We start from the raw sequence: 288,358 nt of genomic DNA on the forward strand, positions 1-288,358 counted from the left end.
GGGGCACAGAGGGGCCTTTGAACAAACAGTCCCTGTGAGCTCCAGCAGCTTACCACACCTAGCCTGATGTCTATATAGTTCTCTCTGGTGATAGCTCTACTCCTGGAGCAGGCCCTCTATCTAAATTTTTTGAGGCCATTAAGGTAAGGTCGGTGAGGGTTCTTGCTGAGTATTTTCAGTCTTCAGCTCAAAATTACCCACATGTCAAAGTAGCACATTTTGGGGAGGTTTGTTCCGGACCCGATATATATTTGTATTTGTGTGTATTTATGTGCATATCAGTCTGAACTGCAAAGTCTGCTATTTGTTCTAATCAGGGAATTACACAGTCTCAGGGACTCATCTAGGAGTCAATCAGAAAGTTCATTCTCCAAAGGGCAGTATTATAAATACTTCAATTATCTTTACCACCAAAGTTTTGCTAATTTTATATTAGGAATCAGTTTTGATTTATGATAGAAGCCTATTATCATAACAAATTTTAGAAATAGGTTATCACTGGTAAAATTATTGGTGTTTAGGGCATGTGAATTGGCCACATTTTTTTAGAGACACTTTTCACACTTGCATATAGGGAAACTAAGGGTCTGGATCCTTAGGGATGGTGCATAGGATTTACTTCAAAATGTTTTCTGTGTCCAGCTCTCGATTCATTGGATTCTGGTTGCCTCACTCTGTTAACTAAATCCTGCTTCCAAAATATTATTGTATATGACATAAGTAACCTTTTCACGAAAAGTGTGTTAGGAGAAGCTGAAACAATGTTTAGATGGAATTTCATTATTTTATTGGACAAGCGAGAGCATCCTTCTTCCTAATAAATATTTATTTAATAAATGTTCTTATATGCAGCTAAATTTAGTTGGTGATGGGATTTTGGGAAAGTGACTAACTCTCATCCAATGTTCATTTTGGCAGCCACCATTATTAAGAGCCGTCAAGACCAAATTGGCTTGGGTCAGCCTGAAACACTGAGCTTGTGTGAAAGTTCCTGAGCAAACGCTTTATGTAATATGGTGCCAGAAGACCAGAAAGGGATAAAACAGAGCTTGGAGACGAAGTGTTTGACTGCTGCTCGCTCTGTTGATGAAGACAAGTGTGCTTGCCAAGTTCTTTTACAAATGTGCTGAGGTGTTCATAGCAGACAAACAAAACTTTCAAAGCTTAGGCAAGATAGAAAATCCTTCAATATAATGAGAATGAATCCCTTCTATATGATGAAGCTCCATATCCCCTCCTCTGTCCCAACAGACCATAGAGAAAAATTGTTCAAAGAAACTTGAACATTCAGAGATTAATTATTCCTGGTTTAGATCTTTTCCATCTCTCAACTGCTCTCAGACTTAGTCATTATAGCCTGTAATAAAAAAATATATATTTATTCTAGTTGCTTATTTGATATAACTTGTCTCCAAAGAGATTGCAAACTCAAGTTCAAGGGCTGGGATATATGGAGGACTCTTGACAAGGGAGTGGAATTAGAGAATATGATAATAAACTCACCTTCTTTCTCTTAGCTGCTGTGAAGAGGGTGTCTTTTCAGAATAAAATGCAATGATCTCCCGAGGAAGCATGATCTATCCTAGGAATTCCACATTTGCAAGAGCCAGGTGCCTTGATGCAACTTAGCTTGTTTCCCGATACACTGTGACTCTTCCCTTTGCTTTAATTCACCAATCTCCAGTCACAGCTCCCTCAGCATTACACTCAGTGCGACTGGTGTTGTTTTAGGGTGCCCTAAGAATTCTTCACTTCTCTCCATTCAGGGATTCTCAGTTGTCTCCCCAAAACAAAACAAACAAACAAACAAACAAACAAACAAACAAACCCAGCTAAACATTCATTAATTACGACATAAGAAAATGACTGGTGAAATTGAACATTATAACTCTGTCACCTTAACACATTTGTTGGTGTTCTGATCTTCCACAGTGTTCCCTAAACAGATATTGATGAGTTATTACATCTGTTCATTAACATAGCACCACAGTTGGTTTTTGTCACAGTTTTGAATTCTAACACAGTATGATTAACATACAAATGCTACGAAGCATGACTAGACCATGCATAAATGAATGGTAATGCACTACGTGGAAAAATTCTTGCCCAGTCAAATGTAACCTCCATTGAGGAAGAATAATATGTCCATTGCTATAGCAAACAGAAAAATGCCTGCCCCCTCCAGATGTTCACATTCTAATCACAAGAATGTGGAAATATCTTACCTTACACTGATAAAGGAACTTTGCAGATGTGAGTAAGATTAATGGCACTGAGATGGGAGATTACCCAGGTGTGCCCATTCTAATCACATGTGTCCTTAAAAGTAGAAAACCATTTCAGGGAGCGGTCAGTAAGAGAGAGACGTGACTTCTGAAAAAAGGCCAGAAATATACGATGTTGCTGGCTTTAAAGATGGAGTAAAGGGGCCAAGATGTGAAGGTGGCTTTTAGAAGCTGAAAAAGACAAGAAAACATATTCTTCCCTAAAGCCTCCAGAAAAAAAAAAAAATAATAATAATAATTCAGGCCTGCTGACACCGTGATAGCTGGTGAGACTATCTTGGGCTCCTGACCTACAGGATGGTAAGATAATAAACTTGTGCTGTTTTACGTGACTAAGTTTATGGTAGTTTATTTGTAACACAAGTAACAGAAAGGTAAGACAATTGCTTAGCAAAAGATGGAAAATCGGTAACTGGAATGAATGAGTGAATGAAACCATCATGCAACTGTGTAGAATTCCACAGTGTTATAAAGCACAATCTAATGTCTAGTGTACTGGAACATTTTCATTGCAATTCTCTAATGAATTTTATGTAATTGTATTTAACTCATTTGTGGTAGTTATCCAACATTTTGATTATAATTTCATTTAATTAAATTTTCTCTTATATTCTTCACTCGAAAATCTGTTATATTTTGGTATTCTGGATGGATGAATGAGTATTACTCGCATCTGAGTTATGCCATCACATTTTCAAGAGATCCTATAGAGCTGAGTACTCCTATACTAATGTCTAGTAATTTATAAATATACATATATACGTATAACTACTAGAAATTAGTTTTCTAAGCACAGAACAAGTTTTGCATGAATACTTGACAAGAATATATATTCTTATGTCTCCACAAGGACATAGTACTGGATACATCAAAGGGAATCACTAAATGCTTATTGCAAAATTGATTAAAATTATATTTAAATTCCATAGTCATGCACTTCAATCTCTATGTTGTATGTGAAATCCTTGACCTCTCTCAAATTTTGTTCTATTTATATGGCCAAGCTCCAACTCTGTTTAAATCCAATTCTATACTTTAAATCCAATTCTATACTTTAAATCCAATTCTAAACTTCCTCCCACAACGAGTATCACTGTATATTCATGTTTATTTATCTCAAATAGGCTATTAACATTGCTTGGTAAGCATATCCTGTTCCTTAGTGCATTCATTCCCCCAATTTCTTAAGCATCTATCCATAATTTCTCTCCTCTCCCCAACCATTCAACATCTCATTCTTTTTCTTTACTTTCACCTGTTGACTGTACTTCCTACTTGAATGAAGAAATTAAAATAACTGGAAAAGAACATCCACCCAATTACACTTGTGTCCATATACATACAAAAATGATCTCTTTCTATGGATGAAAATCAGACAAGCCTAAACCTTCATTTTAAACTTAAAAAAATTATATATTTACTTTAGAGAGAGGGAAAGAGCACAGTTGGGGGGGGGGGGCAGTGGGAGAGGGAGAGACAGAATCTCAAGCAGACTCTGTGCCAAGCGTGGAGCTCAATGTGGGATTCAACCTCTCAACCCCAAAATCATGACCTGAGTTGCAACCAAGAGTTCGAGGCTTAACCTACTGAGCTACCCAGGCATCCCCCTCTACTTTCTAAACATTTTATTTGATTTGTCTATCAACTACACTCTCTATCCCCAATTACAGTGAAATTTCCTGGGGTGCAGGGATTTTTTTCTTTTGTTCTCTTCTGTTGACCCCTGATACTGAAAGCTTTGATTCTCAGTAAATGTTGGATGAGGGGAGCCTGGGTGGCTCAGTCAGTTAAGCATCTTACTCTTGATTTTGGCTCAGATCATGATCTGGGGCAGTGAGATTGAGCCTCATGTCAGGCTCTGAGTTCAGTGGGGAGTCTGTTTGAGATTCTCTTTCCCTCTGCCCCTCTCCCTGCTCTCTCTGTTTCTCTTTCTGTCTAAAATAAATTAAAAAAAAAAAAACACCTTGGATGACAGGATGAATAAACCATCATAAGGGAAAATGACATGCAAACTTTATTAATCACCTTCCAACATGTTGTTGACAAAAGGCACCAAAGTAAAAAATATGGTTTCAACTCTTTTATGATGTCAGAGACATAAGTGTATATAGTACTTTGAAGAGGAAATTGAACTTCTCTTAGTCTTAGTATCTTCATATTTAAAGTGGAGAAATTAACTTTCCAATATTCCCATTATTTGAATACAATACATGGGAAAATATTTTATTACCATAAACCACATAAAAATTAATCTTATTTAATCTTTTTGACAGTCCCATTACTTTGGTAGGTCAGCTATTTTAATTCGAAGCAAAAGAAATAATTCAAGACACAGAGAATAATATAACCATCACCGCATATGGAGTATTTATGGGAAAGACACTGGGAAGGGCCCTTTATACTTCACACAAGAGGTGTATACATTTCCTTCCAGTCAGGATACTTCTCTACTCAGCCTGGTCCCACCAGTGGCAGAGGGGAACGCAGAGACAAAGACGAAATACTGATTATCTGTGAAGGGTCTTCCTAGTCCCCAGTTTTCCTTGAAAAAATTATCTTCTCCATCCCATCGTTGTGCTCAGAAACAATCTAACTGCCAAATGACCAGCATCACAAAGTCACTGTGACTGTAAAACTAGACCTCCGTCCTGCTTGCTTAAGCAAAGTTGATAAAGTAAACGCAGAAGGGCCTTTCACGTGGCACTTGCCCCTTATTCCTACTCCCATCACGCCTGCTTCTATATCAATTTCCTTCGCCAGTCTGGAAGGAAACGCGCGACAGGCACTGTATCTTTCTCATTCTTGTATTTTGGTACAGGTATCCCCTGCTTTTTGGAAGTCCCGTCAGGCCACTTCGCTTTTACAAAAGGCCCACATTAGTACCTGTTTTCACCACCTGAAGGAAATGCAAAGAGGATTTTCACTTATATATATATTATATATATTATATTATATATATTATAATTTTAAAGGCAAAAAGCAAAAATAACGTTCACCGTTTTAGAGGCAGCACACACCCTGAGAGGCAGGAGTAGCGCCACCAAGCTCCTTCTCGGGGAACTACACTCAGCCTCTCCGCATCAAACCACCATAGCTTTGCACTGTGTTGGTCAGCATCTGTGCAACACTCTACTTTCAGACGGGGGGGGGGGGGGGACCTGTATTTGGAAAAGAGCCTCGAACGTAATAGGCGTTGATTCATGTTTGCTGAATGAATAAGCGTTTCCCCGTTGAGTTATGCTCATCACAATTTCAGGAGGCCAAATAGAGCTGAATATACTCTGCCCTATACTAATGTCCCATAATTTCATATAGTTTTAAAATTTCACAAGATTTACAAAGTTCCCATTTTTTCTTTCTAGAAACTACATTCACTTCTATAGTTAATGCAAAAAATCAGCACTTTTTTGTTTTAATAATGTAAACATCATAATGTTCTCTATAAATAAACTGTAATTATAACGAGTGGTGTTTAGAAAAGATATGGTGCTTTAACCAGGATATTCATTTTCCTATATAAGATGAATGTGAATTTAAACACTGTTTTTGAATATGGCTACAAATTCTGCACTTATTTGTATATCTAAATTATAAGTAGTAACATTCTAGATGCAAGATGAACAAACCCTTTTTTTTTTTTTTTTAATTTAAAGAGAAAGAAAAAGAGCTTTATTTGAGTCCAAGTTAGGACAGCTGGCTGGGATACACAATCTTCACAAAGAGGAAAGTGCTCCAGGGAAGGAACATTTGTTACATATATGTTTTTTTACATAAAGAGTTACAAATCATCACGACAAAGGACATCCTAGAAAATTACAGAATTTTCCTTATGTTTTTAGTATGCATGAGCAAGGCCACTATGACTTTAATCTTATGGAAACCAGGAAGGTTTTTTGTTTGTTTTTCTTATCTTTATGTTTGGAATGTTCCTTTTTGGTTACTTTTTTTTTTTTTTAAACAAAGCAGATATACAATGTGTGCTCAGGGTGGAAATAGAGCTCATGCTTTGAGGTTTTGCTGAGTCATTTTAACCTTGGTCAGTGTTAAAGTATAGCTTCCCTGGGACCCCAGGAACAGGGCCTACAAACATTAAATTTTGAAAATTTCCTTTATCAACACAGGGATAGAACTAAACCTTTTGATAGGATAAATGCTTAATTCCTTATGGAAGAAACTGTATTTTTGAGAAAGAATAATAATTAACCAAGAACTTAAATGTCTATAAAGCATGTTGAGAGTTTTCGTTCTGAGATACATCCAATTTGCTGAATTATACTGGTTCGTAACAACAAAACAGACTCAAGGAATTATTCTTTTCTCCCTAAGGTTTTATCCCACTCCAGTGAGATGAAGACAACATTCAGACCCCAGTCTACCAAACCCAAATCAAACTCTAAATCATCGTAACATGCTGTCTGCTTAAAACTTTAGTGAGTGCTTGTCACTGAGCAATCAATTTCGATCTGTCTCTTTGTCTCTTTCTTTAGATCTCTCTTTCTTATATGCCCAGCCCCCCTCCCCCAAACATAACACTAAACACACAATCTCATCAGGCAGATACAATTACCTATGTTGATGACGAGATTAAGGATTAACTAACCAGGTTAAGTAATAGTTCAGTACCATTTTGTTAGTCTCCTTATTTATAAGGAGGTATAATTCAAATTTGTCTTATTAATAATCCTGTGTATTTAATCACAATGTATTAAAATATCGTATAAATCACTTTCATAAAAAATTTCTGAAAAACATGCTTCTGATTACATTGCACGGCTCTGGGCCTTCTGAGATTATTGTTTGCTTTTCAATCTTGTTTTAGTTGGATGTTACATTAAAGTATCTGAATGCCGAATTCCAATTTCTTTTTTCAGGATCAGAAGATAAATTGTTACTGAAATAATGCAATTCTATCATTGTAAATTGTGGGGGTAAAATATATTTATATACATTTACCATATTTAATAATATATTTAGTATGTGTAGAAACCTTAGTTCCCATGAAAATACAAACTGTCAGATTATCATCTGGGTGCTCTGAGTGGATTAAAGGCAGTTTATAATATTGGAATATATGTTGTAAAGGTCTTAATCATTACATTTCAGAATAGGTGTTAGCAATGAATTAGTTAAGACAATTCTAAACTTGGAAGTTATGTACTCAGATTCCTGTTTCAGCTCTGTTGTTTACCAGGTCTTTGAATTTTCAGAAGATAGTTTTCTTTTTCTGGGCCTAGAGAATGTGTTTGCTTGCTTGTTTTTATTTATCTGTTTGTTTTTCATCTGTCAAAGGAGCTGTCTTGAGCCAGTGATCTAGAAGTTCTTTTTTGCTGATAGTCCCTGACATCACAATGTTGTATTGAAAACATTCTGCTAGGTCAATATTAGTAAAGCTGAATGAATATAAATGTTCTGTTCATTCTCCATGCACACTCTGGAAATCATGAGTAATGAATACTAAACTCACATTTCTTATTTATGTATTTCTTGATCTCATTTTGTGGATATTCCCTTAGCAGTAGCCTCTGGGCACATTTACAGGATTTAATAAGAAGAGAGACGATATCTGCAATCTTAATTGTATAGCAGAATGATAAACTCACAGACGGAAAGCTTGTCTTGTAAATTTAATTTCCTCTAAGCTTGTTAGGAAGACTATACCAGAGAATATAACAGCTCTCATCTCAAGTCATTGTATTACATGAACTTTTCAATCCCCATGTCAACTAGTATTAATATATTTAAAGCCATATTGCCTATTTTAGAAGAAGAGATATGATATATATTTTAGTTTGATTTAAGATACTTCTGTGTGGTTTATAATCCACCATGGACCTATTTGAGCTCTGTCCATTAAATAGTTTTTAATAAGTTGAGCTTAGATAATGTCTAATTGCCATTAGTATTTGCATTCCTGAAGCCATGATAGATAATTCAATTTTCCATTACTTAAAAGCAATTGCTTTGTCCCATAACTAGGTTTACTTCAGGTGGAGAAAAACCTTAAGCATTGTAACTGCTTCTTAATCTCAGTGTAGATAATTATATTTTCATTTTAAATGATCGTTGGTCATATATTTCATAGATTTCCATATTGCAGTCATCACTGGGCCAATGTCTGCTTACAATATAATAACTGATTAAAACAAGAACAAAAATGAAAATATTTCTATTAGTAACATCAATATTTTCTATACTCGTAGAAGTCCAGAAAAGACAAATAAAACCATTGAGGTAAGATAATGTCTGTGTAATGACAGAGTGAAGATAAAAGAAAGAAAACTCAGATGTAATAAACATTTACCATGGGAAAGGTAGTAGCCTGTTTTTATAGAAATATTTGCATTTAACTTCTGCCAACACTCAATGTGATGAGTAAATTATATAATTTTATGGTTAAGAAACTAAAATCTGGGAAATTAAGTTGTATGTTCAATGTCAAAAGCTAGTTAGCTGTTGAAAATGCCAACTGATACTCAATTGTGACACTGGTACTTCTAATATACCACACATATTTTGCTGTGTTTCCTGTTCTTTCCCATGGAATCTGGGCTCTTCGAGTTCTTGACCAGTGAATGTGATGTTCTGCCAGTTTCTGGTTCCAGGTCTCAAGAAATTGACCACTGTCACGTTCCACTCTTAGAACACTTGTTTTTGGATATCTGAGCCATCATTTAAGATTCCAGTTACGCTGCAGGTATGTGTGAATGTCTTAGAGCCTACAGAGTAGCACAGGCTTCAGCTTTGCGTGACATAGTGACTCAGTCAACGCCATCTGGACAGAAGAATCATACAGCTGAGCTCTGCCTGAATTTCTTGCTCCCCCAAATCTGAACTTAATAAGATGGTATTTTAAACCACTCAGTTTTTGATATTTCATGAAGCAGGTATTGATAAATAGAACAGACACCAGAGCCCATGTTTATTCCAAGATAAAACTCTGCTACCTGTGTAAGAAAAAAAAAATGTGATGGTATTTTTTTTTTCTGATTAAAAGGAAATTTGAAAGGAGGTATTGCCATTTATAAAATTAGAAAAACATAGGTAGAATGAATATAAATCCCACAAAATTTCAAATTATAAAATTGTGGAGAGCTATTTCATCCAAAAAAAAAAAAAAAAGAACTTTAAAAAAAAGGTATTATTAAACATATGGTGAAACAAACAAAAAAATGGGAATGCTATATATTGTGAAGCTATGGAAGTTCAAGTAGAAGATAAGTAATTTGAAAGCAACATAAAGGGAGAAGACCCTATTATCCTAAGAGATTTCAGCACAGCTTTGAGATGCACACTGCTGTCTAAATTTATCTCATGAAATGCAGTGTATCAAGTAATCATTAACTATTTATTGAGCAAAGCTTGAAATTAAGACACATAACTGACAAGCCTTGAAGATCAGTTAGCTCATAGACTACCTTCAGGCTCCTACTACTCATCTCTAGTGTGTGCCGCTTCTAAGTAAATCTTCCAAAAGGTCAATTCTGATCATGTCATAGTCCTGCTCAAAAACCTTCTATGATTCTCCTTTGGCTGTACAAGAAAAGAGAATATTTGGTTGCCCATGGATTATTTTAGATAACTTTTTCTCCTTTAACTGTTCTAAAACAAATACATCAGTACTTGACATCGAATTCTTGTGTTTTCTTGCTCCTTAAACACACACACACACACACACACACACACACACACACACACACACACACCACAGTATTAGAGAAGAGACATGATATCCACAATAACAACTTCCATTAATACCATAAAAAAGGGGAGAAATAATATAAGAAACACCCAACAGTCTATGGTCCTTAAGAATAACTGAATTTTGCCAGACAGGTATTGTGATTAACCTACATGTTAGCAATGGAAGAAATTTCTTTACTAAATCCTGGATCTGCCGAAGGGAAAGAACTAGATTTTCCACTTTTTGGCTATCGCGTATAAAACTGCTATGGCTTCGTGAACAGGGTTTGTTTTGTTTTGTTTTGTTTTTTCCTTTAAAGACTTATTTATTTGAGAGAGAGAGAGAGAGAGAAAGAGAGAGAGAAGGAGTGAGACAGGGGAGAGGCACAGGGAGAGAAAGAATCCTCAAGCAGACTCCCTGCTGAGCACCGCCCAAAACAAGACTCCATCCTAGGACCTTGAGATCATGACTTGAGATGAAATCAAAAGTTGGCTGCTTAACTGACTGAGCCACTCAGGCATGTTTTTGTGTGAACATGAAATTTAACGTATCTGTGTTAAATGGCCAAAGTTGCATTTTTGGGGTTGCGTGGTACTTACATGGTTTGTGTATATGTATGTATCATTGTTGTTTCTTGAAAAACTGCCCAAGTATTTTCCAGAATATCTATCCATTTTACATTCCACCACCAATACATTTTAAAAGTTTTTCTCACCCTTTCTAACATTTGATGTTGCCACTTTTTTTTTATTTTAGCCCTTCTAATAGATGTGAAGTAATACTCATTATAGCTTTAATTTTCATTTGTGTATTATATTCAGTGAAATGTTACTTCATGTCTTTTGTACACTTTCTAACAATATTGTTTATTTTTGGTTTTGTTGTTGAGGGTTTGTTTTTAGTTCTTTATATATTTTAGATACTTGCCTTTTGGCAGATATGTGGTTTGCAAGTATTTTCTCCCAGTATGTCACTTTTTAAACCCTTTTAATAGAGTCTTTCATAGGCAAGACCAATTTACCAATGTTTCTTTTTATGTATTGTACTTTTGGAGTCAAGTCAGTCAAAGAATTCCTTGCCTGGTTCTAGATCCCAAAGATTTTCTTCTATGGTTTTTTGTTTGTTTGTGTCTTATAGTTTTGAAAATTACATTTAAGACTGTGATTCATTTTGAGCTAAATTTCATGAGGCATGAAACTTAATTTAAGTGACTCCCCCACACCCCCTTTAATGAATGTCAAATTGCTACAGTACCATTTCTTGAAAAGTGTATTGTTCTTTCACTGGTGATGGGAATGGATGTCCAAGTCCCTACTTGATCTTGACTTACATTGGTAGGGGAAGGGAATCGAGAGGGAAGGAAAGTTTCCAGTCTTGCAAGAATGACAGTACTGGCTCCTTATTTAGTCATCCCTAACACCACTCCAGTGGAAAAATTGGTTGCTTCCTTGTAGTCTGTAAAAGTTCTTTATTTGGCCTTTGTGATTATGGGTAGAAATCAGGCCAGATATTTTTCTGAGCTATTTGGCTGTCGCAAACCAGTTATTTTATAAAACTTTTCTGACTTTCAAGGCTCCACCATTTCCTTATCCTTTGGCTAGAGTTCAGGCTGTTGGGATTTCTTTCTTGTCTGCACTGATTAATGCAGAAAAATCTAGAAAATCTAAAAATACATATAACAATCTTAGAGAAACAGACACCAATACTTCAGAGTAAATAAATTAAAGCACAGGAATTTGCACTATATAAAAATAAAAACCATTGCATGACACAATATATAAAACCAAAATCAATAAGCATAACATATAAAGGTTATCAGTTTTGCAGATTACAGACAAAGGAATACTGAAAATATGATACCAAGAGTTCTTATAAATTATTTGGAAAAAATGGTCAAATAGAAAAAATGCTCAAAAATATGAATAAATATATAGAAACTATCAAATCCAAAAGCCAAACAAACACATAGAAAGATTTTCAAGGTCCAATTATGGTAAAAATATATTATTCAAATAATCAATCATAAATAAATTTAAAAGAGATACAGCAACTATTGCTTCCCAGGATGGCAAAGTCTATTAAAGTAAAATATAAATATAAATATGTATCTCTTCAATCAGCAATCTCCCTAATGAATATGGCTCATGACATCAAGTTTTATATTATAAAAAGACAATAAACTCTATATAAATTCTATACTTATAAGTGTAACAGAGAATATATGTGTAACAGAGAATATGTGTACATGTGTGATTCATATACAGTTGATTTTCATTATTTGTGGATCCATGCACTCACTAAAATTTATTTTAACCCAAAATCAATACTCAGCTTCTGCAGTCATTTACAAACACATGCAAAGCTATGGAAAATTTGAGTTGCCCAACATACAATTTCCCTATTAGTGTCAAACAAAGTGATATTCTGCCTCCTAGTTTAGCTCAGCTTTCAGCTTTTTTCATGGTTTGTTTAGTGCCATATTTATTGCATTTTTTGTGCTTTTTTTTAAAGACTTATTTATTTATTTTGAGAGAGAGACTGTGCACATGAATTGGAGAAGGGACAGAGCGAGAGCATTTCAAGCAGATTCCCTGCTGAGCATGGGGCCCCTCACATTGCAGGCCTGATCCCAGGACCCACGAGATTATGACCTGAGCTGAAACCAAGAGTCAGATGCTTAACTGACTGAGCCACCCAGGTGTCCCTGTGCTTTTTTTTCCCCCCTTTTTTTGTGATTTCACTGTTTAAAATGGCCCCCAAGTGTAGTACCAAAAGTGTAAGATTTCCAACGTGCAGGGTGGTTGTGATGTGCCTTACAGAGTGTGTGAGGCTTTTTTCAGATACGAAGTATGGTGCTGTTGGCCATGAATCCAATGTTAATGAATTTAACAAAGTATGTTAAATAAAATGTCTTCAAACATACAAAAAACAAGGTTATATGTTGATTGATTAACAAAAACGTTGTGACCAGAGACTCCTAGGAACCTAATTCTGTGTTTCACCTAGAAGCAATGTTCATTATTCACTAACTCAAGTGATATCTCAAGGATAATAGATAAAGACCAACAGACAAAAATGAGACAAAATTAGAAGGGGTAGAAAATGGTAAATATATTGAAATGTTCTTCAAATTAAACATTCTAAAGAAAATATTTGCCATATAGATGACTATATTGAAAATTGAAATATTGAAATGTAAAGAAAACTGCCAGAGATGAAGATATGAATATGTATACATATCTGTATATATGTATATATAATTATGTTTTTGTTTGGTCTGGAAAATGTCATATAAATTAAATATAATGTACTTACATAATTATTATAATTATATGAATTATATAATAATTTTTATATATCATATTTTTCACAATACATCCCATGTTAATTTCTCTCTTATTAGCTAGCTGGATGACCAGGTTCAAACCATATCATTTCTAAGAGGCTCAGTTTCTTCAAATGCATAATAAGGGGATTTATCTAGTTAACATCACTTTTCCATGGTCCTTGAAATTATAAAATTGTATAGAATGTCTTCTAAAAGATTATTAGCTAAACCAAAAGGGCTTTTAACCATCTTTGTCATAAATTTTCCTCATTAATAAATTTTAGTCCTTATTGAATTTTTTCCCAAAACATTTTAGTTAAACTGCCTGTGAACGCTCTTACCTCCTATTTTTTTTAAGATTATTTATTTATTTATTTGACAGAGAGAGAGACAGCCAGCGAGAGAGGGAACACAAGCAGGGGGAGTGGGAGAGGAAGAAGCAGGCTCCCAGCAGAGGAGCCTGACGTGGGGCTTGAACCCAGAACGCCGGGATCACTCCCTGAGCTGAAGGCAGAGGCTTAATGACTGAGCCACCCAGGTGCCCCTTAACTCCTATTTTTGTTTCTCAAAAGAAAAACGGAACTGTTTATTATGCCCACGTAGCTCTTCAGGAAAAAGTAAATTCTAGAATGTATTTATAATCTAAATGGTAAAAGAGTATAGACATACAAAGAAAAAATGCACAAACAAAAATTTGATACACCCAGTAGAACAATCCCTTGGCTGTTTACTAAGTTACTGTTCCTTTTTCTGCCTCATACTTTCTCAGTAGATCACTTACCCAGACATGACATTCATGCAATGGCTGTAATTGAGACAGACCTAAATCCCATGTTCTTCCCATGAAAGTCCATTTTTAACTAAAAATGGCTTTGGTGGATTTTGATGACTTGCAACAAAGTGTTGTGACTAACACAATAATTAATAAACATTCTGTACTTCATTTTTACAAGTTTTATTTTTCTAGTTTCTGTGTCTGCTCTATTTATATAATATAAACTCTGGTTTAAAATCTTCTGTTTTCAAAACCAGAACGAATATGTTTTATTACTTGAAAATCTTGTTTCAGATATCTAACATGGATTTATGTCATATAAAAGTGACAATCATTCATGATAATTATTCAGCACTAGCAAAGAGAAATACATATATAATTCATATTTGTATAAAGTTATCTATAATTTATAATGCAGCATACAATCTAATGTTTAATTTATCATACAACATATATTTTTTCATAATTTATGATATAGCATATAAGGCTTGCATACAATGTTTAGTTGTTGTTCACTCAATTTTTAAAACCTCAAACTGTAATGTCTAATACACTTAGACTTGAATGAGACATTATTCAGAAACTCGCAATTAAAATAAAACTTTTGTTTTATATCATGGCTATAATGAAGAATCTAGATTTTGTATCCCTATGAGAGAGCATAACAATGGAATCTTTATGCAGACATGTGCAGTGTCTTGCTGTTTCTTTGAAGGCAAACACTGCCTTCAACTAAATAGTTAAAGTACAACTCTGTTTCGATGGCAAATGTGAGGAAAGTAAAATATTAGATTTATGATCAGTTTCTGAAAAATTGTATTTCATGTTCATATTATTTTCAAAATTTAAAAATTAATTCAATCACATCAGTAACAGATGACTTGATTTCTCAAATATATTTTTGTTGACTCTCAAATGTTTTAGGACTGATACCAATCAGACTTCAGTATCCTATTCATTATTTTACTTTCTGCCATGGGATAACATGCTTGCTTTCAATGAATCAAAACAATATTATATTATTTGGCAAGATATCAGACTTCCAATTTGGACTTATTCTTTGTGAAATTAGTTATGCTTAATAAAACATGATAGCTAAATCACTCAATGCATTAAACATTTATAATCAATATTTGGAAAAACAAAAGAAAACCCATGGATGTCAATGTGTATAAAGGACAATTAGCCTTCATTTCACCTCTAGCCATAATACTTCTATCGGCAGTTGGCTATAAAGTCCCCATCCATATATTTATTTTAAAAAAATCAGAGCAAAAAAAAAAAAAAAAATCAGAGCAGTTGTTATATGATTGCCAAGTTGCAAGGGTGTAGTAATAAGTGCAGCACAGACAAGCATGAGTAACATGTACACATGTTATCCTAAAGAATTTCAAAGAAGTTTATGGCTTACCTGAAAAGACATAGGCATGTAAATTGAAAACTTCATTAAAACTGTAATTCAGGTAGTAGCTGGGCTCCTGTGAAACTGTTGTTGTGGTTTTTTTTTTTTCCATCTCTACTTGGGAAAGTAACCCTTATTAAGTAATCTATTCTTGTTACGTTTACATGACTAGAAAATAATCTTAAAAAATCAGACCCAGAATTATAGATTCTATTGAAATGTTAAGGGATTATTTCCTTTGTATATCATGTGATTGCACAGTATTTATAATAGGTGTTTAAATAGGTACATAGACAGATAGATAAATAATTTCTGTTCTTTCACAAGTGATGGTGTCTGGCCACCAGCTACATCACTGCATTACCTTCTACCTTACCTTTCCCTGTCCACAAATAGCATCTAAAGTTGCTCTTCCTTTCTAAATAATTCAGTACTATCTTTCTGCTCACATATGCATTGGAACAAAACAAAAGTTGTATGGTTACTGGCAAAATCCTGGATTCTAGGAAAGCTTTCAATTGATTATGCATTGCGTCCTAAGTATCTCAAGGGTGATATCACCCCCAACACATTCTTTTATTATGGGGATAAGGTGGAAGAGCAGGGAAAATTTCAATGCTAACAAAAATAAGATTTTTCTCTTATGTGTACTCGGTACATCATATTTGCTGGAAAAAAAGTTTGAATTGAACACATTATAGAATTGTATATGGGGGAATATTTAGCTGCATGTAGAGCTGAGATTGTTTCCCAGCAAGGAATGTGACAATTGAATTGCGAGTCAGTCTTGACCCCTGCCACTTGACTGAAAAGTCTTTAAGGCATTATCCTTGTTTCATTCACTTATATATTATGTATTATCATAACACCTACCAAATAAAAATGGGTGTTACAACATTTGTGTCGATAAAAAAAGAGAAATAACTGTACTTTTAGGGGCCTCTTTTCAATCGTCTTGTTGGATTTGACGGTTTATTATTTAATTGAGAAAGTTACTTACTTTGACATGATGTATTTTGGGCTGTATTCAGGGAGTCCTTCAGTAAGAAGTTGGGAGAGAAGTCTTCATGGGCCTCTGGTGTTTCTCCATCTCTTCGGACAAAAACATGATACTGGTAATCTCTTGCTGTGGTAACAGCAAGATTTGCAGCTCAAAAGAAGTATATATTTATTATCACTAATTTCCTATGGGTCAGAAATCCAGACACAATTTAGCTGATCCTTCTGCTCAGGGTTTAATAAAACTGCTATCAAGGTTGGCCATGCACCTCTCTCCTGGGGGATCAGCTAGGGATAACTGCTTCCTGGCTCATTCAGGCTTAACAGATTTCATTTATCTGTAGCCATATGAATGAGGGCCCCAGCTTCTTGCTGGCTGTAGGTTGGAGGTTCTCCTCATGACATCAATAGCTACTTGCCACATGACCTTCTTCACAGGTAATCCATAACATGGCAATTTGCATCTTCAAGGCCAATAGAAAAGTTTTTCTTCTGGCACATGCTATCAAGATGGAGTCATATATATAATATGTTATGTGTCATACTGCATATAGGATGTAACATACAATATAATGTATATAATGTAATATATAATATATATTATGTAATAATATGTAATATATAATAGATATATATGAACATATTAAATATCATTTAATAAATAACATCCAATGTACAATATATAACGTATATACATTGTGTGTGTGTTGTGTATGTTGTAATCAAATCAAGGGAGTGATGTCCTATTACATTTGCCACATTATATTGGTTAGATCAAAGTCACAGACCCTGCTCAACTCAGGAGAAGAAGATTACAATCACCTTAAGGTATGTTTGTCATAGGCTATAGCAACTTTTTTCCAGACTATTCTTTGTAAAAGACATTTGAATAACAAACGGCCTTGGAAGAAGAAATAGTGTTTTCCTCAAGGACAGAGGGCAGATTTGTTCCCTGAACAAGATAATAAACACAATACATTGTTTCAGGGCAATGGTTAGACAGAATTGCTTTGGCTCTTTTAAAATATTATGGTCTCTTAAACTCAGTGTCCCTCAACTGTAACAAACTCATGGCGTGCATGGCATGACCTGGGCCACTCTGTATTGCAGGCATGGGATTTGAGGTGTGTGTCGGGATTATCGTCAGCTTTGATGATTTGCTAGGACTCACAGGACTCAGAAGTGGTTATATTCGTGGTTATAGTTTATTATAGCTAATATTATAGCTAATGGATACAGAGTAGAATCAACAAAGAGAAAAGTCCCTGGGGGCAAAATCTGGAGAGAAATAGGCCCAAACTTCTAAGCACAAGGTCTGGAGGAAACCAGGTTCTTCCCTCCTGGTGAAGTCACAGAGAACACACTAGTTCCTCCAGGAATGGTGCATGACAATACAGGAAAAGCGTTGCCAACCAGGGAGAGTCATATGAGTTTGGATGTGCAGAGTTTAAATTGAGGGTTATCATGAGGTGTATGGTACCTGGGTGACCACCCTCGGTTTCTCAAACTACAGGCCCTTCGATAAAAAGCAGATGTGCATCATAAATCACATTGCTAAGCACAAATTATCTGGACAGACGAGTACAGCATGTCCCCAGGCCTCAAGCATACAGAAATACTCATCAAACAGAACATTCCAAGAGCTCAGTTTCCAGCAGGAAACCAAGGATCTTGAAAATAGTTTTTCCTTAGGAATGCGCAGAGTTTGAACAACCCAGGCCTGCTGAGTTAATCCTCCGCCCCACAGGGGGCAAAAGGAACCAGTGCTACCATGAAGCTCACACTGTCTGTTGTACGACACCATGATTAGCAGAATCCTTTGTCTCAGAGCCAGGGTCCTCTTGTCTTTGCCAACATCCACACAGCTGCTACAGCAGAACATGTCCTCTTACAAGCAAGGAAATATCCCAGACCCTTCACAGGTCTTGTTGGACAGTCACACAATCCTGAGTGAATAGTGCATAAGGTCGACCCAGTGCTATTCATCTCATGTGTAGTCTTTTTATTTAGCCAAGTAGTTTTGCTTCATCAATTGAACCGTTATTCAAAAATTTAAGCTAACTTAAAAAGTTTTTTTCAAATAAGGTATTTAATTGAGGGATAGCTATGAAAGTAACATGTATAATTTTTTTATAATTGTAAACAAAGGTACGTTCTTGTATTTCAATATTTTATTACCAGTTATACACTATGTAAATGTTGGATTCTATTATGTAATATGTATTGCATCTAGCTATTTAGTAGAATTTTATTTAGCTTGTCATTTCATTGAACTATAAAGCAATAGATGGAAATTATACTATGTACAAGATAATATATTTGTATGTTACGTTAAGAATAACAATTATGGTGGGGCGCCCAGGTGGCTCAGTTGTTAAGCGTCTGCCTTCGACTCAAGGCATGATCCCAGGGTTCTGGGATCAAGCCCTGCCTAGGCTCCCTGTTCCTCTGGGAGCCTGCTTCTTCCTCTCCCACTCCCCCTGCTTGTGTTCCCTCTGTCGTGGGCTGTTTCTCTGTCAAATAAAAAAAAAAAAAAAAATCTCTAAAAAAAAAAAAAAGAATAGCAATTATGGAAAAAAAATAATTGCCTGTGGACATTTTGTAAATTTTGTTAGTTCCTTTTTTTTTTCCTGAAGAGTTTCCTTCTGTTCTTAAAAGATGAAACGGTATGTCATAAATGTTAAGAAATATGTATTTAACTTAATTGGGCCCTGATATCATAGGAGTTTTTTCTCTCCACTTCTCAGTAACCCTGTCAAAATGCCTAGTTCAGGAGTGGGGGTCATCTCTTATATTGACAGCATACCCTGACCCACAGATCGCCGGCATAGCTGTAAGTCTTTGGAGCATGGCTCTAACTACTCCAAAAGATGGATTATCTTTTCACAGATGTTTGTATTGCAAATAACTTTGAAAAATACAGCAATTGCCTTTAGAACAAAGGGCGGGTATGCTTACTGACCATTACAAAACATTCCAGTCCCCAAACTTAGAATTCTTCTCCTTTCACTAACCCATGGCATGTGCAAGTTTCTCCTGGCCCTCTTGTGTCGCTCTACAGAAACTGGAAATTGAAGAAGGAATGCAAAAAATAAAAATTAAAAAAAGTGCTGATATCCTCCTGGCTACTGCTTTTGCTCTCATGAATAAACTCTTCTCAGTCTCTGACTCAGAAGTTGTATATATTCCGCAACATCCTTAAAACTGTAGGCTAACTTATTAGATTGCAAGTTGGTAAAATCTTAGACACATCACAGTGTGTTAGTGGTCTTCACACTTAGTCTTATGGCAGGTCATCTTATTCAACACAAAGAGTCTCAGTGGCAATAATGGAATTTGAAGTTAACAAAGCAGAATAACCTGTTATGCCTGTAATATTGGACTTTAACCTAACTAAACATATATAGAAATGTAAGATAGAAAATGCCAACTCTAAGAGGTGGAGAAGGAGGGTTTATAAAAAATGAAGACTAGAAGAAAACCACTTTGGGATGGAAAGCAAGCTGCATCCAGAGACATACTTTTGATGAGAGAGTTTAACCCAGGCAAACAAATCAACAGATTGAATGAGCAAGAATGTCTGTCTGGAGGAGATTAGGCATAATGAGACATGTTTTTAAGGGCTACTGACTTCATGGATTGGTTGACTCAGTCTGCCCCTTGGCTGTCTATGGCCCTCGAAAATCATCTTCCCCTTACCTCCTGCTTCTAAAAGGCTGAACATCTTATAGCTGAGGGTTATCCTGTGATACAGTTAGGAACAATAAGATGCACCCTGAATTGCCTGTCAAAGGAGTCCCCTTATTATAAAAAGACGTGTCTCAGTGAAAGGTCTTTTGTTACTAATATTTCCCTGATTTTCATGTGTGGAAAAAGGAAATGAATCATAGTAGAAATATTTGAAGATAAATTTACAAATTTCAAATTAAAGAGCAGGAAAACCAAAAAGGCATTACTGTTACCATTGAGCATCTGTTCCATGAGAACACTAGATCCAAATGAAATCCTGATACACAAGAACAAATTGCATAATGGGGAGATAACCAATTTCCTCTTTTTATTTTGCCTATTAAAAGTATTAGGAGATCTACCATAGGTTGCTTTTGTATACATCCAAACCCAAGCCCACAAAAACATCCACACAAAATAAAAAGCCAAAGCAATACTAAGGTGTCATACAGTAATTCTATGTGAGTACATTTAGTAAGAAAATATGCTCTAAGATCTTTAATATTTTTATTTCTCCAGTGATTATTCTGGCTTGCATAAATTATTGGACCTGCATTTGTGAATCCCAAACTGGGCTCTCCTGGTGTGAAAATGTCAATTACTGAACTATATAAATGAGTCTGTTTTCTGCTTATTAACTTATTGGCTGTGTTAGTTTAGTTTAGTTTATTGGCTGTGTTAGTTAGTTAGTTAGTTAGTTAGTTAGTTAGTTAGTTAGAAAAATGCTGGTCAGAAGATACAGGATCTGGTCTATTTCATGTTTATATACCTCATTCTATAATAATTAATACATGCATGAATTTGCTAACATTGCCATTACAAAATACCACAGACTGTGTGGTTTAAACTACAAAAATTCATTTTCTCACAATTCTAGAGGCTAGAAGCCCAAGATCAAGATGTCAGCAGGTTTGTTTCATCTGAGGCCTCTTTTCTTGGCAAGCAGAAGACTGCCTTCTAATGGTGTCCTCACACAGACTTTTTCTGTGCACACATACCCTGAAGTCTCTTCCTCCTCCTCTTCTTCTTCTTCTTCTTCTTCTTCTTCTTCTTCTTCTTCTTCTTCTTCTTCTTCTTTTTTTTTTAGATTTATTTATTTTAGGGAGAGGGAGAGCATGTGGGGGGTAGAAGGAGAGAGAGAGTATCTCAAGCAGACTGTGCACTCAGAGCTGATCGATGCGGGGCTCCATCCCAGGACACATGAGATCATGACCTTAGCTGAAACCAAGAGTCCAGAGCTCAACCAGCTGAGCCACACAGACGCCATGAAGTACCTTCTTTTTATAAGCAAACCAGTCCAATTGGATTAGGAACCCACTCTAATGGCCTCATTCTAATTTGCTCCCCTCTTTAAAGACTTTATCTCTGAAACAGTTCTATTCTGAGGTTTGGAGATTAGGGTCCCAGCACATGAATTTTGAAGGGATGCAATTTAGGTGATATCTATAACTATCTATCTATCTATCTATCTATCTATCTATTCTTTCATTTTTCTTAGGTCTCATCAACTCTGAATAAATACAAAGATAAACAACATAGTGCCTGAAAAATTGTAGTCCAAACCATGAACTGTGATGAATTCACCAGGAAAGTATCCACACTGTGAGTCCTTGATGTTTAGTTAGCAAGCCAGAATGCCCTTAAAAGCACCCAAATCATTCTACTCCTTGTATTAAAACTCTAGTGCACAGATTTTTCAAAAAACATATAAAAGTTTCAAGCTATGGTGTGCCTTTGAGCAAGAAGTACTATTCCAATCACCCTAAATAAACAAAGCAATTAACTTTCTACAATTTTGTTTCTCCTAGTTTCAAATTAGGTTCATTTACATGTTGTGTTCCACTAATGTGCATTCATTTCAGTTCTTTGCATAGTTCAGCAGCAAAGAATAGGAGCGATAGAGTAATATTTAAATTAACTTATAAAATCATTTTTATTTTCATAAGATATCTTGTGACCACCAAATGAGTAGTTGGTAGTTAGATTTCATCAGACAATATTTATTTCTTTGGTCTGCTTGAATATGCTCTTTTTTTCTAAGATAAATAATCTATACATAAAATCCCTTGCTTTAACAATTCAATTGGCCACCTGAAGCCTGAGGAGAAAGAAAAATAAATATTCAATGAAAGTAAGCCAGTCCCAAAGGTTTATTATTATTATTATTATTTTATCTTTTAAAGATTTTATTTATTTTGAGAGAGAAAGAGAGAGCAAATTTGGGGAGGGGCAAAGGCAGGGGGAGAGAGAGAATCTCAAGCAGACTCTATGCTGAGCATACATCCTGACATGGGGCTTAATCTCGCTACCCCCAGATCATAACCTGAGCTGAAATCGAGTCTAGCACTTAACCAACTGAGCCACCCAGGCACCTCCCCAAAGGTTTTTATTTTTATTTATTTGTTTGTTTGTTTGTTTATTCATTTTTAAAGATTTTATTTATTTATTTTGGAGAGAGGGAGTGAGCAAGAGAGAGAACACAAGCAGGGGGAGTGGCAGAGACAGAGGGAGGAGCAGACTCCGCATTGAGCAGGGAGTCCAATGAGGGGCTCCATCCTAGGACCCCGGGATACTGACCTGAGCTGAAGGCAGATGCTTAACTGACTGAGCCTCCCAGGTGCCCCTCCCCAAAGGTTTTTAAATAAAAACCTGCATCTATGATAATTCTGTTTAAAATATGTTTTGGGGGTTTTTTGGGTGGCTCAGTCAGTTAAGCATCTGCCTTTGGCTCAGGTCATGATCCCGGGGTCCTGGGATGGAGTCCCACATGGGGATCCCTGCTTAGCAGAGTGTCTGCTTCTCCCTCTCCCCCTCCCCCTGCTTGTGCTCTTTCTCTCTCTCACACACACTCGCTATCTCTCAAAAAAATAAATAAAATCTTTAAAAAAATATGTTTTGTTGTAGCAGATATCATAAAAGTTTTTTTTTTTTTTCTCCTGAAGTTCTTAATACTAGGGAAAGGAATTTTAGGTGAAAAATGCAGAGGTATGGATTGAGTTTTTGAAGCAGTGTCTTTAGTGAGTCAAAATGTTAGAAATGATTTTTGAATTTATGACTTTATATGTGCTTTTAATTTTTTTTATCTCTAAGACTGAGGTATAAGTAAGCAACCATGAGACTAAGTATTAACCTATTCGCATGGAAGAACAGAATGTGTACACATACTGTGAAAGTATTAAGAGTGAATCTATTGTTTAAAAGGGCCAAAAATAAAGGGAATTAACCCTGAACAAATCTTCCTTTTTAAATTGATGTCTTGTTATGAATACTGGATTATTCTACAATTATAACTAATGTACCATATCTCTGTCCTTTAGTGAGGAAACAGAGCATCCTTAAACACAAATACACACACACACCTTTGAAGGAAGAATCAGAAAACACTAGTCACGCCCTGGTCTGTCATTTACCTAGTTTGAGAACTTTGTTAAACAAAAAAATCAACAAAAACTAAAAACTATTTGGGCTTTAATTATTTTTAAAAGAATGAAATATTAAGCTTTAATGTCAAAATTCCTTTCAAATTCAAAATCTGCTAGTGCCAAGAAGAAACTTCCAGAGCAAACAGGACATGAAAACAAATAGCTTTAACTTTGTTCCCTCCCACCCTCCACAATCTCCTACCAGAGTCTTCCATTAGTTGAAACTTGTTGGGGAGGAAAAATTTTTATATACCCTTTGAGTCTCTTTTAGCTGGACTAAGAGTTAAATGGACATGAGACAAATTAACAGGAGAAAATAAAATTTAATTATATAGGTAACTTCTTTTTCCCCCACAAAGATTCAAGAGGCTTCCCAGCAGCCAGGCAATGGAGGTTTATATGTCATTCTGAGCTAAGGAGAAGGGGGTGGGTTTCTGGGACCTTAACAGGTGGAAGACAATTCATAGGAAGATGGAAAGAACAAATGTTCAGTAAACAATTTTTTTTTTAAAGTTTGTCATGCCATACAGAGACAATAGGACGTGGAGAGGAATTTTGACCAACAGACTTTGCTAAATTCCTTCCTGTCTACCACCCCTAGTTCATATTACAATGTAGGTATCTGGGATGATAACTGTCTTCCTGGAGCAGGTCCTCCATCTAAATTCTTTTTAGACTATAATGGGAAGGTCAAAGTTCATCCTGAGTCTTTTTGTCCTTAATTATTTTCAGCTCAAAATAATCTCTATGCCAAAGTGGAACATTTTGGGGTGGCCTGCCTTTGGATCCTACAACCCCAATTTGCAGTCAGCTCCAGAGTGCCCTGGTAATGCTACCTATAGAGGTCAACCTCCCTGGATGCAAAGTAGGTGATTAAAATATAAATGATAAATCTGGAGTGGGGGAGAAAGAGGGAGCCAGATGATGAAACACTTTTATAAATGGCAAAACCACAGTCTTAATAAATCCCACTCTCTACCTATTCCTCACCTGCTTTATGCACCTTAATTCGGCTGGAGGAAAACCTTAAAAAAATCCACAACGAATAGAAGCATTTAAATTAATGAAGACTATCTTCTGTGAACCCTTATTGTGGAGGGAAATCATACTGTACTCTTTTTAATCCATCAGTTCACCTATATGCCTAAGAGTCTTTTCCAGACTTTCTCCTTTCTTTTTACATTTTCAATACCTCCTCTCCCATCTTCATTCTTATCTGATGACTTTGCTTCATACTTCCATGAAAAATTGCAGGGTTCAGAAAATAATTTCTACAGACTTCTACCACTTCATTCATCTTTCAGTATCTGCAGTCACCTACTATGCCTTTCACCTTAACCACCTTAACTTGGTGAACCATCATATTGCTATCTATAGCCAATCTTTCTGCTTTTAGATTAGATCTCATCTGATCGTATATACCTAAAACCTTTGCTCCAGAAATTCTCCCTTCTCCCTTGTACATTGTCAACATTTAGTCCCCAGTGGATCATTATTATCAGCATATAAAAATGCTACTATTATTTAATAGTTATGTGAGCTTTCAGCAGGATTTGTATAATCACTCATTCTATGTGCAGCAAAGAATTTGTCTTTGCCCAAAGAGTGGTCTGGCCTTTGTCTCTTGCCCCTGGAAGATAACCTTTAAACCCTTGGAATTTCCTGAGTGATAAGAATGTCTTTATTTTTCTTGATGGGCCTCTGGGACTACACCTGATAATTTATGCTAACAAGGTGATTAGTGGGGGGCCTGTGATATCAGCTGAATCTCCAGGGAATGGGATACTGGAGACTGAGTTCAACCATGTGGAAAAACAAACAATCAATCATTCCTACAATGATTCACCAATAAAAAGTCTCGGACACTGAAGCTTTACGAGCTTCCCTGGTTAGAAATACTCTTTGTATATTGTTACACATCAATGTCAGGAAAACAAGTTGTCCTGAGGACAATGGGAATTTCACATGTGGAAACCTCCCAGACTCTGCCCAATGCACATTTTCCCTTGACCTGTTTTAATGTATACCTTCCCTGTAATTAAGTGTGACTATATGTAATAGCTTTCAGGAGTTCTATGAAACCTTCTAGTGAATTATTGCAACTGAGGGTGGTTTGGGGATGCCCCTCTGATTTACAGTCAAGTGTTAGAAGTAATGACAGTCTTAGGGACCATTCCCTTAGATCTTGTAGTTGGGTTAATTCTGGGCACACTTCTTTGACAGTACTTCACTTTACATCCAGGACACCGGGTTTTAATGGTTTTCCTCTTATTGCATTGGTCACTCCAGTTTAATCTCCTTTTCAGTCTTTTTTTCTCCTCTCCCTTACACTCTAATATTGTAGTGCTCTCAAGGTAATTATTTTCACCCTCTCCTCCTTTTCATGTATAGTATCTCTTTCATGATGTGATCCAGTCTCAAGAGCTTAAATATCATCTATTTGCCAATCTACTAAGTATATATATCTTCAGGCTCTCCTTTCTCCTTAAATTCAGACTGGCATATGGCATGGCTTAATTAACACATCCACCTAGATATCTGACAGATTTTGAAATTTAACACATTCATATAAACATCAGATCTCTTCTTCCCTAACTATACCTCAGCCACCAGATTGCTTATTTATAATCTTCTTCAACTAAGTAGATGTTAAGCTAACATTTGAGTTACTCTAGTCAAAAATATGGAGTATGAGATTATATTGAACTCTCCTTATTCATTCATGTGAAAATTGTCAAAGAAACTTTATCCTCAAAATATATTCAGGACCTGATAGTTTTTTACTATTTTCAGTGCTACCAATTCATTATCTCTTTTCTTGGTCACTGTGAAATAGAGTACTTTTCAACTGGTACTTTCCTTGACTGTACCTAGCCTAATCTGAAGAATGGAGCCAGACTAAGTTTTTGAAAGAAGAATCAGGTTATGTCCATCCTCTGCTCAAAACCTACCAATGGCCTCCCATTTCCCTTGGAGAAAAATCAAAGTCTGTACAAAGACCAACAATCTGCTACATAATATGCCTCAATATTTGTTCTCAGATCTCATGAGTGACTAACACTTCCAGTCACACTGTCATCCTTGTTTTGATGCTCATAGAAAATTATAGGTCTATGTTCACCTTAGCTGCCTCACATTGCAGAGACACTCTTCTCCCTCATATTCAGAAGGCTAATCCCTTGTCCGCCTTACGTTTTTTTTGTCAAATTTCAACTTTTTATAACTAATCTTTTTATTCTACTTAAAAATGTACGTTTCCCACGGCTCCAACTGTGAATGTCCCTCATCATTGATTACATTTTATGCCCTCTTCTAAAGCACTTCATCTTGCAAAATATTATGAGATTTATTTATAGCTTATTGTCTGTATCTCCCATTAGAATTCCAGCTCCAGGATGTAAGGGTCCTTGTCTAGTTAGCTTTTGATAAATCCCATATAAATATAACCAAAGTCAGTGTTCTCTTGTCATTGTCACAAGCATGAAAATTCAAGTTTATTACTTACTGTCCTCTATCTTAGAATATCTGCTTCCCCCAGCTCAATGCAACTTTGAGTGTGAAGACAATGCCTCTTAACCACTCAGTTAACTGAACTCGGGTTTTTGGCTTTTTTAAATTTCCTTTTTCTTTTCCTTTCTTACTCTTTTTTTAAACAACACTGTCAAGTTCCAAATTATGGGAATAAATCTGCACTGTAAGATGCAAGAATACCTTCTTTAGAAAATCTAAATTTGTTCCATCTATTTCTGCACATGGATACATCCCAGCCTAATTTTATCTCTCTCTCTCTCTCTCTGTCTCTCTCTCAGGAATTTGCTTTTAAAAAGCAAAAAGAAAATAGCAAATTCTAACACTCTGAATTTTCCTAACTTTTGCCTCAGTGTTCTAGCTTTATTTGCGTTTGTTCTGCCCTCCTGGACTAGCAGACGTGGTAGAATTTACCAGTGTTTACCAGTATGTGTGGTTCCTTCCCCTCCAGTTTGTATTTAAAAATAGTGCATCCTACTCCCAGAAATTAAACATGATCATGTATTTTCTGCTTTTAATGTAAATTAAGTGAATTTGACTTAAATTGCCCCTATAGGTAGAAGGCTTATTGAATAATACCCATTTCCCCTTTCCTGCATGAAGATGGAATTACCCCCAAATCTGTGTGGGTGTGGAACATGGAAAACAGCTGCTTAGAACCACATATGACCACATGTGAGCTTTGCTCCAGTAATAAACACTTATTGTATTGAAGCACTGAAATTTTGGTGTTTTTGTTTTGTAGCATAACTTAGCCAATCCTTATTGAAGAAGTTGGGAACAATTTAACTAAATATTTTGCCAAGACATTAAACGTTTCTAGCTTTCCAAACTATAACCATTGTATCTTCACTGACTCCCTTCTAGAGAAAGATAGTAAAAACATTTTAGATTCTGTCTTAAGTAGCACAAACTACTTATTTACATCTATTGTTTTGGGTTAATTTTTAAAAATACCTCCTTTCACTCTCTAATATTCCAGACAGGAAAATAAATTATATGATCACTCTACCCATAATAGAAGATAAAACTCTTTTTGTCACTTTTGAATTATATCAGAAAGGAAGAAGAAAATCAGAAAAGAACATATCCTCATTCCCTTAAAAGGTATTCCCATAAGATAAACAGAAAACCTTTGATGACATCCTGTTGGCAAAATCTTAATCACATTACCCCACCATGATGCAAGATGAGCTGAGAACCACACTTTTCATTCTAACTGAACTTGTGTTTGGGTAAATTATTGTGTGTTCTATTGATAGATAAGAATAGGAGAACAGATATTGGCAGGAACATATACTTCTCAACTTCAAAAATCAATAGACCAAATTTGATGATAATTTTTTTTCTGACTTATAGGTGTATTATTTATATATGTCTCAAAGCACTGGATTACAGGTGTTGTCTTTTAGTGTAAAATTCAAAAGCTGTCTTTGATTAGACTAAATGTTCCTTGAGGTTATGGAATACATTCTTTCCTCCAGCATATTTGTATATGTCCTAGAACAAGTTCTTATAGATTTACTCATTAAAATAAAAAGTATTCATATAGTATTTTACAAGCATTATTGGGAAAATTTAAATTTAGTGCAACAATTATTTTTGAGAATCTAATAAATGTGCAAAACATCTTTATAGAAACTGTGGAAAATATAAAACAAAAAGCTTATGTCTTGTTTACTGCTTCTTATTTTTTTCTTTAAGACAAGCCTCTAAATATCTAGAAATGTAAATGTCTAGGAAAGACAAAGCTCTTTAGAGTGGGAAAATGGTGTTAGAAGAAGTTAAGATCAACGTTTTTACCCAATGTGTACATCATATTATAGGTTAGTTTTAAATTTTAATGAAAAATGCATAATAATTGCTTAGTGCTCAATAAATGTCTATGATTATTTGTATTTCTAGGATGATCTTTACTTTTGTTTAACTGAACTTCAGAAATCTATCAGCAAAAGAAGTATATTTTATTTTGTTGTAAGAGACCCCTCTAATTCAATAATCTAGATGCATTCTTTATTCGCAACTGATCCACTAAAAATACGATTTGTATAAGCAGGAGAGAATAAATTGTTAGAAATTTTTGCCTCAGATTCTGTTTTAAAAAAGCCTATTATGCACATTTTCAAATCTTTGGATTAAGGAAATAAGTACCGTAGTGTTAGAATAGGGGGCAGATATTATGATATATGAGTTGAAGTGCTCAAGGAACCAATTTTGGATTTAGATAGACTGCTTCATGTCTTTTCTAAGATCTGTCCTTTGTGACCTTGTCCACAGAGTGACTTTATTCTGTATCACCTGTATAAAACTTAGCTTTCCTTCTTGATTGAGAAAGGGTTATTGATTTACTCAATCAAAAAAGTATAAAAAGTGCGAAAGTGTATAAAAGTGTATAAAAAATCCAGCATGAACTAAGTCTCTAATAAATACTTGCTATTGTTATTATTATATCAATAACCTAGAAAAAGATCATTATAATTAATGCAAATTCTATTAGGAAACATGCATAAACTCTTGAACATTATCTGCAAACTCACTGAAATAGCTTTGTCCTACTAAGCAGACATATGAGGGCACTCACTTATGCAAGCAATGGCAATTAACCAAGCATTCCAATTCTATTATAGAGTCTTACATCCTTCATCAGAAATACTGGAGGAGGATATGCTCTCTTGATTTCTGAAAAAAAGGCATTCATCCCATGCTTACTTCAGAAGATTGATTGGGTGTGGATGCTTCATTTCCTTTAGAAGAGATCAAATTAGCAATTAACTCATTCACAGGTAGAAACAGCCTGAGCTTAGTGAAGCTTTGTAAGGTCTTACCTGGTGAAAAATTAGTAATTGCCACAATAATAGATGAGGCTAAATAAAGGAATTGCCCTAAAGCAGGAAAAACATGATTATAAATATGTACTTTTAACAAAAATTAGGGTGGCATTGTTATTGTGTATGTTTTAAAATTATGTTTGAAAGTACATTGGCTTCTAAGGTATAATTCTAACATATAATTAAACACATATAGAAAGGAAATTGTCATTTCAGCCAATTAGTGTTGAAAGAAATAGCAGCTTTTTATTGTCATGTGATAAGAAAATTGCATTGTAAGTTTCATTATTAGTCAAAACAACTCTCAAATATAAAAAAGAGAGAGAGAAAGAGAAGAAAAAAGAAGAAAATAAAAAAGGAAAGCTTCTGAAGTTGACAAGAACTAAATAGAGTGAATTGCTCTGTGATGAAAATTGAAGGCAGGTATGTATTTATAAAATGAAATAATTATTTCAATTTAAAATACTCAAGCTGTCTTTTGTGATAATTATTTTTTATTTCTTATTGGCATCCTATGTTTATTGTTCCCTGTTATGGACTGAATGTTTATATTTTTCCAAAATTCATTAAGTTGAAATCCTACCCCCAATATGATACTAGGATGTGGGGCCTTTTGGAAATAATTGGGATTAAATGAGGTCAGAAAGATGGAGCCCTCACAAATGGGATTAGTGTCCCTAATAAGAGCCACGAAAGAGTTTGCTTCCTGTCTCTGCTCTCCACCTTGGAAGGATACAAGGAGAAGCTGATCATCTGCAGCTCAGAAGAGGGGCCTTACCAGAAACCATCACGCTGGCACCCTGGTCTGAGATTCCAACCTCCAGAACCACGAGAAATAAATTTCTGTTGCCTATAAACTACCCATTCTATGGTAGCTTGTTACAGCAGCCAAACTGAATAAAACTAAGATATCTCCTTTATATGCTTAGCTTCTTTTCCTCTAATTCCCACTGAGTGAAATCAGTCCAGTCAATTAAGTTCCTAACCACATTTCTTGGCCAAGATTCCTTCATTGTCCCCTATGCCTGGCATATTTTTCTTTTTGTGTTTTAAATCCTCTGGTTTCCTTTATCTCTTCTTAGTATTTCTATTGTGGGATTAATTATGCTATTCTAATGAAGCTTTCCTAATTTTTTAAGCCTTCAAAGTCTGTTACATGATATAAAGCTGTAAAATCAAATAACTTCCTGCTGGCCTCTGCTATCCATTTCTCTGGGTTGAATAATGCTCTCAGTGGGATAAAAAGGTAAGCATTCAAGTAGGTCAGGGATTTCCTTACAAATAGCATTGCCACTCTATTGCTCCACTATAGAAAATAACAAGAGCATGTTTTTATCTGATTGTGAAGCCTTTGGCATCTTCTGTACACTTTCAAGGCTGCAGGCCACAGTGGAATAGGTTGAATTAATCTCTTTAGGTTTAAGCTTATTTATCAAAAAGGAAGAAGGCTGTATGCTAAAGTCTTAGGTCAAGCCCTCTGCTTGCACTACTTCTTCCACCTTCATACAACTGAAATGTGACTTAATAACGTCTTTACACATTGAATAATGCTTCTCAGCTGCCTTATGATGGCAAAGCACAGTAAGACATTGTGTAAATGTTGAGAGATATAATATTATTAATCCAGGTATGAATCCAAGAGCAAGAGTGTAGAAGATTTAACTGTCTTTTGGGAATTCAGTGAATAATGAAGTGTAAATTTTGTTTAGTCTTTAAAAAAATATATGCACACATATCATGCATTTATGCTCCCTATACATAAATTCAGATTTCAGGTAGAATCATAATCCAAAATTATTAGAGTAGACATGAGATACAATCTAGCCAAAATATTTCTTGAAAAAATACGAAATAATGTTAAATGATATGCTGTCTTTGAAGTCCTTGACTGAGTTCCCACCTGTTCTCCTAGGCAGTTGATTTCCTATTTTCTTTTTCTTTCTTTCTTTCTTTCTTTCTTTCTTTCTTTCTTTCTTTCTTTCTTTCTTTCTTTTTTATTTTATTTATTTGAGAGAGAGAGAGAACAGGAGCAGAAGGGAAGGGAAAGGGAGAGAGAGAAACACACTCCCCGCTGAGCAGGGAGCCTGATGTAGGGCTCCATCCCAGGACCCTGAGATCATGACCTGAGCTGAAGGCAGACACACAACCGACTGAGTCATCCAGGTGCCCAGATTTCTTATTTTCTAAGTGTAGTCAGTAGAAATGAATGGCATACTTGTCAGAGCCCTGGGTGTCAATGTTAATTAGGTGAGCGTGGCTTTAGACAAATTTACCAAGTTTGCAAGATTAATCTTCCTACAAATACTACTACCTTTTAAGACTCTCTCAGGTCAAGACATCTCTCCCATTTGTCCCTAAAGCCAGCTCCAAATCATCTATCTCCCCATTCCTATCATTTACTTCCTTCTCTTCATCTGTGTCTTTCTGCAAGCATTTACTGAAAACCCACTAGGGATAGTCTCTACACACAAAAATGATAAATATATAACTCCTGTCCCCCCAAAATAAACAAAAAACCAGCTAATAAGGTATATATTAATATGAAAGATATATATCAACATGAAAAATGTCATCAATTTTTAAGTATTAAATGCTTTTGGACAGTAGGAAAACAAATAAGGAAATTTACCAAAATGGTATGTGAGCATCAGATATTATTCATAGAAAGAAGATCAATTATAAGAATCATTTGGAAGCTTGTTAAAATGCAAATTTCTGGGCCCAACTCCAGAGATTTTTTAAAGTGTGGATAGAACTCAGTAACCTGAATGTTTAACATGTAGTAGAGATCAATAATAATGATTAACTAATAGTAATAATAATGGCTAACTCATGATTGAATGCTTATTAATAATGAATGGCATTCTGATTAATCTGTTGATCATGATCTCAGGCACTGATTTAAATTCTGTTGTATTTTTGGGGTGAGTATGTTAATTATTGTGGAAAGGAACTACCCAATAGAAACACTAGGGAAGAACATGTAGAAAAGTATTGTATCAGCAGATAGTTTTCAAAATGATATTAAGTAACCACCACCCATATTCTCACTCAACAGCAATGACTTACTCTCCTAGATCTGTATTGATCTCATCTGTCCAGGTCTGCTTTGGGTTGCAGTGACTGGAGCTCCACAGTATTTATTTTAAAAACCAGTCTTAAGAGGCAGCAGCTATGTAAGGAAAGCTCTACATTTTTATAGTAATTGTCTGAAGCTTAAGGGATAAGCACAATTACCTTTGTCAGGTGAGCCAGCATTATATTGGCCAAGACAAGTCAAACTGTGGTGGCCAATATTAGTTGGGTTCTGTATGTGTCAAGTTCAGTCAGGAGTTGGAATCCACACTAGTTATTCAGAGATAATTAAACAAAGACTTGATGAGGTATGGAGGTATTAACTAGACAACAGAAAGATTCATGCCCACACCTAAGAGAACAAAAAGAGAAGTTTCAGATAGCTGAAATCTATAAACATAGATGAGGGTCCCTGTTATGGATTAACTATGTGTACCAAAATTCAGTGGTGGAAGCCTAACAGCAATGAGACTATATTTGGGGATAGGGCCTCTAAGGAGGGAGTTAAGGTTAGATGAAATTGTAAGGGGCCCTAATTCAATATGACTGGTGTCATTATGAATAAAGGAAGAGACACCAGGGGTGTTCATGCACAGAGGAAAGGCCATGCGAGGACACAGCAAGAAGGTGGCCATATGCAAGCCAAGGAAAGAGGTCTCAGGAGAAATCTGTCCTTTCAGCACCTAGATCTTGGGTTTCTAGCTTCCAGAATTGTGAGCAAATATATATCTGTTGTTTAAGCCCTCCAGTCTATGATATTTTGTTATGGAAGCCCCAGCAGACTATCAAGGCTCTGTGGAGCTGAAATTCAGAATTCTGAGGAGGTCCTGTTCATCTAAATTCTGAGCAACAGTTCCTTGAGCACGTGATACCTTATTTCTGAGGATGGGTAAAATTTTGACATTTTGTAGTCATGTAACATCAAAATTACTCTGCAGTTTTTTTGAAGCTGTACAAGTGTTAGTTCCCTTGAATGCATGGATTTATTTGCAAATTATATTCAATAAATATTTAATTTTAGAAATAAATATTGTGGTTTAATTTTGCCCAAAGAAACTAAGTTGATTGACCTAAAAAAGTCAATAAATAAAATAGGGAAAAATAAGAATATTAGTACGATTCATTGTTTTATGTAAGAACACCTAACACTTCAAATATTATTAATTAAAACAATGATAATTGGCTATGTCTTCCTTCTTAATAAGACAGTATTATAATAAATTTGCAGAGATACAAATTAAGTGGAATGAAAATGGAATGCTAAATGTTTTTAAAATTCAGGCAAAGAATTTTACTGATGATAAAAACATTCAGCCTAATGTAATAATAGAACACAGTGGGAAAATTTGAAGGAAGCCACTAGAGGACTCACTGCTCTCTGATGGTGGAATCCTACCAATAAATTGAAAAGCTACCAAAATAACAATAGCTTACATCTGGGAAGGCTGCAAAAGAAGCCGTACAAATCGTGTCCAAATATAATGTGAACAGTTGTAAATTTTTGAACATTTGTAAAAACACGGTTTAAAAATTGTATTACTACAGAAACTTTACAATCACCATTACCTATGACACATTACAACATATGTTTAAGAGTTTCAGGAAAGCTTTATTCTATATGTTCAAGGGTACATAGCAAATGATTCCAAGAGCTGTAAATCATGAGGTTAACTGGAGTGAATTATAAAGACTTTAAATATTTTGCACAAAATCATTTACAAAAAAAAAAAGCTTAGATTAAATGTTAGACAACTTTGCTTTTGAAAGTTCTTTGCCAACCAAATATTTACTCTGGTTAATTCCTCTCTCCCACCCACTGGCACTTCACTGGTTAGTCTCCTGATTGCCTAACCCCCTTTTCTGTTACTTTCTTCTCCCCTCACTCTCCCAGCAAGAAACACAAATTTACCTGTTTTTGTCCTACAAAGTTTTTGCAAGCTCTCTGTTGTTTTCCTGCCCACATCCAAATTCCACATAAAGTAAGTTATTGCAATATATTTTAGGACAAGCCTAATTTTCTTGCTTAAAGAAATGATGGTGCCAAACAGTGGTATGCTGGAATCAGATCATACGGATTACATGGACGTCTTCCCAACTCTACAGTCAGTGATGACACTCTGGCAGCTTTAAATCAGTGCACCTGTGAGTGTGTGTGAGAGTGGGGGGGTAGGTAATGGAAATGAGAAAATTAGGGCTTTCTATTTCTTCTGGAGTGTCAGTTGTTCAATATATAACAGCATTGCATGGAGCTACTTGTTATTAAATGATATTAACGATGATGATAGAATTACTTAACATTTAAAGGTTTATTATGGAGCAAAAGTCTAAATATGTTATATGTCTTAAATCAATTAACACCCAAAATAATCATCTGGAGTATACTAGAATTATCCTTATTACAAGATGGTGATACTGAGGTGAGAGATGTTGGATCTCCTTCAAGGTAATTCTGGAGAAGCAGTTTGAAACTTTGCCTCATCCATAATCTGCATATGAAGTTAGGATATTGGAAAGGGAATGTCTGGGAGTCATAAGACCTGAGTATTTTCCTTTATTCCATCCTCGCCTTTGACCTTGGGTAGTTTGGTTTCAGTCTCGGTTTCTCCAGTTAAAACTATGGAGAAAAAAGAGGGGAGGGGGGTGGGGGAATGGGATAGACCGGTGATGGGTAGTAAGGAGGGCACGTATTGCATGGTGCACTGGGTGTTATACACAACTAATGAATCATCGAGCCTTACATCGGAAACCGGGGATGTACTGTATGGTGACTAACATAATATAATAAAAAATCATTAAAAAAAAAAAAAACTATGGATAAAAAGTCTTATCTTTTAGGATTGTTTGGAAAATAGTTTTGTAAAATTATAAAGTGCCTTCATTAATCTAAATATGTAATGTGTTTGGAAATTTTAGCAAAAATTTAAAAAAAACTAAAATTTCAATTAAAAATTTTTGCTAAAATTGGGGCACCTGGGTGGCACAGTCAGTTAAGCATCCACTCTCTGTTTTGGCTCAGGTTGTGATCTCAGGCTTGTGAGATCAAGCCACGCATTGTGTTCTGAGCTCAAGGCAGAGTCTGCTTGAGATTCTTTCCCTCTTCCCTCTCCCTCTGACCCTCACACTCATGCTTTCTCTCTTTCTCCTTCACTCTGCCCTATAACTGTGGCCCCTCACCACCATCTCGTGGCAGACAGTCTCTTCTTTGCTGTCCTGCCCTCTGTTCCCTTGCAGTGTATTCAATACATTTCTCTTTTGTTCTGCCTTGAGTGAATTCTTTCATGTCCCATACAACTAGCCCCTACCCAATCAGAACACCTCAGAAATTAGTTGGTAAGATGTTCAATAGTCCACCTCAACTGTTGGTCTGGCCTAGTTTGAGACTCAATAGATATAGTCACAGAGATGCTGAAAGGCATCTTGGTAATTGCCACAAAACTGTTATTTTCTTTTTTCTCTTCTGTTACTGAGCATGTCACTCAAACCTCAGTTTAAAATAATGATATAAATAGATTAATTGAAAGAACTATGGTAAGGAGAGGAATTCCGCAGGAAGTAAGAAGATACAATAAATTCTGTAGCTAATTAGAGGAAAGATTTCCCAAAAAAGTATATCAGAAAGATGTATAAACTAAGTTTGTTGAAACATGGCCTAAAAGAGTTTAGTTTGTTGTAACATGATCTGAAAGAGTGAAATATTTTGATCCAATGACGTAAACAAGGATTTAATGCATTTTTTTTCTTTTCTTTTTTTTTTACTGGCAATAGAGTGAAATTAAAAAATAAAAATTAGGTAAAAAGTGACATAGTGAAGAGATTCTTTTAATTATGTTTTTCAAAAACCCACAAAAAGTGACAAAAACATTGAATTATATGGACAAATTTACTTCTCGTAAAAGTCAGTATAAAACAACCCCAAGCCCCAGACTGTGAACTGTATATTGCAATATACAGGGTTCGTGTACAAGGATACTTAGATTCACACCTACTTCTTTAGATTTTACACAACACATATATCTCTGCAGAAGTTATTAACATTTCAGCCACTGAGGTAAACGAGTTTGAGAAATACCAAGAACTTGGTTGCAAATGTTTGTTTCAAGTGTATTAGACATTCAAAGGGCGCCATTGATTTTATAAAGGAATTTGCACAGTTGAAAATTCAGGAAGTATGTCAGAGTTTAAATTATACATTAAAAGTGAATTGCCTCTACTCAATCTCATGTGAAAACATGAATTTGCCCATGTAATGAAAGAAAATGAATAAAGAAGATATAGAAAACCTAGAATAGTAACTATGGAAAACTGTGAGAAAAAAACATGAAAAATACTAACAGAAAAATATTCCAAGCTTGCTGATTTTCTAGGTAAATTTTTTCAAATTTTAATAAAGAAATAAACCTGATACTATTGAAAATATTCCGGAGCACAGAAACATCAGAAAAGATTCTAATTAATTTCTGGATTCAAGCTTTTCTATAAATACCAAAATTTCTAAAAAGTAGCACAATCAAAACACAAAATCAGACACTATAGACTCAGTTTACTAATAAATACAACACAAAACCCTTACCAAACATTTGGCAATTTGAATTCAATGATTTTATGTATAAAATCCCATAATTCAAAGGTTTTAATTAGGAGTGTATGTATATAATTCAACTTAACAATAAATCAAAAAAGAAAAAAAACGAATGAACTCCATAAATGATAAAAAGTTTTCTGATGTTTAATTAGGAATCAATGCTGACTTTCATTTAATGAAACATGAACAGATGGATTCTTATTTAGTACATGGATATACATAGATATATTATATGGATATAGATATATAAATATTCAAATGTCAGCTGCATTCTAAATGGAGGATTACTAAGCTTTTTCCATCAAAGTGTAGGACAGTACAAGGATATCTATGCTGATCTTTATTATTTAAATTTTTTCTGGGTGTACTAGCCAAGACATTTTGATATGAAAAGTAAATATGATATAAATACTACACAGAAAAAAAGCAAAATTATCATGATTTTCACATAAGATTGACTATCTAAAAATTATAAAAGAATAAGTGAGGAACAGTTTAAAATAAGAAAATTCAGTATTTGAGTAAAAACATCATTGACTTCTAATAATTTTTAAAGGTGTATAAAAACTGGAAAAAGAAAATCCCAGTTTTACTAGAAAAAAATGTAAAATTCTCAGGAATAAATTTACTAAAATAAGCGTGGGGCATAAATGGAAATAAATTTGCAACTCTACTGGGTAGGAAAAAGACTTGAATTCAGAAGTCATAAAGAACAAGATTAATAAATCTGATGACATAAAATACAATCTTCATAGAAATTAGATAAGATACTGCAAAAGGTGAATTATAAACAGGTAATATACTTTCAGTTTATATGGCAAAGTGCTAATTTCACGAATACACAAAATGCTTTTAAAATTAATACGTCAACAGAAAAATAGGAAAAAATATTAGCAGACAGTTCATAGAATACACAAATAGTATGAAACAATATTTAACATTTATTACTCAAGAAAATGCAAGATAACACAACAATAAATAGCTATTTTTACTTAAATTGGTGAAGTTTGATACTACAACATTTTGGATAGATTTTGACTGCTGAAATTAAAAATCTATAGCATTTTTATAAAATATTTTGGCAACATTTATCAACATAAACATGCATAAATAAACCATCCCTTTCTACAAATGAATTTTACAGATAATCTCATATAAATTCACAAAAAAATATGCTATATAGATAAATTTCACAGAACATTATAATAGCAAAAACAACAGGAAGTAATGACTGTCTATCATAACATTGGTCAATTAAATTATGGTAGACTCATAAAATAATATAAAATGCACCCATTAAGAAGAAGGAGTTATAGCCATGAATGGTCTGAATAGTAGTCTAGTTATTAGCACTGCAAAAATGTGATTTTGTGGTTTTGTTAATATACTTGTTCAGATACGGGTTTTGTAAGATGCTATCATTGGGGAAGGTGGGTAAAGTATACCCTAAAATTCTCTGTGCCGTATTTGCAACATGTAAATTTAAATTTGTGTGCAATGAAATTTTTTAAAATCCTGATGGTCTTATATGGAAGGATGAGCAATATAATTTAAAGTATAAATATAAATGTTTTATATACTCTATATATAAATATAAAAATACATAAGTATTTTATGTATACTGTATGTGTTTGTTGGTCTGAAGCAACAGGAAATCCTCTTTGGAGGAACAATGCCATCCAGATCTCAAATTTTCCATAGACTTTCATACATGATGTGGCATCTATTAAAAATTTACTAAATATTGCAGGAAAAAATAAACCTGTGATTGGAAGTCAAAAGACAAAGCGGAACATAAAGACAAATCCACAAGTGACTAGAGATTTCATGCATATTTAATATTTACATGGAATAGAGTATAAGATAAATGAAACTATATGTAGAGAATCAAATGATCCTTATTGTAATGAAAAATACCTTAGCAGATTAAAAATTTAATAAATAGGCTTCATAGCAGTTTAGTCATAGCTAAAAAAGACGATAAGGAAACTGAATGAGAGATCAGAAAAAAATAGGATGATTGAAGCATTTGAGAAAATAATGAAAAAAAAAATCCAAAAGTTAGCATATGATACATGGCACACAGTGAAGGTATCTTACGGGAAATTTGAGAGTTATGTATCAGAAGCAAAAGGTAACAAGCGAGGGAGAGAAGGAGAGAGAGGTGGGAGCGAGAGAGAGAAAGAGAGAATTAAAAGAAATATTTTAAAAGCTAATGAACAAAAATACTAAAATTGATCACGTAGATCGAGACATAGATTTAAACAATGCTCTAAACCACAAGCATAAAAATACAAAGAAAAGTATGTCCAGGAAAATAATAGCAAAATTGCTGAAAATCAAAGACAAGAAAACTTCAAAATAAACCAGAAATCCAAGTGACCCACTATTTTCAACAAATCAGCCACAAGGCTGAGAGCTTTAATGGAAAACAGAATTAATGGAAAAGACAAAGTAACTCAACTGTTTGCAGTTCTGAGAAAATACCCATTGAATTAGAATTCTGTAGCCCTCCCAAAAAATATCCATTAAAATTGAAAACAAAATAATGATTTGTTTACACAAATGTTGAAAGAAATAATCTTTAACAAACACTTCAAATAATAAGGTGAATTTTCAAGCAGAATGGTCATAATGATCTTGGGTGAAAGTATGAAAATGTAGGAAAGAATAAAGAGCAATACAGAGTGCAAGCATATGGATAAATCTCAAAAAGTATTGGTGCAATAATAACAATAACTTACAGAGTTTAAATATATCCACAGTTTAAACACATGAGAACTCTAGTATAAAAGTGAGGAAGGGAGTAAATTGAGTTTTAATGTTCCATGTGCCTTGCTTCATCCTAGAAGTTGTAAAATAATAATTAAAAATACACTCGAATTAATCAAGAATCTTCTCAGTTTTAGAGTATCCACAGGCAGAATAACGTATTTTAAAAAGTACTTATCTAGGGGCGCCTGGGTGGCTCAGTTGGTTAAGCATCTGCCTTCGGCTCAGGTCACGATCCCAGAGTCCTGGGATGGAGCCCCATGAGGCTCTGTACTCAGCGGGAAGCCTGCTTCTCCCTCTGCCTGCCAATCTACCTGCTCGTGCTCTCTCTCTTTCTGTCAAATAAATAAATAAAATCTTTAAAAAAATAAAAATAAAAATTACATATCTAAAAAATTAGTGAAGTAAAATTAATAGAGTAGAAACTGATAGAATGGAAAAAAAAATAGAATATGAATAATTTAATCCAAAAGAATGAGAAAAACAGAGGACTTAAACAGAGTTGAAAAATTTTAGTTATATGATACAAGCGGTATAAGATTCTTCAATTGAATGATGAGATTTTCAGAATGGGAGGAAGGGGTATAATGCATTGCCAATAAGAGATACGCCTAAATTAAAAATACGGGAAAGATTAACTATAACCAATGGGAAAACTACATCATATAAACACTAATGAAAAGAACGCTGATATAGCTATGTATGTATCACAAAGTAGATTTTAAAGTCAAAACATTACCAGAAATGAAGAATGACCTTTCAGAATACTTTTTTTATAACACCAATTCATCTAGAAGATATAACATTTTGATATCTGTATGAATCTAACATCCATTCAAAATAAAAGCTCCTAGAAAACTAGAGATAACAGAGAGCTTCAATAATACAAAAAAAGAATACTTATAAAATCTACAGTAGCCATTCTACTTAATGGACCACTATTGAAAAGTTTTTCTCAGAAGTGTCCATGAATCAAGGATGTACTTTATCACACTTGTTTTCAACATTATGCCCAATGTTCTGACATGTAATAAGACAATTTTTTTTCTTATTTTCTGCTAAACATTGAAGGAAAAAATCAATTACTGGCAGTTTATAGATATAAATTTCAAAAGTAAAACAATAAATCTTCTGGAAAAGTACATTGGAGAATAATTTTATAAACTTGGGGGTAGAAAAGATTTCCTAAAGCCCATAAAGCACTAAAGATAAATTAAGAGATTGATTAGTGGTCTCCAATAGAATTAGAAAGTTGTGTTTCTCAGAAGACAAAATTAAAACAGTGTAAAGATAAACCACTGAGTAGAAGAAGATATTTGCATTAGATATAAGCAAAATAAGGACTACAATTCAATTTTTTTAGACAGCCAACTCAATAGCTATAAAAGAGACACATCATAAAAGAAAACAGTGGCCAGATTATGAAACGCCAAATATCTGAGAAAAGTAAGAGATGGTTTCCTATGTCAAAAAGGTTTCTTGAGTCAAAAATATTATTGTGCTTGACTACTTTTGTTTCTTGGTGATATTCCATATGACTACTACTTATGTCACAGATGATAGTAAAGATACTTCGCCAGGGTATGCTTAGCTTCCTTTAAGGTTGACTCGGGGATATTGACTCTCCCTTTTCTTTCTTAGCTCTAAAAACAATGCCAACAACATTTCACCCACATCTTTTGTGCTTTAGGGTGGTCTCTGATCTAAAAAGTGGTCATATAGAAAGATATACATCCTTTATTTATGAAAGTACTGCCCCAACCACCTTTCCCTGAAAATGAGAATAATTTAGATTTGCCAATGCATTTTTTCCCCTTGAAATATCTCAATATTGCCCAACTATAGTGGCAGCAAAAATGCTAGTCCTTCTGCCTGCAGTACTGTTTCTGTGTTTCTATATTTGGTTTTCTCTTGCTCAGACATTTAGCTGCACCTGTTTTATGTGTGATGAATCTGAATCCTGAGTGAGCCTTCATGGTAGCACAAGATGGTTGGGATAATTGGCAGCAGTACATTTTGTGTGGGGTTTTGTGAGGATAAATGGATGTCTATTAAAAAAATTTTCATTTTTAAAAGTTTATGTACCCCTCAGCTGGGGCTGGCTGACCTCATAGCATAATCTAATTTTATTTTAATTTTATTAACAGATGAAAATTAGTCAATTACAGAGTTTTTCATGTACTAATATTAAACTATCTTTATTAAATAAAATGATAGCAGAAATAAATGTGTCTTTTTATTTGTTTTTATGTTTTATATTTTTATTTATATAACAGACAAAGAAATAGTCAATGAGGTATGAGTAGTATCAACTGTATTAAATCCATATATACTATTTTAAATATAACTGAATTACATGCAGCTAATGCTCATAAAAGGAAAAGCAATTGGCAAATTAACTATTGTATTGCTGTTGGACCTCTCTAAGGCTAAATAATTTTTCCAGCTACACAAAGAATGTCCTTGAATTTTACAAGTCTGAATTTATTACCAGGAACTCAGTTAAACAAACACATTTTTATCTGTTGACATTTAATCAAGCCAGAAGTTTTTATTTATACAAAGCATTACATATATTTGAAATGTTTTTCTTCTCTCAAGGAAATTAACTACAGTTGTGCTTTTTAGGCATAATATAATTAGGCATACAGACATTTCAGATATGTGAAATGAAGAAGAAAGAAGAAAGAGGGGATGTGTCATAGTATTAATCAAATGTTTAATATGTGACCGTGTCTGTGTTAGGTATACATTTTTAACTCAATATTTGAAGACAAGACTTGAAACTATAAAATTCCCATAAGAAAACAAGGGGAAATTCTCTTTAGCATTAGTCCGGGCAACGATTTCTTTTAACATGACACCAAAATCACAAGCAACAAAAGCAAAAATCAACAAAATAAACTACATCAAACTAAAAAAAAAAAAAAAACAAAAAAACTCCACATAGCAAAAATTAATCAACAAAATAAGAAGTCAACTTATGAAATGGGAGAACATATTTGAAAACCATATATCTGATAAGGAGTTAATATAAAAAATCTATAAAGAATTCACACACCTCAATTAAAAAAAATCTGATTTAAAAAAAAGAGGAAGATCTGAATAGACTTTTTTTCCTCCCAAAGAAGACATACCAATGACCAACAGTATATGAAAAGATGCTCAACATCACTAATTCTCAGGGAAATGGAAATCAAAAGCACAATAAGATATCATCTCATACTTGTTAGAATGACTAGAAGACAAGAGATAACAAGCTTTAGTGAGGATGTGGAGAAAAGAAAGTGCTCGTGAACTATTAGTGGGAATATAAATTGGTTTGGCCACTATGGAAAATAGTATGGGGATCCCTCAAAAAATTAAAAATAGAACTACCACACAATCTAGCAATCCCACTTCTGAGTATATATTTGAAGAAAATGAAAACACAATATTAAAAAAAACACACACTTCACTCTCATGTTCGTTGCAATGTTATTCACAAGATCTGAATGTAGAAACAACCTAAGTTTGTCAACAGATGAATGGATAAAATCTATATCTAGCTATATTTATATAAAATGTATAGTGGAATATTATTCAGCCATGAAAAAGAAGAAAATCCTACCATTTGCAAGAACATGGATGGACCTAATGGAGAGCATTTTGCTAAGTGAGGTAAGTCAGAGAAAGACAAATAACATGTGATATCACTCATATGTAAAATGTAATAAAGCTAAACTCTTAGAAACAGGAAGTAAAATGGCAGTTACCGAGAGTGTGGGGATAGGGGGCTTGGAGACATGTTAAACAAAGGGTATATTCTTGCAACTAGAAGATGAATAAGTTATGGAGATCTAATACACAGCATTGTGATTATGGTTGACAATCCTGTATTATAAACTTCTATACCTCAGAAATACTGTGGGTTTGGTTCTAGACCACCAAAACAAACTGAACATCATAATAAAGTGAGTCAAATGAAATTTTTTTGTTTCCCACTGCATATAAAAGTCATGTTTACACTATACTGTAGTCCATGAAGTGTGTTTGAAAAAAATGCATATACCTTACAAAATACTTTAATTCTAAAAAAAAAACTAGCCATCATCTGAACTTTCAGCAAATTTTAACACTTTTGCTGGTGGAGGTTCTTGCCTCCATGTTAATAGTTTTAACTCATCAGAGTGGTGGTTGCCAAAGATTGGGGTGGCTGTGGCTCTTTCTTAAAGACAACAACAATGAAGTCTTCCACATTGATTGACTCTTCCTTTCACAAATGATTTCTCTGTAGCATGGGTTGCTGCTTAATAACATTCTACCCACAGTAGAACTTCTTCCATAATTGGAGTCAATCCTCTCAAATCCTGTTGCTGCTTTATCGGCAAAGTTTATCTAACATTCTCAATCCTTTGTTGTCATTTCAGCAATCTTCGCAACATCTTCATCAGCAATCTTCGCAACATCTTCATGTCCCTTTAAGAAACCACTTTCTTTGCTCATCCATAAGAAGCAGCATCTCATCTGTTCAAGTTTTATCATGAGATTGCAGCCATTCAGTTCCATCTTCAGGCTCCACTTCTCATTTTAGTTCTCTTGCTGTTTCCACCACATCTGCAGTCACTTCCTCCTCTGAAGCCTTGAACCCCTCAAAGTCATTTTGAGGGTTGTAGCCAACTTCTTCCAAATTCCTATTAATGTTGATAATTTGACCTCTTCTTATGAATCATGGATGTTCTTAATGGCATCTACAAGGGTGAATTATTTCCAGAAGCTTTTCAATTGAGTTTGCCCAGATCCATCAGAGGAGTCACCATCTATGGCAGCTATAGCCTTACAAAATGTATTTTTTAAATAAGACTTGAAAGTTGAAATGACTCCTTGATCCATGGGCTGCAGAATGAATGATGTGTTAGCCAGCATGGAAACAACATTAATATCATTGTACATCACCATCAGAGCTCTTGAGTGAGTGACCAGTTGCATTGCCAAGGAGCAGTAAAATTTTGAAAGCTTTCTTTTTTTTTTTTTTCTTTTTCTTTTTCTTTTGGTCTGAGTATTAGGTCTCAAAAGCGAGTTTAAATATTCAGCAAACCATGTTGTAAACAGTCGTGCTGTCATCCAGGCTTTGTTGTTCTATTTACAGAGCACAGGCAGAGTAGATTCAACACATTCTAAAGGGGCCTAGAATTTTCAGCATGGTAAATGAGCACTGACTTCAACTTAAAGTCACTAGCCACCTTAGCCTGTAACAAGACAACCAGCTTGTCTTTTGAAACTTTGAAACCCGGCATTGACTTTTCCTAGCTATGAAAGTCCTACATGGCATCTTCTTCCAATAGAAGTCTGTTTCATCTACATTGAAAATCTGCTGTTGAGTGTAACCACCTTCGTGAATGATCTTGGCTAGGTCTTCTGGATCACTTGCTGTAGCTTCTACATTGGCACTTGCTGCTTCACTTTGCCCTTTTACGTTGTAAAGACAGCTTTTTTTCCTTAAACCTCATGAACCAATCTCTGCTAGGTTGAAACTTTTCTTCTGCAGATTTCTCACCTTTCTCAGCCTTCACAGATTTGAAGGGAATTAGAACTTTGCTCTGGATTGGGCTTTGGCTGGAGGGAAGGAGGTGGCTTGTTTGATCTTCTGCCCAAACCACTCAAACTTTCTCCATATCAGCAATAAGCCTGTTTCATATTCTTATTATTCATATGTTCACTAGAATAGCAATTTTAATTTCCTTTGAGAACTTTTGTTTTGCATTCACAACTTGACTGTTTGGTACAAGAGGCCTTGCTTTCAATCTATCTCACCTTTTGCCATGACTTTCTTACTAAGCTTATCGATTATTTCTAGCTTTTGATTTAAAGAGAGAGATCTGCAACACTTCCTTTCACTTGAACACTTGGAAGCCATTGTAGGGTTATTAACTGGCCTAATTTTAATATTGTTGTGTCTCAGGGACTAGGGAGGTCTGAGGAAAGGGAGAGAGACAGATGAATGGAAGGTTGGTGGGACAGTCAGAATACACACAGTATTTATCAATTAATTAAGTTTACTCTCTTATAGGAGCATGGTTCATGGTATCCCAAAACAATTACAACAGTAACATCAAAGATCACAGATCACAAGGGCACCTGGGTGGCTCAGTCGGTTGAGTGTCTGACTCTTGACTTCAGCCCTGGTCATGATCACAGGGTTGTGGGATCAAGCCTCATGTTGGACTCCGAACTCAGGGTGGAGTCTGCTTGGGATTCTCTTCCTCCCTTTCTCACTGCCCCTCCCCCTGCTGTGCTCTCTCTCACTCTCTCTTAAAAAAAAAAAAAAAAAAAAGGATTGCAGATCACCACAACAAATAATAATAATGAAAAAGTTTGAAATATTGCTAGAATTACCAAAATGTGGCAGAGATATGAATTGAGCCAATGCTTTTAGAAAAATGGCACTGATAGACTTGCTCATGCAGTGTTACCATAAACCTTCAATTTGTAAAAAAAAAAAAAAAAAAAAAGGCAGTATCTCCAAAGCGCAATGAAGTGAAGTGCAATAAAATGAGATATGCCTGTATTTCAAAGTTACTAAGAGACTAGGGCTTAATAATCATTATATGACATGATAGAAGTGTTAGCTGAAGCCATGGTGGTATTCATATTGAAATATGTAAATGTTTGAAGTCAACATATTGTATAAGTGAAACTCCCACAATGTTATATGTCAGTTATATCTCAATAAAATATTTAAAAACTTCATGAAATATTTGTCAATTTCCTAAGTAGAAGCCAAAAAAAGTTTTTAGTAACTTGATTATATTTACAAAACTTTCATGCAGGACACATAGATTTTAGTTTCAAAGCCTATACATTTTTTCTTTATTGCATCTTCTTTTTTTTTTTAATATTTTATTTATTTATTTATTTGACAGAGAGAGGCAGCCAGCAAGAGAGGGAACACAAGCAGGGGGAGTGGGAGAGGAAGAAGCAGGCTCCCAGCAGAGGAGCCTGATGTGGGGCTCGATCCCAGAACGCCGGGATCACGCCCTGGGCTGAAGGCAAACACTTAACGACTGAGCCACCCAGGCGCCCCCTTTATTGCATCTTCTAAACTATCATTTGTTCATCTGTATATTGACAAATAAAACATGGATACCCATTACCCTAATTATGAAATATCTTGTGTAATCATTTTCATTTACAGTTATAACATTTAAATTGAAAGCTATTAATCTTTATTCGTTATTTCAAAAATATTTCTCTTTGATTAATATCTTTAGTTTCAATGAAGTCATAAAAAGTTAGGTTAAATCAGTGTCAACAAATGGAAATTGAGTTTCTTTACACATTTTTATTAGTAATTTCTAAATTAAATCCATTCATTCTCAAAAAAAGATCCAGTTTTTGTACAGTTTTCATATAAAGCGGTTGTTTTAAATATCTATTTTATAGGTCTAAGAGAACATTCCTGTTCTAAGTTCTATGTTTCTTACATAGCATGGTATATAAATGAAAAGATAAGCATTTGCACATGTTGACAACATTAATTTGACAGACAAATTGATGTACCTACTGTGTGCAGAATATTTTATAAAGTGATTTGTGTCTCGAAATACAAAACAACTTTGTCCTCAACAAAGCTTATGAGAAAAGACCTATAAACATATGCATGCTAAATGCCATAAAATGGAAATATTTGTTTGTGTCAAAAATGAGTATACAAAGCACAATGATATGTCAGGAGAGAAAAGTACAATATTATAGAAGTGTTGATGTTTAGCTGGTGCTAGCATGGGTAGAATTCATCACAAAAACTTGGAGCAAAGTGTAAGGATGAGGAAATCATATTGGTTAAAGAATAAGCATTCAGTTTCTATATAAATATTTGTAATAAATTCAACAAGGCTACACTAAAGATGAAAAGTGGAAAATAAGATGGAAAACAAAAAACCAAATCAAAGTAGACTGTTACACATAAAAATCTCTCTCAATCGTTTTAGCTGAATATAGAAGTACAATTCTCATATGATTTGGCAGAAAAATCTATTTGAATCTCTTGTTATAACTTTCTAAAATTAGTTTTTTTTTTCATTCTCTGAAGAAACGTTTATGGAAACATTTTTAACAGAGCAAGGAAATAGAATTCTTCAGTGAGATCTTTTAGAGTATTTTATAATCAACATGTAACTTATCCAATGACCTCTATAATCCATCAATTTACCTGTGGTTTATTCATATTAAAATGTGACTAGGATTCCCTGAGCTTCATTTTAACCTGAAGTGGGTAACATCCATGCTGTAGAATTTTTTAATAGAAACATTTGTAAATGAATATTATCGTACCATGTAGATGTCCAAATTTGCCAATAGCATGGTTGAAGAACTTGCTGGAAACCATAGCAAAGTGCGAAACAGGAGTTCCAGACAGCTCTGCAATGTGCTTATTCTAAGTATACACAGCCGGGTAATTTGCAGAGTATCTGTTAAAGTAACCAGTTGAAACAACGGTCTTCATTTGCATATGTTGAATAAAAGCTTCCTAAAGAAATTATTTCAAGTGTTATTATTCCCCATAATATACTTAAGAAAAAATAATCAATAAACATAAGCAATTCAGATTAATTAATCTGGGTTTTATCCAGTAACCAGAATAATATTATATTTATTTTATTCAAAGATTTATTTTATTTATTTGAGAGACAGACAGAAAGAGAGCATGAGCAGGAGGGGGAGAGGGAGAGAGTATCTTCAGCAGATTCTGTGTGGAGCAAGGAGCTGGACCTGGGGCTCAATCTCACAACCCTGAGATCAGGACCTGAGCAGAAACCAAGAGTCTGATGCTCAGCCAATGTGCCAACCATGTGCCCCTAAATTTATTCTAAAAACAAGGCAATATTTTTGGTTTTATAATGTTAATTTATTTGAAAAATGTCTGATTTAAGAACAGATGGAAGGGGATCAGTAAGTTCCCATCATTAGAACTTAATTGGCATTAAAAAGAGAGAGAGAGAGAGAAAACACTTCAAAATGTGTAAGGAAATTCATGCAGGAGGAATACTGAAACATTTTTAACAGAAGTAAAATAGTGGAATCGCTTTAGCAAACATTAGTTGAAAATTAACTGTACAGGTTAAGAAAATAATATACTAAAGACGCCACCTTTATTCTTGATAGCTACTTTTATTATTCCCCACATCATACCAGAACATAAAGGGCACTTTAGGTAAACAACAGGACCCAGAAAGCATAATTATAGAAACTAAAATGTACTTGCTTTTTCCAGTGACTTTTAGAAATGACTGAAAACTGGAAATTATTTTCTATGTAGTACAAATTAAATAAATAGCTATTCTGTCCAGCATGGATATAATTAGTCCCTTCCTCATTCCTCTTCTGGGAGGAAGTGTAAGAAGGGCATGAGGGATTTCTCAACTGTCCAGAATCATGCCAGAATATTATGATGTTTATCTATTTTCCTTGCCTGTTTCTGCTAATGAATTTTTAAAAAGATTTTATTTATATTTTGAGAGAGAGAGAGAGATAGCTAGAGAGAGCACAAGGGGGTAGGAGGGGGAGAAGCAAACTCCCTGCTGAACAGTGAGCCCCATGTGGGGCTCCATCCCAGGACCCCAAGATCATGACCTGAGCTGAAGGCAGCTGCTTAACTGACTAGGCCACCCAGGCTCCCCTCTGCTAAAGAATTTTTGTTTGTGTTGGTACTTTCACTTGTTCAATTTTTTTCCTTTTATTGTATTATATCTCATATTGCCTCTCTTTTTTTGTTTCGCCTCTTGTTCCTAGAAATCCCTCCTAACTTTCTCTGCTTGTTTCTTTTTTTTTTTTTTTTTAAGATTTTATTTATTTATTCGACAGAGATAGAGACAGCCAGCGAGAGAGGGAACACAAGCAGGGGGAGTGGGAGAGGAAGAAGCAGGCTCCCAGCAGAGGAGCCTGATGTGGGGCTTGATCCCATAACGCCGGGATCATGCCCTGAGCCGAAGGCAGACGCTTGACTGCTGTGCCACCCAGGCGCCCCAATTTCTCTGCTTGTTTCTTACTATTTATTTTTGAGGTCCCAACTCTACTCTCATATATCCTGTGATACTTTTAATATCCAGTAATGACCAACATTTTTTTAAAGACGTTTTTATTCCTTTTAACTTTTGTTACCCTTCTATTCCATGAGCCATTCATATATCTTTATTTTTTTAATGGAGGATAAACTACAAATCTTTCTTGAGTATGATGAGGTTATATCCCAGTAAAACCATTGTGAGTTAAAAATATAGTAAGTCAAAAATGCATTTAATACATCTAGACTATGTTCTGTGTGCTCAGAACACTTCCATTGGCCTACAGTTGGGCAAAATCATCTAACACAAAATCTACTTTACAATAAAATATTATTAGCTCATGTAATTTATTGAGTACTGTACTGAAAGTGAAAAATGGAATGGTTATTTATCCTGTGATCACTGACTGACTGGAAGCTATGGCTGCCACTGCCTACCAAAGGAGGGAGTATCATAGAGCATATAGCCAGCCCGGGAAAAGTTCAAAATTCAAGTTCAACGTATGGTCTCTACTGAATGTATTGCTTTCACAGCAACATAAAGTTGAAAAATAGTAAGCCAAACTGTTGTAAAGTGGAAACTATCCGTATTCTGTTTCATGATCTCTGAATAAAATTTAACAGGCAGAAGGAAAAAAAAAGTGAGTTAAAGTGTCAGCCAGTTGGGCTAAGAAAAAAAGTGCTACTCAGAGAATTACAAAAGTGATATAGAAAATTATGATAAGATGATTAAATAAGCATGTTATTTCTAGTATGAGGAAATGTTTTATGGTCTCTGAATGTAAAGTTGGTATATGTTAATTGATGGAGAGATTTGTTAGTGTGGATTTTATGATCTAAGGAAGTATTATTCCTCTAGTTATATGGCTATTTCAAAAATTCATTTTATTTACTTATATATTTATTTATGTTTTTTATTAATAGACTATTTTTTAGAGCACCTTAGGCTTACTGAACAATTGAGCAGAAAGTATAGAAAGGTCCCATATACTTCCCCTCCCCTCCCACACTCAATTTTTCCTATTAACATCTTGAATTGGTGTGATGCATTTGTTATAAATGAATAATATTGATACAGTATTATGAAATGAACTCCATAGTTTACATGAAGTTCATTTCTGACTGTGTGGTTCTATGAGTTTTGCCAAATGCATAAAGTCATGTATTCACTATTATGATATTATACAAAATAGTATTGCTGCCCTACAAATCCTCCATGCTGTACCAATTCATTCCTCTCCCCTTTCCCCTAAAACCTTGGCAAACATTAATTTTTCCCTGCCTTTATAATATTGCCTTTTCAAGAATATGATATAGTTGGGATGTGTAGCCTTTTCATACTTGCTTCTTTTACTTGATAATATGCATTAAATTGCCCTTCCTATCTTTTTTGTGGTGTGATAGCTCTTTTCTTTTTATTGCTGAATAATATTCCATATATGTGTGACCACAATTTGTTTATTCATTAAACAGCCAAAGGAAATCTTTGTCACTTCAAATTTTTGGCAATCATGATTAAAATCTACCACAAACATTCATATGCAGGGTCTCCTCCTCCTCTTCCTCTCCCTCGTCCACCTCCTTCTTCCTCCCCTCCTCCTCTTCTTTCTCCTCCTCCTCCTCCTTCTCCTTCTTCTTGCTCCTTCTCTTCCTCTTCATGGGCATTAGTTTTTAATTCATTTGTATAAATACCTAGGACTACAATTGCTGGATTATATAGTAAAACTATGTTTAGCTTTGTGAGAAACAGTGAAAGTGGCTGTACCATTTTGCATTCCCACCAAGAACAAGAACAAATAAGAGTTCCTGTTGCTCCCCATCCTTTTTGTGTCTGTTTGTTTTGGTTAGCAGGAAAACATCTTTCTAGTTTTTTACTTTTAGATTTTTTGTAAAGTTACGTATTTCTAGAAAACATTTAGATGAATCTTTTCTTTATTCTTTACACATTCTGACAATCCCTGCATTTTAACTAATTTAGTAAATTAACATTTATTTCAATTATGTGTGTACTCTAACTTACTTCTATGATCTTCCTTTGTTTTCTTTTGTATCTTCTTTTGTATCGGGTCACTATCTCCTTTTCTTTTTAACTAATTTTGAATCATTCTATTTCCATTCTGTCAGTGTAATTTACCTAGCAGTTGTAAGATTCTCTTTATTGGAAGTCTTTCTGAAAATAATCACATGGTAATGTTATAAAGCAAAAGTCCAAAATTTCTTGAAACACCTCCTCATTGAGGGTCCCAATATTTTGCCTTGAATTTGTGGGTTTATTCCTGTATGACATTAATTTGACTATAGAAGGGAGGTAAGAAAGGCCTTTATGAATAATAAGCTTTCCCAAAAGATATATTTTAAAAAGTGGTTATTCTAATTTCCACTTTTAAAATGTTATATATCTATATCCTCTATAGCAACATCTAGGAATGAAGTTATTCATTGCCATAAGCTTCATTGAATAATTATTATCATTTATTTTATTATAGTATATTAAATATTGTCAAAATAGACATGGATTTATGCATTATAAAGTAATATAGAGAAATACTGAAGAACATTGTGATATGTTGATTCTTTGCGTTATTTTCTGAGACGGTAGAATTCATACCTCTGTGTTCACAGCCAAAAGGTTGTTTTTATTGATTTAATTTTGTTCCAGTTTTCTACTGCTCAGTTACGTAGTAGACTCTAAAACAATGGGTATCATAATCTCAATCATCACAGACAAAAATTGTGTCAAGAACAATTATTTATCCTCAGAAGTCTAACCTTGCTTGTCTTATTAGGAAACCACCTGAGTGCCAATTTCCTCATCCATATGTAAAGGAAGTGTAGTAAGATTTATTAGAGTTTTTTTCTGTGTGTTTTTTTCAAGTCACTTCATTTATTTCTATAAGCTTAAATATATAATCTTCAGAACAGTTTGTTGTATTAAATATATATATATCTGTGACTTATATATATGTTATATATATATGAATATATATATGAATATATATATGAATAAGTTATATATATATGAATAAGTTACACATGTAGTAAGTCTGCAGGTGTTTTAATCATACGGTGTATACTGCAAAAATACACATATGATGAAGAGTTTTTTTTCAAGTTCTTAGACTTTTTTAAAATAAAATTAAGGTTCTTTGTTAAAATCACTATGTCCCTTAATATGAGGCCAATGCAGCTATCAATAATTATTTTATTTTGAGTTTAAATATACTTTGCAGCATTATTATCAATATTAACTGGAATATTCCTCCCACTTCACTCTGAATATGGGTCCTGCAGATTACCTCTCAGTGGTTTGTCTATGGCTTTGTAGAATATAGGTCAGTTTATTAACTAAATTCTTGTAGTGTTATAGAACTGTATTTTCAGAGATATTTTTCATAACAAAATGAGTTATCTCTTTAAAATAGAGATATCTATAAAGAGATAATGAATGTTTACCTATATACAGATATAGAGAAATTTGTACAATAATACTCGACGAGTATAGGAAAGATATCACTATAAAAATTGCCACCTATTTTGGCATCCTTACTCAAGTTACTTACCTTCCCTTGTTTTTATTTTTATGATCGCTAATAGAACAGCTCTGGTTACTATATTGAAAAAAATGTCTATACTCAGTATTCAAACTAAAAAATGGGCATGACTTAATATGTACTCTAAAATATATTATTTTTAGAGATCATACTGATATGGTAAAAAGGTTATCAAATACTATCATTTACTTAAATAGAACATTACTTTTTCTTTTAATTGTTCTGTATTTTTGAATTGTCTAATTGTATTACCACGATTATTTTGTCACTCCATTTTCTCTGCTGTTGTTAAAAAAAGAATCACAAGGCAGTCATACTAATGGATTTTATTATCTCACTGTTGTGTCACTAAGAGAGTTTTATTTTACTCATATGTTTCCATTTACTTCAAAGCCTAACCTTTATCATATTGTTTTCTTTCATATTTACAGATCGACATTTGTAAGTAAGGATGACTTTGTTTTCAGTGCATGTGAAATAAATTCTGAAGAGAATGTGATTATAAGCTCCGACTCTATACTAATGCACTTCTAAGAAGTCAAGACTTTATTAAATGTGTGACTTTAATTTGCATCCCAACAGAAATGAATTAAAGTAGTAAAAGTGTCTATTTGTTGTGAATTTATTATACATGTATTCAGGTCACAACAATCTTGATGGTGTAACTACTTAATTAACACAAAGGAAAATGTTGTGAATTTAAATATTCAAATATTTAAAGAAAAATTCTAATTGTTTAATGTCCATAAACCCTGAAAAAAGATCTGGTGTATTTATTGAGTTCACTATTTATCATAATCCTAATACTACAATAATCCTATTGGTAATATAAACCTTTTGTTTCTACTAACACAGACAAAAAAAACCCTCATTTTTAACATCAATTAAAACATCATCTATTATAATTCTAATAATGCTGAAAAAATAAATGAGGAGGAAAATACTAATATGTAATCTAAAGTGTTTATGTCTTAGGGAGTAATAAGAATCTTTTCAATCAGTGGAATATTTAAGCAACTATATGTCCATATTGCTAATCCATAGAGATTATGATAAAAAGGGAAGATTGTTGCTTCATTAAATAAACTTTTACTGAGTATTTAATATGCAAGGTACTCTTCTGGACACTGATGATTTATTAGTGAAACAAAATATGTTGTCTCTTTTTCTCTGCATTATAAAATGAGGCTCATATGAGGCATGGATATGGAAGGAGGAGTATATGAAAAGTAAGCCAACCCCGCAACAACAAAGTAGCAGTGCCTGACTTATAGGGGTAGAAGGTGGAAGAGTTAAAAGGGTGTTTTAAATTAGATATTAAAGAATTAAAATGAAAAACAATGATCATGGGAATATAGTATGCTATAAAAACAATGAAAATGAAATAATTTAAGATGTTAATAAGATTCTTCCAATGGCAATGAAAAAAATTTCACATAATTCATAACAGTAAGTTAAGGGGGGAAAATGTCATTTTTATTTGTCAGCAAGGTGATATGACTGACCAAACTGGATTCAGAAATATTGGAGTGTAGGAACGAGGATCATCATAACGTGATGAAGGTGGGTGTGAAGGCGTATAATGTGTTGAGTAAAAACAAGTAATTTTATCTGACTAAGATCCATTATGCAGGAAGTGGATGCTTGGAAAGATTTGATAAAGACAAATTATTAGAATATTCCAGAATTAACTTAAAGGAAGACACTGAAAAAAACTGGGGGGAAAAAAAGTCACAAAGCGTTCTCCACTGTGGTTTTTAGTTCAAGTTTTCACCTATTCTAGGAGATACGTCTTTGGTTTGCAACTAAAATATTGGTGAATAGAAGCAAATTTCCATATGTGAATTTAAAATCAAATCTCTCGGCATATTTTGTATCACTGACTAAGACTCCTCATTTATGTAACCTTTTTACAATAGTCAACCAATTTCTATTAGTCCTGAGATACTGACGAGAGGAGTTTTCCTAAACACCCAAAAACCTATTAATAATTGTGCAATTTTAATTCTGCAAAAAGTGTTACCACACATGTGCAGTTTTATTTTCTGCCTTTTCCATCTATTTTAACAGAAATTTGATTATTTCAATGCAGATATTTGATATTAATATGAATGAACAGATTATAAAGAATGAAAGTTTAAACTGTCGTGGTCACCCTGAAAATGATTAAAATAAAAACTATTTGATGATGACTAAAAGTGTGCTCATTTAAACATTTACTCAAAAGATCTTTTTTTGATCCCTTTTTTGTGGTTATGATTATCTTAGCTTTATGTTTAGTTTAATTTTTTGCATATGGAATGAAGGTTCCATATGCAAAGACATATAAATGAATAATAAATGCATATAAAATCATATAAATGAACAAATAGTTTGTGGTACTCACACCTATTGATTAAAGTTTATATTTGGATAAGAACTAATGTAATAGTCAATGTAGATGTATTTTTAAATAGTACATTTTAAAATAGATCAAGTATTTTTTTCTTTAACTGATCTGGTAGTTATAATAATAGCCATAATAAAGAGATCATACTTCAATATGCATGCAAAATAATAAATGAACTTTTATAAAATCAATTTTTAAATACCATTTTATTTCGAATCATAACCATTTTCAAAATTACTGAGCAGGTCATAGACATCCATCCTAAGAATATGAGACTATGTGATGGATTGGGAAAATAATGCATTACTTTTAATCCTATAAATATATCTTTCCATTCTTCCAAATGATCAATCAACAGTTGCTGATTACATCAGCTGTCCTTTATTTTGGTTGACAAATGAAGTGTTCTTTTTATTTTAAAAATCTGCCATTATTATGCATATACAGATAAAGAAAAAACTTTTAAAAGTTTTATTTTCCTGAACTATTAGTATGTGAAATATATATATACACACTTATTTTATCATTCTGACAATGTGGCAATAAGGAAGTTCTTATATCTCATTTTTTAAATAGTATTTTAATTTTCAATAAAATACCCATGAGTTAAATTAGTACTGACCACAATCATTATTCTTATTCTTATTATTTCGTTTTGGGAATGACTGAATAACTTGCCAACACACCACAAACTTTGTCAAATAAATAAATATTTTTCTTATGCACTCATTATTGAGTCATCTGCTTTTAATCTTAAACCTGAAGCTCACTTGAGCTCACTAGTAATTAATTACCAGTTGAGCACTTGCGAAGGCTAATGTCCTCCATAATTTTGGTAATATTCATTGTCCTCGCAGTGCACTGATTGTTCTGTGAACTATTATGTGTGTTGCTGTTACATCACCTCTTTATATTTTTGATTACTACACTTTTAAAAGATGCAAAATTTCCTCAAATCTTTTCTCTAGCCATTCAGTTAATGGAAGTGTCCCTGGGTAAAGTAAGAATTTTTACCAACACTTCATGTATTACCATCGTTCAAATGAAGAATTTCATTTATTTATTCATTTCTGTAATCTGCCATGCCTTCTTGTTTGTTATTTCGATGTTCCATTTCCTATCCTTTCAGTAAATAATGGTATTTTAATTATAGAACCACTTATACTTTGCAGCAATTTCTTTATTTTAAATTTGAGTGTATAAAAATGTTTGATCACTATCTTATTAATTCTGTACATTCTAAAGCTTTTTACCTATGCTAATTGATAGTGTCCTTTGAAAGCTATTACAAAAATATAGGAAGAAAATTTAATTTTTGCTTTCAATATAGGGTTGTAGAAATAAACAAAATTTACCTGAACAAAATTGGAATGACTGAACACTTTACAATTTATTATATTGGATTATTTTCCTCAATTAAGCCTCTTACTATATTTTATAACTGTATATAATACAGCAGAGGATTAATTTAGTAACTATGTTTCAGAAATCCATCATTAATCAGACATTTGGAAATACATCTTTCTATCAAAGTAGGGTTTAAAAACTCAAATTCTAGTATAGCGTTGTTTTAAAACTATATTTTCTGGTAGAAAATAAACTTGAAATTTGCACGAATATCAATATTTCATTTTTTAGGTTTCAGTATGGTTATTTTTGCATAGAACACCAGGATCAGCTACATGTTTAAATAATAGCAACTTGCCAAAGGAACTAATCATATATAACAGTGTCTCCAAGTTTTTCATTTTGTTTAATTTATTTTGTCCATAATTTATTTAGAACTTCTTATCTCTTCTTTATGGCAAACAGTGAAAAAATAACTTTGTGATTAAAAGAAAAATCACTATACAGCATATTTAGGGTAATTTAGGACAGTGTGATTAGCACATACCAGCCTTAGTAGGAAAAATACGAATCATTCTATATTTCTAGGAATATATTTCTTGACATATATGTATTTAAATCATTAGCACAAAATTGTATTGCAGTATTACACTTTATCTGTTTTGAACATCAATAGTAGTACTATAAGTATTTTCATTTTTGAGCTACTCACCAGACTTCCATGCTTTTTAGTAACTCAAGTCTGACCACTGAGCATTTAATTATTCTGGATAACATCTTTGCTTCAGGGTTAGAAATGTGATCCAACAAGAATTGGGAACATGTGGCAAGATTTTTGCTGGGATTGTTGAAATAGAGTCAGTCTTTTCCTACTGGGTATGAATATGGAGCTACCATCTGAAGCCCAAACAAAGGGCAGAAGACCTAAAAGAAAGAAATAAAATGACATTTTTTGAGATACTGAATCCAGCTATACTAGTGTAAGCCTATATATGTGAGTCAATAGATTTATTTTCATTTAATTTTTTCAGGAGACTTACGAGAAAGAGTCACTGAATTGATACTCGTGGGGCTTGCTGGCTGTCAAAAGAGAATGAGGGACCGACAGGAGAATTAATCTTTTTTATATTGTGAATTCAACATAGAAAAGTTAACTAAACAAGTTGAGAATTATCATGAATGGAGAGACAGAGTGCTAATTGTAAAAGAGTTATAATGATTCCATTAGCTCATGTGAACAACTACAAAAGGAAAAAAAATAAACATAGATATAAACTACTTTAAATATGCTGCGATACCAGTCATCTCAAAATGCTTAACGGCACAGGAATATTTCAAAAGTTATTTTTGGCAGGAAGTAGTACTAATATTTCATATTATATTAACAAATATATTTAAATGATCTATGATTAATCAGAGTCGACAAATGGTTGCTAGTTTAACCTATTTAAAGTCATCTGAGAACAAGTTTTTTCTTTAGAACTTTCCAATTTGTTTGTTTGAGTCAGTATCCCCTAAAAATTCCACCTTCAGATGCCTTGGCATTCTTTCCAATCTTAAATTCGAAGTTAAAACAGATAAACTATTATATTTATATTTTCTCATTATTTCAAGTCCTGTCACATCACTTATGGTATATTACTTAATGATAAATAGTGCCATAAATGAAATTGCATGCTATAAAATATCATAATAGAATAAATAAAACAGAGAACTCAGTGGGTTCATTTTATTTTTCTTGAACCATTAACCAAGCATTGCTATTATCTTCAGTGACAGAAAGTGGAGATGACAAAAGGCTTGCATTTTCTGCTGCTGAGCTGAAAACACAGATTAGGAAACAGGCAGAATTTTTTATAATTTTATTTTGAGGTGTATAGATATCATTCTGCTTTTTCCAGGTGTGATTAGAGCCATTTTGATATCTAGCAAGGCAAAAAATACATAATTTACTTTTCAAGGCAAAAGCTAAATGAGGCCTCAGAAAGCCATTTAATCTTGTGCTCTTTCTCTAACCAGGGGTAAACCTAAAAATAGCAAAGAGAGATGAATCAAGGTCTGAGATGAAATTCAAGTTAGTCTTTCTTCAGTAATCATTCATTCACTCATTCACTGATTTATCCACTCAACAGATATACTAATTGAATGTTTTCTAAGTGCTAGGTACCAGAGATGCAGGGTGATTATTCTGAATTCTTGCCATGGAAAAATCTGCAAGGGATGAGGAAAAGCTTTGAGATGGAAAAAAATAATAATAAACAGAGTCCTGAATGATGAGAAGTTTTTGACCAGGAGGAGAGGAGCATGAAAAATACTGCAAAACACAGAAACAGGTGTTCATAGTCCCAACAGTATTTGAGACGTCTCAGTGCCAAGTAGTGGGTGGTGAGAGAGAGTCTGAAGAGGCAGGGGAGAGGAGTGAGAAATTTATCTTGAGGCCACTGTCCAGCTTTTGAAAGGCTTTAAGCTTGGGAGCAATACATTAACATTTGTATTTTAGGAATTTTATTATAATTGCAATATGGGAAGTGCCTAGGTGAACTGAAGCAAAAAAAAAGCACTTATAACCTTCTATTGGTGGCATACCATGCCCCCGTTATGAGTTGGGGACAGTGCATGTGGAATGGAAAGGACACAGTCAATATGTTTCCAGAAAGTCCTTTATTTCAAACCACATGTCTTGCTTTCATTTCTCTTTCAGAGACTTTAACTTATGCATGTCCTATGGATGTAATATCAGGTGATAGAGAAATTAGCATTTTAGCCTTCTTAGAGTCCGTTTAATAACTGGTTATGCACAACATTTATTAAATGAACTTTCATCCTTTTTCCCTTTATATTAGAGCAGTTAATCTTTCTATGTTTTTCTACTTTCTAACAGTTTCATAAAAATCCCTTAAGCATCGGCAAAAAACATTTAGGTTAAGTCTAAAAGTTATCTTCAGTACTAAGCACAGGGCTTTGTGCCCAAAACTTTTAGTAAATATTATAAATTTAGGTACATAAGAATTATATAATGAAAGTTATAAATTGATTACAGTCACTTTCCCATCAAGAATTTGGTAATAAGAAGGGTAAGATGGGCATCTGAGGTTAAGATCAAAAACAGAAATATGCGAAATCACATTACAGGGAAAGAAAGACATCCGGGTGACTAAGACTTGATTGTATCCTGAGCAATTTCATTTATTGTTCAGCAATATTTATTTCCTAGATACTGTTCTAGGTTCAGGAAATAAAGTAGATGTGAAACTAGATTAAATAGTAGAGAGATTAGTAAATTTAATTGAGGACACTTTGGTTGCATGTGACAAAGACACAATTTAAAACAAGCTGAAGAAAGAAGAGAGAGAATGGAAGGAAGACAGGAAGGAAGGAGGAAGGAAGGAGATGATGCAATGAAATAGTTTTTATTGACTCTTGACATGGAAAAGTCCATATAATAGACTGACTGGGCCCAGTAACTCCAACAATACCTCTTTGTCTCTTTCCATTCTTTGAATGGACTTTCTCTGTATGTAGTAGTCGTAAGAGTCTCCCAATATTCACATCTCACCAGTTTATCTACCCCAGAAGGAGCACTTTCTTAGAAACCTGATAAGAGAAGTCCTGGGCAGATACTGGTTTAATCGTCTTGTTCTACATGTGTAAGTCCATCACAGTGACCAGATAGCTGTTCACTTAAAAAGGTAGGAGAACTGTGTTCATTAGATGATAGTGCGTTAGCCTCGGGGACCTGGAAATTAGAAATTCGGCAGTGTCCATTCAATCGAAAGGCTGATTGATGTCTTCCTTCTTGTAAGAATGGAGGTACCTAATTATAATCAAAGACCTATGTGCTCCTGTAATATAGCTAATGAGAGAATTCATAGATTCTTCTCTTAGAAACTTCCAAATTTGAGTCTCTTCCCCGCCACTAACTTCCACAGTGCATCTGGATACTTTACTTTTTCACTTTCTTTTCTGCATCTCTTTACTTCATATTATTTATTAGTGTATATAATATTGGCTACGGAGGAGACTGCAGAGACCATTTTAGCCCAAACAATAGTTTTTAAGGTAATGGGCTGGTGGTGGAGAAACAGAACATTGTGTCATTCGTGCAAGTATTTTTTTTTTAATAACATTTTCCTAAGCCAAATAATCCCTTTTGGTTTTTTTTCAAAAACATGGCTTACAATTTCCCAAGATTGTACCAACTTTTTTTCTCAGGAAACCTGGCAAAAGCCAGCTGGCTCCCATTGACCTTTTCCAAGCACATCAGAAATATTTTCCAGTCTCCAGGCCCTTGCACTTGCTATTTCTACTGCTAGAAATCTGTGTTCTAGATTTTTTTTTGTCTTGTTCCCTTACGTCCTTCAGATCCTGACTCAAATATCACCAGTTTAGATCTTCTCACCATTCTATCCATAATTGACCCTGTTCCCTGCCTCCATACAGAGGCTTATTATATTTAAAATAATCTGAGTTAATCATTACTTATTAACAACACTATATTAAATATTCATAATAAGAGCCCTAGAGAGATTAAACAATTCATGACACATCCACACAGATGATGAGATATAATGTTGCCATAAAAAACATGATAGATGTCTGTATATTAATATAGAAAAATTTCTAAGATATATTGCCACTTATTTTGGTATGTTCCCATTTGTGTATAGAACTATAAATTTATGTATACATATATGTATGCATTATCATTTATAAAGACATGTTATTTCTGAAAAGATATGTGATTGCTTTTGGAAAGGGAAGATTTTCATAAAGATGCCTACATTACTATTCCAATAAAAGACTAAAAAATAAATTAAAACCATTTATCCACCCGTTACAAATTATTTATTGAATATTATGTGCCGTGGACTACGAAGATTGAGCTATCAGGGTCTATAGTGTTGGTTGCAAGTTGGTGACTCTTAGATGACTCTCAGGTGGTGACTCTAGTAACATTTAGTATATATAGATTATTTAGTAACATTTAGTATATATAGATTATTTAGTAATATTTAGTATATTTAGATTATTTGGAAATATACGTTGGACTCTCCATCCTTGTCTAGGAGATATTATCTTAGAGGAGATTTAATAAGTAAGACAAATAATTGAAATATATGTCTTAGGAATTTGTGCATATAGCTAATAATCAGAAAAGTAAAAGAAGGGAAATAGGAAATTTAAAGGGGTAGGGAACAGTGGTCAATTTAAGTAGAATGGCTAGGAAAGGTGAAATTTTAATCAGGACCTGAAGAAGTGAGAGACTAAGACAAACAGCTAGGGGACAGATAGGGAGGGAACAGCAAGTACAGAGGTCTTCAGACAGGAACATACCTATGCCTTGGAGAAAGTGCAAAAGGAATAGTATCCCTGTTGATAGTTCCCCTGAGAAAAATGTTAGAATGTTCTCAGGGAATTGTACTTGGGAGAAGAGCTTGCTCTGATACTGGGCTAATTAGGCTAAGTTTAGCCAAAAGAATCTTCCACATGATCAAGTCTAATTTAATAGGATTCTATGGTGTGACCAGAGCAGTAACTTCACCTCATAATGAGAAGAGTTTGTTTTGTCTTACTCTACTGCTTCACCTCATAATGAGAAGAGTTTGTTTTGTCTTACTCTACTGTTTTGCATATAATTCCCTTGGGTGAACTCACAAGGAAAAGTTATTTATTAAGAACTATGTAGTTAGAGTTTCCAAGGTCCCTAGAATAAGTTCATCCTAATCGCAATGCTGAATTTTCCATTAGATAGTTCATAGAATGGACAACTGCAATTTTAATGTTTTTTTTTCAGTTATACAAAAACTTTCATTGAGATAATATTGATTATCTCTCTATCGGCTGAAGTGGCATTGATTATGAAATTAGTGTAGGTTACTACATTGATACTGAGTTTATATCATCTTGAAAACTTTTAGCATATTATAAAAAGAACTAAACTTGCATTTTAGACTCTAAAAGTTTCATTGTAAACTCATGAAATAAAAATAGGAATTTCTTTGTGTGTTAAATACAGTATTGAATCCATTGTTAAAATCTCTATTTCTATGTAGATATAAATGAACAGAAATATTTGGATTAAAGAGTGCACAGTGTTCTGGAGTTCTGTTTTCCAACTACTACTAACCGTGCCCTGCCAACAAAGAAAAGTTACTAGTAATCTTCAACATTTTTTAAAACCTTGGCAACTAATATAGAAACATGAAAAGATTTTTAGCTAAGATGTCTTCGTGAGAAACAATGAATTGTTGGAATTTTTAGTGCCCATAAGTGGACAAACTATAATCTTAGAAATATGCTAAAATTTTGTTGCCTCTTGAACCAAAACATTTTATTAAAGACATTCATTAAATTGGAACGCTGTTGAAAAATTTTAATAAGAATAATAAAATACACTTGATTCTGCTTTGAGCATATGCATTATTTAAAATATAATAGAAAGAGAGTATTTTAAATGTGAACTGGTCCAGAATCTCAAACTTTATCAACAAAGATGATCGATGTCCTAGGAGATCTTTTAAAAGTGTGTGGGAAGGGTCATCATGTATACTTCTATATTGGGGGCTAACATGGCTGCCTTAGGTGAGAAACATCAACCCCAGTGCGTAAAGAGAAGCTGATTGCCACAGATTCTGAAGGGACATAACAGAGATAGAGTAGCCATTCTGTGCACTGGAATAAAGACATCTCCAAGGGTTAATGTATCTAAAAACAAAAGGAAACAAAAGCCACACATAATGGACTGCCAGGCAAAATGCAATTAGATAGATGTAAGCACAGAATTAAATTATTTTTAGGTGGAAATTTGGCTGAATGTTCTCACAGTAGATATAGGTTCAAAAATTGGCACAATAGACCCTACACTTGTCAACAATATTTGATTTTTTTCCCCCTTTGGGGAGGTGAAGAAAGAGGATATCACATTATGAAGAAAAGGCTTTGGTGAAGATTTCCCAAAGAATATGGAAATGAGAAAAATGTCCTTAAAACTGACATTTTCATATCAATACATAATGAATCATAAGAGAACTATGCAAATTCATCTTGCACATATTGAATGAATTTGTTGTATCCAAGAGTGCTTCCTTAGAGGCTCTATTTCTCATTATAAATGAATCAATTTTCTTTTTAATTTTCTTCCTAGTCTGATGAATTTTATCAGCACAAGTCTACCCTTGACAAATAAACTTGTCTTGTCCTAAAATACTGATGGTCACATCCTAAACTATGGTATAATCACTCAGGCTCTGGGGATAGAAACACTTGGCCTGTCTCAAGAGATACTCGGATATTGACTTTGACCACCCAAAAGATTTTCATCAATTTGCATTTATTGCATATTTAAGACTAAATTCCCTGGTCAATCCTTTAAAAATTAATAATAAGCAAATGGTCTCTTTAAAGCATCAATTTTTTGAAGTAAAGACATGGAGGAAAAATGATCTTTTTCCTTTTTTTTACTTTTAAATCAGTGTACACTCATTCTGTTATTTGAAATAACAGGATATTTTAACCCTTTCATTTTTGTAAAATGTTGGAACTGACCAATTATATTAAGTGTACAGAGACTACTTAATTTGATGAATATTTGTATATATTTGGTGAGCTGAGTCAACTCTACTAATAATTTTACTCCTAGTTTCAAAGTTCTCCAAGTCTTTTGTGCTTGAGAAATTTTTAGACACAGAACTTTTGCATAAAAACATAATAACTAAAAAATATCATGTTGGAAGCATAAAAAATGTAAAAATTATCATTTTTATATTTAACTAAAATGGATATTTTGTAATTTAAAGAGAGATCCTAACCGTCATTTTGCTCAGGAAAAACCAAGTCACATTTAATATGAAGCAGGTAGCTTCACCAAACCAAGTAGAGTCAGTAACTAACTTACTCTCAGGTAAATTGTTGGTTGACTTAGAAATATAACTAAACATTTTTTAAGGGGTATTCCTTAGGTTGCAGATTTAAAGATGAAGCGTGATTCTTTTAGAAGAATGCATTTGATAAACTAGTAGATTTCAAAATGTATTAGACTTAAGTCCAGAACCTGCCATAGCTGTCCATATCTCTGGCATAAGTAAATTTGATTTTTTACAAAGTGATAAAATCGTATGAAATTCAGAGACTTCTTGTAGTACTGTGTTGTTGTAAGATAAAATTTCAAGAATTGACCAAATCTATGGTGTAGCCAAAATTCCTCTACAAAACATGACACATGCAGGGATATTTGAAATATTTTTCTATCATAATTTCTTTTTTCCCCTTTTTTAAAAATTTTATTATGTTATATTAGTCACCATGCAGTACCTCCTTAGTTTTTGATGTAGTGTTCCATGATTCATTGTTTGTGTATAACACCCAGTGCTCCATGCAATACGTGTCCTCCTTAATACCCATCACAGGGCTAACACATCCCCGCACCACCCTCCCCTCTGAAACCCTCAGTTTGTTTCCTGGAGTCCGTAGTCTCTCATGATTTTCCCCCTCAGATTTCCCCCCCTTCATTTTTCCCTTCCTTCTCCTAATGTCCTCCATGCTATTCCCCATATTCCACATGTAAGTGAAACCATATGATAATTATCACATTTTCTAATCTCAAATGTCCATAGAGTTTCTCAGTGCTTAATATCTTTGTTTTTGAATAGTCACAGTATCTTTTATCTTAAAAGAGTAAGCTCAACCAAGGAATAGCTTACTAATACATTTCATAATATCTTGTATTTTGGTACAAGTACAGAAAAAAGAGAAGCAAAAATTGGTGTATATATCAATATATCTAATTTAAACCAAATATCTGCTAGCATCTCTTCTAATATATTGAAAATTCCTTCTCCTAAAGTTTCACATAAAGTTGTGATGTCAACAGTTATTTCTCATGATTTTGAAATTGGGGTTATATATATATGTCTCAAGCAACTATGCTATAGGGAAAAGTTCCAAGATTTAGATTTGGAAGATAAAGATGTGAACTCTAATTCTGAACTTTATTATCTGTGGGTTGTGGTTGAAGGCTAGGTTGTTCACCTTCCTATAACACAGTTTCTATAAATTACATGATCATTTTGAAAAGAAAGTTACAAAAATAGAGGAGGAGAACACATTGTAAAATTTATATAATGATCTATAAATATTAACATCACTAGAAAAGTCCAGTCACTAAAACACCTTTCTCTGGAACCACTCAACCACCGGAAATTGTTTAATAGATTTTTCAAGAACCTGGAGAATTATAAGGAGAGTCTTAAAAATCAAGTTAGAACCAATTTAAAATCAAATGCACTGAAATTCATTAACCCCCTTTTCATAAGATTAGGCCGTAACAAGAGTTTCTATCAGTTATTTCTCTAAAAAGGTGAAGAGTGGAGTCATCCACTTCCCAGTTCAATCACTATACATTTTCTACAGTTCTTTCTCATTTTAATTTTAATTTTTTTCATCACAATAATAAATGTAATTGGTCTTACAAGTTTGGGAGGAAAAATTCGAATCTGCAAGCATAGGACTGGCTTTCCCGGGAGGAGTGGTGTGCTACAGGCTCAGGATTTACAGAGGAGTGGAGACCAGGAGTGTGAGTCAGGTAAGTGGGGGTTAGTTAATACACCTTGTCTCTCTTTCCCTATCTCTCTCCTTTTTCTTGTGCCAATTTACACCTGAGAAAGTAGAAGTGTAAATTTGACCTGATTGATTCAAATAAGTGTGATGTAGCTTTATGAGAAAAAGAAATACTTTCTGTGTAAAGACCTCATAAAGACCAAAGTTTTTCCCACTCACTGCTAGGCTTGAAGAAGTTACCACTACAGAATGTCAAATATTAAATGTGGTTGTATTGATATCTATCAACTGAGTGTACTATATTAAAATTGTTGTGGTAAGAAGAAACACTGCAATATATGTATGAAGCCAAGTCCACAGATTCAATTATTTTCATTTTTATCCTTACTTACAAACAAAGCATTAGACTTTGGAAAATAGCAATGCAAACTGAAAACTCTTCATGTTTTCTAAAGGATTGCAAAAAGATACTTGCAAATATCTTCTGTATTTGTAGTAATTCAATTATAAAAAAGTATATCTTAACATTACATAACAATTTGAGAACAAAAATGAATACATGAGAAGGAAAAGTGATTTTTATCTTATCCTTTTTTCCTAATAATAATTACTCAAAATTTTGAGGACTTTGAAACTCTAAAAATATACAATGAATTAAATGTTATTCAACCAAAAAAAAAAAAAAATGAAATCTTGCTATTTGCTAAGACACGGATGGAACTAGAGTGTATCATTTTAAGTGAGGTAAGTCAGTCAGAGAAACACAAATACACGATTTCACTCATATGTGGAATTTAAGAAATAAAACAAATGAACATGGGGAAAAAAAGAGAGGCAAACCAAGAAACAGACTCATAACTATAGAGAACAAACTGATGATAATTGGAGGAGAGGTGGGTGGGGAGATGGGTTAAAAGGTGATGGGGTTAAAGGAGGGCACTTGTTGTGATGAGCATGGCGGTGTTGTAGGTAGTGATGGATCATTAAATTCTACACTTGAAACTAAAAAAATATATATATAGTAATATGCATAAATTTATAAATATATAAATTTAATATGCATATTTATATACTTGATTTTAAGAAACACAGAGATAAAATGGCATCACATTCCATTCTAGGCACTGATTCTATAGTCGTCCTTTTATCTTTTGAGATATCAAAATTATTTGTAGATTCTGGTTATTTCTCTGCTATCACTTTCAGTTAAAATTGCCCCAATTTTTGGAACTCTTTAAAATCAGTGTCCTTAATTTATATAAAGGAGAAGAAATTATTACCAGTACCTATTTGGATTTTTCTGAGAAGAAAAAGATGAATTAAAGATGTAAAATTACATCGAAATGCTAATTTTAATATCCAAATGCAACATGTTTTTGATATAAGTACACAAATAAATTTTTCAATAGTTTAGGAATTGCATATTTCTTTCAATTATTAATATATCTCCAAGGTATAATTATCATTTCTTTTTATGAATGCCTAGCATTTTTTTTTTTTTTTTTTTGTATTTACGAAGATTTGGTGAGAGACCAAACCCTTTCCATGATTAAAGCCAAAAGTCAACATATCATTTCTCAGGTTCCCACCATTATGGGATGAGCATTCTGGGTAAGAAGTGGGATTAGCAACATCCATTGTCCAAAGGCAGGAGTGATCTTGTGTTTCTGTAGAGTTCCTGGCACGTGATTTCAGTTTCCCTCTGGTTGTTAGCCACCATGATTTCTAACCATTTTCTGAGTGTCATTCACCGGACCCACTGATCATTTTCAGAGCCATCCCTTCAAAATTCCTTTTTTTGAATTAATAATCTCTTTTTAACTAATAACCCTCCCTGATACACAAGTTGCGTTCAGTGACTTACAAGTAAGCAAATTATAAATGGCTTCATTGTACAGACAGAAAATTTTAAAAAGATTTTCGTAGGGGTTAGGAGACTTGGTGTCAATTCCAACGTATACCATTAACTTGACCCATGACCTTTTGAAGTATCCTGGACCACTATTTCTTAATATGTGATATAAAAAATTGCGTACATCACCAAAGAGTATGCTTCATAGCTAGCTTGACAATTTTTAGTTTAATCTTCAAATTTATAATTTCAATCTTAGTTTATACTGTGGAGTCTCCTGAGAAAACGGCAGGTAATTAAAAAATGAAATTTATCGTTAAGAAATAAAAGGAATACAATGTTTACTGCAGTAAGTTATTTTTTTAAAAATCTGGATTAATAAAGAAAGAGGGAGGGGCGCCTGGGTAGCGCAGTCGTTGGGCGTCTGCTTTCGGCTCAGGGTGTGATCCCGGCGTTCAGGGATCGAGTCCCACATCGGGCTCCTCCGCTGGGAGCCTGCTTCTTCCTCTCCCACTCCCCTGCTGTGTTCCCTCTCTCGCTGGCTATCTCTCTGTCACATAAATAAATACAATCTTAAAAAAATAAAAAAAGAAAGAAAGAAAGAAAGAAAGAAAGAAAGAAAGAAAGAAAGAAAGAAAGAAAGAAAGAGGGAAGGGAGGAGGGAAGGTGGGAAAGATGATAGATAGATATCATCATCATATAGCTATTTATCCTCATCTATCTGTCATCAATCTATATATACAGAGAGAAAGATTCCCTCAAATACATTAGTATGACTATCAGGACATTTAAATATCATTACTTTGCATTGCAACTCTGATGATAGAAGTTTGTCGGGAAATGTATATGGAATTAATCTCTGTCAGGAGTGCCTAGAGTCAGTCACCTGGACACCTAAATGGGTTATTTACTACCCTAACAGGATACAATCCACAATTTTGTTTTTTTGCTATTCTGATATTAGTACAAGTATAATTTTTTAAAAAAATGTTGATATCTTAGTTTTTCTATATCCACGGAGCTATGTGCATAAAATAAAAGCTGATGAGCTAAAGTTGTGGAGGAAAAATTATGCCAATTTTTGAGAAAATAAAATCGCTTCAGGAATTTCTCACCTAGTTTTGCTCAACCCGAGAGCAAAGGCACTTTATCTGAACTGAGCGCAACTTTACACTGTAATTACAGAGAGGGAGGGGAATAGGCAGCAGTTTGCCGGGGGCTGTGTACTCAGACTGACTGGGGACGGAGTGCTACATCTAAGTGAAAAATGCCCAGGACAAAATAAACCAAGTCTAGCTCCAGTTTTGCCCTACCTCTCTTCCTGACTTCGGAGAAGTCACTTCCTCCCCAAGTCTCTGCTTTTCCATTTGTAAAGTGAGAATGACAGCAATGTTTATTTCTGATGCCAGTGTTTCCTTTGAGGTTGAAACAATGTATGTGAACTCGTTTTGTAAACTCTAATGTGCTATGCAAAAAAAGATGGGATTTCAAACTTAAAAAGATGTCTCTTTGTTGTTCCTTCTCAAATGTGCCAAGACATTAACATTTAGTGGCTTTAAAAAGCATAAATAATTGATTGCCATTCTGCTTTTCAGTGAAGAGGCAATCTAGTTTGCAAAATGATTTTTTTTTCTTTCCTCTGAATACTCTCCAAGAATGCAGGACTATTCGTAGAGTATCATTATTTGGCGAGGTCGACTCCCAAACCTATAGTCTGTTTTCAGGTGGCATGGATTCTTCTGCCTCTTTGCAGGTGAGTCTCAGTGTATTCTCTAAGGAACACAATGGCAGGTATTGAATAAATATTTCAATTTATATAAAATACACTTAAAGTGCCTGGTAATACACTTTTAGGCACACTAAACGTGCTAGAAAGTCCATTATATTGTTTAAAGAGTAAAGACAACCATAACTAAAAATTTAAAATGTCGGAAATCCACTCAGCAATTATCCCCCAGAAAATTCGTGATGGACATTTTGATCCTGTGTCTAAAATCTGAGAAGCTTAGACTCAGATGGAGAAGTAAAGGAAGGCATAGAAATATGATTCTCGGGCTTTCTTTCCTCCACTGTATGCAAATCCCTTAGTGGTATATAAAGGATTTCACGGCCAAGGTTCTCCCAGGAAATAATTTACTTTCCCACCGTATTCTTTATGGGTGCTATATACACTCTTTATGAGACAGCAATAAAATTCAGTAGGTTTCTCTATTTGACCTCCTTTGTTCATTCATGAAAGCAACACATATACACTTAACTGCTTCTATTGTAATTCTCTATTTTATTACACAGCTGGAGAATGAAGTTTTCTTTTTAATCTAATTTTAGGGTTAATGAAGTTATATGTATGATAAATGAACTAGTAATATTCTAAACTTATAATAAAACAAAGTCAATGAGAAAACTATGGTGAGAGTTATTTCACTGCCATGATAACCCAGAAGACATTTTTATGGTCTCACAATATATTAGGGCCATCCTTATGTCTATCAGTTTTCATTTTACTGAAAGATGTAAAGAAACGAGCATTAATGGGGAGTTCCGGCTGAAGCACTGGCGTGTAAACCAGCCTTTTTAGAACCCGTACAATCACGGAAATACAATTTCCATTCAAACGCATTATCCCCGCTATGTCTTAAAATATGCCTCGTTTTCTTATATCCCTGCCTGTCTGTTTGCTTACTTGAGGGACCAGGAATTATGGGGCCTGAGAGAAAACACTATCAGCCAACTTCACTCTGATGAGAAAAATAATTCTTACTCAGTTAAGGTGAATTTGTATGCGTATGGCTGCCTACCCCCCCCCCCCGTTTTCTATCATGAAAGGTCTCTAAATAAACCTGTTTGTTTGTTTTTGAGTGAGTAAATTATAAAAGATGCATCACATTGCATAATAGAGCAATGAGAAAAATCCCATAATCTCCATCCTTGCCTGATAACCCACACTCCCTCTTTATCCCTTACAAAAAAGGGAACACACCGCACTCTCCAAACATGCATAGAAGAATTTTTGGAAGTAAAATCCATTGCAAAAGCACAGACTTTGGTTTTAGAAAACCTACATTCATATCTTAGTTCTTCCACTAACTCTGTGGCTTTGGGCAATTACCTAATTTTTCTGACAGTTGTAGTGGGGGTTAAATGAGGTAACGCATATAAAAACTTTCGCATAGTTTCTTTACATAAAACGTGGTAGCTATGCTCAAATGCTGTTTATAAATCTTTTGTGCTCCACATAATTCTTGGTCCACATTTTCCTCCAGGCTTTGGTAACCAGCCTCTGAGCTGTACTGTGCATAGCTTGTTTTCTCTCATGGGAATTCCTTAACTACATTGAGGTTTACACGAAGGGAAATCCATATTAATGCCAGAATGACCTGGGAGTGTGAGGGCATTATTTGCCATGGGGCAGCGTTGACCAAAACGAGTGTGACAGTTGGTGGAAAAAGCTCCCCTCTTCTTTCCCATGATTTGATACTTCAGAGACTCAGGTGCCTGTGTCCTTAGAAGGTCCTGGTTGGATCAAATCTTAGTTGTCCCAAGGAGATCAGTTAAGGAATTTGGCTTTATCTTTTTTCTTTATGTCTTCCTCACCAGTCTCTCTCCTGCTTTTTGGAGACTTTTCAAATTACTACATGTAAACCTTAGTTTCATTCTTTCTCTTGCTGGATTGGAGTGTGCTCCATACCAAGACAAAATTAACAACATTCTTAGACTGTTCCCAGAAATAATAGATTGGTATTAATAAGAATTGGAGACTTTATTGACAACAAAATTAGTAACCAATTTTCCTCATGTCTATATTCAGGTCCTTTTGCAATATGACTTTTCACGCTTTACATCAAGAGGTAGAGTCTATGAGACTTACTTTGAGGACAGACAGTAACAAATGTAACATCAGCACAGATTGGAAAAGAATCTTGAAAGAGTAAGGCTTTCTATCTCTTGTTAATCCTGGGAAAATTTTGACTATACCCATGTCAGTGAGTCTAGGCTAACTATCTGAATGGATGATGAGAGACGCCCGGCCAAGCCACCCTCGTCACCCCACATAACATTAGTCCACAAACAGACCTCTGAGTGAGGGTGTTCTATACCATCCAGGTTTGCTGAACCACCAGCTGCCCACAGAAATCAGTAAAATTGGCTCACACAAAAATCATTGTGTAGCCTCATCAGAAAGTTCTGAAAAATAACAAAGGTTGTTTCAGACACTTATTTTGCGGGTAGTTTGTTATGCAGTGAAATATCACAGGAAGGATACATATTGATTAATAATGCTTGTTTTTCATATCAAGTAAGATACTGGGTCTCAACTTATTCTTTTGAAAATGAAACTATTAGAATTTTTTAAAAATATTTATTTATTTATTTTAGACAGAGAGAGATAGAGATGGAGCTGGGGGAGGGGAAAAAGGAGAGGGAGAGAATTTCAAGCAGACCTTGGAATTTCAAGCTTGAGTTCATGACCCTGTAGTTAGGACCTGAGCTGAAATCAAGAGTCGGATGCTTAACCGACTGAGCCACCCAGGCACCCCAAGACTATTAGAATTTTATTGTACTTGACAGGCCAAGACTTATTGTTTTCTTTGTCTTTTCTTGTATTTTTTTCATTATTGTTTAGTCCTAAAATTAGAGAATAACTACAGATTTTCAGATGTCAGATTAAAAAATACATTTTTTGATCACCATAACTGGAGAGTTATACATGCCTCCTAGTACATATCCTTTTGTAGTTTCCTTCCATATCGTACCAAGGTTAGTTTAGATAACCAACAAAACTTGGCAGAAGTGACAGTATGTCAATTTTTGAAATTAGGTTACAAAAGAAAGAAGTTGTTGTCTTGAATTTACTCCTCTTATGTACATCTACATCTGTATCTACATCTGTATTTACACATCATCACTCATCACTCACTCTGGGAGAGGCTACCTAGCATTTAATGTCAACCGAGTCAGCTAATGGGATGCCCCTGTGGTGAGGAAATACAGTCTCCTGCCAATAGCCAGTGAGAAACTAAGGACCTCCACAACTATATGGAGTGAACTTGGAAGTGGATTATCCTTCAGTTGAACCTTCTGTTGACATGTCTTAACTAAAACTCATGACACACCCTGATTCACTAACCCTCAGCCAAGTTGATCCTTAATTTCTGACCCACTAAAACAATGAGACAATAATTGGCATGCTGTGTTGAACTGCTAAATTTTGAGGGTCATATTTTATAAAGCAGGAGATAAGTAATACAATGCCCAACAAAGATAGAATACACAATGCAGATCAGACACTTGTTTCACAACTTCTATGAATCCTTAATTGGTACAATCAATTTTCAGTCCTGGGCTTTTCCAGCATCTTCTCTCAATAGCAAGGGAAATCAGGCTAAAAAAATCTAATCAAATAACCAATGATCAGTGTACACACTCATCTGAATTGCAAGATAATCCTTAACATCATGATGGTGTTTTTGTAAAATTCATTTTAGGAAAATCAAGGGAGCAAAGTATTTGTTGAAGATATTAATAGAGTATTAGCTGGCAATTGGAAGGATCTGGTCATAGCCTTTTGGGACTAATGTCCGCCATCAAAATGTTTTGGTGCCAATTTTTGCTAAACACAAATGCATATATTCGTGCACACACACAGACTACATTGTAAATCCTTCAATACGTACTTGTCAAATCTAGAGACCTATTTTTTTTCATCATTTTCTGTAGACAGGTTATCTATATTTTGGCTTGCTTCCAATTTTGATGTATCCTTTGCTCCTGTTATTTCTGGAAAATTTCTCTGCTTTAGGAATTTAGCAATCTTTACAATGTAGAAATCTGGTGTATCCTGAGTCTCAATTTTCACTTACCCTAGGCTTTGCTGTCAAAAGTTGTAGCCAACTAATTTCCATCCATCCACTTATTCATGTATACATTCTTGGATTTATTCTAGTGATATATACCATGCAATTTATTAGTGAGTAAAATAGTTCTAGAAAAGTACTACTTCCTAGAATATTGAACTTTTCTTATATATTTATGTTTCAAAGATCTTCTTGCAGAGACAATAGTATAATCCAGAACAATTATTTTCTATGGAAACAAAATCAGATTTCTTTTCAAGGGAAAGTAAAGAATGTCAGGAACTATTTCACAACAGCCAGATACTTCCATCCCTGAAAGCACAAGGCCCATACCCTCTCAGAGTGAGAAGATGCACTGGACAAGTGAGACACTTTGAAGCAGGTAGCCCAGTCCCTGTAGGAGTGTGTCAACAAGCTAATCAAGCCATTATTCCAGAAATTCCACTTTGTGAAATTAAAAGAAAAAAATATCTCCTATTAATGTAAATGCCAAAGTTTAGTGACATTTTTGCAATGGCGGCACCAAATTCTGAATGATGTACAAATGCACGATCCGTGCTGAGTGCACTGCTGAGCTGTTTGAGGCATTCCACAGACAAGCAGGCTGATATATTCAGCTCACACAGAGAGAGCTCACAAAAATATCTACGACACCTTAAAATATCAAATGGAAAGCTTAAAATGTAAACTTTTGAATACTTTTCCATGTATGTCTACCTTTGCCTTGTCTTCCTCTCATCCCAAGAATGTACCCCAGGCAGATTAAATCTTGAAGATAAAGAATTCATTTCCAGAATACGTTTCCTCAGTACATTAAAAAACAGCTTTTAAAATTCTATTTTCTGGTTACATGTTATTTTTCCCTTATCATCCAACAACTGTAATATTAAGGAAATTTATTGTGTAGCCCAGGGCTTTGGGAGGATAGGACCAAAATGCTATATGACTGTAGATTTTGGGATGCTGCTTGAGGCTAACCAAATTATGTTCATTGAGGTATGGTTTACTGCTTCACCCCTGCAAAGTACAAATTAACTGGGCATGTTTGACTGAAAATAGAGCGGGAGAGCCACACCCTGAACAAGTGGAGAAATTATGTTCATGCCTACATGGTATTTTAAAGACTGTGTGCATCTCTTTTTTTGCAGCTTTTCTTCACTACTACAGGCAGAATTAGTCTCATATCTGCATTTTTATAATTCCTTACACAAAACTCTAGGAGAATACTTATTCTATAATAGTTAATATAATGGATAATTAGCTTTTTTATGGCTTCTTCCCCTAGACAGTGACATCTTGAAGGCAAAGTTAGTGTCTTTGTTTTTTCGTGCTCAAAATATATATCACTGCCCAAGAGTTTATCAGACACTCCAAAATATTTGTAAAAGGTTAACTGCTACTTAAAATGAAATATTTTTAATTTAAGACTGTAAAATAAAGTGTTTAAACATTGGATTCGTTCATGGTTGGTTAACTATTTCTGCTAATTTTTGAGTGCTGCCAGTGGTAGAATTGAAGGAAGATCAGCCAATGAGTGGATGAAATGAGAACACATGAGGAGGCTGTGTGTGTGCCAGGAGGATGCAGGGCTGGGGGTCTAGGTATAAGGCTGGAGCACAAGAGATGCTTTGTAGCAGGATGTCCAGACATATCCATAGAGCCTGGCCATTGATATACTATATGCTTGACTTTTGACAGTGGCTGTGTAAGATTCAGGATACAGGCGTGAAACATACACTATTCTCACCAAACCCCTTCCCGTTTGGTTTTTGCTCTGGCCACGTGCACTCCCTTATTTCTGCTCATGTTGTAACCTTGACTTTGCAGCATTCCCAGAGTGATGGCAGTTCCCATCTTTCCTTTTAAAAAAATGTAGTCTAAAAAAACATGTGTTTTTTGCCTAAGTCAACTACATTTGTTCAAGCTGCTTGTGGCTAAGAGTCTTACTTGGGGTAGGCATGACGACAGGTTTTTAGGCACAACCACACTGCTTCAATGACTAAACCTAAGGTTCAATGCAGACATTTTTTTAACAAGAAATAAGATATAACATGTGTTGATTCATTGTTGTTTAATATATAATACCTAGCAAAATGCATTGCAACAAACTTGTTGATAAAGAAGAATTTGTTGTATAATTAAATGTGTGAGTGAAGGAATGAATAAATCAACTGCCAGAGGGAAAAGTTGAAGAGTATTCTGTGCCATTCAGTTAACTCAAATTACAGTTAAGTCGTCCTCAAATTCTGATATAACTCCACAGAGTATATAAAGCAATGAAGAAATATTCAGGGACTTTTTAGACAGGGAAGATTTAGTTTACAAATTAACTGAATCCAGTGTACTTACATGCTCTGGGCCAACAAAAGACTGAGCACCATACTTGCCAGACTGCATGAAATGTAATTTTATTTTTTTTCAGACTGAAACTAAAGTTCAGGTCGGTGAGATATAGAAACTTATTAACATTTAGAATAAAAAGTTCTTTTATGTCAGGAATTGACCTCAATTTGTACAGAGGACTCTTTTTCTTAGCATTACTTAGGCAATCTGTACTCTTCCCCATCCGTAATGGACAAGATTGTCAGGAGCTAAGAAGGTTCTGAGATTTTATTTTGCTTCCAAGCTCGCAAGTGAGTCTGCCAGTTTCACATCCATCAAAAGCTTGATTTCAACACATCTTCTAATCTCAAATCCCCCACATCCTATTGGATATTTTCCACTTTGAGATATTTTCAGACTAGATCAAATTAAACATAATTCAAATCAGCCTGATTCTCCCAGCTGTAAAACTACTTCTTTTTCTGACTTGACTTATTTGTTTCTCCGTGTATGTCATACTTCTCATGATGATTTGGGCTCAAAATACTGGAAATGTGTTGGATATATTCCTTCGCTTTGTCCTTCTTACCTGATCAGGGGATTCTCCCCATGCCTGTGTCTCTCACCAGGATTCTTGGTAATGATCCCACTCCAGCAAGTCTATAAAATCTGCCCCAAATTTTGATTTCACCACCATTTTTCTTGTTTAACTGACTCTGTGTTCCCCAGGATAAAGTGTGATTTCTCAAATGCACTTGGCAATATCCTTATTTTACTTTCATCTTCACCAGCTCTTGTAATCTATCATAAAAAGTTTCTGCTTTATGTAACTGGACTGAAGCAGTGATCTTTTGTTTGGGTTATTTAAATACCTGCACTTCTCATTTTGTGGAAACCCATCTGAAAGACTAACCTTGTGGTCTTACGTATTTGGTGGGAAACAACTCTCCATGATGTCTCTGAACATTTTGGATCAGTTCCTGCTCTGGATGACCTTTTAATGGATGTTTGTATAGCAACTTGCCTTGCAAGAAGGAGATAGTGTTTCTCTTCAGAGCAGAGGGAAAATTTGTTTCTTAACCTGTGTAATAAACATAATGTCCCCTTTCAAGGAAAAGTTGACCTGATTTGCTAGCAGTCCCTTTTTAAAAAATCAGGGCTTGCTAAGCTCCGGGTTACTCATCGTGACACAGACCTACTGTATATACAGCATTGACCTGGACCAGTCTGCATCATCCCCATGGGACTTGGAAAGCAAGGGGAATTGATATGAAGATACATCTCATCCCGTGTGTTGTGGTCTGAACAGTAGTGTTCTTTGTCTCTGACACAGGAATATTATGTCTTCGACCAGCATCTATGAAATCACAGCAGGCTAATTTATTGATTTGCACGTAGGGTAAAACTCATTGGTTTGCAAATAGGGTAAAACACATTGGTTTGCAAATAGGGCAAAACTCCAGACCCTTTGTAATTCTTTTTAACTGAGAAAATTGAAAATATTTATTAATTCTTTTAAAATAATAATGAACCCATTATATATAAATAATACATTTCATGAAAATTAAGTATATTTCCCAATATATAAGTACTTTATTGAGAAAAGTAGCATTGTTTTACATTTTTAAAAATCTTTTTAATAATAATTTTTTATTATGCTATGTTAGTCACCATACAGTATATCCTTAGTTTTTGATGTAATATTCCATGATTCATTATTGGCGTATAACACCCAGTGCACGGTGCAATATGTGCCCTCCTTAATACCCATCACCGGCCTATCCCAATCCCCCATCCTCCTCCCCTCTGAAGCCCACAGTTTGTTTCCCAGAGTCCACAGTCGCTCATGGTTCATTCCCCCTTCTGTTTACCCCCCCCTTCATTCTTCCCTTCCTTCTCCTACTAATCTTCCTATTTCTTATGTTCCATAAATAAGTGAAACCATATGATAATTGTCTTTCTCTGCTTGACTTATTTCACTTAGCATAATGTAATTCTTGATGCTATCCACAATGAATATCACTTATGCTTCTAGTAAGAACATAGGATTATACTTGTAAGTCTATGGGTGTATTTATTTATCACATGATAAATTTTTAAAATTTACTCAAAAGTAGAAAATGTAACTTATATATCAATCATCCAGTAAATAGTACAGGAATTTATTTATTTCCCCTCACTTGAATGTAACATCTGTGAAAATAGGGACTTATTTATCTCTTCAAGCCTAGTGCTAAAAAAAGTACCTGGAAAATACTATATGGTTTAAGTATACATTATTAATGAATGGTCAGAAATTCCAAATTTCTGAACTTGTTTATAAAAGACTAACTTTTCTATATTAAGTTCAAAAAATATATGAGATCACCAGTAACAAAGATTTTGAAGGAGACTCGATTTGAGGGTTAACTTGTCTTGTATGGAATACACAATGACTTCACTTTCTGAGGATGATTGAGATCTCAGATCTGCTGTTAGTAGAAAGATACTACAGGGAGAAGAGCAACAACAGCAATAGATTTGCATAAAGTATGTCTGTGTTCGAAAGCTAGAGCTCTAAATCATGAGCACAAAATCCAACGGAATTGCATGCATCCTTATGAGAGAAACAGGCTGGTGTCCCTCAATATACACTCTTCTTTAACAGGTGAACTTCCGAGTATTTAAGTTGGTACATTGTCTCTAAAAATAAGGACTACCTTTCCCAGCATCCCTTGCGAATAGGTATTATTTGTTACTGAGTTGAGGCCAATGAGATAAAGGCCAATGAGATAAAATCGCATGCGTAAAATTCAAGAAATTTCCTGAAAATCATGACTTTCTCTGTTTCCTTCTTCCTTTTTGTTTGCTTGGATGCAGATGTGGTGGCTTTAGCCATGACAAGTGTCAGAATTGTGTGATCTTAGACAATGTATGCATTATCTCTGTGTCTCTGTTACTTCATGTATAACATTGGGATAATGTTGTGATTGTCGTGGGTATTAAATGAGATATAAGTAAAACTGTTTGCTATGTTCTTGTTGCTTAGGAAGCACTAAAAGCATATTCACTCTTACTATTACTGAAGTTATATTTTTAAGGTTGTAGAGTAAACTGTGACAGTAGCCTTAGATTTTCTTCTTCTATACTTAATTTCTACGAATGAGAGACAAAAATACTTCAATTTTTTTTAAAGTATTATGACTAGCCACTCGTAGTTTAATTTATTTTTTTCTTGGTCATTCTCAATGTAACTAAATCTTGACTGATAACCTTAACAAATCTAAACTTGAAAGAATGATCAATAAATTCCCAACAAATAAGATTGAAGAAAACAAGAACAATGATTCAGAATTTGGAACTCACTTTGTAATAATAGTTAAAAATTATTTAGCATTTTCTACATGGAGACATTATTTTAAATCACTAGAATATGCCAATCGTATAAGGTAAATCCATTTTTTTCAAGTTAGAAATGTGAAAATTGAGACTTAGAAAGGTAACATAACTAGCCCAAGGAAGCAAGTTAATCCAACCCAGGTACATCTAACACCACAGTAAGACCTTGGCTTCTCATTTCTGATAGGCAGAGTGTGATCAAAAAGTCTTCATGAATGTAGCCTTAAGGATGCATCTTGCAAACAAGACAAACATAACTGGCAATTTCTCTCTAGAGTTGATTGCCTGGAACAGCTAACAGTGCTGTTGTCTCGGCATCTTTGGCGAGGTGTACAATCACGTTGCGAGTTACTATTGTATGGGGAATCTTAACTGCTGAAGTTTCTTTGTAGGTGCTTATGCTTGTGTTCTATGGCAACACACTGGAGTAAATCTTTCCCATGGCTCCTTTCTCATTTACACAAATGACACCCAGAATTGTTTTCCTGTAGCTAGGTCACTTTAAGACATCAGGGATTGAACAGTGAGAGGATTTTGTGGCTGCGTTTTTGTATTTTTAAGATCTTTAGTTTAAAAAAATATATTTCTGTGCTGTTTTACTTGTGTTTATTTTAAAATTTTAAAAAAAGCACATGCACCAATTCCTTAAGAGCTTTGATTTACAGTATATAAGTTAAACAACTAGAAGTTAGCTCTATTCTAGTTTAATCTTAAGAGTGCAAGAGAAGTCAAAAAATGGTGAAGAACTTAGAAAAATTCTTCAAAAACCAGTCAATGAATGTAAGTAAAAAAACATGGTCTCATGCAATGAAACAAGATAACAGGAAGTGAGTAGCTTTCTTTTAGATCACTTTGCCTGCGTGCCGCTGGGAAGGACATGAAGGGTCCGTGGACACTCAGCACTGCTCTGTGGGAAGTGTTGAGAGAGTCACGCAGCCATCAACCCTTCAGATGAACATGAGAGGCAGACTCCTCTGTTCCCATGGAGAACTATTTGGAAAATAAATTATTAATCTTTGATAATTCAAGATTCCTTCTTCAGATGCCCTTTTGGAGGTGAGAGGCAGAAAAAGCTGGAACAGTATCCAATGATGTCAAAGACCTTAGAGTACAGACACTTCAGGACAAGACATGAGTCATCTCCACACCAGTGTGTGAGAGCAAAAACCAAGAAAGGATGGATCTTACTAAATCTTAAATGAAGATATTTAAATGAAACAGAACCACTCTTGCATTGCCAAGGAGAGAATACTAACATAGAGAAAAATCTCGACTTTATTTTTTCAGGGATCAAATTTCCATTTGTCTCCAATGTCTAGTGTACCTTGGGTATATGATTTATGAACTATCTGATTGTTTTTCTGAAATAGTAGATTTTAATTACCAATATGAACTTATGGGCTGTTTTACAATTGAGAGTATGTCAAAGCAGCACAGTAATTGGAATAGTTTCCACCTTCGATGCCCTCAAAATTTCACATTCTTTCCTATCAACTACTTTTGCCTTTGAGTGAGATAGAAAGAAAGAGAAGTAGTTGTAGAAAGATACATAGAAAGGCCAACATAGAATGTTTTAAATTGTGCTCCAGAATACATCTTCTGAAGTGGGAGTAGAATACTCAAATCTTTGACCCCGCCCACCCACCTTTGGAATTAAATACGAATTTAAATGTTTAAAAGAGAATAAGTATAATAAGATATGTATATTTTCACACAACCCCCTGATTTCTTCCTATATTAAAAACATTTGTCCAATAATTAGTAAGATTATATTACTGGGGCCTTTTTAAGGAAAAGAAAGAGAGATGACTTACTTTGTCTAATTTTGTTAAAACTTATGCTGTCATTGGCACTTTAGACTTTTCTGATCTCCCATTTTCTTCCCTTCCTTTCTCACTTTTTCTTATCTTTACCCTCTCTTGCTTAACTATCAACACACCAATAGTTCCAAATAAGAGAAACAATAATTTAAAGATTTATTTTCTGGTGCTGGTTGCCAGATTATCTGAAATGAAAGGAATCTGAAGGTAGGTTATTAAGTAAGAACAAGATAATGCAAGTAAATTGAAAATGAATTGGCTTTGCTGCCCACAACCTGTATGACAGTAGGGAATTTATATTTCTGAACTACAATTTTCTCATCTGTAGGATAGAGATCATAATTTCTAACTTGCTTAGCTTTTGGTAGGTTTAAGCAAGTCAACACTAACAGTGTCAAAGTTTAGCAGAGAACCCCTGGGTAGTCACCCAGGAACATGCTAAGATTCATTGAATCCTTGCTTTGTGGCAGACACTCTGCTTTGTAGTTTCTACAAATATAGATTAAATTGTTGTTCCTCACAACAATTCTAAGATATTAGAGCTAATATTATGTCCATTATTGTAGATGAAGAAACTGAAGTCTGAAGAGTTTTCATCACTTGCCCGAGGTCATTAAACATGCACAAAGTCTGATCGAAAGATCATTAGAAAAACCTATACTATACTATTCCATAAAACAATATAATAAAATTCTACTCAATCATGCTGCTTGTCATATAGTCTAAAGAGTAATTACCGATGTTAGAGTAATTTAAGCCCCATCTTTATGGAAATTTGCTATTAAAACTCCTTTACACAAACATAAAAATAAAATAAAGAAACTAATATAAAACAACACAGATTTGCATAAGCAAGGGCTACAAAGGCATATGTTCTATTCTGAGTATGGAGCAGAATGTGAAACTGTGTTGGTTTAGTCATCAACGATCCATTTTTGGCTGGATTTCTAATGCCTCGAGGGTAACAACATGGTGTTTTATAGCCATACATTATCAGTACTTGTTATGAAAAACTTGCCTGAGATTTCTGTAAACAAGTTTCTTTTAGCCCATCTTTTAAGGAATAGTAAGATTTAGCTCAGAGTACACATACACACATACATGTACACACACAGCTATTTATATTTGTTTCTTAAAAGATTTATCTTCGCCATTCACTCAATCAACAAACATTTTTAAACTTCATTTTGTGTCACTCATCGCAATAGGCAGAGAGGATAGTAGGGTGAGAGACATGGAAGACTTATGGGACTTACATCTGTGTATGGGAGACAAACAGTGCACTATTGAATAAATCAATCAATAAGATAATTAGAGATTGTGAAAACTTCGGTGAAGGAAATGAATACCCAGGTTGATGTAACTGAGAAATAGGGAAGGGATGGCTTTAGACAGAATGGTCATGAAAGATGCAACTCTTTTTGGAGAAGTTATGGAGATATCTGAAGGAGAGGGAGGAGCCAAGTAAGTGAAGAACTAGAGGTATGATAAAGCTAGAGGACATAAAGAGTGCGGAACTTCTGAGGAAGAAAAGAGATTAGTGTGTTCTAGGAATAGAGGGGGAGTTCAATGAGCCTGGACCACAGTGAGCAATTTGGAGAGCGATTGAGATGATGGAGAAATTTACAGACCCATAATCATTCAGGAATCTCAGACAATGTTATGGAAATGGTATTAAACTCGCAAAAGAAGTAGTATTCACCAAGAATTTCAATTAATTTAAGCACATAAGCCAACAGAATATATACGTAATATGCCTACAAATTTTCATTATTCCAGTTAAATCAGCAAATAAGATTTGTATTTTTTAAATTTGTGTAGCTAATCCTATCTACTGTGTTATCCCCATCTTGTTGGACAGCAATGAATTGTAGGCATATACAATTAGCTGTGGGATGTTGGAAGTTAATTTATTTCAAACTCAGTGTCTTTTTGAAAATTATCAAGTGCGGCAGATGAGCAAATTCTCTTCATGTTTTCTTTTTCCATGTAGTAGAGTTTTAGTAGGGACATGGAAGCTGAGGTTAAGATATTTCACAGCCTCCTTGCAATTTGGGTTTCCCAACGTGGTGTGCATAAACTGATGTGTACCACTTTCTGAATCATTTTCTGTAAAGAAATCGTTTGACCTCAAAATCCTCCTTTCCCCTTTCTTTGAGCTAAAATACATGATGGTGTGGATCTAGTTTCAAATATAGAGATGATGGAAACACCCTAGAGCTTAGGGGAAAGACGAACCACAAGACAAAAGAACAGTACTCCTAAATAACCTTATAGAACAGATCTTCCTCATTCGTCGATGTAACTCACTTCTGTAGCATTACATGAACACAGAAAGATGAACAATACATGGGAGTACATATGAGATTTCATGTCCAAAGAGAGATGAGCTTTCAGGTTTGCAGGCATGGAGAGATGGGTCATCCTTCTGTCATCAAGGGTGAGCGTGGCTATGTATTGTTTTCTAAGTCTTCTCTCTGGGAGATGTCTCCAATCTAACTGATCACTGACTGCCCTGCCTCAGTTCACTTTTGAAGTGTAGAGGCACAATTCTTAGCTAAAACAAAGTAGATTTGTTGGCTCAGTCAGTCTTTCGTTCTGCATGGTCCTGCACGTTCTTCTGGATCACACATTCATTCTCTAACTGGTCCCTCACTTAAGCTGTTCAAGTTACTGGTAAGCCTGTTGGCTTTTGCCCAAGTCAGCTCCCCCAGGCCCTGACTCTCATGTGAGCACCTTCTGCGTCTGCCACAAAACATTTGCAATTTCTAGACTTTAACTAACAATGATAGCTGAAGGAGCATGGTGAGCAATAGTTGTGTCTCTTTCTATGCCTAATCGCTTCATGCTTCTTTTAGTAAGGGATGGTCTGTGGCAATAAGCTTTTTCAAAAGTACCAAAAAGGAATTGGGTTTACCTTAAACTTCTTTCACTTGTTTCTTTTGTAATCTTCCAATCTTGTATGTGTGTGTACGCATGTATGTGTGTGCAGGGAACCAGAATATTCGTGTCTGACTACTTTAGTCCTTTACCTCCTCTTTCTGTGTTCCTGAGCCTCCTGTACGCACGGCGTTTTCCTTTACTTTTCTTTCCAAGGAGGCAGGACTTCCTTGCATTATTTCCTCCTTTCTCACGAAGTAGTTCTTGTCCTTGACCCTTTACTGTCACTATAATATTTGAATGGCTTTGGAGGGACCTGATTTATCTTCTGTAAGAGTGAAAAAATATCAGCTTAATCGTTCATGATATTATCTCCATTATCAATGCTTATATACATGCGCATATAGTATGTATGAGGTTAATTTGCTTTGCCAACTTTTATCAGAAAATCTTAACAAGAAAAGCAGTAGGTAGAGATATTTTTTCAATCTACTGTTAAGATTGTCATCGTCATTCTTTATTCTTACCTTTTGCCAGAGTTAATGTAAAACTTTATTTACCAACCTAACAATAATTGTGTGCTCTATGGCTATAATATTTAGAACATAGGTAAAATCTTACATGCTTAAATAATTCTAATTTTTATAGAGTGGTTATATAGTTTAGAGATTCTAATTATATAATCTTGCCAATAAAACTTCGAATGTTTTGTATTTCACAGACTGGAGTACTCAAGTGAAGTTTCTTGTTAATTCTGTACATTTTGTGTTTAAGCAGTAATTAGGCTTATTTTTATAAGTGAGCAAATTTAACCTCTGAAAAACTGTTTAGTGCTTTCACTTCCTTTCTTTCAAACTCTCAGAGGAAAAATGGAAGTGCTTCATGAAAAACATAAGATGGGTCTTCAAAAGAACATTTGGTACATCAAAAATTCATTACAGGTGCCAGGATAAATTTGGTTCTACACAACTTCCCTGAACCAATAAAGTTTTAAAGATATTTCTGATGCATTATCTACAACACATTTGAAAACACAGTTGGAAAACTATAGAAACCATCATTCATTTTTATAAGAAAAACAATTGTTTTTTTTTCCTCATCCCAAGTTGAATAAATAAATAGAAAAGGATAACTAGAGGTAGATAAGGCCCAGGAAAGATTTGAGTGTATATATATCAGCTGCTTTACAAAATAAGTATTTGCTTAAATGCCTATCAGTCTAGGCTTTCTTTTCCATAAGATGATTATAAATCAAATTATTATAAGATATAAAGTATAAAAAAGCAGATATATGACTAGGATGATCGGTAGGGGAAGAAAGGGATAAAGAAAGGGGGGGTAATCAGAAGGGGGAATGAAACATGAGAGACTATGGACTCTGAGAAACAAACTGAGGGCCTCAGAGGGGAGGGGGGTGGGGGAATGGGATAGACCGGTGATGGGTAGTAAGGAGGGCACGTATTGCATGGTGCACTGGGTGTTATACGCAACTAATGAATCATCGAGCCTTACATCGGAAACCGGGGATGTACTGTATGGTGACTAACATAATATAATAAAAAATCAAAAAAAAAAAGCAGATATATGAACACTGTATTTGGCTAACTACATATTAAAATATCTTTATTGAAAAAGTGCTTATTATAAAAATTATACTTTATTATTTTTATAATTCTCCTATCCTCAAGAAAGCTAACAATATTTTAGTAGGATGAGAAGAAAACATGACAATTACCTATTTTTTAAATTTGTTTCCTTAGAATATGTCTCAATATACAGGGAACCTTTTTACTGAAAGGAAAAGTATACTTTTGGAACTCACATTTTGGACCTGAGAACTGAAAATCAAGTTCATAACAGAATAATAAAAATAAAGCATTATCACAAATAAATAATTCTAAGATATTATAATCATGGAGAATTGTAAAACATTTCATAGAAAGATTATACATATAGACAAATGCGTATGTTACAATATGCAGCTATTGCTTAGAATGTTCTATATATCATGATATTTTTATAAATAAGGCTACTTTCAAACTGTTTGACTTAAAACTATATACTTCCTATAAAAACTAATTTAATTCAACAAATATCTAACGTTTATAATTTATACTGCCCTACCTTTACATCCACACATTCCACACACCATAGAGAGAATGAAGATTAATAATTCATAATCCCTATTTTCAAAGAACTTAAGTGCCCAAAGGGAGCCCTAAAATATTTTCAGGAAGTTGTTATATATGGACAAAGTAATCAACAGTCTGATTTTCTGGGGCATCAAGAACAGCATTTTGGAGATGATAGATATTGAAATGGATAGTGAAGGGTGGATATTCTTTTCAGTTGTGGTTACAAGTTTGATAGTAACATTCTCAGGGAGGAGACTACCTGGGGAAGAGGCATAGAAGCCATGCAATGAAGGATGTATGCGTTCAATAGGACGTAGCAAACATTGGGCTATAATTTACCTGGGAAGAAGCGCTAAGTGTAAAAATGAGAAACAATTATTTTCGGACCTAGTATCTAACAATTTTTCTCATTCATGAGCATCCTATTTCTAAAGATAATACACAGAAAAACATTGACTATCTGAACTTAAAACTTATTCCTAATTTGACAACAACAGGGAGTCATAGATCTTTACAAACATATTTTTAAATCCAAAGGTAGTTTGATTTCTTTGTAAGAATTTAGAAGGCATTTCGTGGTGCAACCTGTCATCTGTTAAGGTAAAAACTAAAGCGGTTCATTCCTTTTCTATCAATAATTTCCCTGTAGAAAGAAGCTGTTCAAAATCATCTTATTGTTCTTCAATTACTCTTTTCAAAAGCAGTCTCTAAATGAAAAAAAGTAAGAAGTACTTATAGAATGCAAAATACAAGAGAAGAGAGGAGATAAGCACCATGGACCTTATTATTTCGTACTTCGTCTTTCCTCTCTTGACATTTTGCCAAGCAGAAAGACTTCAGCAAACTTGATTGTGTTCTCCCCAGACATTCCCAGGCTAGATAATAAATTGGGAATTTTATTTCTATGGAGAATTTGACAGTTATAGAAAGAGAAGCCACAGATAGGTGAGAGGACCAAGGTCGCTAGCCCTAGACTAAGGTTTAGGACAGGGCATTCTTACTAATAAGGAGTTTGGGCAAATAAAGATTATAGAATGTGTCAGTCCTCATTCATTGCCTCATGACAGAGAAGCAAAGTAGCACCGGAGCTCAGGGGTGATGTGCACTCCTTGATGGAGCCTTGCTTGAAAGAAAGGATATTTCTTAGGGAAACATAAGTGTATTACAACTGCCAGAATTTTAAATTCCAATGGCTAGAGTAACCATGCATTTTTTTGTTCAGATTGGAGCACTTTTGAGTGAAAAGGAGTTCAAAATATAATGTGTAGCATATTTTGATTTACGACACGCTGAAACAAACAAATGGAGATACAGGGTGACTCTACCATCAGGGTTTGATCGCAAGTCTCAATGGTTAGAGGTGCTGAAACACCTCTTGACGTTTGGTATTTGATTTAAAAATCGAAAGTATCAAATCAGGCTGCTGAGAATTTAAGGGAAAAATATAAAGGACGTGAAGCTGGAACTAAAGTCTCTGGAAAGCTTCAGAGTTTCCCTCGGAGCACAAGAACCACAGGTAAGAAATCGGGGAGAAGTCATCATCTACCCCAGCATCCGCAGACTTCTCCTGCTGACCCTGGAGCCCAAGACCGCTCGTGCCGGCCTGTGTCGCCCTCTGCTGGCCCGGGGGCACTGGCTCGGGTACCCTCCCATAGCCCCAGACCAAGTCACGCATTTAATAATAAATATCACTATTTTACTACGAATAATGATGTTATGACCATCACCCTCTTCTCACGTTTCAAACTCTAAGTCCCATCATATTTAAACCAACTAAATATGATGACCAATAGAACCCATTTGAACACTGGGTGTGATTTTCTTCAATGTGTGTTCTTTATGTCATTAGTTTTCAGAAACACATTTCTTTAAGTAAAATTTTGCTATGACTCTTTCTTGATAACTAATTATTCTATAGTCTTTGTCCCATTTTGGTATAACAAAGGAATTCAATAAATAAAGTTGAGTAGGAATTACTAAAATTTTGCTTAAATCACTGAAATCTAACAACTTTCTGAGAAATTGGCCTTTTTTAGTAATCCTATAGTTTCTAAGAAGTCTAAGGGATCAAACAATGAAAAAAATCCAGGAAACCTGTTAGAATAACTCAAAGCCATGAACAGTGATTTTTTAAAAAATTTTATATGTGGGCCCTGAAGTAATTCTTAACCACTTATGTCTATACGACAGTTTTTTTTTTCTTTTTGAATTCAATGACGAACTAGTACTTAGCCCTTGACAAATGTTAAGATATTCTCCTGTATTACACTGTTTTTTTTTTAAATAATCACTAATATGTCACTTATGGATGCTGTATTAAAAAGAAAAGAATAAACCCTGTTTCATGTCGAAACATCCAGAAAACAGCATTAATGCTTTGGGGAAGATGTCAGTGTGTTCCCATTTTAAGAGTCTCAATAGCATCATTTTAGAGGGAAACTCTAAGATGTGAATGTACTTTCCTAGTTTCCCGCTCCTTTGCTGATGCTTTCATCTAAATATATGACTGATTTCAGTAAACAATAGAAGTTATTAGAAAAAAGAGAGGGATAAGAATAACAAGCACTTACAGGTCTTTATTATTTCACACTATTTTAAGATCTTTATCTATGTTCGCTGATTAATCCTTAGAATCACTGTAGAGATGGGTGGTGTAATCACCGTCACTTGCAGGCGAGGGAACTGAGGCACAGGGGCAGCTGATCAGGAGCTGAATGGAAGTTCCAGCACAGGCCATCTCGCTGGATAATCAGCAGCACCGGTGATGGATGATAGTGTAATATACACACGTTGGGCAGAGCCAGTGTGAGGCATGCTGATATAGGAGTAGGCAAAGGTGTTTGAAAATTAAGATTTCTTGGCCATCTATATTTATTCATGTATTGCTGATCCCATGTTGATTTGATTATCCAAGTCATCATTATCCGTGATTTCTTCAGTGAGTGACTGTGGCGTTCCCTGAAACACAGTCAGCACTTTCTGGAATACACTTAGTTTTCTGAAACACACTGAGCACTTTCACTTTATTTTTGACTGTTCTGTAGCATCTTATTTTCCTTGTCTACTGTGTGTGCATGTGTGTGTGTGTAAGAGAGAGGGAGACGGGGCAGAGAGAGGGAGGGAGCGAGTTGCAACTCTCTTTCAGGTGTGATTCCCTTCGGAAAGTTTGAAAAGTGATGGTTTAATGCAATCTTTTTTCTCCGGTGCTAGGTCTGGGATAGATCTGGGGATTTTCGGGTTTAGACTGCCGCCAAGAAGGCTGCTACTGTTATCATACTGAGCAGATGCTGCCAGCTCTTAAGCTCCAGACATTTCCGTAGAAGCTCTTCTAACTCTTTTAAGAGTTTGTTCAGAGAAGCAAAAGGTAGGCTCAGGCTACCGTAAAGCTGCCTGTGGTGTGAGAGCCTTCAAGGTGACAGGTTTCCTCAAGATGAAGCTTTCCAAGTCATAAGCCAGGTCAGGAAGGGTTCTTAATTGTTTCTTTCTAAACTTTGTTTACACCGGCTTTTAATTCATTTTGCTTAAATGGAATTTTATTGAGGCTGTCAGGAGCAGACTGCATGTTGGGAGTTGTATGAAACCAAAAACATTATCCCAGACTAAGTAACAGCTGGAAAGAAACTGTGGGACCTCCCACACATCCCCCACTGAGATCAAGACAAAGGGTGAGTTATTTGACAGAGTAACAGCAACAGATGTCAAGTAGGTCGTTTTTTTTTTTTTTTTTTAAAACTCACTATGATATGTTCTGAATTGAAATGAGCAGGCTTTGAGAAGCATATTGGGGGTAAAAAAAAAAATTCTTAAGAATATTCCTTTGCCAAGTGAAACCTAGTATAACTAGAAATTTGATGGGTCATCATTCATATCATCATAATTTAGTAAGTTTGGACACATTTCAATTGAGATGAATATGACCTGAGCCTATAGGCCTGATAGCAGTTCCTAATAGCACAAATTAACAATTGTCAATTATCTGATAAAACAAATAGTATGTATCACCAATATATGTCTTCAGGAAAATCTTTTGGTCTTTTCCAAATAATTTATTGTGAACAACAATTATACATATATCTGATAATATGCCTTATTAAGTGAAATAACCTAGATTTGTAAGCCAATTAATATAATATTTCCAAATTAAAGTGACCATTTTTGTTTAAAATGGGATATATTTTCAAAAATAAGATAGAAATATGGTAAATAATATGGAGCAAACTTTTCTCTTTAATCTTTAACTACTACAGTATCACATCATTTATCAAAATGTTGGTGTTACTTCCACTCAGGCATTTGTTAACTGGAAGGATGTCCTCATTATTATTACTAATGGTGCTCAAATCCCTAAAATACGCTAAATGCCACAAATGAAACAGAGAAATAAAATATTTAGTAACTTGTAATCTACGGTAATGTTGCAATCAGAAAAAAAAATTCACAGGGCCCCTAGGTGGCTCAGTTGGTTAAGCGTCTGCTTTTGGCCCTGAGGGTCCTGGGATCGAGCCCAGCCCTAATTCCCCCTCTCCTCCCCACTTAATGCTTTCTCTCGCTGCTATTGCTGTCTCTCTCAAATGAATAAATAAATAAAATCTTTAAAAAAAAAAGAAAGAAAGGGGGCTCCTGGGTAGCGCAGTCCTTAGGCATCTGCCTTCCTCTCAGAGCGTGATCCCGGCATTCCGGAATCGAGTCCCACATCGGGCTCCTCCGCTGGGAGCCTGCTTCCTCTCCCACTCCCCCTGGTTGTGTTCCCTCTCTCGCTGGCTGTCTATCTCTGTCAAAAAAAAAAAAAAAAAAAAAAAAAAAAAGAAAGGAAAAATTCACTAATTCATATTATTTTTTTCTTGTTTAACAGGATTTCGCTCTTATCTCCCCACATAGTAGGCATATTGTCGGTGAAGCAAATTAAAATCATATTATTTCTAACATGCCCAGCAACCATATTTAACCAGAGTTAATTCTTAACTGTGGAGTGAATAGATTTTTCAGGGGCACAGCAAAGTTTAAAATCTGAATCTGTTTCTTTGCCTGGGAAGACATCGCCAACCTCACAGTTACAAAGGAAGAGCATAATATAAGGAGAGCACAACATATACATATGAGGTTTCGCCTGGACTAACGTTTTAGAGAATAACTTAATAGGAGTAATTTCATTTATTTTTTTCTATTCATATCAATAGTGAAAACAGTGGCTGTAGATCCTCAGAGGAATTTGAATCATGGTCCTGATCACGTGTTGGGCTGTGTAGAAACTGTATGGAAGAGGAAAGATGATCCATATCTTTCTGTTTTATTACTTAGTTGTAATTTGGAGCGTTTCTTTACTTTTAAAGGTATACCTAACAGTGTTTTGAGATCCTGCTTTGTGAAAGCAGGGCCTATTTTATAAATTCTTATTCTGTTGAAATAGATGGTTTAAAAAGATGAAGGAAATTGGTGCTTCGAAAGTTATATGATCCTTCCCTTTGCCCACGCAGACAAGAAAGGCTCCCTGGGAGAGAACTTTGAGATAATAGAATATAACTTAATGGATAAAAGTACAAGGGCATTTGAAGTGGACGTTCGGTCTGTGGTATAGACAGCAGGAGTCTGGAATGACTAGGTTTTTGTTGTACAAGTTTTGCAAGAACAGGAATGAGCCGTACTTAGCCGTGTATTTATAAAAGCCCGTTATTTTATGAGCAGTCCATACAAGTTAAAACTTGAAACAAATGTGAAATACGAGTGGAAATAATGCCAAGAAATAAACCCTTTTGAACTACTTGTGTTATCTTGATTTTAAAGGGTAATGATTTTTACAAAAGTGCATTCTGAGGAATCTACTGAACCCTGAACTTGTTGGAGAGTACCGACACAAAAAGTGACGGGTCTTAAATTAAAGTTTTACTATTCAAATCACCAGGAGCTCAGATTTCAGTATTTTAAAAAGATCTTCTGAGAGCCAACTCTTTGAAAACATCTTTCACAGGACAGCTGGTGGCTAGCTCCAAGGGGATTAACTGCTTAAGAGTAACCAGCTTTTCCTATCCCTCATTCACACACTTTTATTAGTACCCTGAAGACACTTGTCGATTTGGGATCGGTAGGTCCTTAGAATGAGCATTGTGCCCTTGAAAGAGTATACAGATGACCCTGGAAGTGCATGGCCAGAAATCTGTCACAAATCAGTACAAAGACTTTTCGGTTCCCAGCCCATGTACCTGCAGAGTTCCCCTTCCACAAATCCACCTGCCGACTCCATATCCTCAGGTCCCTTATCTCTTATTCTGGATAAGCAGATTTCGATACTAAAACTACCCTTGTCCTTACCCCTACCCCCAATATCTACCTGGTTCCTTCTATCTACCATATTTTGATTCAGAACTGTAACCATATAGCAGGTGTTCATGTTGAAACCAGAAACCTAGAATTCACCCCCCAATCCCTTATTATCTCAGAAATTCCATTAACTCCATGAACAAGTAGTCAAAAATCTCTCTCCAATCCACATACTTACTTCCATTTCTACACCCTACACACGTCCAGGGCATTCTCATTTCTAGTTTGTATGAAATATTTTATTATGAGCAGCTTGCAGAAAGCCACAGGACCACCAGGCCCTGCCCCCCCTACACTCACATAACCTTCCCCATTAATTCAACCTTCAGAATAGGGCTACTGTGATGTTTTAAATATAAATGAAAATTATTCATGTACTTTTTAAAATTATCTTTATACCTTTTATTTGCATTTAGAAATATGTACACTTCATTAAGACAGGATTCATATCTCTGTATACATAGTAACTATCACAATGCTTTGCACACAGTAAGCATTCTATAACTATCACTTTTTTTCATGAATGAATAACCCCACCGCTTTGGTATTACATCTCCCAAACATAGCTAATTCCACTCAGCCAGTGAAAGCTCTTCCTGAGTATTCTATTGTACAATTTCCAGTGCATTCTTCTAGTCTTCCTCATTTTATTTTGCTACAGAGCAACGTGCATTCAGACATTTTGGCTACAAACTTAATTGAAGAGGGGAGGATTTTTGATGTATGGCGAGCAATATTTTTGAAAATGTGTGTTAAGCTTTTAAAAGTTTATTAATTTATTCTTTTTTTACTTTATTTAATAATCCCAAATACAGATGCCATTTCCGGAGATTAAGAATTATCTAATAGTTAGGGTGCCTGGGTGGCTTAAGTGTCTAAGTGTCCAACTCTTATTTCAGCTCAGGTCATGATCTCGGGGTCCTGAGATCCAGCCCTGTGTGGGGCTCCTGTGCTCAGAGGGGAGAGTCTGTTTGAGATTCTCTCTCTCCCTCCCCCCCTCCCCCTTGCTTGTGCTCTCTCTCAAATAAATAAATCTTGAAGAAAAAAAAAAAAAAGAATTTTCTAATAGTCATTTTTTTCCAGAGAGGACTGCTCTTCTCATGATAAAATGGAACTCTCAGGACAAATGATAGTTAGGAATGTACTGTTCTATAAGGAGAATTCATTATGACGCCACCTGCTAGCACCGTCATCAGATTATCATTCTTTCTCTAATGGGTATTGCTGTTCAGACACTTTTACTAGGGGCTAAAAATTAAGTATGGCTTTTAGAATTTCCAAAGAAAAGTTTTAAGGGCAAAAAAGAAAAATCAGAAAGCACACACACACTCTTTATGATTTCTATTATTATGAGAAAGAAATCATACACAATTAGAAAAATTAGTGTTTTCTCAAATTTATGCTTCCCAGTCACATTCAAAATATCTAAATACATTTATTTTAAATTTCTTCTGTTAGCATATATTAATCTAAATTTCAAAATGAAATAATAATTAAATGAAAACGCCATGTCTCTGTTTACTATTAGAGAAGTTGTAGTACTTTTCTTTAATATTAAAGAAGACACTGTCAAATTTTGGCTCTAGATGATCACAGAAATCTTTAAGTTTTATAGATAAAAGCTGTGAAGGACTATTATGTGAACCTACAGATAGTTCCTTAAGTCCCATCTTCAATATACAGGAATCAGGTCCTTCTCAGCTATGACATCATCAGAAAGTACTTCTTAAACCACTATCCAAAAACTAGGGTTCCCTCTCTGTTACTTTCTGTCTCCTTAGCTTGATTTAAAGTAGTATTTGTAATATTCATCCTGAGATATTATATGAATATAAATATATTATATTATATGATTATGTCATATTTTATGACATATGATTATATCATCCTTCATAGTATCCATCCTATCTGAGATCATATTATAAATATATCCAATTGCATGTCTGTTCATTATATGTATATGTATTATGTACGAGCTAGAATATACAGCCCATTCAGGCTGGTACTTTTCTGTTTCATATTCATTGATGTATCTCAAGGATCTAGCAGGTGCTCAATAAATATTTCTGGAATGAAAGTTGAAGTGATATTCAACCCTCAGGGAAAAAAAAGTTGAGGGACAATATAACAGAACGCTTAAATGTGGTCAATGCTTACCGTTTATCCACACGCTCCTCCTGCTGGAAATCCTAGGTATATGTTATTCAAATTTTCTTTCTCACTTAAATTGTAATATTTTTTTAAAAAAGCAAGAAAAGAAACATTTCTGTTCCTGAAATTTTATTTTGCTTTTCTTTATGATTTAACTTTTTTTTTTTTGCAAATGTCAACTATGTAATATGAATATTTAAAATGCATTTGGGTAATTTTCATAGACATGTATGCTAAAGACTATATTTATTAAACGTGGTTGAATTTTGTAGTTATTGTTAAATTATATGGCATATAATTTATAAGAAATATAAGTTTCATAATTTTTCATTAGGAAAATGATATAAATGTACAAAATTAGTGCAATTATTGATAAATCATATAACAAAAAATTCGGAAGTAGAAACAATCTAAAGAGCAGTTATCAATAAGTTAATAAACTTTAACTAATAGACACCAACTAATTCCCTTGTACCAGTTCAATAATGTCTAGTCTGTTGACTTAACTTTCTTTCCATCTTTTATCTATTTCCTCATCTTAATTCATTATATACATGGCTAGCTTTATAAAACGATTACTCTAGTGTCATCCTCTTGCCTTCCGTTTCATGCCTGTAGAAAATCCTCACATGGAACGCCATCCACTAGCCTTCTTAAATCATACGATTCCTGGGGAGTTTTGAAATATATGTGAACTTTAAGATTGCTGCCAGTAAATTTGTAGTTAACAACCTAAACTGGCGTTCAGTACCACTCGCCAATCTTCGTATATTTCCTTCACCAACACATCTCTTTTCTTTTTAAAACCTATTTGTGGGTCTCTAGTCTACAGTCCTTTGCTATTTAAGTCAGCAGATGGCTTCAGCAATTCCCTCATCTTCAAACCATTGCTGTATCTCATCTTCCTTCCCCTGGGAGAGTGACCCCTCCTCCTTTATGTGACCCTTTCCTTCCCCTGTGCCTCTCATGCATTTTGTTATGGGTGGCTGCCCCCTTAGTTAAAGTCGCTTAGCATCACGTCGAGCCTCTGCCCACTAAATGTCAGTAGCACATCATCTCCAGTTGTGACAATCCATCGAGTTTCCACATATGGGGGCAAAATCACTCCCTGTTGAGAACCACTGCTGTAATGGATACCAATCGCCAAAATTCAGATATCTAACTTTATAAATTAGTAACTCCGATAGTTTCTCATTCTCCTCAGCATCTTTCCAGGAGCACATAAGTATGCTCAGTTTCCTCTGATCTAAAACCGAACTCTTTCAACTCCATGTGTTTTATTTCCTTTCCTGATGCTGATTTGTGTCTGATTTAACTTTGAAAAAGTTCTCTTCAAAGTTAAACTTTTTGAGTTATTATCTAAACTGACTTTTTTCCATTTCTCTTTCAACTGCAATCTTATATCCATCCAACAAGTCCTTAGAGAACAACCTGTTTGTTGTCCTACCAATGAATACTTTTTAAACCTTAACATTTAAACACATTGACCGTATTGATTCCTCACTTGTTCTTAAAACCCTCTCTCCTTGGCCCCAGCATTTTCTTAGTCTCATATTCAGGGTCTTCATTCTGTATCCTTCACACAAATATTAGTGTTGTTATTGGCTCCTGATAGACTCTGTTTTTGTTTTTGTTTTAACACACTACAAGTTTAATATACTAGTTGAAACTCTTACAGTCTTATCTTCATCACAGAACATGCTAATAACTTTAGCATGAATTGTATACTCCATAAAATTTAAAAAAATATGTTTAGTATAGTCAATGGGATTTGTGTATTGCAATTTACATGCTGTATTGCATGTTAAGTACCAAGACTGGCGCAAAGTTCACCCCAAATAAATGTCGATATCATGACCATCATTATCTTCATCAAGATCTCATCGAGATCAACATCATACAGACATAATAATAGCAAACCCTCCAACGAGATAGCTTAAATTATATTTAACTCAACATATTTAAAATAAAATTCATCATCTCTTCTGCATTTTCCTCAGGCATCCTCCTCCTCACATGGGTTTAGTCAGGCTCCATCCTCGCCCTCACTCCTCACAGTTAGCCATTCACAGGGTATTATTGTTTCTTTGTTCCTTTTTTTTTTTTTTAAAGATTTTATTTATTTATTTGAGAGAGAAAAAGAGCGAGGGAGAGAGCATGAGTTGGGGGGAGGGGCAGAGGGGCAAGTAGACTCCCTGCTGAGAGGGGAGTCTGAAGCCCTGTGCCAGGCTCAATCCCAGGACCCTGAGATTATGGCCTGAGCCAAAGTCAGAGGTTTAACCAACGGAGCCACCCAGGCACTCTCTGTGCTTCTCTTTTGAATTTTAATAGTCACCCTCTCTGTAACTGTTGGTAGTCTTACCTGTCGGTGTAGGTGGTATCTGATCTTATCTCACCTTCAATTCTCTGTTGTCTACCTCCTTTCTAATCCGTGTGATCATCTGAAATCACAAATCTATCATTCTTCTACTTTAAATTCTACTTTGTCCTTCCATATTCCTGACATTAGAATTCGAACTTCTTAACTTAGATCAGAGGGTGCCCCTCAACGAATCCCTCCCTTATCTGGCACACGTTGTTTTCTCTGCCGGGGAATTTGCTGAGAGGCAGAAGATTTAAACATGGTGTAAATCTTGGCGCAAACTTCTTACTAGCACAGAAACTGGAAAGTTTCAAAAACTTTATTTTTATGTTAGTATTCTTGCTAATAATCTTGCTGACAGTGATAAACTTAATCAAGTTCAGCTTAATCTTTATTCCTGGGATTGTTTTTCTTTTCCTTTAGACTTGGTTGCATAATGCTACTGACTGTTCCTTTTCTCTTTTACTTCCCCATTTATATTATAGGTTTAACGCCAGCCTTCTTCCCTATCTTTTCTTAATTCTAAGCAGACATCATGTCCATTTTACTTACCATGTATTCTCAGGACTTCTCAAAGTGCCCAGCACAGAGTATTATTTGGTCATATTTTTGAGCAAATGAGTGAACAAATAAATGGATGACTAAAGTAATGGTAAGTAGAAAATTTCTTAAATTCAGTTGGACTCAGTTACAGAAATTAATATATTAAAAAAATTTATCTTGAGTGAATCATTTACTTCCCTTCTATGCAAAAAAACAGGAAATACTTCTATTTATTTAAAGTCATTTATTGGGCAAATAATATAAGAATGAGAGTATTCTGAATACTGTGGTTAATAATGATAATTAATATTTATTGAATAATTACCATGTTCCAAGCCCTGTGTCTAATGCTTATGGATTATATACTTTAATTCTTACAATAATCCCATGGGTTTAGTATTATCAATATCACATTGTTTAGGAGAAAAAAAAATGAAGCGCAGAGAATTTAGGTAAGAGGCTCAAGATTTTACAACTAATAATGATAGATTCAGGATTCGAAGCAGTCAAATGGGCTCCAGACACCTAATTTTCGCCACAATGCTTCTGCATGTATATCTAGCTTTTACATTTTGAGTTTCTTTTGTCATTTTTTTCTTAAGAAAACATGAAATAATATATTAAAGTAAAAAAAATATTTTTGTATTTTTGTTTAGACTTTCTAGGTGAGAGAACAAGATTGTTATAATAATGAATAGTCAGAACATTAATGTGCAAAAGTTCATATATTTAAAGATATAACTATTCATTATAGTTCTTTTTTTCTGAAAATTATATCCTAAAGTCTACCAAATATCTAAATATTTAAGCTTTTTCAATATAAATTCATTAGGTAGGATTAATTGTTCATTTAGAGGCTATTTTGTATTAAAATCATCTTTAGAGAGTCAAAAGCAAATTTAATACAAAATTAATATATATACCTTTAAGGAAGATAATATTGACTATTTTCTTGGTAATCTGAGTAATATGAAAAGTTTACACATCTAACTTTTTTTTTTAAATATCTTATTTATTTATTTGACAGAGAGAGAGACAGCCAGCATGAGAGGGAACACAGGCAGGGGGAGTGGGAGAGGAAGAAGCAGGCTCCCAGCAGAGGAGCCTGATGTGGGGCTCTATCCCAGAATGCCAGGATCACGCCCTGAGCGGAAGGCAGACACTTAACGATTGAGCCATCCAGGTGCCCCTACACATCTAACTTTTATATGTGAAATAGTTTGATAGTTTTAGGTTATTTCATAAAATAAATATACACCTGTGTTATAAATGCCTAAATACCTTTATATAATCTCTGATACATATTACATAGAAAATTTTATATTTTTATGATATATATATTTATAAAACAATGTAGTAATTGGGATTATGAAACAAATACATAAATTTTTCAGTTTATCCATATATGCATCATTTAGAAAAATATGCTTTCATGTGGAAAACTTTATCATTTTTTTAACCATACTAATTTAATTAAAACTAGTATTTTGGATTTGTGTTTTTTAGCTCATTTTAACTTACCACATTTGTTTGAATTCCTTCTTTCTACTGAGCACATTAAAAGAAACAGAGTCAGGAATATTTAGTCACTTTCCAAAGATACATGATCAATTAATAAATACAGAGGTAATTCCTCCCAGGCATTATACTTCTAGCCCATTGCTTGACTCACTTTTCCAGACTCCTTTTTTCACCTTTTTAAATATGTAGAGATAAGTCCTTTAGCATGATAGTAAGCTTTATTTTGATAGACCTAATGAATTAGACTCATGCTATGAAAAAAAAAAAAAAAACCAATAATGTGCATAATGAATTCTTCTCATTCTCTGTGCACCTGTTCTCTCTCATTATATCTGAATATTTGGGATTATTCCAAAGTGCTCCATAATGACTTTTTGTAAGCAAGACAAGTAGAAGAAATTCTTCAAGGACAGCATGAATTAGTATTTGAAACTGCTAAATAACTAGGTAGGAGGGAAGTGATAGCAACAGACAGACCATGAGGCATGCGTCATTTGGAGACAGGAAGATTCATGGGATAAAGAATCATGCCAGTGGGGCACCTGGGTGGCACAGCGGTTAAGCGCCTGCCTTCGGCTCAGGGCGTGATCCCAGCGTTATGGCATCGAGCCCCACATCAGGCTCTTCAGCTATGAGCCTGCTTCTTCCTCTCCCACTCCCCCTGCTTGTGTTCCCTCTCTCGCTGGCTGTCTCTAACTTTGTCAAATAAATAAATAAAATCTTTAAAAAAAAAAAAAAGAATCATGCCAGTAACGAAAGGTAAAAAAGCATAAAACAGTCTTAATTCTCTGAGTATCGGCTTGTATTTCCAACTAACAGATTTTCTTATATTAATTTTTGGGAAATATTTAAGCAACATAATTTTTTACGGTTTTGAAGAAATCTACAAGAATAATTATCTCATATATTTGTAACTTCTAGGTATCTATAAATACATACTATATAGATTTACTTTACTTGCAGTTCTTGTCCGTATTTCAAATTTTCTCAAACTGTGGAGGTTGACATAGGTGAATCATACCTAATTTCTTCTTTATAAAATTAAATCATAAAAGGAGAGTAAGGCTATATGTGAGCAATTCTAACTAAGTACTTTTATTTAAAATAATAGAGTACCAACTGAGTTTTAAATAGCCACCCCGTTTCCATTAGCTTAAAAAAAAAAAGATTTTATTTATTTATTTTCCAGAGAGAGAGAGAGTATAAGAAGGGGGATCTGCAGGCAGAGGGAGAAGCAGGCTCCCTGCTGAGTGTGGAGCCCTATGTGGGGCTCAATCCCAGGACCCTGGGATCATGACCTGAGCCAAAGGCAGACACTTAACCAACTGAGCCACCCAGGCGTCCCTCCGTTAGCTTTTGAAATATGTAGATTAGTCCTTTAGTATGGTGCCTTACTTGATGGAGCAAAAACTCTAAAACACATCCTTCAAATTATTCCATATTAAAAATTATAAAATTTCAATAGTTTATATTTTGTCAGGAGTTCTGGGTAAATTGAGGTAGAGAAAGGGCACATACAGAATATGTTTAATGCTACTGATCTGAACCTTCCTTAAAAGACTATAAAACAAAAAAACTAAGACAAACATATAGCAGAGTACAGCTAGGAAAGCAGGAGTTCTAAAAGATACACTTTGGAGAAAAAGAATTTATCTTCCTTCCTTCCTTTATACCCTCTCTCCTTCCTTCCTTCCTTCCTTCCTTCCTTCCTTCCTTCCTTCCTTCCTTCCTTCCTTCCTTCTTTCCTTCCTCTTTTCCAAGAAAGCATTATGAGTGTACTCTAGGACAATGCCATTCCAAACTTATCATTTTCAGTTTGTGGATTATTAAACCAAATAACAGGACATTCTTAATTAATTAATTAATATTAATATCACTATCCAGCCTGACCCACAAATGGAAGTGATTTTAGTTTATAATGGCCTACAGTACTGGTTACATAAAGAGCTTCAGAACATCTTTGGTTTAATTCAAGCTTCATTTTCTCCTGTTATGTTCTCTTCTGTTTACTTATTACAGTACCACTGTTATTATACTAATATAATGCTATTAATCATAAAACTCTAAGGGAGTTGGCTTTCAGCATAACTAAAATATGCATCTGTGAGAGCTAATAAAATAATAATAGCTAATATTTATTGAGCATTTACTTTATGTTAGACACTGTATCATGCATGTTAAATGTAGTATTTCTTCAACTACTTAAACCAAAGTGTTTAAAAGGAAAAGAAAAAAATAAAAGCAGAAACAATAATTTTTATGTTAATAAAATAAAATATAGTGGAAGGTTCAATTTATGTTACTCAGAATTTTTCTGAGTGATATTTTCACTTGCTCGTACCTTTAGTATCAAGTACTGACCACTTAATCCTTATAACTAAACACTACAGATTGGAAATAAGTTCTACACTTTAACTGATAGGAAATTCTCTCTTTGAGAACTGGTCCCTTTTGTTTAATGTCAGCATTTTGCGAAGCCATTCGGTGTCAACAGTGACGAGAATTTTAGGAAAAAAATAGCCTCAAGAAATAATAAATTGTTGAATTCACACTCAACAAGCCTACGTCTGAGTCTGTTTCAATTTTTTAAAATGAAAAAAAAACCTTCCTATGATATTTGCAAATTTATATATGCCAAGATTTGAAGATTTAATTCAGATACTTGTTCAGATGGTTATGCCGTTTAGTAGAGGGTTGGAGACTGTTGTGTGGGGTGGAGATGGCAGAATTTGCTTCCTTGAAGAGAAGGAAGAGTGCGTGAGTCTGGGTCAGAAAGAACTGTGGTCTAATTAAGGTTTCACAACTTACACTCTCTGTAAGCTTAGGCAACTTCCTCAAAGCCCTTGAATCTCAGCTTCTATAATTACAACTGAAATGAAAATAATATCTCCCTTACACAGTAGGAAAGCACTTTGCACATTTATGTCTTGGGTAAATAGCAGGACTCTTTCTATTAGCTATATAACTTAAGTAAGTCATTTAATTGTTTAATAAATGGAGACAATAATAATATATTTGTGTACAAGCAGGATCATGGACTAGATACTTATTTTGAGAATTATTTCATTTTTGTCAAACCATAGAGAGAAGTTATATCAACTCAAATGGCAATCCTCACTTCATAGGCTTGAATTGGGGCCTGGACACATTTAGCTTCAGAAGCCTTACATGTGATATTGATGTCTAGACTTCAGAGAAGATAAACCCTACTAGAAACTTCTAACACAAACTGTGGTTTAGTTCACTCCCTGCTTCATGATATTTTATATCTTGTGATTTGTAAAAACTTGGAGAGCAAAAAAGTTCTGTTACCATGTCTGGGACATTCTGGGCATCATTGCATGGTTTCCTTTGTTTTCTAGATCAGGTGTACTCACGTCCTGTAGTAAGAACCTAGGACTTGCTCCAAGTTGCCAACTTCATGACCTTGTTTGTTCATTCTAAATTTCATTCTCCTCCCCTTCAAAATAGAGGGTAATAGTATAATATTATCTAGTCCCTTCAACTGAAGTATTACATGAAAAGCCTTTAACAGACTCTAATAGAGAATAAGCAATAAATGGTAGTTTTAATTATTTGAGATATGCATTTGAGATACGCACTAGCTTAGTTATTTGAAAAACATGGAATATTTTTGAGACTCAAACTTGAAGTAATTATATAAAAGAATATTAAAATGAATATTTATTTGAATGATACTTTCTTTTTTACAAATTTACTGAGATATTTTTAAGGTTTATAATTTCATATATATATATATATATATATATATATATATATATATATCCATGCATTGTAAAAAAAGATCACCGTGGTCAAGCTAAATAACTTACCCATCTGCTCTATATAGTGTGTATGTTTGTGCATGTGTGTATGTTGAGAAGATTTAACATCTATCTTAGAAAATTTCAAATATACAATACAGTATTGTTAACTATTGTCATCATGTTATACATTAGATCTCCAGCACTTATTCATCTTGCATAACTGAACCTTTCTATCCTTTGGCCCACATTTCTCCATTTTCCCCACCCATCCCATGGCAACTGCCAATCCACTCTCTGCTTTTATAAGTCTTACTTTTTTAGATTCCACATATGAGTGAAATCACTCAGTATTTGTCTTTCTGTGTTTGGCTTATTTCACTTAACATAATTTCTTCCAGATCCATCCATGTTATAGCAAATGCAGATTTTTTTTTTTTTAAGATTTACTTATTTATTTGAGAAAGAGAAAGACAGAGAGAGACAGAGACAAAGAGCCTGGGTGAGTGGGGGGAGGGGCAGAAGTAGAGAATCTTCAAGCAGACTCCCTGTTGAGGACGGAGCCTGACATGGGGCTCCATCCCACAACCCATGGGATCATGACCTGAGCTGAAACCAAGAGTTGGGTGCTTAACTGACTAAGCCACCCAGGTGCCCCAGAATTTTCTTTTTTCAAGGCTAAATGATATTCTATAGTATGTGTGTGTGTGTGTGCGTGTCTGTGTGTATGGTGTTTGTGTGTATACATATTTCTTTATCCATTCATCTGTCATCAGACACTTAGGTTATTTCCATAGCTTGGTAAATGTGAATAATGCTGCAAATAGCTATTTCTCAAAAAAACAGCATGTAAATAACCAACAGGTGCATGGAAAGGTGCTTAACACCACCAATCATCAGCCAATCTCAACCACAATGAAATATCTTCTCACACCTATTAGAATAGCTATTACCAAAATATACCATAGTGTATTTCCACAAAAAGATAACAAGTATTGGTGAGGATGTGGAGAAAAGGGAACTCTTGCGCACTGTTGGTCGGAATGTAAAGTGGTACAACATTTATGGAAAAGAATATGGAGGTTCCTCAAAAAATTAAAAATGGAACTGCCATGTCATCCAGCAATTTCTCTTCTGAGTATATATCAAAAGGAAATGAAATCAGCATCATGTTTTCTAATTGTTGCAGCCCCAACATTTCTAAGGACCATGTATAACAACCAGGTTTCCTTGTTCTATGTAACAGGTGAATTCTGAGAAAATAAGCAGTTGTCTATAGAAGGATAAAGAATCAGGTGCAGAAAATGTACCAGAAGCAAATGAAGTCTAGGTAGCAGGATAAAATCTGTTCAGTATGTAGCCATGACTTATACCAATTTATCACTGATAACTCTGCCAAATTTTTTGAGTCAGTAACACAATTGTGGACAATTTGTAATTTCTCTGAAGAATCAATGATTTCTCAAATGCGCAATGATTGTTTATTATTTCCTTTTATTTCAAAGTCCTGGGTGAAGAAAGTTATTGGGCATCTAGATTCATGGACTAAGAAGACCAGTCTGGATGTAAATAGACAAGTGATGAAGTGGTTCATAGTTTGAGTCCTTGAGCATTTTAATATACAAATGGTAAGAAAGAGGAAAAATCACAGAAGACTGAAGAAGGTTCTGAAAGACTGAAAAATTGCTGAGTGTGGGTTCTTGTAAGCCACGAGAAAGAAGAGTGCTTCAGGAGAGAGAGCTGAACCACTGTTGCCGATCAAAAGTGCTGAAATTAAGGAAGACTCAGAATTGGTAAGTTTCAGAGTAGTCCAAGTGGAAAGCTGGGCACCAAAACCTGATTGCTGTGGATTCAAGAAAGGATAGGATGCAAGGACTGGAAATAATAAAGGCAGACAAGTCTTTCAAGGAGTTTTTCAATAATTCTTCAATAATGGGAAGAAGAGAAATTTGGTACCACCTGAAGAGTTACAAAACAGAATAACTGAGCAATTTAAGTAATGTTCTTAAAGTCTTAATGTTTATATAACCCTAACTCCAAAAATTAATATAATGATAAGTAAAATAGAAAGATATTTCTTTTTTAACAAAAGATTGTATTTATTTATTTGTCAGAGAGTGAGAAAGAACACGTACAAGCAGGGGGAGCAGCAGGCAGAGGGAGAAGGAGGCTCCCTGTTGAGCAAGGAGCCCAATGTAGGACTCGATCACAGCACCCTGGGATCATGATCTGAGCCGAAGGCAGATGCTTAACTGACTGAGCCACCCAGGCGTCCCCCAAAATACAAAGGTATTAAACATAGTTTGCATTGGCTTGAACCCTCGTTGAGACAGGTTCATGAAGTATATTTTCCTAGTTTCCATAGGATCATTTCACTTTCTTGTTTATCTCTAATTTGTATTGTCTGGGAAAATATTATAAATTTCAGATCACAGGGATGTTCAGACTCTACTGACCTATTTCAGCCTCTCCTGGAAGTCAGAGTGACACTCATTCAAGCTTGTATGAAAGCCATTGCTTCCTTCCCCGAAAGGACAAGGTATATTGTTTGTGTATTTGGCTAGTTGGTCCTTTGGTTGGCTGATTTTGCTTCCTCTACAACATTAGAGATTGATTAGTTTGGTTATTTTCCTAGTACTATTTATACCTATTTATTATACGCATAATATAATCCCACAATGTGGGCCAGATGCCAGGAAAAAAAAAATTCAATCCTGTCACATGGACAATCAACATCTCAGTTGTAGAGAGTTATTACAATAGGAATGAAATCTTAACTATCTTTATCTTTATCTAAGCAATAAAAATGACCACTTTTCTTTAACTATCTCTGTGTTCACACAACTTGACGTTTTAATCATTAGCAAAAGAGAATTAATCTCAATTTCACATCCCAAACCAGTGCTTCCTTCTGAGTTAATATACAAGACAGCCTAACAGAGACCACAGAAGCTAATGGTTATGGTGTCTTAATGGAAAGCAAACAATGTTTAATTTGATTTGGCATGCAACTGACAATATCTTCTTTCATTTTAAACATTTTTTATTTCCACTTTTTTCCATAGATGAAATAATTCCACTCTCTTTTTACCTCACTGGGTTTGGGGAAGATAATATTTTCTCTCATTTATGGACAAGCTTGATTTTTTGTTTCTCTGTGGGATTTCATAGAATTAGAGTATCTTTTGGTAGAACACGGGTAAATTTTGAGCACTCTGGAAAAAAAAGTTCTCCCACTACATTCCAGTACCCTACACAACTCTTTCCTGGGTTCATCTCCTGCTTGCCTTTCTGAATCTGCCCACTCTTTTTTAGTATCCTTATCTGTAGAGATTTTATTTCAGATTCAATCCATACCATTGGCTGGCCCCACTCATAAACCATCATTTGACTCTTTGCACTATTATGTCTTGGTTCTTAATTTTGCCTTTCCAAGGGATGCTGTTCACTCATAATGCAGACAAAAGCCCATCCTGGCACAATTCAGCGATCACTTATGGTTTCTCAGATCCCAGTTCAGGTCTGGGTTTTTCCTTTCTCTATGAGAACAGTTATATACATCAGTAAAAATATCATTCCAATTGTGAGCTTTTTATTTTATTACTTATTTATAAAATTAGAAATATGCAACAAGATAGGAAAATTATTTAATATCTGCAAATATTTTTGCATTAAGCTTTTTGTGTGCATGTCTCAAATGGTACAAGAAAGAAAAATATTGCCCCGATTTTTATGACTTTCTTCCATTTTCCCATGTGTTTTGGGATACTTCTAACAACTCACAGGAATTTTGCCAGACTATATTCTTCTTATCAACATTTTAATCTGCTAATAAACACAACAAGAAAATAAAAATATTCAGGCCATAGCCTGGAGATATGTGTTCATTGAGTCTGTAATTCTATGGTGCAATGATTGTAATCAAAAGTTCTGCAAGGGTCAGGAGATAGCAGTGTAAAATAAGATCTGTGCAGCTTAGATACTCATCAAAGGAATACCACTTAAGGTAGAAAATTGCCACCGAATCAACAGTTCATTTCTTAAATTGGACTATGGTATTGTACAACGCAGAGCTCCACACATATTTATTATTCTGTCATTTGGTCACAGTACTTCCTTTGACCTGCAAGACTCAATTCATCGCTTCGTTCTCAGATTTACTGCAACTTACCTGAGAAAATGTTACATTCAAATATTTTTAAAATATACATTGGATCCTGTGGGTTCAAAAATAATTTCTGGCTAGCACCTAAAATTGGTATCTTATGGAATGCATATAAATTTAATGTAGAAAAGTTTATCTTCCGCTAATTTCCCAAATGCAGCAAGAAGTTAAGCTGAACATAGGACATCATTTGCATATTAATTCTGCATTGATAAATAAGAAGGTGGTGATTGTCATCCTGGATCAGAGTCATGGTGAATTAAGGGACAGATCCTCTTTACATAATCAAGTTGTTCATTCAGCAAATATTTCTTGGCACTTGCCATAATCCAGAATCTGATTTAAACAGTAAGAAAAAAGCAGTGAATAAAGTAAAGAGGATCTGAATTCAGGATACTTATACTCCATGCCAGTTTTTATCAGGTTATTTTTATAGTGACTTATGATTGTCATTCACACACATACACACGTGTAGACATATGTAATTATATATCATTAAATAAGATAATTACATAGTAATCTCACAGGAAATGGTGGTTATTATTGCAGTGATTGTTAGCTTAGTGTAATAGATGCTATAAATTAATTGTTCATTGTATGGCTAAATCCCTGAATTGGTTTGTTTTAAACTTCCATTGTTGAAGTTATATTGATTGTCCTAATCCTAAAATGTAATTTAATACCATATATCAAAACACAGTTTTGAACATACCATTGATATTTTGAGTTAAGTCACACATTAAACTTATTTTAAGAGAAAACTCTTCTATGTTCCCATGTAACTTGCCTGAGTTGTGGCCTATAGTTGTAAAAACTTCATTTTATATATGTATACTGTTACAAAATGCTACATCTAAGTTAGATGTATGGATGCTCTTTCCTACGGTTTTCTGATAAATTAATATGTTCTATTTCATAATGTAGTATAAGCCCTCACTCCTCTTTGCCCATGATACTTGCTCTGTCTAAAATGCTCTTAAAATATAAAATAAAATATAAAATAAAATAAAATAAAATAAAATAAAATAAAATAAAATGCTCTTTTTACTTTTGCTAAATTTTCTTCATCCTTCAAAATTCAGGTCAGTGATTCTCTCTTCAGAAAATAGGTACTAATTTTTGCTTTCTATATCCCTATTTCTGTGCAAAACATATTAAAATTTCATCTCGTTATTTTATAATGAACTTTGTTATTCCAGTGATACAGATGAGACATAAAAGCTCATAGGAATTTTTTAACTTCCCCAAAGGCAAACAGGTGGTTAGGCTGGAAATTGAAGCCACCAAATTCCTACAAAGTGAGTGTGCAAACTTTCCTGCATGCATATTTAATTCTAATTGTTGAATTATCTTTTTTTTTAATGTAGTCATATCCCCCACTAAACTATAAGCTTCTGGAGGGTCAGAACTACTCATTTTTTTCATCATTTTTCTTGTGATGCCTATCAGTTGATACTTTGTAAATGTGAATTGATAAATAAATGGATATGTTAATGACTCAATTTGTTTTGCATTCCATGGCAGTACATATTATTTTAAACAACTTTTCTGTTGAAAACTTGTTATTTACATAAAACTAAAATTGACTTCCTCTTAGTGTTCCACTTTCCCTTAGTTAAGCCTCTTGGTGGCCCTTAGTATTTAATTCATTCCCTTCCAATGTTTAAAACCAACTCTTATTACAAAGCAAATCTTCCCATTTCCTTTGTTACTATTCATATGCAATAACTTCATTGTATGGTCCTTGCCATACTCCTTTATTAAAATTCGATTCAATTCAATGTAATCCAAAAACGTATGATCAAAAGCTCATTTTTTTCTTTACCTATCTGATCGTGAGTAATAGATTCCCATATAACAGGACAAAATTAAACTGATTTGGAAGAAGCAGTGATACCTCACTCATTCTAGAGGCTCTGATTTCACTATGCTATCCAAATGTTAGATTTTATTTTCTCTTGTCTTGTCTCAGTTTTCTTTTCCTCTTTTTTGTTCTTGTTGCCTTCTTCCTCCTCCTTTGCCTCCTCTTCCTCTCCTTCTCTTTTTCTTTTTTTAAGTCTGTTCTCGTTTCTTTGAGAATTAACTAGTTAACATTAACTTATAAAAAATAAATTTAAAATGTTGAAAATTAAGAACTCTATACGGATCATACACTATGCAGGTTTGATTGAGATACCATAAAAGATATCACAAAAGTATATCTATTTAATAGGTATTAAGTACCTATTTAATAGGTGCCAGTGTTTTGCCTCAGAATGGTTGCAGTTTATATGAAGATACTCCACACATCCACCTGAAAATATAACGTAAGTAAAATTCAATATTGAAACTACTATCAGAATAACATTATAGATCATCATATTACTGTGATTAACAGCACAGCTTTAGCAAAAGATGCTGTAGTTTTGAGTCCCAATGTTGATAAGATTTCTGAGGTCTAAAGAAATAACGATAAATGGTAAATCTTTTTCTGTAGTCCATATATTGCATGAAGTTCAGATAGAAGAGTTTGAATCATGTAAAAAGCTTCAGCAGGAAAGTAGTTGGTAGGACACCAAGATGGAAACCGCTATCACTGAATACAATTTGAAGCATAGAAAATCTCTATCACTGAATATAATCTGAAGCATGAATTTAGCATGTATGTGTAGTGCAATAGTGAGATAAAAATATTAATCAGCACCTTCAATTACTTTAACTGTAATGTATAAGAGCAAAAAAATTACAAACTAAGTGTACTGAAGTATGGAGGGGTACTGAATGAATCAATATCTTCCTAGGTGGATGTGAAGAGAAATCCATCTCTAACTTGCAAATTGAAGGATGAGTATTACTTAGCATGTTGATGGTTGAGAGAGGCAGAAGACACTGCTCCTGGCAGGGTGAACAGTGGGTATGAAGACCTAAGAGCACAGCTAGTTGTAGAACTCCAAGTGTGACTGCAGTATGAAGTCTAACCAAAAGTAGAACTGAGGGTTAGGGTCAACAAGATGCTAACTGGCTGACCACTTTATAGAGGCCAAAATAAACTTTTTGTTTTTATTGTCGTTGTTTTAAGTTGCTTTGTTTTCTTTCTTGTTTCTTTTGTTTGATTATTTTGTTCTTTTTGTTTTGTTTTTTGTTTGTTGTTTGTGGCAAGATGAACATATCCGTAGTGGTGTAGAACGTGGTTTAGAAAGAAGATGAGGATTTTACTTGAGTAATTGGGGTATGATGGTCTAAATTAGACTGAAACAAGTGTGACATGGATGAAAGTGATGGATTTGAGCCCCCATGAAGGATTAATCAAGAAAATCTTTATTAAAAAGGTTCTATTCCTGTTTATTAAGATATAACAATGAATTCTGTCTTTTATTTATTGGTAAATGTATTTGCTTTTTTTTACTTATTTGTAATTTGCCCTGCTTCAAAGGGCGTTTAATATAGAGGACATCTAATGTTACACATTTATCAGGCATGGATGTAAAGTTAGTGAAAAAGAGAAGTTATAACAAGTAATATTTTGACCTTAGTGACTATTACATTAATAGAAACAGAAAAGTCCAAATGACAGGAAGATGATGAATAAGGTATGCTGCCACTGAGATGACAGCAAAGAACCCCAGTGAGAGTCATCAGCTGGCACCTGGAAATAATGATAGGGAAGAGATATATATTTTAATGCCCTAAATACCTATAGTTAATATATATAATGTACATATAGAAGTAAATTTGAAGCCACCAAAGTGGACAAGTTTCTCAACTATTTAGAGAAGGCAGAACTGGCTAAAAGGTAAATATTGGTGAATATAAACATTCCTGATTTAAAATTTTTCCCTCAGAGGTCTAATTTTTATCAAAGATATGAATTAAAATATTTATATCTTTTGGTTGTTGTCTATTTTATTTTTTACTGTCCATTTTATCCCTGGAAGGCTAAAACATATTCATATCTTTCAATAATCATGTATCTTTCATAGAAATACGACTTATGTCAAAGCAATAAGCAATCTCTACATTTCAAATAAAATCATATTTTATATCTTTCAGAATTACATATTTTTAAAAAATATTGTAATTTAAGGAAACCACAAAGGACTATTTTATTTACCTCATTGTGTGTGTGTGTGTGTGTGTGTGTGGCTCCATAAGGTCATTTCTTCTAAGCACAATTATTTAATTTGGCTACCTTATGAGTTGGTTTATACTTCTAGGCTACTGAGGAGAATGTAGATCTGAACTGTAGATGATGTTGAGAATACTTTTTTTTAAAGCAACTCAAATTGTGTGTGAGAAGTGTTAGATACCATAATGTTTACTTTGAAGAGCTGATCAAAATGGTTTGTTATATATAACTAAAACTGCTTTATATTTAGGTTATCTATTTCTGAAAAGTAAACACTTAAGTATTTAACAACTCATTTTAAAGAGGTACAGTACTCCTTCCATATGTGTTACATGTTGTCTTAGAGCCCACATCGAGAGATGTTACTTCAATTGCACCCATTACCAGGTGGAAAATTATTTTATTGATTCAAACACACATAAACATGTTTACAGAAAGTAAGTTATCAATTTATGCCAATTGAAAACAAACAAAATATCAACTTTGGCTAAGATTGGAGAAAGAGAGTAGGCATAAATTTTTGAGTAACGAACATGTCCCACCCTGATTGTGATTGCTCTCCAATGCACTGCAAGTTAGAGGGAATGTCACCTCCATTCAATAATGCCTTCATCAATTTCTTGCAGACAATGATGTCTGTTGGTATAATTGGTTTCCCTTATCTGATGGGTATCCCATTCTTCAACTGTTGTTTATCTGAAACGTTCCTCAACATCATTTTGTTGGACCTTAACTCTGGCTCTGTTGAGCTTTTTCTTGCAAATTTCGTCATCAAAACTTGACTATTTTACACCAATGTGTAGAGAAGTCTCTGGCAAATCATTCCATCATTTTGTTTTCCTAAATGGAAAAATAGGATCACCTATTTTCCTGACTCAGAATGAAACTCACATTTTCTAATTTGAGACAGTGAGTGTCTCATTCTCTCCTTGAATCTATCTTCATTCTCTCTTTGAATCTATCTTCATTCTTTCTTGGTTTCCCTTATCTGATGGGTATCCCATTCTTCAACTGTTTATCTGAAACGTTCCTCAACATCATTTTGTTGGACCTTAACTCTGGCTCTGTTGAGCTTTTTCTTGCAAATTGCATAATCAAAACTTGACTATTTTACACTAATGTGTAGAGAAGTCTCTGGCAAATCATTCCATCATTTTGTTTTCCTAAATGGAAAAATAGGATCACCTATTTTCCTGACTCAGAATGAAACTCACATTTTCTAATTTGAGACAGTGAGTGTCTCATTCTCTCCTTGAATCTATCTTCATTCTTTCTTCCAGCAAATATTCACTGAGAATCTTCCACCTGTCAGAAGTATCAGACTGTTGAAGAAACTGTAGTGAAAAGAAAGATTATAATCCTCATCCTCAAGGAGTTAGCATTCTATTAAAGAAGATAAATATTAAATAAGACAGACCTAGTTCTGATCTCTTGGAGTTTATATTCTGCCAGAGAAAAACTCATTAAAAGGCAATTTATGTGATTTAGTATTTAAACATAAGTTTCATACTGAGAACTATGGGAACTCATGTCAGAGGTATCTGATTTAGTCCAGGGCCAGATTTTTATCTTATATGGGGTTATCTTATTTAGGGAGTATGTGGCAAGTCAAAGAAGTTTGCTGTATTTTGCTTTATTTAAAATACCATTATTGATTTAATATTTAAAACCCAAGTAGTTTCAAATTTCATAAATATGAGCCATCAGAGGCAGGTATCAGAAGACACAGGACAGAAGAAAAAATATATCCAAGCATTCTGAAAAAGAAAGGAACATGTGAAAAATGTAAAATCTGGTGTGTGGATGAAGAGTCAAGGGTGAAAAGGATAAGAGGGTAAGAGGCTGTGTATATATATATATATATATGGCTGCATTTCTGAAAGTGAAAGGAGTAACTATTAATAACTACTTATAATTACATCAGGACCATAGCAAAATTGTCCAGAGAAGGATTTGGATCATTATCTTAAGAGCAATGAGAGACCTTGAAGGGTTTTTTTGTGGTTTTTTTTTTTTTTTTAGATTTTTTATTTATTTCTTTGACAGAGAAACAGCCAGCGAGAGAGGGAACACAAGCGGGAGGAGTGGGAGAGGAAGGAGCAGGCTCTCCCAGCGGAGCAGGGAGCCCGATGCGGGGCTCGATCCCAGGACCCCGGGATCATGCCCTGAGCCAAAGGCAGACGCTTAACGACTGAGCCACCCAGGCGCCCCTTGAAGGGTTTTAAGTAGGGAGAGATTTGTGTTTTCAAAAAAATAACTTGTAGGTTAGAAGAGAAAGTGCCAGAAGCACAAGTAGATAGTGGAGACTGGCTAGAAAATGATTTCAGTATTCTAGATGACAGCTGATGATGCCCATGCTTAGGAAGCAAGGTGGGGGGGGGGGGGGCAAAGAGGACTGTTAAATAAAGTACTTTAAGGGCTCAAAGGTTCTGAGACATTCCATTGGTTTACTCCAAACGATCTGCTAAAATCGTTGTCAGATTTCCACATTTCCACACTCAGAAGACATACATGTCTGAGATCCCTACATACAAATATATATGACAGCAGTGGTGGGAGCTGGCTATTTTATTCACATTCTTTTAGCATCCTATCCTCAAAATCCAGATGCAGCTACATATTATTAAACTTTTAAATATAAGACCAACGTTTCTAGATCTTGTTTGTATAATTGCTTTAGCCATTATTTATTTTTTATTGAAGTTATAGATAATAATATGTTTCATATGAGATATATGCTAAAGAAGTTTAGGGAGTGCTACACAGTATCACTTTATTAAATGACATTTTCCTAGGGATCCTTTTGTCTTCTTGTTGTCCTTTCTCTGCCACCATATTTTCCTGTCACAGCTACTAGTAATCTGTCATCAGATTCTGTCCATTTTATATCCCGAATAAGTTTTCAGAACTAGTTCCCTAGATCACATCTGCCCCCATCTTGTACAATAAAAATGTACTTTCTGTCTTGGCTATAGAATTAATCTCCTAACACCCTCCTCCATTAAATTAAGTTGCTATTTGTATAGCCGAAGTAATCATTCCAAATACAATGCTATTTGTATCAATCCACATCTCCTGCTCTATTAGACTCATCCATATTTACAATAGTGTTTTTTTATTGTTTTTGGTGTGAAGAGGAAGATGTAAACATTGCCCAAAAAACGTGCAGGTGTGTTCCCTACTTACTTCTCAATCCTCGCCTTGCAATACCTTCACTCCTTGTTTAACAGGGACACTAGCCTTCTTTCACTTTCTTGGGTGTGCCTTGTTCTCTCTTACTACATGCTGTCCCCTCTGCCTAGTGAGTGTTCTTTTCCTCTAGATCTAATGCATCCTTTGGATTTTTATTTGTGCTTTATATTTCAACTCAAATGTCACTTTCTCTACCAAATTGCCTTATTCATCAATTAGGTGAAACATGGTGAGTTTCATGTTGCAGGTAACTTTCTTTTATAGAACTCATCATAGTTTTTATTTCCTCATTTAATATTTTATTTGCTGAAGGGCATAAGCTTCCTGAAACAGACACAATAATAAACTGATTTAGCTCCTATTTAAATCCCTTGTTCTTAGCAAATAGGTGCTCAATAAATGTATACTGAATGAATAAATCAACCTCAGCTAGACTTGGAATTGAATTTTCCATAGAACAAAAGCTAAAATTTGTTAATTTCTGTGGTCAGATAACAGTCAATTACTTAAGCAGTTGTAAGAATCTCTTCTTCAAAGTTCTTGCCCTTATTTATTTGTATACATATTCTCTTGCATATTTGATTTCCCCAAAATATTGACTCACTGAATTTTCAATTCCACAAAATATTTTGACTCTTTGAATCCTAAAGTATTTCTGAAAGGATTTTTTTTTTTCAAAATAAAACAAACTGGAATAGGACAAGCCTGTTGTGATCTAAGATCATGATGGATATAGAGTCAATTATAGATCACTAATTAATCTACTTCCTTCCTTTTCATCAGACTGCAAAATCCCTTCTGGATATGTGATGCTTGCTTAGATTGGCTTGTAGACCTGAGGGCTGGGGCTCTACAACTCTTGTTGTGTAGTCAGTCAACTGACTTTGTCATGGAAATGACAGTTCAATAGAGTTAAAGAGTCTATGCCTTGGGCCAATGCTATTTAATGAGACCATTGCTAGAATTCGTTTTTTATTTTGCACTTGAAAAGCCTTATAACTCTCTTTTAACTGTATTACCAGATTTTAAAAGCGGTCAGATTTTTCAAGTAAATATGGTATGTATCCTACTTTTTGCTGTAATTCTAATACATAAGGTGATAAAAGAAAAAAAAGAGAGAGAGAGATTGTATTGTGCTAACCTCCCATCCCAGGATGGGGCACATTTATCAATTCTCTTATGCCCATCATAAAACATAGATGATATAAAAGAAAAAAAGGTTCTGAACTTGAGTTCCTATGGGATATGACCCAATTTAAGTTTGCCAACGCTATACATTTATACCAGTTAAGTGAGTAGAGAAGTAAGGGCAAAAAGGAGAACTATGAAAGAGACTGGTTATTTTAAGCCTATTAGAAAGAATAGGAATATAAATTTGTAATAAACTTTCCAAAATCCCTTAGCTATGCAACCAAGACTTTCTCTTTGATTTAATAAGAGAAATGGTCATCTTATTCTGTGTAGGGTCACCTGAGTCTCCTCATAATATACAAACCATTGTAAATAAAAAAAGAAGAAAGCACAGTGTGTGCTGGGCATGTGATGAACCAGTTTTTGACCCTCTCTCTGCCAGCCAAGGAGTGACATGAAACTTAATCAACTGCTGAAATGGCAGACAATGCAAAATGTAATTTGAAAAAGAAGGGATGTGTTTTCCAAGGGTGAAAAAGTCAGCTCTGAAGGAGAAAGAAAATGAAAACACATTTTTAGGAGACATCAAAATCCATCTTACCTCTGCATTTTGATTTTTGTGAGATGACTTTTTGATCACCCTTTTTCTTATTTCTGACATGATGCAATGAGAGATACTCTCCAAATTCAGCATATTATCATTAGGGCTCAGCTAATGGGCATTGGTCGGATTGCTCACATGGTTCAGTTAAAGTTACCTACTAGGTCAGGGGTGCCTGGATGGCTCAGTTGGTTAAGCATCTGACTCTTGATTTTGGTTCAGGTCAGGATCTCAGGGTTGTGAGATTGAGCTCAGAATCAGTCTCCCCACACAGCAGGGAGTCTTCTTTTCCCTCTTCCTCTGTTCTGCTCTGTTCTTATTATCCCCAGCCCCCAAACCCTCCCTCACTGCCCCCACCCCCACTACCTCTTTCTCTTAAATAAATAAATAAAATCTAAAAAAAAGAGTTACCTACTGGGTCTAATTAAAGTTCTAGGTGAGAGACCTCAAGGTAATCAAGATTCTAACTCAGATTTTTGGGGGAGAATTAAAACACACAATGCGTAAGACTATTTTCATGCCTTATATATTTAATTTGAAATATATTAAACCATTTTTAATTGCCAAATCACACTGGCAAACTTTGTCTTACTCTCTAAAATCTAGAATCTAGTGATTCCAATATCCAATTTTAGCATGGCTATGAGAATCATTGAGCAGATGTACTGAAGAGAAGAATTATGTATCCTTATTGGAGCCAATTAGTGCATCCCAATTACACTATGGATGTTTTCTTCTGATATTTTCCCTCAGAATTTGCTGTACCATTTAGAATATAAAGTAGTTCCCAGTGGCATAACTTTAACAACTTATTTGTTAACTATAACAAATGAGATTTAATTGTTAGCTTATTCAAAACATAAAGACTTACTGAGGATCCTTGTTTTTGGAAACTTTAACCTAGTTATAATGTTCACCTCGAGCTATTATAGGTAAAGCAGAACTCAGTGTGTAGGACTCCAATATTTTTCACAGCATTCGTATTTTTGAGTGTTCTTCTGATGTCCTTAACAGCCAGGCGACTTAAAGAATGCATCAGCCTTAAGTGTGCCCTGATGCCACTTTGGGATGGAAAATGGAGTGTAAGTGAAGTGTATTGAAAATAAATTTAATATATTTCAATTTGTTATTTTTTACATTGTACTGTATGAGGCTCCAGAGGAAGTTTTTCTTCTTTTATTTCATATGGTTTTAAACATTTGACACTTACAATAAACATACATAAATGGTTTTACATGAATATCTTGATCATCATATGAAACTTACAGTTGCTGGTTCTTGATCTCAGATGCTGATAAGAAATAAGTCTTCTGATGATCATCACCCTAATAGGTTCCGGAAATTCCTGAGAGGCTTCCACATAGGTGATAACATACAACTAATACATATAATTAATGTCCAATATTTCACATTATCTACCATTTCTTTCATCTTATTTTGTCTCCCCTTATGTGGTAGCAACTGAGAAGCTATGTTCGACCTTCACTGACTTTGTTTAACACCATCTCCTATAGCTACTAGCAATGGACACCAGCAATGACGTGTGATCACCTTCTAGGTGTCAAATGCCTCAATGTATTTTATTAAGCTTGTGTTCTCATTGCAATGGGAGAAAGTAGTTCACAAAATCTTTGTAAGACTTCTAAATCTGACAAATGTATGTGGCAATGTGTCAGTCCTGGGGTAGATCAAATCTAGGTTTAGGTTTCAATCCCGGTGTAAGTATGCAGAATAATATTGTGGAAAGCAACTCAACTCTGTCTGCCTGGAGTCCTGATTATAATGCCTAACTCTGTGCTTATTTTACCCAAAATTGTTGCCATGATTTTCCCTAATCCTCTCCTTTTTGAAATCCACATTCTCTCCTCTTCTGTTATTTTTTTTTCTGAAGTGTAAATATTAAATTGTCTCCCCCTCCTTCTCCAAAATTCTCTAAGAGAGAAGCCTCTAATCTTGGGCACTTCTTTTTTGTGACTAGTTTTATTGAAGTACAACTACACCCATTCCTGTGCTCAGGAAAAGAATTAGGATGAGGCAAGTAAGGCCCCTAAGGCACAAAATTTAAATAGATACTCACTTGCAGGGTCTTGTATTCAAATAACCCTGAAAACGAGAGTCTTCTTAAGTTGTGCCCCAGGTACCTCACATTTCACTCATCCTCATGCTAGGCCAAGCCCTGCTTTTATATATCATCTGTGCTACAACTATAGAGTTGAGTAATTTCCACAGACACTGTATGACCTGCAAATCTTAAAATATTTCTGATTTCATCATTCATATAAATTTTTTGCCAACCTCTAATTTAGACGGGTTCTTCTTGGAGACCAAATGAGCCATAAATTTTTGGAGGTGTGGACAAAAGATGGACTATCATTAGTGATACCTCTATTTGCAGTTTCTGAGTACTTTGGATGATATCCAATGGAATAAAAAAAATGACCATGAAGAGACCTAGTAACATAAGCTTGGTTAGCAGAGGGAGTAAAGATTCTAAGTATAGAGGCTGATCTTCAATCTGCTCCCAGATCAGTCCCTCCTTCTTTCCCTCCTTCCCTCCCTCCTACTTCCTTCCTTCCTTCCTTCCTTCCTTCCTTCCTTCCTTCCTTCCTTCCAGTAGTAAAGACTGCAGGCTCAGGAGTCATACCACCTGGGTTCAAATTCTGTCACTGCTGCTTTGGAAGGATGTGACACGAGGTAAGCTGGTTCACCTTTCTGAGGCTCAGTTTCTCCATCTCTAAAAGGGGGCAGGAAGTGAAAATAGTAGTTCTTACCTCAAAGGGTGTGGATTTGGAGTAACCAGATAATCCATGAAAAGAAGGTAAAACTGTGTTCAGCACATGAGAGGACAGCAAGTTTTTAATATGTATTAGCAATTACTACAGTTTCTGAGGCTATGAGGGTAGAGTGACTACTAGGAAACATGAAGTAACAGTTTTTGCTACATTTTGTAATACACCAGGGAAATACATGGCTATATTATGACTGTGCTTTCTGTAGTGTTAAAAACAGTGATAAAAAGAAAAGAGTACCACCTGTTTTCCATAGTTAGTAGTGTTTCTTTGGTATCACAATGACTCAGGACAGAGGATTCAAGATACTCTGAGGTTTTTCTGGGAGAAAGTTGGGGCTCAACAATGTTTGGGGTGGGATGATATGCCAATAAGACATGAGTTAACTTAGTTCATCATGCCCCATTCCTCTCAAACGTTATGGGGACCAGTGGCTTTCTGGTTACAAACACCGATACATCATTCTCTAGAGGATGATAATAAAAGGCATTGAGAGATTCATGGATATAATGTTACTAGAATTTAGATAAGAAAATGGTTGCTTCCAGCTGGATATTAGGACATCAGGAAAGACAGAATGACTAGATCTTTTAATCAGGGCTTAGAAGGATCTATAATTTATATACCAAACTGATCCAAACACTTAAAGGGACCAGAGAAATCTTGTGAATTCCACGAGGGACATGATTTAGGGCATTGAATGGGCTGACATGAGTCTGTTACATGGAGTAACTAATACCCAACATTTTATCGCTAAGACCACATGATAAAACAAATGACTCAAAAAATGTCCCTATGCCATATCCTGGCTATTTCTGTTTGCCCTGATTGACATTAAAATAACATCATCGGCTCACTGGATTCTAGCTTTATCCTCACTGCTTTATACTGTCCTGTTAATCTCCTAAACCTATATCATTATTCATATCACTAAAGAGTCAAGCATATGTGCTATTCTTAGAGTTTAATTACGTTTTAATACTTTTGTTGGGGTTTTTCCATTTCTTTTTTGTCACAATTAACTGATGTTTCTTTGAAGCAGGGTTCAGAAAGATGTTTCTAGTTTAGGGTATGAAGGCGGTTTATAAAGCATACCATGAATTTCAAGTGGTTATTTGAGTGAACATGATATCTGTCACATGAATAACAGTAGTTAAATGTTATAAGCATGATTTTATATTCTTCATAAACATCTCAGTTTTGTTCTTAGAGTAATGGGTTGTATAATTTTGTGTTTTTCCTATTTGGTGGAAGGTGTTAAAGTCAACTGAAAACATCTCCAATTTGGAATTAGCAAGGTCTTCTCATTATCATCGAAAGTATTTAAAAAAATAACAACAGTAATATCTTAGGTAAACTTGATGGCTTACAATATGGCAGGTAGTATTCAAAATGATTTGCTCATGTTGAGTTAATCAACCAAACAACTCTTGTGCTTGGTGCTCTATCATTCTTCAATGTGCAGTGCCTTAAAGATGGATAGTTCCAGAAACTTTTCCACAGTCCTGAGGCTGGTATTTGATAGTGTTGGAATTAAACTACCTTGTAGGCCCAGGACCTACGAACTTATTCACTGCTAACCTCACAATAAAATATATTTTAAAAGTTATAAAATATTGCCCTGGTCTGTATTTGGAAAGATACAGGCCTCGTTTCCTTGAATAATATACTCTCTATTTTTATTCCGCAACAACTGGTTTAAAAACAAAACAACAACCACAACAAAAAGATCCATCTTGGCCACCTGGGCCAATAGGCTAAAGGAATTGCTGTCCTCCGTTTTATTCCTGTCCACGTCAGCACTTACTATCTCCAGGGCATGCTGTTGATCTTAATCATAAATTGAAAACGAGAAGCAGAATAATTAAAGACCAAACTGTAATTACAAGCAAGATCTAAAGGGAGCAAAACTAACATTGAGTATAGGCCTTCAGTTTCCTATTACTGCATTTAGGATTAGCTATAAACAGCCTTGTTAAACCCAATTAAATTGTTCATCAGAAGGGTTTTTCTTATTAGCACAGACTGAGGGACTTGACTTTTAGAACAATGTTGCTTGTTATGCACAAGCATTTTCCAACATTGACTTTGTCTTCTAAAATTTTCCTTTTCTTTTTCTTTTCTTTCTTTCTTTCTTTTTTTTTTTTTTTTTTTTGTTTGTTTGTTTTAAATATCACAGTACCATATAAGACTCTTTCTTGAAAGATGCTGTTTGGCATATAAACGTTTTTGATGATATTCTTAGAAAAGTCCTCTGTTCCAAGGAGAAGTAGAGGCATTTCAAAACATTTAAAAGTACATAAAAGTGGAGTTTCCAAGATAATATCACATAGTTTGATTTGAGGTGTAATAAAATGCAAACACAGAGACGCTCAACAAAATATAATTCCCAGCCAGATGGAGCTGCTATGTTTAGAATATCTACTGCTTTGTATCAACCACAACCCTGGCAAATTGTGTTAAGTTCAATGAGTATTTGAGAGTAACATAGATCCAAATCAATACTGTCTCTGTTATATATATTTTTTTCTTTTTCTTAGACCATGATCATAAAATTATTTGAACTGTTTTTCCCTCCACATATTTTGGTGCCTATAAAACTAGAAATGGCTCTTTTACAACATCTGTTGAAACAGATTGAGAAGAATTTTGTCAAATGTATTATTACGTGTTACTATGGAATAGCATTTCAAATCACTTTGAATGGAAAGTTGGAGTTTCCAGACTGTTGTTTGCTACCATTGTATATGGATTCAGTGGGTCCCGTGCTGAGTTTCCAGTGAAAAATTATAGAAAATATTTTTTTTTCTGATACTGGCAATAGTTTCTTTATTTTTATTTTTACAATTAAAAGATATTATTTTACCTCAGTTGTTGTTTCTAGTTTTTTAAAAATGTTTCCCAATAATTATATTTCCAGTGCAATTTATAATGTAACAGTTTTCCTTACATGGTGTAGATATATTGAATTTTAGTACATAGAGATATTCATTACATACTTGAGGCTAAAGTACAAAGTTAAGAGATGTTTCCATATTTGCATAGGAAATAGAGGATTGTAATCACTGACAAGACAAATTTTAGACTTCCTTCCAACCTCATACCTTCAAAATTAGTAGAGTCCAATTACTATGTTTTTTGTATTATTGATAATTCTAATTATCTACCCCTCTATACATGTTTTAAAAAAATAAGACTAAATAAACAATAATTTTCTGAGTGTATAAGCTACCATGTAGTAAAATATTTAAATTAACAAAGCAAAAGATACTGCTCGATACACACAAAAAAAGAGCTATAGTTTAAGCAATGAATTCTAGTTGGCTAAATATTTGTAATCATTTAGTTTATTTGTCCAATAATATGGAAATCCTACCATTCTAAATTTCCAATCCTATCCCTAGAATAGTCTTAATAAAGTGTAATATAAAAAAATCTCAAACTTGATAAAATGATCTGACGTTTTGGGGTAAGGCACTGTTAAATTCAGATTTTGTTAATTTACATGTTTTATGTGTGCATGAAAGATTTCCCTTATTTTAAAAAGCCCAATTTACCAAATACCCACTATTCTCAATTAAAATGCAAAATTATTACTACCTAAACAAATGAAGTTAAGTATAGGGGCTGAGGGTTCTTAATTGATTGTTTGCCTGTGGCTAATAGAGCCTTACCTAAATGCCAGCTAGGTCAGAACACAGGTGATAGAAATTCAAACATAAAGCAAAAGTGAAGGAATAAAATAATTAGGAAAATATCATTCTTGTTCTTTTTTGGTAGTTATTTTTGTGTATCTGAATATTGGGTTTGATAGCATTTTCTTGAATTTTGTAAGATGTTTGAGTTTAATGAATATAGCTTTCCCAGAAAATACCCCTTTGGAGTAATACTACATAATAATATTGTTATACTATGTAACAATAGATAAGCTACTATATTTTACTTACTAGCTCCACATTGATTATCTTAAAAATCATAAATTATTGCTAACAGCAACAATCTAGTTATTGCCAAAACTTGGGTATTATTTTTCATATTTCTGAACTTACAGAGTCAGTGCCTAAAACTAACTTTTGAACGAATCTTTGCGGCAAATTGGTTATAAAGGACAGTGTGGGAGTTCTTCAGAGGAAAAATTTATCTCAGCATTATTTTAAATTGCTTGATTTTTTTTTCTTAAAATTTATGTTACAGTTAATATTTTCCTCTCCTAGTTCCAGGCCAGAGATGATTAGCTTCCAAAACCATAAATTAATGCCACTCAGAACTTTCCAATTAGGAAACTGGAGGAAGTATATGTTTTCATTTTTGTCCATGGGCCACAAAAATTCTAATGTGGGTGAATTTCAAAATTTAAACTTTGCCTACGGCTACGTTTTGGTAAGGAGTAGTTGTTAATAAATGTTTTAATGTGAAGATAAATGCTTCTTTAAAAAGTATCATTTTTATACTCATACTATGAGTACTAGGCTTTGTTTAGTGTTATAAAATAAAGGAGTGTAAGACGCATCAACCACACTTCTCCCTGTTATATTCAGTTAATTGACTTAAAAATATTTGTTTCCCATTTGCATTAAACAGACTTGCCTTAATTATATGTACACTTCTATTTGATTTGGTAGAGATGACCTGAGTGCTTTTGAAAATGCAAAATAATGAAGTTGATGATCTATTAGTGTATAAACATTTCTGTTTCAGGTTGAATCGTCATTAGATAAATACCTAGTCTAAACATTTTATTCCAATTAAAGCAGGTTGAAACTATTTTAGAAAAGTGATTCTCTATTTCCTCAGTTTTAGTTTTTTTGCTAAGTAGATTAATTAATGTCAATGTCCTAAATGGGATTGAAGTTTAGGACTTTAGATGAGAATATCTCGAAATGGAGAAGTCTACCTTACACAGGAGGGAGCAGCAATACACTTTCAGATGTAGCTATTCAGAAATTATTTCTGTAGAGAGTCTTATATGCACAGAAAATTGGGAGTAAGTCAGCTTTTGTGGCTCACGCTACACTTAGTTTTTAATTAGAATTTCTAGTTTATAAAACATTTTAAAAATCAATGAACTGATCATTATTTTATTCACTTGGGGAAACTAAGAGTGGTATGAGAATGCATGGTGTCATAAATGCCATGCACGTTGTAAATTAAAGTGTAAGGTCTAACAAGAGTAATTGAAAATGACAAGAGAGCTGAAATTCCAATAGTACTCTTAATCAATGGTCAAATTTCAATGGACGTTCAATGGATGTATTATCTTGAATCAAGAACAATGACTAACCTGCAAGAATCATGGTTCATGAAACAATGCCAAATTTATATACTGGCCAAGAAAGCTATTATTTAATAAATTAAGGAAATATATATATAGCAAATGAGAAATTCAAATCTTTCTCTCACTGAAAACTCTTTATCCTGGTATTGTTAATTAAGTCAGACAACACTTTCTTCCAGCATTATCTCTAACCTTTCTTACATGATATTCATTATTCATAGTTTTGGTCTTGACTTGTGGACAATTATGGTCCAAATCCTAATTCTGAAGTGTTCCTTAATCACTTCATTTTCCCTCTTATTAGCTGTGCTTTGCATAAGAGACCACTGAGTGCCAATTCATTTTGTACTGAAAGGTCAATTTTATCTAAAAATAACAAACTACGTCTTGTTTGATTTTCTGGTAGGAAGAATGTAAGATCTTCTAAAATTATTATTGTGAGACAATACATATGTTTTCCAGGAATTCCTCTGGCTCCCTGACAGAACCTTTTTAGAGATTCTATGGCGGTAACAAAAGCCAGTAGAGTAGTCCCCTCTTGTCTGCAGGCAATACATTCCAAGACCCCCGATGAATGCCTGAAACCACAGATAGTACCAAACCCTATATATACTGTTTTTTCTTATACAGACACGCTTATGACAAAGTTTAATTTAAAATTAGGCACAGTAAGAGACTAACAAAAATGGCAAAATAGAATAATTATGACAATATACTGGTACTAAAAGTTATGTGAATGTGGCCTCTCTCTCTCTCTCTCTCTCTACCATTTGACTTCTTGTGATGATATGAGATGATAAAATGTCTACATGATGAGAAGCGAGGCGAATGATGCAGGCCTTGTGACATAGTATTAGATGTCTACTGACCTTCTGATGCTAACTCAGAAGGTGAATCATCTGCTTCTAGACCACAGTTGACCATGGGTAACTGAAACTTTGGAAAGTTAAACCACAAATAAGGCAAGTGGCAGGTGAAGACTACTATGTGTGCTTTACTATAGGCAGACTGATGTCCTCCTAAAATTTCTATGCTGAACTTTTAACCCTCAATGTCACTGCATTTGGAGATAGTGCTTTTAGGAGGTAATTCAGATTAAATAAGGTCACAGGAAGGGGTTCTACTCCAACAGGATCAGTGGCCTTCTAAGAAGAGAAAGAGAGAGAGATCTCTTTTTCCATGTGTACATATGCACCGAGGAAAGGCCATGTGAGCACACAGCAAGAAAGCAGCTGTCTGCATGCCAAGGAGAGAGCTCTCACTGGAAACCAAATTAGCTGGCTCTAACCTTGGATTTTCCAGCCTCTAGAACTGTGAGAAATAATTGTTTAAGCCATCCAGTATAGTATTTTGTTACGGCAGCGCGCGCTGACGAAGACATGCTTATACTCCAAATCATTAAAGCAAATGAGACTAAATGAGACTATTTAAAAACCCAATATTTAGATTTCTTCTTTCTTTCAAATGGAAACCAAAATACTTCCTCACACCGGCACTCAGACCCTGTAGTTACCGACCAGTTCTGGAATCCTCACTTTGCTACTTACTAATTCTATGGTTATAGGTAATTTAGTTAATTTATATAAATTGACAAGAGGTGTTATTAATACTTATTAAGAAAAAATGTGCTTCAGGTTATGCATACAACATTTATGATTCTTGTTTATAGTCTTTATTTGGTCTGACCTAGCTATCAGATGCAGTATAATACATAACTTGTTCTATCACATAGAAATCACAATTTTTAATACTGATGTTTATTTTAAGTGGGCATTAGAACTGTTAGTATTTTTCAAATAATGCTTACTTTATCAAATGTGGTTATGAATATGAGTTGTGTGTGTAAATTTTTGTTATTTAGTTGAATTCCATAAATCTATATAAACATGTAAATTTGCACATGTGTTGTGTAACTTTTAGTAAGATTTATAAACCTTGTAAGGGGCACATGCACCCCAATGTTCACAGCAGCAATGTCCACAATAGCCAAAGTGTGGAAGGAGTTGAGATGCCTTTCAACAGATGAATGGATAAAGAAGATGTGGTTCATATATACAATGGAATATTACTTAGCCATCAGAAAGGATGAATATCTACCATTTGCATCGACATGGATGGAACTGGACGGTATTACGCTAAGCGAAGTAAGTCAAGCAGAGAAAGACAATTATCATATGGTTTCACTCATATGTATAATATAAGGAATAGTGCAGAGGACCATAGGGGAAGGGAGAGAAAACTGAATGGGAAGAATTCAGAGAGGGAGACAAACCATGAGAGACTTCTGATTTTGGGAAACAAATTGAGGGTTGCAGAATAGGGGGTAGGTGGGGGATGGGGCAACTGGGTGATAGGCATTAAGGAGGGTACGTGATGTGATGAGCACTGGGCGTTATATGCAACTGATGAATCATTGAACACTACATCAAAAACTAATCATGTACTAATGTTGGCTAATTAAACATAATAAAATAAATAAAAATGCTGACAAAGTCAAAAAAAGATTTATAAACTTTCATAACTTGTTTGTAAAGGTTTTGCTTTAAGGAACATTTTCATATTGGAAACATATTTTTCCATTCAAATATCTTTTTTTTTGTATATGCATAATACAAAAGCAAAATACCTAAATTCAACTTTATTGGAAAATCTGCCCATAGATATGAGATAGTTTGCTCAATTTAAAGAGTTTGAGTAAGTTTCAAACATCTATCATAACTATTAAAATATTTTACCCATTTCTTAACTGGATTATTTGTTTTTTGGGTGTTGAGTTTGATAAGCTCTTTTTTTTTTTTTTTTAAAGATTGTATTTATTTATTTGACACAGAGAGAGAGAGAGCACAAGCAGAGAGAGTGGCAGAAGGAAAGCGGAAGCAGACTCCATGCTAAGCAGGGAACCCAACTCGGTCCTTGATCCCAGGACCCTGAGATCCTAATCTGCACTGAAGGCAGATGCATAACTGACTTAGCCACCCAGGTTCTCCTAGTTTGATAAGTTCTTTGTAGATTTTGAATACTAACCCTTTAACAGATACGTCACTTGCAAATATCTTCTTCCATTCCCTAGGTTGCCTTTTAGTTTTGTTGGTTGTTTCCTTCATTATGCAGAAGCTTTATTTTGATTGAGTCCCAACAGTTCATCTTTGTTTTTGTTTCCCTTGCCTTCAGAGATACGTCTAGTAAGATGACATACAGATGGCTAACAGACACATGAAAAGATCATCAGGGAAATACAAATCAAAACTATAATGAGATACCACCTCACATCTGTCAGAATGACTAAAATTAACAACACAGGAAATACCAAGTGTTAGCAGGGATGCAGAGAAAGGGGATCCCTGTTGCACTTTTGGTGGGAATGCAAACTGGTACAGCCACTCCTGAAAACGGTATGGAGTTTCCTCAAAAAGTTAAAAATAAGACTACCCTATGATCCAGTAACTGCACTACTAGGTATTTACCTAAAGGATATAAAAATACTGATTCGAAGGGGTACATTATCTACAATAGCCAAATTATAGAAAGAGCCCAAATGTCCAACAACTGAAGAATGGATAAAGAGGTGGTATATAGCTATAATGGAATATTATTCAGCCACGAAAGAGAATGAAATCTTCCCATTTGCAGTGATGTGGATGGAGTGGAGTGTATTATGCTAAGCAAAATAAGTCAGTCAGAGAGAGATAAATATCATATGATTTCACTCATATGTGGAATTTAAGAAATGAAACAAATAAACACAGGGGGAAAGAAAACAAAGAGGTAAACCATAAACCACATTCTTAACTATGGAGAACAAACTGAGGTTTACTAGAGGTAAAGTGGGTGGGAGGATGAGCTAAACGGGTGATGGGTATTAAGGAAGGCACTTGTTGTGAGGAGCACTTGGTGTTGTATGTAAGTAATGAATCACTAAATTCTACTCCTGAAACTAATATTATACTGTATCTTAACTAATGAATTTAAATAAAACTTGAAACTACAAAAAATTTTATTAAAATATTTTAATTTTCTAATCTAACAACCTGAAATCTGATCTCTTTGGGGGCTCATTTCATATCATTGTTTTGGTTAAAACTTCTAATATTTTTCTATTTTCTAATAGTTTCTAATAGCTTTTCTATTTTCTTTAGGAGTATTTATAGTAAATTATAAAAAATGCTTCCATATTGTTATGGACCTAATTGAATTAACTGTATTCTTCATTACTGCATTTTGTGCTTATTTCATAAGTCATAAATATTGAACATTTGCAATGTGAAACTTTCAGGCTTATGTAATATTCTTAAACTTTAGCACACAAATCTGGGATTAGTTAAAATCATGAATATTCACTTGTTTTAGGTCCTTTTCTTTCTCTTTGCATATCAACTTTCTCCTAATCTATTGACCTCAAGTTCCCAATCCTATTTTATGGAGCTTTTAAAAAATGATTACAAACCACATTCTTGGTGACCTATATGATAATTGGGGATTCTTACATAAATTATGTAATCTGAGCATAATAACAACACTTTCATGAGGAAGTTGAGACTTTAATACATATCTCACCTCAGAAATGATCAGGACTCTCTTAGAACAGTAATTGATTTTCAAGTGTGAATTTAGGTCAAGGTTTTATATTCTTTTTTTAAAAAAGATTTTATTTATTAATTTGACAGAGAGAGACAGCCAGCGAGAGAGGGAACACAAGCAGGGGGAGTGGGAGAGGAAGAAGCAGGCCCCTGGCGGAAGAGCCTGATGTGGGGCTCGATCCCAGAACGCCGGGATCACGCCCTGAGCCACAGGCAGATGCTTAATGACTGTGCCACCCAGGCGCCCCAATGATAGTGATGATAGTGAAAGAATGTCACACAAGACTACAACATGCTAAAAATATATTAATATATATTCGCTAGAGAAATATGGGCAATATATTTAGCATTAAAGTAATAATTCATTCTATACAGTTTCTAATGATGCTTGGGAAATGCACAAGTTGTGTAATTATAACTTGGTTTCACTCATCTACAAAATGATTATGAATATATCTGATCATATTGACAGCCTACTATGAACAAGAGAGTTTGATTAGGTCTGAAGAAGTGTGACTGATATGTAAAAATAAATTTTAAAAATGTTTTCTGCTCCTAAACAGTGTCAAGGTTGGGAAAAAACAAAACAAAACAAAACATAAAAATTAGTGAAGAGGGGCACTGGGTGGCTCAGTCAGTTAAGCGACCGATCCTTAATTTCAGCTCAGGTCATGATCACAATATTGTGAGATGGAGCCTTGTGTCAATGCTCTGCCCTCAGGGTGGAGTCTGCTTGAGATTCTCTCTCCCTCCTCCTCTTCCCCACCACTCAAAATAAATAAGTAAAATCTTTTTTAAAATTTATTCAAATAGAGGTTGAGGGCTTTAATCAGCTAACGCACATCAGAGAACACCTTAAGCCAGGAAACTCACAGAGCTAAGAAAGATTGGAGTTTTATAATTTTATAAGCAATTTAATGCTGTTTATGGGGTATTTTATAGGGATGGGAAGGTTGTGTGACTTACGGTCTTTCTCAGCTTGCTATTTTCTTTATTTTTAACTGCTACCAAAGTTGTGGTTGGTACAGTTGGGAGGTTATTTGTTTTTCTCATCTCTGGTTCAGAATCTTTGGTACAATCTTACTTTGGCAGCTGTCAGGATAGTTATTTTGAGAACTATCTTTGTAAGATTTGTGAGTTGTTTGTAAACTGTCTCATGCCAGTTAGGTTTCAGGGGAGTGGGATGCGAAAGGAAAAGGGTGGGGATGGAGAAGAGAGACGAGAGAAAAACAAAGAAAGGGCAGGAGGCAAAGGGATGAAGCCAGGAAAACTGGGGTTTGTTTATTTCTTTAATAGGAGTTTATGAGCTAATAAATTTTCAGTTTAAATCCTGTGCACTCTACCTACTTTGTCAACTCAAGCAAAAATATTAAAGTTCTTGGTTATCAATGTTATCACCTGGAAAGGGAGAATAAAAGTTATTGTTACAATCATATACCATAATATATTTCAAAGTGTTCTGTAAACCACCCTTTGTAAAACTATAAATGGTGAGAAAAGGTATATCATTGTCATTGCCATTCAGACATCTTAAATTATAGGTTTAAAGAAAAACAGAAGTCTTTATAAAAAGTGTGAAAGAAAACTGAATGGTCAAAACAATTGTTAAAGTCAAATTGTTCTATACTCATGAATTTTCCAAAAGACCTAACTCAGTTCTGATGGTGAATAGATAGGTGGAGAGAGATAATAATCTATTGGAAAGCTAATAGTGTTCTTGAAAGGAAATCAATGGCACAGTAAATGCTAACCTTAGTTTTGAAGTAGAGTAATACAGAAAAGATCCAGATTGTTATCTATGACTAAGAAATTCCTGATAGAGGAAAGAAATCCATTGATAGCAAGGGAGGAATTATTAAAATTGCTTTGTAGCGCCTCAGTCTATTGTTGCAATATCATTCTTATTCGAGCATCATTTTATGACTTATAAAACCCTGACTTTTTTTTTATCTTGTTTGAAATTATTGTCTGTCTTATATTGTGGGTGGACCAAGTATCAGGGTCATTATTTTGGAGTGGAGAAAAATGAGGATGTGGGACTTCAAAAACCTCTTTCAAAGTTATTTATCCGGTCACTGCTGACAGCAGAATTACTATTCATTCTGACATTTAGCCTAGCATTTTTTTTTTCACTATTAGATTTTAGGTGCTAGGTAGGCACAGGGAATGCAGTAATTGTTGTTTTCTTTTTATTTATTTAACAATTAATAATTGAGCCTATTTCATGCCAAGTATAATACTAGGCACTGGCTAGAGACGTGAATGAATATCACATGGTCATTGTGTTCCTAAAGCCCACATTCTACTGGAAGGAAACTGACAATAAACAGATTAAAAAATTAGACAATCCTCTGAAGTATAATGAAGACAGTGTTGTGATAGCTAAGGTCAGAATGAACTGATTATGATGCCATGGGGAGAGCAAACATGTCTGAGTTGATAAATTCATGCTGGGATTTGAGCAATGCCAAAGAAACAGTGATCTAATGAGTCAAGATATTTTAGAACAGAGAACATAGACTGTGCAGTGGTACTAAGACAGCAAAAAAACCACACAAATGTTGGTAGATTTTCAGAGATGAACAGAAACCAATGTAGCTAGAGAAAATAAGTGATGAATAGTTAACTAGAGATAAGAAAGGAGAAGTAAGCAGGGACAGATCCTAAAGGATCTGCATTGATAAGCAGTTAATTTTTTAATTTATTTTTAAAAAGAGAGTAATTGTGATTCAAGTCACATAACAGAAAATCTGCTTATTTAAAGAGTAAAATTTGATGGTTTTTACCTTCTTCATGAGTTGTGAAACTGTCAAAATAATCTAATTTTAAAATATGTCCATTGCCCCCTGCACCCCCTCAAAAAAGCAAAAACAGAAACAAAACAAACCCAGTATCTACTAGCAGTCACTCTTCCCCCAAACACTCCGCTGAGTCCTAAACAACCAGGAGTCTACTAGTCTGCTTTTTGTCTCTAAATTTTCCTATCTTGGACATTTCCTATTATTGGACTACATTTAAATGCAGTCATACAATATATGGTCTTTTATGACAAGTTGATTTCACTTAACATAATGTTTAGCAAGGTTCCCATGTTGTAGCATACGTCGTGTACTTCTTTCCTTTTTATTGCTGAATAAAATTGGATTGTATGATTATTCTGCATTTTGTTATCCATTCATCAGTTGATGGATATTTAGGTTTGTCTGCTTTTTGGCTATTATGAATAACACTGCATCCTCATCAGGACTGAATTCTATTTTTAGAGACAGAAGTAAATTTACGTAGATATTGAGGGTTGTGTTAATAATGATGTGATTTAATGGAATGAATAAAGGGGACAAATAGGATTCAATAATTTATATCAAGAAGGCAGATAAGGATATTACATTTGAGATACTTCTGAATTAAAGCTCTTGTGGAGGTAGACTGATAGTATTGGAGTTCAGATGATAAGATGGAATTTATCAATAAAAAAGAGTATGTAAACCAATAGGCAGACACATTTGAATAGAAAGAGTGAAAACAAACAAACAAAAAACATGAGTAGAGAGCCCCAGAGGTTTCTTTATAGAAATGATGATGTATAAATTTGAATAGTAAAGATGATCAAGGAATGACCTTTGAAATGAAGAGAACTAAGAAAAGTTGTCAAGAATGAGAGAATGCAAGTGTGTCCACCATATTTGGGAACAAGCAAATAACTGCTTAAACAAATTTGCCCACAAACATGAAGAGAAAAATAGAGCAATAGCTAGAAGGAAATGAATTATCTATGTTATGGTTGTTGCGTGTATTAGGTACTGTGATTCATGAAGTAATAAAAATATTTTTGTCTACTCTTCTTTACTTAAATGTTGTTCAGGGAATTAGCTTCCCTTGTTCCTGCATGACAACTTTTGCTGGACCCAAGGCTTTACTGTTCACTCTTAAGAAATATACTGTCATAAAGATACTTTTAGAAATAAGCATAGCAATATTGATTCAGAAAATAGGATCTCTAGTTCCATGTCATAAACAAAACTCCAAGTCCCACACACCTACAGCTGAGCAGAGAAGAATGGTGGCGGGCCTGTTCTTTCTTAAATAAGAAATTCACAAATGGATTTTTGTTTCTTTGTTGTGTTGGAGTCCAACAGTTGCTTAAATATTACCCTTTCTTCTCAAGAAACTTCTACAAGCTTCTGCCTTCCCTTGACTCCGCCTGACTTCTCTCTATTACAATTGTCTTAACTTGGGGGAAGAAGCAACTCTATTCCGAGTGATGGTTCATGAATCCTTCTTTAGCCCTGGGCATCTAGTGTTGCAACTCTGACATTTTTTTTGTTCATGCTTTTTTTCCTTTCAGATCCCAAGATGACTACATACACTGTATTTTTGCAAGGCAGAAGGCCTGCGTCTGGCCAATGGGAACACCCATGCATGTTTAGTTTACTCAAACTCTGACAGAACGCTCAGCTCCCAACACCCATCACTCTCTTTACAGTTACTAATGCACTTAGGCATCATTTCCCATTCTCTGTATCTTATCCACAGTCTACTGCATACAGATGCAGTTAAGATTCCAGTTCTCTATGTCTCTCATCTAACGGGAAATCCTTTAAAACATTCTAAGTGCTCTTCGTGAAACCTCTTTCAACTGGTTTGAGCTTAGACTGTAGCACATTCTTCCCTCTTCCCCAAAGATTAGATGAAGATTCAGAGCACAAGCCCTGCTCTCTCTCGTTTTCTTTCTGACCCCACCATATATTTTCTGAGTTGTCAACACATTGTGGAAGAAATTCTTTAAATTGTTGTTTCAAATTCTTACAAAGGAGAGGTTTCATCCCACAATAATTTGGGATCTTATAAGAGGTTGGCACTTTAGTTGATGGAGGCCAGGTGAATCCCATTCCAACAGTGTCCATTTGTTTCCAAGTTTTTAAAGCACTAGATGAATCATTTGTCCCAGAAAAAATTGTTATAGCTATGATCTTGCAGTTAGGACATTAAAATTATATATGGGGAATAATTTCTTATCTAAATATTGATGAAGGAATAAAAATAGGCCAAAATAAATATGCAAAGAGGAATGTTCCAGACGGGAGGTACAGAATAGAGTTGTAGAAGGAGATTGTGAGAGGAAGAGTTTTATATCTGCATCAGTGAGAACTCAGTGTAGGATATAAAAGCCACTCTAAGTACCTTAAACAAGAAGAACTTTAATACAGGAATTTACCTAAGATAATAGAATGGGCTGAATAACAAGTTCTAGATTGATATCTTAGAATTATTTCCAGAACATTATCAAATTAATGTATTATGAGTGCTGCTCCATTTGAAGCCAATTCTAGAGTTAGACCAGAAAGAAGAAGTCATTGCTACTACAACTGTCATGAGATTGGAGTATGAAATTTTAGGCTCTTAACACTCAGGAATTTGTAGAGTAAATACCAGAAAAATAAACACCCGAGAAGACCCACTATATATATATGAGCTTTCTTATAAGAAGAGAATAACCAAGGCATGCAAGAGGAGGGCCATCACCACAGTTCTACCTTTAATATTTCATATGAGGACATCTAATTGGTAGCATGTATCTAATATCTAGAAGCCTAGTTGCAAGGAGTATTGGGAAGCAGTTTTCTAGGCAAGATTAAAGAAATTGCACAATAAATTTAGGGATTTATTTGAGGAGCAAATGTATTCTGTCTTGTTTTGTTTTGTTATGGGCTGAGTTGTGTCCCCCTAAAATTCATATGTTGAAGTCCTAACCCCCAGATGGTCTTTAAAGGGGTAATGAAATTAAATGAGGTCTTTAGAGTGAGACCCTAATCCCATATGACTGATGTCCTTATAAGAAGAGACACAGGCACACACCATAGGAAGAGGCAGCAAGACAGCAGCCATTGGCAAGGCAGAGAGACATTCGAGGAAACCAACCCTGCTGCCATCTTGAACTTACAGATTCCAGAACTGTGAAAAAATAAATGTGTGTGGTTTAAGCCACAAAGTCTATGGTATTTTGTTATGGCAGCCCTAACAAACTAACACAGTATGTTCATTTGTTTTGGTTGGGTGTTTTACTGCATAAGACATTCATCAAAGTTTTAAATATACGTGAATTTGAAGTAAATGCTTTATCAGACAGGAAATTATATTATTCCTGTGTAGCAACAATAAATATGTATCTTCCCAAACTATGTGCCTCTGAGCCTTCAGAGGCAACTGTACCAAAAAATTAGCTATACTTGACAAATCCTCGCACAAGTAATACTCCATGGCTATGTCCAACACATATTCTGCAGTGGGTTTAGATGCTAAAACTGCTTCAGTTTCAGTGATCTGATTATACTGCAGGGTTTCACATTCATTTTTTGAGTTTTCTAAAATGGCCAAGTATGAAAACTAGAGATACTAATACATAACAGAGGGACTTGCAATATATTTAGCTATTTGTGCAACTATGTAGCTAAACTTGACTTTTAGTCTTATTAGGTATAGTTCTATATTAAAAAGTAATAGCCTCAACCAGTAGGTATTGCTATATGGGGCAGAATCAGTTATAATAATGGAATATTCCTGGTAAGTAATTTCCTTATCTGATTGTCATTTGCTTGGATGTGCTGAATTTCACTTTCTTTTATCGGAGTCATAGTCAGAGTGGTTAATTATTTATATTTTTCCTCTGAAAAATTGTGATTAAGTCATTTTATCTAACTCCATTCCTAAAGAGGCCAATATACAATTAATTGTGTTCAGTGATGGATAAATCCATTTTGTTTTCCTCTGAGCCCTATCAACTCAGTGGCTGAAATTAAAAAGAACCAGAACAGCACTTAGAGAATGTGAAACATAGATTTAAATATTCCCTTCATATGAAAATGTGAGTCCAAAGATGATTATTGTGGTATAAATCAAATAATATGTTTTATAATCATGAGACTGGATTGTGGGTGGTTTGCAAGGGTTTCCCCAACTCAAAGAGATTATTGAGTTCCCTTAGAAATAAGCCCTGGGAAACTTGTTCCAAATGAGATAAACAGGTTTAAGCCTTTGAACAGGTTCAAAATGGAATGTCAGGCTAGATAGGAAAGTCTTGGCGCTATAGTCAGAACATGGTAGGCATTCACCACATAAAAATGAGTATGTAATCAGCCAAAGGGCCTAAGTCAAGTATAAGATGAAGAATTTCATGCAAGAAGACAGAGAATAAGTGACTTGTGGAAGAACTATTATTAGTATTCAATTTTCACTGCAGAGCTTTATTCATAGGACACTCAGACTCTCAGATAAGTTATTCATGCTACAAAGATCAGTTATACGATACGAACCCAATACTTTGAAACTATACTATAAGGCAGACATACAGAAATTGAGGTACTAGGATATCCAAATCATAAGAGTATCAGGCATTATCTAACCTTTAAGACTGACTAAATAAGTACATCAGAATGTCCTTGCCTAGATTGAAAATTGGTTTCAAATTTTAAAGCTATAAATAAGCACACATTTAATGGAGTAGAAATGTTTCCATTACTGGTGGATTAGTTCTAGGGATAGAATGATGGATTTACTTGACATAAGTTATTTTAATTAACACTAAATAAGATTTATGATGAAAAAAGAGTTCATAGATTTTTTTTTCTCCTATAAGATGGACACACTATACCTTCTTTCTCTGGATAACTCATTTGATTCAAGAAAATACTCAATGGGCTTCCATCTGGATTTTTATTGTATTATTTACTCAAAGCAGAAGACAACTGTTTCTTCAGAACACATAATATGTGGCCTCTTTTTTTCTCACTTTCTTAAATCATACTAGTCAAAATAAAACCACTGGTAGATTATGGATGCTGCTTTTACGTTTTGCAGATCATTCCTTACAATCATCAAAAAGACTACAATATACATATTATTATTATAGTAATTTTAATGATGAGAATGTAAGGGTTTAAACATTTTGAACAACTTATTCAAATCATGGGACTCTGTGGAAAAGAATGTAACAACTGTAGGAAGTCAACTGTCGACCTGAAATTCCTAGCCACTATGCCTTTTCTCTTTGATGGCAGGCATAAATATAAATGTTCAATAAATGTTTTATAAATATTAACAGAATGAGGAGCTTTTCTAACCACTGAACTTGAGTAGCCACTCAGCAACTCTTACTGCTTTCTAATATTTTCTTATCTATTTATGCTTAACTTATCTCTTTTATTACTATTTATTTCTGATTACCTTCACTAGAATGAAATCTCCATGATATTAAAGGCCATTTCTATTGTCTAGCTCAATAGTTAAAATAGTGCCTATCACACAATAGATATTTAATAAGTATCTATAAAGGGAATTAATTAATAGATGGGGATTTCCTTAATTATGTGTTGCTGAAGAGAGATGAAATAGAGAGCCAGATGTTATTAGTATTATTATTGACATTCATTAATTTATGATAAAAGCATATTTATTATACAATTTAATTATTAATATTTAAGATATTAATAATAATCATTTATTGAATGTCAATTCTATATAAGCTTTAATGTTGATGTGGTTAAAGATATCCACAGATAGATATTATGTCTATAACTATATAATACTTTTGTAAACATTGTTTTTCACATTTTAGAAATAAAGAAACCAAATTTTCAAAGTATATAATTGACTAGTACAGGAGCTCAGAACCAATAAGGAGGATATTCATAATTTATACACTATCCACCTTGCTACCTTCCTACCACATTTTCACTTATCAAACAAATCTATGTGACATCTTTATTTTCTTTATATATGTTAGGTTTACTTAAGTCCTAATCAGTTTCTTGACCATGGATTTTATTGCCTAACTCCATTGCTTAACTCTATTCTGGATAAAGTGTTATTTTTGAGTATAGAGAATGGTTTTATATGTTCATTTGAGTAAAGCTTAAGAACATGAGAGACTATGGACTATGAGAAACAAACTGAGGGCCTCAGAGGGGAGGGGGTGGGGAAATGGGATAGACTGGTGATGGGTAGTAAGGAGGGCACGTATTGCATGGTGCACTGGGTGTTATACGCAACTAATGAATCATCGAACTTTATATCAGAAACCGGGGATGTATTGTATGGTGACTAACATAATATAATAAAAAATCTTTTAAAAATATAATAAAAAAAATAAATATATATATAAAAAGAACCATAGATAGGAATTAATGTAGGGGTTTTATACTGATTTTTTTGTAGTTATATAAGTAGTATTTTTTTCCAACATGTCACCCAGCCATGGGTAAGAATCCCTTTAATGAGTATTTGTATAAAATTTATTGATATCATGAATAAAATCCCTTTAGTCATAAGGGGATTAGAAGGCTAGGTGGAAGTGCAGTTTAGACAACAGAACAGAATTTGAAAAACAACCTATTTGGTGCTGGATCAGATTTCTTATTTACTTAAGGACAAAACTGACTTGAAATTTTGCATTTGAATTAGATGTATAGGCACTATTTGGTGAATCCACACTGGGAGTGTCACAGAGATTTGGGAACACAAGCCATTCAAGAGCTCACAAAAATTACTCCTATATGCATGTATAACAATTTTGGACACAATAATAAAAAGTCCTTTATATTTTTCAAGGATGAAAAATTTTTTTATCAATGAAGAATTCATTGATAATCTTGTCTCCAAATGGTAATCCTTTCAGCTTATCATAATTAGACTTATCTTCCCCATGTAATTGAAAGGACTGTGTTAATTCTACTGTGTGGTTATTACCTGCCTGGTATTTATAGTGGTGAGCATTCCGTAATGTATATAATTGTTGAATCACTATGTAGTACACCTGAAACTATTATAATATTGTATATTAATGATGCTTCAATTTTAAAGTTACCTCCCCCCAAGAGGTAATAGTGTTAAGATATGCCAGTTCGATCCTTACTCTCTTCAATAAAAATCAAACTAGTCTGTCACTATTTAAGTAATACAGGTTCATGATAAAAGTTCAAACAGTATAGAAACATAAAATAGAAAAGTCCTTTTTCTCTCTCCCTCAAAAAACCATTTTTATAAACTATTAATGCACACAAGTTTGTTTTATATGAAACATCATTTTTAATGTGCTAGAATTAGAATATTGTCTTCCTATCTTTGCTTGAAAGTAACAAATGATACTGACCAGCATTTATAGATCATATGAAACTATCCCTATCCCAGGATTTCATGAACATATTCACATTAAAAAACTAAGACCAGTTGTTATATGACTCAATTAATTTCAGAAAGATAAATAGGACATTGAATTTTTTATACCACTGTGATATTTTGCATTGAATTTTTATTTAATTAGCCATGCACAGGAAAATTAGTTCCTAAATAACTCAATATATTGTTCTTTAATGGGGATAAGGGAAGCTATAATATGGCCTGTAGACTTTTAAATGGGAGCATTGCCTCTTTTCATTATTTCTTCCCCAGGTAAACACAGATCTTTTCTTGGTTTGAATCTCTACTGGAAGACTGTGTATACGGATCATGATCATCTTGGGTTCAACCTGTTATCTAAATCACATCAAAGAGGTGTGAACTGGTTTAATCTTCTTACCACAGTTACAAACAAGTTTGTGTATATCAACTGCAAGTTGGCTAACAGGCCTGTGGAAAAATTTGAGATTCGAGCTATGTCTTTCTAAACTGTGTAAGTAGGCATGCTGCAAGTGGAATAGAAGACGTGATGTTGAAAACCAAAAAGTAGGGAAGGGAGGAAGGCCATGGTAGCTTGTCGTGTAGTAACTCAAGGATAACATTTCAAAGAAAATAGGTACATACCTCATACTTCAAAGTGTAACCACACAGACATTGGAACCTTACGGAACATTAATATGTTATTCTCTCCTAACAGCTCTCTAGCCAATCAACATATGTAGAAATTTTTTTTAAGATTTTATTTATTTATTTTGTGTGAGAGAGAGCAAGAGAACACAGGGGTAGGGGCAGAGGAAGAGAGAGTCTTAAACAGAATCCTGTTGAGCACAGAGCCTGAGGTGGGGCTCCATGGGGGGCTCGACCTCAGGACCCTGAGATCGTGACCTGAGCTGAAACCAAGAGTCCAATACTTAACCAGGAGTTAATGTGGTTAAACTCTTAGAAAGGTGTCTGGTACCTAGTAAGTACTATACAAATTTTAGTAATTATTAACTGTATTCTGCCAAGCTAGGTATTTATTCTTTAATATATTCATCTGCAGCATGCAATTAAAATTACAAGGCTTATATTTGGAGCCCATGGACCAGCTGTTGTACTAAGGATCAAAATCAGTTAAGAAAATTGTATTTTTATTAAAATGTGATACATGGTACTGATGGCCAATAGTGAGTCAGTAAAATCTATGAATCCTGTGTAAATATTTTAGAATGTGTCTTGGGTAGTGATATACATAAATGAGGCATATTATTCTTTGGGAAAGTAGCTTGCAATGATTAAAGAGTAAAAAGATTTTAAAAATTGTTTTTCATGAATATAGCAGTTACCCTGTATTTGGTAATAATCATTGAGTGCATAAATGCACTTTGTTTAACTACTACTCTATTAACAGAATTTAAAGTCATGCTTAACTTATTTTGACTACCCTTTGATGAACATCCCTGTGTAAGGTCTTCTCTACCTTGATCCCCAGTATATTTCAAGAAGACATTTTCCATAGTGTGTAACAATATCTAGAGTCCAACAAAATTAATTGCCCACACCAGAAATTGACAATACAATTGGGCTGAAGAGATTGATGAAAGAGTTCCAATGTAAGCTATTGGATATAACAGATGTAAGGACGATCACAAGAAGTGACTTAACATTTAGAAGCTTCATAGATTACTTCTGCATAGGAATTCAAAGAGAAGCTAGAATATGGGAACAGCTGAGAAGGGCATACACAATGCATGTCCTTCAGATTTGAAGGTGGTACGGTGTCCCACTCCTGCCAGCTGTTGCAGTTATCTATTTATGAATAACAAGCAGACCTAAAACTTTGTAACTTAACATGACGAAAAACCATTTATTGTAACATGATCATTCAGCCATTTCAGGGATTTGGGGACAAGTCTTCTTAATTCCTTGTGGTGTTGGTTGGAGTAGCATGTGCAGCAAAATTCAGCTGGATTTTGAGCTAGGATGTTAGGAAAGACTAAGACCTAAATGGGCCTCTCTCTCTCCAGGAGGGTAGCCAGGCTTCTTACATGCTCTTTTGGAGCACTAAGCCAGAACCTGCCAGACCTCTTCAGAACTAGTCTTAAAGATGGCACAGCATCACTTTGACAACATTCTCTTGGTCAAAACAAGTTATAAGCCAGTTCAAAATCAAGAGGAGAAAAAATATATTCTATCCTCAGTTGGAGATGTAGTAGATATACAAAGAACTTCGGGGATTGAGGATGGTCATCTTTTCAATCTGAAAGCTACCAAATTAATCCAAGAGTAGAGATTTTTTAATTTTCATAGACTCTACCCATCACTTTGTAGTAGTTTCTTTATTATACTCATCTAGAACTACCCAGGCTAAGTGCTTCCTGCTTAGATATTGATTGATACAAAAATCTGTACCTAGACATAGCCCCAGGCAACAAACCTTCACAATGGGATTTTGGGATTGGATTGTTCATATATTTGAGGGATGCACTATAGCTTCCTTGTCTGGGAACAATGATATCTGTAGCAAGCAATTAGAATTACAAAGCTTATATTTGGAGGCCATGGACCAGCAAATTGTAAATGCATAACAATTTCTATCACTTAGGCTTGGAGGAGTATGCATAGAAATGGATTCTAGGATATGGAGTCAAGAAGGATAAAACATAATGCTGTATTGGCTTGAATTTACTGACATTGTTTCACAAAACTGAAATTCAATATTTAATGTACCAGCTTTGGTGTGGCATATGTACTAAATGAAGTCTAGACTCCTTAATAGCTTAGAGTCAATGGGGTGGAAATCCCAGAACTTCCTGGTATGCTATAAGAAAAGAATTCAAAGCATGGGGAGAAGAAAATGTTACATGCAATCTGTTAAGGCACTCCTTCTCCATACCAATAAAGGGAATCAAAGGCTACTACCTAGAAGATATTAAGAAATGCTTTGGTGAGAAAGCTATAAGTACCCCTGAAACGTTCAGTGGTGGCTGTCTTCTGTGGGCCAGGGATCATTACGGGGTGCTTTACTGAAATTGATCTCACTAGAAGTAAGGAGATAATAAAGCAATAAAAGCCAGTGATACCTATTAACCACCAGAAACAAGGTAGAAGGAATTATCACAATAAGTCATAAACAGGAAATGATGGTCAGTATTTGTACCTATAAGTATATACGATATTGGGTAATTCATCACAGAATGAAACAGACCATCAGGTACTAATATGCTGCTTGACATATAACAGCAAAAATATATTAACATCAAGTGGATGAAAACTTAACTCACTATAGTGAGGGTTCATAGTCTCGTACTCAGTTCCTAGGTATAAACCAATTCACAGAATTGGAGTGCCTTGACATGGGGAACTGGGTCCTTCTAAGAAAAAACATTGCAATATGGCCTCAAATACACATTGTGAATTGTCTCCAAGTTTTCCCAGTAGTAATACTGATATTACTAATATTAATACTGATATTTGCCAGGGCAATCATATCATGGAAAAAGCAACAGATATTCCTACTGTGGTTTATAAGGTTTTGATTCTTTACCCAAAGTAACTTCCAGATATTCAACCTTCCAATCCTTGTAGATTGCTGCGTCTACACATGTCCCTCTCCAAAAACTCTTTTTTTCCCTCTTTTCCCACCTAGGTTGGGTAATATCTCTCCTCTTTTAACAGCACTGGTGTACTGAACTATCACCTGTTGGTTTTCTTTAATCTTGCCCACGTTAAAAAATATTACCTTTCCTAAAATCTCCTCAAATTACTCACTCTGAGTTTGACATTTAGCTCCTTAAGGAACCCTGACTAAATCAATTTATTATCATAATAAACCTTATTGTCACCAGCAAGGGCTAAGCAAGCAAGTAAGTGAGAAGGCACTCTGACTGAACATGAATATGACAGTAAGTTGGGTTAATTCTTATAGTTGTTATAATTGTTATTCCATTTAAACATCTTTGGTGTCTTTGACAGTTGAGTATATCCTTTGACATAAGTATTGCTTCAAAAAGTTGCCATTTAGCTGTATTTCTTTGAATAACTAATATTTTCTTTCCTTTATATTTTTCTTTCAAATTTTGGAATATTTAGCACAGAATTTTTTTTTTTCTGATGTGCAAAGTTGGCTTCTTGCATGAAGACTGTTTACTTATAATGCTTGCTGGATATTTTGCTGATTTGGTTTCTAACAAAATACAACAGAAGAATGTTCCTACCACAGCTCTGCTTTCTCTGCAGCACTTTTCCCCTAAGGCCAAGATGGAGACTTGATTGAAAGAATAATCCGTGTTTTCATTTTGTATAAGGGCTGCCCCTAGAACCTTAATTTGTTCTGACTCATAACAATTTGGGGTAAAAATAGCAACATGTCAAAATATATTGAAAGGAATCTGCCATTTACATTGATGTCGTTGTCATATATTTTCATAACTACTAGCTTGGAGAGCTATATTCTAGTTTCTGCGTATGTGTTCTGTAAGTCAAACATTTCAGCAGGTTAAAATGATTCCTGATGAATCAGGTATGTATTTTCAAAATTTAAAATATTTTCTCAAAAATATTATAAATTTTAAAAATAAAAATATGACCGTAGTCTTTCAATGCTGAGTTATTCCATTTTTAACAGCGTTCTCGTTGTTAGTAGATATTAGGGTATGAAAATGCTTAGATTAGAGCGTATTCTCTATCCTTGTGAATTAACAAAATATGGACTCAAGGTTTGTCTTTTACCAAATTGTAACTTTCCATTCAGCCAACACATACACATACATATATCCTAACAGAAAAATTACAGACATTAAACTTAAGCCTAATTTTTGAATCCTTGTCAGTATTTTTACCTATGGTTTTTTGGGGGGCATGTTTCTTAACTGTTCTGAGTTTCAAATTGCTCATCGGTATGATGAAGATAGTAAAACTCATTTATTAGTTTGCTCTAAGACTTCATGAAGAAAGGCAAAGAGGATAAAGCATTTAGAACATGCCAGACATAATAGGAGCAAAAATTAAATGTTTCCTTCTCAAAGTCAACTGAATTCAATTTAAATACAATATATGCTTACCTAATAGTACCTCTTAATTGCTTTAATGTTTTAAGAAAGATCAAATATTTTACTTTTTTATTGATTTGCAGGAACTCCCTATAAATTTTGGGCACCTGAATTCACTTTTTTTAAAAGATTTTTAAAGAGCAGCTCTAGGTTCACAGCAAAATTAAGAGGGAAGGTCTAGAGATTCCTATAAATCTCCCCTCCTTACACATGCATAGCCTCTCCCATTACCAAATACACCCCGCCAGTATAGTATATTTATTACAATTGATTAGCCTACACTGATACATCATAATCACCCCAAATCCATTTTCTACATTATGGTTCACTCTTGGTCTTGTATATTCCATAAGTTTGGGCAAATGTATAAAGACACAATTCATTATTATGGTATTATACTAAGTATTTTCATTGCCCTAAAAACCCACCTATTGTGCTCCATCTTTTTACCCCCAGCAGCAATGAATGACTTCCTGTCGCTCCACACCTTCACCTGCATTTAGTATTGTCAGTGTTCTGGATTTTGTCCATTCTAATAGGTGTATAGTGGTATCTTTTTGTTTTAACTTACTTTTTACATTGCTTGAATTCTTAAATTTGTATCTTCAGAGATGACAAAAATACTCATAAGAGAGTGTTGATTTTTCAGGAATTTATACTTTTTGTTACAAAATTATTGTTTGAACGAGGCTTTATTTTCTTCATATATAAAATCCAGAGTTTGGGCCAGGTGATTCCCAGAATTTTAAATCATGCAAAGAGAAGACACTATTTTATGAAATATTAGAGAAATTCTAACTTTTATATAATCTTTTTAATATCAATAGAAATTGCCACTTCCTTTACCAGAGTTATACCTAAGTACAATTGTTTTTACACAGTATATTGTAACTGTCCCTTTTTCACACGTGTAGAATGGTCACAGAGATAGAAATTAGTACGGGACACACTTATGTGTTTTTCATTCTTGCAAATCTATGACTAGGTATTATACAGCCTGTTTTATACAGAAAAAAACATTTTTATTTTTAGAAAAAAACATTTTTTAAACTGTCATGTAATGCCTAATGATTACTGAAATTAGAATTATTAAAACATATTCGCAATAGAAATCTTTAAAATAATGAGGTTATTACTGATATTTTCCTAAAGTTAAATTTTTCAGAGAAAAATTCAAAATAAATCACAGATTTTAATTCTAGTACAAAGATTAGTTGGATAAAAATTTCTACAACATGCACTGTAGTTTTCTTTTGAGTGGGGATTTAATTCATAATTCCAAAAATAGCGGGCAGTGTGTCAGAGCTGTGCTCTTCAGAAAACAGATCCTGAGACAAAGATTTTAGTCAGGGTGGTTTACGGGGTAAAGCTGGAGGGATCATAGTTGTAAAGGAGGAGGGAAGCGGGATTGGACAGAACAAGCAGTTGAACTGCAATTTGGTTCCAACAGAGGCTCCAGAAGATCACATAGGAACTCTGGGCCTGGGATGGCCCTTCTGAGATGTCCTAAAGTAGAACAAGAGTCAGACACAGATCACTGTGTTCACCACGCACTGCTGGTGCTGCCCCCTGGGAAGTGCTCAACCTTAAGAAAAGCAGCTCCTCTCTGCTGAGGAAAATCCCTGGAGGGGGACTCAGCTGCAAGTCCTCAGCAGTGACATTTCACAGTCACTAGAGAAAAAGAGAGCTTCAGTCCTGAAGGGCAGTCTGGGCGGCACATCTCTCACACTATATAAATGGATTAGGTGAGTCTATGCATAGATAGGCAGCTTTTTCTTGGTTTTGCTTTCAGTATCATTCTTCCATATGGGATCTGTATATTAGTGGACAGGCAGGTAGACAGAAATACCTGAATCTTAATCATACTTTTACAGATATAAACTTAAGCAAATGGTTTGATATTTCTAAGCTTCATTTGTAAAAATAAATTTTTATGACATCCACCTTACTCTTATTTTTAAGAAGTTGAAATAAGATGGCACATGTAAAATTCAAACCAGTGAGAAGTTAATATGTACTCAATAAACTGTCGCCATACTAGAATTTTCTTTTTTTTTAGAATATTTAAATTGAAGGAAATTCATTGTATATGAATAGAATGTATAGTTAATGTATGCAACATATATAACATACAGTTAAATGATAGTAATAATTCTTAACTTTTTACTGAGTATGTACTATGTGCCTGGCACTATTCTCGTGTTTTACACATGATATCCTTACATCAACTCTAAAATGTAGATAGTTCTCTTTATTCCATTATTCAAATGACTAAACCTAGGCACAGAGGAGTGACAGGATCTAACAGCTAGCCGTGGTGAAGACAGAGTAAAAACAAAGATTGCCTAGCTCTAAGCTGATAAGCCAGTGTAAGAGTAGGCATATCCTTATACTGTATACCAAATTTGGTAGAGCAGCTTTAAAATGGGAGGAGGTGGGGCACCTGGGTGGCTCAGTTGGTTAAGCATCCGACTGTTGATTTCAGTTCAGGTCATGGGCTCAGGGTCCCGGAATGGAGCCCCAAGTCAGGCTCCCCATTCAGCAGGGAGTCTGCTCAAGGATCCTCTCTGCCTTTACCCCCACTCACATGCTTGCTCGCTCTCAAATCTTTAAAAAATTAATAATTAATTAATTAAAAATGGGAGGAGGTGATCTTGTGAACATAAACATTTGAGAAAATTTAAGTGCAGTGACGACTTTGATCTGGTTAGCAGAAAGAGAAAAAGTAGAGTGTAGAATATTTATACTATGACATTATACACGCTATAAACCAAGGATACACACAGATGGCACATAGGGGAAAAATTACACCAAAAATTAATTTATACTTGGATCTTCTCTGGTTACCAGGATTATAGATTTCTCTTATGCATATTTGAAAAGAGAACTTCTATTACACAATTTTCATATTGGACTACTTGTTTGTACTTACCCCCACCTCCCAGGGTTTTATGAAGACTCTCCCAAGTGTAAACATAGACATGGAAATAGCTTTAACAGAATAAATTTCCAGATCCTTAGCTTCCCCAAGTATTCTTTCTTAAATTTGATCTGCCAAAGTACACATACACCATTGGCTGCTGCTTTTCCCACTTCCTCTTCCTCAACTGCCCCATTCCTAATCCTACAGTGGAGCATAGTTTTTAAGCAAAAATTGACCTGTAATACCAAACCAATGGAGGGTTCTGAATATTGGGATGGTCTTATGAAGTGATTAAGATTAATGACTGGGTAGCAAATGCTTTAGTAATTCAGATGTTTGCGATTCTTTGTTTTTGCCAAAATTAAAGAACCTAATCAACTTGACAGCTGACAGATCATAAAATAATTTCTAATGATAGATTGCTATGTGATTTTTGTTTATAATTCAAAAGGAATTCAAAGTCTTTGACATTTAGCAAGATCCAAATTATTTTATTTTGTTTCGTTTTATTTATTTATTTTTCCCCCAGGGTTCTTTTCTGACAAATTGTGATTGATTCAACATTTTAAATCTTATTCGGGAGCCAGACTGCTTGTATTTTAATTCTAGCTTTACCAATTACTAGATGTGTGATTCTGTGTAAGAAATTTCACCCCTCTGTGCCTTACTTTTCTCTTCTGTAGAATGGAGATAATAATAGTACCCATCTAGGAGATTTGTTTTGAAAAATAAATTTATATATCTAAAACATGCAAATCACTCTTTAAGCCATACTAAGAGCTACATAAGAGTTAGCAACTCTTACTACCATTGTAATTATTACTCTAATTATTTGCATGTCAGGCTCACAAAGTTCTTTGCAGAATTGTCAGAAAAAGTTTATGCTGTTCTTTGCAGCCATGTCATTCCCTTGGGGAATGAGCACCTGTACACATAATTTTCTTAAAGCACGAGACTCTAAAAAATTAGAAGCATGGAAATTTTTAAATAAGGAAACAATTATACACAGTAAATATTAAGCCAAGTGTAAAAGCCAACGAATATTCAAATACTTCCTAACACAATTTTCTTTACAGTCCTATTCTTTACTTTCTTTAACCTTTCTCTAGGTGAAAAAATTTTGTCAAGAAATTCTTTTTTGGACTGAATTAAGCGATGCAAAGGATGATTGTTTAGGAAAAGAACTGTGTTTTAACAGTTTAACCAATTAACTACACACTGAAGGGTATGGATATATGCAAAAGCTTAGAGATGAAATAATAAGAGGAGAATAATTAAAGAAGAATTTGAAATTAGTAAATAATTAGCTATTCACCAAATTGGCCATGGATGTGGGCAGTTAATGAGTTATATTACAGAACAAAACAAAGGCTATTTTTGGGTTAGTGTTTCACTCAGCAGTTACAATCCAAGAGTCCACATTTATGTGACCATGAAGTCTCTGAAGGCATCAGTGATTGATTAAAAGGGGCATCCTGAGCTCTCTAAACGGTACTTAGAAGGCCCTTATGAGTTGTTTCCCTCTTCTTACCTTCCATGCTGTATGAATGAAATCTCTATTAAATCACCTTTGAGTAACTGTAATTAAATTACCCAACAGGTTTAAAACACATTTAATTTTCAATAGAAATAAATGTGTTTCCTTCTTTATTTTGAACTTCCTACATGTAAAGAAATATGCCTCAAAATGTCACACTTCTAATATCATATCTTGGTTCTTTCTTTTTCTTGGTTCTTAAGATCAAGTAAAATATGTTGCATTTGTCAAATTGTTTGCAGTGTTCAGGAAGCATATCACACACAGGCATATGTACACACCTTACTCTCTGGCTTTACTTTTCTCATGAGCCACAATTTTAATTAAAAATGAAATGGTTTCCTTTAAGCTGGTCAGTTGCTTAGAAAATGTTAATTGCCTGATGAGTACTTGCTGGGCACATTGTTAACTTTATCTAACTATATGGTGAGGATATTTTATAATGAATACTTGCATCCTGTTCCTTTAAAATGTCATTTTATCTCAACCGAGAAACATTAGAACTCATAAAACTTTTAGCTTCCTCCGGGACTATAAAAGAGTATCTTGTATGGATTAATATCAATTTCACTGAAATATTTAGTAGGTGTCAATTGATGAGATTTTTCAATTGTTAAGAGTTATGAAAACAAAATCTGATAAAATACTTAACCATTAGTCCACCTGACTATAAGGTTTTGTAATGAGCTATACTTGATCAGTCTAGGCCTGGTTATTAGCAGTAAAGTAATTCATCTGTAGACTTCATAGCCATTAATAATTGCAGAAGAAATCTAAGTGAAATCCAGAGCCCTTTTACAAGAAATAATATACAAGGGAAAAAATATGATCAAATGCTAGAACTGGCATTTTGTTCGTGGAGCCTGAGACAGAAATATTTTTCAAAAACTTTAAACACAGCCAGGAGCTGGCCATTCATTCTACTTCTTGTATTGGTCCAGAGCCCACATTTCTTTTAATATAGAATCTGGCCCTGGGTTAGTATGATCCTACATTTCAAAACCACATAAACTTAGACCCAAAACAAAAAGATGTCCTTATGCCATGAAGCACCTGGAGACTTTCTAAAATGCATATTCTTAGGAACCATGGGTAAATAATATGATTCATTTTATCTCAGCTGGGACCCAGGAATCATCATTTTTAAATTATCCCATCAGGAGATTCTGAAATAAATGTTCCATGGATTTTGATCAAATATTCCTCTAAACTAATAATGTATTTAAAATACCTATAATACTAAGGCTGTTTATCTTTAGCACTTAGAAAAGTGCCTGGTATATAACAGTTTCTCAATAAATATTTATTGAACAAATGAATTAATGCACATCTAATTTTTAAAAATCCTATTGTTCCTAAGTTAATTGTAAAAGTAAACTCTTTTTAGAAAATGTAAACTCTAATAATGTCATAAAAACTTTTAAGTCAGTCTTGAAAAAAATGTAAACAACTTATTCTCTTTAAAAACAAACATCATTTTGTGATTTTTAATGTAGCATTAATCTTGGTTGAGCTTATAACTTAGCTTGACAACATGTACACAGGCTTCAAATGAAGATGGGGGAGTTGTTAAGATTCTGCCGTACAATCTCAAGAATAGAGGCAAGATCAATAAAGTAAACCTTTGGAAAACTAGGAGGCTGATATTTATACAAACTGGGGAAATTTGTGTCAACATTTTTGCAGCCAGAGATTTTTAAATGTCAAATAGCTATTCAAATACATGATGAGACAATCTAGACCACAAATTTTTAATATTTGCTATCCTCCAAGTGTACAGTTTTCCAGCTTAATTATTTTTCCCCCACTGTCAGTCTGGAAGGGTTTAGCAATGAATCCGTAACCAGAAAAAATACTTTCATATTTGAGAGATTGAAATGTTATAATTAAAAAAAAAGCTATAAAAGGTGTTGGGGAAAATAGATGCTCTGCTCTCCAGGTTCATCCATCTGGAATGTGTTTCACATTCCAGTAGCTGAATAAAATTGGATTTCTTCAGTCACATGTACGTAACACAAACTTAAGAAGAATCCCCTGCCTGTATTGTTGTGACCTAAATACCCAATCAAAGAACAAGTCACTGTGGCCTTAAAGGAAAGCTGTACATCCCATCTTCAACCCAATGGGCTTTAATCATAGGGTGAAAAGCATTGAGGTTACAGCTTCATTACAGTAATTACATGAATCATATTAACTTTCTAGAAAAGAGAAAGAATTATGGAGCCAAATTAACACATTCGGTATTTACTCATTAAGAAATACGACAATAATATGCTTGTTTTTGTTTTTGTCCAGGTGGTAGGGGCAGGATAACAATATAAGGCTGATACATTAAAATACACACAAAAAAGGGGCGCCTGGGTGGCACAGCGGTTAAGCATCTGCCGTAGGCTCAGGGCGTGATCCCAGAGTCCTGGGATCAAGCCCCACATCAGGCTCCTCCGCTGGGAGCCTGCTTCTTCCTCTCCCACTCCCCCTGCTTGTGTTCCCTCTCTCGCTGGCTGTCTCTCTCTCTCTGTCAAATAAATAAATAAAATCTTAAACACACACACACACACACACACACACACACACACACACACACACAAATCTGCCCAAATTTCTCAGATTATAAATGAAATGTGAGGTATTTTACTTGAATAAAACTTAAATTTCTACCACAAAATGGATAATTAATGGTACAAACAACTTCATGCATTTTACCCAGTTTCTAAGACCTCCTATAGTTCCTGCACTTATTTTTGTAATCTACCTACATCCATTCCATAACAAAGGTCAGTGCTGGAAAAAAAAAAATACCAATTACTACAATTGGAAAAAAAGTTATCATCATGGCTGTCCCATTCTTTGCCTTTTTGCCAGTCCTTAGCTAGACAAATAATTGCAAATATCTACACAGAAACTTATTGAAACCCAATCATGGCTACATATATACTTAAGCTTAATAAGAAATATACTCCAAAGAGCAATAAACATTCTAGCTCTCTAGCATTGGTTAACGTTATGCTATATATTTGCTCAGTCTATTTATTTATCTTTCTGAGCCAGCTAAAGTATAAAAAGTCTTAGGACAATGACCACTTTTTTATGTATCCCATTAAGGACCAGAAATTATTACAAAATAGCATTCACTTTAGATCTTCGGATGTATTAACTCATTTTCTTACTCTCTTTTAAAGTCATGTTTTACACTTCAGCTGTGTTTGCTTCTCTTTCCAATTAGTAGCTTTAAAAAAAATACTCTTTTATCCCAATTATGGAATATGTCTCAGCAAACATGGACTAACTCTATTATTTGTGTTAAAGAAACTTTCAAAATAAATCAATTTCTATTTAAAGCCATCTTCAACTTACTAAATTTTGCATTATGCCTAGAGTTAAAAACAAGAAGAAGAACCAGCACCAGAAATATACCAAACACTGTGCACCTACTTCCAAATCATGGTAAAAAGCACAAAGTAGAAATATTTTACAACATCCCTATTCTCAAAATGAAAGTTTTACATTGCTCTATTTTATCTTTTTGTTGTAATTCCAGCAGAAACTGTGGCCTCTGCTGAATGTGGCCTTTGAATTCACCCAGACCCAGCTGGATTCCCTCCCAGTAACCCAGGAGAAACTAACACTTCAAATAAATAAAAGAAACTAAATTTTCACTTAAATTCACCTGTGCGCACAGAAGCAGCTTTTCCCCCTGTTCAGCAGAAATTTCTATGAGTTGACAGGTATATTAGTCAGAGCCTCAGATACTTCAAAGACTTCTCACAATTTCAGGAATATGTGAAAAATTTTAATGTGAAAGAATATCTGATTTTATCAATGACTGCTCATATCTTGGAGTGTTTGTTCACTGTGAAAAACAACAAAATGTGTAAATTATAAGTATTAGAGCTGAACAATGAAATGTATATGATTTGTCATTCATTTTTAAAATAAACACAAGAAATTTTGAACAAAAAGAAAATATAAAAAGCCATATTTAAAAAATTGATTTCCAATTATTTTAAGTTTATATGTAGTTTGTTAACATCGGGAATGATAGGATATTTAAAAGGTGAAGAGCCTATACAGAAAATTTCCTGAGAGCTGGAGCCTCCTTAGAATCATCTGGTAAGCTTCCAAAACAATTGATGTCTGGATTTCACCTTCAGATTCCAATTTGATTGGTCTGAATGGACTAGGTCAAAGGATGTTTCAGTTATGCAAGTTTCAGTCATGCAAGAAGAGTTAGTATTGGGTATCCAATGTACAGTAGGGTGACTATAGTAACAATACTGTACTGTACACCTGGAATTAGTTAAGAGGGTAGATCTCAAGTGTTCTCACCACAAGGGGAAAAAAAAGAATAAAAAAGGTGAAACAGTGGTTATGTTGATTAGCTTGATTGTTGTGATCGTTTCACAGTATACACATATATCAAAACATCAGACTGTACCCCTAAAATGCATACAATTCCTATCTGTCAATTATACCTCAATAAAGCTAAAAAGTAGGGAGAAAAAACCTCCCAGGTGATTCTAATTCACAGTTCGTCTTGAGAACTGTGCTTCAGAATGAAGACCAAATAAAGCAAAACAAATTATCCTAATATTAGCTCTTTTGCAAAATGTGTCACATTTCTACTCAATAAAATTATTGAGCTTTGTGTTTTGACCGAAAACTTCCGTAAAATATATCCTGGTAGCTTCTTTTAATTTCAGTATTGTTGCTGTTATGCTGATCATAAATTTATTTCAGTTTACGAAGAAGGACCAAAAAAAATTAATGAATCCCTAATATATCTAGGTTATACGTGGAGCAAAATATTTCATCCAATTTTTATAGTATTTATTAAGCTTCTAAACTTTGTGCTGTATTAACACTCTTTATCAAAAAAATATATAATAAATCAAGAAAGGGAATTTCTTCATTTATATTTATATAAATACATTCTTTATAGAATAAATAATGGTCAATTAAAGCTGCATTAACTGTTAAAGCACAATTTTAATGAAAAATGACAGTTTTCCTCCTTGAATTGAGTAGTTTAACTATTTATATAACCTATATTCACTAGATAACTACGAATTTCCTACTCACTCTGCACTCTGAAATATTATCAAAAGAAATTATAGTTTCAGATAACAGTTCTTGAAGCAAACAGGCAAAATGTACTTTTGTAACTTCTGCATTTTTTTCACCAATTACATTTTCAGTTCATTTACATTTTCATTCCTAATAGTTGTGGTGTTCTGAATATGAAGACTGAATGACTGTTACTTGAATATATTTAGCTTGGTATCTTATCATGGTGCAGTTTACATTGAAATATCTTGATAATTAAAGTTTCAATGGGTGATTTCTTAAATTTATTAACTACATTATCATTTTATGTACATTTTAATTTACAACCTGAATTAGTAGCTTGTATTATTGTCATTAAGAAAAATAGAAAAAAAAATACTAGCAATTATAAGCAGTATGAGTTGATGTAAGCATTTTTGTTAGCCCTGAAGCAGTTCTGATAGTTTTATTGTCTTAATCAACTTAGTCAACTCTCTTTATTGCTCTTTGGAGGTGGTAGTTTTGAACACATGCTGGGGTGTTAGTTCACTGCTGCCAAATTAAAAATGATAATTCTCATGCGTGAAATAACTGTATGGACTAATGACCAAATATCTTTATAATGTGAGACACTGTTGCAGCAGGTGGCCAAACAATTATACACCATAACAGAATATATCCCTAAAGTAAAGAAAAAATAAAGACACTTTGATACAACCAAAGCAAAGGCATTAGGAAGAAAATGTATGTATAGATAGATAACATCATCAATAATTAATACAAACTGAAGATTTACTATTTTATTTTAAATAGTAAAAATACAACCTCTATCCTAAATGTTTGATTTCACAGGTATTTATAGAATATATATTTATTATGCATGAATGAGAAAAGTGAAAATGTGATTAAAGAACCAAAATTATCAGAGCTCTTGACCTTGTGGAATTGATAGACATTTTTCAGGGGATTTACCTGTTGTAAGTATACCATTGGGTAGAAAAATTCTGAAAATTAAGACTGATTATGGCAAATACATTTCTGTAAAGAGTGACTTGGGAGGTAGGCAAAGTATAGATGATGAAATGTGTTATATTTAAAGCTTGACTATGAAATGTATCTTGAAGACAAAGAATAGTCACCTAATAAGCTTATACTATTCTTGCAGCAGGATGGAGGATGTGTTTGAAGAAAGCAGATTGATTGATTGGGAGTTTTCTGTCATAATCTAGATTAAGTTTTAGTGTAGGTAGTACTGAATTAATAACTATGAATGGAGATCAGAGACCAGATTCAAAGAATTTTTAGAAATCAGATATACATAATTTTGTGACAAGTTAGAGAAGGCATTAAAATTTAAAAAAAAAAGCAAAAAATAAAAGAAAACAAAAAAGAAACTAAATTTGGGGCACCTGGATGGCTCAGTCAGTTAACCATCTGCCTCCGGCTCAGGTTATGATCCCAGGATCACACTCAAGTGATTGAGCTTGGAAACAGAATCTAGCCCAGAGAACCCTTGAGATGCCTGAAACCCCAACCAATAGCTTAGCTGCAGACAACTTGAGAGACCAGACACAGAACTATTCAGGCTGCACCCAAATTCTTGACCAACAGAAACTATCAGGTACCCAAGAATTGTGGGTTTTTTTTTTTTTAAGATTTTATTTATTTATTCGAAAGAGATAGAGACAGCCAGAGAGAGAGGGAACACAAGCAGGGGGAGTGGAGAGGAAGAAGCAGGCTCATAGTGGAGGAGCCTGATGTGGGGCTCGATCCCATAACGCCAGGATCACGCCCTGAGCCGAAGGCAGATGCTTAACCGCTGTGCCACCCGGGCGCCCCTGTTTTGTTTTTTTAAGCTAGTAGGATTGGGGGTAATTTTTGTGCAGCAATAGATAATTATTAAAGGATAGTAGTTATAATCGATATAGATAATACAGATTTTGGTACCTCAAATCGGGATGTTCCCCTAACATTTACACAGAAAAGGCTGTAACCAGATGGTGGACATTAAGGAGAGTGATAATAAAGGCCTAAAAGTGCACTGAACACACTTCATAGAATGTAGGACTTTGAGGAGCCCATGGATGAGTGAGGAAACGACTACTGAAAACTGAAGGAAAGGCAATCATTGTTCTGGAGTAGGAGAAATTTAATAAACTTCGTCTTCTGCAGTTCTGCAGAAAGCCGAGCATAGGACTAGCTGTCTACCTGATCTACCTAAGAAAATTTCAAAGCAGTGTTGAAGGTGCTGGCTGCTTTGTTCTTGCTATTTAGAGTAAAGTGTGAGAGGAAAGAAATAATTTGAGAACAGAACTCATGAAAGAAAGATGCCAGGATTACTGGTGTTGAAAAAAAAAATCAAGTGCTAAAATTAAGACCTCAGCAAAGATTAAATCCAGGGCAGTACCAGGAAAATATGGTACGAAGCTGAAGCTGAAGGTGTGACTGTGAAATCTGTTATTAAGACCTCAGAAAGATCAAAGGTGTGCCTCAGAATACTGTTCACTCACATAAAAGGCCCTTTGAAAAGATTAAGAGTGTGCTACCCAGGCCTCATCAATCAAACAACAGGGTCTCTAGGAAGTGGAAGGGGTTGCCCCTCCTCCTTCTCAACAGAAGCCAAAGGTAGAGAAGGACTTGTATCTGAGAGATTTGTTGGTGTGTCTTTTATCTAAAGGAAAGAACCCCAAAAAGATGTATGAAAGACCCACAAAGTCTTTTTAACACTTACACAAGCAGAAACATTACCAGATTAAACTAAAAAAGAATCATTTAGGCCCCTAAACATCTATAGTCAGAAAGTGGCTCTGAAAGCAGAACGAGTGGCTCTGAAAGCAAAGGATCTGGGAAGCCACCGCCCCCACCCCCCGTCTGGACTGACATTACCAGGGCCTTCCTCAAGTTGTACTGTAACATTTTGAGAGATTCTGAGCAAGAGGCACCTAGTCAAGTCACACTGGATTTCTGAGTCACAAAAACTGAGATAATAATAAATAATAATGTGTATTGTTTTAAGTGGTTAAATTTTGGCATAATAGATAAATTACTGGTAGAGAGACAGATGGACATTAAACAGCATATTTGTATAGACGGAAGTTTGTGGGAAAAGCAAGAGTTTGGGTGTTTGGATTAATCTTGGTTATGAGATATGGTATTTTTTTCCTGAGATAAAGAAGATGTAATTATTAATTTGGGAATAGAACTTGAGAATATACTTTATTGATGATCTCTATTTTCTTGAGAAAATAGATATAGAGACCTTCTGCTTAAGATAACCAATTTGAATTCGAATAAAAGAAATCTGGAAGGAATCTGGGAATGACCAAACCAGAGACAATACAAAAAATGGTCACAAAGTGCCGAAGGCAAAACATAAATTAGGGCTAATATATTTATACTGCAGGATGGATAGAATGGAGGCCTTTGGGATGAATGGCTTACACGTAACTTGAGAAAAAAGATGCTTTACTTGACTCAAGAAGAATAGGCACAAGATATTTTTGGATATTGCCAAACAAATATTGAAGTGATGAATTATGGGACCCATTGCAAATAAAATGCATAAAACCACAAGGGCTCAGCAGATGTAAAGGAACTGATGGGGTCTGAAACCTGATCTATTTGGATCTGGAGTGTAAGAAAAAGAAAGAATGTGATTGGAGACTGTGATTTGGAATTTCGAGTGTTCAGAGTTTGAGGTGCATGGTCTAGCCATTACAGTGATGATAAAGAAAAAAGAAAGTACACTTCAGCGATAGGGTATAACATGAAGCATGAATTTTACAGGTATGGCAGGGGTGATTATAGATTAGAAAGATGTGTCAAAATGTTATGGACGATGACCAATCCCAGAGTTCAGAAAATATGTAGATTATAGATCTGAAATATTTTATCTGCTCTGTGAGTATGCAGAGAAGAAGCAGACTCCTAGGACAATAATTCTAAAAATTAACAAATTAATGAGGCTGCCTAGATGCTAAAATAGCCACATTTCACAATATACTCTGGGCCTAAGAGAAATAATAAAAAATCATTTGTGTCATAAATAATATTTATTATAAAAAGATAAAAAATGTTTCTCTATATTGTGTCTGTCTAATCTTAATATATATTTTTTGAGCTATAAATATGTCTTATCATTATGAAAGCAATAGAGATAGAGAATTTGGAAAATGAATTTGAATGCAACAATATCATTTATTATCTCTGCAGTCAGAAATGAAATTCTCTTGATATTATGAAATATTTTTTTAGCCTTTCATTCACTCACAACCTTAAACCCAGAAATGCACAAACATACATACATAAATTATTATTGCATATTCAATTTCATATCCCACTTTAAATGATCAATTATAACAGTGATATTTAAAATATTAAATTATATCATTGATATTTTCCTACATTGATATTTTCCTGCAGCTGAGATACTTCTTTTAATAATTCGTAAGTTTTTCATCATATAGAGTTATCCTAATTTACTTAACTATTCTATTTTATCAGAAATATGGATGTTTCTATTATTTTTTAATTAGAAAGTAATATAAGTATCCTAATTTATACATTTTTAGGTACAATACTATTTTTAAGGCTAAATAGTAGAAATATGTTTGTTAGGTTATAAGGTATGTTTTTTTTTTCCTTTGAAGATAAGATGTAGGCTGAATTGGTATTATAAAAGTTTTCCCTCGTATACTCTTCAGTTTTGTAATAGTGATTTTTCTCAATTTGTAGTGACCATTATTGAGTATATAGAGTATATATAGTCCTGTTATCTGGCACCGTAATTACCAGTGGCTTTTAGTTAAAGAGAAAAAAAAAAGAGCTGTAGTAAGAATCACAAGGAAATGAATTGAGTTGAACTCACAGCATTATTAAATAACATGTTCAATTTTGAAACAGTATATGTGTCACCTTCATGTCTAATGCCAGGGCTTGACTTCTGCAGGACAGGCTGTTGGAAAGGGAAGATGAATATCAAGTGGGGAAGAACAAGAACTACCGGAACCCCACAAGCAGATGTAGGAAGCCACATAAGGACTGGGCCCCATATCAGTTCTTGCTAACTTGACGTGAATGTTCTACAGGAGAAGCTAACATCCTTCTCAGAGCTAAACACACACTTGGCCCAGGAATCAGTCTGAGGGATTGGAGAAGATCAAACAGTTGCAGGCTGAGCTCCATGCCAACAAAGTCAGTCATCAAATGACTGACAGTGTGATTCAGTTACAGAAGTGCCTGGTGACTCTGACCTGACCTTTGGAGCATAAAAAAGCAATATGGCTGCTGCTTTCCTGCAACCCTCTAAACCTAGCTCAGAAACCTTTCTTGTGGCCTACCTTAACCAGAAATATACCGGAAGAAGAATTCTGAGAAGCTGAGTTCAGCCGGCAAAGCTGACATGTATATAATATAGCCACCACATATAGTCAAGGTATTTTTTTCCAGATTATTACTATTTTCTTAACATTATTATTTTCTTACATAAAGCATACTTTCTATGACTTCAGATTTTGATTTAAAGGGTGTATTTAATAACACTTAAAAATAATTTGAATGCAGAATGTTCCTAGACTTTTAAAATACACATTGCCCAATATTTTATAATTTTCTTGTTCTCTTCTCAAAGTGACATCAATGATTTTTTTTAATTTTACATTACTAGGTTATATAAAATTACTTAATTTGTGTTCACAGAAACAACAATGCTCTTTCTTTTTCATTTACATTTTACAGGTGTTTGTGATTGTTAAATACATGAAGCATTTATAAGAAAATATGCCACCAGTCTAAACAGACTTGGGAACAATACAACAGAATGTTGTTAAGCACACAACTTTTTCGGTGGGAGGAGAAGTTCATGACCATAATTGAGAGTAACCTACTAATCACTAATTTTGGCTTACAAAAGCATTTTTTCCCAAATCTGCATTAAGTCGCATTATGTTGGTGGCTTCATTTGAGCCATAGTGGGAATATTTACATTATGTGATTGGTAAATACTCTAAATATGGGCTTGTCACCATAGGGGAAAAGCCAGTTCTCAAACTGTTGCCAGCACCCCACCTGTTATGTGTATGTGTGTACGCATATGTACACACACACACCCCCAAATATTTTAGAACTATTGCAATATATATGAAACTTTTTATTATTTTAAATCACCCCTTGGTAAACTATATTCATTTCTAAGATGTAGATTTTTCATGTTTACATATGGCCTATAATAAATATTATACATATATAGACACATAGGAGAAGCTAACATCCTTCTCACAGCTAAACACACACTTGGCCCAGGAATCAGTCTGAAGGATTGGAGAAGGTCGAACAGTCACAGGCTGAGCTCCATGCCAGCTAAGCTCTCTCTCTCTCTCTCTCTCTCTCTATATATATATATTATATAATTGTAATTCCCTCAGGTTTCTTTTCCCCTTGGTGTGGTATAAATAATGGTATGTCTCACGATCAGCAGTGTCATATGTTTGAGGTTTTATGCAATATGACACATGTAGTCTATGGTTAATCATTCTATTTTTGCTGAATTTTTAGTTTCCAGGTTTTCACAATTACAAATGCTACAATGAATTTATTAGTAGTACGTATTTCTCATTTGGTTACCTGCCAGGGAGCTATCGATAAGGCTCAGATGGCAGTGGAAATTGTCCTGGCCAACTCCAGCAGAAGCAGCTCAGAGCTCGAGGTCCCACACATGGCAGAACTCCATTCAGGATCCAGGGGGGAAGGAACTGAGAGTTGAAGCATCTATCAGTGGCAGCCCAGAAGGCCCAGGTGCCTGAGTCCAAAGAGTAAGTTTTCACCCATTTGGTGGTAACTGGAGTCGACTTCACCCGCTCACTCAGAGAGGCCAACCCAGAAAGGAGCAGCAGGGTGCCCACAGCGAAGAGGCCATTCTTTCCCTCTTTTCCACCAACGCAATGGCTGCCTCCAACATGGTGATGTGCACACTTAACAGGGTTAACGTGGGACAGGGCGAGGCTGGGCATGGGCATTATCACTAGGTACCTGGACAATGTTTATCTTCATCCCCAAGAGGAGAGGTACCGAAAGGTCAAGCTGCAGAGCAAGGTGTTCCAGGAGTGCGTTAACTGCCTGGAAGAGGCCCATGAGTTTTTTGTGGCCATCGGTTTCCAGACGGCAGTGCTTCTCGATTAGGAGGGCACCTCAGAGTTCTATTGTCTGAGCCAAGTCACCCTGGGCCAGCCCCAGAGCCTGGAGAGGGACAAGGAGCAGCTGCTGAGCGCTGAGCCACAGCCAGCCAAACTGAACCTGCAGTGCTGGGTGCTCGGCCCTCGCCCCTGACCTCCTCATTCCTTCTGCCCCTGGGACTCCTTCCCCCTCACGATGGAGTTGATCTTGCAGTAGCAGAGGCTTAGCTCTGAGGGAGTGGAGCTGCTGTGTGCTGCTGCCCAAAACTGGGAGGGAGAAGGAAGATGAAAAGAGAGGTGAAAACATACCTACAGGCTGCGGCATATCCGCTTCACCGAAGGCTGCCCCTCTGGGGGACCTCTTATGACGGGGAGCGGGTGGGGTCAGTACAGCACAGGTTCCTCCATGGGCCTTACGGAGCGCCTGGCCGCCTTTTCAGCTGCGCGCTTCAGGACGGCAGAAATTGTCGCAGGATGAGAACTTGGCCTTTAACGAGTGTGAGCTGGTGCCTTCAGTCCCCCTGACTTTCTCCTGAGACACAACTGGGCTAGAGGACATGAAGGCCATGGGGCCAAGCCACACTCGTCTATCTGGAAGCTCCAGCTTCTGTGAGCCATCAAGAAGCTCTTCTGAAGTAAAAGCAGGGTTGGCCTCACAATAAATGCATAAATACTAAAATAAAATAATAAAAATATTACTAATAATATATTCATTGTGAGGCTATAACTGAGGGTTGAATTTAAACCAGTAGACAGAAAAGGAATTAGTAGTTCAAGGGCATTTTCACCCTAAATCTTGTTAGATAACACCAATTTTTCAGTCTGAAAAAATATCAGATATGACTGCAACAATGGATATTAAAATCATATTTAGTTTCTATGCAAAATTTGTTTTGGTGAATATATATCTCTTACTATAGAAAGCACTGAAAAAGATTGTTGAATAAAATAGAGTGGAGTTTACATTATTTTAGAGAGTGAAGACCAATGTAAGAATAAGAAATATTTATCATGTATATATAAGAATATAATATTCATATAAGAGTAAGAAATTGATATCATATCACAGATAAGAATATGTATCATGTACAAAAAGCAGATAATTAAAGTGTTACAATCTAGAGTGAGATAGTGGCTAATTTAAATTGGCGGGCTTCTAAGATGAATAAGAAGGAGCCAATGAAGCAAAGAATAGAGGAAGAATATTTTCTATCTGAAGTTCCTAATATTGAGATAGTATTCGTGTTAAGGGTATGATAAGAAGGCCAATATGGCTGGAACATAGAGGAGAGTAGGAGAATAATATAACATGAAATCAGACAGGCTAATATGAACGACATCAGGATAAGGAGTTGGCATCTTATTCCAAGGGTAAGAAAGCCATTGGAAAGTTTTATACAGAGCAAATATTTAGGCATTTAAATTATCACCCTGGCTGCTAAACAAAGAAAAGGTAGTAAGGAATCAGAGTGGAAAAAGGGAAGCCAGTTCGTCTTGAGCTGCCGTAACAAAATACCATAGACTGGATGGCTTACACAACAGAAGTTTCTTTCTTACAGTTTTCGGGTTTGGGAAGCCCAAGATCTAGGCGCCAGCACGGTCAGGTTCTGGTGAGAGGTCTCTGTCTGTCTTGCAGATGGTGCCCTTCTGGCTGTGTCCCCACATGGCTGAGAGAGGAGAAAGCAAGCTGATTGCTGTCTCTTCTTATACGGTACTAATCCCATCATGAGGGCTCCACCCTCATGACCTCATCTAAACCAAATTATCTCCCAAAGGCCTATGTCTAAATATCAGGACATTGACAGTTAGAGCTTGACCATATGACAGGGGCAGGGTGGGGGTAGGAGAGAACAGGAGAAAATTCAGTCCACGGCACTAGAAACAATTGCAATAGTGTGGATGAGAACAGATGATGCCAAATATGAACAACTATTCAAATAATTTTAGCTGGGAGAGGGAATAGAAAAAAAATGGGGATATAGCTAAGGGGAGAGTGAGGCCAGAAGATATTTTTATCTTAATTGGAGATAATGGTACATATTTATATACTGATGGAAATTATGGCATGGAGGAGAAGAAATCAAAGATGCATGAAAGAGAATAATCAAAGGGCATATGTGGAGAAGGCAAAAATAGATGGGATCCAGAGCAAAGCAGATGCCATTGACAGGAGAAGGGCACAGATCTGTAGAAATAGGGCTGAAAGCAGAGGATATGTATGTAGATGGACGGAGATTGGAGATTTGGTGTGAAGGTCAGAGATTTCCCAAAGGATAGTCATACAGATCATTTTCGTAACTGCAGAAAGTTTCATCGTACAGCACTAACCTAAATGATTTTTATCATCCTAAGATTAAAGAAATATTCTCCTCCATTTTCTCTTAAAATTTACCTTTTACATATTATTTTTTATTTTAGATCTGAAAAGTATTTTTATACTTGATATACATTAGTGACTAATTTGATTTTTCCCCAATAACTAGCCAGCTATCTTTAATCCATGTATTACAACCCTCATCCTTTCCCCACTTCATTAAAATTTCAACTTAGTTATATACAATGCCACTCTTTTGTATGTGCGTAGGTTGCATTTATAGCATATATGAAATACATAAATGTATATTAACATCTGCTGTTAGGGTTTTTTTGTTTCGTTTTTGTTTTTGCTGTTACATTTTAAGTCATTTGTATATGATAATTCATTTGTCCTTATATGCGTGATACATTTTGTATTACTGTCAATTATACTTTAGCATGACAATTGGCCTGTCATTATTTCCCCATTCAAAAAATTATCAGCTTTTCTGCTATATTTTTCCTTACTGATGAACATTTGAATAAGTTTGCTATGTTCCAATGCATGGTCCATATATTTTAGAAAAGTTGTGTTTGATTGGGATTTTATTATATTATACATTTCTTAGGAATATAGCCATTTTAATGCTATGATATGTCTGTTAATTTATCAGGAACTCTTATTTGATTAAAATCTATAATAATTCTCTATTAATAAATCCAACATGTTTCATTCCTAAGTTTTTAGTAATTGTCCTCATAATAAATATGTTATTAATTTTTTTATTATTGTATGTTGATTTTCTATGCAAATAACACACTACATGTATCATCTTTTTAATTTTCATGATTTAACATCATCTTCGGTTTTCAAGGTGAATAATTGTATTATCTCCCCCCAAAAAAACCCTACAAATGATTAAAAATAATTTCTGATAATTATATAGTATATATAGTTTTTCCTTTTTCTTGACTAAGATTCTAATTTCCTGTTGAATATAGTGGAGGGATTTCTATTCTTTTATTTCCAACTAGAATTTTTTTCTTTAGAACTATTAAATACTATTAATCAGACTAGAAACCCTTCTTTTGATAACTAACTTACTAAGAGTGAAGTTGGAAATGAATATTATTATATTTAGTATTTTGAGGGCACCTGGCAAAAATATATATTATCAGTATATTTTATGCTAAATAACGCGAAATTTTAGTATTATAAATTAGATAAAAATATTTCATGACGCGAAAATATCATTTGAAAAATATTCCACATCCTTCTCTTTCTTAAACCATTTTTAAATTTTTGTTACAGAACAGTTGTGGATAATTTCTTCAGAGTACATGGTAAACACCTGAATTCTTGCCTGGATGAAAACATATTTTGCCTTTGGACTTGAATAGTTGGTTTCCTTGATGTAGAATTCTTTGTAAAAGAAGGTCTCCTGGAGAAGGTCAACTTACTATGTTTTATCATCTGGTCATTAAAAAAAACAAAAAATGCTGGTGCCAATCTAATTATCCACACATTTCAGACAAGTTTCCTTTCCTTTCTGAAAAATTTTTTGACTTTAATTTTTTATTTGTTAATGTCTATTTTATTATTTGATTTTAGTTTTGCATTTAATGTCTGAAATTTCATCCCTCTAGCCATAGGTAGCTCTGAGGATTTATTATTATTATTATTACTATTATGATTTATTATTACAATGGATTCCTTCATATCATTTTTCCTTCCTCTCACTATGAATTTTCTTTTATATAGTTATGAGGAAAATTAGTCCGTTCTCTTTTTCATAATCTTTCTCTCACTCTTCACATTGCCTTCGCCTTTTCCACCAGCTTCTTAGAGAATGTCGTGACTCAGGCTCTCAGCACACAGCACACTCAGTTTTGTCCAACATTGTTTTTAATTCTTCTAGTGGGACTTTGATACTTTTTTAATTTTCACATCCTTTGTTTCCTTTAATGCAGTTCATTTTTATTATTTGGATTTGGATTTTTTATATTGTAATATTTTATACATATAATGTAATATATGTAACATAGCAATAAGCCATAAATCACAACATAAAATGAACGAAAACAAAAAAAATAATCAAAAGTCAAAACTGCTGTGTCCCTTTCTCGAATCCCATTCCACTGCCTTTATGCTTTGAATTTTTATTATTTATTCTTTTGCAACTTTTTTAAACTGAATTGTCATCTGTTTATGTAATTCTAAATATATTGTTAAAAATTTTAAAAACATAGTGTTATATACCATCTGTTTTCCACTCAGCTTTATGTTTCTAAGATTCATGGGTGTCGTATTTACTTTTTTCTCAAGAGTGTATAAAACTCCACTGTAAAAACAGTCCCCACTTTCTACCCATATCCAGTTTATGAACAAGTGGTTTGTGTGTCTGTTTTATTTTTGTTTTTGTTTACTCTTTCAATCCATGATGTGCATGTCTCTTCATGCACATTTTTAATAGTTTTGTAGATGATATACCTAGGAATGGAATTTTCAGAGTACACATATTTTCAGTTTCGCAAGATAATATTGGTTGCTTTCCAAATGTTACACTAACTTGAATCTATCTAATGGTTGAATTGTTATAACTCCATAATCTTGTACATTTTAAAACCAGTAAAAACCACATTATTCTTAATTTATCTTTCAAAAGCATCATAGCTAAGTTTTTTGCATTCATTCTCCTGCTTACATTTCAATATTCCATGTTAAGTTGTTATGATTTTTGAGCAGAATGCCATTAAACTTTGTAATTTATCTTTCCATGTATTTCATGCAGTGCCTCATCATTTATCCTGATATTCTTTTATGACTAGCAAGGACATATTATAGTTCTTAGTAGAGCATTCCTATTCTATTTGATTCATTGTTATTACATACCCAGATTTCTTTCTGCCTTGACACTTTATAAGAATATTTACTGGGGTGAATCACTTAAATCATATCACAGAACGCTACATGGTTGTTGTTGTTTGCTCACCTGTTTGTTCGAATAAACCAATCCCAACATAGCCCCTGAAAGACCAGTGCTTGATCTTTAAGCATTTTCCACATGATCCTAACTTCGTGGTAATATCCCAAAAGCAGACCCCACCCAGGACAAAAATGTTGTATTCCCTTGAATCATTCCTTCTTCATCTGGCAGCTCAGGTAAGAGTCCAAATCTGACTCAGGAGGGGTATGGATTTAATCTGAAATGCAGTTGGGAACAAGGATAGAATGTAAATATTCCTGGACAAAATTTCACACTTTAACCCAGATGTTGGCTGCTAAAGAAAATCTCAATCAAATTGAATTGAACACCATTCCACAGCATGGACATTATTCTATTTCCATAACTTGCAGCTTCTTGATTTGGGTTTTGCATCACGTCCACCTTCACGGTTACCTCTGCCCCTGACTTGGTGCTTTTATTCTCTTTTAATTCTCTGTTCAACATCATTTGTTTTTGTTTTTGTTTGCATATATATCTTTTCTTAAAAGTATATATGTCTATATTTTTTGTTTACATATATATACGTAAAATATAATATATACAAATTCCTTCATAATGATGTTGTCATGGGATACCACTTCCTTCTCATGCCTGGTCTCTATGAGTTAAAAAGAGGAGATTATTTCGGTAGGAAGGAGAAGGCACAATATTCTGCATCTCAGCCAAATTCAGTATTATACAATATAAAGATCTTTCTATCACATCAGAGTTTTGTTTGGAGATACAGTCTTTCACATTTACTTACAAGCCTGCCCACTTCTCAGAAGGAAAACCAAAAACATAGGCTCTCCCAATTTTGTATGCAGAGAAACTTTCTTGCTCTTTCTAATGGGGCTTTTTTCTTATATATTACATAGTAATTTTATTTTTTCTTCCATATCTATGTTGAATCCATTGCTGCTTTTAACAGGCTTAACCAAAGGTAAAGAATGAGTAATGAGGTAGGTGTGGCAAGACACTCTCTTCAATTTGGTGGCATAAGAGATCAATCATGAAAGACCTGAATGAAAAGACCATCAACAGGAAAGAACAAAATGTGGAGAGAAGAAATACTTTCTATGTTCTCAGAAGACAGCCATGTGGAATGATCCAAATTATTATTTTGTTTCTAGGTATGCAGCATTTATTTACAACAAAATATTGAAAACAGAAAAAAAATGTCTTCAAAAGTCAAAGCAGGTGAACATTGTAATTGCTGGATTTGGAGATAAAGATTCCCCTTTATTAGATCATCTTTTCCTAAAAGCAGCATGGGTAAAGGACTTAAATCAAGATGATTACTGTCAGTGACATCAAAAGGCACAGAGATGAGGGACAGCAAGAAAAATTCAAAGCAGGATAAGGGTACATTGTATAAGTGTCTGCTCTGCTGATTCCTTGAGTTAAAAGCAGCAATTTAATGTAATATCCAATTGAAATATAATCTGGAAGAGAGAAAACATGTCCTAAATATCTCTAAATCAAAGACTTCAACTATAACCTTGGAAAATCCTACTCAGGGAAAAGGCTAACCAAACAACTCTCTAATTCTCTCCTGCCAAACAAAAATAACCCAGGCTCTTGGAAGGTGATAACACAAGATTCAAACAAGAGCTTCTGAATCTGTGAGTTTCGAAGTACAACGAACACCTAATTTCAGAGTCAATAAGACTTGCTTCACTAATTTATATACATGTTAATTATTTATTCTTCCCAATGTATCTTTTAGTTGGAAGTGTAGAGAAACAATTTAAAATTTGGTGTCAGTGGGGAGAAGAGTCTCTAATGACTCTGGTAAGTTTCTTGTCATTCTATATTAAAACTTGTTTTCAAATTTCAAATGTTCCTAACACATCCGAAATTGATCACTTATTTGGAACAATCAAGAAGGACATCTCTCCAATGATTTCCCTCTCATGTGTTTCCTGATCTAAATTTCCTCCGTTGAATTATTTTAAAATGGATTTTGAAAATAATAATAACCATTATTATTAATACCATTTATAATATGCCCTAGATGGGATTTACCTATTTTCAGCTTCCATCTTCCACAAATACAGGGTGAAGGTGGTATACATATTGTTTTGCATTTAAAAGCCTTGAGCAAATGTATTCATGATTTTTTTTTTTGCTCTAGACAAAACCATGAAATTGAGTGCTTTAAGAAATTATTATTCCTTTTACAAAAGATCAGTGCTATTCAGTGTACTTTAGCATATACCAAATGTGCAAAGTTACAAGGTACAGTTAAAGATTTTATTCTCCCATGTGGGAGATGATTTACAATTCTTTAAACCCACCCCCAAGTCACACACACACACACACACACACACACACACAAAATATTCAATGTGTGTATTGTGTTTAGTTTAATATTTTAAGCACTGATATTCTTTCATAACCTGTATTTTTAATATCATTTTAAATGCATGTAGCAAAACAACATCTGTTTACTATCCTTATTTTAAACTTTATATAGATAGTTAAAAAAATCTTAAATCTGCACAAGGTATTTTCAGTTATAGTAACATTGGGCATGTATGACAGAGGTGTTCAACTGCTTACATTTTCACACAAATGTGGGAATGGAAGCCTGAGGCAATGTGAATAGCAGCTCTTCAAACTTCAAAGGATCTGTGAAGGATTCTTGCTCTGCTCTTGCCATCATGAATTGGCCTATGCTTGGGGAGCAATTAAAATTAAATAGCCTCTGAACAGCAAAAAGTGAAAAGCTCTAGTTCTGCGTATGAGCACACTCTATCACAGTAGTGGCAAAGGAAAAGTGTTGAGAAAAAGCAAAATAACAGAACAGAGAGGGACATGACATTTTGTGTTTAGACTGTATATTTTCCAGGCAGCATTTAACAGTTAGCATATATCTTCACGTTTCCTACTCTTTTAGAATAAATACATATATGTGGTATATTTATATGTATATAGACACACACACGTATGTATATAAATAATCATTAGTGCACTATTACAAGATTAATGCATCCTTGGGAATTAATCCCTTAAGCATGTTAAGCAGTTATACTTCCTCAGTTCAGCACCGTAAAGAAATCCCTCACATTAGGGCACCCGGGTGGCCCAGTTGGTTAAGCGTTGGACTCTTGATTTTGGCTCAGGGCATGATCTCAGGGTCATGAGATCGAGCCCCATGTCAGACACTGCAGTGGGCATGGAGTCTGCTTAAGAGTCTCTCTCTCACCTCTTCCTTTGCTCCTCCCCCACTCTAAAAAAAAAAAAGAAATTAAAAAATCCCTTGGATTAGTCACCAAATTACAAGATGCCAGTTAAAAGTGCAATAAATTCTCACTTTTTTTGAGATTACATACATTAACATGGACCGTGTGTTCCCCTTCACCACAGTAAGAAATAAAGTTAGCTCTGCCCTTACAAGAGTTTGAAATGGTGATATATTCATGATGACAGCATTCAGTAGTTGATCTATATTTAGTCAACTGAAAGGCAAAAGCAATTGAGAGGGGCTGGAGCGGGAGATATGAGCCTGGGTCCATGAGATATGAGCCTGGGTCCATTCATCAACAATTAAAGGAAAAGAAAAAATGACATGACGCTCAACCCAACAAACATACGTGGGATCTAATCTCCGAACTTTCTCACACCAGTGAAATATTTACATGACATCACCTACAGTGCTGTTAGTCCAATTTTCTCTAAGATGCCATCAGTTTTACAGTTTTGTCAGATTGTATCCAAAATTTCCCTGCATTTCTCTTAGCTCCAACCCATCTCAAATACACAAATTCAAAACAGAAGAAGGTTGAAGAGGAGGAAGAAGAAGAAGAAGTTAAAAATTATGAAGAAAAAAACTTACATCTGATGGAAAGTGTTAAAATAAGGGAGTGCAGAAACCTAAGTTTTGTACAGCAAATTAGCACGAATTGATAATCAGAGAATCTCTCTGGGAAACATATTTTTTTTGAACAGTGCTGGAAATCACAGTTACCAGAAGAAGCTAAATCTGATTAGGAACATTATTTTAAATAAAGTATTAAACTGTTTTCATAAATATATTCATTATATCATATTGTAATTGATATATATTACATATATATTGATTTTATTTTATTGATATTATTTTTTATCTCATTCCTATTGTTACAGTATTGCCTTTATTTAAGATTCTGGCCTCTGTACCCCTCTTGTATGTTCTTCTTTCCTCAGCCTTACCTCTGTGGGAGAGAGGATACTGTTTGATAAAATCAAAATTAAATTTTGAAAATTCAATGAGTTTGTGTAAATGCTTAGTAAAGCATTTCTTACTGGCACAAATATAATTCATTAAATGGAGGTTGACAGTACCCAGTGCTTTATATTTATTTGTAAACGGGATTTTAAAAAATATTTAAAGAACTTCTATGTTCAATGAAAAAAAAATTGGAAAACTCAGCAATACATAATGAAAAAAATAATAATTATCTCATATCCCAGGATAAACACTGGTAACAATTGCTGGATTTCTTTTTTTTATTTATTTTATTTTTCCAAATGTCTATTAGCATGTAAATACATGATTCTAAAGTTTAAATATATTGAATATACATTTAGTATTCTGTCATAGTTCATACAATGTTTATTAAAACTTTTCTTGGTCTTAATACTTTTTCAAAAGTATGCTCTTATTGTTTAAAATGAATGTTTATTAGAAACTATTTGTGCTTGTATATCTATCTATCTATCTATCTATCTATAGATAGATATCATATTCATCTTGAAACATGGAATATTTTTTCCTGTATTGAAGGTTATAAAATTATGTACTAAAAGGCTCTTTTTTATTCCAAAATTTTTACATAGTACAATATTTTTAGTAAATCTTTAACCTTATGAGCTCTGAATTCAGATGGTCAGGGATTGATTATATCGATTATTAGCTATTTCACTTTGAATCCTGAATATCCCTTTTTCACAGGTATTATCTGGAAAAAAGAAAAAACACAAGTCATAGAAATATAGCATAATTAAATAATGTAATCATTCATAGCATTTAAATTACATGATAAATGCTCAATAAAAGTCATCAATATGCTTAAGGTCATTTCCTCATATATACTTTCAAAACCTAATTAATTAATTAATAAGAAAAATTATAATAATATTTTGAAAAGTATATTTTGGTTAATCAAGTTTTGGAATAAACTATAATTTAAACTTTTATTTGTATTTATTTATTGGCAATCTTTCCGAAACTCTTTCTATATATAAATATCCTCTGCTAAACTTCCTCCGTTTGGTATAACTGCTCTCTAAATTTTTTGGTAGTTCAGCCATGATGCTTTATTTGAAAAGTGTCATTTTCTCTTTCTGACCATTACTGTATAACTTTTCTGTGGGTAACATGGTATCTGTGAACATTCTCAATATTACCAAAAACATACTTAAAATTCAACTTGGGTTCCTATTTCACAAATTTAGTTGGTAGTCACCGTAAATACAAAGGTCTATAAAATAGTTTCATTCATTTTGTTTCTCTGGAGTTAAACAGAGAAAAGTATTCAAACACACACACACACACACACACATACACACACAGAGCTATTGAAATTCTCGTAGGGTAGATAGATGCAGACAAACATGAATAATGCAAAGACACCATCTCTGAAGCAAAATGAGCATCAAAAGATGTGAAATCAGTTACCCCTAAGGAACAATGAAACTGTAGGTAGCCTGAAATATTTAAATTAAATCATATTCTAATATGCAATATACTCCCTGAGAGAAATAACTGAAGAGGAATTAGCTTTCTTTAGTCCTCTGGGATACCATTCATTATGCACTTGAATTAAACAAAAAACATATTTACAGGATTATATATCTGTATATGCATATGTATGCATATAAGGTGGATGCTCTCATTTGCTATTACTGTTGTCACAAATTATCACAAATGTGGTGGTTTCAGAAAAACCTAAATTTATTATTTCACGGTTTTGTAGGTCAGAAGTACGGAGGCAACCTTAATTCCATCTACCAAGTCTCATATTCACGCGCATACCATCGGGCAGTGAAGGTCATGGAAGCCAAAATCTCACCCACCATAGCAGAAGAATCTTAATCTTGCCTGTACATATTCAAAACATACTTTATGAAGTGTAAATTGTATGACAGGAAACATGCTAAAGATTTTACGCAGGTTGTTTGATTTAATCCTTACAAGGTATCTCCTTAGTATTATTACAGATATTTCATAGGTGACAATGCATCTTTTCAAAATGATTACCAGCTTGTCCAAAAACACAAAATGAGTTTAAGATCAGCCTGAATTTGAACCAAAGTGCAGACGTCTAACTACTCTGCTTTTTTAATTTATGTAACAACAAATATTCACATGCAGAGTTTTATAAGTGAGCTCAATTTTAATATGAAGTAATGAATCAGTGAATTAATTTTTGAATATGTCAATAGATTTAATAACAATGTTATATGTAGGCCCGTCATGACCACAGTTGCACTCACAAACACACACGTATGTACACATACATTCCCACATGATGTTGTTGCTAAAAGCTTTTATTTTAGAAAAGAAGTTTATTATTTTTGAAATAGCTATATAAATCCACTGATAAGTTGTTGTAATTAGATCTAATTTTTTTTTTTTTTTAAGAGAGAGACAGCCAGCGAGAGAGGGAACACAAGCAAGGGGAGTAGGAGAGAAGAAGCAGGCTCACAGCGGAGGAGCCTGATGTGGGGCTCGATCCCACAACGCAGGGATCACGCCCTGAGCCGAAGGCAGACGCCCAACCGCTGTGCCACCCAGGCGCCCCAATTAGATCTAATTTTTAAAGTTTTTACAAGGCATTAGAACATTCTCCTTGAATTTTATTTCTAGTGAAGTGTAAGAGTAAAATTCAAAGAATCTTGACGGTGTTCTACTTTTTCAAACGTATGTTCTGATTATCTTTACCTCTATTTAAGTAGCTGCCTTGTATCAGCACATTAAAACTGCAAATTTATAAGAGAAAATGGTAAACTTATAGAACTTATGGTCTACTGAGTCTGGGCTAGTGCAATTACATATCCTCCTTATGTCACCGGGAACAAATGACCTTTAATCACCTGATATTGCCTATGCATTTCAGATAATGCTCACTCATGATCATGGGCGCTTGTGCATGAGCACAAGAAAAAAGAGGGTTTTAAATAATTTATTTTGCAGTAAATAATCATGCTGTTTGTCTCATTCGATTTTACTCACTTTTATCCTTGAAAGTAGCTGGTCAAATAGATTCTCAAGCTTGTCTACCTTTGCCCTACACTTGAAATATATAGTGCTCTTATGCTGTCAGTTACACCTCTGTGTCCTTTCCAAATACATAGAGACCCTACTGCCTCACGTATCTATGAACACAGTCAATGTCTGTCATGCTTGTTACCCACAAGACAATGATACTGCTCAAGGGAGGCGGTAACATTGCTGCTCCTTGGTTTTTATCTGTCTGGAAGTAAGTCTCTTGCAGAGAAGAGTTATGTTGGATTCCATTTGCTTGTCAGCTTTGTCCCATCTTTTTCTTCTGGCTATATATTTCGTGATTATGTTTTCATCATTTTCTGCTGATTATATTACTGAGAGTCGTTTCGACAGTGACAGTTTCTGTTTGACATTAATTTTAACCATGAATCTGAGTTTGGGGACAAGTAATGAAAATTTGGAGGAGGAAACTGTTCTTTTTATGATACACAATTTTCCTATAAATTAGAAGTCCATTGCATAGTACAAAATGACCCCAAATTATACACTGTGTTTATTCTGAGGTTACAAAATTGTACACACAATTTTCAGTGAATTGGTGTTATGTTTTATGAACGTAACTTTTTGTTGACTTGTTCTAGGTGTATAATAGAGTATAATAAAACTCAGGTGTAACAGAGGTCAGACTACTGAATCTGTCATGCCTGTCCTATATGGTAATAATAGTAAATACTACAGATATTCTAATTTTTAAAAATTCTATCAAAATTTTAAAAGATGATGTCAGGGTTTTTCAGTCAAGAACCGCTAAAAGCTACATCATTTTAGTAGATTAGGGATTGACTTTAAATAAAATGGAAATTATTTTATTGTGTTTTTATCATCACATATGATTAAGTATGCACTATTTGTGCTGTTATTTTAGAGGCATTCAACATGAAAAGTTGTTTTTATCATCTACATAAATCTTAAAAATACCCTGTTCAAAAATAATAATGAAAGAATAGCAGAAGTCAAAGTCATTTCATTGTCAATATCACCTATAACTCTTTCCCAGACACAATATTCATGTCTGACATTTTAATTTACTTATTTTGTTTCTTTTCTTCATGATCCTCTTTCTTAAATTGTAGACATATTAAGCAGAAAGATTATACCCCAACATGATCTTTACCTCAAAGCTGGATCTCTTCCTTATTTGATACATTTTCTTAGATCTTACGGATTAAAACTATTTCAGTATTATTTCTTATTGTGATCTACAAAGAAGACCTCATGGGTGGAAAGCCCGAGACCTTAAAATTCTGCTGCACTCTATTTCCTTTCAGTCTTTCCTAGTAGAGTGAACAGTTGCCATTAGAGTTGATCTGTTCCATGTAATAATGCTATTCTGGCCACTGCCTAAGAGATGCAGGCTCAATGTACTGGTTCTTTCTGCTTCCAAGATAATGGAGGCAACAGATCTCTATCATCCGAGCTAGGGTTAGTTATTTTCCTGTTGCCTACCGCCCAACTACCTATCCAATGCCACCTTAGGTTGGGGGCGGGGGGCTCTCCTTCAAATGACCAATTTCTACATTAGTTTAGCCCTAGCTACTACAATGAAGAAAATATCAATAGAAGTTTATTTCTTTTTGATGATCCCAGCCAGAGTTGCTTTTCCTCCACAAGATGATTTGGGGAAACGGACTCTTTCCACGTCACGATTCCTCCAGCACTGTCATCACAAGCAATCTGCAGAGATGAGGGAAAGAGAGCAATGTGAAAGCACACACACACACACACCTCAAGTGCTTCAGCCTAGAAATGTTTCATTTCACATCATCTCACATCTCACTGGTAATAACTCAGCATCTGACCTGCCCATATTCAGAGGCTGAGAAATATAGACCCTGGCTGGGCAGCTGTTTCATGGTAATAAAGCTACACTATGGATGGAGGAACAAAACATTAATACATATGCAATTCTGTCTAGGAGAAAGTATGAGGCGGGCGGGTAAGGTGAGAAGGAAGTTTATTTTGTGTTGGTTGGGAAGAATTGAGAGCATATTTTACACACTATTGGAAAAATATTTTTTAATGAAAATGTATTTTTTTCACAGAAACAAAAATATTTAAGCAAGAGAAACATAGTATCAACTTCAGAGGGTTGTTGTGAGAATTAAAGGGGTTTATAAAGCAAATTTCCTTATGTGAACTCTTCTTTGCCATTATTCTTTTTGTTCTTATTACTATCAATAAAGTTGAAGCTCTAGCATATATATGTATATGGAAAGAGAGATAGTAATCCTAACTATATTTTGAATATTGTTGTATAACGCTATCAGGTCAAACGGTATGAAATTGTCATTTTTATAGGTGAAAAAGGTTAAAATATCAGCTAATACTTGTCAGACCAAATGTGATAAAGAGGGCACTTTGGTTCCATGGTCTTGCCATTGCTGTAACTACTGTAAATGTGTAAATGTGTAACTTTATATAGCAAAAGAGACGTTGCAGATAGAATTAAAATTGCTAACCAGCCGACCTTCAAATGAGAAGACTATCTTGGATTACGCATGGCCCAATATAAAACATGGGCCCTAAAAATCAGAAGAGGAAGGGACAGTGTCGGCAAGCGAGATGTGGCAAAAGAAAAAGCATAACACAAAGGCATAAGAACTCAAGTCATCTTTTCTGGCTTTGAAGACAAAAGGATTTGAGTACAAAAGAATGCAGGTGGCCCCTGGGAGCTAAGAACAAAACCTGGCAGACAGACAGCAAAAAAATTGGGACATCAGTTCTACAACCACAATGAATTGATGCAAACAACTGGCATGAGTGTAAAAGATTTTAGAGGTTCCAGTAAGGAACTCACCTCTGCTGACTTGTAGCCCAATGACACCCAGGTCTAATTTCTGACCTATAGAACCATGAACCTATAGATTTGTGTTGTTTTAAGTCACTAGGTTTGTGGCAACTTTTTAAAAGCAGTATTAGAAAACTAATGAATTATTTTTAAAAATATATTCTGAGACCAATCACTTATCCCATCTTTTCCCTCTATAGCAGTCACATAACTGATCTTGCCTGTGCTGACACCTAGTGTGAGCTATTTTCCATAAGGTAAGCTGGGTAATCCTTTAAATATATGAATCAAATACTGTCATTGTCCTGCCTCAACCTCTCCAATGGCTTCTCATCAGAGTTTTACTTAAATCCAAAATCTCCTTTGTTATCTACAAAGCTTTACATTTTCCACCAACTAAACTCTTTCTACAAGGTGATTTAAACACAATGGCCTTCCTCCTGCTTGTCAAGCATGTCAAGTGTATTTCTACATTAAAAAATTTTGCATGGGTTCTTTCCTTTGCCTGGAGAGTTCTCTCTCCAATATTGGCATGTTTTCTGGGGTCCCTGGATTGCTCAGTCAGTTGAGCGTCTGCTTTCAGCTCGGATCATGATCCCAGATCCTGGGATTGGGTCCCACTTTGGGCTCCTTGCTCAGTGAGGGGCCTGCTTCTCTCTCTGCCTGCTGTTCCCCTGTTTGTGCGTGCACTCTCTCTCTCTCTCTCTCATTGACAAAGAAACAAAATCTTTTTTAAAAATGTTGGCATGTTTTCTTTCTACATATTTATTCAGATCTCTGTCTGTTCAGATATCACCTGTTCAAAAGTATCTTTTACACGATTGACATAAAATAGCACCGCTTTCCCATTATTCTGTACCTTCCTATCTGACTTTATTTTCCTGCATAGTACTTGTCAAACCTGATATTATTTCTCATGTTTATTTATTTATTTTATTATTTATGTTTATTTATTTGCTTATGTATTATTTTTGCTTAAGAGCAAAAGTCATTTCATGCAGTGTTGTATCCAGAGAGCCAAAAAAGTTCTAAAAATATAGTTGATGTTCAATAAATATGTAGCAAACCAATGTTGGCTTATGAAAGTATAATTTGGGTAAAGGATTTTGTATCATATTCACCTTAGAGTGCAGAAAAATCAGTGTGGCTAAATATTGACCAGATAGTAAGATATTATTGACAAAGCTGGAAAACAACAGTAGAATTGTGAGAAACTTCTGTTCTTGGATATCTCTGGTTAAATCTTCAACTCCTGCTATAAGTCTCTAGATTTACATTTGGTGTTTATGAGTCTTTTCATCTACTCCTGCTATGCTCTCCTTTTGGAGTAATTATAACCTATTTGTAGTTGTTTCCCATAGCCATATTTCTTCTCCCTGATCCAGATCATTGTAGCCAACTTTTCATTATCATTGTGAATATATCATAGAAAACAATATTGCCTCTTATTTCATAATGGGAAGTAGTCATCACTAAAAGAAAGTCATTACTAAGTCAATATTCAAACACTTCCTCTACAACAATGGCTACTTATGTACCCTACCTCAGTGATTACCCAAGAATCCATTCAGATTCCCAAGTATAAACTGACTACCATCCTTCATTACTCCATTATGCACCCTCTCCCTCAACAGCACCCCATTAATCATTAGGATCTATCCAATCTATTTATTATCTCTCAAATCCATCCACTTATTTCCACTCCTACCATTTCAGTTCAAACTTTCATCATCTTTCACTGTCTTCATTCACAACCTAACTCTAAGCCATTCTCGCCATGTAGCCAGCCATAGTGAAGTAGGTCATCTCCTTGTTCCTCTTTCTTTAAAGCCTTTCAATGTTTTAACATTTTACCATATATATGTCATAAACTGTCCCAAATTTGTTAGCCTGAAATAAGAACCGTATTATTTATTCACAGATCTGTGGGTCAACTTGGGCTGGGCTTCCCTGAATTGGCCTTTTGTTGGTGTCTCCTAGCCAAGAATCTGGCTGCACTTCTCAATGGCTTCAGTGGAACTGAATGATCTAGGATGGCCCCACTCACATAACTGGCAGTTGGTTCTGTTGATTGGCTGGACTTCCCTGTTCAGAAGCCATTTAGCTTCCTATAAGATAGACAGGGCTTTGTGTGTGTGTGTGTGTGTGTGTGTGTGTGTGTGTGTGTGTGTGTGGCAATCCCAGAACAGCAAGAGAGGGAGAGCAAAACCTTCAAATTTCTTGATGTTTAGACTTGTTAGTAACACTAAATCAACTCATGTTTATCGATCAAAACAAGTCACAAGGCCAGCCTAGATTCAGCGATGGGTTAAAAAAAATGTCATCTTTTAAGAGGATTTATGGAAAAATCACATTTCAACGATCCATGCAAACAGAGATGGGAAAAGTATTTTCTGGCCATCTTTGCAACAATTACCATAATCTCTTACAAAATAAAATTAAAAATTACCCTGAAGACACTCAACACCTTGGCCTTAGGATTCCTTTCCTACCAAATTCCACTTCATAATCTGCCCTCCACTCATTTGCTAGTAACAGCAAGAACTGATAGCACTCTGATCAAAACACCCTCTTATAACTTCGAATTTTAATCTCAGCATGTTATTTCTAGATTTTTCTCCTTGCAAGATCTCTTCTTTAACAAAGTTAATTTGTTTGATTTTTACAACATATAACTTGCTAATTCACACCTGCATAATTGAACCAACAGCTAGTAGTTGCAAGACTCAGGGCTAAACAGTCACTTTTATGATTCTTCAACTGGCTTAGACCCCATCTCCCTCTAGAGCTCTAACAAGGAATTACTTCTTCTGGAAAACATCCTTTAACCTGCTGACTTTCCATCTAATATTTGGCTAAGTGCTGTTCATAATTCCCCCAACATCATGTTTCACAATGAATTCTATTTATCTGTATGTCTATCCCTTCCTGTAGATTTTAAATTCTTTGAGGGAAACCATTGTGTCTTACTCACTATTCAATCCATGGAAATCTCGCATCATACCAGGGACATAGAATAAGTTTGATCAATTTGTCAAATGTTGCCTCAAATCATATTCAAATTGAAAAACCATTACTTAGCTCTGGCCGTTGCCACTGCTGAATTTGTTTCACGAATATACACAGAGTTATAAAATGTCCCTGAAAAATTTACTATGCTTAAGGAATGGCTCTGACATACAGAGAGTTAACAGAGTCTCACTCCCACTCTTTGTTAAAGACATACTATAGCAATTATTTGATGACTGATTCTAGTATACAAATAAAAATCTTGAGTTGCGATTTCTAGACAATCAAGTACTCTCCAAAATACGTATATTTTATCAAACATTTCTTTTAATTTTGCCATCATTACATCAATAAAGACTGTTAATAATGGATTCTACAAGCTGATTATTTTATACATTAAAAATTGCTGCCTGTCACTTTTTTTATAATACTTGCGACTCCTTCTTTATCACTGTCTTTGTTAACACTATAGTTTCGGTGTCTATAAATGTTAACTTAGGTTAATATTTTTTAAATAAAATACTTTTAGAAGGACAGGTTTGATGGTTTTTAAACAATTAATTATATCTTAGAATTTAAACAATTAATTATATCTTAGAATTTCCCTCAGAAATACTTATCAGAATTTACATTTATCTATTTTTTTAAGATGCTAGTTTTTGTTTCATACTGCAACAGTTTCATCTAACAACTATTCTAATTGGTTTGTTCCTGCATTGCTTGTTAAAAGTTTTTACTATCATATAATCTCTGCAACATTGCTCATGCTAGAAAGAAATAAAACCATCCTAATACTAACAGGAAATGGATTAAATAAATTATGGTACCTGAACATTATGAACTACTATGTAGAAATGTTAAGCTACCTTAAACTTTATTGCTGACATGGAATGGTCAGGCACACCAAGAGGTAAGAAGACATCACTACACAAAGAGTATGACTTCAATTTACACTAAAAGGCTAACCAGGCATAAACACATAATTTGAGGATACATTTATGATAAAGGAAAGGAAATAAACCAAACTCTTATTTCTCCACTCTCAAAAAGGAGAATGAGGTGATTTTCTGTGGGTAAAGAGTAAATTTTGTGTTTTACTTATTTTCATGAATCAGTTAAGGACTATCAATAACAATAATAGCAAATATTTGTTGGTAGCTTACTACATGACAAACTATTCCAAATTCTAAAGAGTGACTTCCTTAACTTTCAGAAATATTCCGTAAGACATCTACCAGTATCTCCATTTAACAGATTTTAAAAAATGAAGTGCAGAGGTTGAAGAGCTCATCTGAGTCCAAAAGCTAGTGTTTCTAAAAGGATATGAACCCAGGAGTTAAGGGCCTGAGTTTGTTTTGTCACTACAGTTTATGTAGTACTTGTGTAATTATTTTAACACCATACATTACAGAAACGCCAGGAAACTGGCATTAATCTCAAACAATGCTGTAATTTTTAAATTAATACCAAATACACGGGGTTGCGCTTGTTGTCTATTCTGGTTTTTTTTTAAACATAACATTGTGCCTATTCTGATAATGATAGTATTTAATTGGAATTTTTTAAAGATTTTGTTTTTCAGCAATCTCTACACCCAACATGGGGCTCAAACTCACAACCCCAAGATAAAGAGTCACATGCTCTATGACCAGCCATGCGCCCCCAGAATTATTTTTAAATTCAATCCCTTTTGTTTCTGTATGTCAACCTACTCCGTACACAAATACTTTTCTATGGCGAGTATAAAATCAAGATACTGCTGTCTAGTTTCACAGAACTTTACTATCAGAATTACAACACATTGGATATAGATTACCAAAAGAATATTTGTTACTTTTTGAAACATCTACTTCAAACACAAATTTTATCATATTCTAAATTGGATCCTTTAATAATACAAAATCCACATAGATCTCTCTAAGTTTTTGGAATTTTCTCCAAATTTTCTCCAACTTACCTCTCAATTTTTGTTTTCCCATTGCAGATTCCCTGTTCCAGACAGACTCACTGGAATGATTTTGCCTGCATATCACTTGTGCATTGCCACCAGCAACTAATTTAACACAGATGGCATTTGTGAGACAGTGCTAGACACCATTGTGCACGTGATTTCGCCCATCTGATATTCTTCTGTCTCTCTCTTTAAAATCCAACTCCCTTTCAAATTTCTCCAAGATTTTTTTTTAACCAGATGTTTCTAACTGTTCACACTCTCCTCTGGATGCCTCTGGCATTCGTGGGTATGGTTTTCACCTTGTATATTTGCACTTGTTTGCACTCTGCTTTGTGAGCATGTGGAGAAAGCTAAGGGGCCCATGATCTTTCTGTACAAGTAGTTCATATGTTTGTTAAAAACAAAGACTTTGCCTTATACCTTTCAACCATGACTCCTACACATGGTTTCAGGTGGTGGACACTGAGTAATTGGTAGATGACTATTTCTTGAAGTGAGATTAAAATGGGATTGGAAAAAAAAGACATAATAAATAATATAGGAAAATAAGAAGAAAGTCAAGAGGAGGGGGAAAGAAAAAACTCGAAACAGAAACGAATAAATGGAAGGCAATGAATAACACAATCATGACAAAGACTATCCGTACTCTTAGCTAAATATAGTTAAATATGAATTGCAAAGAGATTTTTACTCTGCAATATGATTAGTTGTACAGTTTTTAGATATTCTGCTTATTTTACATAGATAACAAGTCAAACTTCATAAGTAGACACTGATTTCCAAGTTTTAAAAGAATAAAAAGGTAGAATCCTATATTTTTTTTTACTATTCCCAAAGAAATATTATACCATTTTAAATATACTTGAACGTACTTCTGAGCTGAATAAACTTATGTAGTGCCAAAGTCAAGCTAAGATATACTCAAAATTTAATTTAGAGGCTAATTTAATAACTCAGCATGTCATCCTTAATCTTACAGATTTACTTCATTATCAAAACCCCATAGGACACTTTATAATCAAGTAAACAAAATTTAGGAATTACTTAAAACCTCTAAGAAGACTAAGAATTTGCCATATCTAGATCAGTTCATTTTTGCTATAGTATATATAAATTTTGCTATTGCATACTTCATTAAAAAACAACAGATATAAAGCAAGTTGAGAATAGATTTGTTGTAAAAAGATGCAAATTTATATGGAACTATTGATAATAACTATATAACACATGAAAAATTATTTAATGAAAATCTCAGTACAGAAAACTTCTGGTTGGCTAAAATTAGCAACGTACACTTAAATACATTTTATTTTATATACCTTCCTCATGCCAAATACTATTTGTAGAGTTAGCATCTTACCCAAATTACCACCTGATATGCCATAACACCACCAAAATTTACATATTGAAAATTAATGATTATCTCTCTAATCTTAACCTTGACCTCTTTATGGATTTTCTATTTTAATTAATTCAGTGATCATTCCTGGTAGTCAAGCCTACACCTGGAAGTCATCAAGACCTTTACCATCATCATTTATTACAATTACTTTTCTTGCTTTTCTTTAGCTTTTTTCTTTAGATTTTTAAAAAGATATCTTTTGATTCAGTCTATATCAAATCAGAATTAAATCGGAAATCACAACTTGGAAAATGGACCGTATTTCAAGTCTCAAAACTACTGTCAAAAAAGTCTCAAAATTATACCAAACAAAACCATGATGTCCATCGCAGACGGAGTTCAAATTCCTTTTGCACCAGTTTGTTCAGAAACATATTTATGAGAATAGGACACAAACAACTCGAATCAACAGTAACTCAATATGAGTTTACGTATTTTAATGTAACCACTGAATTCGCTAGCAACTTATCTTTCTTATAAATTTTGACTAATCTTAGCTAAGACTATAAAACCCCAAAATCTAAAAACCCTGATGTGTTTTTCCCAACTCTCCTCTTTTGAGAAGCTTTACAGTTCTTTTTGATTATAGCATCCTTTGCTACAGCAAATGGCAAGGTTTTGTAGTTTTAATTACATGTATGTTCATTGTAGTCTTTGGTACTGTTTCTTTTTTGTAAGATTTTATTTATTTATTTGAGAGAGAGTGAGAGAAAGAGAGAGAGACAGGAGCTGGGTGAGGGGCAGAGAGAGAATCAGACTCCCTGCTGAGCAGGGAGCCCAACGTGATGTGATGCTGGGCTTGATCCTGGGTCCCCAGGATCATGACCTGAGCCAAAGGCAGAAGCTTAACCAACTGAGCCACCCAGGCACCCTAGTACTGTTTCAATTTCTCTTGTTCTACAACTTTTCTGCTTATACAGATCAAGAGGGAATTTAAAAGAATTTCCATCTATTTCACTTCTAGAAATACCGTGATAAGCTAGCCAACACCACAGGTCTCTGTGAGTCAGACTATTCTGATTCTGGTTTATCTTGCTGTCCATTATGGTACCCATGCCTACCTTGCCTCTGGGGACTAAGTGCTGCCACTTGGCCCCTGACACTCAGGGATCCAAGTATTCCCATTGCATTTAGGTTTACCAGTTCAGTGATTGAAGTTCCCACTGAAATTTCTAGCATTCACATAAGAGTGACCACAGAAATCTTCAAGGATTCTGGGGTTCCCCTCAAAAATTTGTTCCTCACAGTTACGGTAAAACATATGTTCTCCAGACCCTTAAATAATTAATAAATTCACCTTAACATTGCAATGTCCCTAAGACTTTTTATCTCATCCATTATAGTATACCAAGGCAGTTTTTACAATTTAACTTCATTTAATTTGGGCACCTTTTGGTCCATGTTCTAGTCAACCAAACACACCAATCATTAGAGTTTTTTAACCACTCAAATTGCCACATTAAATCCAGAATCTCTGCTCAGTGGGCCCATATCAAAAAATTCAGCCTGATCCAACTTTATGTTCCACTGTTATCCTACATCTTCAATACCTATTTGTATACATATTCCCAAGGCTTTTATCTGTATAATTTGGAAAAAAGCATGTAGTTTTTTTGGAGTGTAACACTCTTTCTCATGGGTAACTTGTTGTATGTCACCTTCAGGGACCTGCTTGTACTTGTGTGTAGTTATAGGTCTAGAGGGAAAGAGAGATGTTGGTGGATCCCGAAGAGAATCAGCAGTGTCTTGTAAGATAACAACCTCCTTAGAGACCATTTCAATTTCCTTGGGGAAAGCAGAATTGATCATTCAAAGGTGGAATGGCTAACTCTATTTGTAAGGATTCATCAGAGTTTGGGGTTTAATATCCCCAGTTTCATCAGGATCTTTTCATTTGTCCTCATTCCTATTCTTTGAATCACATTTATATATATATATATATATATATATATAGAGAGAGAGAGAGAGAGAGAGAGAGAGAGAGAAGAAAGGATATGTGAGGGTAGCATTTATCTAATGGAGTAAAAGCTAATAAAATCCATGTAAGATCCAAAATACTCTTGTGAAAAATTGTTTCAGCAGATACATTGCCATTTGGACTAAAAAGGACAGAAAGATACAAATTAAAGGGAATTCCAAAATTCTACTGACAGGAAGAAAGTTTATAAAATTAGTCAGTGGAAGTATGTGTTACTTTTCATGAAAAAGAAAGAATGAATAGGAAGGTAAGGTCAAACTCTCATAAGGTGGAACCTAGAATGACTGAGAACTACTCTGAAGACTTGCAACTTAAAAAACTCCCCCACCTTTGCCAGACTAGACTTCAGAACATCAATGAAGACTGAGTCTTTTTCATTCTTCTTTTTTCTGGAATACAGAATGCTTTTATCCTAAACCTATTTTACCGTTACACGTCAGATTTATTGGGGAGAGTCATCTTGTTTCTTTAGTTTCCAGGTCACAGATGGAGGGAATTTTGCTGCAGGAGATGTACTTAATGGATTACATTCAGAAGCCTCATCTCTACCTGTTTGGATCTATGTGATGAGATCCTACACAGTAAATATATGCAGATATGGTATGAAACTTTTGGGAAATTTGGAAAGGAGTGAATGTATTTTGCATGTATGAGAGTTGTGAATCATTGGGGACCAGTGGGAAGACTACAAAAGACATGCCCTCAGGTTGTACCCAATAGGTAATGATTTGTTCTACTTGAGTATGAGTGGCTCTGTGACTTGCTTCTTAACCTATCAAGTATGACAAAGGTGATAGGATGAATCTCACATGATTATGTTACATTATATAAGACTCCAATTTAACTACCTGGAGGCCTTGAAGAAGCAAAGTGCCATGTAGTAGAGAGGACCACATGGCAGGGAACTATGGACCGCCTCTATAAGCTGAGGGTCCCAGCTCTGTAATTACAAGGAACTGAAATGTGTCAACAACCATGTAAACTAGGAAGAGAACACTGAGCCACAGACAAAATTGCAGCCCCAGCTGACACCTTAGTTGCAGCTTGATGCCACCTTTACCAAATGACCCAGCTAACCCATGCCCAGATCCTGATCCACAGAGATAAAAAATAAGTGTTTTCTAAAGTCACTAATTTTGTGGCAATTTTTACACAATGATAGAAAACTAATGCAATACTTACTCTGACTTAGGCAATGTAACAAGGGATTTGGATCAAGTAGATGGCCTCCAAAGTAGAAATTTGGCTTTAAAATTCATGATTTTGATGATGTGACAATAAACTATAGTGCCCAGTACCAGATAAAGTAATAGGTTATCCTTTAAATACATTGGATTTCAGGATATCTTTTCAGTCTGTATTAGCAGAAAGGAATTCAGCAATAACAAAATATAGATATGTCAGTTGAGCCTCATATCAATTCTAGATTAATACAAAATACATTTATATCTTTAATTTGCATTTAGTACATGAAAACTAAAAGGATCATAAACTAATCAAATCACAGCCTGAAGACAATTTCATGAGAACAGGTTAAGTGTGTATCACTCCCTGAGCTCAATGCAGGCATTTTCACAAATATAGGGTATTTTTATGCTATTCCAATGATTGTCAATGAGTGTAAAATCAAGATAGAAATGCCCTAATTTAAAAACTATGCTTGTAAATTATTGTACTGTCATTTTTTAAAGCATTTTATTTGATTTTCTAGATATCACCATGATTCTTTCTTCATGGTAAGCAATTGCTTGTGTAAAGTAACCCTGATAACCAGTCAGAATTCTATATATTGACAAACTAAAGCCAACTTTTGTAGAAAGAAAATTATGTAAGAAAGGTGAGGATAAGTAACTTTCTTTATAAAATTTCAAAAAAAATTGTATTCTCCTTGCAAATTGTCTGAAAAACTGTACTTGTATGATTTTATTATATATAGTAAACTTCATGCAAATAACTATTAATATGAAATATAATAATTTATATTGTATATACTTACATATAGACATTTCTGTATAAAATATATTGAATAGCCAAAGAGATTATGGTGTCATAAAATAGCACAGAAAAAATATTCAATGTGATGTTATGTGACTTAAGAAAATCTTGCACCAGTAATATTCAGATATATTTAGACTTCTCTTATTATTCCTCCAAAGATTAATGGAGGCAGAAGACATGAAATGATACTATTAAAAACTGTGGTGTCTTTGAGCACGCCTCCTTAATTCTAATATTGGGCAATAATAGAATGCGTGTGTGATTTTAGAAGTATTTTGGATCACATGCTGAACACGTCTAAAGAATCCCTGGAACCAACAGTCAGAAACTTAAGTCTCCATGGACGCTAATCTAAGTTCCTATGTTCTAAGTAGAACTTAAGCTCTATGCTACCTTCCATGGGAATAAGAACATCATGTTTGAAGGAAAAATACTGTACCAGGAGTATTAAGGATACAGTGGACATTATTTTTTTGGATAAGAAATTTAAAAATCAAAAGAGATAATTATACAGACTTCACCTACCATAATATCAAGAAATTTCTGGGTTTCTTAATTAAGTTAAAAAAAAAGCAACTCTAAAAATAAAATAATAAATATGTTAGGAAAGAAAATTAGTAAGGACTGGATGAAGAAAAGGAAATTTTCAATTAAATATAGTTGTAAATAACTTGAAAATTGCTATTAATATGTTCAATTTTGGACAGAATCTTGTCTACTACCAAGATTAAAAAATTATCTGCAGTCCAAATCTTATGCATCTTGGTATCTTTCTCAATGGTTACCATACAACGGATATTCATTCAAAATATGCTGAATACTCAAATAATCTTTTTTGGTTTGTTTTATTTTCTTTATACTATGTTTTAGTATATTTCTTTGTAATACAACCAGTGGTGATTTTGCTCTGTAGGGGACATTTGGCAATGTCTGGAGACAGTTCTGAATGCTATAACTGGGCAGGAGCTATTGTCACCTAGTGGAGGCCAGGAATACTGCTAAGCATTCTACAATGCACAAAATTGTCCCTTACCATAAAACGTATCTGGCCCAAAACACAGTAGTGCCATGGTTAGAAAACTCTGCTTTAAAGAAAACAATGTATGAAATTGTTTAATTTCTTGCAAGAGATAGGCAAAGCTGGTGCAAAACACTTATTAGAAGATTGTAAAGGAGCATTTGGTTCATCAAAAATTCTTTCCTTGAATTAGACATATAATTTCATATCAACACTGCTTGATTTCCTCAACTGTTCTTGAACCTGTTCTGCTATAGATGTAACATTTCAAAGGAAGGTTAAATGTAAGGATGATGAAAATGTAGTAGAAATGGAGAACACATTGGCAAATCTTCTAATTCTAGAATGACAAAACAGTTCTGATTGCCCTGATGAGAGATTAATTGAAACTGATTTAGGTAGAAAAATAAGATAATTTATTGATATGAATATGGTAATATGAATAATTTGGTATTCACAGCAATAATTTGAGTGCTGTGGCTTTTACACTGAAAATTTCCCATTAGAATGTGAATTTAAAATTTTAAATGACTTATAATGTAGTAGGAACTCATGACTACACGGCACAGATAAACTATTCTAAGGAGTCTTTTTAGGGATTCCAAATAAAATTAGACTCAGCAGGATCAAAGCTAGAGATCTGATTAGAAATATAAATAGCCCAACACAAACTCCTTTGATTTTAAATAGTTGCATAGTACTACACATCCGTGAAACACTTCTACTTAGTTATACTCACGGTACATAAAAGAAATCCCAATATTAGTATGCTTCAGTCATCCAAGGACAGAATTCAAAACACAGATTTGAACAGTCATTTCTTATCTCTGTCATTTCTTATTTAAAAAAGGGAACATTAAGCTGATATTGAATACTTTATTTGAAACATACATTGCTGCAATTTGAATATTAAGATGACTTTGCCACCTGTTACTTTATCCCCAGTTCTTAGCACAATGTCTGGCACATAGTGGGTGCTCAATAAGTGTTTAAATAAATGAAGATAATCATAATCATTCTATATGAGGATTGTAAAGACTTTATCTGCAAATGATTACTTATTTTCCACTTAATATATTTAGACATAGTTTCTTTAATTTTAAAAAATTTATTCATTATAAGCTTTGCAGTGATTAATGGTGTGTGGGTTTTCCTTCTTGCTTTAGTGTAGGCCAAGGCCAGCATCTTATTGCCTCTCTGACTCATTTATTTCATATTGTTCTTGCTAGATGTACAAGATATGCTGAACTACAATAAACAGATACCAAACATTCTGTTTCAGAGTAAAATGCCCATTGTGAAGTCATTTATTTTATATAATTTTTAGAATTCTTGGCATGTTTCTAATATTCATGAGTATGAATACCAGTAGAATAATTCTGGATCAAACAGGGCTCATCGTTATGGAAAATGTCAGAGTGTTTCAACTATAATACTTCACTGTATGGTTCTTGGGACCAAATAGCCAAGTCAAGAGTTAAATCTACCCTAAGACCTTGTGAAGACAGCATAAATGACTACATTTTGGCCTAACAGGCTGCTCTAGAAAGGAAGACAGGAGAAAAAAATATTATGATTGCCAGCATACCTTTTACTATAGACACACAGACACACACACACACACACACATATATATGATAAATGAGGAAGGGATAAAGTGGCTGACATAGTGTCATAGGCAGAAGGTTTATAATTTTTCTTGCTATTATCTCCTCGAGTTTGAGAGGGAAAATAGAGAAAATGCGTTGAAAATACTGCTCCTTTCCTTACTTCCCAAATTTAAGAAGGAACTGATATCACTAGGACCTCTTTTGAAGAGTGTAATAGTGTTCTCTGTCCAGATTCAGAGAACTCACTGATATGGGTTTCTAATATCCTATTTGGAAGGAAAAAATAGCCAGCAGAGGATCATTACATTTGGGAGATTGGAACATTCCAATGACATGACACCCACTACATACTTTGCAACTCACAGGAGCCCAATGAGAAGACAAGAGATTAACTTTGTATGTCATGATATATCAAAGGAGAGATGGTCCGTAGTATTACTGCATCAAAGCTGAGAATGAGTTGGCACAATGTAGCCACCAGCCAAGAGTGATATAAGAGGTCTACATCAATAAAGGAAATCATTGGTAGGGCTGAGGTCTCCGAAATTTCTTGGAACCACAGACACCAGTTGATATGGAGTGGTTAATTTTAAGTGCATTGGACATAGTTCTCCTTTTGATCTTGTCCTTTTATATAGAGTCCACTGTATGTTTGGAGTGAAAGGAGGTGATGGAGAGAGGGATTTCTTTGTAATCCAGTGCCTAAGAGGAAACTGAAATCAGTGTTAATAGGAAAGAACATGGAGTGATTATACTTATATTTGCAATATCCCCACATTCCAATGCTAAGCAAGCTATCTTCTATATCCCTTACTTATGTTATGAAAGCTCTTGGATGTGTTTTGACACTTCGAAACTATGGGACAAAACTAAATTAATATAAACTTATAACATATAAACATGATATTAAAATCAGCTAAAATCTGTAGATGCCCTAACAGTTCTACAATCTGCTGGAATATGGATGTGTAAATGAAAATGGATTCAAAGATCACAATAAAAAAGATAATTGAGAAGTTGGAAAGGAAGCTGCTCTCTTTAAGTCAGCCACCTTGACTTGAAATATGCAAGCAACTACTTAGAAGAAACGTTTTCTACACAAAAAATGAAACTAAAAAAGAGAAATGAAAGGAAAGAAACCTCTTTTGAACTGGACTGGGGTTTGGGCCAGTAAGAAGGCAGTTTAAAGGAGTTTCTAGGTGAAAGACCCAGGCAAAGAGAAACAACCTTTATTGAGAGTGTCAGGTGGCTTTAAGTAGTGCAGTTTTGACCTGGAACTATAGCAGATAACACCTGGGAAGAATGCCAGAATGGACATTGCTTCATCAGTGGCCAATGCAGCAAAAGTATGGTGTTAACTTCAACTGGGGTTGGATACAAAGGTGAACTGAGTAAGTAAAACTTGAAACCCCTGATCAGCTTCTGTAGTAGAATCAAGTTGAAAAATGTAACATGATCATGCATTTTTAAGTGTTTTGTGCCTCCCAAGGTAGCAGAAGAGTTTTGCTCTCTAACCTAAGTGTTTTGCCAGAAACATTGCCAATAGAAAATTAAATAAAATAGAGAAAAGTCTTTGTCCATTGTAAGATCCCTATTTTTGGATGAGAGACACAAGCCCCAGGGCAGTGGACAAGTACTAGGGCTAGAACAACAGCAACTTTACTTGATTGATTGTTCCTAATGTTTCAGGCAGCATGTGAAGTGAATTACATGGATTATCTTATTTAATAATAGCTCTAGAAAAAGTTGTATTTCTATGTGATGAAGGAAATAAGACTTAAACCAATAAAGTATTAGACCAAAATCTCAAATATTTTTAATAACAGAGCTAGGATTAAAAACAAGGCACATCTGTTTCCAGAGTCCATGTTCTTAAAATCTGTACTACATTGTACATTGGTGAACTATGCAGTTTGTGTCAGTCAGCTTTGCTTTGGTATAAAAACTACCAAGAGGCTAGATGTACATCATTGTGGAAACATTTAGTCTATTAGAATCACCACTTGACCACTCAGCTCTAAACATAAAGAATTTATGGAACAAAAATAAACCTGAAGTATATATAACATTAGACTTAAGAGAAAAAGAATCAAACTAAAATCACTAACAAAACAATAAAAGCATTGTACTTATAATTTGATTTTTTAAAAAATACTTCTTAGTACTATGGATGTGAAAATATATGAAATGGGCAACACTGTACTGGAAAGGAAATGTTTAGCAACCAACTTCAAACCATTCCCTCCCTTTACTGGGTGACATTCCTTGGAAAGAAATATGGCAGGTAGCCTCATCAAATCTCCTTGTAAACATGCTGAAGTCAGACCTCCTAGTGAGTTGTACCAAGGTCTTGATTTATCAAGATGAATGACTGACCACACACAGAGTTTGATGCTGTTGAAAGAAAAGTTTAATAATACTTACAGTCCCCACAGAAACAAGAGGCATGGCTCACCACACAAAGTCAAGGGTCTGGAAGCAGAAGGAGGAGTAAGGGGAGCACAAAGACTTTGACCTTCATTGGGGTTTCTACAAGAAAAACAAAGCAAGGCAAGGTAAGTAGTTTAGGGTTGGGTACTTGGATAATTTCAGCTGGCTTTCGGCTATGGGGGTGGCACCCCTCTCTAGGTGCCTGGTATCTGGCCCTAGGGTGATTAAAGCAGAAAGATTTTGCCTCCTGGGGTATACAAACCAGATAGAGGAGGTATGAATTGGTTAGTTTGCATATCAAAGGTATTCTCCAGGTTGAGTTCCTTGCTATCTCTAAGAATAGGCTAACTCAGAAGGCACAGTCTCTCCCAGCCAGAAAGTTTTTTAAGATGTCAAAACATCATAATACACAGAAAATAAAAAATATATACAATATACTGAGAAAATGAACTAATGGTATTTTCCTGCAGAAGAATCCTTATCTATGACATGCTTTTAGCAGGGTATATCTGATCTGTCTGCAATTGTTTATGTAGGGACCACAAAGCTATGACCTATGAGTTAAGAATGTTTTTACCTTTTTTAAGTGTTGTAAAATTAGAATATAAAGATTAACAGAGACCATATGTGGCCCACAAAGTATAAAATATTTACTATCTGGCCCTTTACAGAAAAAAAAAATTGCCAACCCCTGACTTACCATAACCAAATAATAAATCTATGGATTTATGGGGAAAAATAAATTTGCTAGAAACGCTGTTATTAGAAAGCAAAACTTCTGTTACATTGGGAGGTACAAAACACTTAAAAATGCATGATCATGTTATATTTTTCAACTTGACTCAATTAACTACACACAATGATCAAGGGTTTCAAGTTTATTTAGTGAATTTACCTATGGCTTTATTTGGAAAATGTCATCTAAGCAATGTACCTATCAGAATATAAATGAAGATAATTCATGACCCAAACAGCTCTCTTCTGTACAACAGATGTGATCACAACTAGAGTTTAGCTATCTTTTATATTGATTGGGGCGCAGAGAATACCCTAACGTGGCAGGAAAGGACCTGGGTTTCTGCATTGTGGTCTTATACCTCCCTCTGCTTTATCAGTATTCACAGTTCGTTCTACTCTTGATATTGTTGGTAAAGTTTGCTGGGTAAGAACCTTGACTTTCTCAATCTCTAATTACCTCTTTTGTCCTACACAGTTCATGTTCAGTAATTTTCATATATGAAAATGTAATGGTATGATTTTTTTATGGAGACGCTCGAGAGTGAAAAGGAAAACAGCAAGTCTGAACATTTAGCATTATGTTATGGACTGAATGTGAAAACCTCAAATTAGGTTGAAACCTTAATTCCAATTATGATAGTATTTGGAGGTAGGAGAGTATTTGGGTGGAGAGGAGGTCATGAGAATGAGGCCCTCATGATGGGATTAATATCCTTACAAAAAGAGATGCCAGCGAGTGTGCTCTTTATCTCTCTCTCTAATCTGTGAGAACACAATAAAACAGAGAAAAGGTGGCCTTTTGGAAGCCAGAAAGAGTGTTCTGACCAGAACCTGACACTGGCAGTCTTGGACTTCTAGACTCTAGAATGATGAAAATAAATTTCTGGTGTTTATGCCACCCAATGTATTAGAAATAGTGATTCTGCTAAGATGGGTATGTCGGTACTGAGGCAGGGATAATGTGTCATGATAACGTTGACTAGAACTTTATCTGCCAAGTGAACACTGAACAAATGAAGACGGATCTTGTCCGCATTGTAATAATTGGTATTATTTTCCTCTGACTGCACCTGGTAGGTAGAAGGTAGAGCCTCAGGGTGGATATAAGTATAAGAGGCAGGGAAACATCATCCTTAGGCATCAAAAATGAGATATGGTAGTTCTTTTGTGTAGTCATTGATGCTGATGATTGTTTTCTTGGGAAAAAATGGTGTCATGTAGCCATCATGAATGTTAAACTGCTTATAATTTTCCTAAAATAATACCAAAGGATTCTTAATATTGATTGGCATATCCTGTATTGTATTTCATCATTTCCTATAAATGTAATCTCAAAAGTTTCTTTGCCTCACTGTTAATTAACGTTTTACTTCAACCCTCAAGTCATCAATTTCTTTTTTGAAGATGTTGATGAAACTGTCACAATATATTATTCTATCCACTTCCTTGAAACTGCTTTTCAACTTCATAAATGATTGGATTCATTCAAACATTATTTATATGGCTTTCACCAAAATTCCTTAAATTGTTCATATTTGGGGTTTTTTTCATTTTTTTAAAATATAACGATGCAAAGATTACTATTTAAGCATGGCAGTATTCTATCTCTTTCAGATCCATACCATAGTAATTCAGAATCTGAACAATGTAATCCATAAATATGTGACTTTGAAATTTAATATTAGATGTTGGAGAACGTGCAAGGTGGAGGTGGTAATTTCCAGCCAAATGTGCAAATCATTCCTCAGGGAGTCAGACACATTGTATATGACCAGTGGCATTGCAATCTGCAATCATTTCTTTCCAACTGCCCTCCAGAATGAAACACTGTGGCATTGGTGTAGACGCATACCTGCTGTCATAGCGTTTGGTTTTGTTTTGTTTTGATTGTTTTATTTGACCACCAGAACAGAAACACGCATTTTTGGAATAGCAACATCATTTTTTTTCTTTCCTTTTATTTATTTATGTATTTAATCTCGGTGCACATATAGTAGTATTTGAGTAGGATGGTAATTTCTTAAATTCATTTGCACATTGTTTTTCTGTGAGTAAAATGTTCTGTGTTTTTTGAAGCTCTACTACACAATTGTTTGTTTGTACCACAATGGGGTTTCAAGTGTTCAGATGATTAAATGAATTGTTCCTTGAGGAACAGAAAAACTGAAACACTGTTGTGCTGCTTCATTAGACTCCTAACCTAATAGTGAACGAAAAATAATTTGAAACAAACCATAAAAGGTTACCTTATTAAAACTACCCAAGTCAACTTAAGACAAATGAATGCAATATAAAAAATTAATTATCTGTAGCATTTTTCATCATTGAATAGGGTTAGAATTGTAAAGTCAGTTTATTAAAATAATATTGTTTCTCATTGGATACTTGTTTAATTCGGGTAGGTAGTCCTAGATATAATTTTAGTTTCTAGTTGTTGTTGTTTTAATTTATTTAAAGTTCAGTAGACAGAGTCATATTTTCACATTTTCAATATACATTTACTGAGAACTACTGTCAACCAGGAAATTAGGCCTGATAATAATATCAAAAGCTGATATTAATGAAGCATTTAATATTTTCTAAGCTCTGTTGAAATATGTTACAGGTACTAACTTATTCTCTTGTTCCAATAAGTAGAGGCAAATGCTATTATAACCACATTTTAACCATAAAGAAACTGATTTTTGGAGAAGTTAAATTATTTGTTCAAGGGCACAGTGAAAAATTAGCGCAGACAAGACTCAAATCTGTGCATGTTAGAACTTTGCTCTTAAGCAGCGAACAGAACTTACTAAAAGCTGGCTCCAAAATAACACAATACCCAAGATATGTAGTGCCCTGAGGCCTCAGAACAAACAATCCGTTCTAGTAGAGAAGCTTCCAGAATGATAATAATTGAGTAGTACGAATGAGAAGGAGTTTGTCAGAGAAAGAAGGGAACTAAGATATTCAAGACAGGAAAAATACAACACACCAAATGCAAGGCCATATGACACAAATGGGCAAGAATGGGAAAGGTGGAGGACTGTGTGGGAAGAGTGCCTGAGGGTGTGTGTAGGAGACAGTCCGAGCTAATCACTTGTGTGATGACATAGCTGTGATCTGCGTAAGGTCTTTCTCATCTACTAAATTTTAACTGCTCTGAAGACAGGGAATGTTTCTGTATCATTTACTTTATTCCTATCGGCTATCTCAGTGCCTCCTACTTCTCAGTAAATATATATTAAATGAATGAATAAATGCATGAATATATGAATGCATGAATGAATGAATGAATGAATGAATGAATGAATGGTGTAGATACAGTTTAGTGGATGAATTGAAGTTAGATTCTGTAGGTCCAAGAAGACTTTTGAGTATTTATGAAGGAAAGTGACAAGATTGCATTTTCGATCGTTTGTTTCTTAACATAACTCAGGGGAAAGTTTGAAGGAGTCTTTAAAGTAGAGCCTCATGGAAATAAATGATAATTTATGTAAGTATATGTTTCTGCAGTACTTTTGTTGCTGAGTAACTCATGAAAACTCCCTATTTCTTCCTCCTGTCAAATGAGGGGATGAAATCATCAGGTCATCTTACCCAGCACGTGTGTAGCACATACTAGAGCTTGAGAACATGGTCTTACTGTGTTGATATTTATACATAATGGACAAAACTAGCAACACAAAGCATCCAAGGCTACAGTCTGGTCATTTATGAACAAAAAAAAAAAACACAAAGGCAATTTCAGAGTGGTTATATCTGGCTTATTCCCAGGTTGGGATAAGGGAGAAGATGACTTTTGAACTTTGGGTAAGTCTTAGAAAAGAAGTGATGCTTATTTTGAAGAAAGTATCACTAAATTATTTGAAAATGGAAATCATGTTCTGGGCTATAAGTCCTCCTCAGTACAGCAATTTACTGATATATTGCATAAAAATCTTATTTTGTTCAACTGGCAAACTTATTCCATCCCAAATTGCAATTATTTTTTTTTTAAACAATAGCTAAGGAAACAAGCTTCCAGAAAGTAAGAGAAAAAACATGGAGGGAAATGAATTCCAAATGGCTCCAACTATGTGAGTTCTAAGATCATGATTTTTGTGATTCAAAACATGAATTGTTTTCCAAAAAGAAATCCTTCTTAATTAAAATAACTATTGAAAATAGTTGATTCTCTTCTAAACATATACATAAAATGAGCAAAATTCATAATAATATTAATTCTACAAGAATAATTTATATTGTATAGAATACCTGCACTTATACTCACAGACAACCTGTAAATAGGCAAGTCTTATATTCCTTTTCTCATTGTATGAAAGATTCAACTGAAGGGTACAGTAATTTTTAAGTAATTTGTCCCAAGTTACAAAATCACAACAAATATTAGAGCTATATACCAAATGTAAATATCTCTCAAAGGACTAAAATATCATTTTCTTCCTGTTAACTCTGAATTTAGCTTCTCATCATTACGTATTTTAAATGCTGGTTGATTCTCCTGGAGTTATGATACATACTTGGAGTGTGAAACCTTTGGCACTGCTCACAAAACCAGCAGCTGGAGTTCTTCTGGCTTGATTTATCTCAACAGCTGCTTGCAGAATTATTGAAGCCAGATTCCTTTCCCTCTCTACTTTGCTCTTCTTGGGAACTGTTGATGTCATGTTATCTTTTCTGTAAAAGCTGTTATGCATCTTTCCATAAATAATGCACTCGTAAGGCTTCAACTTAACTTTTCCTTAAACTTCTTTGTTTCTTCTCCTTCCCCAGTGACACCTAGCGGTGTTTTATTATTTACCTCTGTTTTGGTTTCCAAGAAAGTATCCTGACCTTGGTGATAGAGACCATTACTACTTGCCAGCATCCATTCATTCCTCATTAGTATATTTAGCACACCATTAGTTTCTTACTTGAAGTGCATAAAATGATTTCTTTTGCTCTTATTTTTTTCCTTTTATAAACTTGTACTAATAAAGTGCTGAGGTCATATTTTCTCCAAAATCTTTCATCATATATTTTGAACAATGGACTGAACACTTTTTTTAGAAACCATTGCACACATAGCCAATGAGATGTGTTATGATGGTGGCATAGATAAGCTGCTATGAGAGTTCAGATGAGCGGGGATAATGTGGGCCTGGAGTGAGCAAGGAAGACATGGAAAAGTAGCATCTCAGATCAGTCTTGAATAAAATTATGATGGTGCCGCTAGAGCATAATGCATCTAGAGCATAATGAGGTGGATAAAAGTGAAAGAGTCTGAAAAATTAATATGATTTTGATCCCCAGGACCTGAATAATCTCTGATAGAGTGCTATGATTCAATAAATGCACAATAAGTATTTGCTGATTAAATGAATCCAAAATACAGTTTGATTTATTTCTCTTTTGATGGAGTAGAAAATGTAATTTTTGTATAGGAAACAATGGTTCAGAGAAGACGGCTGCCAAGACTGGCAGAAACGAAGATAAGAAAAAGTCATCTTTTAAAACAAAAGATTATATGGGATGACTGGGTGGTGAAGTCAGTTGGGCATCTGACTCGGTTTTGGCTCAGGTGGTGATCCCAGGGTAGTGAAACCAAGCTCCGTGTTGGGTGGGCTCTGCATTTAGCTTAGAGTCCGTTTGGGATTATCTCTTCCTCTCCCCCTGCCCCTCCCACTCATGCTCTCTCTCTCTCTTTCTCGCTTTCTAAAATAAATAAATAAATAAATAAATAAATAAATAAATAAATAAATCTTAAGAAAGATAAAAAAAGATTATAAAAAAGCAACATATACTGAATGGAATCACTATTCCCAGAAATTCTCCTCCTTCAGGAATGATTTGTAATAAATAACCTTTTTTCATTGTTTACTAGTTGCCAGATACTGTGCCAACCTATTTACATGCATTTTCTCATAGATGATTATAACAAGCCTGTATGGTCCCACCAAATAGCCTAATTTACAAATAAAGAAAAACGGGTGTAGTGAGGCACAATACACGGACATACATACTTGATCTTTGCCTGAAATGTGTCCAATCTTCACTTTTAATCCCAGAAATAATATACTTTGAAGAAAGGAGTGCCTGGAATATAATCAATATAATCAAAACAACAGCAATCTTTATCTTTTCCAGTTTTGTTCCTGCTCACCTGGAAACAAGCAATCATAGCTGTGTTGGGTTGAGGAAAAACTGGAGATTGGCAAATAAATTCTTACTAGTGTCAGTCAAGGCCAGTGGAGAAAAGCTTTGTCCTGATCCTAGAAAACCTGCCCTAGATTTGTGAATGAGAATAGCCCTATTTTATGCAAGGATGTTAATCTATGTTAGTTAGTTAATCTATGTTAATCTATGAATCTGATTTTTCTTTTGTTTCTATGTTATCACCAATAAACACTCTGCTTAATAGGTTGGTCACTTTTGTAAATTTATTTTTCTAAATTCTACTCATAGATGCTGTTGATTATATTTTCATGCCGTTTGTTAAGTTTTAGTTTTAATGGTAAATACAGTTGTATTTCTACCTGCCTATTTCTCGGCACCTAATTTAGTTTCCTGAGACCATGAAGTTATTTCAGTCTACAAGCTAACTACACGTTTACACAGAGCTATGAAGACACCATTTGTTTTTTTGGTTTTTTTCTTTTGTACCTTTGACTACTTTTGACCACAAAGACACCATTTCTTATATTCCTTTTAGCTATTTGAGATGTTAAATGTTTTATACGTATATAACAATTATGTATCCCAGCAATGAATTCCAAAAGTGTCATTATGACTGCTCAGTACTTTTGATTTTAAGTTAAACTACAGTAGGAGAGCTCTATAAATATTCTTCACTGTTAACTACAGATATCACAACATTTTTAAGTTAACCTGAGTTAAATTGAACATTTCTTCAGCTTTCTTTTTAAAAAATAAGCATTTTCATGAATTATTTTATTTCTGCAATTCTTATTGGTTATATTTATATCAACATAATTATTAAAATTAAGAAGAGATTTTTTTGTTGCTTATCAAACATATGCTTTGAAAATATATAATATATTATTATAATGGACTCTGTACGGTTATTTATTGATACAATAATGTTTTGTAACCAACAGCCACAAAACCCACATGTTTAAAACAATAAGCTCTTTTAAGCTTTTTCTTTTAAGCTCACACAAGTATAGGCTGATTAGGAGACCATCTGGTCTCGGGGGCCTAGAGATACCAACACGTATACCTGTAATTAGAGGTCATTCACCTAATGAAATCACTCAGTGTTTTGTTTTCTTGGCCATACTCTCTCACTTGTTTGGGGCCTCAGTGAAGATCTCTGCTAGTTCTCCCCTAGTTGGTCCCTCAGCTCTCCCCTAGTTGGTCCCCCATTCTCTACCAGGCTAGCTCTCATTTACTTGTTCTCAAAGTGAAGTCAGAGAAGCAAGAAAAATCACATAAGCACTCAAGATCCCTGGAGACCTGGTTTGGAAATGGAATATTGCCACTTGCTCCATACTCTCTTGACCATAGCAAATCACAAAGCCACTCCAACTTCAGAGATTCAGAAAAGAAGATCCAACTCTTTCAAAACTACAATGTTATATTATAGAGGGAATAGCGACAGGGAAGATGTAGAATAGGGGACATTTTTGTAATCAATTTTGTTTTCATTAATTTTGGTAGATACTCTCTGAATACTAATCTTTGAAGAAAAAAACATGTTTCTGACAATATTCACAATTATATGTCTGTGTGTATATTTTGTTTATTTCTAGTTTAATTTTTATTATTTCTTTTCTATGGTTTTTTCAGAGTTCTTTTATTAATAGTTTACTAAGTACCAAGTTAGATGCTTAACTACTTAATTTGCTGCTATTTTTCTTTTCTTATATTTAAACACATTTAAATTCCCATATAATAACAATTTAGCATCATCTCATAAGTTTTGAGGAGCAGTAATTTTAAAATATTTAATTATAAATATTTTCTAATTTGAAGTGTGGGTTCTTTTTCGATATAAATTATTTATTAGTCTATTTTAAATTTCAAATATGCATTTGTAAAAAAATTTAACTTTTAAATAGTGTTTTCTAATATGAAGACATTGAATCCAGAGAATGTAGACTGAATCACAACATAGACGATTCTCACAAACATAATTTGGAACAAAGTCAGAAAGCACAAAAGAATACATACCTATGATTCCATTTATATAAAGTTCAAATATAAGCAAAATTATCCTTTATCCTTTGGGAGTATGTAGTGACTAGGTCATGGCGTTAAGGGTGGTTTTGAGAATGCTGGTAATACGTTTTACTTGATTTAGAGTCTAGTGACAAGGCAGTTGGTAATTTGTGAAAATTCATCAAGCTGTATATATTTGTGGTTTATGCACATTTTTGTATGTTTGCCACACTCCAGTAAGAAGCTGAAAAATCTCAATGAATTTGCTCATAGCAGAGTTTATAGACAGAGCTGAAGAGAATTAGTAGAATAAAATATAAATTTAAGTAATTATGAGTTTGTAGCACAGATTCAAAGAGAGAAAATTATGAACAAGAGGTTATACATGTGGTGAATATCTCTTCTCATGTGTGTCACTCCTCCCATCAAGACAGAGTCTAATTCCTCACTGCTTGAATCTGGTATGGCCCTAGGACATGCTTTGATCAATAGAATGTGGCAAAAGTGACATGGTTTTACTTTCAAGTCTGCTATTTGGGAAGACTTGCAATCAAATAGTCCATAAGCTGCTAGCAGGTGCTAGGTGGATTCAACACGTTTACACAGATTTAGTCATTGAGAATACAACCAGACCAAATGATTTTACCCAGCTTGTAACTTCTGGTATAGCAAGCAACTTGAATTTCATGCTGTCATTGATCTCTCTTGCCCCCCAGGTTCTGTAGGGATGATTCAAAATGGGCCTCGGTGAATTCTGAGCACACAGCTAATTCGTTTTCACTTTTGGAACCCCAAGTTTAGGAAACCCTGAATTTCATAATGTGCTGCCAAAAACTTGCCCAAACTTTGTTCCAAAGAAGACATGGTATTTATTACTCTGGAATGTAAGAAAATCTTCTCTGATAGCAAAGTATTGTCTTGTTTTATCTCCTTATACAAACATTTTTAAACTGGCCATAAATGCCAAGCCACATAAAAAAGTAAGGGATTCGTGGAAAATTGTTTCTCATCTGCAACTTCCTAATGCTCCCATAATGTAAAAAGGACTAATCTAGCATCTAGAGGAGGGCATGTGAAATATCAGAAGCCACTCCCTCTGAGAACTCTTGTATAAATAAATAAAGAAACTCAGTTGAATTCAGCCCAAATTGCTGATTCACATATTGTGAGCAAATAGTACACTAAGTTTTTTGTATGATTTGTTACCCAATATTAGGTAACTGAAACAGAGATGTCGAGTTAAGATTCATAAAAGGAAATATCTCAAAGCACAGCTGGCTACTTTTCCGAATAGTCATGGATTATTTGTACAAAATGATTATCAATAATCTCCTTCTTCTTCTATGACAATTTTTGTAAAAATACTTTCCAGAAGTTATTTGGAAATACATATATATTCCTGCAAATAAAACATTCTACTCAATAGTGCTTTATTATCAGTGCTTAAGTTATAATTAAAGAAAAACATTTTTATAGATACCATTATTTTTTTCACTAAAATTTTGAGCCACTGAGAATATAACTATCAAACCTGTGTGAATACATATTCATAGCATCTGTATTCATTTGATATAGACCTGGTGAGTCCAACTGTGAGTTTTTCTTTTGCTTCGTGGCAGAATGAAGTGGAACACTTGAAGCTTGTTATTATGGAGATTGTTCTTTTATTTGTTCAACAATCATGAATTGTTCACAGTTAAGTCCCTCCTGTGATTCTATGGTTCTTCCTTCATTGCACTTCCTCTTTCGCTCTGCCCCCACTACATTAAGCGCACTTACTGTTCCATAGTGACCTAAGGTGGTTACTTTTCCCCAAAATGTTCTTTTTGGAAGAACTGTGTACTAAGCTTCCTTTTATCCTTCAGCTCTTTGTTCAAGTATCATTGTGACAGACCCTCCCTCCTTGACTCCTCAGTTTCATCCCCATCACACCCTATTATAATTTCATGCTTTTCTCCATAGTACTTTATCACCACTAGCAGACAACTTTTTAAAAAATATTTTTTTGTTTGTTTCTCTTTAGTAGTTGTCTCTTTCTCTGAAAATAAACTTCAAAAACAAAAACAAAAACCCATGCGCTTTTGTTTGTTCACCGTAAGATGTCTAGTGGTTGAAACAGTTCCTAGTACAAAGCAGGTGCTCAAAAATGTTTGTTGAATGAGTGAATATATGAATTAATGGAGTACAACCAGCTTCTGTTATTTTAAAAAGAATCCCCAACACCACAGTAGTATAATAAAAGTTTATTTGTCTCATTTGTTAGGGGTTCTGACATGTCTTCTCACTTCAGGAGCTGATGGATACTGAACCATCATACACATTGCTGCCATGTAGCAAGGAAATGAGGGTTAAGCAACCCACACACTATTTCTTAAATTCTCCCACTCAGAAATGATAAAGAGAAAATTCAGTCATACACCATTGGCCAAGGTAGGTAAATTGTATCTACCATGTGCCAAAAGAAAAGAGGCCGTGATAATGACAGAGATGGTTTTTGTATATGGTGGTTGGAGAACACCTCTCTAAGAGAGTAACCTTTGAGTTGAACTCTAATTTATTACTGGAGGCTGACAGCTCTCATGTTCTAAGACATGATTGAGATCCCAGTTCTATGTGATCTGTCATAAATGAATAGAGTTCTCCTAACCTCTCAGTGTTGCTGCTTTAAATAAAATAATTCATACAGAGCACTTAGCCATTGGAAATGTAATAGAAATTAGTCTGGAAATTAGTAAATACTCAAAAATGGTATCCATTATTGATATTATCTACCATTTGAAACCATTTTGAATTAAATGCTGTCTTTCTTAAAACAGTGAAATATAAAAGCATATCTAAAAGGAGTTAGATCAATGCTAAGTGGATTTTGTCATAAAAATGGCCATCCATGGTTGTAGGATAATCACTCAGAGGTAAGTTTTGAAACATGCTTGGTTGAAGTAGGTACATGCTGATTAACATGTAAGGTAAGTAGTTCTTGAACCCAGAGCAATGATGGGATATATTGAACTAAACAATTTTTTGAAGACCAGGCAACTAAGACTTGCCAGAAATACAGGGTCAAATTTTATTCAGATTTATGTTTTATAACCCATCTTTGCCTGAGGCATTAGCAGGAATATGTTGTTCAGGGGGTGTCTGGGTGGTTCAGTCAGTTAAGCGTCTGTAGATTTCACCTCAGGTCATAATCTCAGGGTCATGAGATTGAGCCCCACCTCGGGCTCTGTGCCGAGTGCGGAGCCTGCTCAAGATTCTTTCTCTCTCTCTCTTTGTCCTTCCTTCCTACTCGTGGACTCTCTCAATCGCTCTCTAAATAAATAAATAAATAAATAAATAAATAAATAAATAAAAGAATATGTTGTTCAGTAATAGTAGTTCATTCTAGAGACAGAAAAGACTATTAAAATATCTTTGATTACTTTTAGGTAGATCACAAATTCTACAAAGATGATCATGTATGGACATGTGCTATAAAATGGAATGCTTTAAAAAGATTTATATGATAATATAAATAATTGTATAATGCCAAGGTGTCGACTTTAACAACAGAGAAGAAAAACATTGGTATTGGATTACAGGAGGAAATTACAAGAAGGGAACCTTGAAATGATAGTTTGGAGGAAATTTTGACAGGTTGCCTCTATAGTAGTGATAGGAGATGATGAATTTGCATGCAAAAATAAATAAAAGAAAGTAAACCATAACATTCTATGCCTCCTATATTGTTTTAAACTCAATAATCAAAGTTGAAAGTAATTAGGCATGTTGGTTAAACACATGGTACTTATTAATAGAGTAATTAACATAGATCTCCGCAGTAAGGTAAGAATGTATATATTAATACTTGATTTATTATGCAAGGATATTATGTTGTTTAACTCATTGGTGGAAATCATGAACGTTACTACAATTTAGGTCATATATTTACTGGAAAGTTATGTTGTACAAAGAAGAGTTAAAAAGACAGAGGAATAAGATCCAAAATCGTTGCCTATAATCATATGGTACTAATTAGTGTTTCACTAACACTGACTATTAAGGAGCACAGTGTGACTTACATTTCCATTTTGACTTAACACATTTTATCTAGGTGTTTAGTTGTTCATGGGTATGAGAAGTTATTTTACCATTCACTGAGATCTCAGTTGTAGCTCTGATATTTCTGACTTATCTGAGCTTTTTCCACCTCAAGTTTTAGGAAAAAAAAATTACCATTCCTCAAAGCACTAAATTACTTTTAGTATTACAATTTCTAGTCCTTTGTCTCTCCTTGATCCTCTGACATTTTTTTCATGTCTCCTCTTGTAGTGCACTTAAGCAGAGCTATTTTGATTAAATAACTCCCCAGAGGACTGAGATTATAATACAATAGTCTCCCAAACAGGTTATTCTTGAGTACATATTGCCATTATGCAGTGCAGATATAAAATCAGTATTTCATAAATGCATGTTTCTATGAAATCTGCCAAGTAGATGAATATCTCTTTCATTGTTCCTGACATCATTGAATTATAAATAATAAAGTGAAGCTCGAATTGTTTATTTGCAATGGAACAGCTCTGAGAAAAATTTCACTTATCAATGATATAGTAACCTCTAGGAAAGACAGTAACTTTAAAATTATAGTGACCATGATCTGAAATAATTTCCCTTAAACTGGGCAATTGCTCAGAATTGCCATAAATCAATTCTCCAAATCCAATAGAGTTAGAATGAGTGGTGAGCACACTCTTATTCAATTCTTTTTTTTAGATTCAATCTGCTTCAGTATTTTGGAGTTAAGATGGCATAAGATTGGTAAAAATAATTACTAATTAGCACAATTTCACCACGGCACAGCACTTCACTATTAGTCAAATAATTTACTCTTCTGAGAAATTGGTTTGCACCTTTTAAAAACAGCTCCCAGAGAAAGTACTCTTCCTTCTTTATGTCAAAAGATTACTACCATCATGCACTTGGGAAATTTCAAATTTTAAAGTAAAACGTAAGATGATTTAATTGAATCTTCGGAACTCTACTTTTTAAGTAAAATAAAGCCAAAGATAGAATTTTTATCAGAGTGATTAACTATTAATCTCTTCTCATTTTTCATGTAGGTTGACTTTTAATAAGGACCACTGTATGTTAAATCTTTAGCATATAATGGGCCTATGAAGCCTGACACCAATTTTAAAATTCCCATTTCATATAGCTATCTACTCCCCTGGCTTCAGAAACAATGAAAAATTCCTGATAGATTTTTTTTAAAGATTTTTATTTATTTATTTAAGAGAGTGTGTGAGCATGAGAGGGAGAGCATAAGCGGGGGGGAGGGAGAGGGAGAAGCAGACTCCCCACTGAGCTGGGAGCCCAATATGGTGGATCCCAGGACCCTGAGATCATGACCTGAGCTGAAAGCAGACACTTAACCAACTAGGCCACCCGGGGAACCCCAGATATTCTTGACAGATTAAAAAGAAACCAAAACCACAAAGTTTAAGTTATGAAAGAAAAATAAGTTCTCGATATCTAATGTACAACTACATGGCCATAATTTACAATAGCTTACTATATACTTGAAATTAACTGAGATAATAGATCTTAAGTATTGTCACACACACACACACACAAAGAAAAAGAAAAATATTAACTCTATGAGGTGATGGGCATGTTAATTAGCTTTATAGTGGTGAATGTTTCACAATGCATACATATAGCAAATCATCGAGTTATACACCATAAATATACACAATTTTTAATCAGCAATTATCCTCAGTAAAGCTGATAAAAATTTATAAGTGAGCAAAACTGTAAATCAGTGACAAAGGACAAAAAAAACATACTTCTTTAAGAAACAAATCACTTAGAAACTTTTTCATGTTGTATATTTTCTCAAAGTGATATCTTTTGAAAAACAAAAATCTTAATGTCCTTTCTAGTTGATTAATTGGAACTCAACCTGGCTGTTTATTTTGAGAGATTTAATACACATTGGCAAGAGTTTAGAAACTTAGATTTGTCTGTTTTAAATCTCTTTCTTCTATTAGGGCAAATAATACCAAATAAAGAGAATGATAGGGAAATTGTAGAGTTATCAAAGGAAAGTCCTTTTTGTTATTTAGCCAATTAAACTAAAAGTAAAATTGGGAGTTTTATTTTGCTTGCTATTTTCTTACTTAAAATTAACAGCTTAATCGTGGTTGGGTACCTACCTAATTTTTTGCATGAAAGGATATACTTACTAAATAACGCATTTCCAAATTTTTATCAATTTTGGGAGGGGGAATGGTGCAAGAATTTTCCCATCGCAAGATATGCCAGGGACACTTAACTAAAAAATGTTTGAAATGTACACTTAGTTTCTAGAATTTCCTGAGCTGATTATACATTAATGATGAGTAAGATCAATAGTAAGAAGGAGAAAGTGATTTCTTCAAGGATACAATTCCCCCTTTTTTTTTTTTTTTGAAAAAAATTAAAGCAAAACACTACTGTACCTGATTCATCTCCCCTGACAGGCCAATATCGACACCAACATACCTGACTTTCACCAATCCTTCATCATTTTCCCTGTGATCCTACAGCTATTACCGTCTCTTCTGACTTGACCAAACAAAACATTGAAAAAGAACACTTACTGTATATCTAAATTAATGAAACCAGGAGTGGAAAAAGAAGCACTATGCCACTTGAGATATTTTTGCTCTCATAAAAGATAGAGGTGCTCATGAGGTCAAGAGCTCTTTGGTTATAACTTCCAAGCATTCTAGCAATAAGAAAAAAAATCCTCTATTTTACTGTATTTCTTAAAATTCTTCTTCTTTTCTTTTTTCTTTTGTTCTTGCTCTCTCTCTCTTTTTTTTAACTATTCTATTTGTAGCACTATTGAAAATATACTAGACACAAAAAATCAACTTTCACTTTTCTCTCGGCTGAACATAAAAATTCTGAATATTTTCACGTCTATCTCTTATCATTGATCATTTTGCTCTCAGTCTTGGCAAAATGAATATTGAAAATTTTGTACATGATAGCATGTTTTAAGTACATTTTACTCTTTTAATTTTACATTAAAATGTGCTTTCTCTTTCTCACCAATTTGTTTCATACTAACACTGAAATGTAAAGAAAAAATGTGTAGAGAATGACATTAAAATTCATATAAATTTAAGATATTTATCATTTGATATTCCCACTATCATTGTTAAGTTCATTTTACTTTTAATCTTAGCTAAAATAATATCTAATAAAATTGTGTTTTTCTCTATAAAACATTATCATATCATTAATTTTATGGCAGAATTATTTTAATATACATATATTGCAAACCCAGTGTGCTTAAAATTGCAGAATATTTGTTCCAAAGCTGTGACTTCAAGACTTTTATCTATTTGGGTTTAAAATATTGGACCTTCAAATATTATTTTGAATAAATGAAGATAAAAGTGAAAATCAAGGTCAGAAATGGAATCTAAAGTTATTAAAATTTACCTAGTTATCCATTGCTCTGAATAAATTTGGGATGGGAAGTCATCTTTTAGGGAAAAGAATTTGAGGATGTTCAGGGCACCTGGGTGGCACAGTCATTAAGCGTCTGCCTTCAGCTCAGGGCGTGACCCCAGCGTTCCGGGATCCAGCCCCACATCAGGCTCTTCCATTGGGAGTCTGCTTCTTCCTCTCCCACTCCCCCTGCTTGTGTTCCCTCTCTCGCTGGCTGTCTCTGTCAAATAAATAAATAAATAAGAATTTGAGGATGTTCAATATACTTAAAAATATCATTTTGATACTGATATTGTTAATAGCTTGTTTTTTTCCCTCTCCCTCTAGGCATGGATCTTATTTTTTTATTCTGAATTCATGATCCATATCCAATTAAAGTAGAGTTATGTAAGATAATCCAGTTTTCAGAATAATTATTGTTTCACAAGTGACATTTGTTAGTTCCTGACATAGGCATATCAGAATTTTTCCTCATAAGTAAACACTCTTAGCAGGTAAAGATATTTAGTAAAACAATCAAATTTTACAATCTTATCATTGTTTCTGTCATTATTATAAAACCATTATAATAAAATTCATTTCACTTAAAAATCAAGAAAAATAATCACAACATATTGTCCATATTCTATGTAAAATAACTTCCATTTTTCCACAGATTTCCTTTCAGACTCTGCCTGCATGCATGCATGTTTTACATCATTACTTTTGTACTCAATATTTTTGTTTTCATTTTAGATTTGACCTTGTCATATCTTCCCTGTTTTCCAGTTCCTGTTCCTGACATACTTGTCTTTCAACAGTAAGTCTGCTATCAACCAGTTTGGTTTTGCCCAGTGTGAGAACTCATGACTGCCTGGCCATCCCAGAGTAGCAGAATTTTCTACCCCATGTAACTGACTATTCACATGCCTGACTGCTTTCCAGTTCAGGCTAAATTTTGGTACACTGAAGTCGAAGGGTAGAAAATAGGCCACTTTGGTAAAGTGTTTATTTTGAGGTATAGGCAGTTTAAAAACAGCAAATGCAGGAAGAAACCTTCTCTGAACTCCCCTTATCTGCCTTAAGACAGATCCCCATAACGAACTCGGTTGTCATAAACCCCCTGGAGTTTCACCAATTCTTAGACTAGTAGTGACACCACACACACACACTTTTGTCAGAAAAATCATACTTTTCATCAGTCTTCCAAGGACCCATTCATCTTTCCTAAAAAACACTCATTCTCCCCTAAGAGGCCTATGCAACCCCTCCCCTTTCCTTATTAAGATGGTATTTAATTCTGAATTCTAAACCAATTCAGGGACTTACTTTTTCTGTGTATCTCCCATGTATACATGAGGTACACATGTTAAACATCTGTTTGGTTTTCTCTTGTTAATCTGTCTTACATTAGAAGGGCTCAGCTCAGAACTCAAAGAGTAGAGGAAAAAATATCTTTCCTCTCCCAGAATATCTGTGTGCAAAATTACTTTATGTCTTGCTCTAATATCCTATATAACCACATTCTGGCGTTATCTTCCAGAAAATACATAAAATCAAACCTGTTTTCCTATTTTTATAATAATGAAATTCTTAAAATTGAATTTAAAAATACCATTTGCAATAGCATCAAAACTATGAAATAGGGATAAATCTGGCAAAACATGTTTATGAATGCGCATGACCTACACACTGAAAATTATGAAACACTGAAGAAAGAAATTAAAATAAGTGGGAAAAAGCTTTTTCATAGATTGGAAGACTAGTGTTAAGATATCAATACTCCCCAGATTTATCTATAGGTAAATTTCCCAATCAAAATCCCAAAAGGCATTTTTATAGAAATTGAAAAGCTAATTCTAAAACTTAGAATCCGCCAACATACAGAAATTAAAATCTCCAAAATAACCAAATAACTTTGAAATAGAACAAAGTTAAAGGAGTAACACAACCTAAATTGTAGACATATTATAAAGCTACATTAATCAAAACAGTGTGATATTGATGTCAAGATAAACAAATAGATCAGTGGAATTGAGTGCTCAGAAACAGACCCATACAAGTCTATTTCAGACTTCTTTTAAATCATTGACACTGATTTTTGTCAAAGGGAAAACAGCAATTCAATGAGCAAGGCAGTCTTTTCAACAAAAAAATGCTCAAGCAATTGGATAATTATCGCAAAAATATGATACTTTTTAATCCATATTTCACACTATACACAAAATTAACTCAAGATGAGTCAAAGACCTAAATGTAAGACTTAAAGCTGTAAAACTTTTAGAAAATACACAGAGGAAAATCTTCATGATCTTGAATTATGGGGAGATTACTTAGCCATGACACTGGAGGTACAATCTGTTTTTCAATTAAAAAAAAAAATGATAGTTTGAAAGACAGTGTTAAAAGAATGAAAGCGCCAAACATTGAGGAGCAAGGAGTTAAGATGGCTGAACAGTAGGGGAACCTGAGGCTTGCCTCATCTCTCAAAAACAGCTAGATAAATACCAAATCATTTAGAATACCCAAGAAATCATTCTGAATCTGAGACAACGAACTGCAGAACTAGAGGGAGAGTAGAAGCCGCATTGTGGAAGATAGGAGGTATGGATACATGATTCCAATGAAAAAAGAATCACAGGTGCTGCAGAAGGAAAGGAGACTTGATCTTCAAGAGAGGAGAAAGAGAGATAGAGGGAGAAACAGAGAGAAAGTGGTGTGCAGGGGATTACACAAGAGAAACACTTCTCCAAAACCATTGACTGGGAAAACTAGAGTGGCCAATTATCACAAGTTTTACAAGCAGGAAACTGAAAGTCTGAAGTTTTAGAAGATTGCACCACCACTGGGTGGAGCCTGGTGGGCATAGCTCCTGGGGGGGGGGGAGGGGGGCAGAGGCCCTGGAGGGGACTGCATGCTCTGAGGATCCCATGGGTCACCCTGGAAGAGACAGTTCCCCTTCTTGGAGGGCATTTGGGAGAGGTGGCACAGCCTCTCTGGAGACAAAAGAGCTGGGAGGTGCCAATGTGCTGCCCTGTTCATTAGCATAGGGACAGATATGGGCTGAGGGCAGCAAACCTTGGTGCCAGCTTTTTGCTGTGTTTTACCATTAACTGTGAACCACTGTGTGGTTGGGCGACTATTTTTCTGGGACTAACTGGCACCACCCACAGTGTGGCAAGACCTTCCCCCAGAGAATCAGAGCAGATCTGTGCTGCATTGGATCCCTAAAATTTGGAACTTTGAAACCCAGCCACATGTCTGAGATAAAACACAGGAGTGCTGTGCCACCTAGCATGCAGACAACTCAGACACAGACAAAGTGAAGACAGGGCTCTGACAGAAGCCAGGCACATAAGAAGGGAGTTTATTCACTCTTCTGTGAGGGTTTCCTGAGCGTGGCAGGTGCAAATTTCCTGCTCTGGGGTGGAAAGAGCAGGCAATGCCATTTCTCCCCCACCCACCCGTCAGAACTGACCATCTTCAATGAGCATTGCAGCACACCAGTGGAGGCTGGAGCTGCTGACACCAATCCTGCCTCCACCCCCTGCCCCCGCACCTTTTAGGTGCACCTTTACTAGGACAAGAAAGCCTGAGAACCTGTGCAGCTGGGACACCTCTGTGGCTCAGTCAGTTAAGCATCTGGCCTTGGCTCAGGTCATGATCCCATCATCCTGGGATCAAGATGTGCATCGGGCTCCTTACTCAGCAGGGAGCCTGCTTCTCTCTCTACCTGTCTCTCTTTCTGCTTGTGTTCTCTGTCTGTCAGTCTGTCTCTGACAAATAAATTTTTTAAAATCTTAAAAAAGAACAAATGCAGCAGGCCCCTCCCTCAGAAGACTAGCACAAACCCCTCAAGCACACCAAGTCTACTGATCATAGAGTACTGCAAAGCTTCAGCTCTAAGAGAAATAGGATCTAGCCTCTTTTAATAAGCAGACCAAAACACACCTAGTTAAAACTTGCCAGATAGTGGACAAGGTCCAAACACTCCCCACTACAGGCAAGGAGAAACTCTGCGGAGGACTGACCTGAGGGAAAGAGCAGCCAAGACTCAACAAACAGCACACACTCTGAAACACTTCCTGAAGCATCTGGCCCAAGACAGTATAAGAGCTCTTCTTAGTATAGCTATTACTCTTAGGAGAAGGAATATAATAGGCTTTCATAACACACACACACACACACACACACACACACACACATAAAAACTGTGACCTAGACAAAATGACAAAATGGAGGAATTCATCCCAAAAGAAAGATTGAGAAGACATAATGAATGAGGATTTAATCAAAAGAGTTGTAAGAAAGATGCCTGAACCAGATTTTAAAACAACCATCATAAGGATACTAGCTGGGCTTGAGAAAAGCATAGAAGACACTAAAGAATCCCTAACTGCAGAGATGAAAGAACTAAAAACTAGTCAGGCTGAAATAAAAAGTGCTATAACTGAGATGCAAAACTGATGGATGCAATAACAATGAGGATGGATGAACCAGAGGAATGAATCAATGATATAGAAGATAAAATTATGGAAAATAATGAAGCTGAAAAGAGGAGGGGAAAAAAAGTATTGGATCACAAATGCAGACTTCAGGAAATTGGTGACTCCATAAAGTGTGATAACATGGTATCATAGGAGTCCCAGAAGAAGAAGAGAGGGGAAAAAGTTTCAGAAGGTTTATTTTAGCAATCACAGCTGAAAACTTCCCTAATATGGGTAAGGAAATAATCATCCAAATCCAGGAAGCACAGAGAACTCCCATCAAATTTAACAAAAGCCAGCAATCACCAAGACATATCTTAGTAAAATTTGCAAAATATAGAGATAAGGAAAGAATCCCAAAAGCCGCAAGGGAAAAGAAACCCCTAATTTACAAGGGAGTACAAATTAGGTTTGCAGCAGATCTATCTACAGAAACCTGACAGGCCAGAAGAGAATGGCACAATATATTCAACATGCTGAAGGGGGAAAATATGCAGCCAAAAACACTTTATCCAGCAAGACTGTCATTCAGAATAGGAGAGATAAAGAGTTTCCCGGGCAAATAAACACTAAAGGAGTTTGTGACCACTAAATCAGCCCCAAAGGAAACATTAAAGGGTACTCTTTGAGTGGGAAAGAAAGACCAAAAGCAACAAAGACTAGAAAGGAGCAGAGAAGATCTTCAGAAACAGTGACTTTTCAGGTAATACAATGACACTAAATTCTTATCTATCAATAATTACTCTGAATGTAAATGGAATAAATGCTCCAATCAAAAGACATTTAGTATCAAAATGGATAAAAAACCAAGACCGATCTATATGCTGCCTATGAGAGACTCATTTTAGACCTAAAGACACCTCCAGATTGAAAGCAAGCAGATGGGGAATTATCTATCATGCTAATGGATGTCAAAAGAAAACTGGAGTAGCCATATTTATTTCAGACAAACTAGATTTTAAACCAGACTTTAATAAGAAACAAAGAAGGGCACTATATCATAATTATGGAGTCTATCAAATAAGAATATTTAATAATTATAAATATTTATGTCTCCAACTTGGGAGCACCCAAATATATAAATCAATTAATAACAAACATAAAAAACTCATTGATAATTATACAATAATAGTAGGGGACTTTAACACCCCACTCACAGCAATGGACAGATCATCCAAGCAGAAAACCAGGAAGGAAACAATGGCTTTGAATGACGCTGGACCAGATAGATATAACAGATATATTCAGAACATTTCATTCTAAAATAGCAGAATACACATTCTTTTTGAGTGCACACAGAACATTCTCCAGAATAGATCACACATATTGAGGCAAAAATCAGCCTTCAATAAGTACCAAAAGATTGAGGTCATACTATGCATATTTTCAGACCAAAATGCTTTGACACTTGAAGTCAACCACAAGATAAGATTTGGAAAGACCACAAATACATGGATATTAAAGAACATCCTATTAAAGAATGAATGGGTGGGGTACCTGGGTGTCTCAGTCAGTTAAGCGTCTGCCTTTGGCTCAGGTCATGATCCCAGGGTCCTGGGATCAAGCCCCACATCAGGCTCCCTGATCAGTAGGAGGTCTGCTTCTCCCTCTCCTTCTACTTCTTCCCCCAGCTTGTGCTCTATCTCACTCACTCTCTTTCTGTCTCTCAAATAAATAAATAATATCTTTTTAAAAAATAAATGGGCTAACCAGGAAATTAAAGAAGAAATAAAAAAATATGTGAAATCAAATGCAAACATAAACATGGCAGTCCAAATCCTTTGGGATGAAGCAAAGGTAGTTCTAAGAGGGAAGCATGTAGAAAGAGGCCTTCCTCAGGAAGCAAGAAAAGTCTCAAATAGACAACCTAACCTTACACCTAAAGGAGCTAGAAAAAAAACAGCAAGTAAAGCTTAAAGCTAGAAGAAGAAGAGACATAATAGAGATTAGAGCAGAAATAAATGATATAGAAACAACAACAAAAAATGCAGCAGAACAGATCAACAAAACTAAGAGCTGGTTCTTTGAAAGAATTAACAAAATTGATAAACCTGTAGGCAGACTTATCAAAAAGAAAAGAGAAAGGACCCAAATAAATAAAATAATGAATAAAAGAGGAGAGATCACAACCAACATCACAGAACTACAAACAATTATAAGAGAAGATTATGAATATATGCCAAAAAACTGGGCAATCTGGAAGAAATAGATAAATTCCTCGAAACATACCAATTACCAAAACTGAAACAGGAAGAAATGGAAAATTTGAACAGAGTTATAACCAACAAAGAAATTGAATCAGTAATCAAAAATTTCCCAAAAAAACAAAGTCCAGGCCCAGATGGCTTCCCAGGAGAGTTATAACAGACATTTAAAGAAGAGTTAATTCCTATTTTTCTCAAACTGTTCCAAAAAATAGAAATGGAAGGAAAACTCTCAAACTCCTTCTATGAAGCCAACATTACCTTAATTCCAAAACCAAAGACCCCATGAAAAAGGAGAATTACAGACCAATATCCCTGATGAACATGGATGCAAAAATTCTGAATATGTTACTAGCATATTGAACCCAACAATACATTAACAAAATTATTTACCATGATCATGAGATTTATTCCTGGGCTTCAGTTTTGGTTCAAAATCCATAAATCAGTCAACATGACACACCACATTAACAAAAGAAAGGATAAGAACCATATGATCCTCTCAATAAATGCAGAAAAAGCATTTGACAAAGTACAGCATCCCTTCTTGATAAAAACCCTCAACAAAGCAGGTGTAGAGACAACATACCTCAACATCATAAAGACCAAATACAAAAGACCCACAGCTAATATCTTACTCAATGGGGAGGGGAGATTGGGTGGCTCAGTTGGTTAAGCATCTGCCATCAGCTCGGGTCATGATCTCGAGGTCATGGGATTAAGCCCCACATTGAGCTCCCTGCTCAATGGGGATTCTGCTCTTCCCTCTGCTTTGCCCCTCCCCCCTGCTCATGCTGAAGCTCTCTCTCTTATGCTGTCTCCCTCTCTCAAATAAATAAATAACATCTTAAAAGAAAAAATCAATCCCAATGGGGAAAAACAGAGAGCTTTTCTTCTACAGGCAAGAACAAGACAGGGATGTCCCCTCTCACCACTGTTATTTAACATAGTACCAGAAGTCCTAGTCTCAGCAATCGGGCAACAAAATCAAAAAATCAAAGGCACCCAAATCATCAAGGAAGAAGTCAAACTTTCACTCTTCACACACAACATGATATTCTATGTAGAAAATCTGAAAGACTCCAGCAAAAATTTACTAGAACTGATACACAAATTCAGCAAAGTCGCAGGCTACAAAATCAATGTACAGAAATCTGTGGCATTTCCATGCACCAATAATAAACAGCAGAGATAGAAATCAAGGAATTAATGCCAGTTACAACTGTACCAAAACCCATAAGATATCTAGGAATAAACCTGAAAAAGAGGTAAAAGATCTTTATTCTGAAAACTATAGAACACTTATGAAAGAAATCAAAGATGACACAAAGAAATGGAAAAACATCTCATGTTCACAGATTGGAAGAACAAATATTGTTAAAATGTCTATATCACCCAAAGCAATGTACACATTTATTAAAATCCCTGTCAAAATACCACCAGCATTTTTCACAGAGCTAGAACAAACAATCCTAAAATTTGCATGGAATCACAAAAGACCCCAAATAACCAAAGCAACCTTAAAAAAGAAAAGCAAAGCTGGAGGCATCACAATTCCAGATTTCAAGCTATATTACAAAGATGTAGTCATCATGACAGTATGGTACTGGCGCAAAAACAGACACAACAATCAATGGAACAGAACAGAAAGCCCAGAAATGGATCTGCAACTATACGGTCAACTAATCTATGATGAAGCAGGGAAGAATATTCAATGGAAAAAAGTCTCTTCAACAAATGGTGTTGGGGAAACTGGACAGCAATGTGCAGAAGAATGAAACTGGACCACTTTGTTAAACCATCCACAAAAATAAATTAAAAATGGATGAAAGACCTAAACATAAGACAGGTAACTATCAATATCCTAGAGGAGAACACAGGCAGAAACCTGTTTGAAACTGGCCATAGCAACTTCTACTAGACATGTCTCCTGAGGCAAGGGAAATAAAAGCAAAAATGAACTATTGGAACCTCATTAAGATAGAAAAGTTCTGCATAATGAAGGAAACAATCAAAAAAACTAAAAGACAACCTTGAGAATGGAGGAAGATATTACCAAATGACATATCTGCTAAGGGGTTAGTATTCAAAATCTATAAATAACTCACCAAACTCAACACCCAAGAAATAGATAAATAATCCAGTTAAGAAATGGGCAGAAAACATGAACAGACATTTTTCCAAAGAAGACATAGAGATGGTTAACAGACACCACCCCAAAAAAATGCTTAACATCACTCATCATCAGGAAAATATAAATCAGAACCACAATGAGATACCATCTCACACCTGTCAGAATGGCTAAAATTAAGAACACAAGAAACAACAGATGGTGAGGATGTGGAGGAAGGGGAGCACATTTACGCTATTGATGGGAATACAAATTGGTGCAGCCAATCTGGAAAACAGCAAGGAGACTCCTCAAAAAATTAAAAACAGAACTATTCCTCTACCAGGCAATTGCACTAGGTATTTACCCAAAGGATACAAAAATACTGATTTGAAGGGACACATGCACCCCAATGTTTATAGCAATGTTATCAACAAAGCCAAATTATGGAAATATCCTAACTGTCCATCAAGTGATGAATGAATAAAGAAGAGGTGGTACACACACACACATACACACACACACACACACACACACACACACATATACACACAATGGAATATTATTCAGTCATAAAAAGATGTGCAGTGAAGTAGATGGAGTTAGATTGTATTGTGCTAAATTAAATAAGTCAGTCAGAGAAAGACAAATACCGTAGGATTTCACTCATATGTGGAATTTAAGAAACAAAACAGAGGAACATAGGGGAAGGGGAAAAAAGAGATAGACAAGGAAGCAAACCAGAAGAGACTCTTAACTATAGAGAAAAAAACTGAGGGTTGATGGAAGAAGGTGGGGAAGGTGATGTGTTAAATAGATGATGGATATTAAGGATGGCACTTGTTGTGATATGCACTGGGTGTTATATATAACTAATGAATCATTAAATTCTACACTTGAAACCAATTTTGCCATATACCAATTTTACCATAACTGAAATTTAAATAAAAACTTGAAATAAAAAATCCAACAATTGACTGAAAGAAAATATTGTAAAGCATATATTGGATAAACACATTTTATCTAGAATATGTAAAAAACTTTTAAGACTCAACAATAACAACAACCCAATGAAAAATGGCAAAATACTTAATTTAATATTTAAACAGAAACTTTACCAAAGAAAATCTCTTATATAATGATAAGAGTTTAATCAATGAATCAGGACACTATATCCAGGAGATTTCAAATAGTTTTAATTACTTTTCTAGCATTAGTGTCTAAAATTTAAACATAATTTCACCTATGTTTTTGTTTGGACTTCATAAAAGAAAGATGAGACAATGGACTGCTCCTCAAATAGATAACATGTTTTAAAAATAAAAGAGCTGTATCATTAGTTAATTGGAGCTTACTAAATTTTTAATTTATATAAAACATCTGTAACTAGTAAGCATTTTTAGAGACCATAGTAGTTGAAGAAAATAAAACAAAATTTGATTATTTGAACAATACAATGTTTACACTAGTTAATACAACTTAATTAATCTTCTTTAGTTTTATTACCAACATAAGCACTTTCATGTTCCAGTGACCAAACACAAAGCAAGATATTTGACAAATTCACCAAGTAGGGAATATTTGTTGCTCAAAGCTGGATATTTGATCAAAAGCCTTTTAAACTGAATCTGATTTTAAAAATAGCCATTATTCCCCTTTTTCATCAACTTTGCTTGAATACATTTGGTCATTAAGGAACACAAAATGCTGAATGGCTACCAGTGTTTTATTTAGCACAGACCTTAAGCTTTGGGGAGGAATTTTATTTTCTTATTCAAGATATAATCATGTTGATGCTATTTGTCATGGACCAAAACTAGACAGCTTAGTATTTTAGAACCAGCCATTTCCATCAATCATTTTTGAAATAGCAATGGCATTAGCACTACAGGCTTCCTATTATTGATTATTCTTAAAGTTATAACTCCAAAAGTTCAACATGATAATGTGACCCTATTTCACCAATCAAAAGGTTGAAGGAGAAAGGTTAACACTTTTATCAACTCACCAAAGAAATCTTTGGCATGGCCAAGCTGCATATGCCAATTCAATACATTTCTTCTAAATCTTTTTCAAATGTATTTTGGGATTTGAAAAATACTGGAATATGAATTATATTTAATTTTCTTTTTTAAATAAGTTTCTCTATATAATGCAGCAATAAGAAAGAACATCATACTGCTACTTTATTTCGGATGGTATAAGATATTCAAAATTAATCCCACAAAGTTAAATTTTGGACTTCTAAGACATAGTCTTCAAAAATATTTGAATTAGTGGCATGATAAAGGAGTTATATTGTCCTTTCTCTCTATCACAGTTCACTTACACATGTGATGCAAAATCCGTAGAGTCAACTCACAGGTATTTTCATTTTTATTAATAAAATTTTACTTTTCTCTAACCGTGATAGTATTGTGTTGTCCACTTACAATACAAGAATTATGAAACACAATCCTTGAACACATATATGTAAGTTCAAGGTTATTATTTACACATTTGGATATCAAAAAGCATGAAAAATGAAAAAGATCAGTGTGAGTTGCCATTTTATCTTTAAAAATTTTGGAAAGAACATTCGAACATACAAACAGCATATTACTGTTTATTTTATTGCTGTTGTGTGATTGAAAACAACAGGGAAAGGCTGGCCGAAGGGTACACATTTCCAGTTATAAGACAAATTCTGGGGATCTAATGTATAACATGGTGACTATAGTTAGCAATATTGTATTATATACTTGAAAGTTGCTAAGAAAGGAGATCTTAAATGTTTTTATCACAAAATATAAGGTGTTGCATTTGTTAACCATCTTTATTGTGGTAACCATTTTACAATGTATACATGTGTGTATCAACTCATCACTTTGCACACCTTGAACTTACACAATGTTATATGTCAATTACATTTCAGTAAAGCTGGGGGAAAAAAAGAGAGAATTTAAACCAAAAATGTGGGAAGAATATATTATTAGAAAAAAAGAGTAATTTAAGTTTTGTTTAAAATTCACCTTATTGTCCTTATCCTTCTTCTTTCTCCACTTACTAAATCAACAAAAACAAAGAAACAAATTAACGAATACATCGCCATTGATTAGCAATATATTTAGACCAGCAAATGAACCATCAATAGCTATAAATGTACGTTCTGATGATGGTTTGCAAGATATAGTAAAAGCCTGAATCAGATAAGCATTTCCCCCATTGTCCACTTTTTACAGATTCCAACTCTCACAGGTGTCCATTGTGAAGTTATATGACCCTAAGGATTTAAAATTTTGTTTTCATTGAATGGCTTTGAGTTCACAGAAGTAAGTGCTCATCTTTTCCGTAATAGACCATCTTGACCTATACCATAACTTTGTTATTTAGCATAGCTAGAAAAAAAATAAAACACAGAAGCTCACTCCTCTAACAATTAAAATATACATTGTGTATTATATCATCTTTATCTGTGACCCCACTTCTAATTCTGACTTTTGTATTTTGATTATGGCTAGTAATAACAATTCCTCCATAATTTGCATTTGTGAGAATATCCATTGTAAGAAATGCTTCTGTGACTTTTTTACTTTAGAGCTGAAAGGAACTTTATAAACATTAAATAATTAATTCTCACAACACTCAAGGCAAAGTTTAATATTCTCACTTCATAACCAGGAAAATGAGAACAGAATGCTCAAGTTACTTGCCAAATGCATTAGATAAAATGCTTGTCAGGTCTAGGATAAGAATTTGTAGTGCAAACCCGGATTTGCAGATGCGGAAAGTAGTCTTTAGAAGGATTATATATTATTATTTGCAATTAATATGCTCAGAGTTCTTGAAAGGGTGATATCTTGTACTTTGTTATAAGTTGATGAGCAAAATTATCTAATTTTTTGAGGGAACTGGAACATTGGTAAATTGCATTAGTAGATGATACAAACCATAAACTTTTTTCACTATATGCTACTCTATCCCTGTGTTTTTGGCATAAATATGTGATTTTTGGGCTGGAGTTTCATATTTCGCTGAGTTTCAGATTCTATAATTCATATTTTACTTTTTGCATTCACAGTTGTAATTTGAGTTACTTGAGTAAAGAGCACACAAATGATAGAATAAAAAATATACTATGATATACCAATTTCTGTGGTTGAAAGGGACAAATTTCCTTATCAAAATGATTTTCTTTCTACTTAATATAGCTATGGTTATAGGAAGAAAAATACTTTTAATAAAATAAAACTTATTTCAAAAACAGCTTACTTGATGCTGACGTAAGCAGATGAAAAAGGTACTTTAAATGAGAAGCTAATACAGAAACCAGAAGTATAAAAAGCATTTATCTTTTTCCATACCTCATATAGCAGATGGAGATAGAGATTGCATTACAAAGAACAAAAAAAGGGTAATGAAAAGGAGCTGGATTTCAAATTTCGGGTGGTCTGAATATGCCTGAATTGTCTCATAAAAAATCATACTTTCTTTTCCCCCTATGCATTCCATAAGTGAGGATGCATGGGATGAAGAAATCTTGGATGTAAGAGAATATAAAATATCATTGTATACCTGAAACTAATATAGCACTGTATGTGAACTAACTAGAATTAAAATAAAAACTTTAAAAAATAAAGAAAGAGAATATAAAATGTAAGTAGAGACTTTGGATTTCAAATTTTAGAAAAAAAATCAACTATTTTTCTTCCATTTCTCAATCGCCTATTTTTCTGAGACATAAACATTTGCCTTTCCACTAGTGACTCTGGGAATATTTAGATTATGATAATATATTAATCTTACGTATGTGCAAAGTTTTAAGAGCAGGCACTGCAGGCATTGTCTGAGCTTTTAAAGCTAAGTGAGGACTTTCTCTCTTACAGAAAACGTGTTGAAACTAGTGAAAGCCTTATTTGCTTTATTGCTTTTGCCTCAGATTCAGATTGTTGCCATTTCACTTTAAAGAGTATTTGACCAGGACCAGAACTTACGTATGCAAATAAATGGATCATTTTAAATAAATAAATAAATAAATAATAAAAACAAAGAGTATTTGAGATCTTTTTTCTAGCTAGAATGCTATTTTTGCACCACTGTTTTTTTTTTAAATCTCTAGCTTCTACTAGTTTGTTACATGAAGATGAATCATAAGAGAGTAGAGAAATAAAATTTCAAATTGAAAGAGACAAAGTTTGAAAAGAAATATTTGCCCAATGGAAGTTTGTTATGATTTGCAAAGCAAAACAGCTCAATTCTATTCTGACCTTTGGTTGGACTTCCAGATGACCTTATAGGCACCCTCAAGTTCAAGTATGTGAAGAACCATATAATATTTACTTTATAACTCTTGTATCATACTCATTTTTAAGAAGTAAAAGTCCCTTTAAAATTACTGATATTTACAGTAAAAGCTGATATTCTGAAACTTTATTCCAACTAGAAATGTGAGGACAGTGAGAGAACATAGATCACTTTACAATCATATGGTAGGAAGCCTGTTTTCTATTTCTACCTTTGGAATGTTCATATATGTATGTCTACAATATATATGATTTTAGATTAGAAAAGTGGCCAAGTGTGGGCTGTTTTGACTAAAAAGAGTCAAACTCTCTGTTGGAAATGCATTTACACTGAAATGGCTACATAGCAAAGGATTCCATTCTGAATGTTTTCCAAGGGCATAACAATAATTTAATTTATTATTTTCACAATCACTTCTGATTTCAGAATTCAGGGACATATTAATCAATCATATAGGACACAATTAAGTACTTCTCATAAGTAATACATTTATCCAGTTTGTGTAAAGCAGCACTTGAATTTTTACCTAATAAATTTAATCTAATACTCAAATATTGTTTTCCAAATCTACCTTTAAAAAATGTAAGCTATATATATTTCATAAAGCAAATTAAAGATTCACATAGTATGAGTAAGTTTAGAGGCCACACAATTTTCCATGGTGGGGGTAGATAAATAAATTAATTAATCAGCAATTTAAGTACTTTTCCTCTCTATTCTACACTACCTCCTGATAATTAACAGGATTTCTCTTACAGGATATACAGTAATAATGTTCACTAACACACAATTTCCAATTAAAAAACTGTTGATTGTAGTTTATTAGGTAAAATAATTAGTAAATGCATTTGCTTACGCCCTTGAAATAGATGATCTATTTTAAATTGCCCTAGATAAATTATATTTCATATTCCAATCCTAATGCATTGGCAAAATTTTCTGGAAGCATTATTTTGAGAAGACCGTGAATCCTGCCTTGACTAATTTTGACAGAATAACATGATAGAAATGATATCTTTCCAAAATAAAAGGAGGAAATTTATGACATATGAATCATAGGTATACTATCTCAAACTTAAGAGTCAATCTAACTAGTATATAAATATCAAGTTAATGATTTAAGAAATGAAGCTAAAATACTCCTCCAAACAGCAACTTATTCTTTGACTGTATATTATTTGCTATATTGCTTATGTATTCAATCTTGCCAAATGAGACCCTGATGTTTAATAAATAATTCAATGTTCTCTGTGAAGTTGCATGTCCAATAGTATATGTTTAAATTCTTGTTTCCTGTCAACATTTAATTGCTCAATCATCTTGCTTCTGCCTCTAAAAATAACTAGTTTATAAGCTGAGGCTGGGAGGGATGAAGTTGGGAATGGAGAGGGCCTTTTTATAATTTTTTCCTCACAAAATAAAAGTACAGGATTCTGGGACATATTGATTTTATATTTATGTATAGATAATGTTAAGTGAGAGTAAGTATAACCTGTTTTTTCTTAATTTAATTTAGTTTTATGCACTATACATGATTAATCATAAGGAAAAGTATCTATTTTGGGGTTGATCTATATGAAATGTAAAAAAAAAAAAAAACTTCCTAAGACTTACATTAAGTAGACTCCATTAGTGACCTGTCATGAGCTCATGCCCATTAAACCTTTGTAAAATATTTCCAATGTTCTAGGATCTGACAAGGCCATTATAAGTTAATTTAGTATGCAATATTTTTGCAAATACATACAACTTTTATTATTTTCAGGAATTAAAAGTCATTTATAAAAGTGGTTTACATAAAACAAGTTTAATTAAGTAATTTGTTCATTCCCCCATGACAGTCTTCACACATGATTGAAGACACAGGCTGAATAAGCATCATTATTTTGAATAATTTTAACATGTTTTGATAAATGCAAAAGACACAGTTGTAGTTAGGAAAGAAATATAATAAAAGTCTCTGCCACGTGTTACTGAAATATGATATTAAAAATGAAGTACATACATGATGAGTGATGCAAGGTAGCCACACTTCATACTTAAAAACCAGGGTCAATAAAAAAACCAAAATACTGCAGGTATGTAAACCTTAATTACTTTGGGTTTCTCATAAAAGGCACCTGATTTCATAAAGATAATAATTACCATTGCATGGGCAAGTTAAATGCATACTGGAGAAAAACTGTCAAAGACAACGTTTTTTATCCAATAACATCTTTGAATATTAAACATTTGCAATTTAAGACTCTAACAGGAGAATATTAGCTCTATAGTATTCAGTCAATCTAAATAGGAAAGAATTAAGACAGACTCATGTTATGGCTGAAGTGGTTAATAAATAGTTACACAATTAAGCAATAATTTGGATGTTAATGCAAAAGCTCTTTCTAGTCTCATGTCATATTTTCTTAGAGCCAGCGGCCTCTTACATAATAATATTTTAGTAAGACTGAGAAGACAATTCTCTTTATCTGATGTATTTCCCCCACAGTTTATAATTTTTCCACAATATTCTCAAGAGTTATGTCTTTTTTAAGTTCTTATTCTAATTTATTCTTATTTAATATTTAAAATAATAATTATATAGAAATCCCCAGAAAAAATATATTAAGCATGAATGAGTTTGTCAGTTTGATGGAGAGAGAGTGGAAAAGAAACACAAGGGCACTGGGTCAGTGCTAACAAGGTTAATCAACTTGATATACCTTGCTAGGGCAAGGCTGGTTACTTGTAGCCTACATTTCCAAATGCTTAAATTTTCACCGCAGTTAGCAACTTTGCTTCCAGAAAATTGACTATTATACTCTATTTCTATTTAAATTTATGACTTTCAGTAATGAAAATGCTTTTTAATATAATAATATTTATAGTTTTGCTCTAAAGCACATTGTTCAAAATTTCCCCCAGATGATGGAAGATCTTAGATGAGTAAAATAACTTCGACAAAAATAATACTGAATTGAGGTGATTTTTATGAACATTACTAAAGACCATTCACTAAGTCCCTCCGTATACTGGGCATTGGGCAAAGCTTTTTGCATATATTATAGCTTTTAATTCTCCTCATAGTTCTAGACTGTGAAGAGTTATATCACCATTTTCCAAATTTGGAGTCTGAGTCAGAAAGACTATTGGCCAAAGTCAGATTAGTAAATTAGTGAATTTAAAGGCAGCATTTTGCAGCTAGATCTATTTACTTGAAGATCAATATTTTAAAGGATCTTTAAACATACACTTTTTTTGTACTTCACCAGGCCCAAACTTGTGCTTTTGCATGACTTAATATGTTACTTTATTTCTGAAAAACTAGATTAGAAAATTAAGTATTACAATCTCGTCTAAGTTTATTGAGGTTCTATACTCTATGAAATGCTCTTTTCTTTAAAATATTAATCTTGAATTAATATTACTTTCAGTATTTAATTAATATTAATGTAAAATATTTATTTAATTTTAGATTAAAATTAAAACAAGGAAGTATATATTAAATAAGGATCAATATTCTAAGGATATGCATATCTATACCTATCATTTATTAATTTAATGGATTGATGTTATTATATAAATACCATGTTCATATAAAGATAATTCTACGTACCATGCACCGTAATCTGAACCTCACTTTGATATGGAAACATGCTGTCATGGATGCAAGGGGAACTAAGAATAGCATCTCACAGTGTAACTGAAAATGTAAATGTCAGATTCAGTGTGTGTATGTTACATCATATGGGATACTGAAGTCATGAAAAATTTTCCAAGCCAAAGTAGACTTCTATCAATTGATTTACCTTATACACAAGGCTGATACAGGATGAATGAGGAAAAAATTGGCTCTATTTTGATAGTGTAATAGATATAACTATCTGTAACCAAATGCTAAAGGGCTAACAGAAATTCATTTTTTTATTTTTATTTTTTTAAAGATGTTATCTATTTATTTTAGAGACAGACAGAAAGAGAGGGAAATAAAGAGAGAGAGAGAGAGCATGAGTAGAAAGAGGAACAGAGGACAAGCAGATTCCATGCTGAGTGCAGAGCCCCACACAGAGCTCTACCTCAGGACCTTGAGATCACAACCTGAGCTGAAACCAAGAGTCAGGCACTCAGCCAACTGTACCATCCAGGCAACCCAACACAAATTCTTTTTTAAAATAAGATGAATAATTATATAAGTTTCCATTCAGCATGACATTACATATTCGTAAGGCTTTTAAAATCCGATTATCTCCAAACTGATTATTATTTTTTTATGTCTTTTGGACACGCTTCCTTATGCCATAATTGCCATGAGTTATCCCTATATTTTCTTTAAAATTAGAATACATGTGTTCTTCATACTTAAAATTCCTTTTCTCTATTTTGTCAATTAAGCTTTACCCTTCCATTAAGATATAGTGTAAGTCTATTTTTTAAGACTATAGCAGTGATCACTTGAATTCTTGCATAATTTAATAAGGATTTTTTAAAGTGTATGTATTAGCTTAAAGATTCTTTATGGAAGAACTAAAATATGTGATACACTGTATAAAGCATGGGAGCTACCAAGATGAAAGTGACAAAGATAATCCCAAACTCATGGATATAGAAGAGACAATGATCAAGAAAATAAGTAAATATTTAAAGTATGTGCTATATGCGATTGAGAACATGAAGTACAGAGAAAAACACTCTTAGGAGGTGGAAAGTTAAAATGGCAAACCTCCTTAAGATAAGATTACAAGGAAAGGCTCTTTTTAAGAAATGATTTTTACCTGAGATCTTAGGGATGAGCATCAGCAAATGAAGAGCCAGTATTTTTTTTCCTGTGATAATATCAAATTTGCATATGAAAATATCATGATTGTGTATGAATATTTAAATTTCTTGTAGGATTTTTTTTATCCTAGAGAAGGACAGAGATTAGTAGATTGCAAATACAACTTTAAACTCCCTACAGTAGAAAAGATTTTTCACATGTATGTTGTTAATGGGAAAAAATACATCATTTTTATCTATTATTTATTTTTTACAGTGTTTTTATGTGATACAAAACTTTTCATTATAGCCAGGTGGGTTTAAGTTTACTTAACTCAATTTCAAACTGGGAATGGATTTCTTACAAATGTTCAGGCTCACTATCAAATATAATCATGCAAGAGCAGCATAGTGGACAATATGAGCAAAGCCAAGGTTATAATGCATTTTTAATGTTCTGGAAATTCAAATAAACAAGGCAAACATGAGCATAGTAAAAGTATGTTAGATCTAGTCCTACATATATCCAGATGTATTTTAATAAGTAATAAATATAGCTTGACATCCAAAATTCCAATAGAATTACTGGATCACATTATATTGATTTTTAAAACATTTTGTTTCAATCAATGTATCTGATTACATTTTCTTCTATACTGATTTGTAGGATTGTGCATTAGATTAGCTTTCAAGAGAAAAATGGTAACATGTAAGATTAGGTTACAGCAACAATTTTCTACATTTTATATGGGGTTTTTTTTTCCACGTTGATTTCTTGGATACAGTTGTCTTGATCGTAGGTAAAAGCTCAGTTATTCCTGGGTCCATGATACATCCCCATCAAATAAAACCCTAATTTTACCCTAATTATAATCTTTGGATTTAGTTTCGTCCTTCATTGTTACTTTTATTTCCTTTCACGTCCATATTTATTTGCAATCTTTTCCTATTTATATACATTTTGTCAGGTATTTCAAATCGCATTTGGAATCTGGCAAAAAAAAATGTTAGAAAGGAAAGAGGATAAGGAAATAAGGAATATAGTTACTTATTTCACATCAAACTGAGAACAAATTTTATACAAATGCTTAGGCTATCTCTCAAATACAACCAGGCAGAGGCAGGAAACTAGACAATATGTACAAAAGTTAAGTGATAATAGAAATAGAAAAAGTGGATAGAAACACTCCTTTAACAATCTAGTTAACAGAGTTTTCTTAAGATAAGCTTTTTTTTTTTAAAGATTTTATTTATTTATTTGAGAAAGAGAGAGAGGCTGTGCACAAGAGCGCTAACAGTGGGGAGGGGCAGGAAGTCAATTCCCCAGTGAGGGGGGAGCCTATGAGCAGCCAATCCCAGGACCCATGAGATCATGACCTGAACCAAAGGCAGACACTTAACTGACAGAGCCACCCAGGCGCCCCTCAGATAAGCTCTTTAAAACTGACATATATTATTGGGGCGCCTGGGTGGCACAGCGGTTGGGCGTCTGCCTTCGGCTCAGGGCGTGATCCTGGCGTTATGGGATCGAGCCCCACATCAGGCTCCTCCGCTATGAGCCTGCTTCTTCCTCTCCCACTCCCCCTGCTTGTGTTCCCTCTCTCCCTGGCTGTCTCTATCTCTGTCAAATAGATAAATAAAATCTTTAAAAAAAAAAAAAAAACTGACATATATTAGGGTAAATTTATCTTATGTAAAATTAAGTAACAACAAAAAGTGCAAATGACTGCTATATACAAAACATGAATAACCTTCAGACATGATATTGAGTAAAAAAAAAATTAAGTAAAAGAGTAAAAGACCCAAAAGGGCACATGTGGTATGAGTTCATTATATGAAGTTCAGAACCATGAAAAATAAACCTGTTTTGCTAGATATCAAAAGACTTTTTCCTGAGAAGGGCCATGAATGAGCTTGTTGAGATACGAAAAGAAATTATATATTTTGATCTATGTGATGGTACAAGTCTTTATACATAATTTTTAATACTATCAGCCTTTAAATTTGTGCATTTTACTGTACTAACCATTACTTCAATGATACAATAAAATACAAAAGTGGATACTGTAAGCAATTATATTCCAAATAATATTAAATATATATGATACACCTAATTTGAAATATCCAACTTTATAGAACAATGAAACTTGCCAAACATGACACAAAAAGAAATAGAAAAGACATAGAACACATAAATATTCTAAAATGCCAAAGATTTATAGCAACAACCAAATGATTTCTCAAATATAAAACTGATACAGATGGATTTACTGGTCAGTGAACATAAATTTTAATTAATATCTCCAAAACATATAAAATATCTTCCCGAATTTTATCCCAAAATTATTTAAAATTTAGCATATTGTATTACCAGAACAGGATAAGAAATGAAAATTACATAGTCATTACCTTCATGGGCATGGAATACAAAAATAATGAATTTATTACTAATTATCCAATAAAGTAATACCAAGGAAATTATGATATGCATATCATGTGTGTATTACAATAATCAAGTTACATTTATATCAAATATTTAACACTATCTTAACTTTGGAAAATCAATGTATGCAGTCCATCAAATTAAAAATAAAAAAAGAAATTTCGTAGGATAATCTCAATAGATGTCAAGTGTTTGATGAATTTCAACATTCATTCTTGATAAGATCAGTTATCAAGTCAGTAAGAGAAGGGGACTTTTTTTACACTAATAAAGATGTATTAATAAGAGTAAGCTAACTGATTTAGCAAATGACACCCGAATTTAAGTAATCACAAAATACATGTTTTTTTCCTGCAAACAATGGGTCAATATATAGGCTCCTTGTTAAGGAACCCTTCTGGGATGCTCCTCTCAAAGTAGTAATTCAAAAACCAAGGGTCTTGTGATATTTCTCAAATATACTCTATGGCCTTTACTTTCAGCTGCCAGAGGTAGAAAAAAAGTGATTGTGCAGTTCTTAAGTGCTAAGCCACAGAGTGGAGCACATCATTTATTCCTGTAACCATCTGAACCAAAATCAGTCACTGCTAATTTCAAGTGAAATGTAAATGTACAACAGCCTCATTCCCAATTAGAAAAGAAAATATAATTTTGTGAATGCCTAGCAATTTCAGCTACAAGCTTGATCTGCAACCTAACTAGAGAAAATATTATACTTCTTTATAAAATCTTTAAACATTCTTTTTGAAGTAAGAACAAGATATGGACATCTGCCATCAACATTTCTTTCAACATTGGATTGGAGGTCTTAACTAAAAGTAACTTAAAAGTTACTAATTAAGGGGGCACCTGGGTGGCTCCATTGGTAAGCATCTGACCATCTGATTCTTGATTTTGGCTCAGGTCCTGATCTCAGAGTCCTGAGATCCAGCCCCCCAGAGTAGGACTCTGCTCAGTGGGGAGTCAGCTTCTTTCCTCTTTCTCCCTCTGCCCCTCCCCCTGCTCCTGTTTGCTCTCTTTATATAAAATAAATAAGTAAATCCTTTTAAAAAGAAAGTTGCTAATTAAAAGTAACTTGAAATTAATGTTCACTAAAATTAACTTAGTTTTGTTGAATACATACAACATGGATTTATATTAAAAATAATTGAAATTAATTATCTATCACCATCTCTTATTTCCAGTTGCATGTTTATAATGCAGTGTTATTCAGAAATGCTAAAAGGGAAAGGATAACACATAAAAATTTCAATACACCTTAGTTAAGGAATTTGTTCTCATTTGTTTAAGAACAGAAATTAAAATTGGACAATAGGTTTGTTTTGATTATACTTGACTGAAAATTTGGGTGAAGAGGGTTCTCTGATTGGGGGGGTGAACCTAGAGTTTATCCAAGTAATTTTATCAATTTTGGGGGGAAAAGAGTCATGACAATAGATACAATTCTTGTGCCTTACTAATTCCAAACTAATTTCTGTTAATTTTATTATGCACTTAAAGTAAAAACCGAATATTCTATAGCTCTTCCTAAACTCATTCATCTTTTCAGTGTTTTTGTTGCTGCTGTTGTTGTGGTTGTTGTTGTTATTGTCAATCAGTAGGTTTTATTTCCTAGAGCTTGAAGTTTACAAAAATAAACACAAAATATGAATATTTCACATATACTTTATCTCCCCACTCATAGTTGTCCCTATTGTTAACATATTGCATTGATGTAAGTACACTTGTTACAATTGATAAAGGAATATTGATACAGTATTATTAACTAAAATCCAAAGTTTATATTAGAGTTCACTTTTTATATTGAATAATTCCATGAGTTTTACCAAATGCTTAATGTCATGATTCCACCAGTACAGTATCATACAGAGAAGTTTCACAGCCCTAACAATCCCCTATGCTGTACTTATCAATCCTTTTCTCCCTCCTCTCAATCCCTGGCAACCACTGATCTTTTCATTGTCTTTATAGTTTCTCCTTTTCCAAAATGTCATAAAATTGAAATCATACAGATTGGCTTCTTCCTCTTAACAATAGTGTTTAGTTTCCAACATGTCTTTTCTGGCTTAATAGCTCTTTCCTTAATGTTGCTGAATATTATCACTTTGTATGAATGTCCCACAGCTGGTTCATCCATTTGCACATTGAAGGATATCTTGGTTGCTTACAACTTCTGGCAATTACCAATAAAGTTTTTATAAAAATTCAAAAACAGGTTTTTGTGAGAACATAAATTTTTAACTTATTTGGGGGAATACCTAGGAGTGTGACTGCTACATTTTATGGCTAGTCTATGCTTAGCTTTATAAGAACCTGCTAAATTGTCTGCCAAAGTGACTACCAATTTGCATTCCCACCAGCAATGAATAATCATTCTTATTGCTCTGAAAATTCACCCACAATTGATAGTTTCAGTTTTTTATGTATTTTAGCCAGGCTAATAGATGTGTAGCAGTATCACATTGCTATTTTGATTTGCAATTCCTAATCACATATGATGCTGAACATCTTTTCATTTGCCTATTTTCCATCTCTGTCTTCTTGGATGAAATGCCTGTTCATGTATTTTGTCCCCTTTTTGTTTGGGTTGTTGTTTTGTTATTGTTGAGTTATGAAACTTCTTTGTGTATTTTGGATACGAGTCCTTTATCAGATATGTTACATCTTTTGTAATGGTACCAAGGTTCTTGGATATTCAATTTCATATTTTCGTTCTGTTGTTGTTTTTGCATTTCAATTTTGGAAACTTCTATTGATATATCTTCAAGTCCACTGATTATTTCTTTGGCTCTATCCAGACTATTATTGAACTTATCAAAGGCATTCTTCATTTCTGTTACTATTTTATTTCTAGTATATCCTTTTGATTCTTCAGACTGTATTTCTGCCTTTTGACATGACTTGTTACTTTTTTGTTGAAAGCCAGAGATGAAGTATCCAGTAAAAGAATTGAGGTAGATAGGTCTTTTGTGTGAGATTTTATGCATACCTGTGTCTACTATTTGTTTTACCAGGAGTCAGAGTCTAAAATTTCCTCTAATATCTTTATTTTATCTCACTTGTTTTCTTTGGATTTTCCTAAAGACTCCTAAATTGGATCTGAAGCTTGCAGTTTTTCATCTCTAATCCCTGTTGTTATATAGGATTCCTACTGATATGGTGGTAAGGTGTTAGGAGATGGGAAGTGTTCTATAGTTCAATGATTAGGTCTCAGTCTTTTATTGAGTCTGAGTTGGGTAGTTCTCTTTCTCCACATCAATAGTTACAGTTGAATTTTTCTCTTTCCACAGGTTAGTTAGGCTTTGTTAAAATCCCAGTTGGTTAGGCTCTTGTAAAATAGTTTTTTCAGTCCTCGTTAAGGAGAACAGAGAGCATTATACTATTTCAAAATGGCTACTTTTCCTCACTCTCTGTGGGAAAGAAGAGTTTTCAAGTCTCTGATGTGAGAATCGGGCAGCCCTTCTATTGGTAAACTCATGAGAGTGTGGGGGCTTCCCTATGACTGGGCCCATGAAGTTTTTAAGTCACAAGCTAGTCTACACTAAGTCTCCGGTAATTTACCACTTACAATTTAGAGTGTCCCTACTTAGCTCCAGCCACAGCCTTCTGCTTCTGGGTTTCTACTCTCATAAGCTTTGATTCTCTGTATGTGCCTGCCTGTCTCTCCAGTTTTCCTGGGAGTAATCTGTCCTGGGACTTCAATTCCCGGAGGGATCTGAAAAGAGTTGTTGATTTTCAGTTTCTTCAACTTTTTTCTTGGGACAACTTCTAAGCTTTTTATATGACAGACTGGAATTTGGTGGCTTTTTAAATAGAAGTAACACAGTCTCTTTGGTTATAGATTCGTCATTTGCGATCATAGTTTTGTGTTACTTTCCATCTTCTAGCTTGCATAGGACATGTAACTTTGGAATAATAGAACACGTTTCTCATTGTATTATCTGCTAAATATAACGACTCTATTTTGAACAACCTCAGACTAGTTTAAATTAAATGAATATTGCTTGATAGAACCAGAGAAGTGTCTGAAGAAAATATGCAAAATGTTGTGTGTGTGAGTAGGACAGTGTGTTTGTGCTTCATTTTGAATAACATGATTATAAAGTTAACCATTTTTTAAGATTTTATTTATTTATTTCACAGAGAGAGAAAGCGAGCATGCAAGCTTGAGCAATGGGGGAGGGGCAGAGGGAGAAGCAGACTCACCACTGAGCAGGGAGCCCAATGTGGGACTCCATTCCAGGATCCCAGGATCATGACCAGAACTGAAGGCAGATACTTAACCAGCTGAGCCCCCTGGGCACTCCTAAAGTTAACCATTTAGAAAAACTACACCTATGATAGGACATTCACAAAGATTTTAATATGTATGTGTTTTAATGTATGACAAAAATTCATAAATACAGTCCCAAAATAAATGATTTTCCCCAATTTTCATTTATTTTACTAATATGCAGAAATAATTTATTTACCTGTTCTGTTATGCATTTTTATGTTTCTAGACTCTTTATTTGTTGAAATCATACATTTTCTTATACCATATTTTCAATTAAAAGGAAGTACCTCTAAAATAATTTATGCAAATGGAGTTAGATCTTTTAACAAAATGACTAACAATCATGAAAATGGAATGCTACTTTGGTAGAAAAGTTTGGGAACAGAGTGCAAAACAAATCTCACATGATTCTGAAACACGCAATAGAGGGAATAGAGTTATTATTTTTTTTAAATAAATAATGAGAAGTATCAGTTATTAAAAGAGGACAAAATGGTTGTGGTGGAGGTTTCGGGAAAGGATGTTGGGTAATGGAGCATGATCAAGAAAAAAAATTTGGAGTAAATGATTAAAATCGGTTTCATTGGTCCTTTTTTATGACTGCCCTTTTCTATGACTGCATAATATTCTGTGTGTGTCTCTGTGTGTGTGTGTGTGTGTGTGTGTGTCCTACCTCTTCTTTATCCATGCACCTATTGATAGATATTAGATTGCTTGCCATTTGCAACAACACAGATGGACCTAGAGGATATTGTGGTAAGTGAAATAAGTCAGACTGAGAAAGACAAATACCATATGATTTCACTCGTATGTGGAATCTAAACACACACACACACACACACACACACAACAAGTGAATAAACAAGGAAAAGAAGAATCAGACCTATAAATACAGATAATAAACTGATGGTTGTCAGAGGGAAAAGGATGGCGGGTGGGCAAAATGGGTGATGGGGAGTAGGAAATACCGGCTTCCACTTATGGAATGAATAAGTCATGGGGATGAAAAGTATACAGCATAAGGAGGTTAGTCAATTATATTATAACAGCATCATCTGGTGACAGATGGTAGCTACACTGTAGTGAAGACAGTGTAAAGTATAGAGATGTAGAATGCTATACTATGTTGTACACCTGAAACTAATCAACATTGTGTGACAACTATACTCATTTTTTTAAAAAATTTAAAAAATAAAGATGAGGGGAAAAAATTTTTAAAAAACACTGGTTTCACTGAAGAGGAGATTAAGAATAGTCCAGGCAGGGGCGCCTGGGTGGCTCAGTGGTTGAGCATCTGCCTTCGGCTCAGGGCGTGATCCCAGCGTTCTGGGATCGAGCCCTCCATCGGGCTCCTCTGCTAGGAGCCTGCTTCTTCCTCTCCCACTCCCCCTGCTTGTGTTCCCTCTCTCGCTGGCTGTCTCTCTCTCTGTCAAATAAATAAATAAAATGTTAAAAAAAAAAAAAAAAAAGAATAGTCCAGGCAAAAGGAAGAGAATCTCTGAGGTTGAGAGAAAGAAACAACTGGCACCTAGGGATGGGACACTGTAGACCCTAGTAACTGTGGAGGAGAGAGGGGTGTTGATGAACTTTGGTTTTTCAGAACTGTCACTGAAGACTTCCACAAAGAAAATGCTCTGTTGTGGCTCTCCCAAACAGATGCAAGTACCTCATATTTATCTGACTGACAGATTGCTCTCAACTCTGACTTGATAGAAGGAGGCTGCCCCAGATCCTGCACCCCCCATGCAAAACAACCCCATCGCCACACCCACCTCCGCTATCAGTCACATTAACAGAATACTTCAACACCTTAGAGGAACAAATTCAGATTTCATCAAAAGTACAACAGTTTGAAAGACACATTAAAAAATAAATAGGCAAGTGACAGACTGCGAGAAATGTTTACAGTACATACATCTGAGTCCCAGCATACATGTTACACATAAAACAAAATTCCAATGTTAAAATGATGATCCAGGGGATCAACAACAAAGACAATAACAAAAATAAAGAAAGACATCAATAAGCACCCTATAGAGGAAAATGGTCAATAAGCACACGAAAAGTGCAACATGATGGAGGAGATGCAATTAAATCCATTCTGAGACAGCATGACACAGCCAACTGAATGCTGGTGAGGGTATGTAACAATCAGAACTCTTTTATATTGCTAGGGTGAGTGTAAAAACAATCACTCTAGAAAACAATATGGTAATTTCTTCTTTTTTGCAATTTCTTTAAAAATTAAAAATATAACTTCCTTTTAATGAAACTTTTCTACTGCTAAGCGTTCATCAAGTAAAAAAAATGAAATCATATGCCAATATAAACGCTTTTACAAGAACATTCTAAGGAAATCCATTCATAATCACAGAAAAATAAATGAAACTCAAATGTCCACGACTAGGTATAGATAAAATAAAATGTGCATATTCACGCAATAGACTACTACTCAAGAATCAAAGGGACAAATTACTGATTTGTGCAGTAACATGTATAAATCCCAAGGCATTAAGCTGCATAAAGAAGACACAGGCAGAGGAGGAGTTCACAGTTTATGATTCTATTTATATGACATTTAAAACTGACAAATCTGTTATACTGTGAAAGAAAGCAAAATAGAAGTTGCTTCTATGGATTAGGTGAGAATGGGGACATTATTGACTATGAATGAGACAAAGGGAGATATGTTAATAAAGTGTGCTTTAGATGATATATGCATTTGTCAAAACCTATAGGACTTATATTTAATTATCTGTTCATTTCAATGTTTATAAATTATACCTCAAAACAAGAAAAGCACTGGAAGATACTATTTCAATATCTTGGTATTTCAAGAAAAGTTATCTTGAAAGAGGAATTAGGATAAAGACACACCTTCCTGCTCTGTTTCCATGGTCTTCTTCAAGCTTCAAACCCTTACTTGTGTATCATATCTCATTTGTACTTTCGTCTTCAGGGATATTTCTCAGGCAATTTTCCCACTTCACCCCTGATCCTTTTTTTTTTTTTTTCACTGAATCCTTACTATCAGCATAAAACATACTCTAATTTCTTTTACCTAAGGGAGGGAAAAAAACTCCCTTCAGCTTCACATCTTCCTTGCCATCACATTTCCCACGCCAAATTCTGAAGTTTTCTCCTAAATTTAATGCTCCTAGAGAACTGGAAATGAGAATGCCATGTTTTCCACTGATAACGAGGGTATCTTTGAATTGTTTTTTATTTTTTTTCTTTCAGTCCCTATATCAAATTCTTTGGCAAATCCTCTTGTCTCAACTTTGAAAATGCATCCAATTTCCCTCAATGATTTCCTATCTCTGTGCATCCCAAGCGTTGTGATCAAAGGCAATATTGCCTTGAGTCTTGATTATTCATATGGCCTCCTAACTAGTTTCTCTGCTTCCAGCTTCTCCCCTTCTGTCTGTTGTCAGTGCAGTAGCCAGGATAATCACATTAATATATCACTCCTCTGTTCCAAATTCTCTAATGCCATTGCAGAGCTGACAATATCTTAATGACCTAAAATGCTCTTTCCACCTGATATTTTTTTCACTCTGAACATTTCTTCTACTACACCAAGTCTCATGGTCTCCCTTGCTTTCCCTTAGGCAGTACTTTGAGTAGTTTTCTCCCTTCCCTCCTTTGAGACTTTGATCAAATGTCTCCATCTCAATGATGAGTCCCAGTAACATATTTACAATTTCATGTCCTATATGAATTGGGGGGGGGGGAGGTGTGTCCCAACTCTTTTCTCTGTTTTATTTTCCTCTATAGCATTCATCACCTTTTAACATAATGCATATTTTATTTTATTGTCTTCACCTTCCCAGTAAAATATAAGCTTGATGAAGGCAAATATCTCTGTTCTATCTTTAGCACATAGAATCATGCCTCATACATAATAAATATTGAGTCAATAAGTCAATTTTTAACATTGCCGGTAGTCTTTCGGTACAGACTGACTTCTAGATCTATCCTTGCAATTTAGTTATATTCATGTTTTCTGAATTCTATTAAAACTACAACAAAACAATATGTTTACACATGATTTAACATTTCCATTGAAAACTGTAAACATTAAAAATAGTTCAAGAACATTATCATCAAAGAATATTTACAACTGCCTGCTGATAGATGTGTAATTATACATATATGTATATATAACATGCATATATGATAAAATATTATCATATATATTTCAATCATCTCATTAAAGTTGGTGGTAATAGCATCAGGGGAAATTCCTCTTTTTTTTCATCTCTAACTTCCTGTAATGAAATATGAAGTAATTTTTTATTGCAAATTGAATAATATTTTAAGGAATGAAATCAGTCCCCCATCAGGGGAAGATTAGCAGAAAAGTTGAAATATTTATGATCTCTTTTACAGCCAGGCATCTCAGCAGCATAAGCAGATACGTAGCTATGCTGAAGGCAACAAAATACTACTTCTGAGTGTCTGAGGGGTAAACACTGGGAATTTCCTCTTTTCCCTGAAAAGTTTGAAAAATAATACAATAAAATCAGAGTTGGTATAATATTGTCTTCTAGCCCAATTATGACTTTGACGTTTTGAATCTTAACGCTATGCTTCCAATATGTTGAGTTACGTTTGTGGAATAACTGTGTCCATTTGAAGGAAATGTATAGTACAACGGTGCTTTTAAATAGGCTTGTTGGTTTTGTTTTGTTTTGTTTTATCCCTGCCACATTTTTTTTCTACATGCTTAAATTACCAGGAAAATGGTTTATAGAGGTAAGCATCAAATTTCTTTGATGAATTACATATCAAAAAATTAGGAACTGGGGTGCCAGGGTGGCACAGTCAGTTAAGCATCTGAGTCTTGGTTTAGGCTCAAGTCATGATCTCAGGGTCATGGGATCAAGTCCTGCATCAGGCTCCATGCTGTGTGGAGTCTACTTAAGATTCTCTCTCCCTCCCTCTCTCTCCCGACCCCTCCCACTCATGATTTTTCTCTCTCTCTCTCTCAAATAAATAAATAAAATCTTTAAAAAAAAATTAGGAACCTATAACAAACTGAAATCCTGAAGAGAGGATTCAAATTATTGGCCTGAAGGTGCAAAGATATTTGTAATCTCTGTTACTCAACACATCTTGGAAGTAACAAGAAACAATAACAATGTAAGTCATTTATGCTATAATATTTTGTATAATTTATTTGGATTTTTTGAAGAATAGGTAGGTTAACACTTCCAAACTTTTTTACATTTTCTTAAGGCAATCATTTACCACTATAATATTATTAAATCCTTCTTTCTGGGCTTATTTCTACTCTTTAAATTTTTATTTATGAAGTAATTTTATCATCAGACATGAAGCTGTTTATAATCCATTATGGAGTCCATTCTACTCTTGATCCTGTGTATAATTATAACGCATATCATATACTTTGCTTTAGGAAACTTACAACACGTAAAATTGCCATCTGACTGACTAGGAAATTGTTGAAATACTGAGAATTCTTACTTATCTCAGGTATTATCAGAAGTAAGGAACAAAGTTTTCTGATTTCTTAGTTTTGTTTATTTTATGTGTCTTGTGACTACTTGTAAATTTTAAGAATTGTTTTTTTCATAAAGAGTATTTTTTCCCTAAGTTAAGATGGACAGCTAAATAATCACAAATTGCGATTGTGGGTTAGGTCTATGCCAACCCATGACATGAGGGAGATGTACGAGAAAAATCATCTGATTGCCACACATACTCATCCTTTTTCTCTATGATGGTTAATTATATGTCTCAGCTTGGCTGTACCATGGTGCTCAAATATTTGATTAAACTTTATTCTGGATGTTTCTGTGACGATGTTTTTAGTGAGATTAACATTTAAATCAATGGATTTTGAGTAAAGTAAGTTATCCTCCAGAATGTAGGTGGCAATTGTTTGAGGGCCTTAGTAGAATAAAGATTCACCTCTCTTGAGCAGGAAGGAATTGTGCCAGCAGACTGGCATTGGACTCAAAAGGCAATTCTTCTGGATCTCTAGCAGCTGTCCTACCTTCTCTTTCTCTTCCTCTCTCTCTCTCTCTGTATCTGTCTTTCTCTATGTCTGTCTCTCTCTCTCCAGATAGATAGATAGATAGATAAACACACACACACACACACACACACACACACACACACACACACACCCAGTGAGTTACATATTCATGTCAATTGTTAAAGTTCCTGTTTCATAGAGTGTGACCTTGGTTCCAAGATATATTATGAGGAATCCCATGTTAGTCAATCAAAGGCTCTATGAACTTTTGATTAGTATTGAAGTTAAAGGTATTGTAGGCAAGGAAGGGAAACTCATGCTCATGAGGTTATGTGCTTATAGGGTCAAAATGAGTCACTGTCCTGTCCCTGCTGAAAGGTGAAATGAATTGACATAATTAGTTCATCTCTGTATATTTGATTAGTTTCCTCAAGAAATCAAGTATTGTCAAGAAATCCAGAGCTCTGTTGCTAATGAGCAATAGCTAGCTTACCTTTAGTAAATGGTAGCCCATGTTGTTGGGTCCACGTATAGACTCCATCTCTTCACCATGACTACTCTGTTAAAAGTGCATTATGCAAGTATTGGGGTGATAAAGGACAGAGGCTGGTTGACACTGAATGGCTAATTCATCTTGTACTTGATTGTTTGTGCCTCTTCTGTAACAAATGCTCTTTAATGGGCATTAATGTCCAATACGGAGATTTCTATTCATTTATACATAATCTCAAATGTCTATTTGCTGCCTTTTCCTTTCCTTAATCTTCAAATTTTCTTTCAGGCCATTAACTAAACAACTAAGCCATCTTTGAATGCCCATAAACTCATGTATATCCTTAGCTCAAGCCAATTCTCTCTCCATAAAATGGGGGTGACCAGGTATAGCAACCAAAAATGCCAACCAGTAGGAGGAGCTTCCATTACCATTGTGTTTTAGGGTCACTCTTGAGTGTAGCTATAATATAGCAGCAGTTTATATTTAGTGTGGTGCCTTCCTATACTGTGCAAATGCCTTTGTGAATGAAGCATGATTTTCTTCTTCCTTTGGCAGCTCATCATAAGGACTTTCCATTAGGCAACCGGTGTGAATTGAAGGAGAAATATCAGCACAGGTATGGTAGAAGACATGGAGTTCATTTGTTCTGTTTCTTTCTGACTTCTGGACCTGCTCAAGTCACCTCCTGTATGTACCGTTTCAATATTAATGATGAATTGCTTTTGGGCTTGCCCAATCTTACTATCAGGTGGGACTGAATTTACCGGCTCATGACAAGTGGTTCCAGAAACATGGTTAAGTATGGTCTTATTCCAGTACATCAGGGATTTGTGCTATGAATTTCCTACTTGGGCTTGACAGAAACTTTACATAGTGTCCTTTTAAAAATTCAGATACTACTTATTGAATGTTCGATTATATGGGTTAAGTGGCAAGGCTGCCCATACTGTGGCCTTGACCTGTTTTGAAAGTTTCTTGCTCTGGGCACCACTCAAAATAGTTATCTTTTCATGTCTCCTTATTGAGCTGTAGTCTAAAGCATGACATAAACATGTTGTTTCTTATGCATGAAGAGTCCAACACAAGCACTGTGTTTCTTTCTTAATGGTAAAAAGCAAGATGCTATAATTTATACTTTACTTTGTACAGATCCCATCATGACTCAAATTGCTAGATCCTGAAATGTTACCCATGTAGCTGGCTTCTGAGTCTTGGTATGGCTTATCTCCCACTTGCTTGAACACATTATTTCATTACGGTTTCCAAAGTATTTTCCATTTGTCAGGCACCACATTTGATTAACATGATTTCATTATTGTAGGGGACTAATACAATGTGTGCAATGTTCAGATGACCCAGTAATCGTTGGGATATATTATGACAAAGAGCAAGAATATTAATATGACATAATTGTGAATGCCATTAACATGCCAATAATAATGCCATTGATATTACCATGGCATTATTATGAACGCTTGTGGAATTATTGTGAATTAATATGGTTCCATGTGAATGAAATTTGCTTCTTATTCACTTTCATGATGCATATGAAAAGTAATACATTCATAAGTTTAATAATTGCTTATTACATACACAAATTAGCACTAAACTTCTCTAGTGAAGTTATCATATTAGGTACAAGAGGTAGCACATGGGCTACTATTTAGGTACTTTATCAGTAAGTCATTGCTACTTTGTATGGTCCACCTAGTTTTTGCAAGGATGAACCAACAAATTAAATGGAGATAAAATAGAGAACACCATCTCTGTATCCTTTAATGTCTTTGAAGGTGTAGTGATATCTACCATTCCACTGGTTTTTTTTGTGACTTCTGGACCTCCTCAGGTCACTTTCTGTATGTACTGTTTCAATATTAATAATAATTTGCTTCTGGTCATGCCCAATCTTAGCATCAGGTGGCACTGACATTACCAGCTTATGATAGGAGGTTCATGTAAAGTATACATGTAAATATTCATATATGTAAATAAGTGTACATGTAAAAAATATATGTGAAGTATTTTTTTAAGATTTTATTTATTTATTTATTTGGGGCGCCTGGGTGGCTCAGTTGTGAAGCATCTGCCTTCGGCTCAGGGCGTGATCCCAGTCTAGGATCGAGCCCTCCCTTGGGCTCCTCCGCTGGGAGCCTGCTTCTTCCCCTCCCACTCCCCCTGCTTGTGTTCCCTCTCTTGCTGGCTGTCTCTCTCTCTCTCTATCAAATAAATAAATAAATTTATTTGACAGAGAGAGAAAGAGGAAGAGAGAGAGAGCACACAAGTAGGGGGAGCAGCAGAGGGAGAGAGAGAAGCAGGCTTCCCACTGAGGAGGGAGTGTGAAGTGGGACTTGATCCCAGGACCATGGAACCATGACCTGAGCTGAAGACAGACACTTAACCAACTGAGCCATCCAGGCACCCCTGGAATATAAAGTCTTTTTTGAAAGACTTTAAATTTTAAAGATGATTTAGGCTTACAACAAAATTGAGAGACAGGTACAGAGATCTCCCATGTACTTCCTTCCTCCACATATATATAACTTTCTCCATTGTCAACAATACTTGTCAGAATGGTACATTTTTTTTTACCAAAGATGAACTTCTATTCACACATCATAATCACTGAAAGTCCATAGTTTACCTTCGGGTTCACTCTTGGTGTTGTGCATTCTATGGGTTTGGAAAACATACAATACATATATCCATCATTATAATATCATACAGAGTATTTTCACTGTCCTAAATATCTGTTTTCTGCCTAGTCCTCTCTTCAACCATCCCCCCCAAACCCTGGAAATCACTGAACTTTTTACAATATCCATATTCTCGTCTTTTCCAGGATGTCATATAGTTGGAATCATACAAGGTGTAGACTTTTCATATTGTCTTACTTACATTAGTAATGTGCATTTCCGGTTCCTCCATGTCTTTTCATGGCTTAAGAGCTCATTTCCTTTTAGCGCTGAATGTCCACTGTCTGGATGTACAACAGTTTATTTATCCATTCACCTGCTGAAAGGCATCTTGGTTGCTTTCAAATTTGAGAAATTATGAATAAAACTGTTATAAACACCTTGTTTGGGCTTTTGTGTGGACATAAATTTTAAATTCTTTTGGAAGAATACCCAGGAGAACAATTGCTGGATTGTATGTTAAGAGTATGTTTCATTCTGTAAGATATTACCAATCTTCTAAAGTGATTGTATCATTTTGCATTGATTGAGAGTTCCTGTTGCTCCACATCCCCACCAATATTTGGTGTTGTCAGAGTTCTAGATTTTGGCTATTTTAATAGTTGTGTAGTGGTATCTCATTGTTATTCTAAGTTGAATTTCCCTGATGATATATGATGTGGAACATTTTTGCATATGCTTATTTGCCATCTTCTTTGATGAGTTGTCTGCTATGATCTTGGGTGCATTTTTTAAATCAGATTTATGTGTCTGAATAAAAAGTTATCATCATACCCAAAGTCATTGAGAATTTCCCCTGTGTTATCTTCTAGGAGTTTATAGTTTTGTGCTTTATGTTTAGGTTTATGATCCATTTTAAGTTAATTTTTGTGAATAGTATAAGTTCCAGGTCGTATTTTTACATATGTATGTGTACGTTCTAGTGCCATTTGTTAAAGATATTATCTTTGCTCCATTGTAATACCTTTTATCTTTTGTCAGAGATGATTTGACTATATTTATTGGGGTTTATTTCTGGGTACCTTATTCTATTCTATTGATCTATTTGTCTATCTTTCACCAATACCACACTGTGCTGATTAGTGTAGCTTTATAGTAGGTCTTAGTGGCAGGTAGTGTCAGTCCACCAACTTTGTTCTTCCTCTTCAATATTGGGTTGGCTGTTCTGGGTCTTTTCCCTCTCTGTATAAACTTTAGAATCCATTTGTTGATATTCATAAAATACCTGCTGCAAAACTAAATGTACTTTTATTATACTATCCAACAATTGTACTCCTTGTTATTTACCCTGGGAAGTTAAAAACTTATGTCCACACAAAAACCTGCACACAGATGTTTAGAGTAGCTATTCATACTTGCCAAAACTAGGAAGCAACCTAGATCTTTCAATAAGTGAGTGAATAAAATTTATCCCATCAAGACAACAAGATGCTACTCAGCACTAAAAGGAAATGAGTTATGAAGCCATGAAAGACATGGAAGAGACTTCAATGCATATTACTAAATTAAAGAAGCCAATACGAAAGAAAAGTCCACATACTATATGACTTCAAATACATGACATTCTGGAAAAGGCAAAAATATGGATATAGTAAAATGATCAGTGATTGCTAGAGATGGGGAAGGAGAGGGATAAATAGTTGTTACACAGAGGATTTTCAGAGCAGTGAAAATACTCCTATGATGCCATAATGGTGGAAATGTGTCATTAGACCTTCATCTATGAACACACAGAATGCACAAAACCAAGAGTGAACAGTCAGCTATGGGCGTTGGGTGATTATGACGTGGCGGGGTTGGTTCATTAATTGTAACAAATGTACCACTCTGGTAGGGGATGTTGCTAATGGGAGAGGCTATGCATGTGTTGGGGCAGGGGACATAAAGGAACTCCCTGTACCTTCCCCTACTAGGAGCCTAAAACTTCTCTTAAAAACAATCTTAATAAAATAAACAATCCATTGGTCTATCTTGGACTTTTATTTGATTATTTATCTATACTAATTTTTTAACATCCTGAATTCATTATTTGGAAAGTACTGCCTCACCGAAAGTAGGCAGATCTTCCAAACATAGATATTTTATAGAATAATATAAAAAATCATATAAAAGTCTTTAAGGTGTTAAAAAATATAAAGATTTTGTGAGAGATTATGAGTTTCTCAAAATTCTAATATCTAATTTTCAAATTATCATTAACTTCAAACACTGTCTCTTTCTTTCCTCAAAGTGACAGGAGCACTTCTTTGATTTTTAAAAAATAAACTCTGAAAATATTCAAATAGGAATAACCATAGTTTGCCTATCAGTCATACTTTCAAGTAAATATTGTTTTCCAAGAAAAAAACTTGCTACTTCAACACACAACTCAAACAATCCAGAATGAGTCTGGGATTAAGTGATAATGCCATTTGTGTAACAAAGTCAAGTAATGGCATCTATTCTCCAGAACCATGGGTTCCATATACAGATTTTAATAAACTGTAACTGATGCAGTAAGTTGTTGTTTATTTTAAAAGGAGAATGCTAAGAGCAACAGAAATGTTTTTGTTTTGTGTTGTTTTTGTTTTGTTTTGTTTTGTAGAGATAGCAGCATGGAACAGAGGCAAGGATCCCAGATGCAAAGTTACTGAAGAAATTCAGGTGAGATCTGATGGTTAAATGGAGTTGTGTCAGCTTTCAGAGATGGAAAAAATCAGCTTCCCTGTCCCCACCCTCTAAATGTCAAAACCAAGAAAATGCTCTGCTGACCTATGTACTTTGTCTAGCACATAACAGAAGACGAAAACGAACCGCCTTAGTTTTTTAAACACAGGCTTAATTTTACCATAATTTTAGATTTTATGATCTCTTCTTAGACTTGTATTGCATTATTCTCTCTATTTGTCTCTTAATCAATTCTTTCCCTTAGTTCTTCCCTTAAATCAAATACAGCATTCCTTATATTCTGCGGGGAAATCCAAAGTCAATGTACCTGAATGATTTTTCTGTTCAACTTAAAATGGGACTTACATGAGAAAGAGACACTTTATAGTATGATATGGTGATCAGAAACTGCGGATGATTGCAAGTATACTTTATTCTTAGGGTTGGGATGATGCACACATACCATTTTTCTTACATTCTTTGTTATTTAGAGACACAAACTTAAATGTTCAAACACTATTTCAAAATACTTTATCATTATTCTTTTTTTCAACTTCCATATATTACCTGGGTTCTTTAAAGATTACAGCTCTATTTGCTATCTTGCTTTTTGATTACATTTTGTACAATTCCCATTTGTTACTATCTGGTAACTAAAACTGCCTCTGTTTCCTGGATATGTGTTTTTCTCATTCATCAGTGAAATTAAATATATATTGAAGATTGAAGTTTAAAGTCTTACGTTTATTATTTTCAGAATCGAATTTTAACTAATTCTTGTATAAGTAAATGACAGAACATAAGCAAACATGTTCTTCCTTTGGCAACAAGATTATAAAACATATGTTACAAGATTGCAAGGACCCTTCAGGCCCCTCTCATGCCGATTTTATAAAACAATTTCCCAAAGATAACATGCTTTCATTCTAGTGACTCTTCAGTTTTATTTACAGGTCACAGGAATAGAAATGCAAATTACTCTGTGAGTATGAGTTTCTGGAGACTTGGATTTATCCGCAATCTGACTCCTTAGATGCTTTACAAACTCTTAAATCCTTGGAGTTACCTGAAGCAGAATTATGAGTTATTGTTGTCCTTCACTCAGGATTCTAGGTTAGCAAGTGCCTAAGGCAGGGAGGAGTTAGAGAGAATAGCAGGAGTTTTGCTGGCCTGTGATTCAGCATGTGTTCCTGGCTGTTTCTTTGTTGTCGGCTACAGAAAATGGGATGGATCTGTTATGTATCGATGCTGATGCTCTCTAGAGATGCTGACAGAGGTGAAGAAACAAATGGTTGGAGGTGGGTACATAAAAGTGGCTCTCATGTTGGCATAACTGTTTTATGGTTTTAACAGAGAACTATCTATATCCAGTTAATAATCTCATTTTATCTTGAGTTTCCTGTATTGTTAAACTAAACATAAAGAGCCTTTTGGAACAAAGCTGAACATAGGTTTTGACTGTGCCTTTTATGTGAGTAGAGCTCACTCTGGTAGGTTGGGAATTCATTAGGTAAATTGGCATCACAATTGGTTGTATTTCTTTTGAAGAAGAAGAAAACACTGGCATGAAAATTCTGTGAAATATTTATGGTTTTTTTTTCTTTTTTGAAAGTTTTTCAAGTAAAACTGTGAAACGGCATAAATTAAAGGTGAATTGTTTCCTCCAAATATTGAATGCTTTGAATTTAGGGTTTGCTTTCAGGCAATTGAAATTTTTCTAACACGTCTAAACCAAAAAGGATTTGCTATCAAATATTAGGAAGATATAAAATTATTGGAAGTAGATTATAAAAGATTCTGGCCACACTTCCAGGAATGATTTCACCTTCCAAATTAAACTACTTCTGCCACGATCACAGGTTCCATTGCAGAAACAAATGAACAAACAAACCAACAACTTAGAATCAGAGAGCTGAGATGACGTAACTGCGTTCTCTCTGTCCTGATCTGGGTCAGCACAAGGGGTGCCTCGAGTTCCAGACCCCTCTGCCCTTAATTCAGTTCTGAATCTATTCATGTAAGTTTATCTGATTGAGCAAACTTAAAGTGCATCCAGAAAACCAGTTGCAAGGGCATCTGAGAAATAGAGTTTTTGAGCCTCTCCAAACATGAACGCAGTCTAGAAGGAAACCCAGTGCTGCTAAGCATTGATACATGATTGTATATCATCACATCTTTAAAAATACTTTTGTAAAATTTACTATAAATTGAAATTATACATATAGGACCCCAGTTGCCATGCACATTATACAATTAAAGATGTGTTCCCGTGGGAAATAGAAAAAATCAATATCAAATTTTATACTGTATGTGGCAGAAAAACCCTGTTGCCCTAATTTCCTTAATGCTTTCATTTTTGAGCGAATGTGATTATCTTTGCTTTTTATATATAGCATACAGAACTAAGGGGAAAAAATCACTGCTCTAAATTTTTGGTTAACTTCACTTTAATTGACGGACTGGTGTTAAAGTTTTCATGGGAACAGTAATTGGAACCTAGGAATTTCATAAGCAAGTTACATTTTATTTGTAAGTAAGAGAAAAATTGGTGTCATTACAGTATAATATTCTTTTCCTCATCTACAATGGGGTCCTCAAGACCTACCTCAGTCTTCATAATTTGCTAGAACTCACCAGTCTTAGAAAAGCTGTTATACCCATGGTTATGGTTTATCACACAAAAGGACACAGTTTAAAATCAGCAAAGTAAAAAGATGCACGGGGTGAGTTCAGATAAATCGGTGCAAGCTTTCAGGGGACACCAACCAGTGGAGTGATGTAGAAAAGCACTTAATTCTCCCAGCAACAGTGTGTGATGATATATGTGAAATACTGCCATGTGACTGACTTCAACTTCTCAGACTCCTTTTACCCCAAATCCAAAACAGGCATTCACCATAAATCACATTGTTAGGACAAACATCTGGTCAAATTGATAGAACATGACCCAAGGCCACAGGCATACAACAAATACTCTTTTGAAACAAAGTATAGTAAAAGCTCTTGAGGTTACTTCTCAGAAGCCAGCCAAAGGCCAGTTCTAAAGATAGGCTTTTATTTATTTATTTATTTATTTATTTATTTATTTATTTATTTATTTATTTTAATATATAGGGCTTTAGCAACCCAGATCTACTAAGTTCATTCTTTCTTTCCCACCATCTTTGGTGTGTGTGTGTGTGTGTGTCCATTAAATTTGATGAGATGTTCCTGGTTCAGAAGCTAAACAATGCCTTTGGAGACATGGAACTCATCAGTAGTCTTATTTTCTTTATTTAAAGAAATATTCCAGGGATGCTTGGGTGGCTCAGTCAGTTAAGTATCTGCCTTCGGCTCAGGTCATGATCCCAGGGTCCTGGCATCGAGCCTCACTTGGGCTCCCTGTGTAGCAGGGAGGCTGCTTCTCCTTCTTCCTCTGCCCCTCCCTGGCCCATGGACCCTATCTCTCTCTCAAAGAAATAAATAAAATCTTTAAAAAGAAAAAAAAGAAATAGTCCATTTACCCTGATTCTAGAATTTCATTTAAATGTCTTTTAAACTTACATTTCCCCATGATTGCGCATGTGCACACACACACACACACACACACACACACACACACACACACACAGATGCTGGAGGGTGGCTTATTGCTTATTTTCCCTAGAAAGATTCTTTGGCTTACATTTCCTAGTCTTAGAGACTCATCCATTGGAATTCAGTGAGGTGTTATGGGAGGAGCATTGAGACCCTGCAACTGGTTGGCTTGAGTGTGCTGGGATCTTCAGATCAAAATAAGTAGGAAACACTTATCTCTGTAGGAATGAACTGTTCATATAGAAGCTAGTGATGGCTTACAAAAATGCATTATTTCGTACTTCTGGAGGTCAGAAGCTCATAATGCATTTTACTGGACTAAAATTGAGGGGTGAACAGATATACATTCCTTCTCAGGGTCTAGGGGAAAATTCATTTTCTAGTTTCTTGAGGTTGCCCACATTCTGTGGCTCATGGCTTATCTTCTTCCTCTATTTTCAAAGCCAACAACTTTGGGCCAAGTCCTGCTTATGTGACAATCTCTCTGATTCTTTTCTGCTACCTCTTTCACTTTTTTTTTTTTAAGATTTTATTTTTAAGTAATTTCTACACCCAACATGGGGCTTGAACTCGCAACCCAGAGAGAGATCAGGAGTCGCCTGCTCTACCGACTGAGCCATCCCGGTGCCCCCTACCTCCTCTACTTTTAAAGATCATTGTGATTACACTGGTCTAACTCAAGTAACATAGGATAATATCCCCATTTTAAGGTCAGCTAAATAACAACATTAATTTCACCCACAATCTTAAGTCATTTCCTTTTGTCATACAAATTAGCACATTCACAGATTAGAAACATCTGAGCCTCTTTGAGGACCATTATTTGTAGACATTTTTGAGGACTGTTATTCTGCCTACCACTGGGTAAGATTCACATGCTATACAATTGTGTTTGAAATTTACCCAGTAACATTTTAAGAACCTAAAATACATTCTTTAACACTGAGATATAAAGAAAAGACATTTTAAATCCATGATCAGCCAAATTTTTCAAGAAGTCAAGATTTTGAATTCCTTGGAAGAGTTTAACTGAGTGGAAGTTAGGGAAATATGACTGCTCCTTTGTCTGTATAAATATTAGTACAGATATGTTGACATAAATAAAAGGCAGGTATCATTGTTATTTGTAATTCTTTGATTACTGTACAATAGCCCTCTGATAATTGACTAAATAATAAAAGCTTGAGGTAATCAAACTAGTAGTAGTCTTGAAAACAAAACACAAACACAAAGATAAATAAGTTTCTAATTACCTTGATTCAATATATATTTTTTGTAATCATTACTATTAACACTTCACTTCTACCTGTGCCTATTAATAATTGAAAGGCGAAAAGTATTCTTAAGGAGGGATGGGACTAAATTTCAATTTCTTTACCTCTATGCATTTATGAGTTCTGACAATTTGTCAACTCCATTTATGCTGAAGGTACACAGTGCTAATATTTGTCATGACATGTACAGAAGAAAAGTGCTTAGTGCTACATTTTCCATTCTTCATTTTTCAAAAGGAAGAAAATTTGTAAGTTAAATGTCTAAAAGTATAATCTCAATCTTTAAAAAGACATACTAATTTTCCAAAATTGGGTATATTTAATTAATTTTGTCCAGTGGGGTTAGGGCAAATGAAATATTTTTAAGTGTAAATGCAGTCACAAATGTGTAGAAAATAGTGAAAATCTATACTGAAAAATGTTTCTCTAGCTATTAGCAATTTTACAAGTTTAAGATTTCTGTTCAGACCTGATTAAGATTCTTTTGAAAATTTAGATAATTTAATATTCAAAGACACATAAAATGAAACTAATGAATGCAAATGTAATCATTACCAGTATGTTTTAAGATTTGACCAAATTAACAATATTAGTGGATCAGCAAGTAAACTGGTGATACAAGTAAATGTTACTGAATTTTAATCAGAAATTATGCTTTGTGAATGTTGGTGAACAAGTACTTTGAAAGGTAAATGCATTTGAAGGCAGTGTATTGTAAGAAGTTTATTTATCTCCGGTTTCATTATAGATTTACATGTCTGTTTCCAGAAATAATACTTTCATCTATGCCCACAATATATAATAGAATATTCATCAACTCTAAAACCCTCCCTATAGTACCCACTGGAGTGTTGCTAAAATATATTCCTAAAATACTCATTAAAGGTAAAGATGTACATATTCTATAAGCTAGTAATAGGTGACATAATTATGTAATCTCAGAGAAACATGGAAGCCTGTAACAGAAAGATCCAAGATTTAAAAAGTGAGTAAAGGGGGACTAAACTCACACCAGTATAACAGGTAAATGCAGACTATTCATACAGTACAAGAGTAGACTGAGGTCAAATGAAATAAACAATAGCTGTATAGATCACTATAAATAAATATAACAAATGTGGAGTGAAGAAAGCACCGTTAAAATAAAGATGCCATGGACTTAGATTATAAAAATGCAAACAGTGTATATTAATTAAAGATATTTTAAAGGAAATGTGGTAGGCATGCAAAATATAGTAAAATATAAAGATATGCATTAAAAGGCATGGAAATGAGGGTCATGGTTAGCTCTCGTCAGACACGTGAATTTTTTTGGGAAAGGGACTTACAGGACTTCAAACATATTATAATGTGTGAATTCTAATTTGAGTGTTGGCTATATCAGGGTTTTTTTTTTCATTTTTTATTATTTTTGACTGTATAAATTATTCCATAAAACACTCTTCTGTTCCACAAGTAGGATCTGCTAGTTTATGCTTTCTGTGGTGTCATTTTTCTGTGTATGTATAACGAAACTCTGGAAAGTAGAGTTAACAAAGATATTCCTATCCAAAGCTTTTGCCTCAAACAGAATCTTCAAAGTGCCAGTCCTGATACAGCTTGTATCTTGTAGAGTGATTTTCTTTAGAAAAGACCAACTTCCACTTCTATCTCCCTTAGATATTGATGAGGGAATGTGGCCAGCAGTACTTTCACAAAATGGAAAAAGATCTTGGGTGTTAGCTGTCTTCTTAACAATTGGCAGTCTGCCCTCTCTGAGATAGACACTAGCCTCTCCGTGCATGAGATCTTTTTCCTAACTCATCTGCAATCAAGTAATTTGAAAACAAAAATTGTCACTCAAAAAATGTGACATTGGAAAAAAAAATTTTTTTAATGTGACATTGGAGATCATGGGCCTAAAAGATTCTTACCAGAAAGTTTGATTGATTTGTTTCCCAGAGTCCACAGTCTCTCATGCTTCAGAGGGGAGAGGGGTGGGGGATTGGGATAGGCTGGTGATGGGTATTAAGGAGGGCACATATTGCATGGTGCACTGGGTGTTATATGCAAGTAATGAATCATGGAACATTGCATCAAGAACTGGGGATGTACTGTATGGTGACTAATATAACAAATATTAGTAAAAAAATAAATACACAGGAGTATAAAATTTAAAGAAAAAGTAAAAAATAAATACAAATGTTAATAAAAAAAAAAAGAAAGAAAGTTTGATCGAGGTCATAGTGGACCCCTTCCCTAAAAAGCAGCTGCTGTTATTTCTATGAGCAGTTACATTGTCACTGTATTAGTCATTTTTTATGTGTGTCCCACTGTTACATTATATGCATGAGAAAGATCTTTTTTATTTGCAAAACGATTTTTGTTTAAAAGCATGCTTAGTAAAAACAGGTTAAGTGAGAAAGTAAGAACTATGGGGAAGAAGTTTCTCTACTCAGAGAATGCCAGGTGCATAACATTGATTTAGTCACTAGATTCTGTCTTAGGTAAGCTTCCAATGCAGGAACACACTTGTCTTAGCCATTCTGGGCTGATAGCAGAATACCACAGACTGGATAGTTTACAAATGGCAGAAATTTCTTTCTCACGGTTCTGGAGGCTGGAGTCCAAGATCAGTGTGCCAATATGGCTGGGTTCTGGTGAAGGGTTATAGACTGCCAACTTCTCGCTGTGTCCTCCATTGTTGGAAGGGACAAGGGAGCTCTGTGGGGTCTCTTTTATAAAAGTACTGATCCCACTTATGAGGGCTCCACCCTCATAACTTAAGCATTTCTCCAAGGCCCCACTTCCTAATATCATCGTAAGGGACATTAGGATTTCAACTTATGAATTTCGGGGAGACACAAACATTTAAGCACAGCAACCGTCATGTGAAGATACCAAGAGTGATGAACCTCATTATAGAATCATGTGTCATTTTATATTTCTGAAATTATTAGCTCAAACCCACTGTCAATGTATCAAATGTTGTCTTATAATTATCATAAAGTTATAAGCATATATCTGTGCAATATCTATATCTATATAAAATTATATGCATATATAGTATACTTTTAATTTTAGATTCCATCTTAAAAACCATGTAAGTGAGGTATGGTAGACCCTAATGATAAGGCTATTGCTATAAATAATTTGACAGCCTAAAATATTTTATGTGGTGACTACTGTTTAAAACACTATCTAGTCTAGAATATAACTCTTCTAAGGCAGAATTGATGCAGTGACACTGCACAATTTTTTTTCTTGATTTCACTACTCAAAGACACAAAGCAGTTTGCACTAATGATAATAGTAATAATCTTTCATTTATTTGGGCTTTAAGGCCACAGTTCAATTGAGCAAAACAAAATATTTTCAAAGATTCATTTCATGTTTTATTTGTGTTTGGTTATGAATATTCAAAAAAGAAATGAAACTTTAGTATGAAGTATGTTACTACAGCACAGAAATAGCCATATATTTTATATAATGATGCATTCAGAGAAAGATCTTTTTCTCCTTGAATAAATCAAGTTATTACAATTAATTTAAAATTACTTTTCACTGTAACATTGCTTTCTTAATACAATTAAAATACCTAGCTATATCATATATAATACTACATTTTCTTAAATTCCACGGGACAGATAGGAAGTTCAATACATTGGCTAGGAAAGTCTTTCAATTGCATAGCTATCCAAAAGAAAAATCCAATTTCATATCCTAACATCATTTGTTGAAAAACACAGCAGTGATTTCTTAAAAACTCTTCCTGGGATGACTACAGGCACCCAAATTCCATTCTGAAAAGGCTATAGTACTTGTTCCTTGACATTTTCAAAGTTCATGTGATCCTGAGAAATGATTAAAGGTTATCTCTAGAGCATATTGCTGATGACAGTTTCCCTAGTTTGCTATAGTTCATAGGCAGCAAAGAACGTATTGTTTTAAGAATTTTTATTTTCTTTTTCACTCCATCCCTCAAGTCACAATATAAGTCATTTGTTTTGTTCCCTAAGCTTATGTAGAGTTCTGTGTACACCTGGATAGTGTATCGTTAATAATGAGACAAGTACACAGTTTGAGCCTTAAGAATAATTTCATTTTTATCATTTCCTTTGATTTTGTTCTATCTGAACAGCATATTATTCCTTTATCAAAAATCAAGAAAAATAGAAACTAAGAATCATCTTGTAATCTGTTACTGATAGTTTTACTTCTATAAGGGCTATTTAAGGTACACCTAATATAATATCTCCACTCTTAAGATGCTTGCATTCTTAACGTGTATTTTTATTCCAATCTAAAATTGTTTGAGGTATTATAAGCTCATTTTAAAACCTCAGATAATAAATGTTGGCAAAGCTTCCTTACTATTCTAAGTTTCAAACTAAGTAACTATAACTATAAATGTAAACGTGAATAGAATTTCTAAAATTTTTTTCTTCACCCCAAGGGGTGAAATAGTCTCCACTTTAGAGACTGCTAATCAAATATCTTGTTAATATGCAACCATTAACTGATTATTGTTTGGTCTATCCCAGGATCTCATTCTCACCTTGATTAATAATTAAGATATGTCAATTCTCTCTCTTCCTCTTTCATACTTTCATATGTGAATTTGTAAGAGAAAGTCTTGCCCTACAGCCTATGGAGAGATTGTGGCAAGGCTTTATTACATAGCAAATCCAGCAGGGTGGTTTTCCAAGCTTCCACACTCAGATGCCTACTGATATTTTTTTTCCCATTTTTGTTCTCTTTTCTCTTATACTTCCCTTTGCTCTGTGAGGCATAGATGTTAATTATTACCCATTTTACAGATGATATGATTGAGGCAGAATGAAATAAATTCTTGCCCAATTTTTCAGAGCCCGGAAGTGGCAGGACTCCTATGGGTGAGCACCTGTGATGGAGAATGGGCATGGAAAGGTGGGTAAATTGTGGCTTTCTCCATTAAAGAGCTTTTTTTTTTAAGGTTTATTTATTAACTTAAAAGAGAGAGAATGCAAGTGCGCACTCGAGTGAGTAGGGGAAGGGGAAGGGGCAGAGGCAGAGGGAGACAAGTAGACTCTGAGCTGAGCATAGAGCCCTGCACAGGACTCGATCCCAGGACCCTGAGATCATGACCTGAGCTGAAATCAAGAGTCAGACACTTAACCAACTGAGCCACCCTGGCTCCCCTTCTGCTAAAGAGCTTTAAGTCTACTTTGGGTTATTGGTATCTGCACAAGAGCTGGACCACAGTGAATAAATTTGCGGGCAGGTTTGTAACAGTGATTAAGAGTAAGAGTTTTTGAATCCAATCTGAGAGTGAATCCCAACTCTAACATGAAGTAGTGGATGACCTTGGACGAGATACTTAGCTTTCCTTGTTTCAATTCATTTACCTATAAAGAGAAGTGATTATATCAATAATGCAAATGTATTGTGGCAATTAATTGAGTTGAAGCAGATAAATGATCAAATATAGCTTCTCACATACAGTTAACATTCAATAAAAAATTACTATTATAAAGTGTTTTGGCAATAGTGCAACAGCCCATCGTAAGAGAGACTATAAGATCATTGTTGAAGCCAAGTAAGTGACATGTAAGAGATGCAGTATATTCCATCTAGTCTATTATTTATTTAACCGTCACATATTATCTATTTTTAACTTATTTCATTTTGCATTCATGCATTGGGTGAACAGGTGCACTAGATAATTTGTAAGGTTCTCTTAAACTACAATGTTACATAAAATAAATAACAGTTGATAGAAGACCAAGTATTTGGGTCCACTTCACTACTTGTGGTCAGATTTTTTTTTACAATTTTTCATAATAATGGAACACTTTCACCTTTTTAAAACATAACTGGAGGCTTAAAAAAAACCTAAGTAGGACTTCCTTTAAATTATAATTTTTAATTATACTCTGAAAGTTTCCTAAAATTGGTCATAATTTATATCAGGATTATACCATCCCTTGTTGCTCCCAGAAAAAGAAAATTGTATGAGATTTTGAATGAAATTTTGAAAGCGTTCAGAAGACTTATACTAGGAGGTAGAAGCAAAAAACAGAGAAATGACTTTAGAAATGAGATTGTAGAACATTTTATACCCTCAAGTTTCTGTGATCTGAAACGTAAATGAAGGCCACAGTTTGCCTGAGTGCTTACATTGTGCTAAGTGTTGGTGTAAACACCATGTCTTTCCAAATACATTTGCAAACTATTTTCAGCACAAAGCCACAGATGATGTCTTTGCAATAGGAAAATAAAAGAGATCTTACTAAAGCACAGAAACTAAAACATGATTTTTTACAAGAACCAATTAAAGAAGAGGAGCCCTTCTTTTGCCCCTGAAGTGTGATATTTAATTACCTCTTTTTATTTTACCTTTCATAGCTACACATGTTACACTGGCCGTAAAATTATATGGTCCATTTTAAGGTACAGCTACAGCATTTTTCTGGCCGATTTCCTGATGCACAGTATTTTGCCGGTGGTCACCACACCATGGGAAGCTTTTCCTCCAATTGGTTCCAAATTTATAGCCCTAAAACTTTACCACTGTCATGTCATTATACAGGGGAGTCTATGTTCCTGCAATCAATTAGAAATCTCTAAGTTCCAGCCTCCTCCATTTGATCAATCTACTTGCCAAGATGAAGATGTTAATCCCAGTTGCCAATGTCTCATCATGCAAAGTACTCTGAGCACTATACAAAATCCTACTATATTAAATCCTATCAGAAAGAGAAACAATATCAGTCTGTAGGGAAATAAAAAGAACGCTGCCTTGAAGAATGGTTGTAAGCCCTGTAATTGCATCCTTACTGAGAAGCATGTATATGTATATGTGTGTGTGTATATGTGTGTGTGTGTGTGTGTGTGTATATATATATATATATATATATACAATAGAAAAAGACTGTTTGACAAAGAGCTATTATTTAGTTTTCTTAGTTTCAATAGCATAGAAAACAATACCTGAAACAAATAAGTACACAGCATAAATTACTGGAAATACAGGGATATTCTGGTCACCTTTTGATGTTTGAAAATACTATTTAATTTAATATAATCTTTTTAAAATCAAGATTCTTGCTAATCATTAGTGACATTACTCTGACATCTCCCTGTCTCTCCCTGTATATACAAAGCCAGACAAATCAGCCAAATGCTAACATTTCAGTATTATTTTGCTTTATGCAAAGCTAAAAGAATATGGACATATTGTTTCTATTTAAATCACACCTATGCATGACAATAGTACTCTTCTAAATCTGACACATATATATTTACACACACACCACACACACGTATATATTGTACACATATGATATAATACTGATCTGTGTGTGTTTATATATTTAAACATTTATTTTGAAGAAATGAATTTATCTAAGTACAAAATCCAGAAAAAATCTTGAAATATTCTCAACTTCTACCTAATTACAATACACTAATCATGACACACTAATATAGATGTTGAAAAATTCTTCTTTTATATTAACATGACAATAGGTAAAGAGAGGATATAAAGGTATTTTTTCATACTTAATCTTTAGGTGAAGAACAATGCCTGGAAAGTGATTACTAATATTCGTTGAAAAAAAATATAGACTGATATATATTTATTCATTTACTTTATTTAATAAAAGCTTACTTATAACCTGCAATTTCATAAGCACTAAACAAAATGTCAGTGAGATAAAAAATCACTCTGCCCTCAATAAAATCTCAACCTAATGGAATATAAAACTATCAGTATATAATAAAATGCAATGTCATTATTGTCAGGTATAGTGAACAATTTCCTACAAATGCTGTATTTGAAAACGTATGTGAAGACCTCAGCTACTAACTGGAAATAACAAAATATTTCCTGGATTTTCTGCTATTCAAGAACAGTCAATTCATAATATTTCTCATTCTATTAGCCAGGAATGTTATACAAAATGCAATTCAGTAATCATGTTTTCCATCCCAAGATTCCTTTTTTTTTTTTTTTTTTTTTTTAGGTGGGGAAGTTCTTTTGTTATTATTTTTCATTGAGTACGGCTGACACAAAATGTTCATTTCAGGTGCACAGCATAATGATTTCACAAGTTTATACACTATTCTGCACTCACCACTCTTAAAACTTTTGTTTTTTCTCCTCTGGAAAGGTTGCCTCTCTACTGACCCACTTCACTGTGCTTTAAAAACTCTTTCTGAAGAAGCAAATAAAAAAAGTAATAATTTCTTCACAGAATGCGCATTCCATCTTCTTCCTTAAGTGCAATCTGACTGCTCTTTCAGCTGACCCCCTCTCCTTCACTTTGCTGAATTTGGAGCTCACTACTCAATTACGTTTCTTGGCAGCTGGAGAGTGGTTTAGGCATTCTCCTATTGCATTTGTTTCATTGCAACTTTGACCGAAACCTGGCAAAAATCCTTCATTTATGATGTCAATGCCACCTGTTGCTTAATAAAATTTCAAGACATTAACTGAGTTTGTATACTTCCCATGTTAACTGAAGAACTTCCCCTTAGTCGTGGAAGGCAGGCTTTGGTTTAGAAAAAAAAAAAAAATCACACTAAACAGACAAAACAGAGTAAAATTCCTGTATTTACACTTATAAAATATACTCTTCATATCTACAGCGATAAAAATAACTTTCATATCTCTTTCAAAGTGTTGAGTTCCTAGAGAGGAAAGTGGGGACAAAGGTCTCAGTATGCTAAATCTTGAATAATTCAGCATACAATTTTGCTGTAGAAGACAGATGGAGGCAGAGACATACTTAAATGTTGACTCAGGTGACAAATGCAGTGTCCACACATGTAGTTATGGGAAATTAAAAAGAAAAAAAATTAGCTGGGGTTTCTAGAATTTTCTGGGCTGTGGACATTAAAAACCATTCTTATGGTATATGTGCCTTGAAAAGATGCACTTGTGACTATTACAATCCACACCTCTATGGCAATCAAGAATGTTTAAGATGATGTGAAATAGAACTAATAGAAATAGCACACACTGCTACTTCATGTGGAACTAATTTCTTGTGGACTTAGCATCCTACCATGAACAAGTGAAACCTCTGTCCAGGTGAGCAAAACTTTGGTGATAGATACTTGTAAGTGGAGATCTCATAGAGTATGACCTGCTTGCTTCACGAAACAGGTTTTCCTCCACCTACCTGGACAATTTCATTCTCTTCTCTCAGTTACAGCTATAAATTCTGCACTTGTCATTAATCATTCATAATTCCACCCCAACCTCCATTTAATTTTCTAATAATTACTAGAACAATCTTCTTAAATATAGGTCTGATTAAATTAATTTTCTATCAAAAGTTTTCAGAGTTGAAGATAATCTTTAACCTTTTCATACAGAAAGATTCTTCCTCATTTGATTTTTTACTTAATTCCAATGTTTACCACTGATTATACTGACTATCATCTATTTCCCACATTCTGATATAGGAGTATTTAATTTCCTAGAATTTTCCCTTCTACCTCAGGATCATTGCACAAATGTTTCCATTTACCTGAATCTACAGTAGTCACATGGGACTGTAATAATTGATGTCACCAGGAAAGGATCTCAGACCCCAGTCTTATGCTCTGATTTTTCTGACTGCTACTAGGGAACACCTCTACATTGCCTGGCTCTGGTAGCTGGTGGGGTTTATGCCCTGGATCCCACAGGACTATAACCAACAGAGGAAGAGTTCTTAAATAGCTACAATCCCCAGGGCCCAGCAACAGGCAACACAATTAAGGAGCTCAATCTTTCTGTGAAGGAGGCTTATTAGTTATTCATAATGACTGTGGTCTGAGGCACAGGCTTCTAATAAACATGAAACTAAGGACTGGCTATAATCTTTCCAGAGACCTTGGAGGGGTGGGCACTATCTTCATGCTTACCCTCTGCCTTGCTCCAGAGCATTAATGTCTCCTGGAGGGAGATTTACAAGCAGGCAGTGCCCTGGTTTTTATGTCTGGTGCCCCAGTGTTTTGCAGCTGCCAACCCAGGGGACACCTCTTGATTGCCTGGCTCTGATGGTGGGGTAGGACCGCGTTCTTGGGTCCCATGATGATGTGGGAGAGTGAGGCTTTTGTGTCATGGAGTCAAAGAATGAATTTCACAGACGAAGGAGAGTGAGTAAAGCGATAGAAGTTTATTAAGCAAAGATACAGAAAAAGCTCTCAAGAGTGAGAGAAGTCCCGATAGAGTTGCCACTGAGGGCTTTTACGGATGGTCTTTATAGAAAGTTAACCAGGGAACTTAAATCTGTTTAACAACTCTATTGACAGCACCATTGAGTAAGTGATTACTAGTGATTACACCTTCAATGGCTTACTTCCTTTTTAACATGGGGTAATTCTTGGTTGGTCACAAGTAGCTGCTTTAACAAGACCCCACCTCTGTCACCGAGGACAGGATGGTCTGGTTTGTTCCCTTATCTCTGGTTTCCTTTCATCTCCCACATTTTGAATTTTGTGAGCCTGATCCCCTGGCCCCTATCTGTATCTCCTTACCTAGCCCCACACGTCCTTACTCAATGAGACTGCGGTAATCAGAGGGATGGATGGGTCTTGACAGGCTGGCCCCAGGACACTGGATTGTGGACTGTGGAATACTCTCAAGTCTTTCTGTGAAGGAGGTTTCTTTGCTTACTTTAGAGCTTTGACGTGAGGGGCAGTCTTCAGGTTTGGCACATATTTAGTGGCCTACAGAGCTTCTCTCAAAGAACCTAGGCTGGAAATGCCACCTTGGTGCTGTTCCCCTGCCTTGTTCCAGCTTGCCAATATAACCCAGAAAAGAGCTTATACACTCATCTGGAATCCAGGTTTTTATGACTGCTGCCCAGATGTCTATCTCCAGATCACCTGGCCCTGGTGGTCAACAGGAGTTATGCTTGCAGTCCCACAAAACTATATATAGGCATACCTCATTTTATTGCACATTGAAGATATTCTTTTGCTTTGTTTTACAAATTGAAGATTTGTGGCAACCCTCCACCAAGCAAGTCTATGGTGTCATGTTCCTGACAGCATTGGGTCACTTCACGTCTTTGTGTCACATTTTGGTAATTCTCACAGTATTTCAAACTTTTTCATTATTATTATATTTGTTATGATGACATGTGATTGGGAATTTTTGATGCTACTATTGTTATAGTAACAATACTATATGCCCATATAAGATGGTGAACTGAATTGACAAATGTTGTGTATTTCTGACTGTACCACAGACCAGTCATTCCCCTATCTCTCTCCCTCTCCTCAAGAGTCCCTATTCCCGACACAACAATATTGAAATTAGGTCAATTAATAACCTTACAACAGGATCTAAGTGGTCAAGTGAAAAGCAGAGTCAAACATCTTTCACTTTAGATCAAAAGCTAGAAACAATTAAGCTTAGAGAAAAAGGCATGTTAAAAGCCAAGACAGGTCAAAAGATAGGCCTCTTGTGCCAAATAGTCAAGTTGTGAATAAAAAGGAAAAGTTTTTGAAGGACATTAAAGTACTACTCCAGTGAACACATAAGTGAAAAGTAAGTGAAATAGCCTTATTGCTGATATGAAGAAAGTTTTAGTGGTTTGAACAGATGATCAAACAAGCCACAACATTCCCAAGCCAAAGCCCAATCCAGAAAAAGGCCCTGATTCTCCATAATCCTATGAAGTCTGAGAGAGATGAGGAAGCTACAGAAGAAAAGTCTGATGCCAGTAGAGGTTGGCTTATGGGGTTTAAGGAAAGAAGTTATCTCTAGAACATAAAAGTGCAAGGTAAAACAACAGGTTGTCTGGAAGATCTAGCTAAGATAATTAATGAAGGTGGCTACACTAAACGGATTGTCAACACAGATAAAACAGCCTTGTATTGGAAGAAGATGCCATCTAAGATGTTCATAGTTACAGAAAAAAAGTTAATGATTGGCTTCAAAGTTTCAAAAAACAGGCTAACTCTTCTGCTAGGGTCTAATGCAGCTGGTGACTTTCAGTTGAAGTCAATGCTCATTCACCATTCCAAAAATCCCAGGTGCCTTACGATGATGGTAAATCTACTCTGCCCATGACATTTACATGGAACAACAAAGCCTGGCTGACAGCACATCTGTTTACAACATAATTTACTGAATATTTTAAGCCAACCGTTGGGACCTACTGTTTGGGAAAAAAAAAAAATTCCTTCAAAATATGACTGTTCATTGACAATGCATCTGGTCACCTAAAAACTCTGATAGAGATGGACAACAGGATTAATAACAGGAATTTGGAAGAAGTTGATTCCAACCTTTATGGATGACTTTGAGGGATTCAAGACTTTGGTAACTGCAGACATGGAGGAGACAGCAAGAGAGCTAGAATTAGAAGTAGAGCCTGAAAATAGGACTGAATTTCTGTAATCTTATGATAAAACTTGAGTGGATGACAGTTGCTTCTTACAGATGAGGAAAGAATGTGGTTTCTTCAGATGGAATTTACTCCTTGAAGATGCTGTCCAGATTGTTGAAATATCAACAAAGCATTTAGAATATTACATAAACTTAGGTGATAAAGCAGTGTCAGCGTTTGAGAAAATTAACTCCAGTTTCGAAAGATGTTCTACCATGGGTAAAATGCTATCAAACAGCATCATATACTACAGAAAAATCGTTTGCAAAAGGAAGAGTCAATCAATGAGGCAAACTTCATTGTTTTCTTCTTTTAAGAAAGAGTCTTAGCCACCCCAGGCTTCAGCAGCCACCACCCTAATCAGTTAGCAGCCATCAATGTGGACGCAAGACCCTCCACCAGCAAAAAGATTGAGTCACTGAATGCTTGGATTACAGCATTTTTTAGCAACAAAGTATTTTTTAATTAAGATATCTACATTTTTTAAGACATAATGTTATTTCACACTTAATGGACTACAGTATAGTGTAAATACAACTTTTATATGCACTGGAAGATTTTTTAAAAATTATTTGACTTACTTAATTGTGATATTCACTTTATGAGGTGGTTTGAAACCAAACCCGCAATAACTCTGAGTGATGCTTGTATGTGGAATCAGAAAGAAAGGAAGGAAGGCAGGAAGACAGGAAGGAAGAGAGAGAGAGAGAAGGAGGGAAGGATGGAAGAAGAAGGAAGGAAGGAAGGAAGGAAGGAAGGAAGGAAGGAAGGAAGGAAGAGAAAGAAAGAAAGAAAGAAAGAAAGAAAGAAAGAAAGAAAGAAAGAGAAAGAAAAGGAAGAAAAGAAAAAGAGAGAAAGAAAGAAGGAAAGAAAGAAAGAAAGAAAGAAAGAAAGAAAGAAAGAAAGAAAAGAAAAGAAGAAAAAGAAGGAAGGAAGACAGGGAGGGAGGGAGGAAGAAAGGAAGAAAAGAGGAAACGAAGAAGGGAAGGAAGGAAGGAAGGAAGGAAGGAAGGAAGGAAGGAAGGAAAAGAAGAAGAAGAAGAAGAAGAAGAAGAAGAAGAAGAAGAAGAAGAAAAGAAAAGAAAAGAAAAGAAAAGAAGGAAGGAAGGAAGGAAGGAAGGAAGGAAGGAAGGAAGGAAGGAAGGAAAGAAAGAAAGAAAGAAAGAAAGAAAGAAAGAAAGAAAGAAAGAAAGAAAGAAAAAAAGAAAGAAAGGCAACCAAGCTCAGGCTGTAGATACAGAGAACAGATTGGTGGTTGCCAGAGGAGGAGTTAGAGGAAGGGAGAAAAAAGAAAAGGGAATTAAGTTCACTGTTTGAATCAAGGTTGCTAATCAAATGATTTTAAAATAAAGAGATCATTTGGATTATCTGAACGGGCCTACACCTGGGAAGAGAGGAGCTGAAGAGTGGGTAACAGAGACGGCAGCATAAGACCCCACCAAGTTTGCTGGCTTCAAGTTTCAGGAAAAAGGCTACAAGCCCAGGAATGCCTGAGCTGGAAAAGACAAGAAAATGGATTCTCCCTTAGAGGTTTCAAAAATAAACGTGGCTCAGGAGCCACACCATGGCTTCTGATCTGCAGAACTGTAAAATAATAAATGTGTGTTGCTTCAAGCCTTTAAGTTTGTGTTAACTTGCTATGGAGCCCATATGAAACCTTTAAAATATTTTATTGTCCTCCACAAAATGATCTAAAATTATTTTAAAGATCAACCACAAGTGATTCAATTGTACTTTAATGTTCCAAATGCAATTTGATATAGATTTTGTCAGTATATTATATATTTAGAAAGAAATTAATATTTAAAAATTTAAAAAGAAGCTACATAAACAACACTTCAGAAAGGTCAATGGTTAAATGTGTGAGGAGGGAGATACTTTATTAGCTAATTAATTTATTATTCATTCTTTACCAGATGTGAATTTATTATATTTGATGCTCAACGGCAGACTACTAGCATTCTGATTTAGTTTATTATGACATGTAAATTAGATGATTTATATGTGATATATGTACTACGTTTTGATATCATATAGCTTTCTAGCAACTTCTATTTTCCTGCTAAGATATATGTGATTTTATTCTCTTTGATGTTAAAGAAAATCTATAGCGAGAGCCAGTTTTCTTTAAAAAATTTTTTTAAAGAGATGTAGCTTATTATTCATGGACTCTGGACTTGAAACAAATTCAAATAGATTCAGCATTCAGATCAATTGCAGCATATTTATTTTTAGGTGATAAGATTTTATTAAAAATTTTTCTGAAAGAACCTAGAAAAGAATAACACTTGAAGAATAAAACCAATCCATACGAATTAATAGAAAGAAAACCTAAAGTTGATAGGATACTTCTGTGACATGGAAATGGTTCATTTTTGTAATATGCTTCTGATCTAATTCACTGTTCTTATGCTTGTTATTTAATCTTACTAAACATCAATATTTTTTGCTGATGTTAACATAAATTAAACAAATTATGTATTAATCACTGGCAGAAGTTGGATGTTTTTTCCAACTTATAAAACACATTATTCTCCTGTCTTTTTAAATGCATATATTTATTTAATATTAATACATTTTCGTCATTGCCAGAACTTCTCTTGAAAAAAACTAAAATGATGGTGTAGTGATATCTAACAGGGTTCATATTTGATCTTCTGACTTCAATAATATTTTCAGCAATTTTTACATTTAACTTCCCATTCATTTCACTTTTTAAAAATCCTATTAAGAGAGGAAATATATGTTTGAGAGAAAATAAATGTTTGTTTTGGTGTTTTGTTCGAGAGAGAGAGAAAATATATGTTTTGTTTTTTTGTTTGTCTCTTTGTTTATTGCAGTTAACGTTTTGCTACCAGTAAGTTGCAATCTTTAAAGATTGATCAGAATGAAAAATCCAGGAACGAGGACATCATGTACAGAGGCTTAGTGAATACCCTTGAAGCAATTACAGTTGACCTTTGAACAACTGGATATGAATTGCCGTGAGTCCTCTTATAGGTGGATTTTTTTTTCATAAATATAGTACTGCAAATGTATTTTTTCTTATGATTTATTAAGAACATTTTTCTAGCTTATTTTAAGAATACGGTATATAACACATATAGAAAATATGTGTTAATCCACTACTTACGTTATTGGTAAAGCTTCTGGTCAGCAGTAGGCTATTAGTAGTTAAGATTTGGTGGGAGTCAAAAGTTGTATGTGAATTTTCAGCTGTGTGGGGTCTGGGCTCCCTTAATCCCCATATTGTTCAAGCATCAACTGGATTTATATCTGGGAATTTAAATAACTTAGAAGTTTTAAGACATGATGTATGTGTCAGCACCAAAAGCATTGTGTCTTGGCTCTTGGCACAGACACAATAAAGAATGAGAGATCAGTGCCCAAAGTGAAAGCAGACAGGTTTTTTAGAGCCACAGCACACTCTCTAAGGGAGAGCTGGTAGGTGTTCCATGAGGTGGGTCTGGCCCTTAGTTTGGGGATTGGATATTTCTTTTGTCTTTCTGGGCTGGGAGGAGCTTTGACATGCAGTGGGGTGGTGTCTAACGTAGGCTGCTTCCAATCATCTGGGGGACTCTTCCCACAGGTTGGGAAGAGGAGTTTTTGACCTTAAAAGGTTTGTACTGGCACCGTCATGGCAGCCTTCCGCCATGGGGATGGGGAGTTATAACAGCAATGCAAATGCATTACGATGAATCCAGGGGTTATTCTGGGGCAGAGGTGGAAGAGGAGAGCGCATGCTCTGCACCTGTGGCTCTTGGTTTGTTAGCCTCGGGGTCTTGGAAGCCACAAAGTCGGGATGTTGTGAGCTCAGGCTTCTAACGTGTAACCTATTTTTCACTATCCTTACCTCCAGCTCATCTCTAACTAACCGCCCACTCATTCGTATGCAGGAGAATATTTATTGAAAAAATATTAATTGCCAAATAATAGTATCTGGAGAATAAGAAAAATGCAGGCTCCTGATACATAATATATAAATAAAATATGGTTTTATAAGTGCTATTGAAGTACATTCCTCTAATACTTTAATCACACAGGGGCACCTTGGGTGGCTCAGTCAGTCAAGCTTCTGCCTTCAGCTCAGGTCACCATCCCAGGGTTCTGGGATGGAGTCCCGCATTGGGCTCCCTGCTCAATGGGGAGTCTGCTTCTCCTTCTGCCTCTGCCCCTCCCCCTGCTTATGTTCTCTCTCTTGCTCACTCTCTCTCAAATAAATAAATTTAAAAAAATACTTTAATCACACATAATGATGGAATCCTAGATATGTTTTTTTCTTCTGTTTACTTAGAAAATGATCATGGTTCAAGTATATTAAAATGGAATAGGGAAAATTAAAAATTGTCTTAAGTTGATTTGTGTGTGTGTGTGTGAGAGAGAGAGAGAGAGAGAGGGAGAAAAGGAGCAGTGGAATGGAGCAGCAGTGAATTGATAAGTTCCAGGACAGATTTTTAAGTTTTGTCTTTTGCTTTTTACATTTCTTTTCCCTTAGGTTCAAGAGAACAATCAGTAATATCTCAGATGCCTGCTGGAACATAAGCAGAAGGAGTTAGAGGTCCCCAGAAAAGTAAAGATGAGACATAGCTTTCGTGACACAAGGAAAGTCATTTTTTGCCCCCAGCTTTTTTCCATGATCTATGCCCCACCAGTGTACTTGCCCAAGTACACTTCTTACAGAACTTCCTAGGAGGTTCTTACAAAGAAATGCAAAAGCCTCAGGAACAAGGGAATGCAAAAACGAAGTCACTACCAAGCCGGGAAATAGCCTAACCTATCAGAGACAATAAACCAGTGGTAAAACTCCTAGTGCTATTTCAAAGGTAAGCAATGCCTTGCATTCCTTATGTGGTTTTAGAATATAGGTGAGGTTCAGTGGGGCAGAGTCCGGAGCCTATGACCAAGAAAGATTTCTTGAGACGTCTTTGGTACAAAATGGTGGTTTATTAGCGCACAGGGACAGGACCCATGGGCAAGAAAGAGCTGCTGTCCCAGGGTTGTGAGGGGTGGCTGATTATATACTATGGGGTTGGGGGAGGTAAGGAAAAAAGGAAGTTTCTAAAGAACTTTCATATGTTAAAGAAGACTCACAGGATACCAGAGGCCTTGCCATCGTCAAGTTAAGGTTGTTTACCCCTCTAGTAAGGCATTAACAATAAGATAGTTGGGAGATTCCAGGAGGAACTTTCACACTCTGCCTGCTTCAAGTATCTGTCAATGGGTTGCAGGTTATAAGGACATTTAATTGTATTTACTTTCCCTTCTGGAAGCTAGGTTATTGCTAGAAATGCTTTGTTCTTGTAAATTGCTATGGCTTTTGTAAACTGAGGGAGACTCCTGTCTTGCAAGATTGTGATCTCTGTAAATTAACTATTTGTTTTTCCTTTAGGGCAGCCAGGAGGGCCTGAGGAATGTCACATATATCCCATGGGGGGAGGGTTTGTGGGGTGTCAGCTTCTGCCTGTCCTTAGCTAGCCCTTTTGCTCCCTCATCAACTCTGAGGAGAGGATTTGCCTGTTTAAAAAAAAAAAAAAAATCAAGGAAAGGGCAAGTAGTAGTCAATCTTGTTACTTGCAACTTCCTGCCCTAGGGCGCTCTTCCCTGCTGCTTTACTCTGACCTCACTGGACTAATAAGGACTGAAATCTGGCAATACATCATACCCAATCCAGATTACTGACAGAGTAGTTTATACTCTTAGAAAAATATTAGCTTAAAAGATCAAACAATTAAATACTTAAACATGTAGTGTGATACTGTGGTTTATAAGAAATATATTTTAGTCATCTGAATGTTTGGTTTTCATCCATGGCTCCTGGCTCACAGCTCCCAAGACTATTGGAATTTCCTGTGATAAGGGTGACAGAGGTGTCTTTTGTTATGTTAATGATAAGACTTTTGGATCCCACTTAAGGATGTGGCTGTTTGCCTGAAGGACCAACCACTTGATTAGAGCATCAGAACTTTTTTGCCCCTCCTCCCTGGCCTCTCCCCCACAACCAGACATATCTGGGGAGGAAAGAGGAACTGGAGGTTCAATCAGTGAGTGACAATGATTTAGTCATTCGTGACTATATGATGAAGGCTCCATAGAAAACCCAAAATGACTGGGCTCAGAGAGCTTCTAAGTTGCTGAACGTGTGAAAATGCAAGGCATAGAAGTTCTGTGCCCATTCTCCATACCTTGCCTTATATATCTCTTTATCTAGTCGTTGATTGAAATCCTCTAACATATCCTTTAAAAAACTGGTAAATGTAAGTTAAGTATTTCTCTGAGTTTCGTGAGTCTCTGTAGCAAATTAAAAGAACACAGGGACTAGGCCCCTGGAACCTCCAATCTGTGGTTGGGCCGTCACAAGCACAGGTAATAACCTGGGGCCTGCAACCAGACTGGCGTCTGAGGTGGGGTTGGGGCCAGTCTTGGAGGACTGATTCTTTAATCTGATGCGCTGTCCAGATAGATAGTGTAGAATTGCGTTGAATTCTTGGACACCCTGCTGATGGCTGATAATTATTTGGTGTTGTATGTGTGATATCCTGAAGCCCAAAAACATACAGCTACCTCGAAATATGAGTAAGGTTGACAGCTTATATATAATACGTGAGTACAGATGAGACATACTAGGGATTTAAAATATACCCCATAAATATTCTAAGGAGATAAAGATATTGAAATAAAAATAAGAATAAGACCTAGTGGTACTAATAGATTAAATATGTTTAATGTAGATGAATTAAGAATACAGTGGCTAGAGTAAGTAATGAGGTAGATATAGGTAAGGAGTAACTGAAGGATCTAGCCATCTGGGTAACGGCAAGGCATTAAAGTTATCAATATAAAAGAGGTGTAAGATATATGTGAAATGGGAAGCAAAGGCAAAAATAAAAATTAGATTTCCTTATTACTTATAGCCCATTGACAAGTCCTTGAAATTCCTCTAGGAACTCACCTGCTTCGATGTGGACACTTTGCTAAGGGCAAAAGGCAATCTTAGCCCATGCCTCCAGGATCCTGTAAATTCTACTTAACATATAAAAATTCCTTTGTAAACTTCTTTTGTCTCTATCCACCAAGATATATCTTGGCCATTATCTCCGAAGCATATGACATCTGAAGAGTCTCCTGACTGAGTATTTACTAAAGAGTAATAAATGAAATTTCCTAACAATACCTAGCCCCCTTCAAGGTCCTAGAAACCTTATTTACAAAATACCTTGGAGGCTTGTGCTGTCCCTAAGTGCGTCCCAACTTGAAAGTATTTAATCAGCCACTCTTCATGACCCAGTGCAGCTCTTCCTGTGCAGGGGTCTTATCCCCATGCACTTCCTCAGCTGGGAGTCTGTTTTTCCCTCTCCCTCTCCCCCTCTTCCCATTTGTGTTCTCTCTCTCTCCTCTAACAAATAAGTAAAAATTTTAAAAATAAAATAAATTTTTAAAATATCAGAAATAAAAGTTAAAGAAGAAAAAAGGGAGGAGATGTTTGAAAATGAATGTGCATCTATTTCTCAAATATAAAATAAATTGTCAAGATGTTGGACTAAAAACTGCATAGAAGAAAAGAAAGAAAACATTCATGACAATAATGGACTCCATGAACACCAAACTAGGGCATACCAAAGACAAAAAAAATTTTTAAGTGTTAGAAAAAAGAATTCATTTACAAAGAAACAAGAACACAGACTAACAGCAAATTTTTGAACAGCATCAGATTGAAAAAAAAAACAGGGGCGCCTGGGTGGCTCAGTCGTTAAGCATCTGCCTTCAGCTCAGGGCATGATCCCGGGGTCCTGGGATCAAGCCCCACATCAGGTACCTCCACTGGGAGCCTGCTTCTTCCTCTCCCACTCCCCCGCTTGTGTTCCCTCTCTCCCTGGCTGTCTCTCTTTGTCAAATAAATAAATAAAATCTTAAAAAAAAAAAAACAATAAGTAATAGCTTTATTATCTTGAAAGAAAATGATCACAAATGTAAACTTTAAGATCCTGCTAAAATGTCATTGAAATAGGAAGGCATAGTAAAAATATTTTCAGGAATACAAACCACACATGATTTGCCTTAATTTGTATAGGAAGTACTTAACTATTAATATCATTTTAACAATCATAATGTACTCCAAGAGCTATAAAAAAGAGGAGGACCAAGTACCTTGAAAAAATTCAGTCTTGTAGAAAAAAAGAAAGAAAGAAAGAAAGAAAGAAAGAAAGAAAGAAAGAAAGAAAGAAAGAAAGAGAAAGAAAGAAAGAAAGAAAGAAAGAAAGAAAGCAAGCCTAGAGGAAAAGAGAGATAAAACATAGTCATAATAATAAAGAAATAATGGGGATACCTGAATGGCTCAGTCAGTTAAGCCTCTGCCTTCAACTTAGGTCATGATCCCAGGAGTCTGGGATCGAGTCCCACATCAGATTCCTTGCTCACCAGGTAGTCTGCTTCTCCCTCTGCCCGCTGCTCCCCCTGCTGATGGGCACTCTCAATCTCTCTCTCTCTGACAAATAAATAAATAAATAAAATCTTTAAAAATAATAATAATAAAGAAATACATTTCAGACAATATGTTTTTAAATGTATGCCTTGATATCAAGACAGGCTGATGTACTTGTCTAATTATAGAAAAAAGATAGACTTTGATAGGTTTAGATGCATTTGTATGTAAAAAATTTAACACGCCTCTTTCATTAACTGATAGCTTGTTTAATTAGATGAAATTAACACACATCAAAATTTAGAGAATCTAATATTCCTGATCTATTAATAAATAGACATTCTGACCCCAAAAGCAATAGACTTCACTATATTTAAGCATATGTTGAAAATAGACATATAGACCAAAAAATTCCTAGAGTTAAATATTAGGCCATATTTTCCAAGGATAAGGCAATCAAATTAGAAAATAGTGACCAAAATATTAAGTCCATATAATTGGAAGTTAAATTTATACTTAAAAAGAAAAAATATAGCTAATTCAGAAATATTTAGAATTATGCTATGGTATTATCATCTGTCAAAATATGTGACAATAATTAAAGCTATTAAAGCTAAAGGTTTAAATTCATTTATTCAAAAGAAAAATAGAAAAAATATAACAAAAACAATAACAACAAAAACACGAAAGCATCAAGAAAGAACATAAAGGCAAAACCAAAGAATAACAGCAATAATAACAACAAAATATTATAGAAACAAACATATTTTTTTAATAGATTAATAAAAAAGACTTGACAAGGGATGCCTTGGTGGCTCAGTCGATTAAGCATCTGCCTTTGGCTCGGGTCATGATCCTGATAAGAATTTGTGATTATCCTGAAGGACCTATAAAAGTGGGAGCAAAGAGCAAAGGGTCTTCGTCTCTGAGCATTGACCCCCTTGCCATCTCCTCTCTTTCACGACACAGTTTGGAGTAATCTTTCATCTGGTTGTACAGGGATTGCTGGCCATTTCTGGCAAGTGGTGACCCCGACGTGATCATCTTGCAACTGACATCATATGGACCCCTTCCCCACTCCCCCGAAAACAAGAAGTCTGCTTGCAGTAAGTTGACATTGGCTCAAGGCCAAGTTTGGGGAAGTTTCAGGCTTGGGTATTTCTAACAGAATTGGGTTCTTCAAGGCAAGGTAAAACATGACGTGACCTTCACGGCGCAACCTTCAAGGCATGGTATTTCGGTCCATACACCGGCACCCATTGTAGTCTAGAATGCGATGGGAAAGCAGAGGGGAGGGCAGGCCTCCCTCCTATAGGAGCCTGTATCAGTGGCAGTGGTCATAGCGATTTTGTTCGGGGGAAGCCTCAGGTTGCTTTGACACCAGGAACCTCTGACATGACCCAGTGTGTGGCGCCACCTGTGAGTCAGGGGGATTTTCTAGGTAATGGACCTTCTCTTTTCTTCAGTTTCCAAGGACTCTCCCTTGGGGTGCCTTTTAACCCACTGTAAACAATTCTGATGGCAAAATTTAGGAGAGGATTGATATCCTGTAACACTGCATGGCCTAGGTAGTTTCTATCCTACCTAGTAGGTTCTATCAGTTAGATCTCTGCAGTAGGAAAAGGTAAATGGACCTAGGTTACCCATTGCTCCTGCTTAGGCCTTCATTGCTCTACACCAGAAGCCCAATCTAAAGGCCTTGAAGAATGTGTTTGCCCAGATGTGTTTGGCTAGTGAACTCCCTCCTGACATACTGGATAATTATCTAAATAGGCCGCCTCCTAGTAACCTCAGGTTACTGGAGAAAACACAGGCCATCCCAGACAAAGGGGACTCTTGACTCTCTCTCACTGTTCCTTCTAACAGATGTGGGGGTTTCTCCCTTACTCACTTCCTGGGTTAATGGCTATAACTGGAGCCATCTGTGGTTAGTCTACCTCGGGATGGGGACTTTAAGGAATATTCCCAAGCAGCTGCCGAAACTCTTTTTGTTTCTGGAAAATTCCCTGTCCTTTCTGGTCTGACATAGACTGCCTATGCCCCCCTTGTTGGTGGGAGAACACAACGTCTGCTCCTCTGCTGGAGGTGATGAGTTCTAGAACTGGGAAACCTTTCTCTGTCTTCTGGCAGCCTTTGCCTCTTCTGTTTCCCCCTCTCCCACCTCTCTCTGCACCACCTTGGGTGTGGCCTGTATAATCATCTTCTAGACCATCCTCAGTGCCTCAGGCACCATGGCTCCTACCCTTACCATTGGGGAGCAAGAAGAGCACCCCCTGGGCCTAACACCACCCACTCCAGATTTCCCCACCAGTGTCTCAGGTAAAAATTGATAATGGGAAGCAAACAGGCTTTTAAAAGAGGATCCAGGTGGAACGTAATTCAGTATTTTAACTAAGTTAAGTCTATCGATTTAATTAAGATAGACCAGTCTTTAAGGTTATCAGCATTAAATGTAAAACTTACTCTATATAGATTTACTCAAGGCCAAATACGCTCATGTTATCTCTTGCAATCTGTTAGCAAAAAGGTGATTCATAAATTTGCCATCTAAAGAATTCTGGTGTAATAGTTCATAATCGGTTACTACTTAGTCTTCATTGGAGACTAAGATTTCTAAGAGTGCAAAATTTGGCAACTCGGTATGAAGAAAAGTAGGAGATATGTAAGAAATACAAGGAATGGGAACTTCATTCTTGGTAAAAGGTAATTTTGTCCTAAATAAGAATGGTTATTTGGAGAAAAATGGCTTGGGACAAAATCTAAATGCAAAAGAAAGTTGTAGGTTTGTGAAGCGAAATCTTTGGAAGGGAATATTAGGTGTGGTCAGGACAGACTAAGATGAAAATAAAGGGATTTTCAAGGTACAGTGGTATAAGATTGAAATTCTCTTTGTTCAAAAAACGTTTTCTTGAATCGTCAGTCTGCTCTTGATAAGAAAATATAAACAAAGTTAATCTTCTTAATTTAAATCCTGATTTTGAAACTCCTGCCAAAGAAAAACATTTCAAACCACATTCCCCACCAAAAACATGAGTGCAAGTACTCTGGAAGGACCCAAACATGGGCATTTGGCAGGGACCAGTAGAACTCCTAACATGGCCATGAGGTTATGCTTGGGTTTCCACTAATGACTGACCAGTGTGGATCCCCACTAGAAACGTTAAACATTACCATGGCCTGACATGGTCAGAATCCAGTCAGTCCCTCAGATGAGTCACCTGAGTCCAGAAGAAAAACAGCTGCCCTTCATGCACCTCCCCAGTACCCACAAGGCCAAATTCATGACCTGGGGAGACCTCAAGAAGACGATTCCACAACAGACCAGTAAACCCTCTGGGCTAAGGTATCTGTGCTTAACACCAGCTCTACCGTGGCATGTATGCTTGTCCGTCTGCTGCTGTTGCCTGGGTGCTTCCTGCTCTTCATCGGGCCTATGTTATAAATCCTCCCCTCTGGAAACATGTTACTTGGGCAGGTGCCCCTTTTCCTATTTTCAACAACGCCACTACCCCTGTTAATCTTACCAGAGGTTGGGAAGAATCCAAATTCATTAGCATTCCGAATCAGGCGTTATCTGACGTCAGACGACCCAAGTGCCTCCTGGGAGTGCTCATGGCCAGCATTACCGCGGCTCTCTGTGATTACTGTCACTAGTGTGGCAGGTACCCCCTTCTCACTCAGTTCAGACTGCTGCCTTTGTGGACCAGCTGGCTATTAATAGCACAAGGGAATTTCAACTTCAACAAACTATCGATCAAACAATATTAAGACATCTTCAACTAATGGAAGCTGCTATTGAATATTTTAGGGAAAAAAAGGAAGCCTTAGCTTGCCTATCGGCAAGCCCTCTTACGTGACGGGGCTCATAGATCCCCATGCCCTGGAACCAGTCTATACATGATTAGGAAAAGATAAAGAAACAAATGCGCGGATCATTCCATGACAATTTAACTTTTGATGTTCAGCAGCTGAAGGATCAGATCCTCACCTCATTAACGGCGGTGGAAAATCATAAGCTTCATCCAGAAGTTTGGCAGTCTCCAACAACCTGCAGTGGCTTAACCCAGCCATATGGTTCTCTTCCACAAAATGCGGATTCTTAGGAGTTGCTATTGTCATAATTATTAGTGTTTTTCTTCTCATCATAGTCTGCAAAATTGGAACAATTGCCCTATCCGCCGCCAGAGATGTGAAGCATATCTACACTGTGTAACTGTCTCAAGAACTACTTGCAACCACTTTAAAGAAACAAAAAGGGAGAGATGTTGGGGTTAACGTGGAGCATGAAATCAGCCATAATACCTGGCTTGTTACAATGTAACACGGAGGCCACTGAGGGCAGGGACGTTTTCAGAGAAGGGCATAGGCCTTTGGAATGCCATGGCCTACGTGACCACTGTGCTGTTGGAATGCTGGGGGAGTTGCCTTCCTGAAGCTTTCCTAGTCCGAACAGCTGCCCTGTGATCTGAGATGTAGGTATTGTCCCTTAGGCTATGTGTAGCAGAACTCCGAGAGCACGCAAATTAGCATATTGTATCCTTCCCGTAAACAGCTCCTCCCAGTTTCAGTAAGACCCCTTGTCACACATCACGTGCTTGAAGAACAGCAATAAGGATTTGTGATTGTCCTGAAGGACCGATAAAAGCAGGAGCAAAGCAGAGCAAAGGGTCTTCGCCGCTAAGTATTGACCCCTTTGTCTTCTCTCTTTCACTGCAAAGTTTGGAGTAATTTTTCATCCATCCGTACAGGGATTGCTGGCCATTCCTGGCAGGGATCAAGTCCCATATTGGGCTCCCTGCTCAATGGGGGGCCTGCTTCTCCCCCTGCTTGTGCTCTCTATCTGTCAAATAAATAAATGGAATCTTAAAAAAAAAAAAAAAAAAAAAAGACAACAACTGAGAACTGGTCAAGAACTACTCAGAGATGTTGAAGATAAAAAAAATTACCAAGTGAAATGTACAAAGTTATAGACCTAGGAGACTGATTAAAAATGCTACTAGAAAAAAGCCTAAGTGTAAGACAATAAAATTAGTAGTGATCATATAGAAAACTGTCTTTGTGACATACTAGAGATCAATTAGAGAGGATGAAGTATTTCTGTAAACATCAAAGATAAATCCATAGGGGGAAATATTTATTAAACTTGATTAATTCATATTAAAGATTTTCTTGCAATTAAGTACTGTCTGGAAAAAAGTTAATAGACAACTGACATAGGAATGAACAATACTTAAAACAGCTAAAACTGATGAGTGATTATTAGATTTAGACTCCATGATGATTCCTGTATATGTGTATATTAAACACCTTAAAATACTCCTTGGGAATATGCTGCAGGAAATAGGGAGATAAAGGGGGGAAAAAATAGTTCAACTTTATATGACTAGTTCGTTGCCAGGCCCTATTCAAGTATGTTTAACTTATATTTTCCACCCCTTTTTTGGTCAGTTAAATTCTTTTATACATATCTATTAATATCTTGTAGGACATGTTGCATTTGAGTCATTATTAATAAAGTTGAGAATAAGAATATGATGCCTGGTTTCATCATTATTGTTCAAAATGATCCCTGAAGTTGGTAAATGAAGGAAGCAAGAAACAGAAAAAATAATTAGCACCTGTGCAAAAGCTTGTCCACCTGGAACACCTATGAAAATCCAGTTAGTCCCTGAAAGTCATGAGTGAGTTGAGGAAGCTGGACAGGTACATAGATTTCTAGTTGCTTTCTCCTTATAATGGCAATAGCAAGTTAGACAATGTAATGGAAGAAATACATTAATGAACGGTAGGAAAATTATTAAAAAATTATAAACCATAAGCCAATGAACTTGGAGAAAACTATGAAGAATCTACATACACATAAAAAGAAACGGTATGTATTTGCGAAGGCACACTCACATTTTTAAAAATAAGTTAAAAGGTGAATGATATGCCATAATGCAAATATGAACGTTTTCCACACTTAGAAGTTCAGTATAAAAAATAAACATTTCAAATGATTTATTTGGGAGTTGAAATCATCTATCTAAAGAACTTGGAAGAAGAGATGAATAACCATGACTAAACAAATGTAGTAGAAAAATGATTTACAATAACAGATACAGTACAAGTTACTATTCAAAAATGCAGTGAATATTGGCCAAGGTTTTAAAAAAATGATGAAATATAAATATGAAATGAATTCGTAAATGGCAAAAGAATCCCATTAAATCTAATTTGGAAAGGACTAATAAATTTTTTTGCCTGAATCTGCTCTGCTCTCTTTGGGTGGGATATTGACCAAGCCCACTCAGCTCCTCTGCCATGTCCAGTAATAGTCAGTGGCGTTAATTACTTCTGGGATGAATTTTAAGCACTGTGGGTAAGAAGCAAGAGTCAGTGGGCGTAATGGATTCTTCCTTGTTTCAGGGAAAAATTTCTGAGATGTATTCTGTACAGTAGGATTGATACTCAATTGTCCACAGTGATAATCAGCTCAATCTAAACTCATGCATTTCTCCTGAACCACTAACCTCTTCTCATTCCCTCCTCTTCCATGTGATCAAATCCCAGAATAATTATTCAAGTTGTGTGTGCCAGTGCTGATTTTGAAGGGAAACTCAGTTACAGAAAGAGATGAAAATAAAGCTTCGGAAAAAATGAGGCACCTGGGTGACCATTGGTTAAACATCTGACTTGATTTTGGCTCAGGTCTTTAATTCAGGGTAGTGAGATTGAGCCCCTCTATAGGCTCTGTGCTGGGCACAGAGGATGCTTAGGATTCTCTCTCTCTTCCTGTCCCTCTGCTCCTGCCCCTCACCTCCTGCACTCTCTCTTTCTCTTAAATAATAAGCACTGCTAAACTATCTTCGATTCTGCACCATCTCCCCAGCCATGAACCTATCACTGACTGTCTCTAGCTCTTGTAAACCCCATTAGACAAATTAGTGTGGCGAAGGAGGCAATATGAGAAACCTCTTAATCTGACGAGCATGGAACTGAACAGACCCTATTGATACTTTCCCTTTGACTTCTAACCTATCAAGACCTACAATGAGTCATATACACTTGAGATTATGTTTTTCGTTTTTATTATTTTTATTGTATACTTCATATATTCATTGATTTTTGACTCCTCATCACTTTGTCGAAGTGCTAAAACTATGGTAATAAGCAAACTTTTAATTAACTTTTCCTCCACTGCCACAAACATAACTTGCACTCGAACTCTAGCTAATTTTATGTTCTAAAATTGCCAAAACAAACTGATCACGATTTCTAGAATTTTTACTCTATTTTCTACTATATAATATTGTTCTGTCTCTTCTGTATAAAGAAAATGAATGCTTGATAACTGAGTGAAGAGATGCTTCACTGAACAAATAATTTAAACATGGCAATAGCATTTTATTTCATCGTGCTTTACATATTAAACTATAATATTACATCACTGGTCTATAAAGTACCTATTCTGAAACCATCATACTCACGTAGTCATTTGAGAGCTTTTAGCAAAAGAATTGTTCCTCCTTATCATAGCATATGAGCCACAGAAATGTACAGAAGACTCCTAGGACAGAAAGTGAAATTCAATAACCCACAATGCCTTGAGTAGGACTTGTCCTATATATGTCCTGGGATGCACTAATAACTGTTACATATGATAGGTTTATATTTAATATATATAGTTTCATTTACTTCACAAATGAGATATGAATTTGAGAATAAAACATTTGATGAGTCTACAAAGTCTGTATCTATTAGTAACCAATATGGTAGACTTAAGATGTTAATTTGAAAAGACTTTACATTGAACACATACACATATTCATATTGTTTATACACACCCCATACACACACATATAACAGCATTATTTATTTATGTAAATAAATATATTAAGTCAATTAGTAAAATCCCTTTACCTATCAATCTTAGGGGTAATTTTAAGTACTAAGAATAGGAAGTACGTGAAAAGAACATAAGTGTTCAAGAGAGCAGTTGGTGGTAATTAATACCATATGATAGGCTTATAAAAAGATATATTACTTGAACTTAAAAGCTCCCATAATTAAGTGATGGCCACTTGAAATTTGTAATTAGCCTTGCTGTGGTTTTTCTTGCACTTACTGCCCTTCCTCAGAAGATCATTAAGAATTTCTGTGAATGTCTTTATGTTTATTCTCATTCGCCAACTCCACTGCTGCTCACAAAACAAAGCCAAAAGGAGAAGTGCAACTGTATGTGGAGTTCCTTCCTCAAGCAGTACATTCATAATTAAAAAGTCCTCTACTTCACATGTTACCCTTTCAGATGATAATTTAAATGAGTAACTGAGGTCATTTTATCTGCACTTTTAACAGAATGTGACTCAGAAGCTTCACAGTGTTGATATTTGAGAAGAAATGTTCCTGTGTTACTGTTTTTATTTTTTTAAACCAACAAAATAGATTTCAAATCTTAAAAGCAAATGTCTCATTTTCCTCCAAGTTTCCTTGCTGTGTTAAAGTTATTTAAAAAAATACATTACAACCATATTTTGAGTACTGGATAAAAATACATGTTTTGAAAATGTCTGTAGGTTGAGTGTCTGGGTTAACTTGCATAAATATCTGAATTCAGTGTATTTATACTTCATTCGATTATTTTAAAATTCATGCTTAAATAAAGGCTTTACATTCTTTTTTTATTTAATTTAATTTATTTATTTGATGGAGAGAGAGAGCACAAGCAGGGGGAGCAACAGGCTAAGGGAGAGGGAGAAGCAGGCTCCCTGCTGAGCAGGGAGCTCAACTTGGGGCCCCATCCCAGGACCCCAGGATCATGACCTGAGCCAAAAGCAGATGCTTAACTGACTGAGCCACCCAGTTTCCTGAGGCTTTACATTCTTAGCTTCTGAATACTGATGCTACCTCATCTCTGGAGTTAGCAAATTGATGGCGAGGATTCGTATCAAAAAATTGACCGTGGCTGCTAAACGGAAACATGTAATTTGGAAAAAAAATACTTGAGATGAGGATGAGGAGGGGAGGAAGAAGGGAAGGAGGAAGAAAGGCCAAAAGTCAGCAATACGGTAACATAAAATTTAGTAGATAAATAAAATCGATATTTCTAAAGGGGGCTAATAAGATAGCTGCAAAGAGCTGATAGAATTAGGAAAATTGTCCACACCCTGTCATCTTATAATTTTAAACTAGTCCTCATTAATAAATATACTTATTTCCAGGACCACAATCACGTAAGGCCACTGCCACCAAGTTTCCTCTAACCGCGTTTACGAATTAGACATTCAAACAACGTAGTTTGTTACATGTTGCTACTGTATCTTTAAGTTTAAACACTTTCTGTGACACATTTTCTAACAATTAAAAAAATAATATTGAAATCTTACCCCTAAATGTAAATGTTTCTATTCTCTGTTTATTAACTTAAATAAGTTAAATAACAGAAGAAATGTAGAGGCTGCAACAATTTTCCTTCTCCTCATTTGTTACTATTTTAAAAAAATTCCTATTTTATTTTTTCTTCCTCGAGTCTCCCATGTTAATTTTCTTTCTTTTTTTTTAAAGATTTTATTTATTTATTTGACAGAGATAGAGACAGCCAGCGAGAGAGGGAACACAAGCAGGGGGAGTGGGAGAGGAAGAAGCAGGCTCATAGCGGAGGAGCCTGATGTGGGGCTCGATCCCAGAATGCCGGGATCACGCCCTGAGCTGAAGGCAGACGCTTAACCGCTGTGCCACCCAGGCGCCCCCCCATGTTAATTTCTAAATCTCCTGCCTTATTCTTCATTTTTTCCTTTCAGTGGAATTCTCTATTTCATATTTATTTTCTCTTCCTCCACTCTTTGCTTTTATCATTCAACATATTCTTAGATTTTCTGTTTTTCTTTTCAGCTAGATATATCTTTTTTTTTTTAGAATAATTTGATTTTCTGGTATTTTACATCAGTGGGTGCTTTTTAGAGATGTTAGAAATGTCTGTGGAACTACTGGAGGTATAAACTCTTACCTTTAAGAAGTTTACAGTCTAGGGTCCCTGGATGGTTCAGTCAGTTAAGTATCTGCCTTTGGCTCAGGTCATGATCTCAGGATCCTGGGATCGAGTCAGACACGGGGTGTCTGGTTCTCTCTCTCCCTCTGCCCCTACCTCCCACTCTCTCTCTCAAATAAATAAATAAAATCTTAAAGAAAAAAAACTTACTTAAATCTGAGACTGAATTACCAGTTTCTAACAAAATGACTTAACTCAGTCTTAATACATGAGGACTGACAAAGCAATGCTCACAGTTGGAGCGTTTAGTCAGCCCACAGTGTAACCTTTTTGGTTGATACAGGACATCTTTTAGTAACAATTTTCCCTAAATGTCAATTTCTATTTAAGGAAAAATCTTTGACAAGAAATTCAGATCCTTATCATTTTCACATCAATTTAATGGGACATCCCCAGAGTATGTAATCGATGATGTAATTAGTCCATTTGTATTATTTGTTGCCTTGTATATTGCCTGGATCTTCTTCAGACTCAAAGTTCCACTGAAGTAGTTTTTTTGGTGTTGTTGTTTTGGTTTTTTTGAGGCAGAGATTTTTTAATTGTCTGATATATACAGGATGCTTAATAAGTGTTTGGAGAACCTATGGATTTCAGAAGCCTTAAACAGGCTTCAGAATAATGCAGGTGATATTAATAGTCACGTGAAACATTTTGTAGGTTTTGGTCAGGTAGACAACTACATTTCTCAGAGACAGAGAAACTGTACGAATGATCTGGGGCCAGTAGGATAATGCTAGCATGTGTTGTAAATTCTCTTATATGACCTCGTTCTTGCAAGAATTGGTTATGCAGCAGAAAAAGAGATCATTGTCTTATACTTTATTATTTAAAGAGATTTATGGAGTTGTTAATTTCTACTACTCCTTTCTCCCAGTGGGCCCAATTCATGGTAATGGTGAGACGAGAGTAGGCAACTTAGGCAGCAGCCAAAAGCTCCTACAAGGCACTGGAAAATAAGGCTTGTTCTAGATCATAGGTCTGTCCAAAGGGGGATGTTAAGGGGCAGAATGGATGATGGACGCATTGTGGATTTATAGCTACGAGAGTCATACACCAACTCAGTAGGGAAAGTCCCGGTCCAGGGATAAACGGAGGTGATGCAACTTGTATTGCACTTTTTTTTTTTTTAACGTGTAAGTCGTATTTTTCCCTGCCATGACATCGTGCTTTATCTTAGCTCTGCCTACTGTCTCTTAAAACTAATTAAACAAATGCAACAATTTTTTTAAAAACATTTTATTTATTTATTTGAGAGCAAGAGCCAGAGAGAGAGCATGAGCAGGGGGAAGGGACAGAGGGAGAAGCAGACTCCCCACTGAGCAGGGACCAGGGAGCCCCATGCAGGACTCGATCCCAGGACCCTGAGATCATGACCTGAGCTGAAGGTGGATGCTGAACAGACTGAGTCACCCAGGTGCCCCCGAAAAACAACAATTTTATAAAAGTTTTATTTGTTGGGGTGCCTAGCTGGCTCAGTCAGTACAACATGTGGCTCTTGATCCTGGGGGTATAAGTTTGAACCCCATGCTGGGTGTAGAGGTTACTTAAAAATAAAATCGTTTAAAAATATTTTTTTGTTTGTTGATTTAAGCCATTGTATGGAAGTGTTGAATCACTGTATTGTACACCTGAAACTAATATTACACTATTTTTTAACTAACTGGAATTTAAATAAAAACTTAAAAAAATATAAATAAATAAATAAATAAATAAATAAATAAATAAATAAATAAAAATTAAAAAGAGGAAGAAATTTATTTGGCAGACAATTTTCCTCATTACATTATTATTATCATAGTATGTGTGTTGGGGGGAAGTGGCTGGTGTTACAGTGAGTTCCATGTCTGTGTTACACCCAGTTCCACATCTGTGTTGAATCTTATAAGGACCTTTATTTCTTTTGCTACTCTGCTTTGGATACTCTTACATTAGAGGTTAAAATGTTGTCAGCCTTTTGTGTCTCGTCTGTTATCTCTCGGCTTTCAGGATTTCTCGTGCTCTCCCTGCCAACCCCACATGCCTTACAATCTCTGGATAATCACTGATTTCTCCTGAACTTACTACCTGAGCTCCTTTATTCTACTCTGCCATCTGGCTGCCCTTCCCTCCTTCTGTACCATGACTTCTATCCTCTGCATTCATGCTTTAACAATACCTGACACTCAATCTTTGCTATTATTTTAATATGTCTTACCTAGGTTTTTTGTTGTTGTTGTTTACCTCCTTTTAAGAGGAAGCTCTTTAGTGATTTTTTTTTTATCTTATTTCAACTAAAAGAAGACAAATAATACCCATTATTTGGAAAACTTTTTGATCAGTCCACAACGCCCCATCTGTTCTTCCCCTTAACATGGCCAAATAGAAAAACCTTTTATCTGGGAAAGGATCATTCTCCTGCTGCTTTGTTTAAGATTTTGGTACAGCTTAGATTATCTTTTCTGTCCCTTCTTGAAAATTAGTCATAAAATATCAGTAGCCCCAGTTTCTTCTTACAAAAGATGACTGTTTCATTACCAGGTCCAAAAGCAACCCTTTTTGACCATAATAAACAGCTTAGACTACTTTTTCATCTCACTGAGCAAGATGAATGGAGCGAGCACGACACTCCATTTCCCAATTTATTAATAATTGGTAAGCCGTACTTCTAAATTGAAGTATTGTCACCCTTAAACCACCACCAGACTTCCTACAGTAGGAGAGGTAAGTTCTTTATATTTATGATATTTGAAGTCACTATATAATATCAAAATAAAATTATGATTAGGTGAAGAGTGTGTAATGTTAACAAGAGCACTTTGAAATTATTGCTCGTCTAAACAAAATTTCCCATTTTATAATCTTGCGCAAGCTTCCCTTTGCCACATTTTCTATTTCAAATCTGTCAGGAGGCACTCTTATTGCCCTCAAGTGGGAAGTCAAATGTGGAACAAATTCAACCCAGAGGAACTTATTCTATATTCCACTGAAGACCAGGTGGTTTCCATGTGGCGTTTTGCATACCGTTCCTCCCCTACAATAAACGGGGGTATGCTGTTTAGTACACTAATCCAACTCTATTAGAGACGCTGCCTTCAGGGGAGAACTCCACAGAGACTAGAATCAGAATCATACCTCGTAGATAATTGGGCTCAGGTTTTGATGGCATCTTTCCTCAATCTTACAAAACCTACCTGAACTTTCAAGCAATCCCAGGATTGCTTAAAAATACTCGGTACTGTACGGTGACTAATATAACAAAATAAAAATTATAAAAAAAAATTTTTTTTAATACTCGGTCCCTTATAATACTTAACCAGCCAGCATTCAACTCACCCGATCCATGATGTCCTACAGTGTCTTTGTCAAATGAGGAGTCTCATAGTGTGTTGTGGAGAAATACTTTTCAATTGGTCTCTTCTATTTCTGCGCTTATTATTTGTTCTAGACTATCCTTTGAAGGATGGTTGCATATCGAATAGACTTGGAAGACAGAGATAGTATCTCCCTACAGTCAAAGTGCAAATATTCCTCCTTTTTTTTAATGTAACCTGTTGTATTTGCAAATATTATCTGCCCCTCTTTTGCATCTTCATGTGGGAATTGAGGCTCAGAACTGATATATAACCACCCCCCACACATATACACATGAACACTGTTAATATTCTGGCTACTGCTATTGCTGTGAATAATAAACTATCTTGTTTCTGAACCAGGAGTCTGTGTCTTCTATCAGCACTGCGACAGACTCCTGTGTCAGCTCTCAAGCAAGGTACAAAAATCTCAAATGCTTCACAACTTTTGATAGTATTACCTACCTTCGAACATAACGACCAAACACAAGTAAGGTTGGAGCTATGACCACAGAGAGCTTCTGTGGAAGGACTGTGCATTCACTAGTAAACAAAAGAAGTTTCATCTTTTTTTTTCTCCTGGACTCCATTTCCTATCTCACAGTGTTGCTCAAATTGGATAAGGCTAAGGTCCATATCATTCAGGAAACTTTTGTTTAATGACTCAAAGTAAAATAGGGAGAGTCTAAAGGGATAAAGATAATTCTAAACAAAATGTATAAGATCATGCCAGAGAAGATGGATAACTTTATCCAGTGATCTATCTGTTCACTCATTTATTTGTTCATTAACTAATCCCCAAATCCCTGATTGAATCCCTTTTATGAGCCAGAATCTTGGCTAAAAACTGGATATTTTTAAAAAGTTTTCACTTGAAATCCAGTTAGTTAACATACAGTGTTATATTAGTTTCCGGTGTACAATATAGTGATTCAACACTTCCATACATCACCCAGTGATCATCATGACAAGTGCACTCCTTAATCCCCATCACCTATTGAACCCATCATTCCTCTCAACTCCTCTCTGGTAACCGTCAGTTTGTTCTCCATAATGAAATGTCTGTTTCTTGCATGGTCTCTCTTTCTCTGTCTTATAATTCCCCTTTGCTTGTTTTGTTTCTTATATTCCACATATGAGTGAAATCATATGGTATTTGTCTTTCTCTGACTGACTTATTTCACTCAGCATTATACTGTCTAGCTCCATCCATGTCATGGCAAATGGCATGATTTCAGTCTTTTGTATGGCTGAATAATATTACGTTATATATATAAATATAAAGAAATTCATTCATTCATTCATTCATTCATTCATCAGCTGATGGGCCCTTAGGCTGCTTCCATTATCTTGGTTATTGTAAATAATGCTGCTATAACACAGGGGTGTAGGTATCCCCTTGAATTAGTGTTTTTATATCTGTTAGGTAAATATCCAGTAATGGGATTGCTGGATCGTAAGGTATTTCTATTTTTAACTTTTAATGGAAACTCCATACTCTTTTCCAGTGTGGCTATATCAGTTTGCATTACCACCAACAGTTCAGAAGTGTTACTTTTTCTCCACATCCTCTCCAACACCTGTTGTTTCTTGTACTGTTGATTTTAGCCATTCTGACACACGTGACGTGGTATCTCATTGTAGTTTTGCTTTGCATTTCCCTGATATTAAGTGATGCTGAGCATCTTTTCATGTGTCTGTTGAACATCTGTATGTCTTCTTTGGAGAAGTGTCTGTTCATGTCTTAATTGGATTGTTTGTTTCTTGGGTGTTGAGTAAAAACTGAATATTAAGTAACAAACAAGACAGGTTTCCTTGAGTTTAAATTTTATTTGCATGGGTATCATTAACAAGAAAAAAATACTCATATGTGAATGTACAAGTGTGTGTATGTATACATCTATTTATCTATCTATCAACTATCTATCTATCTATCTATCTATATATCATCTATCTACTGAATGTGATAAGTCCTTTATGTGTGTGTGGGGGGGGATGGGACATTCTGCAGAAAAATGTTGCTGGATATGTTGGGTAAGCAAATTTAACTGTGCTCAGATGCATTGGATGTAAATGAATCACTCAAATGAATTATTTAAGATTATTTTTAAAAAAGATTTATTTATTTATTTATTTATTTGGCAGAGAGAGACAGCCAGCAAGAGAGGGAACACAAGCAGGGGGAGTGGAAGAAGAAGAAGCAGGCTCCCAGTGGAGGAGCCTGAGGTGGGGCTCGATCCCAGGACTCTGGGATCACACCCTGACCTGAAGGCAGATGCTTAATGACTGAGCCACCCAGGCGCCCCGAATTATTTAAGATTATATAGAAGCAAATTGCAAACTTTATACAGTTGAAAAAAATAGGTAGTTAAAAGAATTTTTGTTGTTGCTGTTTTTGTGTCTTGTTCTGTTTATATATGCTATGGTTTGAATGTTTGTGTCTCCCCAAATTCATATTGTGAAATCTAACTCTGGAAGTTTTTATGTTAAAGCATAGGGGCCTTTGGGACGTGATTAGGTCATGCGTGGGATTAGGGTCCTTTTAGAGAAGACCTCAGAGAGTCTCTTGCCTCTTCCACCATGAGAAGTTACAGTAAGAAGACAGCCATTTCTGAGGAAGCGGGCTCTCACTGGTCTGTCTATCCCTTGATCTTGGACTTCCCAGCTCCAGAACTGTGAGAAATAAATTTCTAATTTTTATAAGCCACCCAGTCTATAGCATGTCTGTTATAGCAGCTTGCATGCAGTAGGATAATATGATTGAAAATGAGAGCAATGTTTAAAGTTTCAGTAAAGTCTGTTGGTATAATGTTTTTTTTCTTAGAGAAGACAAGCTGCTTTGTCTCTTACACCTTGGTATTGTATATGTTTCTTGAAGGGTCACATCTTACTCCTCCTTGTGTTCTCCACAAAGTCCAGGATGATGCCTTAAATAGAGATGGTGCTTTATAATACTGTAGGAAACATATACTTCTCTCAAATCTTATTTTACCTAAAGATTACTTGGATCCACTTGG

The 288,358-nt window shown here is 34.8% G+C and overlaps 1 pseudogene; it reads left to right on the forward strand.

The window, feature by feature from the left end:
* The first annotated feature begins 158,499 nt into the window (after window positions 1–158,499).
* On the forward strand, window positions 158,500–162,049 carry LOC113262320 (UBX domain-containing protein 6-like; annotated as a pseudogene).
* The last annotated feature ends 126,309 nt before the right edge of the window (window positions 162,050–288,358 follow it).

The sequence above is a fragment of the Ursus arctos genome, unplaced genomic scaffold (assembly GCF_023065955.2).
Source record: "Ursus arctos isolate Adak ecotype North America unplaced genomic scaffold, UrsArc2.0 scaffold_9, whole genome shotgun sequence".
In the NCBI taxonomy this organism is placed as follows: domain Eukaryota; kingdom Metazoa; phylum Chordata; class Mammalia; order Carnivora; family Ursidae; genus Ursus; species Ursus arctos.